The sequence below is a fragment of the Pholcus phalangioides genome, unplaced genomic scaffold (genome assembly GCF_987345545.1).
Source record: "Pholcus phalangioides strain wild (caught in Gottingen) unplaced genomic scaffold, Ppha-v1.0 ptg000010l_1, whole genome shotgun sequence".
NCBI lineage: Eukaryota > Metazoa > Arthropoda > Arachnida > Araneae > Pholcidae > Pholcus > Pholcus phalangioides.
Window position 1 is genome coordinate 3722569 of NW_028301603.1, and position 288358 is coordinate 4010926.

The 288358-nt window shown below is 38.3% G+C and overlaps 3 protein-coding genes across 3 annotated transcripts; 1 reads left to right on the forward strand and 2 right to left on the reverse strand.

Moving 5' to 3' along the window:
* The first annotated feature begins 25658 nt into the window (after positions 1–25658).
* LOC149080763 (uncharacterized) lies at positions 25659–242213 on the forward strand. Its single transcript, XM_089237455.1, has 14 exons — positions 25659–26448; positions 151794–151935; positions 201753–201820; positions 208703–208792; positions 210010–210180; positions 224098–224207; positions 225039–225153; positions 230507–230774; positions 230982–231049; positions 233712–233792; positions 234906–235106; positions 236511–236596; positions 237933–238044; positions 239766–242213. The coding sequence occupies exons 1-14, from the start codon at positions 26232–26234 to the stop codon at positions 239864–239866; spliced, it is 1830 nt and encodes a 609-aa protein (XP_089093581.1). The 5' UTR covers positions 25659–26231; the 3' UTR covers positions 239867–242213.
* An 8940-nt stretch (positions 242214–251153) lies between these two features.
* On the reverse strand, positions 251154–262060 carry LOC149080764 (transmembrane protein 205-like). Its single transcript, XM_089237456.1, has 4 exons — positions 261909–262060; positions 257759–257952; positions 256098–256258; positions 251154–251855 (listed from the first exon to the last, which is right to left on the reverse strand). Exons 1-4 carry the CDS (start codon positions 262058–262060, stop codon positions 251562–251564), a joined length of 801 nt encoding a protein of 266 aa, XP_089093582.1. The 3' UTR covers positions 251154–251561.
* Positions 262061–272341: 10281 nt separating this feature from the next.
* On the reverse strand, positions 272342–284038 carry LOC149080765 (uncharacterized). The gene is made up of 2 exons (XM_089237288.1): positions 283493–284038; positions 272342–272615 (listed from the first exon to the last, which is right to left on the reverse strand). The coding sequence occupies exons 1-2, from the start codon at positions 284017–284019 to the stop codon at positions 272549–272551; spliced, it is 594 nt and encodes a 197-aa protein (XP_089093414.1). The 5' UTR covers positions 284020–284038; the 3' UTR covers positions 272342–272548.
* Between the last annotated feature and the right edge of the window lie 4320 nt (positions 284039–288358).

The window sequence follows — 288358 nt, forward strand, 5'->3', positions numbered from 1 at the left end:
GCAAGAAATTTTATTTCTAGGGAACAAAATATTTAAATATAATCGTCTTCGGACTCCTGGGCTGAAGTTCAGGGCCCATATGGTCCCAGGCTGATGTTGATGAGAACCAATTCAAACATTACTTTGGTGCTGCTGGACCAAAGTATAGTAATAAAATGAGCAAGGTCGTAACTAGAAGTTTTTGAGGGGGGGGGGGACAAATATAATTTTGTCTCCTATTCCACGGTAAAATTCGATAATTTTATAACAGTATTTTCTGTTCACGCTAAAATTTACCGCAACCCCTACACTTTGCTACCCGCAGTTCCCACCTATAGTTCCAGCGCTAATATAAGGTCTCTGTTCGAAGAGACTTTTTGCATCAGCGGATCACCGGCACATCATCGAAGTGTCCTTTAACGCTATCAACACCTCCTGGTCGGTGAACACTATGGTGTGCAGAAACGAGGTTGGAAATGCACAGTACTAGAGAGCTGATCAGGGCCGGATTTAGGTTTGATGGGGGGCCTAGGCTATTGAAGGTAACCGGTGCCGGATATATGTGCAACTCCAGCTGTCTTTTGTTAATGACTAATTGTTGCAGTTTTTTTGTTGTTGAATATTTATGGTATATGGTAATTTATGGAATCAATACTCATACACACGTATCTAAAGCAATTTGAACATTTGCAATATGAGGCAGCAAAATTCTAAAGAAATAACAGTTTGAGATTTTTGAGACCCACTTGCAGACGTCGGGGGCCTCAGGCTGCACTCAATAGTGGAGTGAAGAGGCACGAGTTATAAGAATTGCTACTATGAAGGAAAAAATGGATAGGGTGGAGGACACACCCCATCCATTTTTTGGGGTGGGGAGAAAATGACCGGAGGAGTTCTGAAATGTAAGGGTGTGATGATGATAATGATGATCCTTCCGCAGAAGGAGAAAAGAAAAGAAAATTGAGAAACACGAACCAATCAGCACATAGCGAAAATCAGTAGATTGAAGGGAAAACAAACAGGTTTGTTCCCGTCGCGCGCCTCGTTGAGAGAGAGTGTGGTCAGTTTCTCTCCTTCGCCTCTCGAGTACGCGAGGTGTAGAACAAAATAGCTTTCGTCGCTATAGTCTTTATTATAAACTCCCGTGCCTCTTGGTCTATGTGCGCTGCCTTAGGCTGCAGCCCGTCTAGTCTATAGGTAAGGGGCCGTTCAAGTATTACGTAAGCAAATTTTTAGCCATTTTTGACCCTCCCCCTTGTCAGCAAAATTTCGTCATCAGCTCTGCCCCTCTGAATCCCAACATATATATGTTCATAAAGGGTGGTTGAAGACGTAAGCGTTATCCAACCCCCCCCCCCCGTCATCAAAAGTCAACAAATCGGAAACACTCCCCCCTCGATGATTACGTAATACTTGAACGGCCCCTAAATCCAGCGCTGGTTTTGATTAGGATACGTGTGTTCAGAGTTTCGAGAGTGGGAAACTATTTTAACACACACCAACTCTGGAAATATGGCAATTTCCATCCAGTGGAGTTGGGTGGGAAATGAAAGCGCCATCTATATCAGTGGTCGCCCCAAGATCAGTAGGTAAAGAAAGGTATCTAAGGTTTCCACGCTCGGATTCGAACCCGTGGACCTCGGCGGTAACCTTCATAGTGGAAGACGAGTATCTTACCACTACGCGCCATGCGGATAGACCGGAAAGCTGGACAAAAATCAAGCATATCTGTTAAACTGATGAGTGAGCACCACCTAACGTAACAGATAGAAGATACATGCTCTAAAAGAAGTGCTGATGTGAATCGGACAATAAAACTAAAAATTTTCTACAACGCGCTTACCGGTAGCGGAAGGGGGCTTATACCGGTAGCTAGTGAATCGGAGTCGGGTCCAGTTTCCTCTGAAGCAGTAAAATGGGTCCAAAATTTCATTATGATGATAAAATGATATGATAAATGACTATGATTATGATGACTATGATTATGATGACTATGATTATGATGACTATGATTATGATGACTATGATGAATGACTGTGAAAAATTCAGTGAAAATTGTAATCCTTAAGATCCATAGGCGGAGATAGACTTGGAAGTCTGGAGGGCCACGGTCATTATTGCTGGGGGGGGGGGGCACGATGATGATGTCACTGCATATATGAATTAGATCAGTCGACTCCACCTTTGACACTGGGGGAGGGCAATGCCCCCAACGCCCCCTACCGCGCCTTCCGCCCATGTTAAGATCCCGATCTTCAATTTCTCGCCCGATGACGAACAAAACTGGCAGAAAATCGAAGATCCAACTTGGACGCCATCGTAATTCTCAATATGGATGGAAAATTAATACTCATCGTAGAATTAGTCGGACTGGCTTCAACCATTTTGTACGAAATCATCGATGTATTGAATACTAATGCTCGCTTAATTTCTAAACCATCCCAAGCCAAGAAGTGTCCGGTCCGATTGCGTCCAATCAGCGTGATTGTCAAAATCCGGAATGTACAGAACAGATATGCATCATCATCATCATCATCGTCTGAATTGACTGCTGTCTTGATATCGGATTGCGCGACGACGGGCGATCCGATTCCTGATTGGATGCTGTTTCGCTCGCTAATCGATGGGGACTTGATCCGAGAAATACCACGTACTCAGAACACACACATAGTACTACTACTATACAGTCAGTCCTCTTAGTTAAAGCCGAAAATGCCTCATCATGACAGGAGATTAATTAATCACCGCGCTAGTCTGAATCACGTGAGCCCGGGGAATTCGCTATTCGGGTCACGTGCCACTAGAGATTGGAAAATGGGGGGGGAGGGAGGACGTGGGATCGAGAAGGGATCATCGGGAGGATGAAACGCAAGACACGGATGGAATATAATCTGCACACACACACATATCTACAGTCACTTCCCGACTTACGGACTTTAGAAGTTACGAACCATAATATTTGGTGCGCTCGGCGAATACTTCAGATAGACCTTGGTGACATTCAGCAAAAATGTCTTAATCATACTCTTACTACTCTCAGAATTAAGCCACGCGCACACCCGCCAGGCTACGCGATTCTAAGCTGTGCATAATCGGATTTGGAGGGTTGGCTACGCAAAATCGACCAGTAAAATTGCCGCTATGTGCTAGCTGCTCCTCAAAACCGGTTTTTCCACTGGTCGAAGCTGCGCAGCGCTGCCAATGTTTTATGTGCTTTTAAAGGAATGTATGAAATTTACGTATGGGCAATACATTCACCGTATGACCCTTATTGTGGATTTTCAAAGGAAGTTACGGGCAGAAACCAACTGAAAGAAGTCCATTTAGTTTAGTAACCAGTGCCTTGTGTTTTATATGGGTGCTACAGAACTGAAACAGGCCAAAAAAGGGAGGAACTCATGGGTGGAAAAGATATGTAGGCTACAATTTGATTACTTCCTTTTCTGGAGCTTCCCCCCCCCCCACTTATCAAATTAATTTCTTACCATGGATTTTCGGCCATGGCCCATTTACAACATCACAGAGTCCCAATGGAAGCCACACGTCCATGTCTAGAACCGTTTGTTTCCATAGCCGGGATTACACTATCAAAGTTTCATAAATTTCATTTATAAAACTTGAAAAATGCCACCAATAAGCTGATCGATTGCATTCGCTAGAATCTTAATGGTTGAATTTTCAACTTTTATAAAAGAACTTTTATCAATCTTTTATAGCGTAATCCCGGCTTTTAGTACATAAATAAATTCGACACAGTATATGTCGCTTGGAAACAAATAAACCTGCAATCAAGCTAGGAAGAGCAGGGTAAGAGCGTGTTTTTCTTGAAAACTTTCCCCCCCCCCAGTGTCACCGAGATCAGCGTTTCTCGACTTATGGTCCGTGGACCAGAACTGGTCCGCAGGCAGACTTGGTTAAAAAAAAATATTATTCATCCGTTGCGATTGATAATCTAGAACTTGGAAGTTCAGGCAAAACGTCATACACAAAAAAAATGACTTTTTTTTTTTTTGCCTATTTTCAAACGTGTTTTATGCAAATTTTTTTATTTTTGCATTTTTCCTGCCCCCTAAATTTCTAGTCCGATATTGTTTCATGTTTACTCGTGAAATTTGTAGAGGCCATATCAGGTATCAATTAGATATCCAAGGATGAGATCGATCTCCTCTATCCATACGAAGGTTAACAGCTGGTTGATGCGAAGAGACGAATTTAGGAAAGAGAGAAAATTCAACTATACACTGCCCTCTTACGTCTCACTTGCCGGGTGAGCGACTGTCCCGTTCATTGCGCACGAGCTCCTCAGATCACGAGAAGAGTTACGGGAACGCCCCTCTCTGGACCGGGTCCATTTCGGCGCGGGGAAAGGATAAAAATTATCCCGCGTTGCCACACAAGTAAAGGCCGTGTTAAAAGATGCACTCGAAAATTGTTGTTATAAATTTTGGAAGTAAATTAATTTTTTTTAATTTTAAAAAATAATTTGAATTTTTATTAAATTTAATATTTTGAACTCAAATATTTAAATACAGCAAAAAATGTAAAGGGAGTAGTGATAATATAGCAATAAAGGGAGTAAAATTAAATTACTAAAATAATAAAATAAATTAATTGTTAAATTACTTTAAATTAATAATTTAATACAAAAGGAGAGAGTATTATTAATATAATAATAATAATTTATTACTACTGTAAATTATATGTGGCATTTTCTTCGGTTTAATTTCTATACCGCAGCAAGAGAATGCCACCTGCTAGCAATTAGCCATTCTTCTTCTGTTTACCTTCTCTCATCGCCATATATAATGGCGATATAATTTTTTCCTTTTTTATACTTTCTCCACAGAAGCTACTCATATGGGCTTTTCAAAAGGTGACAAATGCAGTAGTGACAATGAAGATTGAACATGCATGCTTGTCAAGTTTGCAGTTACGCCTGTAGCCACCTTAATGGCATGCCCCCAAGGGCAGGGCTGACAGGGATCCAGCCCTGGATGATTCTAATCATTTTTTACAACTATAAATTCACTTAGAGTGACTCGTCGAAGATTCCAGCCCGAGAGCCCTACTGTAAGATGTGGGAGGGGGGGGGGGTCATGCTTATTGGCATCGGAAGCATGGTCCTCTCGTGCTGCAGCAGGGATCCTGGCTGGGATCTCTCACCGGCCGTCCATGCTGAATTTACAGTGTTGAAGAAATATAAAATTATAAGAATTCTCCTGGGTTGGATTTTGTCAGAACCATTCTTCTGGGGGCCATGGTCGAAAATGTTTTATATGTGTAGTGTTCGGCTTCAGCATGGAACTGATTATTGAAAAAAAGGATGGAGTTTCCGATCCCTTCTGCGGAATAAAAAAAAAAAAATTTTTTTGTATTAAAATAATGCGCTGTAAGTGCTCGAGCAGCCGGGCCTTCCCGGGCTAAGTGATTTTTCTGATGCCCTACTACGTAAATTCTGGAAAATTCCAACCAGATTTTATCTTTGTGAATCTAATGCGACAATGCCTTAAGACTGCACTGTCGAACAGCCGGTGTTTACTTAACAAAAACACTGCGATCACGACGTTATCGAGAGCACTGCCTTGGCGCTTTTAGTGAAATTTCTAGTTAGGCCAAAATAGAGCTAAACCTAAAAGGAAATAATAGAATCGTCCGACCTGACGTAGGCGATGTTCTTTTCTCGTGATCGGTGGACTATACTAAGGGTCCATTTGGTACTTGGCCTCCTAGACATATCACGATTTAAGTATATACTACTACTACACCAGACATGCACCTCATCCATATTCCTCTGCCGAACCTCCAATGAATTTGTACATGTTGGAATGTGCGTGTACGTGTAGTGAAACCTGACGTGAAATTTGTTTCTGTGTAATGCTTGTTATGTCTATATAGAAACCAGTTTTTTCTAACTATGAGCGAAGTGTAATAATGGAATAATAATTATAGGCCTGTTGCTCTCTGTGGCGAGACTTTTCAATGGGGGGATCGGCTCGCATTTGCGCCTCGAAGTTGGAAACCAACTTCAGCCGACCACCACTGCGACGACGGTGGGGGTTCGAACCCGGATCCTCGCGATGCGATTCCGTCACTATGACCACTCGACCATTTAAGTATACACTAGAGCCAACGAGAATAATTTATAATCTCATTTATTTACGTAGATACTTAAATCGGAGCGTTCGACATGCTCTCTCGTCCAGCAGTCAACAACCTAGCTTTTCCCTGGCTCCATGGCTTTTTCACCCGACCCGATTATTATAAATATATATCACTTCATTTCACTTCTTTCACACAACGCCCCCCAGGGTTATGTTATCCCCTTCTTCTGTTTCTTGACCGATTCGTATTGCCTTGCCATGGTCGTCGCTTTCTCCAGCGGCAGACCTTGCTCCAGCTGAAGCTTTTCGGATAATCTTCGGTCGCTGACACCCACGACGATGCATTCTGTCACGAATTATCTCTTCACTGAGAGCTTGATACTCGCATGACTCCGCTAACACACGTACAGCAGAAATGAACTCCTTCTTTGTTGTTCAAAAGTGGACAGAACCCCAAAAATCCCAGAACTCTGGTAGCTCCAAAAATTTATTCTCACACACAAGTCCTTCAGACAACACTGTCAAGAACACTTCCTGGGCATTGGTATTCCCGAAACTTTCTTAAGACTTACATGCGGATTTTATGAGGGTCTTTCTAAAACGATCTGGAAGTTGGAAACGGTTCAATCCAATCCTCCGGAGTGTTGGAAACAGTTGTTGAACCTGGTCCGCGCTCGTATATGACATTTTTCTTGGGTACGAAATGTCCGTCGAATGCAGCTGTAATCGTACTTCTCCTGGTCCGCTATTGACAGGTAAATCGAGGTGAAAATGTCCCCCGCTTGATCACCTGACAGGTAGAGAAGCGTGTTTTGACCTGGTCTTTCTCGCCCTTCTTCGCTAGCCCCGACGCGTCACGAAATCTTTCGAAGCGTTCCTTCCATTTCGGCCACTCGGATGGCGTTGCAAATGTTTCAGGACTCGGCACTTGAAATGTCGACGACAATTTGAAAAAAATAAATAAAGTAAAAAAAGCGGACTTGTATTGCCCTGTAGAAAAAATTTTGATGTCTTTAAGGGAGCGTCTGAAATTGAAAAAAATTAACACAGCGAGTCTGGACCGCTCGAAATATCCACAACGACATCTGTTGATGTTGAGTGAAGTCTATCGTCTGTTCAGAAATTTGAGATGAAATCAAATGTTGAGAATATGAATGTGATTTTCACAATAGATGATATAAGAATTTTTTTTTTCCTTCTGACTTCTAGTTAATATAATGACTGGTTTAGTTTCTATAAAGAAATTTGTTTTGTTATTTTAATGGCATTTATTTTTTTTCCCCTATTTGGGAAATTTTTCTTTTAGTTTTTAAGGTATTTTTTCGAATTTATAGGGCATTTTTTCGAGTTTTTGGAACATTTTATACGGTCATTTTCAGGATTTTTTTGATTAATAATATCCGGGCCTTCCTTATATATAACTTTTGCTATAATTATTATAATATAATTCATATTATGAAAACGCTGTGTGTGTATTCACGACTTTGGTAAATATTAAAAATTCAAATGAGTATCTTTGAAATAAAACGGCACAAATGTATAAAAAAAATCGGAATAACCGAAATTACAGTGTCCCGTATTACGGGACATACCTGTAAGTAGAGACATACAAATGGCCCGTCAAATTGTTTTATACATTTTACTGGTCTTTGTTTTCAGAAAGGTTGGAAAACACTGAGTAAGATCAATCTTGGATACTCCAAGAGCGCCAAAATATTTTAATTCTCAACTCGAAAAGTCCGTAAGGCCGGAATTCCACCATAAAAGTTTAATAAAAGTTATTTTACAAAACTTGATAGAAAAAACAACCACACTCATGTAACAAAAATACACACTCATATACGAATTCGTTCGAATGTAAATGATATGCTTGTTGGGTGCACATTTTTCAAGTTTTACAAAAGAGCTTTCATAACTTTTTATAGTGTAATGCCGGCTTAAATCGATCAAGGAGCGACTGTAATTAGATGACCCTGTCTTTTATATGAGAGCGCAACCTGGTGGATAATTTTCTATTCATAAAAGTGCATTTTTTTACACTCTCATTATTGTTTCCAGCGACTGAACGGATGACTGTCGGAAAACTTCATTTAGTTACCAAATAGAAATAAAAAATGCACTTAACTGCGTAAATCGCATATTTATTCAAAATGTGAGTTGATGATTTTTAAGGAAATACTATATACCGAGATAAATGCAAAATTTTTTTACATTGATCGTATGTTTATGGGCTTATGTCAAAATTGAGTGAAGAGAGTTGGTTACAATTTGTTCGCGGTAATTTAGTAATGGCCAATGTCTAAATTTGACAAAAATGCGAGGTATACGCCAAGCAAGAATGTGTTTTGAGCTCTCTCTAGTCAATTAATTGTCGTCAAAAATGCCAATTATATAGCTAATATCGATGAAAAATTGTTAAGCCTGTATGGTGAAACCTTATATAACTTGTATTGATCTATTTCACAAAAGTGGATATAAATTGGTGATGTGTTACTATATTTTTGATTCAAACAGTACATGTTCTACACAGCAATTTAATAAATCAGAGTGGATCTTTTAATTAGTTACAAAATGGACAATAAAGAGTAAAATGTACGGTTTGTCGTGATTTTAATGTTATCTATAAACTGATAAAATCTTAGCAAAGTTTAGTAGTTGTTTACTTGAATTTTATTTCCGATGCCCTTAATATTGGTGCCCTTTTATAAATCTCTGAACACGTAAAATTTCAGCAACTCTCGAAAAATGGCACCGACAAGGAATCAACTCTTTCTAGGTAAAAAAAAAGTATTGCACTTATATAGCTACATATTTTGTAACGAAATGACACTGAGAGGCCCGCTATTACACTATGAAAGTTTATATAAAAATAATTTTATAAAACTTAACGGTGGGCTAAAAGACTGACCAAGATATATGTATATAGAGAGAGAGATCAAAAGGGTAACCTAGAGGGTGTGTAAATTGGGAGTGAAAAAAAGGGCGTGAAAAGAGTGTGTGCAATGATTGGGTGAAAGAGAGTGTGTGCAAGCACGGGATGGACCAAAATAGTGATCAAGAGAGTGTGTGTGTGTAACATGGGAGTGTCCGAAAGAGTAAGCAAGCATGGGAGTGAGAAATCATTTGAGTTGTACCACGGTCATTTTCTGCACACGAGGGCTAATTAAACCGGGACCTGCAATTTATTGCCGATTCCGAACGGTAGCCTGTTTTTGTAGCCTACTCATCGGGAGGTTGGTGCGCTAACCTCTCGATGTGGGATTTCCGGCGGCAGCAATAATTTTTTGTGGTCATGTCACCGTTTCTGTTGCACCCCTATGTCAGGAAAATTTCTGACAAGGACGAACCGGGTATCGAACCCGCATTCTTCGGTACATCAGGCAAGTATCTTATCGAGCTGGGCTAGTGCGCTCAGGGAGTGAGAAAGGGAGTATATGCAAGCATGGGTGTGACCGAAAGTGTGACCAAGTGAGTACAAGCATGGGTCTGACCAACAGAGTGTGTAAGGATGGGATTGACCAAGACAGTATGCAAGCATGGGAGTGAGAAAAAGAGTGTGCAAGCATGGGAGTGAAAAATAGAGTACGTAAGTATCGGTGTGACCGAAAGTGTGACCAAGAGAGTGTGTAAGCATGGTTGTGACCATGAGTGTGTATAAGCATGGTTGTGACCACGAGAGTGTGTAAGGATAAGACTGACCAAGACAGTATGCAAGCATGGGAGTGAGAAAAATAGTATACAAGCATGGGAGTGAGAAAAATGGTATGCAAGCATGGGAGTGAGAAAAAGAGTGTGCAAGCATGGGAGTGAGAAAAAGAATATGTAAGCATCGGTGTGACTGAAAGTGTGACCAAAAGAGTGTGTAAGTAAGGGTGTAACCAAGAGAGTGCGTAAGTAAGGGTGTAACCAAGAGAGTGTGTAAGTAAGGGTGTAACCAAGAGAGTGTGTAAGGATGGGACTGACAAAGACAGTATGCAAGCATGGGAGTGAGAAAAAGAGTGTGCAAAAATGGGAGTGAGGAAGACAGTGTGCAAGTATGGGAGTGACCAGAAGAGTAACTCAGAGACAGTGGTGTATTTATGAATGTGTGTGTGTGGGGGAAGAGGAGCTAAGTCCTTCCCTTTAAATTTGAGAAAAGAGAGTGGGTCAAGGAAACTGGACTTCAATGGGTAAAGGCCGGCGAAATTCGCATAGCCCTACGGCGGCAAAACCATAAATAAATCCACCTGTGGTTCTTCTGCATCACTGTATATATCCAGATCATTTGTCAAGAAATAAACGTCGTTCGTAGCCTGAATCATAGACACTCATTGAAAAAAAAAGGCCGAACGATTCAGATTCTTGTTAATCGCAGTTCTAATAAGTGATTCCCCTCGAGGATTAACATTCAGTAAACGCGTACACAGAAGAGACATTCAGTAATATTTTTTCTTTCTATCGCGATAATAAATAATTGTGTTTTCTATTTCGAACGATTTCCAAGTCGCAAAAAAGAAATCCATCGAGAAATTCCACGTCTTTCTCTTCAAGAAAAGTCTCCCAGAAAACATCGCCATTATTTTCTCTCATCCCCCACATAAAAAATTATTATCATTTTTCCCTCTCATTCTTACCGAGAGAAGCGCTTGCATATATTTAATTCTGGTTACAATTCATTAAATTCCTCTCTCAAGTACAGAAAGAATATTTTATTTACGCACATTTATTATTGTTGTAGTTTTTTTTTCTCCTACGCCATTAAAATTTTTTCTCAAAGACGCTCCAATAAATCTCCAAGTTATAGTAAATATTTCTCTGAAAATATTCTAAATTTACGGAGAAGCAGAAAGAAATGATAGAAGAGAAGAAAGAAAAATATATATTTTTTTGGAAAATATAAAATAATAATAATTGTTATTATTATGGTTTCAATAAACTATTACAAACGAAACTAATTGTTGAGAATTCGGATAAATTGGAAGATTAATAGCTTACTATTAACAGTGGGTGGATCAAATGAAAACGGAGCAGTTGTTCTAGTTTTGCTTATATTTTCCGAGGAATGTGGTGAAACTGTGTAGGAGTAGAGCGGGGAAAGTGAGGAAGGGAAACTCCCCTACTATTACTAAACCACACATGTACCTCGTCCTCATTCCTCTGCGGAATTTCTAACGAATTGGTGCACGTTGGAATGTGCTTGTTGTGAACCTGAAGTGAAGTTTGTTTCTGTGTAATTGCTTGTTAGGTGTAGCGCTGCCATCTGCCTGTGAGTGAAGTGTAAGGAATGAATAATTGTACCGTTGTAAGGCCCGTTGGTGTCTGTGGCGAAACTTTCTAACGATGGAATCAACTCGCATTCGTGCCTTGAAGTTGGGAGGAAAGAAAACCCAACTTCAGCAAACTATCACTGTGCCACTGTGGTGGTCGAGTGATCATAGTTACGGACTCGCGTCGCGAGGTCCCGGGTTCGAACCCCACAGTGGTGGTCGGCTGAAGTTGGTTTGCTGTGGTTCCCATCTTCAAGGCCGATCTCCCCTTTAAAAGTCTCGCCGCAGCATAGATCTTACATTTCGCTTCATTACATTTGTACAAATGTAATTCAATCATTTGGAAATTTTCTAGCTGCCTCCTGGTCGGCAGAGGTTTGATCGCCAGTGATTTTTATATTGAGTGATCCGAATCGTTTCTTAAACCTATGAACAGGGCCGTCTTAAGAGCATCATAGCCCCCCCCCCCGGGCCAAGCGATTTTTATGAGGCTTTACCAGACAAATAGGTAGGCCCATGCGTTAAGACGGCACTGCCTATGAAACAACCTTTTCTTGCATAAAATTCTGACGAAATAGACGTTTCACCAGCCTTTTTCTTATGGAAGAGTAAAATTTTTCGCCTTTGCTGTTTATAATATTATAATCAATTGGAATACCTTTTTGTATCAGTCTTGTACCCACAAAAAACAGCATTTTCTGTATGAGAAACGCTTGGATCAAAGTTTTGACTAACACGGGTACAGCTACAGCCACGGCTGTGAACGAATTTCAGAGATTCCTTTTTCTTGATATATCTCACCGTAGATGCGTTGATTCCGTAAGCGGACCACAGCAGGTATTGACTTACTTTCGCCAAGCATAGTTTTCGTCAATATATACAAGCACAACTCAAATTTTGTAAACAAAACACGAATATTTGTTTACACCAAAAACAAAACTGCGAATACGGGGGGGCCGACTGTATATAAAAAAGTTTTGAAAAAAAAAACCAAAAAACATTAAAATTAACAGATGACCATATTTCATCGAAAAAATTAAAGGAAACTGAGATCTTAAATACGGTAAAATACGGGACGTCCGTCGGCCCGGACACATTACTCTGGGAAATTTCCAATGAATTGGTACACACGGGAATGTCTACTTTCGCTCAGGAGTAGATCGAGGAAGGGGGGGGGGATAGGAACGATCGCCTCTCCCAAGAGTCGAATAATAAGGGGGGAACTTACCTGTCCCGTAAAATACGGGATGATTCAAAGAGTTTACACTATTTTCGCCCCCTCCTACACATCCTCCTCGATCCCCGTCTGGTTTATTAAGTGATTTCGTAACACAACTTTTTTGCGAATGCACCTAATATCGTTAGGTGATTTAAAAGACATATTCACGTCGAAAAAAAATTACCCATACATTTTTATACTATAAAATTCATACAAACCAATCTCTGTGATTGAATATTTTTGCCCCCCCCCCTCCTTCTAGGATTATTCGTCGCCTCGGCCTGAGCTCGCTATAGCGTAGTGTCTGATATCTGTGAAGCCTTCCGCCTGCCACGGCCACGTGTGGTTATCATTCATCCCAACCACGTGTTCAATTTCAGGAAAGATATCCCGTTCCCTACTCCCCGACCTGAAACTGTAAGTATGCGTACACCCGTGTCGGTTTGGGAGGTTCTTTTTTTTTTTTTTTTTTTTTTGCGATGGTGGCGTGTGGTCTGGATTTGGATAGAAGGTGGGTTTGACGGTTCGTAGATTTGCAGGCTCTGATTAATTAATATTCAGTGCAGACGGCGGTAGGAAAAAAAATGGGGGGGGGGGGAGAACAAGGATATTGCATTGACGCGTATACTGAGTGAGAATACGCAACCAGCCTTGGAAACATACGCGTGTCCCGGACACGTGTTTGTGAAAGTGCATAATCTTGCTTTCGTGATTACTACGTATACGGTGGCCACGTGCATTTGCATAATGATCTGTAGGAAAAACAGAAAGCCATATTTCCAGGCGTTTCCGGAAATTAAAGTGTAGGTCATACAATATGTATGCCAGTGTAACGTATACAGGGTGATTCACAACTCGTTGGCAAAACTTTAAGAATTGAAAGCAACAATTTTCGTCGTACAATGCATGGTCGTAACGCATGCGGTGAACCGCTAGACGGCGCTGTCATCGAACACATAAATCGCTGCTTTCGGGTCACTCATCGTCATTTTTATCCTGGATTGCAAGAATCCATGGAAAAAGGCGACATGCACTTCATGTATGTTTCTACAGATGGGAATGCTCTTGAAGCAAAAAGACTGTACCGGTGGTGTTTTCCTTCAATACGCGTGCCAGAACGAAATACCTTCAAGCGATTGCACCAAGGTCTGTGCTTCTTGTCCTTCTCCTGGCACGTCCTGTATTCCTCATTTCACTGACGAAGGAGCCCATTCCACACAGACAGCGGTGCGATCCCTCGAACGTTTTTAATCTGGCATGCGTCTTATCGGAAAGCACTCCCGGTACAGTCTTTGGACTTCCATAGCATACCCGTTTACATGGAATACAAGTCCACCCAGGCCGCCTCAAGTGCATCATGTGCCCCGGGCCAATTGGTTTTCCTGAGGACATTATAGAAAATTTCAACGAGATCTCATTATTGTGAGGCCCCTCTTCTCTCGAGTCCCCAGGGCCTTTAATAACATGAATATTTTCTTAAATTAAACAGAGACTCAAACGCAAGTTCAATCATTCATACAAAACATACCTAAATCCTCTCAGGACATGCAAGAACCAACGAATATCTTTCAAGGTTCAAGCATGCCTCTTCTCCTCTGTGTACCTGTGACCATAGGCGGTGACCATGAGGCCATCTGAGCTCCCCCAATAAATTTTATAAAAGGGTTGAGCCCCCCCCCCTAAATAATTTCTGAAAAACAATGCAATGCTCCTTCCTCCTCTTGCGTTCGCGCTTGAGTCCCGTATATACGGGACGAGCAGCAATATTCAGCACCTCCAATGTTTTCTTCACGTCAGTGCCTCTGCCTGTGACTTTACACAAACACAAACTGTGCGGGTTTTCTTCAATGAGGCTTTTTTGGATCACGTGATATCTCCCTCTCTTTTTCTTGAGGGACATACAAATCGTGTCCAAGTTAACGAATATGGCGACCTGCGCGATTCATGAAATAAACAAATCTAGATTTACACAGAAACGTAGAAATGAATATATATTTTTCTTTTTTTAAGGGGCGCTAGGTATTTCGATCTTCCCCGAACTTCAAGTTATCCATGTGTCTGTTCCAGCTTCCAAAAATCCTTAGTTAAAGCTGTGGAATTTTTTCGATGCACTTTTCACGGGCTCATAACAAATTTTAAAATATCCTAACCCACATGAATTTATGCAAATAAATATCAAAAGAGACAATATGGAGACATTAATTTTCATACTTGAGAAGATATAAATGAAATCAATGATATTGCTCGAATATCCAACTCAAAAGTATACGTTTGGCTCTAATTACTTCGTATTTAATCTCCTGGGCTTCGTATATCTATCTCTAAGCGAACTGAATATTTCAAAAATCGAGAATTCAATACAATTTTTAAAATTATTGATGGGGCGGAAAATAGCACTAATTTCCGCATTTCTACAGTAAAATCGACAATTTTAGCACTGATTTCTATGAGGATCACCCTTTTCCTGATTCTCAAAGCGATGCTGATGATGATTATGACGTCTATTCAAAAAGCCTCATTACTGAGAGTATATTGAAAATGTGGCAAACCATTATAAAGGCATAAACTATCATACATATACTAATAGGATTAAAGAAGTGACAAACCGTTGTAAAGGCATATACACGTCTGAAACGCATTGCTAGGGAACCACGGTAACCAAAGTAAACGTTCGGAAAGTGATTGTTGAGGCCCAAAAACCATTGTTGCAGGACAGTTTTTTGCCCGTTTGGGGCATTTCGCCAGCTCTGAAGAAATTTTAAAGTAGCCTATCGTTCAAGTCGGGTCCCATTTGGTATATATGCAAAATTTGGCGACCATCGATCTAAAATTGTAGATTTGTATAGAGAACACACACACACACACACACACACACACACACACACACACACACACACACACACACACAGACAGAAAATCAATTTTATATATATAGATTTTTTAATTTTCTTTTCTTCTGTTCTCTTAATTTTTTACCTCCTTAAATGCTGTTTTCTTTTGTTTTTATTTATGTCTATTAATTTGTTTTTTCATTCTTCGTTTCTTTTTATTTAATTGGTTTTTTCTTAGATGTTTTTTCCTTCATCTCTTTATTCTTTTTCTGTATCTTCTTCTCAGCTTTCTTTTCCTTAGTTTTGTGTCTTCTTAAATTTTGTTTTATTTTATTTTAGAATTTTTCGTACTGGCGCTTCAACTGAAAAGTTCGCGCTTACATTTTTCTTTTTGTAAATATTGTATATATTTTCATCAATGTCTATTGTTATCATTATTATTATTTGTGCGTGTTCACATATTATATTCATTATATATATGTATACCCGTATTATATACACTCTATTTGTCGGAGAAAAATATTGTATTTCAGTCCGCACGATACATGTAATACGACTTCTTGTCATGGAGCATGTAGAAATAAATTATTTTGTCAAAAAAAACACACACACACACATACACAATAATTTCATTAGTAGTAGCTTATATACTACCGACGATGCTTAAATTGTTGTTAATTCCGATGATATTCAGTGCCAGGAGACATATTGTCACAGCGTGTATCTCTATAGAAGTCTAAAAGACATTGGACTGTCTATCATTGGACTTGTTCTAGACCAATTTCAGTTTCATTACCATAAGGTGAAATTTACAAATACAAATAGAAAAATAATGAATATAAAATATTAAGTATATAAAAGAACATAAAATTATGGTTGTCTTCGGCCTATATAAAACTACCCAAAAAATAATAAGCCAGAAACGAAATAACTAAACAACAAAAATATCTACAAGATTCATCGAAAGACTGGTTATTTGTGGAGACCACTGTCTCTGAGTTACTATTCTGGTCACTCCCATACTTGCACACTGTCTTCCTCACTCCCATGCTTGCACACTATCTTCCTCACTCCCATTTTTGCACACTCTTTTTCTCACTCCCATGCTTGCATACTGTCTTTGTCAGTCCCATCCTTACACACTCTTTTGGTCACACTTTCAGTCACACCGATGCTTACATATTCTTTTTCTAACTCCCATGCTTGCACACTCTTTTTCTCACTCCCATGCTTGCATACTATTTTTCTCACTCCCATGCTTGCATACTGTCTTGGTCAGTCTCATCCTTACACACTCTCGTGGTCACAACCATGCTTATACACACTCTTGGTCACAACCATGCTTACACACTCTCTTGGTCACACTTTCGGTCACACCGATACTTACGTACTCTATTTTTCACTCCCATGCTTGCACACTCCTTTTCTCACTCCCATGCTTACATAGTGTCTTGGTTAGTCCCATCCTTACACACTCTCTTGGTTACACACATATTTACACACTCTTTTGGTCACACTAATTAATTCATCACTGCCCCCCCCCCCGGGGACTCGAACCCGGTCTCTCGCTTGCCGGACGAGTGCTCTACCATCTAAGCTATGGAAGCAGATAGAATATCTCAACCTTGGAGCGTATATACAAATAAATACAAATACAAATACAACGCCACAACAGGCAAATTGCCCAACGAGGTGGCTGACTTAAGAACATCATGGATCCCCGAGCCATTTTTTGGAGGCCCTACCTACTACTACTACACCACACATGCACAGCGCCCACAGCCCCCCCCCCGCGGAACCCCCCCCCCCCCAACGAATCGGTACATGCGGGAATGTGCGTGTACGTGTAGGGAAACCTGACGTGAAGGTTTGTTGTTTCTCTGTAATGCTTGTTATGTGTAGTGCTGCCATCTGCCACCGTTTTTCTAACTATGAGTGAAGTGTTATGATTGAATGATTTATTGTTGTAGGACTGTTGCTCTCTGTGGCGAGACTTTTTAACGGGGAGATCGGCTCGCATTTGCGCCTTGAAGTTGGGAACCACAGAAAACCAACTTCAGCCGACCACAACAATATATATGTTGAAAGGCACCGTACATGGATGGCGTCAACAATCAACTAACAGCTCGTGAATGACTGAAACTGTAGATGGTCTGCCCGGTGTTTCCGAGTCGAAGCATTTGAAAGACGGCGTAACAATATTTCATGATCCATCATATCGATCCCCTTGAAAATCGTATGTACTTCAATCATATCTCCACGACACCTACGTTGTTCCAAAGAAGAACATATTCATTAATCTCATCATCAATGCGAATCAAGTCTCTCTTCTTAACTTGCGTACCCGCAAGTGCTCTATTATGATAAATCAAAGCCTTCAAATCGAATTTTATTTCTGATCATTACTGAAATAATTAACATATAATATAATATAACATACTTCATTACTCAAGTATGTTATTGCATCTCCTTCTTGGATCCAAAAGACAGTAAATGCCCGAAAAGAAACCTGAAATATTGAAAACATTCCAAAAACCTTGAATATAATTATGCTAAATTTTCTTCAATATCCACCCTTATAACGCATTTATCGCGTGAGAGTACGTGGCCTCCGTCAAAGACACGAATTGATGGGCAGTGTTTTCCAATTCCAATAACAAGTCCTACAGCGAAACAGTCCGTCACATATAGTAGCCCCCCGCCAGCAACCAACTCGTCGCACGATATTCTTTGCCGGAATATCGGCAATGACCCTTTCGGCCCCCACGAAACTCCTCGAACTCGACATTCTAGTGAATTATGGTAGCCCGGATTTATATATATATATATATATTTAAAATCAGTATCAACGGCAGCCACGAGGAGCGTGACACGGTGGACGGGCATACATATTCATTGATTAGATCCATTGGATGAGACCGCTCGAGGGGCGGCCAAACGAATAAGACAGAGATGGAGAAAAGCAATATGGATTTACACATGAGCTTAATCTTTGGCCCCCATGCGGTTTCCTCAATCAAGTTATTCTGACTGTGAGCACGAAGCGGGGCGTCCATTACTTCTCTTCTTCTTACTTTGCTGGGTTTTTATATAGGAAACGGTTAGCAGATGGGAAGCTCCTCGATTTACGGGTCAATTCGTGTTCAACGTTTTTAATCAAGAAAATATTCTCACAGCACAGTGAGAGGTAAAAACAGTCATCGATGAGGTGGTTTCACACCTGTCGAGTCGATTATCTACTACCCACGCGTAATGTGTGTGAGTGAGTGAGCGGTAGTTTTTCTCAAAAAAGCCATTCTGTTCTTAATTGATTTTTCTCATCTAAGTTATGTTTCTATTTTCCCCTCTACCCCTAAAAGACGCTTTCGGTTCATATCGATCTCAAAAGAAGGTGAACAATTCGAATCTACGATATCCTATATTGTGAGAAAATAATGATTCTTTTATATACAGTAGATTCCCGTTTTTACGAATATCGTTACAGCGAAAATCTTGTTTTAACGAAAATTTTTCTGATCCCCCCCCCCCTCCAGATAAGTTTACATAATGACAATGTTAAAAATACGGAATTCCTTTATATTGAAATTTCGTTATTGCGAACTAGAGACTGGAGAAACCGCGAGACACCCAGGCTCTGTCGCAAGAATCAACGTAAGCATTTCGATTGCGAACTGATTTCTCCGGTCTCTTGGAGTTCGTTATAAAGGGATTCGACTGTATTACAGAGATACGGTGGAACCTCCCCCCTAACGGACATTCCCCGTTAACGGAAAATTCCGTTAACAGACACTTTTCTGGTCCAGAGGAATAGGGCTTTAATGTATTTGACTAACCGTTAGCGGACACTAAATCAGGCAAACTCTAATTTATTAATTTTTGTTCATAAATCGAGAATTTATCATTTTCAACGGTGATTATGTATAATCCGTCAGTTAATTACTTCATTAGCTGAACGTAACTATGGTCCAGGATGCTGATTCCGAATGTCTATGTTGGTTTTCTTCGCACATGCGAGAATAACACCAACATTAAAAGTGAGATAATGGGTTTTTATGTGTGTGTGTGTGTGTTTATTTCTGACACAATTGGTGATTATGCATAACCAGTGTCTTTTACAAACATGTGCATTTTAACATAAAAATTAATAGGAACCAATCGCGAGACCGAAGCCGAACGTCGTATAAATGTGCAAGTTCTATAAATTAGAGTCCATTGTACATCATACCTTCCCACTAGCGGACAAAATTTTTTTGGTCCTATTTGTGTCCGTTATCACTGTATATCTTGATATAACGATATTCTACGGACAAACAGAAAATATCGTCGTAGAAGGGTTATCGTTATATCGACAGGTAGCATTATCAATAGGCGTCACCAAATTTATGCTGTTGTTGGCATCTTTTCTTAATTGGTGTTAAAATGCAATAAAATGCATTTACAGTAAAGCCTCTCTTCTGCGGACACCAGTGGGACAAAAATAAAAAAAACTTGTCCGTAAAAGAGGGGTGACCGTTAATCAGGGGTTTGAAGAGCATACTTTTATTATACAGGGGGAGATAATTATTTGGTCGTAAAAGAGGGGTGACCGCATTTGATGGGCGTCCGTTAAGAGGAACTCGCAGAAAAAATTCTAATGGATACTCAACTAACTCATACTCAACTAACTTCTAATGATTTCATCGTTCTAATGAGGAATAAAATCCAGTTACTGCAATCATTGTTTCATCCACTAAAATAGTTTCCCATACAACAACACTATTGTGTGCTACACAGAAAATAGCTTAGCGGCGGCTTCATAAACACTTCCAGAGCGTAGATGCTGCAAAATACCGAGGTTATTAAATATTCTCGAAATAACAAACACTGGTGAGGAATTTAAAAATACATTAAAGGTGATTTTTTGAGTGAAAAATGAAAAATATCTTTGTAGCGGTTTCGAAATGTGCTAAAAATTTTTGTTATAGGGGGAATTACTGCAGTAAAGAATATCGTTTCATCGGGAGGAGTTCAACATTAGACTTCTGGCCATTCTAAACAAGATTCGAAAAAAATATCGTTGTAGAAGGATTTATCGTCATATCGAGTATCGTTGTAGCGAGGTGTTATAAGGAGTAACTTACCCCGGCCAGGCGAATATGATTCGCCATATCGGGGTTCCCCAGAGGGATAATTTATTTTCTCAATGGGAAAAAAAAATACATACATACATATACATCCTACCCCAGAAAGCACCATCAACATCTCGCGAGAAGCAATTTGGTGTCCCCGGGCTTAAAAAAGGTATTTTACATAAAAGAAAGAAAAAATTAGCATATTATGACATTGACATGTAGTCAACATAAAAATTATATATACTTCCTACCCCAGAGAGCATCATTAACATCTCGCGAACAGCAATCTGGTGCCCCTGTGGCTTACAATAAGTATTTTACATAAAAGAAAAAGATAAGCATATTATTACATTGTGGCATATTGTCAGCACATTATTACATTGTGGCATATTGTCAGCACATTATTACATTGTGGCATATTGTCAGCACATTATTACATTCGAATTTTTTCAGCATATTATTACAGTGGCACATTGTCAGCATATTATTACAGCGGCACATCGTCAGCATATTATTACAGTGGCACATTGTCAGCATATTATTACAGTGGCACATTGTCAGCATATTATTACATTCAATTTTGTCAGCATATTATTACAGTGGCACATTGTCAGCATATTATTACATTCAATTTTGTCAGCATATTATTGCATTCAATTTTGTCAGCATATTATTGCATTCAATTTTGTCAGCATATTATTACAGTGGCATATTGTCAGCATATTATTACATTTAAATGTTGTCAGCATATTATTACATTCGAATGTTGTCAGCATATTATTACATTCGAATGTTGTCAGCATATTATTACATTCGAATCTTGTCAGCATATTATTACATTCGAATGTTGTCAGCATATTATTACGGTGGCATATTGTGGGCATATTATTACATTCGAATGTTGTCAGCATATTATTACATTGGCATATTGTCGGCATATTATTACATTGGCATATTGTCGGCATATTATTACATTGGCATATTGTCGGCATATTATTCCATTGGCATACTGTCAGCATATTATTACAAATGAACTATGTATGCAGTTATGAATTATGTATACAGTGTTCTACACATTTTTCCATTATTTGCTTTATGAGAAATCCAGTCTTTTTGTTTTTAGTAGTGCCTGAATGGCGATGCTTTCATTTTTAAAACCGATATCTTCTCTGTTTTTCTTCCAAGCTTCGCATTTATATATCAGATGTTTAACATCACTGATCGCTTTCCTCGCAAAAGATGCATTTGGGAGATCTTTTTATGAAATATTTCTTGATATACGTAAAGGAACCATGCTGCAGGCCCGTCATTTAGGGGGGGGGCAGGAGGAGGTCGTTGCCCCCCTGGCTTTTGAAAAGACACTAAAAATGGTATATATATATACATACATACATACATTGAGTACATGTGTTTTGCCCCCCCTGGAAAAAGTTGAAATGACGGCCCTGCCATGCTGTGTCAGAACTTGATAAATGTGGAAATCACCCTGCACCGTGTTCAGTGACACTTTTGGAAATATTCTATAGGTGAATCTTTCATTTGGTGAACAGTCCCAATGTTGCTTCCAGCTTTCCATTATGGATGTGTTTACCATGTTTTTCAATTTTATCGATGAGATTTTAACTATTGCATCTATTTCAGTCTTCTCTGCTGCCTCCTTAGCTTTTTGATGTGCATACTCATGTCTTACGTTCCGATTATGAGCCTTGACCCAATGGAAGACTATTTTGTTCTTTTCAGCTAAAATTTTCATGTTATGTATATTTTCACCTTTGTTATTAATTTTTCTCAGTCTTTGTCTGTAGTACTGATTGACTGTCACTATAGACGTGGGAACCTTCTAATTTATTGTTGTGAATGTGGTCCATAGGGTCTTTTATTGCTGCCATTTCGGCTTTATACGCTGTACTGCCATCATTCAGTCGAATCATGCCTTCATAGACTATATTATTGTTATAAATGAACTACTGCATAACCGACTGAATCCGCTATTTTTGAGCCATCAGTGTACATTGAATGGATGGCTTAATCTGTTTCATTTTTGCTGAATTCTATTCTTAGTCTCTGCCAAGGAGGTATAAGGCAATTTTTGTTATCTATGTCTGTATGTGCGATGCATCTTACTAATATTGATTGTGTTTTCTTCAGATGAGTTACGTTGTATTCTTTTATCAGATTTTGTAACTTGATGTCTATGGGTGGTATTCCCGCCAAAACCTGCATAGTATCGTTAGACACAGTCTTGTAGTATTTAGTTATAATTTTTAGCATTTTCCTCTGTATTGTTATTCCTCTGTTATCAAGGTTTCCTTTTGACATCTTTGGTCGTCGTACCAAATTTCATACCCATAGATGATGGCTATCTCTATACATTCATTGTAAACCTTATTTAAAATCTCTGCTGTGTTATTCCCCAACTGCCTCTAGTTTTCTGAGAAATTTTATGGACCTTCTCAGTGCATTTCCTTTATAGTGAAAATGATCCGTCTAGGTAAAGTTTCTATTTTTTTGAATGCCTAGGTCTATTTCATTGTGGTCACATACTTTAGGGCCAGGCCTCCCATTATGATGGAGGGTATGCTTTTTACTTCCCGTCTTTCCTCACAGATAGTAAATATACTTTTGGATATGTTAAATTTCAGATCGAAATGATCTGCCCAGGCTCTCAACTTTTTCTAAGATGTTTCTCGCCTTTGCAGTGCACTGGTTTGCAGCATCCAGCAAAGAAATTACGAAATCGTCTGCTTACGCTTGGAATTTTATCGTTTTATCTGTAAGTACTTTCAGTATCTTGTTGGCAGTAAGATTCCACAGCAATCGGGCCCAATACAGAGCCATGTGGAACTCCAACGTTATATTTTTTATAACTTTTTTGTATTTCACTTCAGTATTTTCTATCCTCTAGATAGCTGAATAAAATCTTTTTGAGGTATTCCGGTATTTCAAGTCCTTGAATCACTTTCTTAATTTTCTGAGTGTTGATGAAGTTGAAGGCGTTCAGTGATATTATATAAGCTAATCTGTCTTTTTGGAAATTTTCTTAACAGTATATTTTATCCGTTACTGGGCATCTATAGCACTAATGTTCTTACGGAAGGCAAACTGTTTATCAGACATGTCTTCATTTTCCCTCCAGGTAAAACTGAGGTAATTTTACTGAGTATAAGCCTTTCAAAAGTTTTTCCCCAATCAGGTAATAAGCACAGTGGTCTGTAGTTTTTCACATTGTTTAATTCAGTGGATATTTTGGTAACGTAAACGATCTTACCCTCTTTCCAATTGTTTGGGAATATGCCGTCTTTAAGACAATTATTGAATATATCTTTCATGAGTTGTGGTTTGACCTTGCATAATACATAGTTGGATTATGGATTTTGTGAAGCCATCTGGTCCTGGTCAGTGTCTTTCTTCTGCTCCTCCAGAATAGCAAGTATTTCATTTGATTGAACCTTTCTTCGAAGTTCTCATTTTCTTTTCTTTTTCTCATTTTTCTTGCTGCTTGTATGGGAAATAGTAGTTGTTTAATACTTCTTGTATTCATATAGAAATGTCCTCTCCACTTGTTAATACAAAGATTCATTGAAAGACTGGTTATTTGTGGAGATGAAGATTACAAGGAAGAAAATTCAACGCAATGCAATTCTTCCCCGTGGAGGCAGTGATGAATTTTCTTCCTTGTAATCTTCATCTCCACAAATAACCAGTCTTTCAATGAATCTTGGACTTCTTGTATTGCCACCACGTCTGTTATTAAAGTGCCATTCTCTAGCTCCATTTGGCTTTTGATGTCTTTGGATTTTTCATCATTGATGAAGAATCTGTATCTTTTCCCATAGAAATTTGTGCTATTTTTTGATTTCAGATATTCTCGAAATGTTTCTATCTTCTGTTTTTTTTAATGAATCTTTTATATTTGTTGCATTCTTTCTTGTATGCTACTTGTTTTCTAAGTCTTTCTTTCTGAAGTGAACGAGGTGTCATTATATACATACTCTTCCCTCCGATGATTCTCGAATTTTTTATTTAAAAAAATAAAAATACTGTACATTTATATGTGTGTGCTATATTGATCAATTTCTATTACGTAGTCTGAAATGAAATGCCTTTTTGAAGGTCAATAACTAAAATTTGTCTGTTCCATCACGATGCTCACACGACTACACAGAAGTAGTAACGCATTTGCCTGGATTGAAAGGGGACCGGGATTCGGTTTCTAGTAGAAAAAACTCGAAGATGCTTTTCTCCGAGTTCAACTCAGCATAATATTCAGAAAAACGTGTTTTTTCTTGATATATTGGATGAGAAAAAAATCAACTCATTCAATCAAGTTATTGTTTTTTTTTCATTTTTTTGAAATGAATATATGCACGAGGGGTTGAACAGAAAATACGTAGTACTAGTGCGTATCCATATGCAAAAGGCCGTAGTCAGAAATTTCTTCGGGTGGGGGAGAATGATGATAGAATAGATTTAATAAAATATATCATTCCACATACACCCGAGGCCCCCTTTCCAATGCTTATCCGTGAGCTCCGCCGGCTTCCTTGAGGTTTTTAACAAAACCTAATTCCGAAAAACCTTTGTCAGGGTCACCGTGGCGCCCATGAAAAAGATTCGAGGCGCACAGTTTGAGAACCCCCGACACATACACTGTCTGTGACCCTCACACTTTTCTCTAATAGACCTTTATCCACGAATCCCCCGATATCTGTCATGAACGCGACATTTCACGGAAGATCAGCACCTCAAGTTTTTCTTACGGATGACACTCATTATTTTGAATTACTAGTTTTTATTCATTATTATATACTATTAACATAATTTAATTCATTTAAAATTCTGTGACGACATTTCTTTTAGGTACTAAAAATGCAATTTTTTTAAACTTATTTCTAATTTTTTCTTTTATATGAAACAAATATTATATAAAATTAAAAACAAAAACCGCAGAGGCTATGAACAGTGATCATTTAAATATAAAGCCAAGAGATGGCGCTGAGCAAGATTTTCCAGATTCCTATTACCGCACCTACGTCACAGGTCACGTGACATCACGTTTTCCCTTTTCTCCCCTACACTTCTTCCCTTTTCCCCCTCCTCTACAGCGACGCAGCACACCTTCATCATTGTCTTCCCACCTTCCCCTCTTTCTTCTCGCCTCCCTACCTCTCAGTCAGTGACTGTTTCAGACCTCCGCCACCGCCGCACCGCCATTTGCAGTCAAGTTGTGGAGCAGAGAAGTAGAGAATCCTTCTCTCTTTCATTGAAAAAATCGTTCTAATATTTTCTTGGTGTTGTTGTGTGTTATAGTGCCAGCCAGTGTGTGTGTGTATATAGTGGCTACAGTGATGTGATTCTTCTATTAAGTAAATGGTGTTCTTTGGATGTTGACCTCCTAAAGAAAGATTCTTAGTAATTTTCAATCAACCTCATTTGTATAATATCTGAAGGAAACAAAAAGAAAAAAAGGATCCCATTGAAATAATTACAGTAATGTAGTAGCAGTGCCCTGTGTGAGAGATGATGATGGTGGTAGGAACCGTCGGTATTCCAACCAGGTGATTGATCATTCTCCGAAAAAGTCGGATTCCTCAATAACAGCAGTATCTGATGTTTAATTTGCGTGCCATGTTCGGATTTCACAATTATTATAATTATTACAGTGAAAGGTGTTGACATAAATATAATGTGTGTGGTTTTTTTCCACTGTGGAAATATTATCGATGGATTAATTGAAGATTGAAATGATTCGAAAAGAAGTTGCCGTCATGTCTCCGGACGTTGGATTTATCAATAACATTTCTAGTTGGATTACGAACAACGATGGTCTATTGCCGTGCTTTTCCAGTATTTGCTCGTGTTATAATAGGTCCGGTTACGCGAAACGTGGATTTTCGTGCGCGAAGTTGGTGTTTTACGTGATCCTCGTGTTGTGTTTCAGGCCTGGGATCGTATTATGTGGTAAGTAGGGATTTTTTTTATGTGCATTTACCATTACCATGTGTAAGTTATCAATCATATGAAATCATAGGCGTGAACTTGTATCCGGCCCATGGGCCCGAGTCCCCCCTCACAACTTTCCACTATCTCCATAGTAACCTATGGAAATATTAGGTCTGAGGGTGCCCCCCCCCCCTCAAGATAATTCTGAGCCCTCCCAGCATTTCCAATGACTTTACGCCTATGAAACTAGAACCTGGAACCTTTTGCATGAAGAATTCAGAGGTTTACGTATGTTTTCCGTAAAATGGGATGAAATAAAGTAACGGTGTGCTTCGTTTGGGCTTCTCTATTTACTGCCTGAAACCAATTTCACGACAGGGATAACAAATGGGCCTACCCGCGAGCCCAAGTTTCATAGGGGCATCACGATAATACTACCTGGTGCTATGATTTTTGAAACTATGTTCATTTGTAGGATCTTCTACTTTTTCAGTATGGCAGAAGGGCCTCAGGGAATCGCTTTCCGTGGGGGGCCCTGTTTTTAGACCAGTGTTATTGACTTTTCCTCTAGCCAGAGATTTGAAGGTGGCTTCCTACATTGGTTTTGGAGTGAATTTATTACGTAAATAATTAAATAATTAAGACATGCAGTAAAACCTTGTGACGTTTCCAACATCACATTCCTGCACCTGGCTAAATTGTCCGTAATCATGAGAAGGTAAAATTCAGGATTAAGATAACATAATAATATAACGTGCATTTCTATTAGGTTAACTGTCTCGTGGGTGGTCGATTTGTATAGGTTGTATTCCATAGAAGCTGGTCTTAAGAAGTGGTATAGAATATGGACGTCTGCTGAGGTCTAAACGACTTCAAGGCCTCAGGAGCCAACTGTTTTTGGATTTTTCGGGGCATCTCTGAGCTTGAAAACGAAACAACGCGGGATGTAGCAGTCAGTGTCGAAGAAGGCACACAGCTAACAGAAAATAATGAAAGATGGCAAAACAGAAATATAAACATATACTGAGCAAAAACCAATGAAAATTCAGAAATGGATGAAAGGAATAATTTCATATTAATTAAAATCCATAATTAATAAAGAAAAATTTTACATTTCCGGGTCATCAATAATTTAAGCCCCCTGTTTAACCCCGGGGCGCTCGTTCATTTACCTAACCTTTAATACACCACTGTAAGTTACATGGCAGAGATTCCCGGGCCTCTAGACTCGAACCCTGTCAGTCTTTTACTTGTCAGGGGGGGGGGGGGGCCATCTTATAGATGCTGTGGAAGGTCACAAATATACGCGCCCCCGCGTATTCATCGAATGACGTGTTGATATAGGCCTAGCTCAAATAACCAAGTCACAACTTATTTTGTGTTGTATCCAACCTCGTGGACACACACGTACTGTATGTATATTGCCCAATTCCGCCATCCGCGACTCGTAACTCGGACCCTTCCCCCCCCCCCCCCTCTCTCCACGTTCAGAATGAATCCCGACGTGGGCTGAATAAGAATCAGCCGCACCTTGCTGAACATGATTTAATGGTGCGAATTCTTTAATGGCCTCACCGGGTCGCCGCTCCTCCTGAAGGGATTGGATTCTTTTTATTTTTAAAGGCTGTGATGATGGGAAAGTTGAGCACCTGTGTGAACTTTGAAATCAACGTTATCAATATTCACGAGATAGTACTATTCTATCTAGTCTAGAATCTCTTGGACAAGTCCGCGAATAATATAGGTCGTGTTTTTATTTATTTTCATTTCGTAGTCCACGCGTGAATACTGATAAGGTTGAAAAACTTTCACCAGGAAAAATCGTTTAAGGCATAATATCTGTGGTGTTTGGTCAGGAAATGATAACTCCAAAATCATATTTTTGAGATATAAGCATTTTCATTGTCATTTAAAAATCTATAATAAAGCATACACACAAATACAAATGAAAATATCATACATCATCATGTTGTTTAGCCGTACGCAAGTATTCGTGCATTTATCTCACATATAATTAGTTATAATTAGCAAGACTTACTACTAGATGAAAAAGCAATTTTTTGGAGATTTCATGTTCAGAGTAAACACCACAGAATTTCGCTCTGAGCCATTGCCAAGAGTTAGTGGATGATGCACTGGGAAAAGAGAAAGTTAAAATCTGAATTTTTGAAATTTTACTGTAATTGAATTAACGTGTTAAATTTTTCTTAGTTATTTATTTTATTCGATACTTTATTTACTGTGCAGCGAAGGTGTTTTTTTTTTCTTTATCGTTCAATTGATTTTTACAGTGATATTGTATATGAATTATGCTAGTTTTATAATATATGAGTTTTTGAAAAGAATGGGGGATTTTTGAAGTTCCGTTCTTGAATTTTTAGATACACTATATGCGGGTGGTCAAGGAACAACAAAAAAATATAAATTTGAATTGAAATTTTTTTTTTTCGAGTGAGTGTATCGAGTTGAGGTGAGCGGTGTTGTTTTAAGAGTTGGGGAAAAAAACAGATTTTCTCCAAAATCAAAGATTAAATATAAGAAAAAAAAATCAGAATACAAGTAAAACCTGTGTATATAACGATATTTTCTTTGGTCCCGGCGCAATTCTTATTCAATAAGAAATAGTGCAAATGTTCAAACTGTCTACAGCAATACCTGTCTATAACAATATTTTTTTCTTGGTTCCCCCACAGTGTTGTTATGGAGAGGTTTTCTTTTCACTGTGGTTTTGAACTCTTTTCTACCATATAGCAGGCCACTTTGTTTCAATTTTTAGTTTGTGCTGAAGCTGGATGAATTTTATGAAAAGTGTGTGAAAAGGGAATGTTACTTCGACTGACTCTTAGCACTTTTCTTAAGACATGTATTTGTATTAAATATTTTTCTCCCTCCACAGTACATTTCATTTTGTTTCAAAGTTTCATTATTTCGTGTCAGTACATTCTGCATATTTATGCTATTCATTGTGGTTTAAAGTAGGGCTGGGAATCGATTAAAATTTTTAACTGGTTAATCAAAAAGTTTTAATCCAATGGTCGAATTTTAATCGAATAGTTTTTAACGCACGCTAACTATTCATGACAAACGTAGTATTAGTTACTAATATTAAAATTGATGCTTTACTTTCTTTCAAACCGAGCACAACTCCGGTCTACCGCCATGGGCAATTTACTACCGGTTGAGTTGTGCCGGAAGTGTGAGTGCGTATACCTTAGAATATGAGTGTATATGGTGTTGTGCGTGAATTAGTGCTGCCATCTGTATTTCAAATTGTGAGGGAAGTGTAAATGTTGAACATCTTTAGCGTTGTCCCTGTGGCGAGACTTTTTTTGACGGGGAGATCGGCTCGCATTCGCGCCTTGAAGTTGTGAACCACAGAAAACCAACTTCAGCCGACCACCACTATGGCGACGGTGGGGTTCGAACCGGGATCCTCGCGATGCGAGTCCGTCATTATGACCACTCGACCATCACAGCGGCTATTAATTGATACTATAAAAATACTGTATACGCCACATTAATTTTTCAAGCACCAATTTTCTAGATGTGAACAAATCTAGGAATAAATTAAAAAATTCTGGCCGCCCGCATGAAGCAATTTGATAGGCTGAACATATTTTGTCATACCCTGGAATTTATTAGTTCGGATCTTACCCTTTTTTTTTTTTTAGGAAATCAATTATTTTAGGTTTGTCTGATTTCGAAACTACTTTCTATCTTCATACTGTTGCTTGTTTCCTTTAGAAGCTGTCATGGCATTGTTGCAATTATCAATCATGCTAAAGAGATAATGCCTTTTGTGTGAACAATCGTAATACTACTGCTGGGCATATAACATACACATGACTGGGCATTAAACATACCTTTTCTTTCAAAAGCTCTCTTCTCTGGCCAGATATGCGGGCATTTGTACGGGGGGGGGGGGGGGGGGGAGGGGAATAAGATCCGTAATTTCTACAGTGGCGACTTAAATGTTTCAGTATTTTATAAAAATAATAAAAAATACACACAAGCTTCAAAAGCAGTCAAAATCGAGAATGGAAATGAAGAAAACAAGCCGAAAGAAAAATGGAAGAACCTTCGGTGACTTTGTGTCACTTATAGGTCGTTAAACTAAACGAAAAAATGCTCAAAAGTGCATTTACGTATAGTTCAAGAAATAATAAAAGATAAAAAATAATATCTGTTCAAGGTTTGAGCTCAATATCGAATGATAAAAGTTTTGTTTGAGTGGAAAATGTGTTTTCAGCACCACCTTTCCAGATATTATTGTATCGTAACCCAGGGCTTGACAAATCGGGAAAACAATTAGGCGATAACAAAATTTTATATGCTCCAAGCAGTTTCTTTCTCAACAAAATCGGCCCAAAAGCGCATATTTTTTTACTTGCCCAGGACTTAGGGGTTCTTTTACGTGCTAGCGGACACGCTGGCACGATATCCGATACTTCTGTGCTGTTCTTCGACGTGTGAACTAAATCAAGTTCTTAACAGAAAGTGTTATTACTGGCATCATTATTAAACTATAGTATTTCCCCCCTTAATAGTGTTCCTTTTTGCACTAGTTGGAGTGGCCCACTACTGGTACATAGATTAAGTGTACATTTTTCATTTATTTTTACAAAATTTTTTGAACTGAGTCTTAGAGATTAGAGATTATTATTTATAGATTGTATTACAAAATAATTATCAAATGTGGATATTACTTTCAGTTACCATAAGTTTTAAATATAATGAATTAAATGTTCTTAAGTAGCTCATTACCGGTGCATTCACCTTAGGATCTGTTTTTTTGGCTTGTTGGGATAGGTTTGGCTCTGAGGTGTTCTCATCAGTTATCGTTTGCATTGAAAAATGTGGCCTAAAACCGTTCTTCTTTCCTTAACACTGCCCAAAATAGTTTTTTTTTCTTCCAGAAAGTCCGTCGCTCCCACCTCTAAATAACCAACGAGACAGATTAATGTATTCGCTTCTAAAGTGAAAAATATTGAGATGCGCTTAAAATATTTTCCAGACTCTCTTAACACACGTGACGAACAGTTTATTCTTTTTCGGCGCCTTAATGTCCTACGCTGTTAAATGCACGTCTAAAACCTCTGTTTAAAAAAGGTTCGTTTTTGAAGCGATGTGAATCATTTTATCGAAATTTTACTCCTTGGGAATAGCACATTATATAACATGCTATATGGTGGAGGAATATCAGGGTTCCCGTCAAGGAAATGAAAAATGGTTAGGGAAAATGTGATGAATTTGGCAAAAGCTAGGGGAGAGGGAGGGGGGAGAACAATAATTAGCCTCAGATCAGTGCTTGGTCGAAATTGATATCGACTATGACCTTTTAATCAGGGAAATGATCAAGCAGGTTCTGCCGGGAACCCTGAATATCGTCCGCTGTATAAATCGATTATTCTTTGAAGCATATTCAAAACAGTGGTTCTTAAGCAGATGTGCGAGAAAACAAATTTAGAGAGGACAACTTGGAAAATATTTTCCCAATACAAGTTTTTCCTTTTACTCCACTTGTCCTGTAGTGATATTTCGGCCAACAAGAATTAGTTTTGTTTCGGTTTTGCAACCAAAAATGTTTTTGTTAGGGATCGGACGAATAGTGGTTTGGCCGAATATTCAACGGCCGCATATTAATTTTTCTTAAAATTCATCGCAGTTATAAATAAAATTTGTGGTTTTTAATTGAAAATAAAACAATTGGTGATTTAATTATTGATATCGAATTTTAATTATGCAATTTATTATTTAAAGAAATGCTAACAAAAACTGGTAATTGAAAGATTTTTATTGACATGATGCTGAGACAATCTAATTTAATGATGATATATTGTGTTTTTTTAAATATTACTTCCAGAACCAATTTTCCTTTTTTTCAACACTTGTTACAATTTTTTATATCTAATTCAGCGAATGTCACAACCATTGTTTACTCCTAACTAGTAATGCAACATTAATATTTATGGCTTATTTTTCCTCTTTAGATGTTCTTTCCCCCTTATGCTTACTTCCTCATTGCAGTAGGACTCTTTTTCTTAAGTTTCATGTTTTCCCTAGAAATCTATCCTAGAACTTCGCCCTGCATAACCTCTTTCATAGAAAGGGATATAGTAAATAATATCAGTAAATTTTTAATTTATAGGAAAAATTCCAATTAATATCAGTATTAAATTAATTAAGAAGCCACCAACGAACAAGGCAAATACACGAAAAATACAAAATTTTAACATAGTACATTAATTAATACAGTATTAATAATATATAATAGTTATTTTTTAAAATTAGTTTGTGTGCTTAGATTTACACAGATATTCGCGGCCGAACTGAATAATTCGGCAAAAGGTCGAATATTCGTCCCATCTATTTTTTTGACTGATAAGGATTCAAACACTGACAATCGATTTTTCAGCTGAATTTTTCGTGTCAATCGTAATTACTGTGACTCGAGCTCGATAAATTTATACGTATGTGTGCCTTTGAGTGACTTTCCTTCACGTGCCTTCAGTTCTCTTCCAGAATGCTTTTGAGCCATTCTAAAATTAGGGATCGAGCCAAGAAAATAATATACTAAAACAATCATATATATAGGCGTACGCAGAATTTTCTCGGGAGGTTTCAATTTTTTCCCCCTCAGGGGCGGGGGGGGGGTTAGGTTTCTCCCTGCTGAATAATATTATAATCTCTGCTTTGGGGGCCTTGCGTACCCCAATGAAAACAATAAAAATACTCAAATTTTTTTCAATGCAAGACTGAAATCAAACTGAACGGTCTGGACATTGTAGGAGCTTACCTTTCCGAGTATAAGATACAGAGAAATGAGCTGACCACATCACATAGGGGCCAAACTCATAAACCCGACTGGGTTGTGCATATTGAGCGCAATTAAAACAACTTCAGTTTCTCATTCGCCCGTAAACTTTCTCTTATCCATTTGTGAAGCTGTCAAACCAGACCTACATAGAAAAAAAGTTGATATGCCGTAACAGCTGAAACGGTGCTGACGATCATGATGAGAGAGTTGCGCTCTTTTCGTGCGGTAAGTCCTGAGGAATTTTAATGACAATAAACTTCTTCTGAAAGGATGTCTCTCAACTGGCCTTCACATTGAACATTATCTGACCAATCTGATTTATGTCGGATTTGAGTCAATGAAAGTCATTTGAAACACATGGGTGCTTTTTTTTCCCTGATGCTGTCTCTGTGTGTTAGCTCGTGACTCGGCAAAGCTTGAAGACCACTGATCTACAGCTTCGCTTTACCATTGCACACATAGTTAATAAGTGTCGGAATTGAGCCGACTTATATCACGAAAAGATTCATTATTGATTTCTAGATCAGAAAATCGCCAAGAAATGGTATTTTACAAACACAGTTTGAGTCTACATAGTGCATAGATGCTATCTGTCTGTGGCTTATTTCATTCTATGGACTAGAAAATAGCTCACCACACTAATCTCAGGAGAAACGTCTGTCTAATAACATTGGTACAGTACATTATATGGTTTGAGTTTTCTCTGTAGTTTCGTGAGGGGACGTCTTTTAACCAAATACCCACGAGTGACAGCCTGTATCTCCAAATGTCTCAGTCCTCTTCCCTTGTTGTCCCTCTGACTCTTAAGTGAACTCAAGTGACAAGTTGACATCTTGTATCATTGTGCAGGGGAGTTGGGGGGGGGGAGGAATGTGAGGTGATATAACTTCTTTTTTGGTGTGTCTTACTGTTTCCAGTTGAGAAGATCATATAATGTCTGTAGCAAGGGAAAGTGTCACAAGTCATCTCTCTCTTGCTTTCAAGTGGGTCCTTGCTGGTGATATCTTCTTCATAACTAAAAGAGGAGCGATGACAAAAAAAGTAGCGAAATTCAGTTTCCTGGCGAGGTCCTTGTCGGGGTTTCGTCGATAACAAAAACCCGGGTACAGTTCAATAAGTTAGGTTCGGTCTTGTCAAAGGAGTAGGAAATTATATATTATTAATTGCGAGCCCATTCCACAACAAAATGCAGCAGAAATATTCGTTTCGAGGAAAATGTTTCATTTCATAGTAGAAAATACACTGTTTTCTGAATAGCATTGTGCGCCAACGTGTAAATGGATGCTTTGCACTCTCTTTACTGTACAAAATGCCTTCTTTCAAACCGAACACGGCCACGGCTCTATCAACAGTACCATACTACTAATACAGGCCTGCACAAATCACCAAAAAAAAATCTAAAGGCTAGAAAAAATTTTTAGGAGCCAATTTTTCCCCCCGAAGAAAATCAGGTTTAAAATAATATTTCTTTCAACTTTTCCAAGACATAAGTGCCCCCCCCCCCTTCCATGTTCATAGATACGCTTCTATAAATTCCAAAAATTTTGTATTGTCTTGAGTTCTTGACTCCAATTTAGTAACCACATATAAAAAATTTTATGTGCCAATCCCACTTTTTTAGTCTACTTGGCGCCTGGGATTTGTGCAGTCCTTTACTAATATACATACAGTGATCTCTCACTTGCACACCCTCTGCACGCCCGGTCAAAGATATAGCATATAGTTTTAAGCTATTCACTCATGCGTCTTTTTTCCTTGTTCCCTTGCACCAACGCATCAGCCACGGATCAATGTACTTCCTAAAATCATTGTATGCGATGCCATTATTAGCGAATATAATCGTATTTTTCGGAAAGTTGGAGTAGACGATGTCATTATCATGGGACCCCCGGTGGGCCCATTCGTCAAAAGGCTCACGCTCTCCGGCCCTGGTGCCGGGAATAAATATCATTATTTCTTTGCATTATATTTATTACAGAGTAGAATATCTTGGCCTAGGAATCCATCAAATACCCACAGCCAACAGGGCTGGTTGCAGGATGTTGGGGCCATGGTGAATAAGGTCATAATAGATCCCTGTGGTGGTCGAGTGGAACCCCATCGGTGCTGCAGTAGTGGTCGAGTGGAATCCCATCGGCGCTGCAGTAGTGGTCGAGTGGAACCCCATCGGCGCTGCAGTAGTGGTCGGCCAAAGTTGATTTCCTACTTCGAGTAGCGAATGCGAGTCGATATCCACGTTGAAAAGTCTCACCAGCAACAGGCACACAACGGTACGAATATTCAACCTTTACACTCCACTCATTTCATTTCTGAAATATAGATGGCAGTACTGAGAAAAATCAGACGCATCACTAGATGCACACTTCCGGTATGTTAGATACTCACACTTCCGGAAACAACTCACTCGGTAGGAAATTGCCCATGGCAATAGACCGGATTTGTTCTCAGTTTGGAAGAAAAGGGGGGGGGAATACTAATAGTGAGTTAATGTGGTCATATGAGCAAGAAATTTATCATTTCGTAGCTGAAATGTTTCTTCACCATATTCTTAGCTGAGGATTGGAGAAGCCTATGTATTGTCTTCACGGCTATGTATATTGTAGCGCCACCTATTGACTGGATTGGCAGTTTTGTTTATAAGTGATTCAATAGACATGCTCATATTAATGCAAAATGATCTATTACTCTATATTTTTAGGGTAATTTTTTTTTAGGGTAACAGATTTCTTTTTCAAATCTAATTTATTAGAAGTTTTGGTATACAAAATTTATCAATTAGCATGAAAGTAAATTTATTAGAATCTTTCCAATCAATATAGTTTACACTCACCAACAGTAACACTATTTTCCATATTGCTGTGCTTTGTATGTACACCAGAAGACGAAAATCTGTGCTGTTTAGGATCTTTCTTGTTTAGGGTAAGAAGTATATGGATGCGTAAGAAAAAAGTGTAATGCATAATTGATTATTCAAATTGGATAATATTGTGAATAACAACTGCTGTGATGGTCGCATGACCTGGTCTCTTGGGAAAAAAAATCACGTTTAACTGGAAAAATTGACGGTATCCCGAGTGAATGAAAGAACCGTCGTTTCACTGGAGCTAATTGCATGATGTAGTTTGCCGTCCCGGAATGGGATTGCACCGTTCTTCCCTTATTTGTAGCTAATTTTACTTTCCATCCGGAAGCTGTTATGGGAAACAAGAGCATTCATCCAGCAAAGCCTCTGCACTGTTTTGCCATAAACGCCATTAAGCAAGCCACCTAGCAAGTTTGCCACATCTTGTAACACAGCATCCTATTTCGTTTCTTCTTATTTTGGCTAAGAATCTTCCTGATTGGCTCACAAATACCTCGTAGTGATTGGATGTGGGGCATAGAAATCGCCAATTTTGAGTCCGATCATTTCTTTTCCTCCCAACGATGATACCTGGCACGAGCAGGGAATTTTTTCCCCCTGAATATTCTGGGGAAAAATTGAGACTACTTGCTGACGTCACATGCAGTCAGCAAGTGAGGCCTTCTATCTCTAGGAGGTGCTGATTCATCCCTCACATATATAGATGAAATTCTTCCTTAGCGTTTCATAATGTTTTTGCTATTTGGAATTCTTGATCGTTAGCGGCCATTCAAGTATTATGTAAGCAGATTTTCAGCCATTTTTGACCCCCTTCCCCCCGTGTCAGCAAAATTTCGTCAGCAGCTTAGCATATTTCACATCTTCAAAAAGGGGTGGTTGATGACGTAAGGTAAGCAACCTTCAACCCCCCCCCTCCTTGTCATCAAAAGTCAGCAAATCCGAAACCCCCCCTCGATGCTGACATAATACTTGAATGACCCCTTACGAGATAGTTCGACGGAACTGAAACTATCATGAATATCTCAACATGGATATTTTCAATGTTCACCATTGAAAAAAAAAATTTTCACCGCTTCCAACATTGCAGGACCTTTAGAAAAGCTCCTTTCAGTCTATCTGTTAAAAAGTTTTCCAAAACATACTAGAGACCATGCTGTGGAGAATCCCTGGCTATGCTCGGCGAACCCCGAGTCACGATAGCTATTTCTATCAGAACGATGAGCCTCGTCGAACAGATGGTGTTGATTTTGTAAGAAACCATGGTCCTTGAAATCAACATCTCCCTACTTCTACTTGTAGGAGAACCTAAATAATCATTTTTATTCAAGGAAGCCAGTTATATTGAAGGCAGGGCTTGACAAATCCAAGGCGCCAAGTCACCATGGCAACCAAAAAAAGAATTGGAATTGGTTTTTATAAAATATTTTATTTGTGCTTGAATTTTGAAACCTGAGGGCAACACAAATTATTCGTAATTTATGTCAATGTTTCTATTAACAGGAAAAATGTCACCAAAACCTTGGCGAAAAAAAAAAAAGATTGTGGGAAAGTTTTTTATCCTCGTGGGAAAGAACGCTTGGCTCCTATAAAAAAAATCTAGCTGAAGAGTAAATTTTTCCCGATTTGTGTCGATTGAATGTGCCGGCGTGGAAATAATCCTATGGTCTTTTGCAACTATTACCAATGGACATCCAGTCGACGCTCGTTATAACGACTGCTCCATTAAAACGACTGAATAGGATAAGTCCCAAATGCTTTCGCACAAGAAATATCCTATATGTATACCTTTCGATATAACGTCCGTTTTCCATGGAACGACGACACTCGTTATAACGAGCGTCAACTGTATTACGGATCGTAATTGATATAGTGAACACCTACGCCATAAGTGCCACTGCGATCCAACTCTGTTTGGGGGGTTGATATAGAGCTGAAAAGATCCCTATTCTCCTTCATCTTGGAGTAACAAAATAAATATTAAATTGGTATAAAATGTGGCATAAAATGATAATATTAAAGATAAAAGAAAATAACATTTTGTTGCGGAAAATTGTCTTATCCACCAGCTTGTCAAACATTTAATGTCTTCGTTCGTGAAACTGTCTTAAATATTATCTTGAAAGATGAACACACTATTGAATATTTGAATATTTACAAAAAATATATGCATATATACACCAGCGCACACACATTTTTTCAAAATTCAGACACACATTTTGTGTGGAGTATGTTTTTAGGCGTTAGATGTTTCTCAGAAACTCGCGAGCATCATAATTGGAGATCTCAGATGTTGGTGATACGACCTTTATTGTTTTTCGAAGCAGTTTCGAGATAGTTCCTTGATATGAGAATACATATACGACACATTCAAATACAAGACGACACTTTCAAAAAAAGTTTTGGTGCTTCAGAGTGAAACGCTTACAGACGCGATTCTGGAATCATGCAATTTGTACGTGTTGCTCTTAGATGCGAAAACCTAAGCTGGGGCACCATATGTTAACACTGGGCGAATAATCTGTTCGTACAACAAAACTTTTGTTGCGGAAGACATCTTTTGACATTTGTGATCAGCTTCTGGAGGTTACGCTTTCAAGGCCTTCCTGTCGGATGAAATTAATATAACATCGTAAGCGTACGAACCCAGGATGCCCTTTGGTACCATAGGATAATCATCCATGAAAATATTGTGTATTGTCTGCCCCAAGCTGGATCCTTGGTTAACTCCTGCGGTTATACGTCTTTTTTTTCTTCTGATAATGAGTCGTTTATCTTGACCTAAAAGGTTCGAAAAGATAGTTAGGGTGAGCTTTTATATGAGCTCAAAAATTTTACCATGATTGTGGGGTTGTCCCTATTTATGGATTTGAAAAACAGCCCTTCATGCCAAATATTTTCAAAAACTCGACTGTAATCTAAAAGGGCTGTAACAAAAAAAAAAGCTGCAACGGAGTAATCTCTATAATTTTTAGCTGCTTGAAGGCATTCGATCACCCTAACGAGCTAATGAACTGTTCCGTGCTCTGTCTTGAAACCGAACTGTTCCATTCGGCCTAACTTGAATTCGTCAGTGAATTCGATCAGTCTTGCAGCAAACACTCTCTCGAATGAGTTGGACAGATGAGAAAGAAGAGCAATAGGCCTATAGGATGATGTGAATGCTGGAGGTTGACCAGGTTTTGGAATTAATTTTATTATAGCATTTTTCCAATATATGCGGGAAAATGAGCCAGAATTTACATGGGATTGAAAATGTTTGTCAGAGATATGATGATATTCGGAGTAAGCACTTTTATGGCTTTAGATGCGAGGCCATTATCGTTTTTTTTTTTTATCTAAATTAAAAAAATACGCATATACAGTCGAATCCCGTTTTAACGAATACCGATATAGCGAAAATCTCGTTTTAACGAGCGCTTTTCTGATTCCCAGATAAGTTTATATAGGAACAATTCAAAAACCCTGGAATTCCTTTATAACGAAATTTCGTTGTAACGAAGTGATTTCTCCGGTCTCTTGGAGTTCGTTATAATGGGATTCGACTGTATTTGTCCTTTTTTTTTTTTCGATGCACCGAGTGTCCCGTAAATTCGTAAATACAGTGCTTTAAAAATTCATTAAAAAAAATGAAGGAATTGGTACATTTTTGAATTTAGTTTGTTAAAAAGTTATCTTCACAAAAAGGAAGATTTCTTTTTTCGGACCGAAAATTTTTTCTAAACCTTTTTCGATAGAGGGCACTGCATACAAGCAAATCACTGGAAATCACAGGTGTATGATCAACCGCTCATTTCTGAATTTTTCTGTTACGTTTACATAAGGTTTTCATTGTGATGTTGCCCTATTGGAGAGGTTGTTTCAGCTCAGCCACGAATCTCTGGCTGAAGCTTCACGAACGTTTCGGACACGGAAGTGATTGCAGAGCTTCCATGCTGGGCCGCTCAATCGAAAACAGTGTGAGCTATTTTTTTTTTTCGTCTTGAGAATGCGTTTTTCGCAAATCGCATTCCAATGATCCATACATGCTTCAGTCATCGACCGCGGGCCAAATGTGGCCCTGGGAATCATCCGATGTGGCCCACGACTTCAAACATAAATGTTGTAAGAAATTTAACTAAGCTACAAATCACTCAAGCGACCCGCGGCACATTTTCAGAGATCACTCAAGTGACCTACAGCACATTCAGAGATCACTGAAGGGACGCGGGGCTCTGTTCCAGATCCCTTAAATGACGGGCGACACAGTTTCTGATCACTTATGTGGTCCGCTGCCATTCTTACTTTAGTCAAGAAGAATCAATTAAATCACATTTTTAGATCACTTAAGCCACCTGGGGCGTATTTATAGATTACTTACGGGATCTGGAACAGCACCCCAGGTCACTTAAAAAGATCCACCGCACATTCTCACTTCACTCAAGTGGCCGAGGCACATTTCCATATCACTTCAGTGAACCACGTCACATTTACAAATCACTTAACTCTTAAGCGGTATAGCCGTAATTCCTAAGCCCTCTATTAATTGTGTTATCTTTTTTAATTAAATAGGTCTTTCTATTTTCAGCAAAGTAGGGGGGGGGGGTATAGAGAAAAGTGTTCCATTTTGAGAAATCAACTTTACAAAATATCCGGGCTCGTCAACGCTGAAATAAGAGGCCTTCATAAGGAGGCGAGATATCTCGTCAATGCCGTTTAAAAGGTTGAGTGGCCCGCGGCACACTTCAGACGAATGAAGTGGCCTCCCCCACACTCTCCAAAAGGTTTGGTCACCCCTACCAATTCCTTCAATTTTTATGAATTTTTGAACTACGAATTTATAGGAAACCGTGTATATTGGAAACTTTGGCTTCAAAATGTTTACTCTATTTCTCTGAAGCTTAATAACTGCGAGTGTTTCCCTAAACAACTGTTATTCTTACAATGCAGCCCAAAACCCCCTCCCTCCAGAATTCGAGCAATGCAGACCTCCTACACTGACTAAGAAATTCGAAAATGAGACGCCTTTCATTTCAGACTAATAATTTCAATGTTAAAGCTAATATGCATTTTTTTTTTTGGAGCTTCTCTGGCATACACACACCTACATTACCATACCTCCGGATATAACGCTCAACTGATCTAGGTCACATAGGGGGGCTCCCCCCCCTCCACCTTTGATTATCTCCTTTCTTTTTGATCGTCGTCGTCCTTGTTCTGCCGAAATCGTTGGCCGTTTTGCAGTTGAGGCTCTTCTCCTGACAACTCCCGAACCGATCAATTGTTCGGCAAGAAGGGATTTCGCGGTTGGCCGGCTTCCAGGTCGCTTTTTCCCCCCAGTTCTTCCATTCCACGCAGCTCCCATTATATATATATATATATTTTTTTTACTTCCCAAAATACTTTTTGGATCGCGAGAAAAATTTCTCCTTGTTTTTCCTCCATTACCTTTCCGAGAGAGAAATCCAAAAGTTTTTCTTGCCCCACCCCCCATTTCAGTGAAGAAAAAAAGTCGAATTTTCCCGAAAATGCATCTATTCCTAAATCCAGATCGAATTTTTACGGTAAGAGTCTCGATAACACATGAGGCGAATGGAGCCGAGGTTCTTTCACGACAACGAAGATCCGCCCCAGGATAGGCCTACCTGAGACAACTCGGATTGTTCGAGAAGAGACATTTATTCATTAGCCATTTCACTTAAAAACAGTATGATATTGGGACGCCAGTAGGGTATCATTGGAGGAGTTATCCAGTACAGTCTTAACGCATGGGCCCACCCGGGCCTCGGGCGGGAGAGGGGTCTCACAAAAATGAGATCCGGTTGAAATTTTCTAGAATTTGTAAGGTTGGGCCTCAGAAAAATCACTTGGTCTGTGGGCCCTTGATGCTCTTAAGACGCCCCTGCCTGAAGTGTATTGCTTGAAATTATTTCATTACACGATAGTGTGCCGTGGGTTCGGATATCAAACCTGCAGGAGAAGTGCCACGCAAGTGACACTTTCTTAGCGGCCAACCATTTTGGTTTTTTCGAACAAAAGGTCCGAAATAGCGGCGTAGACACAGATTTAGAGGTAATTTTAGACTCGGAACTAGAAGAAACTTTCCCATGGGCACACAAAAATTCAAGCATCTGCCACTTTCATTTCACGAATAACAGATGGCAGCACTTATCGAAAACGAAACGAAACACACTTAATCCCTGCCACTTTGAATACCCTAAATCAGGGCTTGACAAATAAAAATAAATAAATATATATATACATGATTTAGGGCCATCCGGGACTTTATACCCTTCACATTAGGGGCCATTCAAGTATTACGTCAGCATCGGGAGGGGGTGTTTGGATTCGCTAACTTTTGATGGCAAGTGGGGGAGGGGGGGTTTGAAGGTTGCTTACGTCATCAACCACCCTTTTTGAAGATATGAAATATTCTAAGCTGCTGACGAAATTTTGCTGACAAAGGGGGGGGGGGCAGGGGATCAGTGTTTTGCTGACAAGTGGGGGGGGAGGGGGGGTCAAAAATGGCTAAAAATCTGCTTACGTAATACTTGAATGGCCCCTTATGCTAAAACATTGTTATATAGAAGTTTTTAACAGCTGGCTGATAAACGAAAGACGAACCCACGTCGTCTCAGTTGAAACTGAATTACCAAGTCTGTCAGCGGATTACCTATGGCAGGGTTCCTGAACCTTTTCCATCCGAGGCACCCCGCTTTCCCTAATCCAGGCATCTTCAACCCGTTACTCGAGAGCACCGCGGTGCTCTCTAAAACACCTAGAGAGCTCAATGTTCGTTTCCGATTTCGTGCTCGCGAGCACTTGATCATTGTCCAATTATACACCTTGTACAAATTGCATTCAAGGATTGCATTCAGATTACTCTGATTTCGTGCATTCTTATGTCAAACTTGCCGTAAGTCGTGCTTTTCTCTTGATGGTAGGTACAAGCAGTGCTCGTGGCTAGAAAAAGTTTGAAGGCATCTGCCCTCTAATATCCAAGCTTATCAGCAGCTTAACCCTTTCAGCAGCAATCTCGAGATATCCCGTCAGATTTGATCTGCTTTATTTCGGCCATCCCCGAAATATCTCGGGTTCGTGTCGCGCTTTCATTTGCAATGCGGATCAGCAAAAATTCTAAAAACCGCTTAAATGGTCATCCACGAATCTCTTCAAAATAACCTTTGTTAAAGGATCGCAGTTCCACGGCGGTTCAGGCAAATGTCTGCGGTGAACAGTTTGAGAATCCCCCCTCCCCGACCTATGCCGTCATCGCAGACCGTAGGTTGAGAAACGTTGGTTCAGAACCTCGCCCTTTCGAGACTCAAAGTTGCGATCGATTCCCGCCCCCAAACATTTATTCACGGATGGTCAAGTAAGTCACTAACTACAAGGAACTCGTGGGGGTGGGCGTCGTGGGAAGCGTGTCATCCGGTGCGGTTATGGACTCTACACGACATCACTTAAAATGCTATTCTCCGGTTGTTAACTTATCTGTCGGATAGCACTCATGTGAGATTCCCCCCCCCCTCCTCCCTCTTGATGGCGGAATGTGTACCGATGGAGAGAAGAGTCTTGTCGAGTCTCTGACACCCATCGAGGCGTGTGATTTTTCGCGGAAAATTTTATAAAAGAGAGTTCAGTGAAAATGCAGATGTTGCCGGTCCAGTTGCGACGTGGGGTTCGACGCACTGTTACTACTGTACACTACTTCACCGCACGCTTGGATGTATGGACGTGTATGCACGAGTATAATCTACCCCAGTAATAGAGTGTGTGTGTGGGACGAGGCGGGTGGAGTTTTGGGTGTATTTTCAACTTCCGAATCCTCGCAAGCGGAACAAATAATATTGCACGCCAGGTTGGACATGCAGGACCATACGTTGGGGACCAGGAAACTCTCATTAATTCTCTCTCTCGTACTTGTAATGGTCGTCCTCTCTTCGTATGATGTAATGTAGTTGTTGTTGGTTTTGTATAAAGCAAGCACACTGCGACCCCATCCCTCAAGAAATTGTCAACCGTGATTTCACGGTCGAAGATTTGCATATTATCTGTGGCAACAGGACGGGAGATTTTGTCGGCGGTGGATTCTATTTTTATGGGGAAAAAAGTCACGGGAATGGATTTGGGACTGAATTTTTTTTGTTCGTTTGATGTGTCTAGAAATTTGAATGATGAATTTTCCTATTTTTTTTATCATCTTCATAGATCCGTAGAAGATGGTATAGAACAGTGCTCTTTAACCGCGGGCCCACAACCAGTTCATGTATTACATAATTTTAGATTTACTCAGGCCCGTAGCTGAGCCCTCCACATTTTTTGTTTTCCTTATTTGCTATAATAACCTTTTCAAGTTCTCCTCGAGGCGGCACGCTACGGCCCTGGATTTGCAGTGGATCCCGCTTATAACGTTTTTGGAAAACATGGAAAAACGGTGTAAGCGAGAAAACGCTATAAACGGGAAATCTTAATAAGAATTAGAGACAAAGATGAGTCGTACACTAAGTGGGGAAACGAAAAAAGCGGGATCGGCTGCAGCCTATTTTACTACTAAATCCCACAGGCACCTCGTCCATATTCCTCTGTGCAACCTCTAACGAATTGATACATGTTGGAATGTGGCAGTAGTGAAACCTGACGTGAAGTTTGTTTCTGTGTAATGCCTGTTATGTACAGTGCTGCCATCTGCCACCAGTATTCCTAACTATGAGTGTAATGATTGAATAATTAATCTTTGTAGGCCTGTTGCTCTCTGTGGCGAGGCTTTTTAATGGGGGGATCGGCTCGCGTTTGCGCCTCGAAGTTGGGAACCACCGGAAGCCAACTTCAGTCGACCACCACTGTGGTGACGTCCATCCCTTTGGGAAAGAGCGCAAACCGTCCCAAGATGGTCTCTCTGCGCGGTCATGTCTGTCTGCAGCCTATTTTAATATCATAGCGTGTCTGTATTGGTTCTTATGTGCTAGGCCGTCTGAAAATCTGTGAATGATTCCTCCCATTGATTGATTCCTCGCCGGGTCCGCAAATTATTTATACAATCGAATCCCGTTATAACGAACTCCAAGAGACCGCAGAAATCACTTCGTTATAACGAAAGAATTTCAGGTTATTTAAAATTGTTCCTATGTAAACTTATCCGGGGGATTAGGAAAGTGTTCGTTAAAACGAGAATTTCACTATAACGGAATTCGTTAAAACGGGATTCGACTGGTATATTTATATTGTTTATTATTATTTATTATCAAAGTTGGCGTCGCGACGAGCTATAGAGACATTGATTTGTGCGTCTATTTATGCTCTTCATTAGTGAAAATATCTACCGAACTATATTGAGGGGGATCCGTAGATTAACCTCGAACTATGCAATCTCAATCGGCTTGATCAAATAAATCTAGGTAAATTATGAACTTTTAATAAAAAAAATTTCAATCGAATTTTAACGGGATTGATCGAGTCGATATTAACTCAACTAAAATATTTATCTGCGATTATATAGCAATTTATCGATTAACCGACTCGATTAATCAATTAATCGGACCAGTCCTACTAAAAAGCATGGAAACTGAAGCTTTTTTTGTTTGGATTGGGAATATGAAATCCATTAAAGACGTTTGCGGAACATAAATCGAATCTGTCACTGCGAAACCCGAGTTATTCGTTTCTACATTATTATTTCTATTTATGTAGAAGGGTAAATTTTTTAAAAGGTTTCGTTCGTTGCAAAACCTGCTTGAGATTTTTTTTTTTGCCCTCGAATATTTATACAATATAGAAACGTAGTTGTGTGTGCGTTGTGTATGTACGTATATATATATATTTTATTTTGAAGATGCATCCAGTCGTAAATATAGCGATGGCCGGTCTACAAGAGGCTTTTTCCCTAGATGGTGTTTTGAATATTGAATCAGGAATTTTCCAGAGTGATTTCTTTTTCGCTCTTCTTGCTTGACGTCATAGTTTACGTCACCGGCCAATGGAATGGAATTTCATGGTGACTTTCCATAAAAAATATTGTTTGAGCCTATGAAATATTTTTTTTTGTCGACGAAAAGCTCTTTGAAATTTTGATGCGACTGCAAATCTATGGGAAAAAAAAATGAGAATACGTAGGTCCCATATATATGGCTTTTTTGGTTTTCCGTGTAGATTATACTGTATGTCCGAAAGAAATTTGTTCTACTGTTGATTGTGAAATTATTGTAAAATATGCAAAATAATTGGACGAGGGTTAGTTGCACTGGCATAGGTGCGAATGCTGCCGATTTACCCGGAAGCCCCTTCTGATTTTCCAGCCTTATTAAAATCTTCCGGTCGGAAATCTAATTCTTCTTCCGATTTTTCGTATCTTCGCAGAGAAATCTCTCAAAGTCCTCAAATTGAGCTTTGTTTGTGAATGGAAAATCCCTAAAGAAAATATTCTTCCAGTCCTTGCAATTTCAGGCTGACTACGTTTTCTCAGGAAAAATATGGGAGCTCATGATTTCGAGTAAGAAAAATCGGTTAATAATCAATATGCGATTTGTATAAGGTGCATGTTTGGGACATTGATCAAGTGCTTGCGACTACGAAATCGGAAATTATTGCTAAAACTATTGCTATCCACGAAGTTATTGCTAAAAAAAATGAGGACAGCGAAAAATGCATCCCGGAAAAACGGGACTTATATGTGGTCACCGGTGCAATTTTAAAAAAGTCCCCGGTTTTTTCCTTTTTATTTGTTTGACATGTTTTTGATGCGGAATGTGTCATCACGGGTAACCTACAGATTTTTCAGGACTGAATGTCAAGCACCTATGCACTGGACTCCTTTCTTATCTGATGGGTTAGTTTCACGGGAGGGGGATAAGATTCACTGAACCAAATTTTATCCATTCTTATCTATAGTAGTTGGTGTTGGAAGCAGCATGTTCTAATCATTGCTTTCTCCCGTAGTCGTTTTTCTCAAGTGTCCTGTGTGTGCTAGGCTTTACCTTCGTTTGAAAAATGAAATTTATGTAAAGTGAAAAAGGACATAAAAATCAGTAGTGTACGAAAATTGCAAATTTTATAAAGAGTATGAAACCCAAGATAGCTGCAGGCGGAGGTGAGTTAAACGCACTTGAATGCAAAGATATACTTGGAGGAAAATTCGACGGTAATTTCGAAATCTGATTTACACCATAATCACGAGCCTAAGAAGAATTTGAATAAGCAAAACATTTTTCTAGCAGCTTATACATATGTATATATATGTGGGAAAAAATATAAGCCGATTCTCTCTCTCTCAAGCTTAAGTGCACTTCATTCCAATATGTACGCATTTATAGAAGTGGGGCCGTTCAAGTATTACGTAAGCAAATTTTTAGCCATTTTTGACCCCTTTCCCCCCTGTCAGCGAAAGTAAGCAAAAACTCTCACCCCCTCCCCTCCTTGTCAGCAAAATTTCGTCATCAGCTCTGCCCCTCCGAATCCTAATACATATTGGTGGGATCAGAAACGTTCGCGGGAGGGGGGGGGGGGGTTCTTGCGCCTCCCTTCCAGAAAAGAAAAGAATATTTTTTACTGTAAAAAAATTAAAATTTCGAAAGAAAATACATTTTTATGTAATTATAGTTGATTTCTGTTATAATTTCAATGCTATTTGAAAGGTAAGAACACAAAATTTCTTTTTAAGAAATTCATTGTGACCCACCCTTTAAGCCATGTATGTTAAACCCTTGACCCGCGGACCGAATGTGGCCCTGAAGGCTATGTGATGTGGCCTGCCCCCTCAAACACAATTTTGTAAAAATGAACTAAGCGGCACATTTACAAATCGCTTAAATGACCCGTGGCACAATTCCAGAGCATATTTTCAGATCAGTGAAATAGGCTTCAAAGATCACTTTCACATGCAAGGATCACTTAAGTAACCCGCGACACAGTTCCAGAAAACTTAAACGATCCGTGGCACATTTAGAGATCCCTTGAGTGAAATGTGGCACAATTTTAGAGCACTTAAGCGGCCCCCCCGGTGCGGTTCGACATCACTCAAGTTACCCACGGAACATTCCCAGATTACTTAAGTGATCCCCGGTATAATTATGAATCACTTGAATAATGCGTTGCACAGTTCCAGAGCACTTAAGCGGCCCGGAAACATTCCCTGAGCACTTGAAGGATCCGTGAAACATTTAGAGATCGCTGAAGTGGCTCTGTAGGGGATTTTTTATCATTGGGGAGAATGTTAGTTCAGGTGCCCACAGACTAGCGAAAGATTTTTCTCGTATTTGGCGCACCGAGTAAGATGTCATCAAGAATATTTCATATTTTCCTAAAGAGGGGTTGATGACGTAAGCATCATCCAAACCCCCCCCCCCTGTCATCAAAAGTCAGCAAATCCAAACCCGTCCCTCCCCCCACCAATGCTGACGTAATACTTGAATGGCCCCAGTTATCAAACAATTCTACGTGGATTTTTACGCAATAAAAAGCAGTGGTCATATCGTGAAGATGATAAACAAGGAACTGACCAAGACTCAGAATTCCAAAATTGATGAAAATTAAGAATTCTAAAACTAATGAGAATTCTCAGAATCCACGATTCATGAAAATTCAGAATTTATGAGAAAAATTCCAGAATTCCATAGAGTTGTGAAGACACCTTGTTTACAAAAAAAATGTATTTGATATACCTAATATATATATGTATTTTTCATTTCAAAATAACCGAAAATGCGGTGCCCCCAAAGACACGGAGCCCGGCACGACCGAACCTGCCGCACACCCCTAGGGGGCAGCTCGGACCTTGCATGATTATAGATATTTCTGAGTAAGATAATATTTTGGAGCACTGACCACACGTGATGAGGTTATACAGCGTCAATACTTCAATACAGTCATTCAGTAATATGTATCGATCAAAGAGAGGTACAATACGATATGCTTCTTCGATCTTACAAACCCTTGGATGGACGGCACGTTCCTATTGCTGCACCTGAGCAAATCACGTAGAATTCTATGGATAAAGAACATCGGGAGAATTGCAAGACACGTAAGAATAGATGCATCCATTAGAAACCGAGAAAGAAAGCGAAGGTATGCGCTTTACGCAGCTGGTGCCCGCCAAGAAGCTGTCCAAATAGGATTTTTTTTTTCCTACTTTTATTTATTTATTTTTTGTATCCCATTCGTCCTCCTGGAATATTGATTCCTTCTCCCCGAACTCACTTTTTTTCCGGATACTCCCTAGGCAAGATTAACGAGCTGACTCTTGGCTGTTTGATTCTCTCGCCAGAATCCGTCGCCAATTTCTTCGATTTACTCCTCACACACGAGGACCCACAAATATAATATTTTCCTATAAATAAATATATTATCCCCTGATTGGGGGAAAATTATACAAATCAGGTGCCGGAAGAGCTTACAATCATACTTGGCTATTACGACACCTTGGCTATAACGTCTGTAATCGACCGTTTGGGATGATTCCCATGGAGATCAAAATCTTAATTATAACCTTTTTATAACGTCAATCAAAACGACGACAGTGAAATCCCACTACAGCGATACTCGATGGAAGATAAAAATTCCCCTCTAGAACGATATTTTTTCAAGGCTTGTTTGGAAATTCCTGTGGTTTAAGGTTAAACTTACCATCTCCCGATATAACCATAACCCTTCTACAGCGATATTTTTCTTGCTCCTCAGAGTCGTTATATCGAGGTATCATTGTATATTATGGAAAAAAATATTCCTTATATGATGTTTATTTCACATATTTCCAGTGAAAATACATTTTAATTTACTGCATATTTGTTGTATCGCTGGATCTTACGCCAGGAGGTTATTCCACAAGCTTTACAAGCAATAAAGTACAGTACCTGGCAGTTTCGCCTGCAATTCGCAACCTTTTTTTTGGCGAGCCCGTACTTATGATCCTAATTTCCCTTATTTTTATCGATCAAATATGGTCACCTCTAATGGTAATGGGATAAACAATTTTTCATGCAGAGTAAAAGGTTGCATCTAATTGTGCTTTTCGTCAAAAAAATATAGACACCTCGAAAAAGAATTTGTGGGGATTTTCTATGCCGTTATAACCGAGTTTGAGTGTATATAGCAGCTCCCATACCAGCAAAGTCTTCTGCCTGCGAAGAAGCGTCAATGTCAGTTCGTACAATGTATTGATTAGTATATAGAGCTAATCATTTTTATGGTTTTCTATGACGATGGTTTGTGTTCATAGCCGAGATACATCTGAAATTGCGATGTATTTATGTAAGTTATATGAAAGCCACGGACGCGCGGAAACGATAACTTTGGCGCACCAACCGCCGATTGAAATTGTTTGCTTTTGATTCCGAGTCTGTTTTATTTGCAAAAAAAAAAAAAAAATGTGGCGGTATCTGGCTGTATGTGCGTTGAGTCACATAGAAATCATTTCATGTGGGAATATATAGATAAACAGAGAGAGAGAAAGAGATGATAATAATAATAATAAATAATAGCGTTGAAAACGTTTCCAGAACATTTTCTTGTGTGTGTGTGTGTGTAGGCAGTTTTGAATTTTTTTTCTTTCTTTCCAAAATTGTATATTTTCCAGGCGTGTCTGAAACGATAAACTGTCAGTAAGCTTATAGTGTGGTTTTTTTTTTACGTCCACATGTGCGCGTCTGGGTTAATATGTCTCTCGAGAATCGTTCAGGCTGCTTCTGGCGCCTGCGATTGGCAACCAAGAAGATTTACGTTATCGCCACAAGCCACTGGTATATCGTTTAATATGGTTTTCTTAAAAAAAATAATAAAATAAATATGGCCCGAATAGACCATATACGAACGAGCCAGTGGAGTATTCCCTCATGTTTGACTTTTATAGTGACGTAGTAATTGATTAGAAGGGGGAAAACAGTTTTGAACTGTATAAATAAATGCTGTTGCTCATTTTGGATGGTGAAGACAAACTTTTTTGAAATTCCCAACTACACACGGAGTCCGTTTGGGAACAAAATATCTCAATTCGGAACCAATTATGTTATCTAATGCGGATTTTGATAATTTTTACGAAAAGGGCCGTTCAAGTATTACGTAAGCAAATTTTTGGCCATTTTTGACCCCCCCCCCCTCCCTTGTCAGCAAAATTTCGTCATCAGCTCTGCCCCTCTGAATCCAACTCATATTTTCATAAAGCCGGGTTTTCCTAGGACCAGGCTTTCTGCTGCGCGTCCAGCGTGAAAACTGATTGGTCAAAAAAAAAAAAAAACCTGAATTTCAGGTTTTTAACCAATGAGCGTTTTCACGCTGCACACAGCGTTTTACTCCTAGGAAAACCCGGCTTAAAAGGTGGTTGACGACGTCAGCATTATCCAACCCTCCCCCCTCCTCCCTTGTCATCAAAAGTCAGCAAATCGGAACCCCCCCCCCCCCCCCCCCATCGATGATGACGTAATACTTGAACGGTCCCAAACGAGGATTCGATGATTTATACTATGTGAATAATTCCATAATTTATCTGAGATGATACATAATTGCAAAATTTTTCAAACAGACAATTTCAGACTTTCCGGATAGTGAAATAATTTTATAATTTTCCAGGTAACTCAGTTTTTGACAATTTTTCAGATAACGCAACAATTTCTGGTAACGCAATGGTTTTCATTTTTCGGATAGAGCAGTACTTCAATGATTCTTCTGATAACACGATAATTTCAAGACGTTTTGGATAACATTATTATTATATCCAGTTTTTTTTTTTTAAATATGCAATTTCACAACTTTTTTGGATTGCGCAATATTTCTATAATTTTTCATAAAACAGTCGAACCCCGTTATAACGAACGCCAAGAGACCGGAGGAATCACTTCGTTAAAACGAAATTTCGTTATGAAGGAATTCCACGGGTTACCTTAGCATTGTTCCTATGTAAACGTATTTGGGCGATTAAAAAAGTGTTCGTTAAAACGAGATTTTCGCTATAACGGTATTCGTTAAAACGGGATTCGACTGTATTTCATGACTTTTTGAATAACACAATCATTTCGTAATTTTCCTCATCACATTATAATTATATAATTTTTTGAACAGAGAATTTTCCGGGGACAGCGCAGATATATTTATTGTTCTCTCAGATTCCGCTGTAATTTCATGATTTTTTCGGATAACGTAATAATTTCTCGTTCTTTTGTTTTATGAAAACGCAATTTTCACATCTGGAATGTGGCGGATTATTGGAATATGACCTTCCGAAACTATTGCTTTGACTATTTCCACCGTGCGATGACATTAATCTTTTCCGAGCGATAATACTGTCGGCGCTCGTTATAACGACAACACAACACATCCCACGTTATAACTACCATTCCATTACAACGACTCATAGGATAAGTCTAAAATCTTTTCATATAACAATTATCCTATATGTTTTCCTTTGTACTATATAACGACCGTTTCCGACGGAACAATAGGTGTCGTTATGACGAGGATTGACCGCATTTTCGAATTGCAAAATCAGAGTTCAATAATAAATTTCCGGAAATATTTCGAGAGAAACATAACGACTTCCACAATTAGTAACTCATTTCCTGAATAATATTTTTCATAGCTTCCGGAGTATAACAAGAATTATTGTTATTGTATTGTCAAGGGCGTAGCGAGGGGGGGGGGACTTGGGGGTCTGGTCCCCCCCGAAATGTGAGAAAATGACCGAAAAAAGGGAAAAAGATGGCCAAATCCATTGTTCTGTCACTTTCGTCCCCCCCCCCCCCGAACGAAATTTCTGGCTACGCCCTTGTGTATTGTAATTACTGAACATGATTGAATAACCTTTTACCAGTCGAATTTAGATTTGAATAGGTTTTTATATATTTTTTTTCGATTTATTTCCCCTTTCTGATCCTTTAGTTTAGAAAAACGAACTGCTATTACTACTACTACTTAACTGTACATGAACATCGTACGCATTCCTCTGCGGAATTTTTAGCGAATCGGCACATGCCGGAATGTGTGTTCTGAGTGTATGTGTGGGCCCCCTAACGTATTTATGTTGTTGTTGTGCTTGTTTAGAGTTCATGCTGCCATCTGTCTTCCATTTTCCAAAGTAAAGATGGAAATGCTCGAATTTTCATGTTATGCCAGTACCGTGGTGTAGGGCTGCCTGCTCTGTGCGTGGAGAGACTTTTTCAAATGGGATTGAAAATTGCATTCGCACCTCGAAGTTGGAAGATCTCATAAAGCCAACTACCACAACACAGGGTTTGTTTGCCGACACCACAACCTGTTTGCCGTGAACAGGGTTCGACCTACCACAGTGATGAAAACTCGTGATAAATTTCCCTTATTCGTGGGAAAAACTAGCTACAAATACGAACTGAAGTATTCATGAAAAAACAAATTCCCGTGCTTCTTTAAATTTAAAAATAAAAGATTTAAAGAAAAAAAAAATTTGACATCATAAGTTCCGAAATGAATGAAATTTCTGTTTTGTAAGTTTGGAATTTCACACCTTAAGAGGAAAAAAAATAAACTGCTTTCACTGAAATTAATAAAACTGATGTCCCCAAGTTGGGAACATTGGCCGTTAAAAGTTTAGGACACGCGTCCCCCTCGCCTTACGCGATTAATTGGTTTCTCAAAATACTAATTATTGCGTAAGATGAAATCGCATGAAGTGAGTTGAATTTTACATGGGCGAACATAGGAATGGGGGGGGGGGGGTGTGTTCCACAGAAAGAAGAACATAAACTTAACTCCCGCAAAGTCAAATACATTTTTGTGAACGAATTGATTATTTAAACGTACATTTTTATAACGAATTCATGTCATACAATTCAATACAATACAATGCATTCAATTGAAGTTTTTACTTCTGATTCATTCTTAATTGATGGGCTGGTTCTGTTGAGAGTGGGTTTTCATTTCCTGAATAGCTTGGGATGGCAGCCGATAACTTTTCGATGAAATAGTCGAGATTCTCAGATGAAAAAGCAGCAATCTTCGTCCGTACAAAATGTGTTGTACGAAGCCACAGATTCCCGAATATTCTTCGGAAATATTTCAATCATTCCGATCATTCTCTTGAAATTATGATTGCGTTGTCGATGTGTTAACAACAGATATTCATTGGCGAGCCTCTGGCAACACCTTCTATAGCAGAAAGCCTCCGCGCGAAGCTCGTGACGTCACTGAGAAAAGTCGTCCATTTCACTTATATTCATTGAATATACTGCAAAAAAAAAAAATAAAAATAAAGATTCGCATACGTTGAACTGCTTTATCTAATAGCTACGGGAGAAATAGACGACTTCAGTGACGTCAAAGCTTCGCGCGTAGCCTTTGTGGTCATTCAAGTATTACGTCAGCATCGAGTGTTGGGGGGGGGGGGTTTCGGATTTGCTGACTTTTGATGACAGGGGGGAGGGGGGTTTGAAGGCTGCAAATATTTTAAGCTGCTGACGGGGGGGGGAGTGGGGTCAGTGTTTTGCTGACAAGAGGGGGGGGGGAGGTCAAAAATGGCTGAAAATCTCCTTAAATAATACTTGAATGGCCCCTTTCCTGCTATAGAAGGTGTTGGCTGTGGTGAGTTGAATTCAAGCGTTTTATCCAAGTCTCCTGTAATGCACATCAAACGCAACAGATTTTGCCATTACAACATAATTCAATCATGCCGAATCTTTGATTGTTACATCAATTTTCATGATTGAAATAAAACTCCAGGCAAATTTTCATAAACTGTGATTTCTCATAATGGTTTTTCATAATCGCGTTAAGTGAGATGGCATAAAGCGAGGCAGTATCTGTATTCTAGGGACACAAGTTCCATATAGGTTACGAAATATAATGGAACTTTTTTTTATATTAATAGATAAAACGAGTTTTACAATTTTCAAGATTATTACATTCTCAGATTTTTTTGGAACGAAACTTTACAATTCAATGAGGACTTGACGTGTTTCATAATTTCCTTTTAAAAGAATATGCTTTCATAAAACTTCAGTTCAGACATAGAGGAAGCTCTTCATAGAAATTTCATAATCCTCGCAATACAGCTATTGTATTTGTAATTTAATCTTTTTTCTTAAATTAATAATTTGAGTTTCATAATTTCCGAAATACAACGGGTAAAACAAAAAAAGAAGACATTTTCGATTTTACGCAATACGTTTCTCGTACTTTTAAAATTATATAATCTTAAATAAGTATAACAATTTTTTTCAGTGTAGTGTTTTTCCGCTTGAAAATAATTAGGCCTTAAACACAAGGGGGGAAAAAAACATATTTGCTACCAAATGGAAGGCGTCATCAGGTAATAACTTGGTTCATTAGATGTATTTCAACCCTCAAACCGAGGTGTACCGCAAACACATATGAATTGAATCGTCCTACGCAGGTTGTTATTAATATTCGGGACATGATTGGCGAGGGGGCAGAATGAAAACAAATAATACTTCGAGGTTATATGTATATATATTTTTTCATTTTGTCGGTCTCTTTTTCACATTAGGGCCTTGCTTGTACGTGCATTATGACAATTGAACAACACCCTCCTCGTCTAAATCCTTCTTTGTATTTCCTTGCCAGTGGTGTGTGTGTGTGTGTGTGTCCCCCAGAAACCAAAAAAAATGGGGAGTTGATGGAACACTGACGAATGAAAGATTTTCCGAATTGAAAATTTGTGTGAATGCAGTGGTGTCACGCAAAAACGTCATTACGCGTCTTGAATTCCGTTTCCCCCCCCCCCCCTTCTTCTTGTTTCTGTAATATTATAAATCACGCAGTGGTGGTGATGTTTTATGGTGGATTTTGTTGTTTGCTCGCTATATATACACATATGTTTATGGACAACAATGGACAATGATATGGTACCAAACATAATGCGATACTATTCGTACTGGGTAAAAGCTATGTGTGGTTAGAGAAACGTTTTCATTTTTTAAAATAGTATCAGCATGATCAATGTAGAATTTTATCGAATACGGGTTCTCAAGCTTTTTTGAATCGCAAGAACTGCCCTTGACCAATCATAGTAGAGCACCAATTGGTCACAACTATCACATATACTCTAACTTTAATTATAATTGAAGTTAGTGCATTAAGTTAGAGAGAGAGATGGAGATGATAATTATCATAAGGTTTTTCTCGGTGAAAAATGATCTGTATATAAAAGCGACGACTCCCTTGTTTTTGAACGAAATTTTGAACAAAAATCTCATACGCCGAACCTGTTTGTTGCATGGGCAAACACGGCACGTACCCAGGGCCCACAAATTTTCTGGGAGCTTAAATTGGCTGCCTTTTGAATTTTTTTTGTACACACATATATATATATATATATACTAGCTATAATACCCGGCGCTGCCCTGGTTTTCTTCAATTACTGACAAAGATTAAAGAAGTGACAAACCATTGTAAATTCATATGCATGTCTGAAACGCTTTGCTAGGGAACCAAGGTAACCAAAGTAAACATTCCGAGAGTGATTGTTGAGGCCCTGAAACCATTGTTGCCCGACAGTTTTTTTTGCCCTGCTCTGACAAACTTTTGAAGTAGCCCATCGTTCAATCCAATATCGTTTTTTGGCGGCGATCGATCTAAAATTGTAGATTTGTGTAGGGAACACACCTTGGGCGGAGATACGGGGCGGGGGGCATCCCCTCCCCCCCAGCGTCAAAGTCGAGTGGGCAGATCTAATGTATATGTGTGTATATGAATTGACATCATCATCATCGTGCCCCCCCCCCCCAGATTTCCAAGTCTATCTCCGCCTAATCCCTCAAATAAGCCTACATGGGAACAATGCAAAAACCTGGAATTCCTTTATAACGAAATTTCGTTATAACGAAGTGATTTCTCTGGAGTTCGTTATAACGGGATTTGACTGTACACATATCACTATGAGGAAAATCATTTTCAAGGGTGTTTTTTCCTTCCCGCGAACTCTATGTGGGGGAAGGGGGAATTATGTATGCTTTCTTTTCCGGGGTACTAATCCATGCTACTAGATGGGCATATTGGAGGCAGTGGAGAAGGAAAAGCGGCCACCAAGTGCTCTATAGTTGCATTTAAAGATTCACTTAAATGATCTAAAAATGTGCTGCAGTCCACTTGATCGAAGTTGTAATGTGCCGTGGTCCACGTAAGTGATATGGAACAGCACCCAAGTCACTTGAATGATTTGTAAATGTGTTGTGGTTGATTGAAGTGATCTGAGAATGTGCCGCTTAGTTAATTCTTACAGAATTAGGTTTAAGATCTCGGATCACATTAGATGACCCCAAACGTCACATTTGGCCCACGTGTCAGGAGTTAAGTATGTATGGTGTAGCTTTAGTTGATCTTGGGGGCGGGAACAAAGAACTACTTGGGGTTGCTAAAACACACCATCTTGGCTCATATCAGTTTTTCTCGCCAAGTCGTTTCTGTGGTGTTCTACCTTCACTGCAAGCCTAAATTTTAGGATGACAAATTAGCACGGTAGATGGGTTAATCAATTATTATATTATCAATATAATAACATATTAGTATATTAGAATATAATCAGTTACATAATTATCATAATCAACTTCAGAATAGATATTATCAGTTTACACATGTTATATAGATCGCAATTTTTTTTTTTTTTCGAAATAAAAAACTCCCCCCAATAACGGCCACCTCCGAATAGCGGCCACATTTTCACGGTCCCGTTAGTGGCCGTTGTTGGGTGGCTTTACTGTACCATTGATGCACGATTTGCTCGCAGACATGGGTGTAGAGTTAGTGAAAATATTGGGAGTGCTCAGAAATATTTCGGGGGGGGGGGGGGGAGTACTCCGGCAAACTGTTTCAATACATATAATGAAAATTATATGGGAAATATTTATTGGGGGACGGCTCGGGCTTACGGGATCCCAATTAAAGTTTACCACCATTGTACACACGGATAAGCCAAACATAAATAGCGACTTCAAGTAAGGTCAGGGCTGAACTTTTCTCGTTGTCACGTAGGGCACATCACAAGGGTCCCGCGTGATTTGAGGTTCTAAATTTTCGATCGACCTAAAATTTTCGATTAACCAGTGAAAAATCGTAATCGATTCTGAGCTCTAGTTTGCAAATAAATTTTTTAGAAAAAACCCCCATCTCAAAAAGCACTAATTAAACTTTTTCCGATTCGTAAGCGGCGTCTATTAACCAACGATCCCATCAAATGTTATACTTAAAGGATCGTGTTGTTAATTAATCAATTTTCCGAGGGGGGGGGGCGCTTCAAACGAGCTTTATCTCGACAAGCGTATCGGATTCTACAAAAGTTTTCTTTTCAGTCATCAAGTTCATGACTTGCATCTACAAAAAAGAAAAATGGAGGACTACTCCTAGTAAAAGCGAGAGCACTTGTATTGTCTGGGTATTTTCTTATATTTTTATCATCCTCTTATCTCTCTCTTTTCATTATTATTATTTTTATTACAGTATGTTTCTCCTTTTTTTTTTTTTGTTATCAATGGCAATATAAATAACCTCACCCCCCTCCCCACAAAGAAGACTTTCTTATCTTCGAAGAAGGAAGAGAAGAGCCTGTTATCACTCATACAACCCCTAGTTTTTCTTTTGCCCTCCATCTTTGTGGCTGCCAGGTAAGAGATAGTGATGACAGGGATAGGTGCGTGGTAAGATGGAACCAGAGGAAAAAGGGGGAAAATACCTATTTTTTTCCCCTATGCTTTTGTTCCCTACCCTTTTCCTGTTCGTAAAAAGGGAAAAATGCCAGAGTTTTTTCCCCCTTCTCGCATTTTTGGAGGGTCCAGAGGGGGGAAAAGAAAGAGAGGAAAAAAAAATAAATGAGAGCTTATCCTGGCTTTTTGCTTGGTCATGAATAACGAGCTGATCCATATTTTTCCCTTCAACCTATCCAGTGGTGTTTTTTTCTTCTTCATTATTTTGTGGAGCACTGACTCCACTGTGTTCCACATTTCTTGCTGTATTTTTATTTTCTGCTGTGGTCATGGGCCCCCCCCCCTACGTCTTGACGTTGGCCGGGACTTTTGCCGGGCCCGGTATATTGATTTTCCGGTTAGTATATAGTGTGAAAATGTATCGATCACACTGGGTCCATAAGATAGAGGAGCACTACCAGACTTTTTCTTCTAGAACTATGCCCGTGACTATCGTACCACGGTCATTTTTCTCCACGGAGCGACTTATGGAGATTAGGCTAACGGAACGGGTTTTTTTTTTCCGAAGATGATCCGAGAACCCCGCAGGGTTGACGAAAAAGTGCCAAGGAATATGTTCCACAGCAAAGTTGAAATTACGGGGAAAAAATGTATTTTTATACCTCTTGTGACCATCTTTTTCGAGTCATGTCATGTCGCTCATGTCCCGCCCCCCATCTAAATTATTATCTCTTCTCCATGGCTCCCACATCCTAGAGCGGGCCCTCAGGCTTTCAGACCAGACATGACCCGGGCGGTGTCCCTTCCGGAATGTAAGCCTTGTACCCGTGTGGGTTGGGTCGTGCTGGGGAAATTCCAGCCCGGGCCACCGGTCAGACTTTTCACGGGGCCCCTTCTGTGGTTAATTTATAGCGTGAAAAAGCAATAAATGATGAGAACTGTCCCGGGCCCCAAGGCTAGAGAACAGGGCCATGCTCTTCTCATGCTTCCCCCCGTTATCTAGGGTCCCTTCCTCTCATCCAGTATCGCGATCCGTACCGCATATTAAGTTGACATTTTGACTAAATGAAAAATGAAAAAAAAATTATACACACACACACACACACACACACACACATAAAAGGTCTTCCGGACCCTTGGGCTTAACTTCAGTGAGCTTCCCTGTTACAGAGTTTATACAGGGTGATTATAAAAAAACTATCCCGACATATGGGCCCCTAACTATCATACCATTCACAGAAACTGAATGAAATTTTGGCATAAGGTATTTTGAGGTATGCGCTCAAGAATGATATGGAAAACAACAGTGTCACTCTAACAGTTACGGTTACAGTGAGAAAATTTCGAAAATATCAAATGGCAACACCAAGTTTTTTGTATTGGAATGTGATCTCCATTGTGAAAACCCCTAAATAGCGTTCGAACGGCAACTGTAGCATGAAAATCACCGGCGGTAGATAGGCTAAAAGTGAGGACAACCAATAAGGACAGAGAAGCAGCATAAAATGAAGCATTTTATTGTGTTTCACAAATTTTCCACATGACCTTGTGGAGGACCAATAAGGCTGGGATCTCAGCCGAAGAAACGGTGTGACGAATGAAACGAACATTAATGCTCTGGTGCACGGCAAAGCCCTTTTTCCTCGCCTAGCTCCGGGGATTTTCGTGCTACAGGTGCCATTCCAACGCTATTTAGTGTTTTTCAGTATGGAGATCGCATTCCAATACAAAAAACTTGGTGTTGCCATTTGGTATTTTCGAAATTTTCTCACTGTAACCGTAACTGTTAAGAGTGACTGTTGTTTTCCATATCATTCTTGAGCGCATACCTCAAAATACCTTATGCCAAAATTTCATTCGGTTTCTGTGAATGGTATGATAGTTAGGGGCCCATATGTCGGGATAGTTTTTTTATAATCACCCCGTATATCGGGCCATCGTAACATGTTCCCCCCTCCCCTTCGCGCGCAAAGTGATGTTGTACGGTCCCGTATTTAGCTGGAAAGTGTAACAGCGCACAAGCTCGCACTACTGAACGAGATCTCGTCACGCATACTTCGCGCTCTACGTCGCGGTTAATGGTCGACGATGTTATTATAGACTCGGCAGCTCTGCTTGATTCTGAAAGTACAGTAGTCACTTTTTTTACCAATCATATTTCACTTGGAAGCTTCATCTTTTAATACCGTCGGCCCGCTTGATCGGATAAACGGATATCCGGCTACAAAACGAATATAAAACCCACCAGCACAATAATTTCTCTTACAGAGACAATCCAAAGTCACCCGGTTTGTATGATAATTTCAACGATTCCCCCCGTTTAATCGAATATTACGGTCAGTGGTGGTTTCACAGGGTAATTAATCCCCCCTCCCCCAGACGAAGAAAACCCCACACTGAAAGAAAAATCCGTATAACACACACATACACCTCTTTGGGATTATAAACTCCTGTCTAAAAAAAAGGAAAAAAAATACTCTATTTTTCCCAGTCTCTGGAACCGCTGTTGATTACGCTACACACGTTATAACTGTTAATACACATCAACCACTATATACTCATTTCATTTTTGATGTCTGATGTATTCGAGAAGCTTTAATAATATTGATTCTCTTCCTCAGCTTTCAATATGCTGACTATATTAACGTTGTAAAATGACAATTGAATTGTTCCCCGCTTTTAATCGGACATTTCGTGCTTAAATCATTGATATCCGATTAAGCGGGGCCGATTGCACTTGGATTTCTCTTTCACATCTCTCTGTGGTCCCTTTTTACCACTCATGGCTCCCATTAAATTTCATTTTTCCACCCATGATCTCCCTAGAATACCCTGGGACCAGAGCCGCAACCTCTTGGAGCACCAATATGACTTCTACTCCGGAATGTGCTCAAACTCGCGGAATCAGCTTAACTCTTATCATTGAATGCAATTGGAAAAGTGTATTTAGTTAGTGTTGTGTGTGTGTGTGTGATGAAGAGCTCACGAGCACAAAATTTTACAGAGGCGTTGAGCATTCTTGAGGGCTTCGGTTCCAAAAGAGCTTTTATAGGAGTTCCACGCTATCAAAAGCTGATAAAAATTTCTTACGGAAAAGTTTTCATATTTGCACAGTCTCTTATAACCGTCAACAATTTCTCGCGATTTAAAACGTTAAAAATCGATAGTTTTAGGATAGACCTATGACAATACGTTTTTTAGATATAGAAAACACTAGACCAGGCATCTTCAACTCGTTGCTCGCGAGCACCACGGTGCTTTCTGAAGCACCCAGACTGCTCGATGCCCGTGTCCGATTTCGTAGTCGCAAGCATACACCTTATACAAATCGTATATTGAAAGATTGAAGCCATCCTGATTTTTCATGCATGGGGATCTCAAACTTGCCGCAAGGGTGCTCTTCTTTTGATGATGGGGGGTGCAGGCGGTGCTCGCGACTAGGAAAAGGTTGAAGACCTATGCACTAGAACGCAGTGCTCTCAATTTTCAGATTACCTGCCACGCCAAGGAACGAAGTCTGAAATCAGCAAATAATGAGACGATTCCAACCATTTCTGCTACGGATTCGGATTACCACACTCCCCTCGCATTCAATTCATTCATTCTTGGAGAGTTTTTGGTTCTCCTTGAGTTCTGATGGGGGGGGGGGGGGGGCTATGCTCACTATACAGGAAAGAAAGCTGTTTCAAGAGATCAAGAGAGGCCTCTAATTTTCCCTAGGTGGCAATCTTCAAGGAGAAAATCCCGCTTGGAATCTCGGATTTCGCATGCTTTAGTCAATAAAGAGATGTTTTCTTTCAAAATAAAAAAGTATGTGGAGGACTCTATAATGGCGTTTTTTTTACCCTCTCCCATCACCAAAGCCCTCCTGTATTTTTTCCCCCCTACTATGCGTTCCTCTTGTGAGGTTCGGGTTCACCACAACAACTTCTTGAGGTCATGGTCTGAACCCCCATGTGTTCTTTTGAATCTCTTTCCTTACCTGTCAGCTCGGCTCCCTGTCTTCCAACTTTATATCTCGCCATTTTGTTCGTTGGTTTCCCCTCATTTGTTGAGGAAATCGTCTGTTCAATTCTTGTTTTCATGTCGAAAATATTGAATCACAGTCGGCCCCGCTGTATCGGATAATGGAAACCCCGCTTGTACGGATAAAATCCACCGGCACCAAAACCTCTCCCGTAGAGACAATGATATAGTTCCCCGCTTAATGATAATTTCGACGACTTTTTCCCACTTAATCGAATATTACGCTTCACACGCCAACTGTTAATGCACATAATGTTTTTATTTAATGAAACATTTTCGGAATTATAAGAAAATATGCCACCATTTGAAAGTAGGTACTGACCTCCAAGTATTAAAGTTGTCTTCAATACGTAAATTCAAATGTTTTATTTTTGTTCCTCGTTGAACCAATAGAAGGCGCTAACTCTCCTTATGAAAAGTAAAAATCTTCCGTTTTGAAATCATCGTAGATTTTCTGTGTGTGTATATGTATGTTCTCTATAAAAATCTACAATTTGAGATCTATCGTCACCAATTTTGCATATATACGAAACGGGACCCGACTTGAACGATAGGCTACTTTAAAAGTTTGTCCGACCTGGGCAACTGCCCGAAATGGGCGAAAACCCGTCGGGCAACAATGGTTTTTTGGGCCTCAACAATCACTTTCGGAACGTTTACTTTGGTCACCGTGGTTCCCTAGCAATGCGTTCCAGACATGCATATGCCTTTATAATGATTTGCCATTTCTTTAATGCTGCCAGTATTATGCATGATAGTTCATGCCTTTGTAATGGTTTGTGACTTTTTCAATCCTCTCAGTAATTGAAGAAAAGCCGGGCAGCGCCGGGTATTATAGCTAGTTAAATATAATTTCCATTTTTTATGTCTGATTTATTCGAGAGGCATTATTATTATTATTATTGATCGTTCATATCAGTTTCCAATACACAGACTATACTAACGGTGCTAAACAGCAATTGAATTAGTTTCGTATTCTGCTATAGTGTGTGTGTGCGAGGTTTGAATGCAATATGAAAGTGCTAATGCTGCTAGCTCGTAGACTTGCGTACCTTACTTATCAAACGACCCACGCATTATCATGCAAATCTCCTCGAAGAGATATTGCATGCGCATTATAAAGCAGTACCGACACTCGATGACCAACTGGTTATCAAAACTTGTTTGAGATAACCTTTGTTATTTAGGGGTTTTTTGTTGTTTTTTTTACTACCATACCCTTGAAGAGATAGAAAACAGAAGCCGCGTAATAATGCGATTTTACCCCGAATGTGGCAATTCACTATTGGGAAATACCGCGATTCCATCGCATTCAAATCGATCGAGAATCTCGCGGATTTATCGTGTCCAATCGACGACATCCGGCAACGGACTCCTCGATCAACCCACGTCCGAATTTAAAAAAGAAAAGCCAGTGATGTACGTAATTGCGTCTTGGGCCAGTAGCGCAGGTGAGCAAACACACACAAAAGAGCTCGTGTGCATTTTATGAACCTGACCTACTCTGCAACAACAATCTGTGTTTATCTACCTTGTTTTCTTTTTTTTTTTCCATGCATTCATTTCTATCTTCTCTCTTCTTAAAAGAAAAAACCTTCACAATCTTCACCTTCTTTTTCCTTCATTAAGAAAATATAGAAAAAAAGAAAGAGCTATGGGGTCGCAAAAACTAGATAGACGGGTCTTTTTAGCGTTCCTCGCATCCTGGCAGCAGTTAGCTCCTGGCTGGTGCTGGGCTTCTTTTCTTGTTGATTTGACTGTTCTTGTGATTATTATGGTAGGGGAAAGGTAAGAGAAGGCACTTCGCCCAGCTTCTTTGGGTCGGGGCAGTAGGGAATTGCGCACAAACTACTAGTTAATAGCTCGAAATGAAATCATTATTTTCAATTAGCTTGAGTGCTTCTGCTGCTCTTTCCTCTTCTTTTTGTTTGGCTGCTGATGTTTCGCCGAGGAGAAATCTGTATCACTTATTGTCGTTATTATACGGAGGCTGATTTTGTGCCATTGTGTTTATATTTATCTTTTTGTTTTCCTGGAAGCATATTCCGTATCTAAAGGCCGGGTCCCTGGAAGCGTTTGTAGAGGTTAAAAATACTGTATTGAACATTGATGTGCTCAGAATTTGATTACGGATTATTCCGGTCGAGTTCTGAATTTTTACGCAGAATCCTTTTTTGCTTTAAATTCAGTAGAAGTAAATTTGAATTCTTTTCGCTCATGTTTCATTTCTATTTGTTCTTGGATCGGTTTTCTTGCTTTTATACGGACCCCGATCGAGTTACACGGTTTATATTTAGCCTTCGAAGAAACTATTCAGCTTTCTTAAGATCATCGATATCCAGTTCGCCTACGACGTTTGAAGAAGTTATACAAAGCTTTCATTGCCTACGAAAAAAAGTGATTTACTTTATGTTCCGCTCCCTTGCAAAATTTATTCAGCTTTCATAAAGGAATCATTCAGCTTTTTTTTTTTACCGTCCTTAAAAAGGTTAGTCAGCTTTTGTACAGTTATTGAATGAGTCATTCAGCTTTTGTACGGTCTTTAAAAAATTATTCAGCTTTTGCACTCTATGCTCATACGAGGGCCGAATGGAAACTGAATAACTTTCGCGAGCGATATATTGAATGAATAACTTCTTTGAGTAGCAGAAAAAGCTAAGAAACGTCATCGAGCAGCGGGAAACGCCTAATAACCTTTTAAAAGGCCAGTATCCGGTAATAGCTGAATGACCTTTTTATAAGAACCGTACAAAAGCAAAACAACATTTTTAAGAAACCATACAGTTTTTACGTGGCATTCAAGAAAATCATTAGCTTTTGCACGGTCCGTGAAAATTATTCAGCTTTTGCACGGCTCTTTATTCACCTTTTTTTACCATTTTTTTGTGAAAATGTTTTTCAGCTTTTGTAAGGTCCTTAAAAAAGGTCATTCAGCTATTACTGCATTCTGTCCTTTATAAAGGTTATTCAGCGTTTTCCGGTGCTCGATGGCGTTACTCAGCTTTTTTCTGGCACTCGAAAAAGTTATTCATTCAATATTTATCGCTCGCGAAAAAGTTATTCAGTTTTCATTCGGCTCTCGTACGAGTTTTCCTCTTCTTCCATTTTTAACAGTTTTTAATGGTTCTTAATGATTCCTTTTCAAGTCAAGACCTGAGGTGTATATACATATATGTGTATACCTTACTCAATTAATTTAAGAAGAAATTGAAAGCATTTTGACGTACATGAAAAACAAAGCAGTCAATTAAAAAAAAATAGTTTTGGCTCACAAGTTTGAAGAGATTATATAGCTTTCATAACATCTTCGAAAAAGTTCATCTTCTTTTACGCAGCTATGGCAAATTTATTCAAGTTGAGAGATATTGTGGAACCACCCTCCTTCCAGAAACGTTCTTGCGGTATCCTAGGGCTCCGTAGGATACCAGTTGGAAACCTATGGTACGGTGCTCAAAGAACATATCCAGTTTTAGTTCCTTTATGGTTTTCTTTTCGTTTCTGTTTTTAAAATATATTTTTTTATGCATCTTTTTTCAGCCACCTTTTTGGGAATTTTGCCTATTGCAGCCTTCCAATAAGCGATTCAGTTTTTCTACGATTTTAACAGAAAAGTTATTCGACTTCCCTATGACCCACCTAAGTCATCCCGTGTTTAGATATGGCCTACACGGCAAGAAGTTCATCCAGTGCTGTAGGCCAGCGGTTCTCAACCCCTTTTTGTTTGACTCGGGGAGGCCTTTTCAGTATATAATTAGTAGGCCTCTTTTTTTAATTTATCTATCAAATTTAAAAAGACTCGTACCTTTTAACATGGTGAAAAACTATGCTCTCTAATAGAAATATCATTAAAAATACTATTCAACCATCGATTTATTCCAAATTTTTTTACGCATGTTGCTGATTGGATGTGCTATCCTACGCAGGTATAAAGATTTACATATCTTAGGTACTTAATTTTTTGTAAATTTTCAAAAAAATGCATTATAAACAGCTTGCGCATATGACATCAGTGTAACTGTATAAAAATTTATTAAAAATGAAGGAAACTGTTCAATTCATGAAATGAAGCAAAAGATTTAGATTTCATTGACTCGATCTTATTTAAAATTAAATTTTAATTTCCAAAAAATTTTAAAATTAAAATTTAATTTTAAATAAGACTAAATTAATGAAATCTCAACCTTTTGCTTTATTTAATGAATTGAACAGTTTCCTTCATTTTTAGCCAATTTTTATTCAGTTACCTTGATGCCATGGTATTTTATCATGCGCACAAGCTGTTTTTAATGCATTTTTTTTTAAATTTTCAAAAAATTAAGTATCTAAGGTATGTAAATCTTTATACCTGCGTAGGATAGCACATCTAATCAACAACATGCGTAAAAAAATTGGAATAAATCGATGGTTGAATAGTATTTTTAATGATATTTCTCTATTAGAGTATAGTTTTTCACCACGACCTCGAGTCGCCGCGGAGCACCTGCTGAGAACCGCTGCTGTAGGCTATAACTACGGTAGAAGCTGGAAAAAATCGGGACTAACTGAATTCTCGTTCACAGCTACCTTAAGAATTTCCATTATCTCACGGGGGCGTATGTCCGAACTCAAGGCTATTCACCGTCACATTAAATACAGGATTCCCAGCGTCCTATAAAGTTAGGGAAATGAAAAATACTTGGAAAAACTCAGGTAAAAGTTCTGTGAAAGGGGGGGGGGGGGAGCGAACTGACACTTGGAAAAAAAAAATTCGAAATTCGGAAAAGGTTAAGATTTTGAATTATATATTTTTTTGCTACCGGTGTATTGGTCAAGGAAATGATCAAGCAGATTTATGTAGCTGGGAACCCTGAAATAGCCAACCACCTGGTTGTGAATCTCAGCCCTGTTAATACATTGGATATGTAATCATATCCCTAAAATACATAGATTTCTAGCTAGAAAACGGTAACTTATGTGAAATAATATATCCTTTTTTACGATGTTTCTCACATTCTTGAGTTGTAGTGCATAAGTCAGGACTGTTGGTGGAAACTCCTACTGGTTTTCTGATAATTTTAAGCGTGATTAAGAAAAAAAAAAACTATCATCACACAGATGGTCTGATTCACCAGCATTTCTAGAACAGAGCTCAGCCATTTTCGACACTACCAAGTATGTCTTACATGGAAAAAATGATAGAGATCATGAAAACAGAATTCTTTTTGAAAAGACCCCACAATCAGCAACACCATGCATACTGTTTTTTTTTTTTTGGGTTTCCTTATTCAGCTGATCACAAAAGAGGAGGTGGATATAAATTTCATATTTCTTCGGCCAAGATGGCATCTCCAGAGAGTTGTACATTGTAATACACCATCTGCCGCTGTAAATAGTTGGACGGGGGGATGCCCATGAGCATTCCGAACTTGAGGTAATTGAATACAACATGCTCAAAAGAGAATGCAGAAAAGTAGCCTTTTTTCTCTCTCCCTCTCTCATTTTATTACTTTCTACCCAACGGACAGTCTTTGTGTATTGGCTTTCTTCTGTAGGAAGTTTGGAGCAGGGGAGAATTTCATTTCTTCTCTGGGAGGTCATTTTTCTTTGATGGAGGACATGCTACCATTATACTAGGAGGGATAGATGTGTACTTGGAAAAGGAGGGGCTGCGGTATATTACGTACCCTCTGAGCTACAATTCCCCCCAACTAGTTCCTCCAACTACTGCAGGTGTTGGTGGAAATTTGTGAGGATATGCCCGGGGAAGGGGGCAGTTTTCAGCTCTTCTGAGGAGAGACACAATGTGTGTGTGTTGCTACTTGAATTATGTTCAATGTTCAAGTCTGGTGTTTTGTACACTGCATGTTCTCATACCCTCATTACAAAGAAGTATCTCAAGAGGAGTGAAAAAATTATGCTTGTGTGATTTTTTGCGTCCCCGATCTGAAATAATTTTTCCTACACTGTACAACTGGTATCCCATAGTAAGCTTTCTACGGTATCTTCTTTCCTGTTCGGCACCTGATTCACCCGAGAAAAGTCTAGTCCTCACTCTATTTCGAGGGCGGGTAGAAAGTAGATGAAGAAAGCCCGTTGTGTCGACAGACCCTCCGGTCTCAAGTTCAAGGTTCTTCTTTGATGACAATCTATTTTAATGTCATGGGCCCCCCCCCCTCTCTCTTTCTGGAGAACGCAACAGTCAACCGGTAGTTCGATGGGGACCCTCGACTCCGCCTATTTTGCTCCCAACTTTCATCTGTCTCTCTGTCTAAACACGTGAGTCTTCCGATCTCAATTACACGTATTGGGACATAGGATCCTACGGTTGAGTGTGTCCCCGTGGCTATTTAGGGACCGTTTTTACCCATTTATTATCATTTTACTTCCCTTCCTGGATAATTAGAGGTTTCCCAGTTTGAGTACACCCTTGGCGTCAAGCACCTGACTATCTCACGTTCACCTCCTTCTATTGCAGCTTCCTGAAAGCGGGGAAGCACTTCCGACGATGCTGTGATCTGCCCTCTTCTTTCGGACTATATTTCTTGTCGACGGGCCTCTATAGACCAGTGCTTTTCAAACTTTTTCAGCCATGACCCCTCCCCCTGGACCATATTTTCTTCTCGGGGCTCCTTTGTCTTATTCGAGTCCCTTTCCTACCCCTTAAATTGAATAAAAACCTATAACGAACAAACATTTTATAAATAAGAACGGTCGCTGGAACCCTGGGCCAATTATGGACTCAGAAAATGGGTGATCATCCCATCCAAGAGGGGAATTATATGGGAAAAGTAGGTCTGCGTAAAACCCTATTCAGCGAGCTTTCTTCTTGTGGGCCATCTTAACATTGTGTGTCCCTGGGAAAATTGATGTTCTTTGGCTTCATACTTAGCTGGAACCATACTCCACAGATTAGAAATTTACATAGATACATTTGAAAATCGTACTACCAGATCTCATCGTGTAGAGCTGTTATGGATTCAACCCAATTTACCTACCTAAGTCGAGAAAAATGAGCTAAGCTCGCACCATCCCCAAATAGGCCACAATAAGTGGTTCTCAAAATAAGCCACAGCGGCTTCAAGGAATATCGCCAAACTTTGTTGTGAAGGAACAGATAATATTGACTGATGTGAGTGGATATTAAGTAGGAATTGGACTTCGCCGGACTATTCCCACAACGATTACTGCGTGAAAATAGTATGCAGATCAGGGGTTCTTAACCCTTTTCAACCCCGACGCAGATCAACAAAAAAGAATCAGCATCGCGACCCATGGGACTATTTATTTTTCTAAATTAGCGGAACCAGTGACGCAATATGTGCATTTTACAGTATAACAGGTATGTAAGAGAATTTGTACGACTCATATATGAAGCTCCTACGAATCAAATTTGGGTCGTGACCGATAGCTCAAGATTCCTTGGCTGTGAGTGTATTTGTACAACTCATCTCGTGAAAACCTCTACAAATCAAGTTTGGGTCTTGACCAATGACTCAAGAATCGTTGGTTGTAAGCATAGGCGTACGCAGCATTTTCTCAAAGGGGGGGGGGGGTGTTCAATTTTTTTCCTTCTCAGGGGGGGGGGGGTTACGTAATAATAATATCAGACAACACTCGATACGCACTCAGATTGTTAGGTACACACATTACACTTCCGGCACAACTCACTAGGTTGTAAATTGTCCATAGATGGCGATAGACCTGAGTTGGTTTCGGTTTGCAAGAACGAAAGCTAAAAAATAATGGCTGTAAGTGAATTTGTGTGTACGACCGATCTCTCGGAAGCCTCTGCGACCCAAGTTGGGTCGCGACCCCTAGGTTAAGAATCCCTGATGTAGAAGAGCCGCAAACAGATAACCAAGTGCTTAAGGAAGCCGCGAAAAAAAAAAACGGTAGCCATGGCAAAGGATCCATGAGAAAATGATTGATGGAGTGCCGCGAGTGTCAATAATTTTAGAATCGCTGCTGTACTGATGGTTGCAAATTGATATTTACGAAAAGTATTTATTGACAGTGGATCCCACTCGCAACGTTTTTTTTAAAAAAAAAAACCGTCATGAGAAAACGTTGTATGCGGGAAAACGCTTTTAAAGGGAAATCTCGATGAGTATTAGTATGAGTTGGGACCACGAAAAAATAAGTCATACTAAACCGGAAAACGTTCTAAAGTGAGGACGTTATAAGCAGGATTCACTGTAAATTACTTTTCGAAATTGTTTGCTCAAGTGTAGTAATGTTGCCGCTATTGAATAATCTGGTTTAGAAGAAGTACTTCAGCGTATTATCATGCACATCAACCCCTCTTGCAGAATTCAGGGTGTATGCAGTGCCTTATCCGTATCTCAGCAAGTGCAATATAGAATACGTTAACCACAAGAGGATTTAAACTAAGTAGGGAGAAAAAATCGATCCTGCTAATGGTTTCTTGGATGATCGATCGATCGAGAGTGCACAGGGTACTGACATTTTACCAGTAAAGTATTGTGGGATTAAGAGCACCACCTGTGTGCGTGTAGATACTATAGTCAGTGTTGAAGTGCTGTATTGTTCGCTCCTATAAAAAATTTATTTTCCTATATCCATACACAATTCAAGAGGTTCCATGCTGTACGTTTTCTCCTGAACCGAATTCAATCGTCATTTACCCTGTACGTTAGGGGTGGGTAAACTTCTTTCCGTTCGAGAGTCAACATGCCCCAATGTGGACTGCAATTATTACTTTTTCCTTACAAGTGCCGCGCTTAGTCGTTAAATTTTTATCCGTGCTTTGTATTCCTCAAGTTTTTCATCAACTTATACAAATGGCTCCCACAAGGGTAGGGCTGACAGGACCCCAGATGATTATTGTTTTTTTTTTCGATTTTTCACACTGTAAATTCACTTGGGGGGGGGGGGAAGGCACGAAAGATCCCAGCCTAGGGGGCCCGTTCCCAACTTCAAGGCGCGAATGCGAGCCGATCTTCCCTTAAAAATGTCTCGCCACAAAGAGTAACAGGCCTACGACAGTATAATTATTGACATTGCGTTTCACTCATAGTTAGAAAAATTAATGGCAGGGGGCAGCACTATAGATAACAATCATTACACAGAAATAAAATTCACGTTCCGCAGAGGAATATGGACGAGGTGCATGTAGTAGTAGCAGTCTAGAGGCCCAGCTACAGGATATGGGCCATGCTGACACATATATATTGCTTACCTGGTTGCGTTCCCAGCTACATGTAGTACATCAAAAATCACAGTTTCCTCTGTAAATTATTGTATCCAATACATTCATAATTTCACAGACAAAACATTCGGAACAACACACTTTTTATAGACAAAATATTTTTCGCAACTGTTACTTTTTCTTACCCAAGATCTGGCGCCCCTCCTATAGCGGTACGAGGAATTGATTCACGAATCGGTAGACTTTGAAAGGACTTTAATAACTGTAATAAAAAGCGTGCCAAAATCCAGTCCCGGAGATCGTATTGACCATCCGCTCCGAGGGTGTCCGAAATGGGTAATCACGTGATGGTACCAAGATAAGGTGGACAACCTGCAAATCTGAAAGGAGGCGCTCGTACCATTAGGGGCCGTTCAAGTATTACGTAAGCAAATTTTTATCCAGTTTTGACCCCCCTTGTCAGCAAAATTTCGTCATCAGCTCTGCCCCTCTGAATCCTAACTTATATTTTCATAAAGAGCATTATCCAAATCACAATATCAACTCCCCTCTGTCAAATATCTCACATTTTTGCTCTTTTGAATGATTAGGGTCTGCTAAAATTTTAAGCGCATTCCACCAGCACCTCCTAGAGATAGAAAGCCTGTACACTGTTTGCCGTAAACGTCATTCAGACTACCTAGCAAGTTTGCCACATCTTGTAACGCAGCATCCTATTTCGTTTCTTCTTATTTTGGCGTAGAATCTTCCTGATTGGCTCACAAATACCGCGTAGTGATTGGATGTGGGGCATAGAAATCGCCAATTCTGAGTCCGATCATTTCTTTTCCTCACATCGATGATACCTGGCACGAGCAGGGAATTTTTTTTTCCCTGAATATTTTGAGGTAAAATGGACTACTAATTGACGTCACAAGCAGAGTGCTGAAGCCTTCTATCTCTAGGAGGTGATGATTCCACACTGATACGGTACTACAAGCGGTTAATTGGTTAAAACCCCGAATTTCAGGTTCTTTTTTAATCAATCCCCGTCGAGCTGCATCGCTTTCAGTATCGCGCCAGTGTGCAGCACCCCGTCTCAATTGTGATTTAGCATCGACATCGAAAAAGTTTTCGTCTCAGTGAGCAGAACATCAAATATGCACTCAGATACAAATACAGAGGCCACGCCGGAAACTTGTCCAACGAGGTAGCGGAAAAGAAAATGCCCGGGACAAACTTCGAAAGCAATTTGTGCGTTCGGAAAGGCAGTAGAGCGAGAACATAGCAAATTATTTCAGTCACTTTGAAATAATGAATGTGAGGACAGTAGTGTGTGTAGTTTTTTTTGTTGATCAGGAAGTCTGCTTATATTGGAACCAATGGTTTTCAAATAAAAAGATCGCAATAATACAATTTTTTTACCTTATCGAGGGGCCGCAAGTCAGCTGTTGGCCACCCGTGCAGTGTATTATTTGCATCCTTGAAGTTACCAAAGTTTACTACGAAGTAGTATTTGGTAAACAAATTCCTCGAGGTATTTTTCCCTGCTGTCTAATGATACTGTGTATAGAAGAACGCTATCGTGACCAGGTTGAGAAACATGGATAATGCGCTAATTTTCGTTATTTTGGTCCGCGCAAGGGCAAAAAAGCAGCATGTAAAATGGTGGTTGTGTAAGGCATGGATAGCCGAGATAAATGGATGGAGGCACTCTGGTAAATGATTGAGTGAATGGTTAAGCAATGCAAAGAATCTGTTGATAAATGCCTGGTGAGAGGGGAAATGATGACTATAAGGAAATCAAAGGAGTCATTGGTAAATGATGCTAAGTAAGGCAAATGATTATAAGAGATAAATTAAGAGAGTCTCTGGAAAAAATGGTGCCTACGTAAGCTGCTGGTAAATGACCGGTAGGGTAAGGGAGTCCCGAAGTGGGAGCCCTGTCAGCCCCTACCGTTGAGGTAACACGCCCAACCCACATAAAATCTTAAAATTTATTGTTTTTTTTATAATTTGCATGCCATAAAACAATTGAGAAAAAATGAAGTCATAAATTTTTCTATTTCACAGCGCTAAACGGTAGTAAACGAACATAATCTCGCGGACAACCTCCAAGTACTCACGGGCACCCCCAGGGATCCGCGAACAATAGGTTGAAAGAAACTAGTACTAGTGCTTCCATGGAATATGTATATATCACCAATACATACATTGATCCCACATTACCTTGGCAAATACGTGGTTCCCTAATTAACGCCTAAGCATTAAGCAGGGATTGACAAATTTGAAAGAAAAAAAAATTAATTGCCAGAAAAACATTTCGTAGATGCCAAGCTTTTTTCGACCCCCGTCCAGGACCGTAAGGTCCCTTTCCATGCTAGCAGACACGCTGTGACGCGGTTTCCGATTTCTTTGTGCTGCCATCAGACTTCAGTTATTATGCATGAAAAAAAAAATCGAAAAATCGTTAATATCAATGTTTTCGTCGCCATTGCGACTGTTAGAAAATTTCTGATGAAACATTAAAATAGATTCCAGCGATAGAGAAGCGGGAGGAAAAGTGTTTTTTTTCCCCCATAGCTGTACCGCAACAAAATGCCATAATAGAATGGCATTTTGTTGGCTTCGGGTGATTCTCGCGGACATACCCTGTACTTACACACATACTGTATATACATGTTCTCCTGTTACCAGATAAGTGATAGCAGCAAGGGACGAATTCAATGAAATCTGGGTGGGGGGGAAAAACATATTCGTCACGGCGGATATTCATTTCCCCCCTTTTTTTTTATATGTGCTTGTCCGGGACGTCGGGCTTATCCATAGACTTAAGATATAAATAGACCGCGCACGCTATTCATAAAACTTGTCGAACGTGAAGAAAAGATGAGCAGTATTGTCGGGGAAAGAACAGGTTCTGCGCTATTACATTTGGCGCGTTTTAGCAGAAGCTAGGATGTTGCTGTAACGAAATTTGACTCAATTCGATCAAGTTGATGAAAACTTTCCTTCATTTTTTCAATGAATTTCACTCATTTTTATGTGAAATATTTAGGGAGTATCAGATTTGAAAAAATAAATTCTATAAAATAAACAAATATTGGAAAACGGAACAACGTATATGTTGCAAAGCCTAATTCATTTATATTTTTAAATATTCTCTTCATTCACTTTGTCGCTTTTAATTTCGAAAATTTATTTATACTAGGGGTTATTAAAACAAAAATATATCTTTCCAGAACATTACAATTACTCTATATACTCATAATTAATGTGTAATTAATTATAATGCATCATATTATGTTATGTAATGTAACACATTCACACTCATACCATATTCAGTCATGAAATAATATTCAAACAATAAGAAAAAGTTTCATTTCTAACATTCCTGAAAAACCTTTTATAACCTCATCACAGAAAACTGTAAACACTTACATAATATTTCAGGATTAAAATAGATTTTACTCAAGAAAATTACAGAATCTCATCATCAATTTCTCTAAATTATAAGAATTAAAATTCCATGTAGAGTATATATGTAATAATTTAAAGTGTGTATATATATATAATATTTTAGGATATAATATTTCATATATATAATATAATATTTACACATGTCACACATATATATATATATATATATATATGTGACATATGTAATCTCTTCGCTCCAAAAGTATGCATATGTTAATCTTAATTTAAGGTATTAAATCGTTTTTAGAATGATTCTTTTTCAAGATAACATCTGAGGTACACAATATATGACTTCAGGTCTTAGTACAGATATTGACTCAAAAAATCAATTGAATAATTAATTTTCTTGTTTGAAGCGGCAATTTCACATACAACAAACATAAATTAATGAATAAAAAAATTTCTTTTCTGTAATAGTTTTATCTCAGGTGTGAAGAGGGGTAAAAATACTAATATTTTTAGAGGTTGTTATGCACTTTAATGCAAAACTGCAATTGTCTAGAGGGGGGGGGGGAGAGTTTTCCTCACATTCTATTTAAATAGAATATTTTTCATAAATTTCTCCTCCTGAAAAGCATATTTTCTTCCAAGTTGAGCAAAAGTCGAATGAACTCACTAGCTCGCCAAATCTTGCGGAGACGTATATTTCAGTTAAAACTTCATAAAACTCACAATTTCAATCATTTATTGCCAAAAATTCTATTAAAACATTTAATAATGATTCATGACATTTGAATTTTACCAAAACTTGGAACTTTAATTGAATTAAATCCAAAATGGAGTCGTTAAAAACTGAGATTACGTCAGAAATCCATTGCATCGTCAATTTAATATTCCAATTTTTAATTTATAAGAAGGGGAATAAGCAAAAAAGTAGTCCCTTGTGAAAGGATACTAGTCCCCCTTTCCTAAACCGCTCAGAACATCCGAAAGCTGCGCAAGTGTTGGCCATTCTAATCAAAAATAAGACAGCGCGTGTAGATCGTCATACGAGTAGCCATAAGGAAAGCATTACCAACGAGATTCCCTGACCAGCCTTTCGACCGGAGTCACGTGACTCCGGATCTTTGCTTCACATTGTAACCCCTCGCGCGCACTCTATAGTATTATTACTCTGTGGGCTTATCTATAATAAACGTTCGATTTCGCGGGAGGGGCTGGACGTTGAAGGAAGGGGAGGGGGGGGGGAGAAATACAACACAACGCAAATAGATATAAACGTTCTTTTGAAGAGGAGAGGCGAAAATGAAAGCGGTAGCAAAAATGGATAATTTCGTAAATGCCCGGGAACGTATTCCCTGTCACGTATTTGCCGAGTTATTTGTGCGGAAACGACCCGACACAACAAGAGCCCGCTTCTAATGCTGGTACAGCAACTTTTGTCGCAGAGAGAGATTGCGCCCGACGCATCTAATTCAGCGATTTATTTCGGATGATATCTCCATCGTTAGCCGTTTCCCCCCTTTTCCCTTTTTTTTTAGTTATTTTCGTTGATGAGTCGCAAATGGTTTTAGTGTCGACCGATTCCGGGCAGAAAGCGAGGAAAATTCTCTTTTGTGCGCCCGGTTTTGCATCTCGTGGAAGAGGAATGCGCTGCCCGCGTGTGTTTCAAACGAGATTGCTTTTTGAGAGCTTTCTCATCGATTCAAACTCTGGTTGTGATGTTTTATGATGAATTGTATAATCTTTTTGTCGTTCCCCTGGATCCGGGGATAATATTTCCGGCGTATTTTACAGTATTTGATTTTTTTTCCCGCTGGTGAAAGTATTATTGCTTGTGTTAGAACTATTTTTGCGTTTAACACAGCGCAAAAATTTTGGTATGATATTTATGTATGTTTGTAATTGCTTGTTGGGTTGCATTAACAGCTATTCTGTGGGAGCTGATTGTTCGAAACAAGTTCAAATTTTCTAAGTCTGTCCGCAGGTAGCAGCAGGCAGACCAGCAACATTTAAAATTCACGCTTAACCCCTTTGAACTGCAATTTGTTTTCAGGCAGCACTCATCAGACATGCAATTTCATGGCGAGCTGGATTCGTCATTTCAGTTCAAGGTGTTAATATGAACAGAGACAAATAAACTACAGAGTTGTTTGTTTCCGAATTCGGGAGACAGGTGGCAGTTCTCCTTGAACCCATAACAAGCATTCCTCAGAAATTAGGGCTGGAAGTCGATTAAAATTTTTAACTGGTTAATATCAAAAAACTTGTCGATTAATCGAATATTTTTAAACGCTCACCATTCATAACAAACGTGGTATTGGTAATTATAAGAGTGAATTGCAAACAGAGAAATTTTACCAGGGAGCCGTTGATCTTAGGCCGGTATTACACTATAAAAGTTTGGTAAAAGTCCTTTTGTAAAACTTGAAAAATACAGCCAATAAGGTCACCGGTTGCATTTTCTAGAATGCATTTTCTAGAATGCAACCAATAACTTTATTGGTTCGATTTTTCAAGTTTTGTAAAAGTGCTTTTATAAAACTTGAAAAATACAATCAATAAGCTGATCGATTACATTCGAGCAAATGCAACCGACCTGTTTATTGGTTGTATTTTTCAAGTTATATAAAAAAGCACTTTTACAAAACTTGTATAGTGCATTCCCGACCTTAGAAGTATACTTCCAATTAGAAAAAAATTCCAAATAACGTGTAGTACTAGCACCCACTGTAGATGTATTGGTAGTACTCGGATATGCCATTCATATTTCAAGGGATTATATAGTTATTAAAATGAAAAAAATTAACTTCTAATACAGGCCCCGTGGGCCCTAAAACTCAATTAGCAAGTTGTTGCCCTATCTCTCCTGATGCCAACAAATTTTTTTTCATGTTTATAAGTTCAATATTCGCTGAGATATTCGAAAACTGGAAAAAAGTGAGGGGAAAACCACTCCAAATGCGGAGAAAACCCGTTTTACCCGCCTTTAACGCTGTTTTTGTTTCAGGCATAGGAATTATTTTGTTGGCATCAAGAGAACAGGACAAAACCTTTCTAATTGGATTTAGGGGCAGACGGGGCTGTATAAAAAGTTAATTTTTATACTTTAAAAACTACACACAACCCCTTGCACAACATGAATGACGTATCTAGGTACCACACGTTACTTGGAAAGTTTTTCTAATTGGAAGTATACCTCTAGGACGAACGGTTCGCCAGTAAAAAAGGCTATACCTCCTGTTTGCTTTGCACCCTGTATAACAATAATCGATGCTTATATTTTATTAATTTCACCAACTTATTCGCTGGATTTAATAGGAATCCATTATGAAATTATGGCCACCCGTATTTATCCAGGTCATTGTCTAGTCCTGGAATTTCTACACTTGGATGTTTTTTCGCTTTTTTCTATCCAGAAAATCAGTCATTTTATGTCAGTAACTGATTTCGAAACTACTTTCAATCTTCATACGCTTTTTTTTCTCCTGTTTCTCTTATCAGACCTGCCAAATTCCCGGATTTAGCCCGGCAATTCCGGATTTCGCAACATTTACAAGGCTTCCGGATTACGATTTCATATCGCCGGATTTCAATTATTGCCATCAACATGAATAAGAACTTCAAAAAAATGAAGAAACGAAACATTGATTTTGCTGTTTTTCGCGGCAACTGTTTCTTCTCTTTAGAAATCGATCCCCGCCTCCATTGGCAAGATCTTGTGACTCTTTCTGAACTGTAGGGGCGTGGTACCCATGCCAGTGGTTAAAGCAGTCCAAACTTATGATCGTAAACAAACTAACATGGCATGAAAGTGGCTTTTGTCGTGTTTGATCATAAGACGGCAGGTAGATAATTCAGTAGGCATGTTGACCATATTTCACATTAAAAATTATGGGAAGTTGGAATCTGTGTAATGGAAAATATGGGGCGCCAGTTGTGGACAAAATACCTAATGTATTGCTAAAAACTGCCGATGAAAGGAGGAAAATTGAGTGGCTCTCTATATGAATTTCGGTTAATTAGAATTATTTCACGGGAGAAAAAAAAAAAAAAACTTCTAACTCAACGAAAATGACCGGTAAATGTCAGAAATTAAAGGAAGCATCGTTAAAAAAAGAAAAGAAATTTCATTACAATAGCTGGACAGCAAATGATGACTAAAAATATCGGAATGTCCCGCAAAATATGGGTAATATGGTCACTCAACTTGTTGTTGGTTCTTATGATGGCCATAAAAAACATTGACATGCTAAGTAAAGATTTTTTTGAAGGATTTTCGTAAGGAAGTTGCAGGATTTTTACCTTCTGAAGGTTTTTGTCTGCTTATTAACTAAAGTTTATAGGAAAGTCAAAGAGAGACAAAAGTAGAGCCAAAGTAGCTAAGTGTGTGTTTACAGAACGAAATAAGCATAGGAAATGCGAAAAAATTAATATTAAACAATTTCTCCTGGCATTTTATTTTTCAGTCGCGTTTCGCAATTGGTGATTCCATTTATTTTGGTGTACCAAGACGCATAATTTAGCCAATTTGACTGTCAGAAAGAACTACATGGGGAACATCCGACAAATCAATCAAGGCTCACTGCGTAAAAACACACCGAAAAAAAATTCTATAATGCAAATTCGAAATTTTATGTGAATATATGATTTTTTTTTGTGTGTGGTACTCTCCTTCCCTGTCAGACTAGATACGACCCGGGCTCTGTCCCTTCTGGAATGTAAGCCTTTTACCCGTGTGTGTGGGTTGGACTCTCCTTCCCTAGGTTTATTTTCAATGACGGAACCAAACGATTTTTTGGACAATGTTGACCCAATAGCTTCTACAGAAATAAAAAGCCATTTCCGTCAAACTTTGTTGCATATGAGCCTGTAAAATTTCCGTAAGTAGGCTCAAGATATCATTCTTTTTTTTAATCCGGCCAACCTACGGCCGTATTACTGAATTCTGGATGAGGTATGAAGCCAACGCGTATCGTTTGATTTTTTTAAAATTTATATTGCTTTTTACTTTAAATATCAACCAACTTTTATAAAATATTTTAAAGCAAAAACTATAAAATTGATTTTGTATTGTCTCTACCTTTTCCCCCTTCATGTCTTTTATAAGAAATAAAGACTAAAATACACCAAATGACGCTTATGACTAGAGCCCGGAAGTTTTAGGCACTAAAAATGTTCGAAATAGGCACTAAAAAAGGGCATTTATAGTTTTTGAAAGGAAGAAAAAAACACTAAAAACAAAAGTATTAAGGATCCAAAAACTAGCTGAAAAATTGGTTGCACTTAATCCGTTTATTGTTTTAATTATATTTTATAATAACTGCATTATTATCGAAGTTGAATTGATTCGAAGCCCGAAATAAAATGTTAGTAGACCCTCAAAATTAGGCCAGTTCCAGGGCCCACCACTGTCAGACGCAGAGCCTGGAGAAAATTGACTGTGGGGCCCTTGAGTTGCTAATGTTTCTCGTTTAGTGTATTATTTGAAATAATTATTATCGTTTCTATAGTTGAAGCATGGCTATATCTTGTTCTATTTTTGTGAAATATTACCACGTGTACGGGACTCTTTCAAGCGCGTTGCCCTGTGTGGCCGCATTTGCCACACACCCCCCCTGACGGCAACTCTGGTCAGTTTAATCGAATACTAAATGCTCATGTTTAATAAATATTCATGATTGTTCACAGTGCATTTATGGTGCAAAAGATAAAATCAAAGCAATATGAGTCCCAGAGACCTGTCTGCTCCTAGCTTGCCTTGTCTGAGCCATGACGTCAATTCACGACTTCTTGGGGCAATTATCGGTCCGCTATACACATACAACGCGGTCTGATGCCTGAGCGATACATTATTTGACGCCCGTGGACAAACCAAAAATTGCTTATTTTCCTCTGCTTTTGTAACACGGGCTGCGTTTCTCTGACACAAAATAATTCATGTCTAACACCATCCGGTAAAACAAAGTTAATGCATGGCAACATCAGATCACTAATTCGAGATCTAATGGGGGGGGGGGGACTTTCTGATGATAATTAATACTGAGAAGTGAAAAATTTGAAAAAAAAGGCAATTCTTTTGAAGTTCTGAATGCTCAAAATATCCAAGTTTCATAGATTATGGCCTCTAAAAACCACAGATAAACTTAAAACTATGTTAAAAAAGCCATTTTTATGGCACGAAAATTTCAAAAAAGAGGCATTTTCATCAGAAAGTTTGAAGTAAGCATTTATGATATTTTGTCTGAACTTCCGGGCTCTACTTATAGCTGAGTTTCGTTGATCATCAAATCATTTTTTATGATCATGGCACCTATATCCTTAAGTGGGCTCCACCCCCCCCCCCCCCCAATAAGCGCGCCCATCGTATTGATTTATTCTAGTAAATATTGTGTGGAAATTAGAAACGTAGAAGAAAATACTGAACTTTTTCGGCATTAACCGGTGATTTGGCCCTGCTAGTAAAATTCATGCAACACACCGGGGGGGGGGGGGCTACACAGGATCGACTTTTGGAGTGGGTGGAGACACAAAAAAATGTTCTCTCGCTACCACCCCCTTAAAAATCATTTGAATTAGAAGGAATCGGTTAAAATAGCACATGAAATGTATTTTCTCTCGATATTTATATTTCCCCCCCCCCCTCCGAAATATCACTATTTTTTTGTTTTTGGTCATCTTGGAGCCGCGTACGCCTCTGGGCACAACGGATTCGAACGGGAAAACAAAGAATTGCTTCTAAAGGAATTTTAAGTTATTTATATGAATATAGGATTTTAAATTAACAGATATTGATTAAGAGAGATACCATTCGAAGGTTTTTCTTTTTATCATGGGGGGGGGGGACACGGGTCTCGTTACATACGCCTCTGTGTCACACGCTTTTTATTTAGTGTTTTGGGGAACCAGCAAATATATCGCAGGCAGGCTTTTGTTCTGTTGGTGCGATGGCGCAAGTTAGTTCATTCAACTAATCGAGGAATAAATTACGTGTCAGCGCAGTGTAAAGTCCAATTGCTTTGCGCTCTCTTTGCCTATTGCACTACGTTACGAGTCACGTGCTGTGCCTGGCTGTTTACACACACACACGCATTAAGTAATATCGTCGAGAACGTGGTGTCACATATATTTCGCTCTTCTCTCTTCCAACACACGCACATTCACGAACCATCAACTTCCGTCCTGATAAAATACCTTTTGCCATTATTCATCCATTTGCCTGTGTGTTTCTGCCTTTATAAGGGCATATGCATCTAGAAAGACAAAGCCTTACTCGAAAGCCAAAAATGACGCTACCGGTGGATAGGTTGCGAATGAGAGATTCAGCCTCACTGGACTACAAAATATTTTGGGTCGTGAAATTGGATTAAAATACAGTGAAACCCCCTCTTTTGTGGGCACCGGCGGGATGGGAAATTTTTTTCCGTAAAGAGTAGGGGAGGGGAGAAGATGATCGTTGATCAGAAATTTGAAATTCATTTTATTATACTGTACAAGGTAAATTATTATTTGGTCGGGGGGTATGACGGCATGTGTGGGGTGACCATTAAAAAGGGTTTTACTCTACGCACACTGATTACGCCATTTTGAGTTTAAATTTTGACAAATAACTGCGTTTACTCATGCTATCAATTTATAGATACGTTATGAAAAATGTGAGTCTCGCGTCTTAATAAAATTTTTTATACAGATGAGAAAGGCCTATAGGCCAGGTTTTTCAGAAGCCACACAACTGTGTGAATTCCAAGTGGACTCTTCTTTCTTCGTTGATTTTCTCATACATTCATGATGCAAAAAATAAATAAATTCAAAATATAAGAGGTTGACCGATCCCGGGACGGCCGGCTAACCTTCCATGCATTCAAGCACTGTAAAGCAGTGTCCCCCCCCCCCAAACGTTTTCTACTGGCGGACCGGTGAAATTGAGTGAAAAGTTAACCTTTTTTTCACCGGTGAAAAATCCGATCAATTCGTGAAACAGCGCAAATGGGAGAAAGAATTTGCGAACTGGAGCGAAAAAGCTATTCTCTTCCTAAGTGAGAAACAGCGTTCGCCAATACTCATCTAGATGCGTATTTCACCACCCTTAAATTCATTTTCACCCCCGAAATTTTCTTGGTGGTGAAAATACTCCGCAAAATTTTCTATGGGGTGAAATTATTCCTCAAAGGTGTTTATTTAGGTTCATTTTTTTTTTTTGAAAATTATGAATACTACTTTGAAAGTGAATACTACTACTACTACTACTACTACTTAACCGAACATGTACCTCGTACACATTCCTCTTTGGAATTTCTAACGAATCGGCACATGCTGGAATGTGTGTTCTGAGTGTAAACTTGGCCCCAACGTATTTATGTTGTCGAGTTGCGCTTGTTTCGTGTTCATGCTGCCATCTGGCTTCCATTTTCTGAAATAAGGATGGAATTGCTTGAATTTTCATGTTTTGTGAGTATCGTGTTGTAGGCCTGCCTGCTCTTTGCCAAGAGACTTTTTCAAATGGGAGATCGGCTCACACACATTCGTGCCTTGAAGTTTAAAGTGAATACTAGTAGTTCAGAGATTAGCCGTGTAGAAACTTCAACTTGATTATGCAGGCTTATTTGTAACTTGGTTCTGATCTAGTATAATGCTCGTTACCTACCTTTATTTTTTGTTTTTGATTCTACAATGGTAGCAGATACAAGGCCGTAACAGGGTGCAGGGTGGAAGGGGGGGGGGACTTAGGGGTGGTCTCCAAAATGAGAAAATGACCGAAAAAAGAAAAAAAAACGATGGCTAAATCTATTATTCTATCATTTTGCCCCCCCCCCACCCCGAAACAAAAGTGGTTCCCCAGAATGAAATTTCTGGCTCGTGTTGTCTTATTAGTGACAGGGACATTTGTGACCGAAGAGAAAAACGTAGTTTTTACGACCGAACCTCCCCTTCCCCCAAAGGGCAGGTAACGGACGGTGATGGGGATATAGGTCCTCTCATTTCCTTCCCTTCTCAGGCATTTTTGTGTTGACCTTTGACCCTCTGTGAAATGCCCTTTCGTACCCGATCTATACATAAAAAATGAAGTAAATAGTGAAGTATTCCGTTACTATCTATGACATTTATGAAGTTGCAGTAAAACATTGCAGCTATTCAGTTTCAAAAGACAAATCGGATTTCACGAGAAGCCATATACCGCTAGTCCGTTAAATCGAGTGTGCTATCATTTCCCTGAGATAATAGTTTGACACGTTGAATGCTGTAAATCGCCTCTTGCTACGTCTTCCTTCATTTTACCCTCCTTTTGATTGCTCACTGCCCGGTGGCTTCCGTTACAAATACTACGGTTTTTGTTTCAGTCGCAAATATCCCGGTCCCAAACGACGGTTTCGCCAGAATGAAGGCCTTAATTCTGGCTACGGGCCTGCTCTGAACTGTTATGCAATCTCCCTTCACTTCTCTGTAAACAATCGTGTATGACGAAAATCGCCGCTTTTTTTTTTACTCAGTTAATGGTTGCTCTCGGGAAAAATTTACAAATGTCACGTTGATTTTTTTTTTTTTTTTTGGTGATCTATTGGTAAACAATTTCGTAACCGCTGTGACAAAGGGAAAAAAATCTCTCAAAACAAAGTACTTCAAGTTCTTTCCTCAAAAAATGTGTCGCGTCGACAAAGTCATCCACGTGTACTGAAGGTTCTATAGTTGAATCCTCTCGGGCAAGTACATCGACAAGAAAAAGCCATCTTGTAAGGAAGACAATCTCAATTCTCCAATCAATATGCCTTCAAATACAGTTGTACCTTTGAAAGCAGTGATTAATGTGTACTTTCTAGTGATGGCTACGAACAGAAGAGAGAAAAGAAAAATGGTGATGTAGAGACACAATGGTATAGAGCAGCGGTTCTCAACCTTTTTTGACTCACTTTTCAGTGAATAATTTCTCTGGCGGAGCCCTGTTTAACACGAGGAGCCCTTTTTTAGTGTATCATATATATGGCGGTACCCTTTAGGCCTCTTTTTTTTTTGTTTGTTTATCAAATTTATTGATTTGTTTTATTATTCTCGAGTGGCCGTGGAACCCCTGGGAAGTGCACACGGAGCCCCAAGGGCTCCACGGAGCGCCGGTTGAGAACCGCTGGTATAGAGAATTTCCTTGGATCGAACTTGATGAAAACAGAAGTCGCGCATTCTGCAAAGTTTGTAGGAAAAGCAAGTTAATTGTTGAAACATAGGTACCTACCATAGGTTCAAGAAATTCTCGACATTCTTCGTTTTTTCGGCATCAATCGTCATCGGATCATAGAGCAGCTCTTGTTGCTCCCCCACCGAGCAGTTGAGCTTGAATCCTGAAAAAAAAGCCGCAGAATATCCCGAGTGAGTGAAATAGATTTAACTATTTTCAATGTCTTGGGGTGTTTCATATGGTTTCCGTGGTATTTCGATTCCAATTTAAAATTATTTTTCACCGTTAAAAAAATACCCCTCATTTTCGAAAAATATTCCTCAAAATTTTGGAGAGGAGTTAAATTACACTTCATAAAAAATAATTTCGGATAATACTGGTGAGAAGCAGTGATGATCTGGGACCTCATGCTGAATGAATGAACGCCAGGGTCTCTGCCACCGGACTTATCCCGTTGCCGAGATCTCTTCCAGCCCAGCTTCGTGGCAGAGTTTGGAAGAAAGTGAGTGCAACTAACAGTCTGAGTGTGTAGCTAGTGTTGTGTCTGATATTTCAGTGCTGCCATCTATACCTCAAATTGTGAGTGAAGTGTAATGATTGAATATTTGTAACGTTGTAGACCTGTTGCTTGGGACATCATGCTGTGACATGTCAAATGAAAACAAAATGATCCGTTGTGATTCCTCGAGTGAAATTAGTTGTCGGTTTGAAAACCGGTGAGTAGCATTAAAATAAAAAATACAGTAAAACTCGGTTATATAACCAAACCTTTGTTAGGGGTCATTTAATTATTACGTCAGCATTTCGGATTTGCTGACTTTTGATGGGAAGGGGGGGTTTGAAGGTTGCTTACGTCATCAACCAACCTTTTTGAAGATATGAAATATTCTAAGCTGCTGACGAAATTTTGCTGACAAGGGGGGAAGGGAGGTCAGTGTTTTGCTGACTTTTGCTGACAAGGGGGGGCGGGGGGTCATAAATGGCTAAAAATCTGCTTACGTAATACTTGAATGGCTCCTTATAACGTCAATAATTGGCTTTCTGGGCTAATCCCCTCAGTGAATAATGTTAATGAACCTTGTCTATAACGTCGATGAGAATGCAATGGACTCGGATATAAAGACACATTTTGCGTCGTCTCATGGCGTTGGTACCTAACGATGGGGGTAAAAAGGATTTTTGTAAGAAATTTGTAGCAACATGGCCCGTATACGGGAATGATAGATTAGAATTTCACCCGTTTAATGACATTGTCATGAAAAATGTGAGTCTTATTATTACTCTTTATAAACAAACGCAAATGCGGACGGGGGCCCCGATTTTCTAATGAATTTGTAGGAGAAAGGAAAGTAAATTTTATAAGGTTGATTTGGAGAACAGGGCTGTTATTCAAACTTCCGGGGGGGGGGGGGCAAAGAACATGTACTCAATGTATGTATATACCATTTTTAGTGTATTTTCAAAACAGAACTTTTCAAAAAGTGGTTAGTGCATCCCTTGGATGATTCTCGGGATTTCTCCAACAATAAAGCAGAATTAATACCACCCCCGGGGTTAGAATGACACCTCGGAAATTTTTATAACGAGCTGGGGGAGGGCTGTGGTTTTAAAAACCGCAGTTTTTACGGTGATTTTGAATGCCGTTGTAACCGAGTTTGATTGTGAAATCGACGTATTTGGTTCTTATTTTTGACACGATTCTCGAAATTATGGTTGTATGGAAGTGTGATTGCCAATGTATCGATGAACAAATGTTCTCCCGAAGGTAGTCGATTCAGCGATACTGGAGAAAAAGAAACGAAGTTTCGGAATGAGAGAGATAGAAAAATATATTTTCACCACGTGAAAAATCGATCATTCGTAGTTTAGCGCCATCTCTTGGCTGGTATTGGATATACATAATTTCATCTTTGTTAACATAGAATGATGCGCGCATGGTATTTTTTTTTTTTGTAACGAAAAACAAATAAAAATTAACTTAATAATTACTCTGAGTCATCTTTAAAAGTGTTTTTGTATTTATTAAAATAAAACGAAAAAAAAAAACAGCAACAATCTCTATTGAAGTCTCCGATCTTGTAAGTAAAAAGGGTACCTACCTATTTGTGGTATTTCAGCCGAACAATAGGGTATCCATATCATCAGGCTATAGCCCAGGGCGCAAATGTGAGGAATGAGTAGGCAAGAAAATAAGGGGGCCATGACAGGTGGTTTGGAGGGCTGCAGAGAGCTGAGAAGAAAAATTAAGGTGTGAAGAGAGAGAGAAATAAAGCTTTTATATATTAGTGACTATATATATATATATATATACACTTACAGAATCCAACCACCCATAAAACCAGGACCATCTTAGGTCATGGACCCTCCCGGGTCTCACCGCCTACATTTTACAGCAGGTTCCCTGGGATGGGGTTTTTCGCAGCCCCCCCCCCCTGCTAGATTTTTCACGGGACCCCCCCCCCTCCCTATATTAAATTTATAGAGTAAAAAGCAAAAAAATGATGAAAACCATATATCAGGCCCCGGGCTGCAGCTCTTCCGTTCCACTCTAGTGATAGGTCATGCCCGGGGTCTCATGTCCATAAGTGACCCCACCCCTCATGATATTTTATATAGTATAATAAATTTTGAAAATAAGCAGGAAAAATGAATTCTGTTTATTTCGGGCTAAGTATGTGGGACTACCATAGCATCACTTTCATTAGGGCGCCCATGATGTTGAGACGGTCCTGAACAGAATTCGGATTAGCGGGAAGCTCAATAAATTCTAGGCCAGTGGTCTGGGGGGGGGGGGTCTTATTTGCGAAATTTTTGTTCAGTATAAATTCACTGAAAAAATCAATTCAATACGTATAAAGGACTTTGCTCCTAGATGAAGGTCAAAGACTCTGGGTAAGGCAGGGAAGTCACGAGAAAAAAAATATGCTTCAAAGGGGGGGGGGGCACAGGCAAAAAGAGGTTAAGAAACGTTGACCTAGAGCAGCGGTTCTCAACCTTTTTTTGACTCACGGAGCCCTTTTCAGTACATAATTTTTATATCGGAGCCCTGTTTGACTCGAGGAGCACTTTTTGTATGTAATTTTTATGGCGGCACCCCGTGTGTAGGCCCATTTTTATCTATCAAATTTACTTATTTGCCGTATATACTCGTGTATAAGCCGAGTTTTTTTTGTGGAAAAATTCGTTCCCCAAGTGGGGTGTGGGCTTATACTCGGGTCAGTTTTTGATGAGAAAATATCGACAGAAACCGCTGACCTAGAGCAAAAAAGAGTGACTTATAGCTTGTGCAAGCATGTGAATGAGAGTGAGTCACTAAAAGAGTGACTTTAGAGACGCAGGTGCACTTTAGGAGGAGGGGGGGAGGGTGAGCACGCAGGGCCAAGTGGGTTACAGATCAGAGTGGCGAATGCGAGGAAAGCGTAGTCAAGAAATTTGGACTAGAATGGGCAAAGGGCGGCAAAATTCACGTAGCCCCCCAAGCGGCAAAACCATAAATGTTCCTCTGATTATCCTTCCTGCAACCTTGAGTATTCAAATTATCTGAAGGCACCAAATTGCCCTGACACATCAAATTAGCACTGCTGCTATGTTCAATGTACAACCAAGACCTCGGTATGACCTCTGTCGCTTTCAAATGTTACCCAACTTACAACATGGTTTTGAACTTCCCAGCCATTTCAATGATCAGTTTATACCAGGGGGGTGGCCAACAGCTGATCCGCGAGGAGATTTCGTGCGGCCTCCGACCAGGTAAAAATACTATGTAATAAATCGACTTTCTGATCAATATTTAAGCTACTTGACTGAATACTGTATCCTTCAACAGCGGACTTCCTGATTAACAGACTATTTGCATTTATTACTACTAGTGACGCAAATAGTTATTTTCTAGGGAAATATATAGAGTATATACACTGTATATATAATTTGCTGTTCTCTTCATACTGCATTGGGAACACAAAACAGATAAACTTATGCTTTTTGAAATGAATACGTATCCGTTTTATGGAGAAATGAACCAAGGGTAAAATTTTTAACGAGTTTGCAGCCAGTGTTACATCACATTACCTCGGCGAAGACAAATCTGCGAGTTTGTCTGGGTCATTTTACTATTCTACCTAGTGCGGCTTATACGCCGGAGCATTGCTCTTGGGGGGGTGCGGCCTGCGACGCTGAAGCTGACCATTACGTTAGCCCTCCATGGTTTATACCAAAGATGAACAGACTTTTGGGTCCGAGAACCCGGATACTTACTTCTACATATGGTATGACATAGCGGATACCGGCCCTTTGAACGGGGAAGGGGGACATATTTTCCACCTCGACGGTTCTACCTATGTCGATAGCACAGATTTTTTGGGGAACGAGGGAATGGTCACTCCCGCCCCCTCTGTAAGCTGCCTCTGGACTTGTATCAGAGAAGTTATTTTTCGAAATTTTATTGTTTAACAATGCCTGTTTTGTCGTATCTGAATAAGAGAATATTTTCAAGCGAGGAAAACTTGTGTGAATATTTATTCTGAAATAAAAAATTAAAGCTATTTTTATGACTTAGACATGATTCTCATAATGTAATTTATATGATAATTAAATTAAATTATATATACAACTATACGGGCGTGTAAATATTTAATTTCACATTATTTTGATTATATATGTTTTACGATGAATTATCAAAATTTCTGCTCACAAAATAAAGGAAACCTGGGACATAATTTGAAAATATTCTTTCTCCATTGGTCGACATGCGTGAGTTGCTATCTTGCTAAAGGCATGAAAGCTTAGCTATTGTCAATTGTTGCTTTTATTAATCCTCGTGTGCCGAACCCCTTACAGCGGTATTGGCGAGATATCTTGTCTGACTTCATCCGCTAGCCCCAGCTAATGCGTTGAAGTTGTTTTGCAGTCGAACGTATTTTCAACCTTCCCCCTACAACCTGTCGATCAACCTGCCAGTGGACGAAATCGGCTTTTTCTCCTTCCAAGTTTGACAACAGAAGTGACAGAGAGGATGTTTATCTTTCTCCTTCGAGGTAGTATACGATTATGAGTATAGCGTAAAAAACTCTTTTTCCCCCTCTACCTTATTTTTTTTTTTATTACTGTTACTTTGTGTTAGGTGCGGAAAGCGAATTCAAGGGGGGGGGGGGGTTTAGTGATTTCCACTGTGGCAGTTTTAATGAGGATCAAGAAAATTTTAAAAACCGCTTGCGTGTCACATCTACACCCACTCACCGTGTCGTGTCACACCAGCACCTCCTACAGATAGAAAGTCTCCGCACGTTTCTTGAGATGTCAGTAAGTAGTCCATTTTCCCTCTCAAAACATTCAGGGGAAAAAAAAATTCCCTGCTCGGGCTAGTATCATCGGTGTGCGGAAAAGAAATGATCGGGCTCGGAATTGGCGATGATTTCTATTCCCCAATCACTATACGGTATTTGTGAGCCAATCATGAACATTCTACGCCAAATTAAGAAGAAACGAAAACGATGCTGCGTTTCAAAATGTGGCAAACTTGTTAAATAGTCTGAATGACGTTTATGGCAACCCGTGCTGAGGCCTTCCTTCTCTAGGAGGTGCTGGTCAGACACAGCAAACATAAAACACAATAATGTCTTTCTGCACCTGCGCGGCCTCGATACGATAGATACGAATACGTTCTCATTGGTTTTATGTTAAAGAATGTTTTCCGTGTCTGACACGACATGACACGGTGAGTATCTGTAGATGTGAATCCACCATAAAGGGTTAAAGTGGCAGTGTTAACAAAACAGCGTGTCACGGCTGGAGTCCAAGAGTCAGCGACGTCATCCGCCGACGATTCGGTTCCAAGGCCTCTTGGTCTATGTAATATAAAAATTTTTTGTTTTTTTGTTATCCCGTCAATGTAATAAATGATTTATGGATCCGGCCGTCTCGTTACTTCCTCGTGTCAAGGGCCCGTTTCCCATAAGATTTATATGTTTTGATTCCGTTTCAATATGAATCGTGAATCAGATTGGTGATGCATGGCTCGCAATAAACAGCTCACTTTTCAGCTTCGGCCCCCCCCCCTCCCCTCCCGTATTATAATACTACAAAAGTCTCGGCTCTCTCGACCTTCTTCTTACGTATTATTGTATGTATATTATATTTTATATAGAATATTTTTTCTTTTCATTTTTCTTTGTTCAGGAAACATATTTTGTTTCTCGGGCGTTCTTTTATTCGGATGACGGATCATTTCAAATATAGCGAGTGACGTTAAAAGCGAGGCCGCCGCGCGCGCGCGCTGTTCTTAAAAAGAAAATCAAGATTGATCGAGCGGGGCCCTTCTTTGGAAAATATGAATTGATCGTTTCCGCCATATTTACCCCGTTCGTCTATCGCCCTCCATGTGTTTCCCGGGCCGTCTCTTCTCGGACATGGGAATTGCGAATACATTGCACTAATCTTTGGCTTTCGGGTTTTATTGTTGGCGTGGCCTTCGTGTGTCATCATGCCGAGGAACTGGAACTGGCTCCTTATTTGGCTGATTCAATTAATATATATATTTTTTTCTAAAGTAAACTTCTTGAATGGCTCTGATGTTTTCTTGTTGTCGTGTCATTCGGAAGTTATTTCGGATTGATTTTTATATCCGAGCTAGAGACGGATTTTCTTGTCGATCAGAGTTACGTAGTAACTTTTTTTAAGGGGGTTTCACTACTCTTTCGACTTTGAGAAAGTAGAATTTTCAAAAATGACCTCAGAAAATATTTCATTCGATTGCAAATAAAATACTAAAAATTTCGTGTCAATCGGTTAATTTGTTCTTTCATAATCAATGAAAGAAATACTTAACCATAGTGTAAAGTATACTAGGAAAAAACATTTTGAACGCGATTTTCTCAGATGGCAGTTTTTTGAGCTCATCCGTAAGATTTAAAGAAAACTACTGCCCCAAAAATTCTGAATTTTTGCAGAAAAGTTTAGTCGATATGTGTTTGTAGAGTAGAAGGGGTGGGAACTCTGCCCCAATTGTGCCGCACTGCGCCAAAATTAACATCTTGCGCCATCCTGTTCCAATAGTGCAATTTTGTATTTTTCTGCGCCGAATTTTGCTTCAGTATACCCGGAATTTCGGAAAGGACGCTAAAAATTTTCTGGTTCTGCTTGCCGGCCGCGAAACGATTCTTTCCGAGAAGAGCGTATTTTATTCCACTGCACTGCCTTATTTAAACTATCGGCCCCTGCATCGGGCTTTCCATCGCGAAACCCCGATATTATCCGTGATCGTGCAACTGAAGATGGTTTGCAATGGTCTTTCAGCTTTAAAGCGCAAATGCGAGTCAGTTTCCGTTTTCAAAAAAAAAGTCGCCACTGGCAGCAGTAGTAGAAATTACTGTAGTCGATCGCCATTGCCTCAAATCCCGATGTTTCGTGAAACAAAAACTGCATTCCGGGAGTTAAAAAGCGCATGTCCGCCGATTGCTAATTTAGAAACTTTGCCGAATAATAAGCGTTAAATTGCTAATGTTGCCGAATAACGAGTATTAAATCGCCAATCTCGCCAAGCAACGAGTGTCAGATCGCCAATCGCGCCAAATAATGAGTGCTGAATCGCCAAACATCGTGTTGATTCTTCCGAAATTTTCTCCCATTTTGCAACAATTTCTTTCCGAGTATAAAAAAATTGAAAACTTATATAGAAAATTTTTAGCCCATTTGAAGGGCGGCTGTTCCAGACAGCAAATAGTGCCCTAAGTAAGCAAAAATCATCAAACCTTCAAACAAGGTGTTAAAAGCCTGAAACAACAAAAAACAAGCTGATGAAAAGATGTTTGATAACAAAAGACAGTGCGGTTGTTTTATTTTTAAAAGAGGTGAGGGTTAACGAAAATATTGTTAATTTCGCTGCTCTAATTTATAAATATCTGCTCCGAATCCTATATTTTGCTGCTCCAAATCTGCTCCGAATCCTACATTTTGCTGCTCCAAAGCTACTCCGAAATGGACTTTGTCACTTCCCACCTCTGAATAGACCTCGATATCTCACCATTCGTTAGAATTTTATGAATTTTTAAAGTTTGAAAAAAAAAATCTTAAAAAATTCAACATTTAAAAAAAAATACTTCCCTTTGCTAAATCAATTGCTAAATCCGAGGTCTATTCTACTAACACATATTGACTAAACTTTTCTTCAAAAATTCAGTATTTTTGAAGTAAAATTAGTTTTGAGCTCAAAAACTGCAATCTGAGAAAATCGTGTTTACACTATAATTCACACACAGTATTTCTTTAATTAATTATGAAAGTACAAATTAACCGATTGACACGAAATTTTTAGTATTTTATTTGCAATTGAATGAAATATATTTTGAAGTCATTTTTGAAAATTCGACTTTTTCAAAATCGAAAGAGTAGCGAGACCCCCTTAAAGCACCGTTTGAATTGAAATGATTGTTATTATCACATGAATTAAAATAAAAAGATGAAGAGAGAAATGCCAAAATTTCATTATACTGTATAATCAGCGTTGCGCAACATCTGGCCCGCGCGTGAGAAATTTGTTCCGGCAGAGAAAGGAACAACACGATAAATACCAAAACTGACCATATTTCTTTCATAAAATACGGCGTATCGCCAAGAAATTTGTCAAGGCCAGTAAGTTGCCATTTACAGCCAGAAAACATTGTGAGAAAGCACATAAAGTTGCCAGTTTCTGCTAAAAAATGATCAAAGTCAAGGGAAAACGCCAGTTACAGTCCAAAAAGATTTCCAGCGGCAAGTAAAAATGCCATTTTCAGCCGAAAATATTGTCAAAGGCAAGTAAATCTGCCAACTATAGCTAAAATTGTTGGAAAATTGCCAGTTATGGGAAATAGAGGGCTACTGGAAGTTGCAAATTAAATTTCTCATTCTTCGTCTTCGTCCGGGAACTTGGTCCGCCACGGTCGCAGGCTCAAAGCCAGGGAAGTAAGTAGATACGTGATTTTCCCTAAACGAGCTTGAGGTGACCACCGATAGATGGCTCCTGCATTTCCAATCCAACTCATTAATGGTAGTAAATAGCAATAAAGCGATATCGACAGTCGACAGAGTTGGTGTTTGGTGAAGTAGTAGTGGTGGGATAAGTCCCACTGTTCCAAATAAAGACTATCCTATTGTTTTCCTTTCGTTATAAAGATCACCCGACATAGCGTCTGTTTTTGACTAAACTATGAGTGTCGTTGTAGCGAGTGTCGACTGTATAATGCAAAAACACTGTTATAGGGCTTTGAAGGTTAACAGTGACGGACGGGGGGGGGTGTAGCAAAACCAATTCTGCCCCTCCTGAAAATCCTTATTCTGAATTTAGGCATGATACAAACGCGTTCAACACAAGCATTACGTTTGTCGAAATCATGGTATCCCTTTAGTAACACAAGCAGGAGGGGTGGGGGGGGGGGGTCACCGTCCGAGAGTAAAGTGTAGTAGCCAATGCCGTCTTAACGCATGGGCTTCAAGTGCAAATAAGGGCTTATGATAACAAGATGTAGTTAAATTTTTTCGAGATTAAGTATCTAAACTGATTGGCAGATATTTCTAGGCTTCCAATGCTCTTAAGACGACCCTGGTAGTAGCTACCGAGAAAGCGTCAGTGTTTCCTCACTGTAACTCGGAAGAAAATGCCTAGAATAATTTTCGGTGATGAATGAACCAAAACATATGACCAATAGGTTGAAAACGCTTGAAATACGACCAATAGCTTAGACATGCCTAAAATATGACATGACTTGTCGCAAAAAAAATATGACGTATGATAGAAATCCGAGTCCTAGTCATAATAATAGGACCATTGAGTTGTCTTGATGTGATGATCTCTTTGACACTGCTGGTGGTCGTTGGCGGCGGGGAACGTTTCTTCATGGGTAGCAGCGAATCATGTCGGCCACCTGTCGCAAGAGACCACACACGGTGACTGAACAAGAAGGCAAGTCGAGTTTGGTGGTGGGCTGGAAGCAAAATATCGAATCGCTATGTTAATTTTACATGTATTGGCATATTATTGCTTGCGGGAGAAGGTGGGGATTCCCCTTTTTTGTAGTGGTCTGTGAATATGCTGCAAATTTATTAAGATATATTCGAGGTGTGTGAGTATTGATTAATAAAAAAAAATTAATTGATAAATACAGGGCTGCAACTGGGGGGTGCTGGTTGGTGCCCCGGGCGTCGGACTAGGGGAGGGCGCAAATTTCACTTCTTTAACCTCTCCTTCAACATTATGAGGGGCGTCAAAATGCGTGCTTTCCCCGGCTGACCAAGCATCTAGTTGCGGCCCTGAATAAATAAGTTGATTAATCGAATTTTAATCGAATATTTTTCGTAACTATATAATGCTAATTGATATTATAAAAATATATTTTGTTCATTTTTCATGCAAGTATTCACTAGCTACACAGGGTGATTCAGAAAAGCTGGGAAATATTTTTAGAGGGGATAGTACACACCAATACGAACAATTGTCATCAGAGAATGCATGGGTCTAACATATGAAACGCAAACGCGCTAGCGCGTTTCGAAACGGCCGCTCCGCAAACGTTAAAACGGCATTCCTGTTGAAATTTATCGGGAGAAAAAGAACACCTTGCATGTGACGTGGAAAAGAAGGAGAAACCGTATGCAAATCTGCGTCACAGTGAATAAAAGAAATGGACGCCAGCCCCGTGAAGTTATTCCAGCGTGCAACCGTTCTAAAAGTTGTAACGTACGGGATAATGGCGCATTTTAGTAATACTGGAAAAAGCAGACATGCATTACATTCACGGAGCTGCAAACGGAAGTATTCATCATTCACCCATTATTTGCGTGCATGATGTGCTCTTTTTTTCCCTATACTTTTCAACATGAATGCCGTTTAAACGTTTGCGGAGCGGCCGTCGGCCGTTTCGAAACGCGCAAGAGCGTTTGCGTTTCATGATAGACCAGTGTTCCCCAAAGTGGGCAATATCACCTCCCTGGTGGGCGATTGAATGGTCTGGGGGACGATAGGAGTTACGGACTTTTAACGTAAGATCTTATGGGTTCACTTGAGTTGGGGGACGACGATTGAAATAAATTTCTGACGAAGGGGGCGATGGAACAAAAAGTTCGGGAAACTGTTAGACCAGCGGTTTTCAACCTTCTTTGACTCGCGGAGTCCTTTTAAGTAAAAAAACTCTATAGCGGAGCCCCGTAGGCCAATTTTTTTAATTATTCATCAAAGTTACTGATTCATTTTTACTATTTAAAAATATTTATAATTTTTTAAATTTTTACTGTTTTTATTTTTATTTTCCTTGAGTGGCCGTGGAGATCCTGGAGAGTCCACAAGGAGCCCCAAGGGCTCCGCGGAGCACCGGTTGAGAACCGCCGTGTTAGACCATTCTTTGATGACTATTGTTTGTATTGGTGTGTACTATCACCTCTTTTAAAGTTTTTCCCATCTTTTCTGAATCATTACCCTGTATAAAAATCTTGTGCGATTTTGTCACGAATTATGAGACTGATCGAAAATGGGATTAGAAAATAATGCTGTCTGCGCTGGAAGCAAAGCAAGTCTGCGATCAGCGATTTATCGAATAACCGATCCGATTAATAGATTAATCGGATCGTTCCTTAGTTAAAATTGAATTATATGACCATGTGCACACGTGTAAATACACGAGAGAAGATTCACATGATAATAATAATCTCGAATTGTTATCTTAGCTCGTTAAGAACGTGGTTACCATCGAGAGAGAGAAGTAATTCGCTAGCGTTTGGCTTCTCTCGATTAAGTCGAGAAAGTTTTGTTACGTTTTATTGCCCGAGCGTGGATGGAAGCCGTTGTTCGTTCCAAAAACACCATCATTTCGTTGCACCTCGGCTGAGAAAAAAAAAAAAAACCCCAACAACAACAAAACACAGCGCAGGAGATGATCGTCTTTGTAATTGGCGTTCATTAAACGAGGCTTTTTCGCGAGCAGAAAAGGTTCTTATCCCGTTGTTTGTGTGAGTGAGTCGAAGGAATGCGGGACGAGAGGGAAGTGCCGGAGCCCATTTCTTCCACTTTCAGCCAATTTTTCATAATTATTTCTCGTCAGGCAAACTTTCTTCGAGAAGATTCTCGGATGAAGGAGGGAAGCACTATTTTCCCCACGGTGTTTTCTCTCTCTATCCGTTTAACACGTACCATTTCCCCCCGATGATTTTTGTATCTTTAGTCTTGAGTTATTTTGCCCTCTCTCTTGCCTCCCATCCAGCAATCATTGAGGATTATTGTTTAAGGGCGTCAACTTCAGAAAGCCAGTCGCTTCTAATAAGCTGCTCTTCCGAAAAGCCTTCCGAGCGTTTCTAATTCAATAAGTTAATCCTTTTTTGGCCCTTATTGCCATCCGCTCCTTGCCGAGAGAACTTATGCCTATCTCTCTCTCTCTCTCTTCCCGTCCTTCAACTGCCATTACTCCCTATGGGAAAATGTATAGTGTGTGTGTGGTGGTGATCGGGAGAAAGGTTCTTGGAAATCCTTGCTTTTTGGCAGCTTGAACTACTTCGAAACTTTTTAATCAGTTCTTGACTCTGTTTTTCCACCCTATTGGCGTCAGAGAATGGATTTTATTTATAGTACTTGTTCTAGAGGTACGGAACTTGCTCTTATGTTAACCACGATCTGCATTAAGCAAGAGAGTGTGTGGAAGCCCAGATAATGATTGCACTAGAAACTAGCTAAACAATATTCGATAAAATGACAAATCCCTTTACACAACATTGGTTTTTAACCAGGGTCTTTGGTGAAACTTCAAGGGGTCCGTGAGCGTATGTGAGGAAATAATTAATTAATATATTTTTTTTTAATATTATGTGTTTAGTATTATTCTATAAATGGATTCTTGGTCTTCATCTTTGTGGCAAGCGGGGGGGACGCCCGACCTTCATCTCATTGCGGCAAATTATCTGTGAAAAAAAATAAAGACCCCCCTCACTCCTCCGGCTCTGCAATGATGATACAGTTGTACCGCTTGATCGGATAACGGATAAATGAATAAGCCAAATCCCGCTTAAACGGTTAAAATTTTCTAGAACCAAAATTTCTCCCATAAAGACAATGTCCAAAGTGATACCTTAAAAGAAGAATTTCAATAAATTTTCTCCTTTTAGTTGAATATTACGATTCACACGAAAACCGAAAATGCATATCATCCACTATTTATAATACATATTTTGTTAGGTGAAACATTCAAAAGTGATAGGAAATGTTTTTTCATTTAGGAGTAATAAAAAAACCTTGATTAAGGGCCTCGACGTATCTTTTTAGTACATTTAAAATACATTTAATCATTTTATATTATTTTCGTTACCTGTTTAGTCAATAGAGGGAGGGTCAACTTTTTCCAATAAAAGTAAAAATCTCAATAAATCTGCACAAAATTCATTGAAAAGTCTTGAAATTAGAACAAATGATCGCCAAAAGAAATTGTTTGAGTTTATGCAACAAATTGAAAAAGTTTCGGATGCAATAAAGGAAAAATAAAAACTGAAATATCGTCAAGGTGTAGTATGAAATTTCTCAAAGTTCAGGTGTCAACCGTGGAGAAAAATTTGAATGTGAAATTGAAGATTGGCGAAAGAGAGAGAGAGAACGGAAGCTTCAATGAGGAAACAGAAGAGAAATTCTAATTTCGACGCTTTCGACCAAGCTGCGTCGCAATGGTTTCATGCTGAAAGAGAGCCAAAAATGCATCAACCAGTGGCGCCATGATTCGACAAAAAAAAGAAAGTGGAATTTGCCAAAGATTTCGGAAACTTCAAAATATTCTGTTTCAAAACAATGGTTATATACTGATGACAGCAAAAGGAACAATTTGATGTTTAACACATTGCCAACTATACTAACAGTTAAACGGGGATTGCAAAAATAGTTCCCCGTATAATCGAATACTACTCTTAATCGGATATAATATGCTGGAACCGTTGATTAGCGGGCCGACTGTATTTCGAATCCGGTTTGGGGAATTACCTTCAAGCTAATATTAAACTCCTCTGAATACAACGATATACCTTAGTACGATTTATCCCTCTACAAGAGTGGCTCTTAAACAGGGGTCCATGGAGCCCATGAGGGAACCAATCGAAGAAAACCATCCGGGGAATCTATCTTTGGAGCGGTTTGAGAGTGTTCGTGATCTCAACGAGAAAAAAAAAATGGTTCAGGCGAATTTATAAAATATCTATTGATGAAAAAATAGAACTGTGTCGCGTATCAAAGACAGAATCACGGAAATATAAGTGGAAAAAAACTCGGTTCTAACGATGCCTTGGTTATAACGTCATTGAACATTGAGGGACCGGGCACACACCCCGCTTCCCATCTCAAGGAGATATCGAAGCGTTCCCGAAAGATGGGTGAATCCGGAATTTTATTAAATATGTATATATATCTATATAAATTTGTATAACAGAATACAGGGCTCCCACTCGTCCTACTTTTCCTACTTTTTGGTAAAATGTCCTACTTTTGTCCTACTTTCTCGGTTTTGTCCTACTTTTCCTACTTTTTACCACAAATCCTATCGAAAAAATTTGTGTAATTTATTTTAATTGAGCAGGAAACTATTTATATATTGCCAAATATTAAAAATGTTGGAGAATGCAATTAATGATTCTGCCAAAGCAGAAATTGTATCATTTTTAAGGTAATTTGGAGGAGGGGGGGGTGTATGTGGACCATTCGATTAATTAATTTTTCATTTGCTTAGTTTGAGGGTTCAACAAGTACAGTAGTCATTAAAAACTTCTGTCTGGATGGAAAAATGATTTTGTATTTATTACTTCATGGTCTTGGACAGTAACTTTCATCATTCAAAATTATGGTGCAAATAGGTGAAACAACAGTTTGCATTTGAAAGCAGTTGCATACATAGGCCTATTCTAGGTTTGGTGATTCTGATGCTACCCAATAGCATTCAGTTGTCTTCTGTATTTTTAAGGCATGAAGAGGCATAAACAATATTTACAATGCTCAGCAAAGAGCTAGAAATGGAAGTGCAATTTGCATTAGTCAAAAATGATTACACTGGCATTGAACAGTAAAATGTGAACAAAACAGCAAAATTTAAAAATGATGAACAACGCAGTAAAACTATCTGGTTCACCTAGCCTTATTTACGTCGGATCTTGTAATTTACACATTTTGCATTGTGCTTTTGAAAGTGGTCTCGAAGGTGCGTCATTCTTAAAAAACTTACGTCTTAAAATTTGCTGTGCCTTGTCGAAGAGAGTTGACAAGCTCGGCACTTTGGAAGACTCCAAAAAAAAAAATGTCATATATATGAGGAGAGACAGCAAAGAATTATCTGTGGTTGATAGTGCACTGTTTTGCCCAAAAATTGGTTTTGTAACCAAGCCATTTGTCATTTTGTTTTGGCTTGACTGAAATAGTGCTAGGGGAAAAAAAAAGTTAATTCAAAATTAAATTTTTTTTTTAATTATTTAATTTTTTTCCCATTATGCTATGATTATGTTGTCTAAGGGGGTTACCCTCCCCCATCCTACTTTTTAGTCCTGCGTTTTCCTACTTTTCCTCATTTTTTGAGTGGGAGCCCTGCAGAATAACAAGTCCAATTACAGGAGTATAAATCAACGGAATAATTATGATAAATCATGATCTAAGAATCGAAATCTAAATTGATATTATAGCGTCCTTGGCACGTTTGGACTCGATAATCAAAGTTCCGTTGGTGGTGGTCCGTCCGCGTTCGTTGGATGTCACAAGTTATAGTCGTGTAGGCCGTACAACGACGAATCGATGTCACGTTTTCGTCACACGGAGTCCTGGTCCAAGTGTCCAAGTCAGCCAATGTTCGGACACCCAGGTGTTTTAGCTCATTCTATGCACACATCCTGTTCCATAAGTATCCTACATATTCACAATTAAGAGATTTTCATCATTCCATCGGCTGGATTATGGGTGGCATTGATTCACCACGTTTACATGTTAAGTGTTTATAGTTTCTCCAATAGAGTTCGCTGTTCAACGTCGTATCAGTTTCGTGAATTTCCAGTGCCCCTACGTGGCCGCAAGTTGTAGACTCTCCGTGGTGTCAGCTTTACTGGTCTGGAAGGCTGAAATTCATCCTGCTTCTTCCGTAGTCCACGCTTCTTGTCGTGCTGCAAATATAGGTTACGGTCTAAAAATTGAATCAAATTTTGAATGCGCGAGAAGTTCATCGGATTTTTTAGCATTCTTCTTTTGAATGTCGTGGTTATAACGTCAATGAATTGACTGTCCGAACAGGTTTTCGGAGATTCGTTAACATTTCCGGATAGTAATGTTAGTGAGTCTTGCTTATAACGTCGATGAAACGCAACGACGTCGGATGTAACGACAATTTTAGTGCCATTTTCTTTTCTGTTCTTATGTTTTATTCCCCAGAATAAAGGTCCTAGAGTAAGAGCTTATCACTAAGGTAATATATGTCTCATGGGATAAACATATATATATATATATTTGACGCTCCAACAAGCTCATTCATATGAACCGTTATACGAGAAATTCCCGTATTTTCCCACAATTGTCACTTCCCGATTTTTTTCTACCATAATGTACAAATTTTTAAACGAAGTTTACTTCAATTCCTAGTCATTACCGTAATCGCGGAGGAAAGTGATTTTCTTAATTTATAAATTGTGCCACAATGTTGTATTTGTTTTGAATATGGCTATGAATATTCATCCCACGTATTTGTCATGTTCAATTTTTTTTTTTTTTTTTTTTTTTTTTGCAGTGAAATGTATTTTAGCAGACTTGTTTTGTAGCATTTTATTTCCGCGCCAAGGGAATTTTTGGCGATTTTGCCGACAATTGCAAGCATGGTTTGGTGAGAATCGGCGATGTGTCACGTATTAATTATCCTAATTTCCCCATTTTTTCCTTCCAAAGATTATCAAAATGGTCACCATGATCATAATTAAATAAAAACTTCATGCACACAGTATTTGATTTCATCTGATTGTATTTTTCCGTCGAAAAACGTCTTAAAACGGCTTGGTGGTCGGCTGAAGTTAGTTTTCTGTATTTCCGAACTTCGAGGTTCGAATGCGAGCCGCTCTCCCCCGCTATAAAAAGTCTCCCCACAGAGAGGCAGCAACATGTCAAATAACGGTACAATTATTCTATCACTTTACTCATAGTTTGAGAAATTGATCGCAGATGGAGGCCTCTGTTTCATTTAAAAGTTTCGATGTTGTTATAACCGAGTTCGACTGTATTTCGCATATACTGCTGGGAACGCGATTTGGGCCGATTTTGTGAGAATCGACCAGCCACGGATCTATCATCATTGATTTCTGAAAGAGAATCACATATTTTTATCAATTACAAATCATATACATCGAGTGTAATTAACACTAATAAAAGGCTAGATTGTATATATATCTCCTCTCCAGCCTCCCGCTCTCTCTCTCTCTCTCTCAGTTAATGGAGGACCTTTTACAGATAAAAGAATGGCTGACAGATAGTGGAATGACTCTTGTTGTGTTCCTTCTTCTACTAAAGCAGCTGTTTGACCTGATTCATCATCTGAATTGTCTGAATTGCTCTTCTTTTTCGTCTTTCAGCGCTGATATCGCACGAGAGACAGAGAAAAGGAAAGCTTGTTGGGCACGTGCCGCTTGCGTTTGCAATTTTTTTTTTTTTTTTTTGCATTTTCTACGTGTTTTTTTTTTCTTTTTTGCATGTGTTGGCGCAGTTTTGTTTCTTGCGGAGAAATTTGTTCTTTGATTTTGCTTTGTGATTGCAGAATATAGTGAGTTTCTCTGTCTCTTCCTATCACTTTTGCTTGTGTGTGTGTGTGTGTGTTTTTACCCATTGGTATCTACGAGCGCAATATTTCGTGAATTATTTCACTCTTTTTTTTTTTTTTTTTTGGCTGGTCCGTAAATGATTTTTTCGATATTTATTTATTTCTTGACGGTAAACAAGTTAATTGTTTTATTCATTTTCGGCCCGGTCCGCAAAATTAATGCTGCCATTTTCGGCGGTCCGTGAAATTCTTCCATCCAGTGGCGTACGTAGGAGGGGCTGGGGGTTGGGGTTCTAACCCCTCCCCCCCAAGCCGAGATTAGAGTGTTATTTTGCAGGAAAAAAAACGTAACCCCCCTCCCCCCGAGAAGAAAAAGAAATTGAACCTCCTCCCCTTGAGAAAATTCTCCGTACGCCTATGCTTTCACCGGCCCGCAGTTGTGCCGCTGTGGTGGTCGTGTTGTCATAGTGACGGATTCGTATTGCGAGAACCCGGGTTCGAAATTCGCCGTCGCCACTGGTGGTGGGTTTTAGTTTGTTTTCTGTGTTTCCGAACTTGAATGCGCGCCGATTTTCCCCCTTTAAAAAAAGTCTCGCCACAGAGATTAACAAGCCAACATAACGTTACAGTTAGGGGCCGTTCAGGTATATAATGCTTACGTCATCAACCACCCTTTATAAAAATATAAGTTAGGGTTCAGCAGAGGGGCAGAGCTGATCTGATGACGAAATTTTGCTGACAAGGGGGGGGGGGGGCTCAAAAATGGCTGAAAATGTGCGTATTACGTACGCAAATTTTTAGCCGTCTGTGACGTCGCAGATATTTAGATTTCAGCACATTCTGCTTTGGGGTAATTGGGTATCATATACTATTTCCCATAATACATTTGTGACGTAAAAATCAGCTTGTTTCACCGATGAGGGGTCATTCAAGTGCTACGTTGTGCAAAACATATTTTTGTTCAAAGCAGTGTTTCGCGTCGTGGCGAGTTAAAGGAATTGATTTGTGTGCTGTTTATGCTTTGAAGTGGTTCTTTTATAAGTGCGTGCAAATATCTACTAAGGGGTCATTCAAGTATTACGTCAGCATCGAGGGGGGGGGTTCGGATTTGCAGACTATTTATGACAAGGGGGGGGGGAAGGGGGGTTTGAAGGTTGCTTACGTCATCAACCACCCCTTTTTGAAGATATGAAATATTCTAAGCCGCTGACGAAATTTTGCTGACGGAGAAGGGGGGGGGGGGTCAGTGTTTAGCTGACTTTTGCTGACAAGGGGGGAGGGGGGGGTCAAATATGGCTGAAAATCTGCTTACGTAATACTTCAATGGCCCCTGACGTGAAATTCGAAATTCGGACTTCAAAAGAAAGATGATTCTCACCCAAAATGCTTCCATCTAACTAATTAGTAGATAATTAAAAATTTAATAGATTAATAAAAAAAGTTAATGTGAACATACTATTAATAGATAAAAGATGCGTCAAGTTAGTCCAATGAAAAAGAAACAAACATAGATGGCGTTTTAATTACTAAACAGTCTGTTGAGTGTTATATTTACTCAATGGGAATAATAATGGAGTTAACAGTCTATTTCCATTTTCCTTCGAATCTAAATTGAATTTAAATCCGTCAGATGAAAATGTGAGAGACAATAGAGAGAGAGAGAGAGAGAGTTTAGAAAGCTTTTAATTAAAGACACACTGATTGAATGTGGAGATTCTACAAACAAATAATTAATTAAAGCTATGATTGAATTTCAACGGGAAAATTAAAGAAAAAAAGGTGATTTGTCCCGTAAGTGATGATCGTTATTGGGTTAATTGAAGCGTTACAGAAATGCAATTTGCTTTCGGAACTGATAACTGAGAACAATAATGCGACGGTATTGTTTGTATCGAGAATAACTGCCTGCAAAAAAATTGAACTTTTATTTGTTTTGTATGAGAGAGTTTATATATTTACCCGTTCTGCCGCCAAAATAAGGCGATTTTGCTGAATTTCCCCTTCTTGAAGGGGTGAATTGCGTCAAAACTGCTCCGTTTGGAGAATCTTGAAAATATACTGTCTTGCGCATGTGTAATTAGGTAGCTTGAGCTTACAGTAGTAGTAGTGCTATTTACTGGTGGATGGAAAACGTAATTTTCTTTTGAGAATCGTTTTCTGAAGTATAGGGTGGAACGAAATTGACGGACTCATTAAAAAAAAATTATTGGAAACAATAGAAATGCACCGCTTGTGCTGCAAAAGCGAGTAAATTTCCACTCTGACGGAATTTCGGAATTAGTTACTAAGTTCGGCAACAAACGGCGCACCGCAGGTCAAATACAAAATGACCATATTTCCAAACTATCCAGCATCTACATTTCTACTGCAGCAACGTGGTATATATATATATATATGTTCCAGTGATGGGAAAACGTTTTTAGGAGCTGACCAAAAAAAGAAGGAAAAAATTTGGGCCATAACCGGAAGAGAGCGGGGGGGGGGGACTGCCCCTGGTGGCAAAAATCCCAGTTACGGCCCTGGGTGGGGGGGATTTTAATACCGTATTTTAGCTTTTCGGACATCAGCGTTCTCTTTTAAACTTCAGAACTATCTTCGGAATTCTGTCTTAATTCAATTCAAGCAATGTCGGCCTTTATCCGGGTTTCTGCGAATTTTGTTTTGAGACTGCACTATATTTTAGCTGCAGATGGTGGATGAATTTTTTGCAAAATTGCAGAGCCGCCGTTGAACAAATTTTCTACTACTTTTGAAATTCTGTGACTACTACTACAACTTAACTGCACATGCACCTAAGTATTGTTCACATTGCCCAGGGGAATTTCTAACGATTTGGTTGCATGCAGAAACGTGTTGTGTGCGATGGCCCGAACGTATTTATGTTGCCAGAGTCCATTTCATGTAATACTGGTGCTTCCAATTATTCTTCCATATTTCAAGTGAAATGGCAGGAAGGTCTGTATGCTCTCTGCGGAGAGACTTTTCAAATTGCCGATAGGCTCTCATTCGCTCCTCAAAGTCGGAAAACCGCAGAAAACAAACTTCTGCTGACCACCATTGTTCCTTCAACGGAAACAATAAGTGTTTTTTCCCGAAACACCGAGAGAATAATCTCATTTCTATTCCTTATACTGCAGGTATGTTCGAAAACCAATTTCGAAGAGAAAGGAAACACACCATTTCTCTCCTGTTATCATCCACTGACTGTTGGTCTGTAGATGACATAGGCGTACGCAGAATTTTCTCGGGGGGGGGGGGTTCAGATTTTTTTCCCTTCTGAGGGGAGGGGTTTACGTTTTTTTCCTGCAAAATAACACTACAATCTTGGCTTAAAGGGGTTAGAACCTCCCCAAACCACCCCCCCCCGCCCTTTGCGTACGCCAATGGCAAATGATAACAGGTTGCGAGATTCATTGTATTCATTACCAGTTGCGAGAGAGATGGAAAACATGCTTGAGTGTAAAAAAAAAAATTCCAAAATTGCACACTGTCTGGGCTCATCATTGCCAAAATAAGAAGGTTTTAAGGAGGCGACATGTTCGTGATTGACGAAATAAAAGCCATCAAGTTAGACGAGATATCTCGCCAATGCCTCTGTAAGGGTTAACGGTACGCTAATTATGCCTCCTACGCGCATCTGGAAGCATGCAAGGTATTCACTTATTTCTGAATTTTTGAGTAAGGGTGGGTTTTCGAAGCTTGAAACGTTAGGAATCACTACCTACACCCCCATTCCAGCGAGCCGCTGAATTGCATGCAGTACGTAACTATCTTACGTTTACCAAGAAGAGAAATCGATTGAAAATCACTTCTTATATAAAATAGGGGAATTTCATTTTTCGTTATATATTCCTTTCAATACTTATTCATATCATACATGTTCCCCCCCCCCCCATCCCCTTCAGCACTCCAATGGAGGATGAAAAATAAAGTAGAGAACTTGTCTGTGAAATTTATGCATATTGGAAGTTTTTTGCAAGCAGATTCCGAAACACGATTTTTTTTTTGGCATAATTCATGCTATATTCTTTCCGTACGCGTCCATATCAGAATTGCATTCCTACGTCAGAGGGAAAACATCTTTCCATATATGTATAACAATACAGACGTAATATTGAAAGAAAGATGTATACTTTTTTTTTTTGATATGAGGAATATTGATAGTAGAATAAAAATATGAGTTGTTTTTTTTTCCTTATGCTAAGGCCGGTTTATAAGAAATATTCCAAAAGTACATGGAGAAGAAGAAGAACTCTTCCCGCAGTTATAAATGATATTTCCCGTGTGGCAACAACAAGAAAATGTCCGAAATTCCTCTGTACTAAGGTGGTGGGGTGCGATTTATGTTAGTATATGGAGGAAAAGGTGCAGGTAAGACGTTCATGAATAAAACAATAGGTGCCGGCTCCTAAAGGAATGACATGGTATATATATATATTATTTGTACTTTTTTTTAGGAGAAAGAGGGAAAACTAGGAATTTCTGTTTGTGTGTGTGTGTAACGAATGGGTCGCTATACACAAATGGATTTTCGGATTTTTTGTTTCTGTTTTTAACTTGGGTTTGCGCGGTTTGTTTTCAATCTTTCTCTCGTACCAGGTACGTATGAGAGACGTTAATATATCTCATGCGAGAAGCGTAATCCGTGTGTAATAAGAACGCATCGCCGGGGAAAACAAAAGTTTTATTTCATTTTGAGTACTAAAACGCGTCGATTCGTACACGGATTTGATAGTATGCTTGTTCGTTCGTTGCATATTAATTTTCCTAGAAATATATTCCAAAATATTTTAGGAAATATGTCCTGTTCTTGTTATTTTTGGTATGGGAATTTGGAATTCAAGGGTTGTTGTTATTCTGGTCCCATCTAGCATTGCATTTGGGGGACATAAAAGTTTTTCCTGCAATAATATTGTTGGCGCCATTATTGAAAGTCCAGGGTTGTGGATCAGTGTTTCTCAACCGCCGGGCCGCGGCCCAGTACCGGGCCTTAACAATATCCACACCGGGCCGTGAGGGATTCGCAGTTTCATTTTTTCCCATTAATTTCTCGTTAATTGTGTGTATGACCGGGCCTTTCACTTACACAAAAGAGATTTACCGGGCCGCGGGCATCCAAAGGTCGAGAACCGCTGTTGTAGATAGATTAGAAAAAGTTTATTCCATGTGAAGAACACATATCTTACGACCACGTTCTCTTCGTCCATATTATAATAATTCTGACATCCTGATATATATTATGATAAACAAACTTTACCTTCGATTTCCAGCATGAATGATTTTCTTTCCCCCTCCTAAATAGTCCACAACTGTGGTCTACCACCATTGAACCGCCACATATTTCACACCTGAATATGGGATCTATGTCAGATTTACATTGGTGAATTCTAACAGTGTTCTTGTGTACCAAGCGTTGTGAGCGTCTTGTGTTCAGTAGTAGGTGCTATCTATCCTCTGAATCCGGCATCTTCCACCCGTTGCTCGCGAGCACTACGGTCGGTGCCGCCTGAAGCACCCAGAGTGTTCGATGCTCGTGTCCGATTTTGTGCTCGCGGGCACTTGATCGACTTTCCAATTGAACACTCTTTACAGATTGTATTTAATCATTGAAATGATTCCGATTTCATGCATTTGCATGCGAAACTTGCCGTAATGGGCGCTCTTCTTTTGTGGCTGGCAGTGCCCGCGACTAGAAAAAGGTTGAAGACTTGTGTTTTAAATCGCTAATGTATGGATTTTTAATTTAATGTATGTGTGTGTGGGGGGGGGGGGGGGAAGGAAGCATTTAATGCTGCCCCCCCCCAAAATCCGATTTTCGGATTCAAATATCTCAGCGAATATTGTACTTGGAAACGTGGAATTATTAATTTAATTACAATGATCACAATACTTAAGATTTTTACTTTTCATTATGAAAGTCAGCGCCTTCTATTGGCTCAACAGAGAATAAAAATAAAATCATTAAATGTACGTATTGAAGACAACTTGAATATTTGGAGGCCAGTATCCACTCGCACAAATGCATTTATTCTAACTTAGTAACACACTTTCCGTGAACTCCAAATGTTTAATTCAATAAAAACATTATGTGCATAGTGATTGATGTATGCCAACAGTTAACGTGTGAAGCGCAATATTCAATTGAGCGGGGAAAAATTTAAATTATCATGAAACGGGAAACTTTAACGTTGTCTTTCTCCATAGGAGGAGTTTATCCGCTTATCGTCCGTTTAAGCGGGGCGACTGTATCATGTTGAATTTTAGTGTCCGTTCTCCACGGAGAGACTTTTTCTAAATGGGAAACCAGCTCGCATACTCTGCTCGAAGTTGGAAAACCGCAGAACACCAACTTCAGCCGACACCGTCTATGACTGCATAATGTTCATAAGTTCCTGTTCCAACTCAACACACAAACCATTTCCTCTTGAAGGCAAAGTTTTATAGCTTCGTATATGGACATTTATCCTTATAAGTAATTTATTTTTGAAATATATTGTTATGTGAAAACTTTTTAGGCTTAGAGTTTTCGTTTTTTGGACGTGATGAATAATTCTTCCCACTCTAAAAGCCATTAAGCCATTCAATATTTACTGAGAATTTCCCCCCTAGTATATGATCCAAGAAGACGTTGAGAGGAAACTTCAAAAAAAAAAAAGAAAAAGAAAGGTCCATTTGCGTGCCAGCGACATGTTTCTATCTGGATTTTTCCTGAATTGTGAAAAGGGAAGGGGAAAAAGCGTTGAGTACGCCTTGTGTACATATACCTATGTGTGCGTGAGAAGGGAAATGGTCGATTTTCGGTTCCTTGAAGGGATATAGTACCTACATTCTGGGGAAACAGGTTTAGTTGGAAATCCTTACACGTGATTCCAATAATCGATATTCAATTAACCTTTTGTGGGGGATTTTTTTTTTTTTTTTTTCGTTTTCTCGTGTCATTTTTACTTCTCGTCTTTTCTCGGGAATAACGAGACTCGGATGTTTTCATCGACGAACAAAACGGGGGATAGGCAGATAGGAATTCACACTTTAAAAATTATGTGTGAAAGTTGCTTGCATGAGTTTGTAGTTGTGTTTTCTTTTGCTGTGTTATGAATAATTCTATGAGCAAAGCATCAAAGCAGTACCTCCTAGGGATTGAAGGCCTCCGCAGTTTGCTTGTGACGTCAGTAAGTAGTCAATTTCCCCTTAGAATATTCAGGGGAAAAAAAAATTCCCTGCTTGTGCCAGTATCATCGTTGTGAGGAAAAGAAATGATCGGGTTCAGAATTGGCGATTTCTATGCCCCCACATCCAATCACTATGCGGTATTTGTGAACCAATCGGGAAGATTCTACGCCAAAATAAGAAGAAACGAAATACGATGCTGTGTTTGAAAATGGGCCAAACTTGCTAGGTAGTCGGAATGACGTTTATGGCAAACAATGCAGATGCCTTCTATCTTTAGGAGCTGCTGATTAAAGCCGCTATACACTATTCTGACGTGGCGTGGAACCCCGTCACGTCAGAGTAGTGTGTAGCGGCCTTTGGTTACCCGCGAAATTGCAGTTATCTAGTTATTTTCAAACCTATCAGCAGGGCCGTAACTAATATTTTTATATTATTTTTGCACCCACACACACACCAATTCAAAATTTGATAATTTTATAACGATGTGTCCACCTAAAATTTTCCGCCCAACTCAGTTGCACCCCTCACCCCACTCCTCCCTCTAGTTCCGGCCTTGCTTATCAGCACGGCTACTACTATTTAACCTATAAGTGACGGCCCAAACTTGGATCGCAGGGACTACCGAGATGGGTCGTACAAATCTATTTACGCTAGGGATTCTTGAGCTATGAGTCACGACCCAAACTTGATTGGTACCGGCTTCCTAGATATGAGTCGTACAAATACGAACTTTCAGTCCTGTTATCAGTGCACTTATTGCGTCATTGATTTCAAGAATTTCGAAAAACAAACACGTCCATGGGTTGCGAAGTTGATCTTGTTGTTGGTTTTTGGTTCGTGGCATGAAAAAGTTAAGAACCCCTCGACTTCATCGTATAGCAGCATCTCGCAAACATTCCTCTGGAAAATTTCTAACGAATTGCTACATGACGGAATGTGTGTTCTGAGTGTATGTATGACCGTAAAGCAGTGGTTCTCAAACTTTAATCACTAGCAGTTCTCTTGCACCTATTCGTGGTTCACCTGCGGCTCCCCAGAATAGTTTAATAGATATTGTGCATTCATAAAAGAGCCACTTCGAAGTATAAATAGGCACACGCACACATCAATATTTACAGTTCTTCGCGACGTCCCTGACAGAAACACTTTCACAAACACTGCCCTAACGTATACAGTATACGTTTGTTTGGTGTTATACTGGGTTCTTCTGCCATCTCTCTTCTATATTCTGAAGTGTAAATGCTTTAAATTTTATGAAACAACATTATGATACCATGCTTCAGCTAGTTCAATTTAAAAAATCCTGCTTTTGGTATAGCTCCACGGAAAAAAAAAAAAAGTCGAAGTTCGTATTGTCTAAAAGGTGGTGGCCAACTTGTCAGTGTCACATTCACGTCTGATGAATTAGTCCAGTGGTTCTCAACCGGTGCTCCTTGGGGCTCCTTGGGCACTCTCCAGGGGCTCCGCGGCCGCTAGAGGAAAATAAAAAGAAACAGTAAAATTTTAAAAAAATTATTAACAATATTTTTAAATAGTAAAAACAAATCAGTAACTTTGATGAATAATTAAAAAATTGGCCTATGGGGCTCCGTCATAGAATTTTTTACTTAAAAGGGCTCCGCGAGTCAAAAAAAGGTTGAGAACCGCTGAATTAGTCTATCGAACATTGAGGTGGATTTTTTCATTCAGATATCGGCGAACTTCTGCATACCGGTGATACGAAGCACCGCGGTGCTCCCCCCTCGCTTCATTTTCTTCAAAAATAAAATGAAGCGAGCACCGTGTCTTGGTTGAAGACACAGGGATGGACATAGCCTGTAGACCGGGGGTACTGTCAGGAGTGGGGGCCTGCGAACCTGACTGGGTGCCGGATCTTCCCCGCCTGAAGCGTAGTTAGGTTCTTCAGCCATGTCCCACGTCTCAGGACACATCGCTTATATCTCCCCTTTGGAGACGGAGCGGGGACTCATGGTCGATTTTGATGATGATGTGGATGAGAATACGCTCCAGCGCAATGATTTCTTAGTGCTTAGTGAGATTATGCAGGAATACTGAGTGTTATTTCGGGAGCGATGAAGATGTAATTATGTAATTATTTTTAAATATGGTGCTGTGAGAGTGTACAGGGGTGCCGAATGACAATCAGGGATGAAATCACATCTAATGTAGTATAGTTCCTGAAGATCAGGAAGTGATGTCTCGAGACGCTCAAAATTGCTATCTCATTGTTAAGGGTACCGCAAAGTTAAAAGTCTGCGGATTGTTGCTAGCCGCTCACAGTGTCTCTAGCAAAATAGCCCAACTGCCTCATTACAAAGGAAGCTAAAGCCTGGTAATTGAGGTTTCGCATTTGGAACACTAAAAAATTTCATTGGAAACGCGTTTGAGTAGGGTATATATAGTAGGGACCATATGTCCCGTATTTCCCGGGACAGCCCCGGTATTTTCTGTTTTTTTAGCCGTCCCGACTTTTTGGCAAAAGTGTCCCGGTTTTTCCCGTATTTCACACGAAGTCTACTTGAATTTTTATTCTTTATTGAAGTCAAAGATTGACATTATTTTTCAACTCATAAATTATTTTATGATAATTACAACTATATATGAGAATATTAATCTCCCACATTTGCCTTGGTAAACGTTTTTTTTTTTTTTTTCGTGGAATACATTTTAATCCACTGCAATTTGCAGTTTTGCATCATTTCCCGCCATTGTGATTTTTCCGTAATTTCAACAATATTTGGCAACTTTGTTTGGTTTTGGCGTCGTTTTTGGCAATAGTTGGAGATGTCCCGTATTTTCCCGTATTTGGAATCTCGATGTCCCGTATTTCTCTCGAGGAAATATATTTAGCCTACGTTTGAGGTATATTTTTCACAAACTCGTGTTAGCAGTTTCATGTTTACGTAATATTTATTGCCATATAAAATTTTCTGAAAGTGTGTTTTGTGCGCCTCCCTTCTATCCTCTACATAACTGTACCTTTAATAAATCTTCTCCCTCGGTCTCTCTTATCGATTTTTCCCATTTCAATGCATTGTTAATCCAATTCATCCATCCATTCTCATTTAAGAAAAAAAAAATATCCCTCTCTCAGCCAAGAAAAATGTACATTTGCTTTCATGAATTAACTTGAAAATTATAAACACGAGGAATTTTTATTGTTCCCGATGTCGATTCCATATCTCATTCGTTCAAAATTGCTAGTTATCTCGCTTTTCACGGGCAAGTGAACGAGACGGATACACCAATGATTCATATAATGTGTGATGACGTGATATAAGGTTATCAAGCGAACCCGATCGCGTTCCCGCGCCATGAATGATTCACAAGTTTTTTGAAGAACAAAAAAAAAAGCAAGAAAAATTAGAGCGTCGAAGGAAAAAGACAACGTCCAAATCGGGTTTTTGATGCGTGTACTATGTTATTATGCCTTAAGATTACTCGTGGCTAACAGATTAGCCACGAGAAAGTTAATCAACTCTCCGGAAGGCGAAGAGAAACAAGGAAAAAAAAAAAAAGAGTGAAATACATAAACAAATGATGCCTTAAAAGACACCATCACGGGCGGCAGATCATTGCCCAAATGATAAATGGACTTCCAAAATGGATTCCCCCCCCCCCCCCGACCCTCCCTTTACACGTAGGGAAGTGAGAAAATTTGCGCCTCGACCCTGATTATAATAACCTGGTGCCAATTTTCCGAAACTAATTTCACTTTTTTTTTCTGGAGAAACAGCACTCGCAGGATTTTTTTTTTTTTTTTGGTTGGAATGTTCTCCCGAGGAACGGGAACATGCACGTGAGAAGCTAATTAGAAGTCGTGTGGGTGGGTGTTTTTTTTTTTTTGGTTTCGTTTTTGCACGCGACTGTCCGTTTTCTACTCGCATTTTTTTCACTCTTGACTATTATTATTGGTTGCATATACCGCCCTGGAGCTTGTTCCTAATGGTCAAGATGAATGAAAACCCTTTTTTTTTTTTCTCCTTCTCGAACTTTCAGTCCTGCCCCCACACAATGTTCTCTTTATTCCGGTTGGTCACGCGAAGTTTTATGTTTTTTTTTCGCGGCGTTGTGTCTCTACGCAACTGAACTCTACTTCTTTTTTTTGTGTATTATGTTACATTCTGTCCGGTTTGTATTATTGTTATTAATATTCATGATGTCTTTGTGTGTTCCTTAATATTCCATACTGGACACTAACCTGACCGATACGTGTTTATTTTTTTGCTAAGAGAGAGGAAACTGACGAATTGAGTAGGCCTACGCATCTGCATGAGCGAGTTACACGAAAAAACGCAAATCAGTTTTTCGCACCTTGCTGCATAAATTAGCATGGTTTTGCATTTTTCTTTGACGGCATTTTTTTTTTTGCACGCTAGGATACATCTGTAAGCCAATAATACATTATGATTGCACACGCATGTTATTCCATTAATTACACCCGTGAGTGCGCCTGGAGACGAAACAACGATACCGTGCTCTAGTGGTTCTCAAACTTTTGCCATTCGCTGCTACCCAGAATAGTTTAGTACCGTGTTTCTCAACCTGGGGCCATATGGCCCCTCTTGCGGTCCTGGGATATTCTAAAGGCGACACGAGGGAAAATCAGATGAAAGGAGACAGTAGGATAATGGTGAAGGGGGGGGGGCACAGAGAGATGTGAAGAAATCAAGTTTTCAAGTGAAGTATGTTGGGAAAAAAGTGTGACTAAACTTTCAGAATTCAGCAGAGCTGTCTATGAAGCAGGAGCCGTCTAAACCTATTTGGGCATAGCTTGGGGTGCTCATGAGGGCCCTTCATGATACTATGGTTTTTGAGTGTAAATATGTAAGCTGTTTCGATTACGTAAAGCGGGGCCCCAAAATATCATTTTGTCCGGGGACCTATGATAGTAAGACGGCCACGCATACAACCCCAAAAAAAGGAAGTTCACTAAATTCCAGCCCACGGTAAGGACGTGAAGTTTTGTTTCTGTGCAACAAGCATTACACAGAAACAAAACTTCACGTCAGGTTCGCAACACATAGGTACACGAACATTCCAACATGTACCAATTCGTTAGAAGTTTCGCAGAGAAATATGGACGAGGTACAAGTGTGGTTAAGTAGCGGCGATTTATTGTATAGGTTCATTGGATCGTCCAGCATTTTGCACTGGCCTATTATTCCCATATAATTTGTCTCTTAAGATAGATGGCAATCACCCCTTTTCCCCCTCCAACTGAACGATCTTGTTTATAGAATTTTTGTTCATTACAAATTTAGTTTGGACTAGATTAAATTCAGTAGGGGGGGGGGGGTTGGCGGAGTAAATGCCGTGTAAAAAGAAAGAGAGAAAATCTTGAGTCGCATGCACAAATCTCACGACAAGATTTCTCTATTATCGAAGAAATATCCCAAGAAAATATTGATCCTTGGTACCATTAAAGAATGAAGAAGAATTCGGTTGCTCAGAGAACTACTGGATTTACCTTCGTCGCACAGAGCAAGACATCTGTGACTCGGAGCCATGGCTCCCACATGCTTGTCCAGGGCCTCTAGGTTGGGATCTTTTGCGGAAGCCCCCGGCCAGACTTTTCACGGGCCCTTTCTGTAGTTAATTTATAGCGTAAAAAAGCAAAAAGTGATAAGAATTATCCTAGGCTTCGGGGCTAGAGCCCTATCGTCCCTGCCCTTGTGGGGGCCATGCTCGGAGCCCTGAGCCTGTTGATGCCCACCCGTCGAGACACCCCTGCGTGAATCTAGATACCGCAGTAAGACTTTTTGGCCCTCGATCTTCACGGGAATTTCTTTTGGCCCGCAATGTCTGAAAGTTCGAGAAGACCGCTGTCACAGACTAAAATCGCTGTTGCCAAGCGATCACTAGAAGTTATCTCTGCCCTATGCTACCGTTTAATGTCCACCCTTTTGTTAAAAACATTGTGACCTCTGTCCGCTTCAGGACTTGAGAGTTTTTTATGTACCGGAATCGGGAGTGGTAGTCGTAGTAGCGGTAGTGTCTACGCTACTGGCTATATATATAGCTGGGGAAAAAAAAGTAAGATTCCCCCTCCCCCCTTTTTTTTATAATACTCCCAACGTTTTCCTTGTAGATTCAGGCTCCTGTGGCCGTTGATCTGAATTTACCGGAGTTTTTACGAGTTGCGCGCCGGACTTTTACGATCCAGTCACGGATTTATGAGGTTTTTTTTCTTTTTTGCTCCCTTATTATTATTTTTTTTTTCAAGTGGTACGAGTACTCCTGTGAGGAAAGAGGGTACCCCTTTGCCGCCATGTTGAAAAAAAAAAGAAGAGTGTTTTTATTCGTGTTCTCGTACATTGGGTTCGATCATGCCGCCCTATGTTCCTGCAAAACATGGAAAACCATAACCAACTCACCCCAGCCTTTTACGTATTATATAGCCGGTTATAGTTTTGCTGCCGGAATATATAAAGTCTTTCTTGTCTTCTTCTCCATTTTTGCAGCGAAGATCTTTCTTTTATGATGTTTTCTTTTGATGGATGGCTTTTGTAATCTCCCGGTATTCTTCAAAGTCCATCGAAAAAGTTTTAGTTTCTTAGATTCAAAGAAAAGAATTAACTCGAGGGAGTCTCTTGGAATACATTTTGAAGATTGATTTCAAATTGAATTTTGGACTTCTTTTTTGCGTTCATCCGCTGCCGTTCCGCTTATTCAGAATTGCCAATCAAATAATGGACACAGTGGTGATCATCTAGTTTTCCCCGATTATTGTTGTATTGAATGCCTGTGGAGCTCGGTGCCGGCCTACGGTCGAATGGTTATTTAACTCTAACGGACCGAAAAATTACTAATATAAATACAGTAATACCCTTATCATTTAAAATAGAAAATTAGAATCTTTTCTTTCTAAAGGTAAGCATATCTCAACGAGAAAAATACGGGAAATTGTGATCCTTAATACGGGACATAATAGTATCCAAAACTTCAAAAGTATCTAAGACTTCAAAATCACCAGTTCTTGCTCGTAAATTATCAATTATACAAATAATTAGAAATACAAGGCCACGAGAGGCAAAATGCCCAACGAGGTGGCTGCGAAAAAGATGCCCATAACAAGTATGGATGTTATATGTTACTAAAATACATATCAACCCAATTAAAAATGCAATTATAAAAATTATAATTGCAATTAGCAATTAAGTTGAATGAGCAATTAAGTTGAATTAGCAATATTAATTATAATTGCATTTTAGCATGAATGATCAATTAGAGGGTAATGAAGAACTTATTGGAAATCGCAATGTAGTTAGTTCATGGATAAAGAAACGTAGAACGTAACAAATATGTTTAGCTAAATATTTATTCGCAATTATCATAACAAGTGATGAAAATTATCTTCATTCATAATTTCAGTAAAGATAGGCTTCGTTGAAAAAAATAAATAAAAGCAAAACAAAAAAAAAAAATGTGTATAAAAAAGTGAGAATGGCCAAAAACAGGAATATCACTAAAAGTACGGGACATTCCCGTGTAATATGGTCACGCTACTCACGCTGTAGTATGAAACCACGGGGTGTTTTATCTTGATTAATCCATAGAATGGGAGGAGAAAGAAGAGATCGGATCAAACGGGACTATATTTTGACCTAAGGATGAATCGGGAAAGGACGAATCGGGACATCACGGGCCGAATGGATTCGCGGTCAATTGTGTTTCATGCGTTTGCGGGTTCGGAATAGGAGTTTAACAATATTCTGGGGGGTATGTAAAAAGCTTTAGAGTATAACACCGATGAAAATGAATCAAGTGTTTTGATATTGACTGTCGTATGGACGGCAGAGATTTGTGTTGTTTTGTTTGTCAAGTGAGTCTCAGCTTATGTATAATACGAACTTGTACCAAATTAGGTGGAAATATAAATTCAAAGCTTATTCGCATCGAGATACGATGATATATATGTTGTGTGTCTCATAAATTCGTAGTTTGTTTTCAAATTCATGCAAATTGAAGAAATTTGTATGTTTGGATTTGGTTTGGGAAAAAGCTATTGTCACTAAAAGGGGATTCTTTTTTTGTGAAGGAAAAAAATTAGTTCAAATTTTTGTTGATAGAGTACGCTGCAAGAAAGTAAATAACAGGGAATACGCAAATCAGAGTCCTATAAAATGCGAAGTGTGCGATTAACAGTTCATTTCTGAATTTTCCCTGTTACTGGCGCTTACATGAGGTTTTTATTGTGATGTTGGCATTGGTAGATAAAGAACTATTAGTAAAGTTGTTTTACCCGAGCCCCAAATCGCCAATTGAAGCTTTACGAACGTTGTTTCGGACACAGAAGAGATAGAATCAAGGTTCGGATCCCATCGCTCTTGTCGGACTTTCGAGCAGCGTTCTCTATCGATAAAAATCTGAAAAAAATTTCTTGCGCCAAAAAAAAAAAAAAAAAATGTCTTCTTTTCATGAGGATGACTTTTTTGCACAAACGCATTCAAATATACAGTCGAATCCCGTTTTAACGAATACCGTTATAGCGAAAATTTCGTTTTAACGAACACTTTTCTAATCCCTCAAATAAATTTACATAGGAACAATGCAAAGAACCTGAAATTCCTTTATAACGAAATTTCTTTATAACGAAGTGATTTCTCCGGTCTCTTGGACTTCGTTATAACAGGATTCGACTGTACCAATTTCTTCAACTTTTATGAATTATTTAACTGTTCACAGATATTTGTGGGACACTCTATCTTTATATTTTCTTGATGTGCTACATTGAAAATACAATATAGTTGCACTCGGAAAATTTTTTCCGCCTCACCGATCTGCACAAAGATTTGAAGGTGCCTATGTATTCCCATATAAAGGAACTATCTCGAAACTACTTCGAAAATCAAGGAAGGTCGTGTCACCAACATTTGAGAGAGATCTCCAATTATGATGCTCGCGAGTTTCTGAGACACATCTAACGCCTAAAAACATACTCCACACAAAATATGTGTCCGGATTTTGAAAAATGTGTGTGCGCTTGTGTATATATATGCGTATATATATTTTTTGTAAATATTCAAACATTCAATAGTTGTTCATCTTTTAAGGCAATGTTTGAGACAGTCTCATGAACGAAGACATCAAATGTGTGACAAACTGGTGGATAAGACAGTTTTTCGCAACACAAAATGTTATTTCCCCCCCCCCCCTTCAAATATTATCATTTTATGCCATATTTTATGCCAGCATTCCACTGGAATTTTTTTACTTTTAAACCGTACTCCACCCAGGCTCTGTCGACATTTGTCAATTTCAGCCCTTGTCCCGGTTAAGAGGCTGGGTGGTGTCGGGGAACTTAATTTTCCATGTACATAGAATCATACATACATTTAAAAAAAGAAAGAAAAAAAAAAGAACAGACAAAACAACAGATAAATAAAAGGAGAGGGGGGGGGGAGAAGACAACTGTACAGTGAACGTTCGCCAGAGGCTCTCCCGCTACCGGGACTCGAACCCGAGTCTCTCGAATGTCGGCATTTCGAAGGGTTTGAATGTCAATTGCAAGTAAAGTTGCGTTACAGCCAAGAAAAATCGTGAATTATATAGCATAAAAGTTTTCAAACACCATTTACAGCCGAAAAGAAAAAAAAATTGCCAAAGGCAAGTAAATTTGCCAACTGCAGCTTAAAATTTCCAATCGCGTAAAATGATGGGAACTGCAACATAAAATGTGTAATTCACCAAAAAAAAAAACTTGTTGAAAATAGGGGAAAAAAAACGGAACATTTTTCATAAAAAAATTTCAGAGGGCCAAAATAACGGGAATATCCAACACCTTCTACAGCAGAAAGCCTCCGCGCGGAGCTAGCTCTGACGTCACTGAAGTCGTCCACTTGTATTGACTGAAGTCGTCCGACACACATGCGAAATCTTTACCTTTTTTATTTTTGCCGCATATCCAATGACTATAGGTGAAATGGACGACTTCAGTGACGTCACGAGCTTCGCGCGGAGACTTTCTGCTACTGGAATATCCCACAAAATGCGGGTCATATATTGTCTCTGTTTAAATTGAAGTTTCTGGCCCAGGACCGAAAAGTTTGTGCGCTCCTGTCTCAGAAAATGGTCAATAAGTAGTTTTGCCCCGGAAGATATAAACAAGCAAAATGAAGGAAAAAATAGCAATCCACACACACACACACACAATGATATCCGACGTTCATGGTGGTTCTCTATTCGGTAACAATGGATATTTCTGTGAGTTTGATCATGAATTACATTGCGGAGTTTTATAACTCTCGAATCGATTTCATCTTAGTAATATATATATATATCTCAATGGAGTAGGGAGAAAAAAAAGAGAATAGTTGGAAGAGTTCCCAATGAAAATGAGACTTGGTTTAAACGGAAATCCGTGTCCGTGTCCCCCCCATCAACTAAGCGAAGAGATTCCCTAGATGTCCAGCAACATGAGAAAATGCCCGTCCTCACCCGGAATGCTTTCAAGTAATTTGGTTGCTTGAGTGGGAACCTCTCTTATGGGAATCACGATCGAGCGGATGCTCGCTCCGGTTAGTTTCAAAACCCCTTGACCCGGAATGAATAAAACGGGAAAAAAAAATCGCCCATCGCGCATTAGATATATATATACCATTCCTCCTTTTTTTTTTTCGCCATCTCGTGATACTTTATAGTTCCCCCCCCCCCATCGCTATTTTCTAAGGAATCTTTGATTATACGGTATCCGTGGAATGCTCCGAGGACATCTCGAGAGGAAAATAATGGGATGGATTTCACGTGACTGGCATTGGGAACATGACGGATACTGCCATGAATGAATTTTCGTTGGTGTCTTCTTCTTCCGAACTGGAATCAAAGAATATTTTCCGGTGATATGGGTTTTCATGTCTGTTGTCAGTCTCAAGTAGATTTCCACGGGGGAGCGTGCCCATTGCATGTGAGGAAAAGGTACAATGGGAGGGATTCAGAATAATCCCTCTAATCAATATGAAAATGATAACCATTCAGAAGACAAAGCAGGTCTTACACTATAAAAGTTTTACATAGGTTCTTCTGTAAAACTTCGAGAATACAGACACAAAAGCCAAAACATGCAAATTGTCCAACGAGGTGGCTGAAGAAAGATGCCCATAAAAAAAAAATGTCGATGTCAAATATACCACTGAAATTGCTAAACTGCATTAAATAATGTCAAATGATAACTAAATGCAGCCTACTGGTTACATTCGCTCGAATATAACCGATACGTTTATTGGGAAAATATTTCAAGTTTTATAAAATAACTTTTATCAAATTTTTATAGCGTAATATCAGCCTAAGGCCGGTATTATACTATAAAATTTTGATAAAATCCATTTTATAAAAAATACACTTGAATAATCCAACCAATAAAGCTCATAGATAATGCTATTGGTTGAATTTTTCACTCCATTGGTTGACCTCCCTTCACACTTACTAACTCCTGATTTACTTGTGATCAATCTCGCACTTGCTTTACTTACCCACTTGCATACACTCACTCACTATTTCGATTCGTTGATGAACTGGTTTTCGGTAAATCCTTCTTCCGCTGAATTGCGTGGCAACGAATTTTTTGCTTGTCCATGAATTTTTTCCGCTCAACACAAGCGTATGAATAGGATTTCATGTTCAATATCCTTTGGAATCCGATGCATTTACAATTGTAATCGCACATTTCTAAAATCACTTCGGACACATGGAGTAGCTGTTCCCATGTTTAGAAAAGTTCGAGCGCTACTTTTATTGTTTTTTATAATTTCATATTGGCCATTACTCATTCATTAAGTCATTGAAAAATAGATCTCTCGAGGCCGGTATCACAAAATACAACCAATAAGCTTATCGGTCGCACTCGCTCGAATGCGACTGTCCAACGAAAATATTGTATACATAGTGGTTGATGTGCATTGACAGTTATCGTTTGAATCGTAATATTCGCTTAAGCGGCGAAAAATAGATTAACTAATTCGATTAAGAGGGGAAACTTTAACATTGTCTCTATGGGACAAATTTTGTTTTTAGACGATTTTACCCTTCATCCGAATTAAACAGCGCTGATTGTATTAAAATTACAAAATACATAATTGATAACTATGAGCAAGTTTTATTTGAATTGCGTCAGGAATGTAAATAACTGATATACGGTAATCGGAAAGTCTTGAATAAAATTTTGAAAACCCACGAGTTATTAAATAATTTTATCCTGTTTTTATTTGTTCGACGTCATAGGCGAGGTTCATCAAAAACTTTCACTTTGGGAATCAGTCCGTGCCCACCAATTATCGACGTTATAGCGAAGGTGTCGTTATATACAACCGAGTTTTACATTAACCACAATATGCGATTCTCACATTAATGTGAGACAATCGATAAATAACAAACACTACATACCCCCGTTTCAGGAGTAATTCACTCGAAAAAAACACGTTATTTTATGGAAATAGGAAAATTGTTTCTTTTACACTCAATTCTATTTTTATTCCCCGTGAACGTTTTGAATTGATCGAATCCTCAAAAGAATGTTTATTTTATCTATTTATCCTCGAGATTATCATTGTTTTTGTGTTTTATCTGTAAAACAATTCTACCTGCCGAGTGATTGATTGTTTTTCAGTTTTTCTTTCTGCAAAATATCTTTCACAAGCGTGTGTTGTTTCGGTTTTAGCAAATGGTATTCGCTCACGAACATGTGAAGAGTCACGCACGTCGATCGGAACGCAAAAAGATTAAAAAAACAACAACTAAGTTTACGATGGGAATTGTGTAGAATAAATATCTATACACTTGTTCGGCTGAAATTTATAACGGTGATTGATTTTCTACACTTTTCTCCCGAATAAGGGATTGTAATGAATAATTTTAGATTCGCGTTTCGCACAGTTTATTCAATATAAACACTTTCAGACGGAGAAGATTGATTAGCGGTACAGATCTTCAGAGTGTGTGTGTGTGAAGGCATTACTTGTGATTATGTGAAATAATGATTACGGGATTCACTCTCGTGATGATACATGTTGTTTAACGTCCATCATTAATTCCCCGATGTATATTATAATTAATATTTATTAATAATTGGCTCGTAATCATTTTGTTATTAAGGATAGAAATGAAAGTTTGATTTCAAGAGTTGTATCACTCTATGGTTCCCCGTGTATATTTGAATGTAAAGTTGGCCCCGCTTAATCGGATATGAACGAATTCATCCGATTAAGTGGAGGGACTTCAATTGCCATTTTACAACTTTAGTATAGTTTGTACATTCAAAACTGACGAAGGATCAACATTAATAAAAAGCTTCTCGAATACATTAGACATCACAAATGAAATGAAAATTATATTTAATTACAATGATCACAATATTTTAGGGGTTTTTATTTTTCATCAGGAAAGTTAGCGCTCTCTATTGGCTCAACAGAAACCAAAAATAATGCACTCAAATACAGTTGAATCCCGTTTTAACGAATACCGTTATTGCGAAAATCTCGTTTTAACGAACGCTTTTCTAATCATCCAGATAAATATACATAGGAACAATACAGAAACATAGAATTCCTTTATAGCCAAATTTCGTTATAACGAAGTGATTTCTCCGGTCTTTTGGAGTTCGTTATAACGGGATTCGACTGTATATTTTTTTTGTAAAAATCTTATTTGGGATTGAGATGGAAAATATGTGTTACACTGTTTCATTCAATAAAAACATTATGTGTGTATAGCGGTTGATGTGTATTAACGTGTGAAGCTTAATGTTATATTGAAAAGTCGTTGAAATTATCATATACGAAGTCGGGATATATAGCATTGTCTATACGGGGAGAAATTTTGGTGCCTTAAAGTGTGAACATAGTGCGTTCGTATTTCCGATTCTGGAAACCCGACGTTGTCTCCGACTGCTTAAAAACCCGAATTTCAACTTTTTTTCTTCAACTGAAATTCGGGTTTTTAACCAATCGGAGACGACGGCGGATTTCCAGAATCGGAAATACGGACGCACCATGTTCACACCCTTAGGAGTTTATCCGTTTAAGCGCGGTATCCGTTTATCCGTCATCCAATTAAGCGGGGCTGTAGGCCTACATGGTAAAAAAAATACCCATTATACCATTTTCTCTTCTCATTCTTTTTTGGTATTTTAGAAAACACATCTTTTAGTGTTACTTCAGTGCAACATACTGTACGTGTAAAGTAAGTACAGCATAATACACTCTTTTTTATCTATAGAGTTGATTCCTTGTCGGTGTCATTGTTTGAAAGCTGATGAAATTTTACGTGTGTGGAGAGGAGGTGAACCATAGAGAGAGGGGTTAATGAGTGAAAGGGACATAGCTGCCCTTACTGGTGTGCGACAGATCCCCGGCCGCACCGAGCCCCAATATTGATTAAACGTTGGTTCTTTTCCCCTTTTTGGAATGATTGCCAAAAATGACTGCCCTTCAATAATGAAAATACTTATGACAAGCTAATTGATAGCTTAAGTTATTCGTTCATTGTTCTAGACACCAAATAGTTTTGGAAGCCCTTTGAGGGCCCTATTTCCATATGTTTGTGGGGGGGGGGATTACCATATAAAAAACTTACAGGGTGATCCAAAAATCAGTTAACATTTGTAAGCTCATGATTGAAGGAATACCATACTTGAAGGGAAAATTGACGCACGTGTTGGAAACGACATAGAGCGTTGTTGAAAACTTAAAAAAAAAAAAATTACAATAATGATTAACAGATGACAACGGACAGGTTACTAATGTATCTTTAATTAATATATTTATTAATTTTTGATAACAGATGCATTTTAATGCTGATTCTTGCTTTTGCCGTCAAATGAATCGCCACCGGCTGCCCATTTTCGTAACTTATTTCAATAACAGGAGCACTATTTTTAATATCTGGAGCACTGCACATCAACATTACTTTTCATTGTGAAATCTTTAGTTCCACTTGTAGTTATCGATATATAAAATTTTTATATATTTACTTCCACAAGTATTCGGGTCATGACAATTTTTCTGTTGTCTTAGAACTTTTTTTTACACGCTCAGGTGAACCTAAAGGTGTCACCAAAAGTAATTTAACTTCTCTAGCCATGGCATTTTGCACTACTGCTCGTTAAATTGGCAGAATGATGATGGAGAAAGTCTTGGCGAGTTATTACTGCTCGTTGGAACCTCCGTATCACCAATCAGGGTCTTCAGTTTTTTTCACACCACCTTATTACTCATCGACGTTTACCCACGTTCAACGTTTTTTTATACACGTTTTTTTTTTTGGAAAACGTTGTAAGATTGCGGGATCCGCTGTATATACGTGACGAACTGCGGGCAATTCGGGATAAGGGGTCATTCAAGTATTACGTAAGCAGATTTTCAGCCATTTTTGACACCCCCTCCCCCCTTGTCAACAAAAGTCAGCAAAACACTGAAACCCCCCCCCCTCCCACCGTCAGGAAAAATTCGTCAGCAGCTTAGAATATTTCATATCATCAAAAAGGGGTGGTTGATGACGTAAGTAACCTTCAAACCCCACTCCCCTCCCTTGTCATCAAATCCGAAACCCCCTCCCCCCCCCTCGATGCTGACGTAATAATTGAATGACCCCTAAGATCTTTCGCGTCTCGATTCCCACGATATCGTTCATGAAAATGGATTTAATTGATTCAATTTTTGTGAGATTTGATATTATTACAGGACCTACGATGAGCTTTTTTGTTTCGCAAAAGAAAAGGAGGCCACTGGAACGGAAACAATGTCATATTTCTGCGTGGGACGTGCGATTGAAGTTGTTTACATATATCGGAGGAGGGACGTGAAAAAAAAAGGAAAGGAATCAACACTGATTATCAGTAATTAACACGACATCGGAAAGGGTCATTTCAATCTGCAGCTCGCAGCGAGGAGTTGCAACATGATAATGATTTTAATCATGTTTTTAACGTTATCTCCCTTTATCACTCTTTCCTTTAGCACATTTTTTTTTCTCCTCGGAGTTATCACTTGGCGAGCTTCCACGTAATGCTTTGTATCATAAAAGGATAAAGGGGGAAAAAACTGTAATTAAAAAAGAAGGGGGAAATCTCTCTCCCCTTAACGTTGCTCGTTAAATTCCCCCAAATAAGGGGTAATTAAACCTTAATGATTGTCCGTCGGACAAAAGAAGGGAATTGGATGGTTTAATAATAGCTATTATCCGTCATTATTATCCTTATATATATTTTTTCCTTCCCCTCTCCTCTAGTTTCTCTCGCCAAAGGACCATTAATATTTTAAGAGGGCTCTGTTGGAATCGCCCTTGTAATTTTTAGCACATCCGGGAATGATGCAAATCGATTGATTGATTGGTCGACGTTGTCTGTAGATCGTGTTATCGATTACTGGAAGAAAGGGCAGCGGCGTATTTACGGGTGGAGGTGGGAGGGGGGTGGTGGGTGTGCTTAGTGGGTTATCGCCCAGGGCGGTAAATTTTAGGAATGAGTGGTCGAGTAAACCAGTAGAATGTACAAATAGCCAGCAGCAAAATTTGTATAGCGCACAAGACGGTAAAACTATTAATGCGCCCCTGCCGGAAGAGCAGGGACTAGGTCAGTGAATAACAAAACTGTGATCTGGGGGGCGGGGGCGACCAGGATAGTAAAAGCATGAAAGTGACCCAGAGAGTTTGCAAGCATATGAGTATCTAAGAGAGTGACCTAGACAACAAGGAACCAGGTTAGTGAGCAACGAAAAGAAATCTAGGGAGCAGAGGACGTTCGCGAGGCCAGTGAGTGGCCAAAAAGAATGGCCTAGACCTAGAGAGTGTGGAAGCATGTGATCTCGACCTAGAGCTGATCTTCAACGTTTTGAAGCCTGGTTATTATTATTATTATTTTTTTTTTTGAGTGGAATGCCCGGTCATACACATGACTGACAGGAAACAAATGAGAAAAATGAAACGGCAAATCGCTCACTGCCCGATTACTCTTGTCAGAGCCCGATAACTGGTCGCGACCCGTCGGTTGAACAACACTGACCTAAAGTCTGCAAGTATGTGAATGATCAAATCAGTAACCTCGAGGGCAGAGGTCTTCAACTTTTTATAGTCATGGCCACCGCCTGCACCCATCATCCTCAAAAGAAGAGCACCCTTCATCAAAAGAAGAGGCGTACGCAGCAGGCTCGTGCCCCGCTTCCCAAAGCCAACCATAAAATCAGTTAAAAAAAAATTTAGTATTCGATGAAAAAATTGAAATACCGAAAGAAGATACCTTTCATATGCTATATTTACCAATTTCTGTTAATTCAAATGCTTTCTGAAGGGTGGTAACTCAAAATTTCTCGGGAAGAAAATTTTTGGTTCTCTACTCAAAAGCCGATCCTGCGTACTCCCACTCCCCTTACGGCATCACTGTTTGTAAATCACAATCACGACAGTTGTTGGAAAGGGCACTGCCTGCTAGGGTTGGGGGATTGTGAGGGGGGGGGGGGCTCTTAGTCTGAGCGTTGAGCCCCCCTCCCCTCCGCTGTGTTACGCGTCTATCTGGGCGAGCAACGGGTTGAAGATGCCTGCTAGACAGTATTCAAACATGTGAATGACCAGAAGAGTGACCTAGAGAGTGTGCGTGAGCATGGGAGTGACCAAGAAAGTATGCAAGGATATGAATGACCAAAAGTGACTCAGAGACAGCGTTTTTATAGGGCGGCCAGTTTGAAGAATATGAGTGGTGAAGAAAATTAGACTAGAATGGGAGTAGAGTGGCAAAATTTTTATAACCCTGGTGCAGGGCCGTCTTAAAAGCATCATAGGGGAGGGGGGACCCGGGCCAAATGATTTTCTGAGGCCCTACCTCGCAAATTCTCGAAAATTTCAAACAGTTCTCATTTTTGTGAGGGCCCCCCCCCCTTCCCCCACCTCTGCTCTCTCTAAGCTCCCGGGTAGACCCGTGCGTTAAGACTTCACTTCACTGCACGGGCGGGAAAATCATGAATCCGCCTACGTGGAGGTAGTTTTATCAGAGGTTAGCCTTTTTTTTTTCATCAGAGTAAACCTGTGTGGATGCTATGCATTGATACGCCACTTTTTTTTGAGAATCTGAAATGATCATGCACAATATTTCCAAGAAACTTTTGTCCTCATCTGCGTCAGAACCAATCTATTCTTTAAGCCTAATATCGAAATTCCTGGTACGCCACAGGTTCAGTTACTTTCTCGTGTTCCTGAAATGGATCATTTATTCGATAATTATACTTAAGTATACGCCTCAACTTAGAAAATTCCCTATAATTAAATAGTACATCGCCATATGACGTCAATACAGTTCCGAATCATCTGATGTGGGGGGGGGGGATATTCTTGGTATCCCGATATGATTTACGTCACTGATTACGCCATTTACGGTGTTGTATCAATAATGAACAGATTTATTCAATAACGCTTCATGATTCAGTTACAGTTGTATAGAAGTATAGCGTATTCGATGGCTGTATATAGTTTTCATGATTATCAAGTTCATAATTTAGAGCAGCGTTTCCTTGCCCTCGAAGCATGATTGCGAGCAGGTCTTTCATTTTTTGCATGATGCAAGCAGGTCATGAAAATTTTTCTCCGCATAGAGCAGGCAGATCTTCTACATGGTACTTACATAATAATAAAATTCAGGAATTTGCCCCTTTCACTTCAAAATATGAAAGATTTCAGCACCGGTACAACACGTAATAATCATTACTCTAACAATATAAATATGATAGGGAAACACCTATATATACGCGCACACATATGCAACACGTTTATGCATGTAACCAATTCGTTAAAAATACCTCAGACGAATGTTTGCGAGGTGCATGTACGGTTGAGTATTGAAGGAACAATCCTATACCTTTTGTCCAGAATACTTCTAACCAGAACTATTGGATCCCTTTCCTCACATTGGCGTGATCGAGAAACAATAATATAGGGTATGGCATATCATTCTCTACCCCCCCCCCACCCCCTGGTTGGAAATTGTGACGGGGCTTCAGGCCGGATGCATGGAGTGAAATCATACTATATCCCACTATGCGTAAATTACAGTGTAAATTAGTGTACAGGTATTCGTGACTGATTCTATCGTAAGGGTCTGGGCACGAAGATGTGAAACATTGGTGCTCAAATTTCTGTTACTCGTAGCTTCCTTGCCCAACTCAGGGTTCAGCTGCGGCTACCCAGAATAGTTTAGTAGATATTCTCACATTTGTAAAAAAAGAGCCACTTTGAACCATAAATAGGCACACAAATCAATATCTCCAGCTCGCCACGACGTCCCTGACAATGGTTGCCGACGCCCCTAGGAGCCGCGACGCACACTTTGAGAACCACTGATGTAAAAGGCGGCGAGAGAGAGAGAGAGATGGGGGAGTAAAGTTTTAACGATAGTTTGTAAATTTTTTTTTGAAAAGCTTGAGAATATCTTTATCTACATCAGCGGTTCCCTATTGTGGGTACCTGGACCCCAAGAGGTCCACTACAGGGTACGTACGGGGATTGAAATCAACTTGATTTTTAAATCAGAATTTGAATTTAATTTTTTCCTTTGTATTAACCTCAGTGATATTGAAGTGAAAGTAACCTCGCATGGCAGGCATCTTCAACCCGTTGTTCACGAGAACGACGGTGCTCCCCTGAAGAACCCAGAATGCTCGATGCTCGTATTCGGCAGGGTTGGGAACTCTGCGCCAATTGCGCTAAAATTAACATCTTGCGCCATCCTGCTCCAATAGTGTATTTTCGTATTTTTCTGCGCCAAATAGCGAAGTTTGCTTCAGTATACCCGGAATTTCGGAAAGCACGCCAAAAAAATTTTGTTCCTGCTTTCCGCGAAACGATTCTTTCTGAGAAGAGCTTGTTTTATTCCACTGTACTTAAACTATCGCCTTATTTAAACTATCGGCCCCGCATCGGGCTTTCTATCGCGAAACCCCAATAATATCCGTGATCGTGCAACTGAAGATGGTTTGCAATGGTCTTTCAGCTTTAAAGCGCAAATGTGAGCCAGTTTTCGTTTTCAAAAAGAAAAAAAGTCGCCACTGGAAGCAGTAGAAATTACTACAGTCGATCGTTATTGCGTCAAATCCCGATGTTTCGCGAAAATTTTTTTCATTCCTGGAGCATATCCGCCGAATTGCGAATGCTAATTTAGAAACTTTGCCGAATAACGAGCGTTAAATCGCCAATATCGCTAAATAACGAGTGTTACATCGCCAATATCGCCAAATAATGAGTGCTGAATCGCCAAACATCGTGTTGATTTTTCCGAAATTCTCTTCCATTTTGCAACAATTTCTATCCGAGTATAAAAATATTGAAAACTTATCAACAAATTTTAGCCCATTTCAAGTGCTGCTGTTCCAGACAGCAAATAGTGTAACAAAAATCATCTTAAATAGACTGGTGTGAAAAATGTTATGACAGCCACTCTTTCAAATAAGGTGTCAAAAGCCTGAAACACCAAAAACAAAAAACAAGCTGATGAAAGATATTTTATTTTGAAAAGGAGTGAGGGTTAAGGAAAATATTCTTGTAAGATAATATTTCGCTGCTCCAATTTATAAATATCTGCTCTGAATCCTATATTTTGCTGCTACAAAACTGCTCCAAATCCTGAATTTGCTACTCCAAATCCTGAATTTGCTACTCCAAATCCTGAATTTGCTGCTCCAAAACTGCTCCGAAGTGGACCTTGTCACTTTCCACCCCTATATTCGATTTCGTGCTCGCGAACACTTGATCAACGTTCCAATTAAAACCCATCTTGTGCAACTTGCATTCAAGGATTGAAATCATCCGGATTTCATGCATTCGTAAGTTATTTACCCTCTGGTTAAACTTGCCGTAAGGGTGCTCTTCTTTTGATGAACGCAGTGCTCGATACTGGAAAAAAGTTGAAGACCTCTGTCGTATGGTATGCATGTTATTGACATGCTGTGAAGTTGTCGATTAAAAGAAATATAGAAGGTATGGTAAATATATATAGAGACTTGAACGTATAATGCCTAGGGAGAGTGCAGAAAGATAGCTGTTCCATTTCTAGATATTGTGCGTGGAAAAAATTGCGGGAAAGCATGAGCCAAACGTAGATATAACTGCACTAATTGCACTAAGTTATTTGCAATGCATTTACAAAATGTGTGTGTGTGTGTGTGTGGGGAAACTAAGATTCTCTTTATAAAGTCTTAAATTCTATGCTATAATGGCCGATTTAATATAATAATACAATGTTGTGACCAACATCAATACCGTTGGAAAGACTATGCTGAATGGCCCTCTGGTTGCATATCGAGTGAATGGCGCCGGTGGATGGCATCTTTGGTCATTTCCCACCCAACTCCACTGGTTGGAAATTGCCGTATGGCGATATATGACCAGAGTTGGTGTGCGGTAAAGTAGCCATTCATTTTAAAGGGGGGAGGTGGCTCATGAATAAAAGCACTCTACAAGAAAAATGTTAATCCATGAAGGAAATAGATATTTTCTGGATGCTGAGCTGAACTCGTAACGAAAAATCCTCCTGATATCTTAGACGGCTTTTTTTTTCCCTCCCTAACGTCCCAACTGGGGCCATAACCTGAAGTTAAGGGAGACTAATAATGCTAGCGCCTCGCGCCACAGTGCGTGAAATAAAATAAGGAAGGCGGGGGGGGGGGGTCATTCCCTTCCAGTGGTGTACATCAGGGGCGTAGCCAGAAATTTCGTTCGAGGGGGGGGGAACCTCTCTCATTTCGGGGGAAGGAACCAAAGTGGTAGAATAATAGATTTGACCATCTTTTTCCGCCTTTTCATTTTCTCACCGGTCATTTTCTCACATTTCCGGGGAGGGGGGGGGGAAACCAGACCCCCAAATCCCCCCCCCTCGCTACGCCCTTGGTGTAGATCATAGTTTCCCAACCTTTTTTGCCCCATCGCCCCCTTCCTGAGAATTTTTTTTCTCCCATCGCCCCCCCAACGCAATCTAACGCATAGGATATTATATTATAGCCGTAGCTTCTACCGCCCCCTTGGAACATTCCATCGCCCCCCCCCAGGGGGCGTTAACACCCACGTTGGGAATCACTGGTGTAGATGGTAGCACGCTTGCCCGGTATACGAGAGGGGCCCGGGTTCTCTGTGGTCCCGGCGGAGACAAGGTGTCTTTTCTTTCCCAGTTCGCCTCAGCATAATAGCCAGAAAATATCTGTTTACCTTGATATCTCGGGCTGAGGGAAAGAAAAGTCGTTAATCCATGAAGTTAATTCAGTCTTAATGACCTTCCATCAACACAGATTTTAGGTGTTCATGTTGTTCGCTCTTAGTTCGTTTATTAGTTTATTCATGAATGATTAATTAATTCATCATTATTCTTCACTAATGAGTTAAATTTGAGAGATTGAGTAAAAAAAAATGTGAATTCGCAATGATTAAAACGATTTATTTTAATTAATGAGCAGTCAGTTAGTTTTAATTTGAAAAAAAATCAGAATTTTTAGATTTTGAAGAAAATAAATTATGATGGCTTTTTCATACCCTGGCCTACATACAAATTGTAGAATTAAAAAAAGATAATATAATATAAATAAATTACTTATAAAACGAAAAGTTTTGATTAACCTTTTGACTTTAAACTTTGATTAACAAAAGCGCCGCTGCAAAGTTGGTAGACTGCAGCAATGATATTGTTACGATTTAACAAAAATTGTGCTGGTGGCGACATCTCTCATCTGGAGTATGAAACGTTGTTATAGTTCCTTTGCAGTCCTCTAGATGGCACTGCAATCGCATCACATTCACTGGTATGTGATGATACGTCCTCCATTGTTGAGGAACATTCTCGATAATAGACGGCTGTAGTTTCCGCTGCTATAAATGTGGGGGGGGGGGGGAGGGGTTATCCGTCCATGACAGACACCACGATATCTGGGGGGGGGGTCCACGACTAAAAATTGGAGGTCCATGTCAGACATCAAGATTTCTTGGGGGTCCACGACTAAAAGCATTAGGGAGAGAACCGCGCCAGCTGAATTTCATCATTGGTGGCATCATGCTGATGGGGGTGGATTGTGGGTTCTTCCTCACTCTCTCTCTCACACACACACACACACACACACACACACACACACACACACACACACACACACACACACACGGCCTTATAAATTAAACTTACGCTCGTTTATGTAAATTAGGTTTAAGAGAAATTTCGGGCCCCATCAGATGCGTCTGAAAAAGAAAGTGACGCATTACGGGAAAATTGTCGTTTTGTAGAACCTTGGGGTCATTCAAGTATTACGTCAGCATCGAGGAGGGGGGTTTCGTATTTGCTAACTTTTGATGACAGGAGGAGGGGATTGAAGGTTTCTTACGTCATCAACCACCCCTCTTTGAAGATATGAAATATTCTTCTGCTGACGGGGGGGGGGGGGGTGTCAGTGTTTTGTTGACAACGGGAGGAGGGGGGGGGGGTCGAAACTGGCTTAAAACCTGCTTACGTAATGCTTGAATGGCCCCTTTTCGAGAACGAGTATTATGTTCCGAGATTATGCCATCAAATGTTAAGTGTTGGAAATTTTTTCAGATGTTACGATTCACACACCGAACGACCGCCTCGTGTTTCAAGGTCGTCCCGTGTAACTTTATACCGTACCGAGAGCTGTTCGCTGTATCGAATTTTCTGTCCCGGGAGAATTAATTGCATTGTCTTTGGGTTTACAGTGGGGGGGCGAATGCCTCTTATGTATACCTTTACTATACGGCCTGTAGAAATACTGTATTGATGGCAGGAGGAGGAGAAGGAGGAAAATCGATCCAATATATGCCCTTACTACTCCACTTCTACTGTCTTACGGAAGAGCTTTTATTAACGAGCCCCAAGCTGCCTCCTCCTCCTCCTCCGACACAACATCTGTGCCATTTGAGCACGGAAAAGTACTTCTAGGCTTTTCTATCTCTCCAAACACGATGAAGGTGTGTAACTTACCTAATGGCAGTTTAATCGGTTCACGTAATTAAGGATATTTCTTGCGCGTTGTTTGTATATAGGCTTCGTCTCCCAACCTCCACGAACAGGGGAAAGAGAATATTAGTTGGCTGTTTGGTGAAAAGAGAGATTCTACATGCCATGAATTGCTGATGTTATTCGAGTTATGAGTCACTGTTGTAATTCAAATATACTGTTTAATGATGTATGAAGATATTGTATTCCATTTTTGTGCCATTTGTCTTTTTTGTATGTACTCTGACTATTAGACAGACCATGTAAATCAGGGCTGGCCAAATCCCAGGTGCCAGGTTGAGAAAAGAAAACGGTACGGGCCCCTAAAATTTTCTTTTTGTGGTTACTAAATTGCAGGCTGAGGAGCAGCACAAAATGTTTGTAATTATATTAGGAATTATAATTGGTATTGCAGCATGCACACCTGCTATGAGGGGTCACTTTGCCCTAAAAAAGACAAAATAAGCATTATTTTGGACCTTTTCCTTCGGGTAAAAAAAAATTTTGGTGCCTAAAAAGAATGTTCTGGCACCTAGATTTTTTTTTTTTTTTTTTTTTGCGATTTTTTCAGCCCTGATGTTAATGAATGCGTGCCTCATTTGTCGTTGCAGTATTACTGATTTTTAGCGATTCGTTGGAAATTCCGCATATGAGTGACCAAGTGAGCGACTAAGTGAGTTGGACATTCAGCCCCGGATATTTCACATCCGACATTTCTTCACTTGTGTGAATATCATGTGAGTGCTAAAAATTTTTTAAAAATGCATATAATGTTTTGAATAGCCGTCACTTGGTCATTCACTCAACCGTAGTTGCTCACACACTCAAATGGTCACTCACTCTGTTCATCGTATAGTTACTCTCTTGGTCACACATTCGGTCAACCACATGGTCACTCACGAGATGTTTCGTGAGCATCTCTCTCTCTCTCTCTGTCTCTCTCAGGTGTTGGTGACATGACCTTTCTTGTTTAATGTAGTTTCTAGCTAGTTTATTTATGTGAGAAAACATAGACTACACTATGAAAATTATTGAAAACTGATACATACACATGCATGTCACAAACATCAACACGCATAAATCTTAGACACATGCACGAATGAGAGCCGATCTCCTCGTTAAAAAGTGCCTACAGCGTTACAATTATTCATTCATTACACTTCACTCACTATGAGTTGGGAAAAAACGCATAGTTTAAAAAATTGATTGCAGATGGCAGCACTACACATAACAAGCATTACACAGAAGCAAACTTCACGGAAGGTTCGCTATACATACACAGACATTCCAACATGTACCAATTCGTTAGAAGTTCCGCAGATGAATGTGTACGAGGTGCATCTCTGGTTTAGTAGTAGGATACGTGATGAATATTCATGTAGATATAATAGTAGGTTATAAAATCAACCAACCGGTGACAATACCCTAGTATTATTTTTCGACTGCTTGAATCGAATGAGTTGCTAAGTCGAGATATTATGCTGTAGTATATCACACATTTTTAAAATTCCCATCACTTTAGCCCCGCCTTTTAATGACGTGATTGTGATCTTAGCCAATGAGAGCGAAACCCCATATTAAAACCCAGTGTATAAATATCCAAACGCAACCGAGGCTGGTAGTAATATAACGGCTTACCGGTGTATGTATGTATTAACTCTTCAGGCAGCAATGACGAGACATCTCGCCTCTTATTTTAGCATTGACAAGCCCAGATGCTTTTGTAAAAATCATTTCTCAATGGAAAATTTTTCCCTATAAAGGGCCGTTGAAGTATTACGTAAGCAAATTTTTAGCCATTTTTGACCCCCCCCCCCACCACCTTGTCAGCAAAATTTCGTCATCTGCCCCTCTGAATCCAACTCATATTTTCATAAAGGGTGGTTGATGACGTAAGCATTATCCAAACCCCCCTTCCCCTCCCCCCTTGTCATCAAAATTCAGCAAATCGGACCCCCCCCCCCATCGATGATGACGTAATACTTGAACGGCCCTAACCCTTTAGTTTGCACCTGCTGAAAATCGGAAGAAAACCTACTCAATTAAGAAAGATATGGCGTTTTTTGAAAAGGGTTTAGTGATTTGTATTATTGCCGCTGAAAAAGGGTTAATGTTTTAATGCACTCTATGAATATAGAGTATCAGTCATTAATCATTTCACGCAGAAGCGTACACAGAATTTTCTCGGGGGGGGGGGCTGGGGTGGTTTCAATTTTTTTTTCGGGGGGGGGGTTACGTTTTTTTCTGCAAAATAACACTATAATCTCTGCTTGGGGGATGGGGGGGCGGGGGTTAGAAGCCCAGAACCCCCACTTTGCGTACGCCAATGATTACACGAGGAAAATAAAGCATTTTATGTTACATTCCTATGTACTCGGAGGCAAAATCACCGTCTGTGGATAAGAAATCAGTTCTGTATAAGCTTTATTTATAAGCGTTGAAATACGAGTCTTATTCATCTACTCTGACATCCCATCGAATGCAGTAAGTGCGTAAAGCCATAATCCTCTCCGATCTTTTTCCCTTTAAAGAAACTTTTCTTCTCCGTAACTTTACGAAGTTACTGAAGGAGACTATAAACCAATTTAGGTCTTGCCTTTCAAACTTCCATCTTCCAAATACCGTTGGGAATTTTTTTCCCTCCTCCTCCCTTTTCTAAGAAAATTTTCAAAATTCTTTTTTTTTCCCCTCGGTAAGCTAAGAATGTCCCATTTTTTTTATGTCTGTGTGTCATATTCCCTTTTTCATCCAAAAGAAAAAGACATTAAATGGAATTCTGATGTTCATTTTACCGCCTCTCGAGAGCGATTCCCAAACGATGGGCCGTGGCACTCTAGGCTGCTGCGAGACGTTTTGGGTACAGGATTATACTCTGACAGTAGTTTGAAGACTGATTCAGCCAACAACCAGTCGGTGGGCTGGCGCACTTTAGAGTATCGAATCTGAATGTGCCTTGAGATTCGGATAGAATCCCTGAACGTGGAAATTTTGGGAATCTTTTATCCTGAAGAAATGCTTTGTGTGTATTCCTGCACCATATTTTTCGGCTTATCCGTTGCAGAACTTAGAGAAAATACTTTTAAAGGGTGATAGTGATGAAGTATTGGGTACAGTGGAACTTCGGTTAACGAGAAATTCGAATAACGAACAAAAATTTGAGACGAATTTTGTCGTGGTCAACGAGCAATGATTCGCATTACGAGCAAAAAAATGTGTGCTTTGTTTATTTATTTTGACGTTATCACAACTGAACTGATGGGTTCTGTTTTGCTTTCGCCCACGCACGTGTTATGTAATTTTGGGTGATATCCTCCCCTACAGTCTCCATGGCTAATAGTCGTGCCTCGCTCGGGAAATTAACACGCGTGCGAGTGTGAATATTTACGATACGAAACTAGGTGTAGCGGCATTGCAGCCATTCGTATGTGCGCTTGAAGTTTTCATTAAATTCTTTCTAAATTCTTAGGGAAAACTGTGGGCTGATTGCGTTATTGAAAGTGACTTTGAGGGGCTTGCTCATGAACAGGAGCCACTACTTGAAGAAGAGATTGTGTCCTTTGGGAAGACCATGGACTGGAGGTGCATGAGGATGGCATTCAAGAACTAGTAGTGAAAAATGTCTAGGAGTTGTGAAAGTAGATGAAGGATGGATCTCTTTTGCACGCACCAGCAAGTGTTTATGGACGATATCTCTTCTAAGGAAGAGAGAAGTATGGAGAAGTCCCTCTTATAAAATGAGATTAGAGAGATGTGGGAATATGTGCAGAACTCTGTAGAAAAGAACCACCCAAATAAAGCTGTAGCAGTGTGCGAGCAATGAATCTCTCCAACTAATTACACTGCAATTCCTTATTTCCCAGAAAACCTAACAAGGAGGAAAAGCAAGTGCCATTGGATGAGGTTCAAAGTCATGCAAAAGAATGAGTTTGCAAACAACAGTGAGTCTGTAAATCGTCCTAAATGATAGTCCTCTTCTCTCTCCCCCGTCGTTTAGAGCAAGTTAATTTGCAAACATTATCGTATTGTATGTTTAATTATGGCTATTATTTTTATATTATAGTTATTTTATTGTTCTATGTATTATTATTGTATGTAATTATTGATTGAATGCCGTTTTTATTAATCATTTTTATATGAATGAATGATTGTGGAACGAATTATCTGAGTTACCATTATTTCCTATGGGGGAAAGTTTGGTTCGAATAACGAACTATTCGGATAACGAGCACGACGGCGGAACGAATTAAGCTCGTTAATTCGTTTCCACTGTACTAGGCTTTCGACATTACTGCGTGACACTCAGATATAAACTGATTTGACTGCATTTCAACTATTCAGAATTGGCTCTGAGCAGTTAGCAAGTATATACTAACAAATTCATCCGTAATATACAAGAAAACTGTTAAGAATAACTGAATGAAGAAGAAGAAGAAGAAGAAAAAATATATATATAATATATATATTTGCAATCCTCGCAATGAATTTCTTTAATCTTCTCCCTCCAACTGGCAGTGCTTAGGGACCATTCAAGTATTACGTAGCAGATTTTTAGCCATTTTTGACCCCCCCCCCCCTTGTCAGCAAAATTTTGTCAGCGCAGCTTAGAATATATTTCATATCTTCAAAAAGGGTGGTTGATGACGTAAGCCACTTTTTTTTTTGAAAAGGAATTTTTTTTACGAGAAAGTCCAGCACACCCCTCGGAGTATCCACCAACACCAAACGTGGCCCCCACTCAGTCCCTTGCGAGATATAAGCGGTTCCCCTTTCGGCTGGGCCATGCTGGAAAAAAAATATCCTACCGGTCCAGGCCCGGCCACAGGATCCACATCCACCGGAGCCGCACGCCATCCCAAAACAGCAACAGCCACACTCCCTACACACTGCCTATAAACTAACGTCACCATCCGCCGCTCCCCACGCAAAGGAGAAACATAACCGAACCAAATGCTTATCCAGCAGCACATGTGCCATCCGCCTTCATCACTACACCTTGTCCCTAACCCTTCGTATGTAGCATTCGGTGTCGTCTTTCGTAGCATTCTGGATGCGCATCACTAATAACCTGAAAATAAAGTAAACAAAACAGAAAAAGATGGGAAGCGGGCACAACAAAATGTGGGATTCGACAAACTGGTCTCGCAGGACCATTGTTATCAAACTTCACTGTTCAAATGTTGTCGGTGGGACAGAGAACATTGTTTCTAGTATTTCCGAGAGGGACAGATACAATCTCAAAGTCAAGAAATGTTTTGGAAATGATCTGGTTCACCTGAAAATTAGCACAAGTAACAAAAATACTGAAATATAGCGATTCATATGTGGTTACATTGAATATAGTATTACTGAAGAGAAACCATACTGAAATGTTACATTGAATAAAATATGATTGAAAAGATAGCTGTATAAAAAAATCTATATGGGTAGATATTGATACAATGGCCTCGGAGTATCCGAAACCTCGAAGTTTCGGGACTAGAATTATCGATAGACTACTGTGTGAAAGGGGGACTATTCCTTCCCCCTCCCCCTATCTTTCCATCGAGAAAAGCATCTCTGGGATTTCAGGAAAGCACATTTTCCGTGTATAATTTCTCAATTATTCACATGTGCGTACCAATGTCTATGATTATCTAAATTTAGCGAACTTCCTACACAATGTAAAGTCATTTTCTGAGTATGTCTTACACTACTACCTTTGTGATGGAAGTTTTTACTGAAATGGGGGAAGAATCCCTCAAGTTCCCGTTATCATGTCATTGTGTCGGAATATTATTCTGGAATTTCTTTCACAAACACACACACATCTTTTGAAAATACGATATATATATACACACACACACACACACACACATCCATCGTCGGCACCATACTCTGTTCCGTATAATTTATGTGTTAGGTGTCACTTTATAGTGGAGCCGAGCGGAAATAAGAAAACTCTCTCGAAAACTGGCGTTGGTATCTCTGAACTTTATCATTAAGCTTTATGCAAATGAGAGCAGCTCACGCCAACACAAAAGGATCGTGATGGAAAGTAAGAAGGATTTTTCCTCCGTTTTCAAGGGAAAATTTTCCCCTCATTTTCAGAGGAAAGGGGAAACTCTCTCTCTCCTTTCATTTTCCGTATTTTATACTCCTTTAAGTATTAAAAATGAAAAAAGAGAAAAAAAAATTCAAAACATCTTGAAAAGTTCCCTTTTCGGCTTACGTGTTTTCCCATTAAAAAGAAGTAAAATTTTCCCCAACCATGATAATAGCTCAAGATATATATATATATATATTTTTTTTTTCCCTCTCCCCCGGTTTAAATATTATATTATAAAGTGACACGCGATTCATATGCATTTATAATAACGAGAAAGCAAGAAAGAATTCTGATTTGTGTTTGTTTTTTTCCCTGCGAAATTCCCTGATACTATTCCTCTGCAAGTGCTGGTTTTTGTATTCATTTAGCTGGAAGATTTATGTGATATTTCTCTGCGCGATTCAATTTGGTTATTGGATTTGTGTAAAATTTTTCAAGAATGTGTTTTCAATGGCGTTTATTTTGTTTCTTTCACTGCTGAAAGAAACGAAATTATATTAAGAATATAAGAAGCTTTATATATTATTTATTAATAAAGCTTCTGGAATAAATCAGACATCAAAATGAAATGAAAACTATATTTTTTTCGGATCACACTGTAAAAGTTTTATAAAAGTCATTTTATTAAACATGAAAAATTTGACCAATAAGATTATCGGTTGCATTTGCTCGAATGTAACCTATGAGATTTATATTGGTTGGATTTTTCGAGTTTTATGAAAGGGATTTTATCAAACTTTTATAGTGTAATCCCGGCCTTTCCCGCAAAGCAGAATATGCCAGAAACCAGCGCAACAATCTGGGTGGAAATTTTGAGATAAGTAACGCTGTCATGGGAATTTTTATAGCAGAATGGTTTCTAGTCAGCCGAGGGCTCGTTGCAGAACAGTGCAAAACATTCCGCTTTGGCGATTATATCGAATTACAACTACCAAAACACACATAAGATTTTTACTTCTTATTATTACTTTGATTACATATAATTAGCGCTCTCTATGGGGCTCAACATCGAACAAAAATAAAATAATTTAATGTACGTACTGGAGAAAACTTGGATGCTTCGAGGCCAGTCTCCCCACACTCTCTCTATCTCTCTCTCTCTGTTTGTTTAAGCCTTGACCTCGACATATATTTGCCATTAATCCTAAACATTTTATAAAAAAAATTAATTAATTAATTAATTATAATGAAATATATATAAAAAAATATTACACACATATTGGTCGTTGTGTGAATCGTAATATTCGATTAAGCGGGAAAAAAATTGCTGGACTTATTCGATTAAGCAGTGAAGCGTTTAACATTGTGTGTATAACGGGGGTCATTCAAGTATTACGTCAGCATCGATGAAGGGGGTGGTGGTGGTGTTTCCGTTTTGCTGACTTTTGATCACAAGGGGGGAGTTTGGTCCCTTTACGAAATGTTCTTAATAACGTCTTACTCCGTGCGCCAAAAAGACGAGGAAAAAACCTTTCGATAGTTTATGGGCACCTGGAGTAACATTCTACCTATTGATAAGTCCCCTATAGAGCCACTTTAATGATCTCTAAATGTTTCGTGGATCCAAGTGATCTGGAGCTTTGCCCGGGCCGCTTAAGTGCTCTGAAAATGTGTCCGGGCAGCTTAAGTGTTCTGGAACTGTGTCACGGGTCACTTAAGTGATGCATGAATGTGCCACGGGCCTACTTCATTGATCTGAAAATGTGCCACGGGCCGCTTAAATGCTCTGGAATTGCGCCACGAGTCGCTTAAGCGATCTGTAAATGTGTCACTCAGTTAATTTTCAGAAAATTAGGTTTTGGGGACAGGCCACATCAGATAACCCCCAAGGCCACATTTGGTCCGCGGGCCAAGGGTTTGCCATATATGGCTTATAGGGTGGGTTGAATTTTTTAAAAAGAAATTTTGAGTTCTTCAAATAGCATTGACATTAACAGAAATTGATAATAATAGCATATATAAAGGCATTTTTTTTCCGAAATTTTAATTAAAAAAAAAATATTTGTTGCATTAGAAAAATAAATTTTTGATCGTCGGGGGGGAGGAGGCGAGCCCCCAATTCATACCCCCCCCCCCTGACGTCTTTGATCCCACCAATATGCGTTAGGAGGCAGAGGGCAGAGATGGTGACGAAAGTTTGCTGACAAGGGGAGGAAGGGGGTCAAAAATGGCTAAAAGTTTGCTGACGTAATACTTGAACGGCCCCTAGGGGGGTCATTCAAGTATCACGCCAGCATCGAGGGGGGGGGGGGTTCGGATTTGCTGACTTTTGATGACAGGGGGAAGGGGAGGGGTTTGAAGGTTGCTTACGTCATCAGCCACCCTTTTTGAAGATATGAAATATTATAAGCTGCTGACGAAATTTTTTTGACAAGGAGAGGAGGGGGGGGGGTCAGTGTTTTGCTGACTTTTGATGACAAAGGGAGGAGGGGGGGGGGTCAAAAATGGCTAAAAAATCTGCTTTCGTAATACTTGTATGACCCCCTAAGATAAATTTTGGTTCCGCACATCTTTCTTGTCTTTCTTTACTTGAAAAACAATCACTGCCTATAAAATTTATGGTAAAATTTTGTGAGTACATATTCTAGTTGGAGACATAAACAAATACTATACTATACTATACTATACTATACTATACATTAAGTCATTATTAACTGAGAGAGTCCAATAAGATTAAAAGTTCTATATGAACAAGAGTCCAATATGAAGATTAGAAAGCCCCAAGTAGCTAATTTTGAAAATAACTATTGTGTGCTTTTGACAAGAAGGCGAAAATGCTAACAAGAAATTCTTTAACACGACAATTTTTTTCCCCCCGCGATATTCGGCTATCGTTATAACGCACTCCTACAGTATTATCATGATTTTTATAACATGTAAGAACTTCAGTGTATGCGAGGTAGAAAATAACGTTGTGTCTGGGGGTATATTGGAGGCCTTCAAACGTGCAGGAAACAAAGAGGCATTGGCATAGAGGGAAAATAGTCAAATTATCAAATTGGGCAAAAATATTACACACGTATGATTTTCAAACTGATAATTTTGACGTATAAGGTCATACAATTGCGAGGAAAAGATGTTATCGAAACGTAAGCGATTTCTCCTCTCTCTGTAGTTGTATCCGCTGGCAACGTCTCATTGATCTTAGGTCCGTTCGGTTTAATTCTTGTTTTGTGCCACTGCCGCCATCTAGTGCTCGATAGATGCTATACTAACAAGGTGAGTGATATGTATTACACGAATACAATGAAATGTCGATGTAACGGATAATCTCCGGTCATGAAAAATCATCGTTGTTGAGGGATTATCATCGGTATCGAGAGATAACGTTATAACATTAGCGACTTCCAAACAAGACAAAAAAAAAAAAAATCGTTGTAGAGGAATTTATCGTTATATCAAGGAGGAGTATCCAGTGAGGTTTCGTGTAGTGACTTCTCGTTACAGTGATACCCAATAATATAGTATACCAATGCCCTCTACAAGATATTTTTCAAATCGTATATCTGGATATACCTCTATAGCAGGCATCTTCAACCCGTTGCTCGCGAGCACCGCGGTGCTCCCCGAAGTACCCAGAGTGCTCGACGCTCGTGTCCGATTTTGTGCTCGCGAGTACTTGATCGACGTCCCAAATAAACCCACCTTGTACAAATTGCATTGAAGGATTGAAATCATCCTGATTTCATGCACGGGTATGACTAACTTGCTGGAAGGGTGCTCTTCTTTCGATGGTGGGTATAGGCAGTGCTCGTGACTAGAAAAAGGTTGAAGACCTCTGCTCTATAGTATAGTTAAACTCCTTTCGATACCACGATATCCACTTCCACTGCTATGTTAAACCTATTTATCTATTCTATAATATAAAATCACAAACAAACTCTAAAAGGGCCTGTTGCTAAGCAACCGAGTGACGGAAGTGGGTGAAATTTTTGAGTGACGGAAATCTGTTACGGAAGTGGGTTCGATTCATATATCGATATTCACATTCATATATCGATATTCACATTCATATATCGATATTCACATTCATATATCGATATTCACATTCATATATCGATATTCACATTCATATATCGATATTCACATTCATATATCGTACATTCATATTCATATATCGATATTGGGTCGATATTCACATATCGGGACCATGTTATGTGCATGTACCAAGAGGCTCCTACATCCTACAGCAGAGCCCTTAGGCTGGAATTTAGATTTCGAGCCCCCAAACCAGCTTTTCAGGAGCCCCTCTGTGATTAATTTATAGTGTGAAAAATCAAAAAGTGATAAGAATCGTTGTGGCCCCTGACAGCCCTGCCCTTGTGGCGGGGGGGGGGTCCATGCCGAGAGGTATGTATATGTATAATATACACACAACAGCAGTGCTCCCAACACAGGGTCGGGGTACCCGGGGAAGATTTCACGTATAAGTAAAAAGTTTTCATTTCCAGGGGCCCTTGATGGATCTCATTGTTTTCTTGCTGCTTTAACGTTGAAAAATTTCGATAGCGGAAGCAAAAGATATATCCAGTCTGGGGCACCACCAAAACTATGCGAATTGGTGTCCCGGGTAATTGGTTGGGGGGTCCTGGATTTTATTCGTTGGTAAAACGAATACAAATGAAAATTTTTCATGGTACTCGCTCCGTGGGATGACCGACAAGCTTCCAAGTCGGGGGCCCCATGTTTACAGGTTTCATTTTGGGGGCCCTGGATTTTATTCGTTGGTAAAACGAATACAAATGAAAATTTTTCATGGCACTCGCTCCGGGGGATGACCGACAAGCTTCCAAGTCGGGGGCCCCATGTTTACAGGTTTGATTTTGGGGGCCCTGGATGAATCTCATTCTTTTCTGTTGTAGAATTTGCCACAGCCGAAACCCGAGATATAGCCAGTCTGGGGCCCCACTAAAAATCTGCGTATTGTGTCCCCGCTACTGGATGTGGGGCCCTGGATTTTATTCGTTGTAAAATTGATAAAAATGAAAAATTCTCACAAGGGGGTGTCCGACAAGCTTGCAGGTCAGGGCTTCATGGAAATGTTGGCAGGTTGTAATTCGGTGCCCCTGAATGTATCTCATTGATTTTTGTGGTTTAACATTGTAAAATTTGCAACTCATCGGTAGCCCAAGATATATCCAGTGTGGGGCCCCACTGAAATTCAGCGAATTGAATCTGGGGACCCCCATGGGGAAGTTTTCTGGGGATACTTGATGAATCTCATTTGTTTTTTGTTGCTTTATTATTATTTTCATTAAAATTCGCTTCTTCAGTAGGCTGGTGCTTTCACACGTCCCTTTCCCCTTTTCCATAGCACGCTGATGAAGTGGGACGAAATAAACAAGATATGTCCGGGAGAGAAGTGGGGGGGGGGGGGGTTGGCCGCCAAAGGCGGCAGGGGGGCAGAGCCCCCCTAGTAACGATATATATTTTTTATGGATAACTGCATTTTTATACAGTAGTGTAATACTGGTCTTGTATTACGCTATTAAATTCATATACACTATTAAGTTGATATAAACATATCTACTGACACGGAAGGGGTTCCCATATCCTGAAAGATGAGAGAAACATGTTTCGACCTGTTTTTCTAAAAAAATTTTTTTTGGCAACTAGTTTTTTTACGATCCGTTAGGCCCCTTTCACACGGAGCGGATGCGGACGCGGGTCCGCATACCCTTTCAAACGAGCGCTGAAGATGCGGACGAATCGCCCGCATCTTTAGTTCGAAATTCGTGCATATAAACTGTTTTTTCGCAATTTTTGTAATTATTTTTCTCCTTCACCCCTGATTCAGTGGCCATAGGCAGCCTAGAGGCATTCTTTGGTGGTTTAATCTAGAGCCACATAGAATATGGGAATAAAGATGTCTTCATTCCGATCCTCACAAGTAGTCGATGGGAGAAAATGTCTTCAAATATTTTCAAAAAATTTTGAAAAAAAATCTGTCTTTTCGGAAAAATATGAAAGAAAATTCCAAAAACACATCCAATGTTCGAAAAATCCAATCCAAAAACATCCAAAACATTCGATGTTCCAAACAAAAAAAAAAAATTCAGCAAATATCAAAGAATTTGCAAGTATAAAAAAAGGGAGGGGTTGGGACTTTCAAAATGTCTGTGCTTAGAAATATTCACATCACAACTCTGTCTTAGGCCGGGATTACACTATAAAAGTTTTGTAAAAGCTCTTTGATAAAACGTGAAAAATTCAACCATTAAGATCACCGGTTGCATTTGCTGGAATGCAACCGATGCGCCTATTGGTTGAATTTTTCAACTTTTATAAAAGATCTTTTACAAAACTTTAAAATATAATCCCGGCCTCAAGTACGGATTACACTATAAAAATTTTATAATAATTCTTTTAAAAAAGCAACTAATAAATTTATCGGTTGCACTTGCAATTTATTAGTTGCTTTTTTCAAGTTTTATAAAATAACGTTCATAAACCTTTTAGAGTGAAATCCCATCCTTAGATTAGTCTCACTTCTGAAATATAAAATTTCATTTTTTTAAGTTTACAGACTAAATATTGAGTAAAATATACTTGTAGGTATCGAGGGAACCACCAAAAATATTCAAGCGCTAGGGTCTTCAAACGTCTTAATCCGGCCCTGAGTGAACACTGTACGCGTGGACAACGTTGTTTATGAAAAGTATTTTTTTTAAGTTTAAAAAAATTAACAGATTAAAAATTTAAAAACATAACAAATATTTAAAATAATATTTCAAATATTTTTATATTCTTTAAATAATTTTAAAAATTTAAAAAGAAAAAAATTTAAAATTTTTAAATTTAATTTAAAAGTTATTAAAGTATGTAGTCAATTAAATATTCGTAATGAACAGAACGGCTTATAGTTTTGGTCCCGTCAGTGGCCGTTGTTGGCAGGTTTTATTATATAAAATTGTGAAATATGGACAAAAGGCAGTTAAAGTTGCTATATCTCAATCTCAGAAGGAAACGAAGGGATACGCGTATGTAGGTACATTATATTAATGAGCAGGGACCATCATATGGTGTTTTTAAGGGTATTTATGGCAAATAATTAAAAAAATTCCGTGAAAAATCACCTTCAAAAAGTAGCCAAAGATGCGGACGAATTCGCTCCGCATCCGCATCGTGTGAATAGCTCCGAATAAACCTATTGTCAAAACTTCTATGTGCGGATGCGGAGCCCGCACTTAGGTTTTGACACATGCGGACGACTTCCGGACCCGCATGAACATTTCCTAGGTGCGGAGATTTTTCGGCTCGTCTGAAAGGCGCAGTATATTCCAATTGTTAAAACTTCTTCCGGACCCGCATCCGCTCCGTGTGAAAGGGCCCGAGCCGTTCAAGTATTACGTGAGCAAATTTTTAGCCATTTTTGACCCCCCCCCCCCCCAATCAACAAAATTTAGTCATCAGCTCTGCCCCTCTGAATCCTAACTCATATTTTCATAAAGGGTGGTTGATGACGTAAGTATTATCCAACCCCCCCCCCTTGTCATCAAAAGTCAGCAAATCAGAATCCCTCCCCCCATTAATGATGACGTAATACTTCAACGGCCCCTTATAAGCCCCCATTTAAAAATTTATTAAATAATGCTATGAACCCTCTATGGTCCCGTGTATATTTGAATACATGTAACAAATACACATGATCAAAATACCTATTTTATACCAATTTATTTCCTAAATTTTTAGGGGGTGTTTTTGATAGTGTATCTTTTAGTGTCACTTGAGTAGAAAATAGGTATACAGGGTCGTAACTAAGGCAGGTGCAACAGGTGCACCCGCACAGGGCCCACTTGGAAGAAGGGCCCAGACTGGGCCAGAATGAACGTAAATTCAATTTCTTGCACAGGAATGGCTAGATATGGCCCTGCGGCTGTACGCAAAATACTTTTTTTTAAATCCAGAACAGTGGTTCCCAATCCTTTTTTTTTAGGCCATGCCTAACCACCAAAGCATCTCTGAAATCCTAGTGTCCCCCGTACGTCTCCCGTTAAGAGTAACCTCACCCCCACCCCAATGAAACTTCATAGTTCCATAGTAAAGTTTTTTTCCCAAACCATTGTTTTTTGCTTTGCTTCCTTGCATTTCAAAACCAGGGTCTTTTAAACCCCAACCCCCATATTACGTACGTACGCTTACTTAGTCGAAAGCAGTGGTTATCTTAATCAGGGGTGCTCAGAGAGGCTTCAGAAGGTCCGTGAGCTTGAATTAGAAAACAATCAGCTCATTGTGTTTACATTGCTACACACAGAATATGATTTAAGGAGTCCTGGCCTTTTATTATCCTTCGTTTGATTGGTACAGGGGATCCGCGGACTTTATCTTAGGCCGGGATTACACTGTAAGGTTTTGATAAAAGTTCGTTTATGAAACTTGAAAAATTCAACCAACGGCGGATCAGTTAAGTTCGCTCGAATGTAACGGATGTGCTTATTGGTTAGATTTTTCTAGTTTCGTAAAAGAAATCATCGCGAGGATCCGGATTCGAACCCCACCGTCGCCATAGTGGTGGTCGGCTGAAGTTGGTTTCCTGTGGTTCCCAACTTCGAGGCGCAAATGCGAGCTGATCTCTCCATTAAAAAGTCTCGTCACAGAGAGCAACAGGCTTACAACGATTAATGATTCAATCATTACACTTCACACATAGTTAGAAAAACTGGTGGCAGATGGCAGCACTACACATAACAAGCATTACACAGAAACAAACTTCACGTCAAGTTTCACTACACGTACGCACACATTCCCGCATGTACCAATTCGTTAGAGATTCCGCAGAGGAATGTGGACGAGGTACATGTGTGGTGTAGGAGTAGTGTTAGCACCGCTAGGTCACGGTAATTTTTTTGAGAGAGGGAAAAACCTTAAAAAAGCAGCCGATAGGTGGCGCTAACGTACATAATTAAAGAGAAGATACGCAAATAACGAACAGACTGCCTCCAAATCGTTTATTACAGCAGTATGTGTTCGACATGACCAAACCACCACAGGGAATAACACATTGCAGGCGGGTCACAAATCCTGCAACGGCAGAGTGCAGCAGGTCCACATACACGGTTTACAACAGTGAACTGGTTGCGGATTAGGTGGGCGCAAGTTCTTATAACCGTCTCGTTTGCATATTTCCACCAAAGTGGCCCGTACCAGTGCCACCTATCGGCTGTTTTTTTCTTTTTTTTCCTGCGTTAAAAAAAAAAAAATTCCCTGACCTAGCGATGCTAACCCTGCAAACCGTTTTTTATTTGCTTTATTTTTCCGGTTTTTTATGAAGTTTCTACGGACTTTTTCCCCCGCCCTGTATAAACGGCTAACTAGCGATAGAAATTTATTTAAGAGCTGTAAAAATTAAAATTCCAGAATTTTCTGTGCCATCACTTAATTAAAAGAACAACTAAATGAATCTATAAATTTTCGTAAATTGTAGTAAACATCTACACTCTCCCGATAATTCAAATTATTCAGGAGCGATAAGATCCTCTCCGGATTAAAAGAGCGAAAGATCTTGGGATTACCGCGTTTGAGAAATATTCGAAGGGGAAATATATTTTCTCAGAACATCGAAAATATCTCTTTGCTAGAAATTTAAAGCTCTCTGATGTGGAAGAAGGGGGGAAAAAAATGGAAGGATGGGGGGGGAAATCAGATTTCCAGCTTTCCAGCGACTTTTAAAAGTCTAGGGATTTCCCCATATAACAACTGTTTCAGATTAGTGTTCGCGAGGCTTTAATAAGTCAGAGACAAACCCTTTCGTGTTGGAATATTCCTATTGTTGTTATTGTTATTATATTCGGAGCAGAAGCGACGGGAGATCTCTTGTTTTCCCCGACATTTATACCGGGTATATATTTTCTTGTTGTTTTTTGCTGCAGAAAACAATTCTTTTCTCGAGAAGCCACTTTTCCTCCTTCCGGGGAGGAGAGAAAATCCCGCTTTCCTCCCGGAAAAATTGTTCGTCGCGAGAGAGAAGACTCGGGAGGATTATGAATATTGCATGAAGAAAAGTCTGGCTGCCAACTTTTCTTGGTTTTAATGAGAAATATTTGAGTTGCTTCCGAAACTGTAACGCGTTGTTCTTTGAGAAATAAAAATATGGGGTTGGGGGAAAATATAAGATATATATATATATATATATATATATAAAAGAGACCAAGGAAAAAGACTTAGTCTTTTGTTTGAAAAAATCTTAGAACTAGACATGATTTGCGATATGAGAATAGTGGTAAGTGTGTGTGTGAGAATTTTGTTATTTTGGTTTTCTTTTTCGGTTCCCATTCTTTCTCTAAAGTGCCCGGATAATCTACTTCCCGTATAACATCAATCCTCCCTTGACGTAAATAATACATTAACTTTGTCGGGAAAGGGAAAAAAATAAATATTATTTTAGCTTTCTCTATAGATTTGATACGATGTTTTTTCTTGTCGGTATTGCATTACATTGTATTGAGCGTTTGATTCATTTGTTCCTGATCTCGAACGAGTGTCATCGTTTAGAGATGGTGAATTTATATATTTATGCGAGGAGGTATAAATCTCGGTTTATCCGTTCTTAAATAGGATGGTATTCAAGGGGAAATAATGACGAAAGGTATATCCGATAAATCCCAGTTGAATATACAGTCAGCACCGCTTGAACGGATATTTTATCTATTCGGTGTCGAGACACTGGCCACTTCCGAAAGTGACTGACCATAGAAACGCTTGAATTCGGACACGTTCCAGTCCATGGGTGGAAGGGAACCTATCACGTCGCGGTATCGACGATATTCACTGATGACATTGCAAATGTCATTTACCGTGTAAATTTACGATACCGTATGTACATATTTCACAGCTCTAGAACCCGGGAACTTATACGTATATATATTTTAAACAGTGATTTGACATATTAAATAGTGAGGATGTTTCATCATCATCACATCATCCTTTGGCGTCCCAGAAGGGAAGGGCCTAAGCGAATTATGTCCATTGCTCTAACACCAAGTGGTTTAACATGAACTGTGGGTCATGTGAAAATGAAGAAAAGCATTATTCTGTGGAAATTGTCAGGGTTTGGTGGCCGCTCTAAGGACAAAAGTTATAGTATCTGTTACCATTGTATTGAATCCCGGCATGTGAGGCTGCTCCTGTCTGCGATACCCTTTTTTTAAAAGGAGCAGAGGAGGAAGGATATGGCCAAGAACTCAACATGAAGTTATTAAATATTAACGCATAGAGTTCAAATTAGAACAGAATTTAAGCTCACCATGAATTCAGGTGTTTAGTGTAATTGAGAAAATTTACCAGCAGTGAGGATGTTTAAAATCTCAATAAAACGCTCCCTTATATATAGATAAATTGATAAATGCTGTTCCTCTAATCAAGAAATTAATTTTTGTTCTTGCAGATTCATGCCTCTTTCCCACCAGATGGACCGGTTCCTGGTTCCAGAAAGGTACGCAAGATCCCATCAGGATATACAACGGTACCATCTCAAATAAGGGCACTTGCCGGGAAGTCGACGGGGATAAGTTCCTCATCGAGAACACGTAAGTCATAACTTCATTATCACTGTACATCTTTCATAACTTCATTATCACTGTACATCTTTCATAACTTCATTATCACTGTACATCTTTCATAACTTCATTATCACTGTACATCTTTCATAACTTCATTATCACTGTACATCTTTCATAACTTCATTATCACTGTACATCTTTCATAACTTCATTATCACTGTACATCTTATCTCCCCGAAACATGAATTGAGCTAATCGAGGTTTCTAGGTAGATATTATTGTAGATATATTATACTTGCTGGATATTATTATTGACTAGCGCAAATACGAGACGCTTGGCTGTGTTTCCTCCTTATACTTGGAGCATTAAAGAAGTAACAGACTTATACAAGGATGACGTCACTCTCCGCTAGCATACGAAGGTTTTTTTAACAACTGGCTGTTGCGAAGATATATTTTGGAAAGAGAGAAAATTCAACTGTGCCCCTGCGGGGAATTGAACCGACGTCCTTTCACTTTCCGGGTAAACGCCCTAGTGCTGACGCTGCCAGGAGATGGCGACTTATACAAGGATGACCTCACTCTCCGCTACCATCCGGCCGTCCATGTACGGTCCCTTTCAGTGTACACGAGCTCCAAGGAAAGATTGGGAGATTCGGTGCCTCTGTAGTCTAGTGGTCTAGGGCTCTAGGGCGTTCACCCGGGAAGTGGAAGGACGTGGGTTCGGTTCCCCGCAGGGGCAGTTGAATTTTCTCTCTTTCCATAATATACATGTTAATAAATGAAATATAGTCAGCAATGAAGTTTGATAAAAATTCACGGTTAAAAAGAAGTTAATTCAAATTTAACCATGTTGAGAGACAGGCAAATCCGACGAGGCATTTTGCCTGTTTCAGCATTTAATTTGATACCAATGCTTGAAAATCGCAACATGTTCCATCTACTTTGGTAGTTCATTTTCAACTCATTACTCTGAACCAGTGGTTCTCAACCTTTATTGACTCGCGGAGCCCTTACAAGTAAAAAATCTATGGCGGAGCCCCGTAAGACATAATTTTTTAATTATTCATCAAAGTTAGGATTTATTTTTACTATTAAATATATTTATAATTGTTTTCTTTTTAAATTTTACTGTTTTTTTATTTTCCTCGAACTTCCACGGAGCCCCCGGAGAGCGCACAAGGAGTCCCAAGGGCTCCGCGGAGCACCGGTTGAGAACCGCTGCTCTAAACAATTTTTTGTTTTTGTGAATTGCATTTTCATTTCTTTCTTTCTTTTTTGTGTTTCTCGCTCCTTTTTGTTTTCGTCAATCGGGGGACAACCATTTCTAATTTTTGTCTGTTTTGCTAGAGCACGATTGCCCGCAGCACATTCTCAGATCATTTAAGTGACCCGCGGCATAATTTCAGATCACCGCGGCACAGTTCCAGAGTACTGAAAAATGGCGAGCGGCGTATTTAAAGATCACTTGAGTGACCTGCGACGCATTTATAGATAACTGAAAATCGCACTGAAGTGGTCCGCGTCGCACTTCCAAATCAACCAAGTGTACCGTGGCACAGTTCCAGAGCACTTAAGTGACCCACGGCGCAATAACAGATCATTGATGTGACGCGCGGTAAATTTTCGAACCATTCAAGTGACCCGCGCCACAGTTCCAGCGACCCAAGACTCATTTACTATTCAAGTTACCCACGGCACAGCTCTATATCTCTCAGCGGCCCGCGGCGCACTTTTAGATCACTCAAGTAATCTGCGGCGTTGTTGCAAATCACTTTATTAACTGGGCCGCACTCCCGTAAAGGCTGAACACCCTTGTTATAAATCATTTCAAACACAAGCTATTTAGCATGTCTTTGGCAAATCACAGCTGAAATAATGCTCGGCATTATTTCTCGTGAGGCATGAGTCAGTGCAATATTTCGCACCAAAGAAGGTCTAATTTCCTGGTTTGCCTTTTACCCACACGGTAATATTTGCATATTCGGCGTAAGTAACTCTCACTCCTATAGCTTTTAACTCGGTGTGTGCTCAAAGTCATTAAGAGTTAAAAAGGAAATGGTTGCTGCGGTCGCGCGGACTGAATTCCTTCCATCACTAACAACTTCTTGCTTCTAATTTAATTGACGTCAAGAAGATCCGCTAATTTAATTGAAAAAAGCAGACTCGTGAATATCATATCGTTAGTACAGGGCGGTCGCAAAATAACTTTGCCGATATACGAGCCCCTAGCGGCAGCAAAAATCAACTACTGCTATTGGGGTTTCGAGATGTAGGCCTTTCAGAGTATGCGCTCGAGAATTTGAGATGGGGAACAAAATCCTATCTCTCGCGGTTAGGGGCAGTTCAAGTATTACGTAAGCCAATTTTTAGCCATTTTTGACCCCCCCCCCCCGACCCGTTGTCAGCAAAATTTCGTCATCAGCTCTGCCCCTCTGAAACCTAACGCATATTGGTGGGATCAGAGACGTACATGGGGGGGGGGGGGCATGCGGGGCTCTCTCGTGCCCCCTTCCCACGATCAAAAATTTATTTTTTTAATGTATAAAAAATAATTTTTTTCAAATTGAAATTTCGGAAGAAAATACCTTTACATGTTATTATAATCAATTTCTGTTAATTTCAATGTTATTTGAAGGCTATGTTAACGCAAAATTTATCTTTAATAAATTCATTGCGACCCACCCTCTTAGCCCTATAATGATGAATCGCATAAACGCCCGTGGCCCGCGGACCAAATATGACCCTGGGGGTTATTTGATGCGGCCTGCCCTCTTCAAACCTAATTTTGTAAACATGGACTAAGCGGCACATTTACAGATCGCTTAAGTGTCCCGTGGTACAATTCCAGAACATTTAAGCGGCCCGTGGCATATTTTCAGATCACTTAAATGACCCGAGACCTAGTTCCAGAACACTTAAGCTATCCATGACACATTTAGAGACCCCTTGAGTGACATGTGACGTAGTTTTAGAGCACTTAACTGGCCCCCCAGTGCGGTTCTACATCACTCAAATTACCCGCGGCACATTCTCAGATTATTTAAGTAATGCGTGGCACAGTTCCAGAGCACTTAAGCGGCCCGAACACATTTCCAGAGCACTTAAGCGGCCCGGACTTATTTCCAGATCAGTTGGATCCGCGAAACATTGAGATCACTAAAGTGGCTCTGTAGAGCACTTATCAATGGGGGGATGTTACTTCAATTGCGTACAAACTATCGAAAGGTTTTTCTCGTTTTTGGCGCACCGAGTAAGATGCCATTAAAAATATTTCATATTTTCATAAAAGATGGTTGATGACGTAAGCATTATCCAAACCCTCCCTCCCCCCTTGTCATCAAAAGTCAGCAAATCGGAAACCCCCTTCCTCCCCATCGATGATGACGTAATACTTGAACGGCCCCTTACGGTTACAAACTTTTGTAAAATTCAAACGGCGACACTCACTTTTATGCATGGCAGTGATCGGCGCAGTAGAAAACCATGAATGGAGCTGGAATGGTATCTGTTGCACCCGTAAACGCCGGCGCATTCTGCAACTGTGTACTCTGCTACACCTATGTCTCTAATTTCATTAGCATCAGTTGGTTTTTGTGGCCGCGGTACGGGCTCGTATATCGGCAGAATTATTTTACAAGTTAAAGTTATTTTCTGTAAAATCACGATGGTCTTCGTAGTGCGTGAATTTAGCGCCATCTTATGTTTTACACGACATGCTTCTTCTATATGCTGACAACGACCGCAATAGCATTATGAAGAATTCGAAAGTGTCAACAAGGAATAAAATATGCGCATTTGCTTCAAACACCATTTTGAGCTGATGATGTTTTTGCTATTCACTTGATATTAACAGCAATTTTTTGTAGATAAAATTTTGTTGCATAATTTAAGAACGCGTTTAAATCGTGCGCTATGTCTCATGTCGAATGATGAAATCTCCGCAAGGTGTGGAAATTCAGAATCGTTCAATTTATCAAATAAGTTCTTTGCCAGTTTCTTTGCATATGACGTTACATCAGCCACTCCGGAATCACGTCTGATATTAACGTTTCTAACGTACCAAGGTAGTCCGGTGTATCTCCTCAGAGTCTTGTTCTGAAATCTCTCCAGAGCTATGATATTCATTTTCTTCGAGAACAACCAGACAGGCGCAGCATACAGAAGAATCGGTCTAATTGCCATCTTATACAGAATAATTTTATTTCGAATTGAAAGACTTGAGTGCCTGTGGCTTAGTCTGTTGAGCATGACCGAGGCCACGGTCGCCCTACGGATGGCATCAACACACTAAAAAAAAAAAATTTTCTACACATGCCTCGACCTGTGTTGCCAGATCTATGAACATTTGAAAACTACGAAATTATAGCTCGGCTCTTGAGAGCCGAGCTTAAAAAAAAACAACAAAAAAAACACACCCTTGGGTCTCAGGTGAACCTACGTCTTCACCCAACTTATTAGAATCTAACTATCATTGCAAAGCGCACTACTACACAGGAATTGGCAGAGTCATGATGAAGGGAGTTTGATGGATTATAACTATCCATTGGAACCCCGTTTCACCAATTACGGTTTTCGGTATAAAGAACGCTTAGTTTGTACGAATAGGTTTTCACATTAACACCTCACATTTGTGATGTGCATTTCGATAACGAAATTGCGGTGACGTTGGGCAGGCAGGGGTGCACAGACCCCGACCCGCGAAAGGTTCCCGGTAAAAAAAGTATCAGTGTTAAAAAGAACTGACCGTATATCCAGGGCTGGACAAATATCCAAAAAATTTGCATGCCCGGGGTCGGGCATGTGACTTTGAATATTAAACAATATACATGCCCGAACCAATATTTTACATACCTAAAAATGCTCCTAAATATTATCGGATTTACTTGTTTCATTGTAGAAATCATTTCTCATAGTTAAAAAGAACGCACAAAGTAGCTTTATGTAATAGTCATGTAATATAAGTCGCATAATCTTAAAAAAAAATCATTAATAAGCACATAAAATTGTTAATATAAATTACCATGTATGAATCTGCCTTATCACTGCTGTGACCGTTGATGTGATGAAAGCCAGCACAGAGTTTCCCAACCTTATTTGTCTTACTGCCTCTTTTGCCAGAAATTGTTTTTAGATTTAAGGTCGAATATATCAATTTTTTGGACTATCGATGCTGATCGTCATGAAAATCAGTGTTGCCATCAAATGAGAATCTACGATCAGCCGATTATAATTTTGAGCGCTGTCTGTGTCTGAAAAGAAGTCGGTGAGTTACTGTTCATTTTGCTCATGGAATCGTAGCCGATTTACGTTCCTTAGGACCGGACTTGAGCAGGCGCGAAAGACGAGAGCAGCATCAATCCGCAAAATATTAAAGGCCGTAAAATAAAATAGATTAAAATGCATGGAGACTATATAATTAATCCATCGCAACTGTCTAACGAACTCTTAGCTGGAAATTAAATAACAAGAGCTAGTAACTCCTAAATAACGATTATTTAGAAAGTACCATCAGCAAACCTTTTATTATTTTATTTATATACAATAACCCCAGAAGGCATGAAATGTACTCACACTGGAATAATAATAATGAATAAATAATAAAGATAATTAGAAATAATAGTCAGAAAGGATAGCACTTCTCATACAGAGACAAGGTCGAAATCCTCAATAGCGGAAGCGAATCTTGCGTAGGAGACGCATACAATTTCTGATGGCAGACTGTTCCATATTCTCGCCACTCGGTATCTGTATCCGTGGGAAAAAGAAATCTCTTCTCGCCATTGGTATGCTTATTTGGAAGCGATGCCTAAGTAGGCTAACGCGCCTGTCTCGAAGAAAGGTTCTCTCGACGGTAGATAATCAATTTGGTGGACTAGTTTATAGTACATCTTCAGATCTGCATCGATTCTACGCCATTTCAGCGAGTGCAAACCCAGATATTGAAGTCTCTGGCAATAATACCAACCGCTCATGCTTGCTATTCGTTTAAAAAACGACCTCTGTGGCTTTCCCAGGAGCTTTATGTCCTTGATTTTGTAAGGGCTCCATACCTGCGAACAGAACTCCAGAGTCGGGCGAACGTACACGCAGAAAGCATATCAACGTATCACACTTGCGGTATGCAGTATATAAAAGATTCTGTTAGCTTTGCAGACTATGCCATGAAAATGATCATTGAAATCCAGAATGCGGCTCATTGCAATACCTAAATCCACGCATGTGTCCAATTGCTGTAACGTTTCGTTACCTAGTTTATAATATTCAGGATCGGTGCGTCTACCTAAATGCATTGATCCGCTCTTTGATGATAAAATAGGGAGTTTATACTGATAACTGTACTAGAAAAGTTGTTGGCATGCAATGCTTAGGCCCCTAGTGTTTTCTACTGGAGAGAATAACTTTTCACGTCATCAGCGAATTGCAATAGAGAGATGGGTGACACAGCCTGAGTAATATCGTAAGTGTACAGAATAAATAAAATCGGGCCTAGCACCGACCCCTGGACGACTCCACTGTGCACCTAACATTCTCTGGACGTGACGATGGCTACGCGAACCTGATGAACTCTGTCTGATAGCAGAGTGTATCTTATACATCACGTCCAGGAAGTCCTTATTCAAACCTTTTTTTTTTCAACTGGTTATTGAAACATACCTTCAGTATTGAAAAGGATTCAAATAATGCATAACGTGCTCATTTTACATGTGCCCTATATTCCCTCCGCGCCCCTTAATAAGCTTTCTAAACACGCTCTATTTATATGCCATACAAACCCATATATTCGACTTATTACACACCCGTACAATTGTTGTAGTGAGTCCTAGAATGGCTGATCTTGCATCGCCGCCAATAATCAAAACTCGAAAAGTATTTTACTTTTTTTTGGTTTTATTTTTACGTTAAAATTCTTAAAAGATTTAAGAATTAATTATTTGTTAAAATTCCTAAAATATTTTTACACGCCCCGGGCATGTTGGGCGATAAATTTCCCCCAGCCCTGCCGTGTATCCTTCATAAAAATACGGCAAATTCATATCCATACATAATAGGACATCGCCAAAAACTTGTCGAATGTAAGTAGAGATACCGACTATCGAGAAAACTGCTGAAAAATCAATAGTAGGTAATAGAGGACTACTGCAAGTCGCAATTGATTAACCACTTCAAGTCATTGGCGGAGATACGGGGGGGGGGGGGGGCGTGGGGAGCGGCATCATAGGTGGAGTCGACTGATCTAATGTATATGTGAACTGATATCATCATCATCGTGCCCCCCCCCCCAGACTTCCAAGTCTATCTCCGCCCATGCTTCAAATACAAGCGTTTGGCAAAAAACTTGGATTATCTCTATTTAATGAATCGGCGATAAATATGGTAACCTTGTCCTAACCGAACTACACGTTAGAAAGACGAAGAGGAAAAGAAAAAATATAGTAGATAAGATCATTTTTTGAAGAGTCCTTAATCCACGTGTTCTCTTTATGCTCTTACATGTATATTGTAGGAAGATACTTTACGCGTGTGAAAAAAAAAATATCTTCCGTAGGTAATAAGGTTGCAATAAATCTTCGGGATGTTGAAGAGAGAGGAGAGAAAAACACAGAGAATTTTTTTGAGCTCATTCCACTGGAGTTTGGACGTTATATTACGCCTGCCATCGTAAAGAGATTAAAATGTAATTCCTCAGAGAAAAAACAACTAAAAGCATATGCTTGATTGATAAATACAGGATAGAGTGACCATGTCACCCGTATTTTTCTTAATTTTGCTCGTCCCGACTTTTCTTTGTGAAATCATCCGGGTTTTTTTTTTTTTTTCAATAAAGCCGGCTCGAATTTTTATTCTCTACTGAAATCAAAAATTAAAATATTTTCCTAATGTTATAAATATTATTATGATAGATATGGATGTGAATACAAATATTCATCTCACATAACATTTGTCTTGTTTTGAAAGGTCTTGTTTTACTGCATTCATTTTAATCCCCCTGCGATGTGCAATAGCGCTCCATTTCCCGTCATTAGCGATTTTTAAAGTGGGATCAGAAATGACTGGCAACGTTGCTCACCTTTGGCATCATTTGTAGAGGGAATTGGCGATTTTCGATTTTTCCTCTCGTATTTTCCAGGGAAAATATTATACAACAGCAATATCAGCTTCACGACTCCATGTACTGTTTATTTTTCGAGATGATTAAAACCAGTGACGCAATAAGTGCGTTTATTATAGGACTGTAAGTATATTTGTACGACCCCTCTCTTGCTCCCCAAATCTAGGTTAAGTACCCCCTGCCCTGTATGTACCAGTTTCTAGCTCGCGAGTAGTAATTAGAAACACCACACAAACCTATTGTGCACTCCTACTATACAGGGTATCCGGACTGAGGTGCGGATAGAACCAACCACTCGTGGTTTGTTAGGAAACTGCTGTGCTGACGATAGGGGGATTGCTCCAATTTTTCTACAATTTTTCAAATGTGTCCAGGCAAAAGGCTGCAATTTGGATTTTTGCTGCCCCCTATAACTTTAAAATTCATTAATTTTATAACAGTGTTCTTTGTTCCCACCGTAAGCTGCCACCTCCCTAAATTTCGCCACCTGGGGCAGTTGCTTCCTCTGTCCCCCCCCCCCTTTCTGTCCAAGACTTCTTGTCCACACTGTACAGTTATTCTATTCGAATCGGCACCCTGGCACAAATTCCATCGGAACACACCCTCCCTTATCACGACCACCTAGATGTGTAATTTAGGAGGTCGTGGCCTTACACGTGAAAATTCCTGTTGGCGCATGGTTTTTCCCATCAAGAATCCTTCGTCACATTGATTCTTTGTGTGTGTGTGTGTGTGTGTGTGTGTGTGTGTGTGTGTGTGTGTGTGTGTGTGTGTGTGTGTGTGTGTGTGTGTGTGTGTGTGTGTGTGTGACCTAATTAAACTCCAACTCGCACACATCTCGAATAGTTCCTACTTTCTCTAGAAAAGAAAATAACGCCAGAATATCCTGGTCATGGTAGTTGCGATGGTCATAGTGTTAGAGAATGGCGTAATAGTTTGGAATGAATTCAGAGTGGAATCGCAATTGTACACACACACACACACACACATAGGAGTTGTCTCTCAGACTCTCGAATGCCAGTAATTAGTTGTTAGGTCAAAAGGAAATGGTGCATTACGTGTTAGAGGCCGAATTCCTTCGCATCACAACTAGCTCCGGTTTAATTAACCCAAAGACGATCCGCTAATTAAAACGGGACTCGAGACGTCTTTCTTGTTTCGTTATCTTCCTAGTTGTGGAATTCAGCAGCCAGTTGTTATGTTTGATGTTGCGTCATGAAGCGGGCCATCCGTTATATGACTATGAAATGCATTTAAAAAAAAATGTTTTCTCGAACATATTACAGTTGAACCCAGATTTAACGAATCATTTAAAACCGACATGTTTATTCGTTAAATCGATATTTAAAATATGTGTTTAAAATACGAAATCGAAGAAAAACGTTATATCTGGGTTCCGATAAACATAAATATACTCACAGGGGCTGTTAGACAAATTCGTTAAATCATTATTACAATTAATTATTGTCCACTAAGCAGCGCCAGAACTAGAGGGAGGGGTGCAGGGAGAAGGGAAACTGCCGCGGTTAAGCGCTCACTCACATATGCCGAATTGTTTTCTGGTGAATTTTCCGTTAATAGATTCAGTGTAAAAACTGGTGTTTGTGCGAGCATGTTTGTACCGTGTGGAGGCGAAAGGAAAGTTGTGCATACTTGCGCAAAAGGGTTGAACATGCATGCTTGTCAAACTTGCAGTTACGTGTATAGGCAATAACCAGTCGGTAAGTCTGTTGATGGAGAGCCTGGATTCACAAAGGCATCGATAAATGCTTTATCGACGATAAATGCATGTAAAGTCCAGTCCTCACAATAGAAACTACTGTGTGCCCTAATTTTGATGAGATGGCAATTCGATGACTTTGAATGGAATATATCCAAAGCCTTCTATAAGTACTCCTTCAAGAACTAGTATCTAGGCTTTGATATATGTATCCCATTCTTCTCTGGGTACACAGATTATGGAACAAGCCTCGATGATGACCAATTGCCAGTTGCAACTGAAGTATGTATTTTTGTTGAATAGCGTAAATGGATACTGGAAACCACCAATTGGATACTTTCTGATTGCTGGCCTAAACTCTGTCGAAAGCGCATCGTTAATCAAAAATGCTCTTCAAATATCACACGAAACTGGGGTAGACATTATTCCAGCAACCTTTGATGGGACCCAGACAAATTTCTTGATGACTAGGAAGGTTGGCTGCAATTTGGATCGTACTGCGTTGAATAAATCTTTTCAGCATCCTAACAGTAAAGAGCCAATTTGCATTTTCCTAGACCCAAGCCATACGATTAACTAGTCAGAAATTGCCTTGCATCTAAAGGGTCCCTGTATATTGAGGATAAGGGGGGGGGGGAAGAGAGAGATGAAAATGGTCTTTCATCGTGAATTGACATCAAATTAGAAAAAAAAAAAGAATGCCTCCATTTAGCAAATAAGATCCCAAATAGGCACGTGCAGTGGCAGCGAGAGTTCATGAAAGTGAAATTAGCAACACGGGTTTTTAGTGCAAGTGTTGCGAATGCCTTACTGTATTTGAGGAATACGCTTAAGCACGAAGACTTTGAAGGTTGCGAGGCTACTGCCGAATTTTTGTTTCGGTGTAAGACTCTTTCCGATATTTTTAATTCCCGTAATTTACTTTCCAGGGATGGAAATCGCCACTTCAAAAGTCCAACCGATCTTCTAGCTTTTGAGTGAAACTGAAACATACCTAACAAGTCTGAAGCTGTCAAACGATAGTTACTGTATGTACTAAAAAGTAACAGAAAATCGGGCTTTTAAGATTCCTTATTTGTGTTTCGAGTTTGAGAAATATATAGGCCTATAAGACACAGGTTGAGACAGGTCAAAACTTGAAGTTCAAAATGACTTACAAGCTTTCACAGGATCACCTTGGAACTCTGTTCAGTGTAATTCGTTGTAAGGGTAGACAACAATAATCCCACAGCAAAGCAGTTTGAATAAGCTTATGTTAGGGAGTTGATGCACAACGAGCTCACTTCCAAACTTCAGTAATCGCTCACTCTTAGATTAAACTTATACCCTTCCTGTAGCATCAGCAAACAACCCATTTAACAACAGGATAAACCCAGTCTTGATTCCCTTTCACGATAATGACGAATTCACAGATTATGATGAAACAGTTTGTTCTGAAACAGGCAGTTTGTCTTCTTTTGCAAGTGGCATAGTAAGTTACATAGCTGTTCATCATTAAGAAACTAAAGATGTCAGTAAAATGTGCTGTGTGCATTTCTCTTTGACATCTAAAACAAAGTTTTCTGAACTAATTGAACAGAGAAATGCCGGGGTTCTTGTTTACCCAGTTTGAAAACAAATTCTAGCCAGGGGAAAGAAAGTTCAGATATTTTGAACATAATAGCTACCTCACTAAAAAAATGTTATGCAGCACCTCATTACACAGACATTTTTGGATGTTGACTCAAACCTTTTCGCTGGTCTAAATGAACATATGTTCACTTAAGAAGTGTTGAATGACCACAAGGTGTTGTTAATAAAAAACCAATTTTGTACGAATTCTTCAGAATACGTTTAAAACATGTCGCAAAGTTAATCCACTTCCGAGCTACAGAAATTCAAAACTAGAAGTAAAAGTGCGAAATTAACCTTGTTTAAAGGCATTAATTTTTATGGTTATGTATTATGTATATTGATTTTTTGACATGTGATGTGTGTTTACACCATATACACCAATTACTATTATCTAAGTCACTTCTTTGATTTTCTAACGCGAGCATTTCAGTGGAATAAGTTTTTGTATAATTTATGTGTGCACTGTGAAGTTTTGTGTTCTTTCAAACCAGTTTATTTCATTGCTTTAAATTATTTTAAAATAGTATGAAATGTGCTCAAAGAAACGGCCATCTTGCATAAAAGAAAAAAAAATTACCCCAAAAATTTGCTTATTCAAATAAAAGAGAATCAAACTCTGCGTAGAATATATTTTTAATTTATTGAGGGTGTTATTCCTGTTTTGGAATCATGAGACTAAGAATCGAATCTAAAAAATAGATTGCGCCAAGAGTATTTTTCATATAAAAAGTTCTGTTTAGGTAAGGATACGGTAAAAATGTGTATATATTTGCATATATTTCCAATCACGTATTATGAACCACGAAAAAATGGGAAAAATAACAAGGAAAATTTATCACAGAAATAGAATTACACTGCACTAATTTTGATTAGGAATTTCATCAATGAAAGTGAGGCACCGTATACTTATTGCTCTTGTATAATATAATGCGCTTAATTTACGCTTTCGTATAAAGTCACGAATAACGCTCATCATTTTCTTCACTCTTCACACATTACAAGGAATGTGTCGCTAAGTAAGAAGATAGCGCCTCAAGTTATGGATACCATGTCTTGTTATTGAACTAGTCGCGTTGAGTCGTGCGTGCTTCAGAAAAAGAGTGGACTCCGGACAATAGGATGCGCGGTCTAGTTAATCTTATATCTATGGCAGGCACCTTTATGGAGTATGAACCGGGACTTCATTCGGTCGGATAGTTATTGTTAATGAAGATCTTCAAACAAACCACCTTCAATCAGAACCGCCCTTAGAGTGTGCTGCCGTACAGCCCCCCCCCCTCCTCAATGTAATTCATACAATAAATAGAAATTAACGAAAATTTAAGATTGAGAAATGTTTGAAATCAACCCAAGAAGCGGGTAATTCCAGAACTAAGAAAATTCCGGAAATAACGGCAATTAATGAAAGAAATAATTCTAGAACTAATTAATATTTTGCATCAACGAAGTAATTTCATAAGTAATTAAAATTCAGGATAAATGGAAGAAATAATCCTAGAACACGTAAGAACATTCGCAGAATTGATGAATATCCAAATCTAATGAAAGAAATAATATCAGAACTATGAAAATCTAGAATAAATGGAAGTAATAATTCCAAAACTAAGAAAATTCACAGAAATGAATAAATAACTCCAGATTTAATTAAAATCTAAAAAGAATGTGAAAGTAATAATTCAAAATTGGTGAAAGAAATGATTCCAGAATTTGAGAAAGAAATAATCTCAAATTAGTTGGAAGCCTTCAATAATTCGATAGCCTCGTCTGAATCGGGTCCCTGGGTCCAGCCAACACCCCCCCCCCCAATAAAGAAGGGGGTGTTGGTCCAGCCGTTTTTTTTCCCGTTTAGACGCCACTGCCCAAGAAGTGACCGTACCGTTATTCTCCCTCCCCAAGTCCCCGTTTCTTGTTGAGGACAGTCCTACCTTTAATTGTATCTCCAGAGGTTTTTTAGACTTCCCTATCAGCCAGTAATTTTCTGATTGTTGTAACACTTTGTTGTCTTCACTGTAGTCCCGCGACAACACGATAGTCGGATGCATCGGATCCTGAGAAATGTAATGGACTGGTTTCGTCGAACAAATTCCGACTTTTTTAAAGTTATTTTGGTTGAATTAGAACATAGTTTTATATTTTTTCTTAATTACACAGTGCTGATTCGAAAAATGCGATCCGTTTTTTTCTATCACATGAGGTTTTTTACGAAACGATTTCATATTTTGGGCCAAAATAACTCAAATCCTAATATTTTGGAATTTTTAATTTCATATTTTATCATCTCATAAATACATCACACATATATCCTAGCTATGTCATTTAGATGATTAAGTCCTAAAATCACCCCAGAATCAATGAAATATATTTGGCAATGATGTACTATATTCATCCGTAACTCACAGTTTCAACGTGATTCGCACGTTGCTTATGGTATTGCTATTGGCATTTAATTTTCACTTTTTCTCAAAAAAATTAGAGCCAATATGACCAAACCAATGCCAAATTCGTAATGAGCAGTTTTAAAATCACTGAAATATCTCCGTCAATGATTTATGTATTTGTTTATAACGCACATTTTCAATGTGATGCGTATGCTGCTTATATGGCATTACCATTGAAAAATTTGAGTTTCACCTTTATCTCATATTAAAGTAGATCCCCTCTGACAAAACCAATGACAGATTCGGAATTAGCGTCCCAAAATCATTCTAAAATCACTGGAATATCTTTGGAAACAATTTATGTTTGTTTATAATGCACATTTTCAATTGTACGTTATCTATGCATTACTACATTGAATTGTAATTTCCACTCGATCACAAAAACTAGACGTGATGGAAATGCTGAATTATTTTTCCAGTAATAAGTATCGAAAAACTATACAAAACGCTAATTTTAAGAAAGCTTTTTCATCGCAGACCTCTGTTATTATATGTGGGAACACAGGTGTGAATATTTTGCCAATCTTTCCCCGTTTACTTTTATCACTCGTGTTAAGTTTTATTTTTGCCTTTCTCGGAGGTGATCAGAACTTTTCCAGCGATCGCTCGCATCTTATTTTGAACCGTCGATAGGAAATATAATAGCGATTGCATATTCACAAACGTGAATATTTCATGCAACAAGAGCTCCTACAGGCATATTTCGAATTGCTCGATGGGAAAAATAAAGCCTTTAATGTTTTATGTGTATTGCTCGAGTACTCATACGCGATCCGGGCAGATGGAATTCTCAGTAACTTCTGCCAGTACCGATTTTTTCCTCTCTCCCTCCACGAGAAGAAACGTCATTGGAAATCTCAGTGGATGAATATTTCATCCACGTTTCAATCCCGGTTATTCTTCCACCATTTTCTGAAATAGAAGGTGGGAGAAGAAGAAATTTTTTTTCCTCACGTGAAAATTCAGGGAATCGTATCTCTATAGACATACACACATACGTACAGAAACATTTCCTTCATGCCAACGTTATGACGCGGTTGCTTGGATTCGCCAACATCCAAACATTCCTGCTAAATTGAATGAAAATTTCTGCGAAAATAGACAAAAGGAGATCTCCCTGCCAAGAATATTGTCGGTATTACTTTTATGCCTACGTGTATGTATACGTGATGCAGGTAAGGGGTCATTCAAGTATTACGTCAGCATCGGGGGAGGGGCTACGGATTTGCTGACTTTTTATGACAAGGGGGAGGGGGGGTTTGAAGGTTGTTTAGGTCATCAACCATCTTTTTTGAAGATATGAAATATTCTAAGCTGCTGAAAAAAAATTTCTGGGGGGGGGGCAAAAATAGGTAAAAATCTGCTTACGTAATACTTGAATGACCCCTAAATGAATAAAAAGCGTATTCTCTCTGAAGGCACGTTGGAAAATCATATACGTATATAATTCAGTCTAATCCGGTTATACAAATACAAATACAACGCCACAACAGGCAAATTGCCCAACGAGGTGGCTGACTTAAGAACATCATGGATCCCGAGCCCTTTTTTACCCTACCTACTACTGCTACACCACACATGCACCCCGCCCACAACCCCCCGCGGAACCCCCCAACGAATCGGTACATGCGGGAAATGTGTGTGTACGTGTAGTGAAACCTGACGTGAAGTTTGTTCCTGTGTAATGCTTGTTATGTGTCGTGCTGCCATCTGCCACCAGTTTTTTTCTAACTATGAGTGAAGTGTTATGATTGAATGATTTATCGTTGTAGGACTGTTGCTCTCTGTGGCGAAACTTTTTAACGGGGAGATCGGCTCGCATTTGCGCCTTGAAGTTGGAAACCACAGAAAACCAACTTCAGCCGACCACCACTGTGGGGTTCGAACCCGGATCCTCGCATCGCGAGTCCGTCACTATAACCACTCGACCACCACAGTGGCTAAATGCATGCCCCCACCACCACCACGTTTCTGATCCAACCAATGTGCGACACCTCGGCTATAATGTCAATATTTGGCGGCCCAGTTTTTTTTTTTTTCAATTACGCACAACTCCGGTCCATCGCCATCATGGGCAATTTGTTACCGATCGAGTTGTGCCGGAAGTGTGTGCATGTGTACTAAACAGTTTGAGCGCGTGTCTGGTGTTGTGCGTGAATTTTTAGTACTGCCCCGATTCCTAACAACCCAGAAAAAGCGTTTTCGTACTCCAAGGTTTCCATTGTTCATTCAAAATACTGGGAGATGGAATTTATTTTTTTAATCAATACCTCATGGATTTGCAGATTAAATAATGGCCTCTATAGTGTGCAAGTTATGCGCTACGTAACTCGCATGCCTTTTCTATTGTATCTACAGAAAAACAGCACTTTCTACGTAACAGACACGTGGATTTAGTGCTACAACAACGGCTAATCGAAGTTTATGTTCTTTATTTCTTGATATATTCGGCTGTAGGATTCATTGGTGCCGTTATAACGGGAAACCGCAGCAACGAAGCTAACTTTTGTCAAGCATTTCGAATTTTCCTTGCAAGTTTTTCACTGTTAGAAACATTTAAACAACAGTCTTATATAAATATTTTCAGAAGCACCAGAAAAAAGTTAAGAGGGATTTTTTGAACGTTTATTTAACACGTACAGCTTATACAGGGTGATTATAAAAAAACTATCCCGACATATGGGCCCCTAACTCTCATACCATTCACAGAAACTGAATGAAATTTTGGCATAAGGTATTTTGATGTATGCGCGGGTATGTATTTTGATGATGATGATATGGAAAACAACAGTGTCACTCTAACAGTTACTGTTACAGTGAGAAAATTTCGAAAATATCAAATGGCAACATCAAGTTTTTTGTATTGGAATGTGATCTCCATTGTGAAAACCCCTAAATAGCGTTCGAACGGCAACTGTAGCATGAAAATCACCGGCGGTAGATAGGCTAAAAGTGAGGACAACCAATAAGGACAGAGAAGCAGCATAAAATAAAGCATTTTATTGTGTTTCCACATGACCTCGTGGAGGACTAATCAGGCTGGGATCGAAGAAACGGTGTGACGAATGAAACGAACATTAATGCTCTGGTGCACGGCAAAGTCCTTTTCCTTGCCTAGCTCCGGGGATTTTCGTGCTACAGGTGCCATTCCAACGCTATTTAGTGTTTTTCAGTATGGAGATCGCATTCCAATACAAAAAACTTGGTGTTGCCATTTGATATTTTCGAAATTTTCTCACTGTAACCGTAACTGTTAGAGTGACACTGTTGTTTTCCATATCATTCTTGAGCGCATACCTCAAAATACCTTATGCCAAAATTTCATTCAGTTTCTGTGAATGGTATGATAGTTAGGGGCCCATATGTCGGGATAGTTTTTTTATAATCACCCCGTATTTTGTTTCCGGTACGAGAATTATTACCTCAACAGTGTTTTCCGAAAAAAAGACCGCGAATATGAAATTTACGAATACCGAGGGCCGAATGGGTATTGAAGTAGATTTTGAGTGAAATATGAGAGAATAATATCGTTATAGCAATTTCGGAATATCATCAAAAATGGAACGTTTTGGTTAACCCATGTTTCGGTTTGTCGGTATTCGGATAATCGATGCTCTACTGTATGTGCATCTGTGGTCCCCTATAGATTATTATTATTATTTTGCATTCTCCTTGAACACAGATTCGATGCAGGAAACAATGTTTTGTTGTTACAAACAAATGAAATAATACTGTTCATACGCTGTAGTACATCTCCGAGTTTTAAAATTTTTTCCTTGCAGGTGTTTGATTTCAAACATACCGTGTACACGTACCAATCAACATATTTATAACGGCAAACAAAATACATGTGTAACGGAAAAATAAATTTCTCACTTCACAACCAGCTTCGTACAGAATATCTTAAGGTTTCGGCTGTCTTTTAAACAACAGCATTCGTTTTGTATGGCTTCTATTTTTCTTCCACACTAAAAATTTGGAAATCAATCCACCTAAAGACATTTCTATTTTCATTCACTTATTATTATATTGTTCTTCACCAGGAATTTACCCTGAAAATCACATCTCAGTGATAGTTCGAACCGTCAACGTATTGAATGTATTGCTTGTCAAACGATAGACCACTTTTTGGGGTCAATATCTGGGTTCGTATTCGGTCCATCTTTCTTTTAGTCCAGCGGTTCTCAACCTTTTTTGACTCGCGCGCGGAGCCTTTTTAAGTAAAAAAATTCTATGGTGGAGCCCCTAGGCCAATTTTTTGATTATTCATTGAAGTTACTGATTCATTTTCACTATTTAAAAATATTTATAGTTATTTTTTTTTAAATTTTACTATTTTTTATATTTTCCTTGAGCGGCCGCGGAGCCCCTGGAGCGGCACAAGGAGCCCCAAGGGTTCCGCGGAGCATAGGTTGAGAACCACTGCTTTAGTCAATGCGCGTAAAAACTAGTAACTGGCCACCATGATTCACCTTTTAAGCGGCATTGACGAGATATCTCGCCTTCTTGAAGTCACCCTTCTATTTCAGATATTCTTCTGTTTCTATATACAGAAATATTTACGCGTGTAGTAATAAAATCCACAAAAACAGTCCCTCGTACATTCTAATACATCCCCCCCCCCCACTTTCATGTTCAGTGGATTTTCTTCCGTGTACTGATAGCTCAATGGAAGTGAACTCCGTATAAATTTCTGTCACAAGACCTCCTGCCGAGATGCTTTTTTTGAAAAATATTTGAATATAATTCTCTATGTATATTTTTGTTTCTTTTCATATGTACGAATGCTTATGTTACCGGGGAAAATATTATATTCGCGTCTTGTAATCTGTCAAAATTGTTTCTTCCCCCCCCCCCTTTAAAAAGGAGGCCTACTTACTTACAGGGGAAAGTAATTTACATAGGACGGATGGAACGTGTTCAGTGTGCTTGCAGTGTTCGCAGTCAAATGCTTAATATGCATTTGAAGGGCGTTCTTTTAAGATACCACGTGGTCTCTGTAGAGTCATGTGAATGCTGTACAGTTTTCGAATATTAATAATAACTTATGGGGTAAATATTCGGCTAGTATTCGGCTCTTTTGCCGAATATTCGGTGCGAAGTACAGATGGTTGGAAAGATAATTTTTAAGATATAGTTTTTAAAGATAATTGGAAAGAAATTTCCAATTATCTTCAATTGGTATCCAGTCATCTGCTCTTCCACTTGGTGCCCGAGTGGTATGGTGGTAAGATGCTCGTCTACCGCCGTGAAGGTTGTTGTCAGGGTCCCGGTTTCGAACCCAAGGGAGGATATAGATAAGATATTTTCCCTAAAGAACTCGAGGCGACCACCGATAGACAGCGCCTTCACTTCCAACCCATCTCACTAATGGCAGTAAATAGCGATATGGCCAGAGTTGGTGCTTGGTGAAGTAGTAGTCATCTGCTCTTCGTATAATTAGCGGAGAGGTTCATTGTTTCGTTCAAAATGCTTAGATTTTTTTTGTTTTCTTTACTTTTTTCATGAAAACACGTTCGAAAAAGTTTCCCCCCCCCCACCAGACGAACCGTGACCCCCGCTCTGTCCCACTAGGGGATACAAGCTGGTCCGTCTCAGAAGACGTGGGCCACGGTGGAAAAATCCAATGACATCCAAGACCAGCAAACCACCCACACTAAGCCACAATCCCCGATCACCACAGAGTTGAATCACATTAGTTACGAAAAACCAATAGACTAAAATGTAATAAAATTAGCAGGTATTGAAACAGGTTTACGGAAATTTCGTCTTCGACTTTTCGTCTCTGGTACGTTTCATCCTTTAATGCACTTTGCCCCAGAAATTTCTCTTGCCCTGACCGTATCAGCCCCCGAGTGAGTGACCGTAATAGGGACAAAGTGAGTGGGTGAGTGACCGTATGAGTGACCAGGTGTGCAACCATATAAGTGATCAAGTGACGGTATGTGACCGTATAAGAGGCCAAGCGAGTGTGGTCACTCATACGGCCACTGACTTGATCACTTATGCATGGGACGTGTCCAGACTTTTTTTTGTAGGGCCCCCGTTTTTGTGAAAATTTTCCTTATTTGTATGAAAATGTGAGGGGGGGGGGGTTCATTAATTTCGTGAAAAATAAGTAGTTTTTAAGAAGCAAAACCATCTAGTTGATTAATCACAAAAGAAATGAATGCCAAATTTATGATTTCATTGCTTTGTATTTTGTGAATAGTTCGTTTTTCAGTTCCGGAATTTTTATGAAGGGTCCAGATAACGGATCCGAATTTTGGCTGGACAGACACCGATATACGGTCACCAACTTGGTCACTAATACAGTCACTCACTCAGTCATACGTTCACTCAACCACTCACTTAGTCACTCATATGGTCATTCATTCAACCATACACGGTCAAGGTTTGGCTGCTTTGACCGTATAAACGACCGAGTGAGTGGCCAAATGAGTGACCGACTGTGTGAGTGACAAAGTGATTGGGCGAGTGAGACGGTATGAGTAAGTGAGAGTGACTATAAGTGAGTGAATGACCATATGAGTGAGTTTATGGTTGAATGAATGACCATATGAGTGAGTTTATGGTTGAATGAATGACCATATGAGTGTGTATGGTTGAATGAATGACCATATGAGTGTGTATGGTTGAATGAATGACCATATGAGTGAGTGTATGGTTGAATGAATGACCATATGAGTGTGTATGGTTAAATGAATGACCATATGAGTGACCAAGTGAGTGGTTGAATGAACGTATGAGTGACCAAGTGAGTGGTTGAGTGAACGCATGAGTGAGTGAGTGACTGACTGTATTATAGTGACCATGTTGGTGACCGTATATGTGGGGTCTATCCAGTCAAAATTCTGATCCGTTTTTTCCGGACCCATCACAAAATTCCAATCCGTTTTCCGGACCCATCACAATAATTCCGGACCCGAAAAGAACGAACCCTTCACAAAATACAAATCAACGCCTGTCGAGACGAAACGTGCCAAGGGCGAAATTTCCGGACCCCATTAATGCAAAACGAAAGAATACCTGACTGCGCGGTTCTTCTAAATGCTGATGTTCGACTTCATCCGCAGGAAACAAACCTGCATCATCAGGAGAACAAAAGAACGATTAGAAAAGAATATACTCCTAGACGATATATTCTGTTCTTTCTTTCTTTCTGTCTAGAATGCACAAACAAAAGAATAGAAAGAAATCCTCACGAATATATCGGAGAGACTAAAACTGTCTTATTTATTCTTCTCCATTCTCTTCCCCATGATCTGTAATTTTCTCGCCGTTGTTTTTTAAGGTCCTCGGAGGGAACGGTCTTAATTCCAGGATTACTTCCTAGGTCTTGTTGTTCTTATACGTACTCCATTGATCTATTCTGTTCCGTGTTCTTTGGAGGAACCTTTGAATACTGTGGTTTTTTTAATCTGAAGGAAACTACCTCTCTTGTGAACACATCTTGGATATATATATATATATTTTTTTTTTCAGCATGTTTTCTCTTTTACTAACTCATTTACATAATTTACCGTTTTGGGGGGGGGATGGGGGGCCTTGTCGAGGAACCTCTCGGTCTGCTTTTTTTTCTATGTCTCAGTAGTTTTTGTTGACTTGAAGTTTTTATTTACCGTGGGGACTCTCTCTCTCTCTCTCTCTCTAGAATCCGCCTGTATGAAGGGTGGCCACATCCCAGTTGTTTCTCGTTCGGGAAATTTTTCTTCCAATTCCTTCACCTTTATTAAAAAGTCAAATCTCCGAAGAACTCGTTTTCCGGGACATGGGGGGGGGGGGGTTTGCCCTCTGAGAGAAACATTGAGGGGGTATCTGTTAAAACCACTCTGAAAGGCTACTTCCCTATAGGGCCAATTTATCATTGTTTGGTCATCAGCGTTACCAGCTCAGCTCCATCGACGATCCATCTTTACAAAAGCTCTATTTCGTGAAGAATTTCCCTCGTAGAAGGAGTTTGACTTTGTTTATATGTAAATTACTTTCACCAATTCCTTGATTTATTAGAGAACTACCCAGCGGCTTCGCTTACGTGGATTTGGCAATTTCAAAATTACTGGGCGATGATTCTCCAATATAACATTTGAACACCTCATGAACCCCCCCCCCCCTTCTCGGCGATGAACTTCCAGAAATCCCGTCCTTGTTGGTATATACATTAAAAAATGTAATACTGACGAAATTTCATATTTATGGCTTCATCGATTTTGGCTCAGTGATGATTGCTTCATGTAAACTTTGAAGCCCCCCCCCCCCTCCAGGGGGTTGAATTTTGAAAAATCCCTTCTTAGTGAGTTTCTGCATTACAAAACAAAAATGCTGACCAAATTTCATATTTATAGCTTCGGTGGCGCGATTTCCTCCGTATGACCCCCCCCCTTATTGAACCCTTTTATGAACTCTCCCCCCCCCCTCCAGGGGTCGACTTTCGAAAAATCCCTTCTTGGTTAGTTTCTACGTCATGAAATAAAACTGCTGATAAATTTCACGAATAAAGCTTCAGCGGCTTTGGCTTGAAGTGATTTCTCTATGTTATATTTGAACCCCCTTATGAACCCTTTAGGGGCCGAATTTCAAAAAACCCTTCCTTAGTCTACGTCATGAAGTAAAATTACGGACCAAATTTCATAATTGCTACCTTTGAACCCTCAACAACTCTTAACCCTCGTTTACGCCCCATTTAAATGTGCAATAAAACATCCCGGGAAGTTCCCTACAGGGGTTTCACTACAACCCGTTTACATGCCATTTAGTTTATGCCGGTATTCCCCCCACCCCCGCTTCTTTTCATAAGCCGTCACTGGTCACGTGGGTTGAACGGGTGGTTGGCTCAAGATGGCCGACGAAGGAGCTAACAGCAATTTTCGCGGCACAAAGGATTATGGGAGAGAGGAGGTCGAAGTCACACACCATTATTCCACAACAAAGATGGGACTCTTTTGACGGATCTTCGTCCCTTCTTTTTTTTCCCCATGAGGAAAAAAAAGTTGCCTTGCAGGTAATAATCACCAAAGCTACCCCAATCTTGCACATGTGAACGGGGCTTTACATGGGAAATAAAATATTTGGGAAGTTACCGGTAACAGGGATTTTCGCAACAACTTGTTTACGTAGCGTTTAGTTTGTGCCGGTATTTCCCCCCCCCCACCACCTTCTTTCCGGAAGTTGTACTTTTTGGTAAAGTGTCCTACTTTCTCGGTTTTGTCCCACTTTTTTTTACCAAATCCTATCAACGAAATTCGTGTAATTGATTTTAATTCAAGAGGGAATCATCGGATATATTGCCAAATAATACAAATGTAGTAGATTGCAATTAATGATTCTGCCAAAGTAGAAATTGTATGGTTTTTAAGGTTATTTGGGGGAGAGGGGTATATGTGGACCATTGCCTAGTTTGAGGGTTCAACATGTAGAATAGTCACTAAAAACTTCTGTCTGGATGGGGAAAAATTTTTGTGTATTTACTACTTCATAGTATTGGACAGTAACTAGCATTCATCACTCAAAATTATGGTGCACATTTTGTAATTTATACATTTCGCATGTGCTTTTGAAAATGGTCTCGGAAAAGCTCATTCTTAAAAAGTTACATTTCTTCATACCTTGCTATGTATTGTCGAAGAGAGTTGGCAGGCTGAAAACATACAGGGTGGTTTCAAAAAGAATCATCCGATTTAAAAAAAATCGTAACTATTCAGCTTTAAATCCTTTTTGATCGAATAATGTATGGGTAGAAAGAGGGAAATCTCGAGTTTCACGCAGTTGCCGACAGGTAGCGCTAACGCTCTTCCTTCCGGCGCTACTTCAGTGTTTGTCAAGATGGCGACGGCACAACAGAAATCATTATATGTTCTAAGCTTCGAGAAATGTTAGTCCGTAACAACTGTTCATCGTGCTTTTCGTCGACAATACCCTGGTGTTGAACTTCCTACCGCTCAGAGCATTAGGCGATGGTATAAACAATTTCGAGGCACGGGTTTGCTGTGTAAAGGGAAATTCCCTGGCTCTCCCCACACGTCAGACGAAAATGCGGAGCGCATCCGCACGTGTAGTCCACAGAAATCCACTCCCAGTGGATGCAAACATGCTCGTAAAAGTTTTGGACGAAACCATACGAATTTCAAATCGGGTGATACTTTTTTGAAACACCCTGTATATTGAGAGGAGAAGCAGCAAAGAATTATCTGTGGTCGCTTGTTTCGGCCGAAAATTGTTTTCGCAATCGAGTCATTTCTGCCATTTTGCTTTAGCTCGAGTCATGAGGAACTTTTTTATATTATGATATGATTATTTTGTCTCTGTAAGGGGGGGGGGGGTACCTCCCGTCCTACTTTTTAGTCCTACTTTCCTAATTTTTTGAGTGAGAGCCCTGTTATACCGCATCATGACTGCGGTTTGATGGGTTGCCATAGTTAACGTGGGCATAATTATCACGAAAAAATACGCCAACTCATGGATGACCTCGAATCCTGTCTTTTGTTATCGGGCTTTGGCCAGGGATCTCTGGTCACTTCGGAAACTATCTGGCCAGAGCCCGAACAATATTCAACGAAATTGGCGTGTTCACGAACTGGCTTTGGCAGCTGCATATATATTATATGCTTTGTCAATGTTCTTGACAAGAAAAATATAAATCGATGAGAGATATACTATATAATGCTTTGAACAACAAAATGTGGGAAATGAGTAAAATTTCATCCATAATCCGGAATGACCTAAGTCTAGATATCAGTCGTTGTACTGTATTCAATTTATTGGAATTCATTGCGAATATTCAATTAGGCATATCGAAGCTTCGTAGATGAAGACCAGTCTATAAGTGGCGTATTGCGTTGTAGCGAGTGTCACGTGATCACAACCGTCTTAACGGGACCCAGTGCTTCGAGTCAAACTGCCGAATCTATCTTATTGAAAAATTTTATTTATTCTGAGATTGTTTTCTCATCAAATATGAATCTTCATTAATAATTCTTCTTTCAAATAATTATGAAATTATTTTTTACAACAATTATGAAAGTATTTATTTTTCATCAATCGTGAGATTATTTCTTTCACTAATTACTGTATTTCTTTCAGTAATTCTAGAATTATTTCGCAAGTTAATTTTGCATTCGTGATACTTCTCCACATTTACAGTCTTTGATCGCGGTACTGCTCGAGACGCGTTTCGCATTTGTATGGTGGCTGTATACATTAGTTAGCAGAATGCCACGGCAGGAACATCGCAATTAAGTACACTTTACGTTTGCAAGTGCAATTTTCATTTAGGTGTATTTATACAGGGCGCCCCATAAATTCGTAACTAGTTTGAAAAATCATAAGAATTGAAGCAATTGGCACATTTGAATGCAGTTTGCAAAAAAGTTATTCTCACGGAGAGGATTCTTTTTTTAGTACAGAAAAAATAGTTCGCATTTCTGTCGACAGAGAGCGCTGCACGGTAGCAAGTCACAGAATTCTTGAATTGAACGTCCTTTCAATCTCTTCAGCATCCGAAACGTTCGTCAAGCTTCAGCCGTAATTTGTGGCTGAGGTGAAACAACTTCACCAATCGTCTTTTATCCACCGATATCACCATTACAATGGAAAGTAAGCTCCAGTAACTGGAAAATTCGGAAATAATCTGTTAATCATACACCCCCTCATTTTATAGGGGCTCAGATTTGCATATTTCGTGTGATTAACTTTCGTGCATCGCTCTCTATCGGCAAAAATTTGAACTAAAGTTTTTCTGTCCGAAAAAATCCCTTCAATTTTTCTGAATTTCTGAATTTATGGAACTTTCTGCGCATTTAACCATCATATGATCAATAGCCCTTCATACAATCAAACCCTTTGCGATTCAGTCGTGAACGATAACAATTAAAACCCTTGTCACGAGCAAATTATAACTCGACACCCCCCACATTACTTCTAGAATATCAATTTACGCTATATCGTAGACAGAACCGATGGTTTTAAAGTTGGAACTTTTCAAAACATTAAAGGATACGCAGTCGAAGCGTCAGCTGGCGCCGCCGCCTAATTTCTTAGGCAATATTACCATTTTCCAGGGAAGTTCAGAACGTTCAGTGGGGAAATACCCAAAAAAGAGTTATCGCTTCAATTACGCCACTGGATAGAGCATAGACACTGCAGAAAAGGGGGGGGGGAAGCTAACGATTATAATTTAGTTTGCGTTAAAATCAAAGCGATTAATCGCGGGAAAAAGAGCTCCCACGTAATAGTTTTCGAGTGGAAAGGTAATGCATAAGGAGGGCATCCCCCCCCCCACACACGCGCCCATATACTGTGTGTGTGTGTGTGTGTGTGTGTGTGCGTCCTGTGTGTTCCAGATGTGCGGTCATTATTTCCTCGAAGAATTAAATTGTCCCTGTTAAAAATGCCCTCTTTCAGCGGAAATTAAATTTAATGACTGTGAAAGATGAGGAGAGAGAGAACATGGCGAATTCGTTCTGTGTTGTACCCGATCCTGAGGCCGATGGCGGCTCCAAATTGTGGTTCAGGTATCTTTAGTGTTTTAATTATCGTGTAGTATTTAACCGGGTATAATATCGAACAGAAATGCGAATTTATGAAGTTTTTCCTGGAAATTTCGGCACCGTGACACACACACACACGCGCGCCCGTACTACTAATTATCATTCACTCGTGTCTCCTTTGCCGTAGTAATAATTTATCCGAGGTTCTGTTTCCTCAAACGGGTATTTTAAGGATATGCTTGATTGGTCATATTCGCAAGAAAATGCAAAAAAAAAAAAAAAAAAAAATAAATAAAACATTTTGTATTCACATCCATAATAATATTTTACAAATTAAAAAAAAATTGCATTTAAAAAAAATCAATTACAAATTTTGAGTGCATTGGCAAGAAAGCATTCAAATTAGGGCTGGAGATCAATTAAAATTTTCAACCGTTTAATCAAATATTTGAATCGATTAATTGAATTGTAATCGAATATTTTCAAATGCTATTCATGCATGTATAGCAACTGTAGTGCCGGTAACTATACAATATCAGTTGGTGCTATAAAATTATATTCTGCTGAGTGTGTGTTTACACATCCATCCACTGAACAGATGTAAACAAATACAGAAGTAGATTAAGATGTAAAGGCTGCGTCCGCTTGAAACTAATTTAATAATGTCGTCTCTCTCTTGGAATGTTTTCTTATTTACTCTATAGAAGTTTTTCTAAAATTTTTTTGTGTGTAAAATGCGTTTCAATAGGAGATACACATTCGCGTTTCTGGGAAAACTTGGATAGCAAAAGAAGTGTGGTCCCAGCTGATAAACCCAAAAGTAAAATTTGCACATTCATGTTTCTGAGACGATATTCTGAACATGCTTGTTATCCTGGAATTTCTTGGAATATGGGGCCGTTCAAGTATTATGCCAGCAAATTTTTTGCCATTTTTGGCCCCCCTCCGTCAGCACCGCCCCCTACCTCCTAATGCATATTAGTGGAATCAGAAACGTACGTGGGAGGGGGGGGGCATGGGGGCTCACATGCGCCTTCCCCCAGATGAAAAAATTTTTTAATGGAAATTTTTTTTTTGAAAAAATCAAAATTTCTAAAGAAAATACCTTTATACGTTATTTTATACTCAATTTCTGTTAATTTCAATGCTATTTGAAGGGAAAGAACCCAAATTTTCTCTTAAAGAAATTCATTGCGACCCACCCTTTAAGCCATATATGGTAAACCCTTGACCCGCAGCCCAAATGTGGCTTGCCCCCCTCCCCCAAACCTAATTTTGTAAAAATGAACTAAGCGGCGCATTTACAAATCGCTTAAATGACCCGTGGCATAATTCCTGAGCATTTAAGTGTCCCGCAGCATATTTTCAGATCCTTTGAGTGGCATGTGGCATAATTTTAGAGCACTTAATCGCCCCCCCCCCCGCCAGTGCGGTTCTACGTCACTCAAGTTACCCACGGAATATTCCCATATTACTTAAGTGATCCGTGGCATAATTACGGATCACTTGAGTGATACGTGGCGCTGTTTCAGAGCACTTAAAAGATCCGTGAAACATTTAGAGATTACTGAAGTGGCTCTGTACGGGACGTAGCAATAGGGCGAATGTTTGTTCAGGTGCCCTATAGCTATCGAAAGGGGTTTTTTTTTTTATGCTTTTCGCACACCGAATAAGATGCATTAAGAATATTTTATACCTTCATAAAGGGTGGTTGATGACGTAAGCATTAGCCAAGCGCCCCCCCCTCCTTGTCATCAGCAGGGGGGGGGGGGCTGACCCAAAGTCAGCAAATCGGAAACCCCCCTCCTCCCCTCCAGCGATGCTGACGTAATACTTGAATGACCCCTAACTTGGATCTTGTCTTTTTTCTTTTTCATCGGTAATTATAGAAATGATCAATAGTTTTCGTTGAATCGACTTGTTTCCTGATGTCGGAAAAAATTTGATTCAAATATTTTTAACGTCACATATCACCTTATCTGAAATGCTATTTATAAGAACATAATTTAAGGCATTTTTCAAGTTTTTATAATTCAACTTTCAATAAAAATTTAAATCGAATTTCGATCGGATTTTTAACTCAGCTAAAATCTCTAACTGCGATTAATCGGACCAGCTCTAATTCAAATTAATAACTTTCGATTCATTCCCAAAAATGAACTAAACGTGTGGCATATAATACAAATACAAATACAACGCCACAACAGACAAAATGCCCAACGAGGTGGCTGATAAAAAGATGCCCATAAAAATATGGATGTCATAAAAACAGCAACCCAATTAAAAATCGAATTATTTTTTCATACTTTAACAACGAGGCCAAGTATTAATGTTGGTAATTCCCGAATTCAGGTGCTGAGTAAAATTACTACCTTGGGGGGCCGTTCAAGTACAGTCAAACCTCGTTAGTGCGTCACCCGGTTAACACGTCACTCCGCTTATCGGGTCACTTTTTGGAATTCCCAATTGTCCTCGGACAGGAATTGGCACAGATATGACTTACTCCGTTCAACGAGTCACTCCGCTTACTAAGTCATATTTTTTGCTCTCCCAAGAGTGACGCATTAACGAGGTTTGACTGTATTACGTAAGCAAATTTTTAGCCATTTTTGACCCCTCCCCTTATCAGCAAAATTTCGTCATCAGCTCTGGCCCTCTGAATCCTAACTCATATTTTCATAAAAGGTGGTTGATGACGTAGGCATTATCCAACCCCCCCCCCCTTCCCCTTGTCATCAAAAGTCAGCAAATCGGAACCCCCCCCCATTGATGATGACGTAATACTTCAACGGACACCCCCCCCCCCCATTTCTGTTTCAAAAAGTAGAAATTATTAAAATTTCACGGAAATTTTTTCGCGTTTACTCTCATCACAAATGGCAAATTTCACATTTATCGCACCTATTTCGTAGAAATTTCAAATTACGTATTCCTATATAGTCATCTTTCTTTCGAACCGAGCACAACTCAGGTCTATCGCCATCTATGGGCAGAGATCGACTCTCATTCGCGCCTCGAGGTTGAGAACCACAGGAAACCCACTTCAACCGACCATCACTGCGGCGACGTCCCTAGTCTTCTATCATTTCCGAAGGCATAAAGAATCCACGAAATCTACATCTTCATCTACAGGATCTAATTCTTCGGATGAGCACAGTTAAAACGGCAGAGAAACGTATCGGTATTTAGTCGACGCCCGTTATAACGACCCCAAGTGACAGCGACCATTCTATTACAATGACCAGTATAGGATGAGTCACATATGTTTTCATATATCGAGCGTCGACTGTAGGCAGAATGTACTGACACAATGAAATGTGTATTGGGACCAGAAATGAATACAGTCAAACCTCGTTAGTGCGTCACCTGGTTAACACGTCACTCCGCTTATCGGGTCACTTTTTGGAAGTCCCAATTGTCCTCAGGCGGGAATTGGCACGGCTATGACTTACTCCGTTTAACGAGTCACTCCGCTTACTAAGTCATATTTTTGCTCTCCCAAGAGTGACTCATTAACGAGGTTTGACTGTACATACTTTTATTACATAAGGGGAAATTATTTTTCTGCTGTAATAGAGGGGTGACCGCATCTGAGGGGAGGTGTCCGTTAAGATTGTTTTACGCTGCCTCTTCAAAAAAGGGGATCACATTTTGCAGAAGGTTTGCCATTCCCACTGTGCCAGTTATAATGAGTCCGGCTCGACGGACCAAATCAAGGTCCATGGGTTCGAATACGGGCATAGAACATTCGAAGCAAGTTCTTAACCTACCGAGCCTAGGGCGAGTACCACCGATGGATGGAGCCTGCATTTCCCACCCAACTCCACTGGTTGGAAATTGCCGTATGGCGATACATGACCGGAGTTGGTGTGCGGTGTAGTAGTTATAATGCGTTGAATTCCAGTGGAATTTTAAAAGCCGCTTAAAGGGTGTATCGATTGATATGCAGTAAGAAACGTTGTTGTCGATCGAACTGAAAGATGGAAAATAACGTATTTTGATATCCCTTGCGTATGTATCTTGTGTTCCCACGCTTTCCTGGCCTTAAATCCCCCAAGAAGATTTCTATATAATAATTCCTGTACGTACTAAAGCTACACACGGCAACACAAAGGAAGTCTCTGCGCGTAGCCATTTCTAAAAACTTCAAATATTATTTACTTTCGTCCAATATTTACTTTTTTTCAAAAGGCAGTTGATCTTTACTCGTATCGAGGGGATAAACGATAACGAGAGGAGTCCAGAAAAATTTAGACAACGACTACGTACAGAAAATATTCGGTATAAAAGGGATGAAAATTTCCAGGAAAAAGGGAATTTTTAAGCAAAAGAGAAAAAAAGGGAAAAAATCGGGGACATTTTCTTTTTTTTTTCCCCTCCCCCCTTTCATTAAATATTGAAGTTCCGCCTAGTCTTTTTCTTATTATATTATTCCCGAGTATTTTTCTCTCGGAATTTTAAAGTGGAAACGTTTTGTTCTGGCTTTTCCTTCGAAGTTAATTTACGGGAGGGGGAAAAAAAAACGGGGAAAATTTACGAAGGGGATTTTTTTTTTTCTTTTCTGTTTTACCAAAGTTTTGGAAATTTAACACACAAAGTCACAACTTAATTAAGCTACGTAATCCCATATATATTGACAATTTCTTTCTTCTCTTTCTTTCTCTGTGTACTTTTTGTTTGATTTTCCAATTCCTAAAAAAACTTTTTTCGTCGGGAAAATTTATAAAACAAACGGTTATAGGGAAAAATAGAGAAGGGGGTAAAAAAATTCATTTTTTTCTCTGTCTTGTATAACTTGGCTCTGTCTCTTTAATGTATATTTTTTCCCTTTCTCCGGGAAAAAATACGCTCGAGTTTTAAGGGAGAATACATTAAAAATCGGATGGGAGGATAAAAGACTAAAATTCAAGACAATAAATACCTCGCTACAACGACACTGGATACGCGTCCTTCTACTGCGACATTTTTTTTTAAAATCTGGTTTGGAATTGCCGGTAGTCCGATGTTAAACTCCTCTCGCTACAACGATATCTTTTGTTGCGATAAATCCCTCTATAACGCTGTTTTTTAAAACCGCTGCAACGGTATTTTTTTTTTTTTAACAATTTGCTCAAAATCATTTTGAATTTGAATTTCAGTTTCGCCACGCCTTTTCGTTTTTCTGAATGCGTCTCATTACGTCGGTAAATTTGCTCTACAGTAGAGGTCTTCAACCTTTTTTCTAGTCGCGAGCACTGCCTGTACTCATCATCAAAAAGAAGAGCGCCCCCCTCACGGCGAGTTTGACATACGAATGCATGAAAAATCACGATGATTTCAATCCTTGATTGCAGCTGGTACAAGGTGTTTAATTGGAACGTTGATCAAGTGCTCGCGAGCACGAAATTGGACACGATCATCGAGCACTCTGGGGGGATTCAGGGAGCACCGTTGTGCTCGCGAGCAACGGGTTGAAGATTGCTGCTCTACAGGATCACCGAAATCACTGAGGTCGGGATTACACTATAGAAGTTCGATAGAACATCGTTTACAAAACTTGGAAAAACCAACCAATAAGCTTGTTGATTACATTCGCTGGAATGTAACAGATCCGCTTATTAGTTGCAATTTTTTATCAAAGAACTTTTATTAAACTTGCATCGTGTAATGCCGGCCTAAGGAAGTAATTGTGTGTTGCTACTTTCTGCATATATATGACAGAAAAATGTAACGCAGTAAATAACGTTATTGGGGGGGGGGGGCGGGACACGCTGAACTTTATTAATCAACTAATCAATTACAATTTTTTGCTGCGAATAAATGCATAAAAGTGCATTTCCTAGTGGTGCTAACAATGGCGATTCAGAAAATATGACAACAACAGCATAAATTTGACGCCATGATCATGTTGATCATTTTTGCCGAACCACGGTCATTTTCTGCACACGAGGGCTAATTAGACCGGGACCTACAATTTATTGCCGCGATTCCGAACGGCAGCCTTTTTTATACTCACCGTGAGGTTGGTGCGCTAACCAAGCAATCTTTTTCTGTGGTCATGTCACCGTTTCTGATGTACTCCTGCGTCAGGAAAGTTTCTGACAAGAACGAACCGGGTATCGAACTCGCGACACCTCTACTCATCCTTTGGTACTTTAGGTGAGTATCTTATTGACCTGGGCTACCGCGTTCGTAATGGTGCCAGCCATGTAATTATAATGTTGCCTCTCTGTATAATTACGATAATCGCTCTGCAACGATATTTTTACTTGGTCCGTAAAGTATCATTATATCGGGGTTTCACTTTATTACTACTATTCAACTGTACAATGAATGAACCTACTACATATTGCTTTGCGGAATTTTCTAACGAATCGGTATACTCGTTATAATGGACTTCAGTATTGTTCGACAATACTTTCTGTCGTGATTCGTTCCATGAGCTTTCCATTTCTCTGCGCAGAGACTTTTAGAAATGGTAGAAAGGTTCGCATTTCCGCTCCTCGAAAAGTTAGGAAACCTGAGAAACAAAACTTCTTCTGTCGACAGCCACCAACTAGGTTCGAACCTGGATCTCTTCACGATGACTGTCCTGCACAGAGACGGAAAGGCCTACTACAGTTGTTTGATGGGGTTCCCGATTGTTGGAAATCTCATCATAAGAACACTTCCGATTCTCATGTACAACTCGAAAAACATCCACAGTTAAAACATCACGGAACAGACACACACTACGTTATTGTATTTTTACCAATACATTTTAGGGGGGGGGGTGGGAAAGCGTCCACTTAACTTAATGGATCGGGATTTTTTTGCTTGTTGTCACGTGGGTGTTGCCATTCCATTTTTATATATTATTACTATTCTTTTTCTTCAGAATAAAGGCAAAAAAAAAAAATCCTGACGCGCCTCTTTGCGTGCGACGGTCGATTTGGAATTTCTTTTATTTATTTCGCCATCTGTCAAGTACAGAAGACATGCATTTACATACGAAATGCGGTTCTTTTTTGGTGTCCGGGAACAGAGAATATAAGAAAGGGGAGGAAAAAAAAACCATTCGCGCGGGCTCGAGTAGAGACGGGTAGGTGTGACGGAAATCACGTGATCGGATCGTAGTCTTGACATTTCCGTCGCCGCCTCCAGAATATACCCCCGGACGTGGAGCGACCGGGAAAAAAGAACGGGTTGGTGGGACGCTGGAAATGACATGCAAATAGCTCCCTAGTTCCTCATCTGGGGAATCGCGTTTTTTTTTTTTGTTCCTTCTGGAAATAAATCGAATCTAGCCGTTTTCCGAAGTTTCTTATTCTTCTCGTTTCGTGTTGGAATCACTACGGGGCATGTACTTGGTGACATTCCGCCTTTGTCTCGCGTTTTTTTTCGAGCTGATCCCCCCCCCCCCCATTCAATGTCCGGGCTGACCAGCTGTTTGGCATGCCGTTCTTGAACGTGTATTCAAACTCGAGTTTATCAAGGCTGTCCAATGTCCTCGACAGTACGTCGACTTTTTCTTTGTTCGGACAGTGATGGAAAAGCAATTTAAATGTCTAATACTTTTTGTTTTTCGCTGATGTTCGACACGTGTTTATTATCGCAACGCTATAAACGATTTATCGTTATAGATAGAATATATTGATATACTATGAAATTGTGTATTGGAACAAGAGATTAACAGGAATTCTAATAACTTTTTTTTCTAATGTGAGAGAAAATGTCATTATTGTTGTCCGATCAATAGATAAAGCCGAGTCCACATCCTCAGAACTCCGCGACGTAAAAACCAGTTTTGGCTACGGCCACGGAAAATCAACCATTAAAGTCACCCTCGATGCTCTAGTCACACCTCAAAACCGGTTTTTGCGCTGCTGAGTTCTATATTGACCTGGCTTAAAGCCGGGTTTTCCTAGGAGTAGAATTTCTGTGTCTTGTGCAGCGTGGAAACGCTAATTGGTTAAAAACTTGTAATTCAAGTTTTTTTGACCAATCAGACTTTTCCCGCTGCACGCACTGTAGAAACCTGCTTCTAGGAAAACCCGGTTTAACGGAGGGGAAAGTGAAATTGCGTTCATGCTTCGATACCGATTAGGCTCCTTTTACACGGAGCGGACGCGGGTCCGGAAGAAGTGTTAACAATTGGTATATACTGAGCATTTCAGACGAGTCTAAGTTTCCCCGCATCTTCGAAGTGTTCATGCGGGTCCGGACGTCCGCATGAGTCAAAACCTAAGTGCGGGCTCCGCACCCACACATATAAGTTTTGACAATTAGGCTATTCGGAGCTATTCCTACAAGTATTGCCCCGATACCTACAACTATATTTTACACGTCCATAAACTAAAAAAAAATTGAAATTTCAGAAGTGACTAATCTAAGGATGGGATTTCACTCTAAAAGATTTATGAAAGTTATTTTATAAAACTTGAAAAAAGCAACCAATAAATTTATCGGTTGCATTTGCTCGAATGCAGCCGATCAGCCTATTGGTTGCATTTGTAAAAGAATTATTATAACATTTTTATAGTGTATAATCCCGGTTTAAGTTTTCTCTCGCTCTCATAATCATCGTTTGGTCTTGCCATCTCCATTGCATAATGAACTGCAGTCGAATGTTGAGTCGGCCTCGCGTAATCGGACAACGGATAAACCGCTTTTAATCGATAAAATCCTCCGGCACCAACATTTCTCCTATAGAGACAATATTAAAGTTCTCCGCTTAATGGAATAATTTCAACGGCCTGTCTCGCTTACTCGAATATCACGCTTCACACGTTAACTGCTAATTACACATCAACCACTATGTATATAATATTTTTACTGGACCAAAGCATTTTGAGTTAATGGCAAATATGTTACCAAGTTAAGACTTGGAAGAAAAACCTAGGCTCTCTACAATTGTTGTGAGGATTGGAAAAGTGTCAAACCATTATGAAGGAGAAATCATTGTTGCCCGACAGTTTTTTCGCCCATTTCGGGCACATTTGCTCAGGTCTGAAAAACTTTTAAAGTAGCTTATCGTTCAGGTCGGGGCCCGTTTGGTATATATGCGAAATTTGACGACGATCGATCTAAAATTGTATATTTGTATAGAGAAGATACACACAGAAAGAAAATAAATTATATTTAAATAAATAATTTTTTTCTGTCTGTGTGTGTATTTCTCTACACAAATCTGCAATTTTGGATCTATCGTCGCCAAATTTTGCATCTATACCAAACGGGATCCGACTGGAACGATAGGCTTCTCTAAAAAATCGTCAGAGCTAGGCAAATGCCGCAAATCGACAAAAAACTGTCGGGCAACAATGGTTTCTGAACCTCAACAATCACTTTCCAAACGTTTACTTCGGTTACCGTGGTTCCCTAGCAATGCGTTTCAGACATTCATATGCCTTTACAATGGTTTTTCACTTCTTTAATGCTGCCCGTATTATGTTTAATAGTTTATGCCTTTGTAATGGTTTGTCACTTTTTCAATCCTCCTAGTAATTGAAGAAAACCCGGGAATTGCAGCTAGTGCTTTATAATAAAATCATTCATTTTTTTCAGTCACAATTATCATAACATAATTTTAAAGCAATGGAAATCATCGTCATCCACGCGATTCCACGTTAAAAATTCATTGTCCTCTGTAGGATGTTGACTTTTTTTTGGACACTGATGGAAAAGCAATTTAAATGTCTAGTTCTTTTCTGTTTTTCGTTGATGTTTGACATGTGTTGATTCGACGGGGGGTTCCATGTTTCTAGTTTCTTTTCTTTTTTCTGTTTGTACATGATGGGAACAGGCCGCGAAATTAAAACACGTTGGAAACGTGAGAAGAAAACGAATGTGTTGTTCCGCATCGGAACAAACATTGCCTTCTCTTTCTTTTTTCCTTTGCGGGTCCTTTACTTCAGTAGGGTCTGTAGATTCCTTATTGGCCGTGAGAGGTTGTAGGAAAACGGGGATTGCACCAAGAACAATACAGTTCTTTCCTCCCTTTTTTTTTTTGATCCAGGAAATGTTCCAGGACAAACTAAAAAAAGGGAATGAAACAAGAGTAAAAAAAAAAACAGGATACAATAAAGACGATCACTTCCACGATTTTTTTTTTCCTTGCTCCCGGACGTGGGAGCAATAGTTGAAGTGTATCTTAAAAAATATTATTCCCGTTGTTTCTTCCGCTTCCTTACTTCCTTCCTTCCATTCCCGGTTGTGTGTGTGTATGTGTGTTGTACGTATATATATATAGATTTTAAGTCCCGGATCTTATTTCCCACGCGGCGGGAAAACCACTTGAAAATATTCCACGTTGTTTACTGTTACTCAGATATATATATATATATTTTTTTTTCTGTTCTTTCTTGGATGTTTCCCGGATATAAGAACAAAATTCGTGCCTTTTGTGAAGTTTTTGATATGGATGAAGTAAAGGGAAAAAAATTTATACACACACACACACACATATATATTGCCTATATAGGAATTTTCTACTTACGTTTTTATTTTCTTCATGTTCTTCGGTATCATGCCAGTGTTGGCTCAAATATGCTTGTACACATGTAGCACACACGCATATATATAAGGGGGGAAAAATCTCTGCCTGGATTATATTTTCGGGGTAGTGTTTTGAGTTTTGTTCGCGTTATGCTCTTCCCCCTCCCCTCCATGTTTATCTCTGGGATGTATTGACCCCCCTTCACTTAGAGGCTTTTGGCTACAGATTCGGACGGGGTTTTTTTTTTTCGAATTATTGGCGATAATTTTTGAAAATCTCACTTCCCTGTTCGCATGTTGGAAATGGAAGGAGATAAAATAGAACACAGTATATCAGGGCTGTACCTGAACAAATGGCTAAAAAAATCAAGTCGTCAAAATCTTTTTACCCACCAAAAAATAAGGTCCAAAATAATGCTTCTTTTAACTTTTTCAAGCCATAGAGTGATCCTCTTTTATGTTGGTGAAAATCTATATATGTACAGTGGGTATGGCATTTCACTGGCGAATCGTTGAACGTAGAGGCAGTGCCGTAACTAGCCATTCCTGTGCCCTGTTCAAGAATTTGCATTCATGCCCCCCTTTGGCCCATTCTCAGGCCCAGAATGGCCTCTGCTCCCACCTCTTCCAAGTGGGCCCTGTGCGGGTGCACCTGCCTAGTTACGGCACTGCCTACAGGTGTATTTTCAATTAGAAAAAGTTTCCAAATAACGTGTAGTGCTCAGATATATCATGTATGTTGTGAGGGGTTGTGTAGTTATTAAAATAAAAAAAATAACTTTTTATACGGACACCCTGTGCTCAAAATCTCAATTATAGAGCTTTTGCCCTGTCTCTTATGACGAAAAAAAAAAGTTCTACGTTTCTAAGTGGATATTCGAAATCGAAAAAAATGGAGGGAAGTTGAAAAAAAAAACAAAAAAACTTCAAACGTGGGTAAGGGGGCCGTTCAAGTATTACGTCATCATCGATGGGGGGGGGGTTTCCGATTTGCTGACTTTTGATGACAAGGCGGGGGGTTTGGATAATGCTTACGTAATCAACCACCCCTTATGAAAATATGAGTTAGGATTCAGAGGGGCAGAGCTGATGACGAAATTTTGCTGACAAGGGGGGGGGGAGGGGGTCAAAAATGGCTAAAAATTTGCTTACGTAATACTTGAACGGCCCCTAAACAGTTTTACCCGCATTTAACGCTGTTTTTTCCCCCAATTTTCCTCCGCTTTTCGAATATCTCAGTGTATATTGCACTTATTAGAAACGTAGAATTTTTTTAGTTGGCATCAGGAGAGATGGGGCAACAACTTTCTAACTGGGTTCTAGGGCACACGGGGACTATATTATAAAGAAGTTAATCTTTATATTTTAATATAAGGGGGGTCACGAAGTCCCAGGAAAGTCAGAAAAAATTATTTTGGACTCGAAGGGAGAAAAACTCTACCTGGTTCCTAAAAAATTTCACGATCTCCCTCTATTTTGTTTCTTTTGATTTGTCAAGCCCTTTTGACCCCCCAGTAAAATATTATTAGAATTTGTGAATAAATTCAGCGATTTATATAATCTATTCCTAATCACAAGAAGTGGGGGGGGGGGGAAAGAAATAATATTTCTCCCGCATTTTAAGTGTCCCCGAGACATACATCACACAGCATGGATTTTCCTCTAATGTCTTCACCTCTTTCGGTTCGCGCCATGATTGGCGATGTTCTGAGTGAAAGAAAAGTGACGACATGGAAACAAAGCTTAATGAGGGGTAAAGCAATGAAAAAAAAAAAGAAAAAATTCAACTTGGCAACTTTCAGTTTACCTGGAATAATAATAATGGAGAGAGAGAGAGACAGAGAAGGGGGGCGATGCAGAGGGGCTGTCTGTCCTTTCTGCTGCTCCATCGAAGACCATCACAGACTCTCACCTCCGATGCTGCCGGCGATAAATGGGAACGGGGTCCACACACATATATAAACGGGAAAAACTAAAGAGGAAAAAAAGTGCCGAGAGAGGAAAAAGGGAGTTTCAGGGGGGAGGGGGAGCGTGGTCGCGGGATAAATCGATGCTAATGATACTCTGCAGCCATTTGCCAAACCTTTCTCTTTTTTGGTTGCCATCGTTTTCGTCGATTCTTTATTTTTTTTTTTTTTGTACCCCTACGTTACTGATTCCAGGCCACCTGATCTTTCTGAGCCGTCTCACACGCCCTTTGATCATTTTGCCAAGGGGGCGAGATACATTTTCATTTTTGTTTTCCCCCTTATTGTCGTCTACGATACAGGAATTACGGCACCGAAATCTTAATCTTTTCAAGAATTCGTGTGTAGAGCGTTTTGAGGTATTGAATAATTTTAGCGAGGGGAATGTATGCTTGAAAATATGATATATATGTTGCTGCCAAAGAGCCCGAAGTGAGGCCAGTTCGCGAATTGAAGTTGGCTAAAGTCCGATTCTCAGGAATAATTCGGGCTTTAGCCCGATAATTCGCGAAGTGAAAAATTATTACTGCATCGTGACAGCGATACAATGGGTTTCCATAGCTAACGCGGACGTAATTATCACGAAAAAATAAGCCATTTCTTAGCGATGTCCCGAATCATGTCTTTTGTTATCGGACTTTGAACAGGGATCTCCGGCCGCTTCGCGAACTGGCTGACCAAAGCTCGAAATTCGGACATGAAGAGTGGCGGGGGGGGGGGGGTAGCTACTATTGCATGGGCCGGGTCAATCTTCAACAAAATTGGCGAATTCGGGAACTGGACGGTTTCGGACTTTGGCAGTATCATATGTATAATATATTATACAGTAAAACCTGTCTTTAACGGAACCTGTATTAAGCGGAAATCTGTCTTCAACGGAAAGAAATCGTGGTCCCGTGATTTCAATGCCAAAAATACATACTTAAAATACATGGATTGAACGGAACCTGTCTAACGCGGAAACGGAGAGGAAAATTGTAGGCGGAAAATCATTAGCGGAAAATTTCACACAAACACCGAGTGTTTGACACGACCAAAGGATCATACCAAATTTTATAAAGTGCTCAACCGAAATTATTAACGCAATGTATGTTTGCAAATGTGAGTTCGTTCCTATACTTGATAGTGTGGTTTTGATAAGAAATATTAAAATGAAGCAGTTGCTTTCTGAAATTGAAATGTCGGAAAAGCATGCTCTTCTCTCCTACGGGAGAAATCAGTGTAAGGGTTGAATTTCCAAATGATACGAAATTGTGCGCAAGCTGTGTAAATTCCGTGATCGCAAGGCTGAGCAGGGCCGGAATTAATTAGAGGCAAATGGCAACTGCCCTGGCGGGAAAAATTTAGGTGTTGACAAAAACACCGATATAAAAGCATTGAATTTTACTGTGTTAGGGGCAGCAAAAAATCATGTTGCTCTCTCTTCCCTCACAAAATTCTCAGTTACGGCCCTGATGCTGAGAATTACATAAACATAGACAATAATGTACAAACACAAAACACAACTTGACACAACAGATATTGACACCCTGATTGAAAATTTTTGAGGAAGTTAAAAAGAACGTTAATGCCGTTATTTTAGAATAAAAAGCACGTGTAAGTCGAAATTTTATATAGATGGTGTCAAAATCTAAATACAATATTTATACAAATACAACACCACAACAGGCAAAATGCCCAACGAGGTGGCTGAGAAAAAGATGCCCGTAACAAATATGGATGTGTATATAACATATACTATAACTATAACAAATATACTAGGTAAGTAATTATAGACTAATTATTTATCTATTTATTTTATCTATATTTAAATTATTTACTTTATCTTTTTTTCGATTAATTTATTTTTATTTAATTTCAATCCCACACGAGATCGTTACGTAATTTTACACATTATATCAAATGAACCTTTATTAAGTGGAAACCTGTGTTCAACGGGAAAAAGTCTCGGTCCCTTGTGATTCCGTTGAAGACAGGTTTTACTGTATATAATATATACAGGGTGGTCATAAAGTGACTTTGCCAACATAAGAGCCAGTAGCGGCCGCAAAAATCAACGAATGCAAACTAAATTCGAGACATAGGTGTTTCGAAGTATGCGCTCCAGAATGAAGAGCAAAAACAAATCCCTAGCTCACGCGGTCACTGTCAAAGCAACAAAATTTCGAAAAGTTCAAATGGCAACACTAACTTTTATGCATCGCGCAGTGAAGAACAATGAATGGCGTTAGAATGGCGGTAGGCAAAGCACCATAAAGGCCAGCGCAGGACGCAGACAAACAAAGAACACTTCATCAAGGGATTGGTGCCCTTTGGAAGGGGACTTCCGGCGGTAGAAATGTGATCTACATTGGTTGTTTCCAAATGTTCCTTTTTTCAACGTCTAGCCCCGGCGTTTATGGTGCTACAGGCTCCGTTCCAACACCGTTTGTGACTTTTTACTTCCCTGATCACTTTGCAAGGCATGGAAATGAGCGTTGCAATTTGAATATCGAAATTTGATATCGTAACCGCTTGAGCTAGGTTTATGTTTCTCTACTCATTCTCGAGGTCATATTCTGAAACATCTATACCTCGAATTTCATTCGTGTCCGTTGATTTTTGGCTGTCGCTAGGAGCTTGTATATCGGCAAAGTTATTTTAGGACCACCCCGTATTTCTGTGACATGTTTTGACATGGTTTGTGTGACTCAAATATCTGTTCAGCTCCTAAATATCGACGCAACCATTCAAGGCAAGAAAATATATGGAATTCTGATAATATTTTCAGGAATAAGCAGCATACGTGCGAGAGGAAACTGGTTCTTCCAATTTTTATGCTCTTGTGCGTGCCAAGAATGTAAATTTAAAATTTATGAAACGGTTCTATCAACGAAAATCATTAACAGGGAGCCTCTGAAAAGCGATTAAGTTCATTGGTTGATTTATCCGTGGAAAGTCTTTTCGATCCTCTCCTATTCGAAACACTTTGCGATTTGCTGATTGGTTGCGGGACAACACACATCGGGCTCGGCGACAATAAATTTCAGTCCTTTCCCGAGATTTGGCTCCTTCCCGACCACCGCCATCTTCCCGGATAAAACCGCACAAGCACATACACACACTATATTTTCCTGGAGGAATTTATTCTCGGAATTTATCGGCTTCCTAATTCCGGGACGAGGATCTGCCCCGGAATTTCGTCGGAGATTTGGGAGAAAGGAATAGTGGTGTCCGAAATGTTTAGTCGACTAATCCGATAACGTCGTTGCTCGCGCGATCTTTACGGCACCCTGGTGGCTTTTACTTGTAGTCCGGGTGGGATCAGCGAGATGTTATTGTGTAGTGTATGGTGTGTGGAGAGAGAGAGGGTTACCATTGGTCCCCCGAGGATATTGTATGTGTATGTGTCCGCATCACCCCCCCAACTCCTATCGAATGTGCTTGGAAACTAACCCTTTTGCCGGCTTTAATTAAGAGAAGTGGTATGTGATGGCGTGTGTTGTGCTATGCGTTTATATCCCGTTTATTACGTTTCCTCGTACGGACGTGACGGTGCGTTCGAATTTCTGGGGCCGACGCTGAAGGCGAAGTACACACAATGGTTCTCGCTTTATCATCTCGCATTTGATTTTTAGAATTTCAGCTATTCTAGGCAAATGGCTTTCTGAAGCGAACCTCTATTGTGGATAATGTTGTATTCATCTAGAAATAGTAGAATTGTGAGTATTTGTTGGGCTCTTTTTCCCCTGGGGGGAATTTCTTTATACGTATTCGTTGTATGAAACGAATCCGACAAAACGGAAAATATCGAGAAAATGAAATTGTGGAACTTATTTTCAAAAGGGAACATTTTTCCACAATTACTAAATTTACAGTAGATGTAAAGAAAAGATGTTCCTCGGGAATGGACTGCTTTGCAAAAGTCGTATTTAACCCAACAGAGAGGTAGCAGCATATGGGAGTGGTCGAAGAATATTTAAATACAGTAAAACTTCGATTAACCGTCCAGTCTGGACCAGGGCTGTGACGGATAACAGGAATCAGCTTAACACATATGTACAGTAACATGATTTCACTGCGGACTCGGGACGAAAATGAAAATAAAATCCTTTAAAAGTTAATAATACATGAATATTGTATTTACTTTTAGAAAACGATCAGTATAAACTCCTGTATAAAAGTAGTACTGTACTGAAAAATTTATTATAAATACTATTAACCTACGTTAGAATACTGTGAAATAATCTGGCAACTCCATCTGTATCTTTGAGGCTCGAACTTTCTGCGCGGCGATGTTCTGTATCTTACGTAGAAGTAGGATCTCTGTGTGTGTGTCTGTCTGTGTGTGTTGCATTTGCCTGCTCTTTCAAACCAGTCGATGCACTTAGGTAACATTGTCTAACAACTCTGTCACGACTAAGACCAGTATGTAACGACGCAATAACGACTGGTTAGTGAACAGGTTTGTGGCGCGCGCCAGATCGAACTCCCCTGCTATCGACGATTAGTCACTTCCGCCATCATACAGATATTTGATCATTGATGTCGCACCACGGTCATTTTCTGCACACCAGGGCTAATTAGACCGGGACCTACAATTTATTGCCGATTCCGAATGGCAGGCTTGTTTTTTATACTCATCGAGAGGGTGGTGCGCTAACCCATCGATGGGGGACTCCCTGCGGTAGCAATTTTTGGCTGTGGTCAAGTCGCCGTTTTTGCTGTACCCCTGTGTCGGGAAAGTTTTCTGGCTAGGACGAATCGGGTATCGAACTCGCGACACCTCTTAACATTCTTTGGTACTTTAGGCTAGTATCTTATCGAATTGAGCTGCCGCGTGCCCCTGCATCATACAGTCAGTCATTTCCGCCATCATACAGACAGTCACTTCCAGTTTTATTCAGTAGGGTGTAAAAGTAATCCATGGACAATTTTGAAGATGTCTGTCTGTTTGTTGGTACCCTTTCTTTAGACGATGCGGATAACAGAAGCTGAGGGTTAATCGAAGTCTTACTGTGCTATGTTCCTTGATCAACTTTTAAGGGAGTCGTACAGGGTGTCCCTGAACTCATGGGCCAAGGGAAGGTAAAATATACATAAAGAAGCAATTTTTGTATAGCAATGCGGGGGGGGGGGGAATGGAAAGTGTTGGCGGAAAAACAACTTTTTATTTACATAATTGTGTGAAAGTCTTGCTAAGAATGATGTGGTACAATTAAATGCTGAAACGCCTGACCATTAAGGCCTGCCAAGACTGTATCGATGTTGGTGGTAATGGCGGCACATTTGAGCACTTACTGTAATTCTAAATGTAAATAAAAACTTTTTTTGTTTTTCCGCCAACACTATTATTATTGCTTCTTTATGTGTATTTTACCTTCCCTTAAAGTTTGTTGGCCCATGAGTTCAGGGACACCCTGTATACATTAAAATTTTGGAAATGTTCCGTTTTGAAGAAAAAACAATTAGTTGGAGTATTATCTTTGGATTAAAGTTAGCAAGTCCTATTTCCCTATTTACATGAAAAGTTAAAATATTATTCATCATTATTTGCATCTGTTCACATTATCCTATTCATGTAGCATTAATCATATCACTATTAACATTTGCTTCTTCAGTGTCTTACTCATCGCGTGGCAACTTTATCATCATTTATTCATATTGCATCACATTCTATTAGTTGGCGTCAATTATCGTCAATATATATTATCCATTAGCGCCACATCCTGAGGATGTGGCGCTACTACTTAATCGCACATGCACCTCGTACACATTCCTCTACGGAATTTCTAATGAACCAATACATTCCGGAATGTGCGTGTACTGTACGTGTTGTGAACCTAACGTGAAGATTGTCTTTGTGTAATGCTTGTTAGGCGTAGTGCTGCCATCAGCTTTTCTAACTATGAGTGAAGTGTAATTATTGAATAACTATACAGTTGAAGGCCTGTTACTGTCTCTGTAGTGAGACTTTTTAAAGGAGGTGGCTGGTCACTCCCGGGGTAGAAACGTGCTTCAAGCCCCACATTATTTTCCTAAAATTTTCGCCATCTTAGAGATGACTCTCAAATTGTCATAATCCCTATTCTGTTATGCCAACCATGACTTCACAGCACTACTGCATTTAATTGGCAGAGCGGTTATGGATGGGGGTTGAAGGGTATGAGCTGTTAAAGTCTCATCTGTGGCACCCTGATGCTCGAGTGAAGGTTCAATGACTCCAGAGCTCTCTGAAGAGGGGAACTCAGTTCTCGCTAACCCTGTACGTCACATACACGTGCCACGGCGAAGAACGGTATTTGTTGTTGATATTCGTTTTGAATATTAATTTTTTAAGGGGTCATTCAATTATTACGTCAGCATCGAGGTGGGGGGGGGGGGGTTCGGCTTTGCTGACTTTTGATGACAAGGGGGGGGGTTTGAAGGTTGCTTACGTCATCAACCACCCCTTTTTGAAGATATGAAATATTCTAAGGTGCTGACGTGGGGAGGGGGGTCAGTGTTGTGCTGCCTTTTGCAGACGGGGGGGGGGGGTAAAAAATGTCTGAAAATCTGCTTACGTAATACTTGAATGGCCCCTAATTGACAAAAAGGAATTTCTTTCAAGTATAAAATCAGATACTACTTCCCAGAGGTAAAAATGAATGGAGCTCAAAAAGTGTGACGAATGTATTTTTCTTTCGAAGAAATGCCAAACGTGTGTTTTGCTATTTATAATATACCTCTCGCTAAGATGGCAACATCACTTTTTGGTCTCTCGGCGAGGGATTTCGCGAAAAAATAACATTACTGTCGAACTCTGATTCAACGAACTCCTCGATATAACGAATTTTTCTGAAATTTTGGCGAAAATATAGGTCAAACCCTTCGTTATTTAACGAATAAAAGACCTCAATACAACGAATGTTTTTGAACTGTCCAATTTTTATTTTTATTTTGTTATTTCTCGTCACCCAAAATCACAATGCCAAGCTTTAACATCCCAGGAATTGGCCTTCACCCCTTCCGTGGGCCGGGAGTACACTAGTTTGACAAAATTTCTTTTGCAAAACACGTAAAAAACGACCAATAAGGTTACATTCGCTCGAATGTAACCGGCGCGCTTATTGGTTGCATTGTTCAAGTTTAAAAAAAACAAAAAAACTGTTGTCACACCGTATTCACCCCCCGACCAAGTTTAACTGCAATCGCAGGTGAATACGGCCATTAGAGACAAACAAAAAAAGGGGGCGGGAAACACAGGAATCTGTTACATTTTGAATAAATAGACGATAAAGCTATTTTTTGAGTGCGTGTGTGTGTGTGTGGGTGGGGGGAAGGTTTCAGCAATATCGATGTAACACCAATGCTATAAAACATAGCGCTGTCAGCATGTTTAGATTTTCAGTGAAGAAATGAAGTTACTTGAAGCTAGTGCTCTGTTTTGACAACTAAAGAATGGCGGGTTTATCTGAAAAGAAACGTTTTTCCATTTGCGAAAAAATTACGATTTCTACAGAATTCTTGATATAGAACAGATTTCTATCAAGCAATTTCTTCATGCACATTCTGACTTTATTCTTAAGTTTATGTAGTTTTTTTTTTTTTTGTTTCGTTTTTTCAATTGTGAGAAATAGCAACCGCTTAAATGTAAGAGAAATTTGTCGTTCCAATTGTGTTTTCAGTCAGTTTTCGATTTCATGTTCCTGATCAATTTGACCGCGATTTCACAATTTCCTCGATTCACCAAACAAAATTGTTGATTTTTTCCGATCCGTTAAATCGGGGGCTTCGACTGTAGGATGAATGTGGAGGATTGGTGACCACCAAATCAATGCGACACGGCAGTTTAAGGTGCCCCGGTAGACCTTCAACACGACACTGACATGACATGAAAATTCAAGAATTGCATTTCCATCTTTACTTCAGTAAATGGAAGACAGATGGCTGCATGAACACGAAACAACCGCAACTCGACAACATAAATACGTTAGGGCCACGCGCACACTCAGAACACACATTCTCCGGCATGTGCCGATTTGTTAGAAATTCCGTAGAGAAATGTGTAGGAGGTGCATGTGCCGGTCAATTTGTCGCAATCAACTTGTCGCGCTCAACTCGTCGCGCATCAATTTGTCGCAGTGCCAATTCGTCGCGGTACAAATTCGTCGCAGAGCCAATTCGTCGCGATACAAATTCGTCGCGGTACAAATTCGTCGCGATACAAATTCGTCGCGGTACAAATTCGTCGCAGAGCCAATTCGTCGCGGTACAAATTCGTCGCAGAGCCAATTCGTCGCGGTACAAATTCGTCGCAGAGCCAATTCGTCGCGGTACAAATTCGTCGCAGTGACAATTTGTCGTGTAACCAATTCGTCGGGACGTCAATTTATCGCAGAGTCAACTCGTCACGCGATCTGTATGTAGGTTTTTTTGTCTCATACGTGAAAAAATAAACATGAAGAAAAGTTTTTTTCCATCAAGAAATGCACACAGTTTACTAAATTTTTTTTTTTGTCATTTCGAAAAAAATCATCGAAATTACATCGAAATTAAAATTACAATTGATATTAATGTTTTATTATTTAATTATTGTAAATGTTAAAAAAATCATTTTTTCTATGATAAAATTTTAAAATTCTGTAAAAAAATGTCGGTGTTTATGATATTCCCCAAATTACAGTACAGCGGAGGCTGTCTTTAAGTGTAAACTTGTATCTGTCCCATGTGGAATCGAGACTCCCACCAACATTAACCACTACAGTATCTCCACAAGAACCTGAAATAATTAATAATTTAATTTAATTAATATTTCATTTTCACCGGATAAGCCACACTTGTCGCTTTCTCTCGAGATTTGCATTACTCGTAGCGAGGGGAGTTGGGGCGCACACCGAGATGATAAATTGCGATCACATACATTTTCAAAATTTAATTTGCACCGGATAAGTTGCTCAAGTTAAAAACTCAAAAAATCCAACCAATAAAGTTCATAGGTTACATTCGAGCAAATGCAACCGATAATCTTATTGGTTGAATTTTTCAAGTTTTATAAAAGGACTTTTAGAACACTTTCATAGTGTAATGCTAGCCTTAGATATATTGTCGGTAAAAAATTCCTCAAAGATGTATTCCCTACATGGCAGATACATATTCAATAGTGAATTAGGGCCATTCAAGTATTACGTGAGCAGATTTTCAGCCATTTTTGACCCCCTCCCCCTTGTCAGCAAAAATCAGCAAAACACTGACCCCCATCCCCTCCCCCGTCAGCAAAATTTCACCAGAAGCTTAGAATATTTCATATCTTCAAAAAGGAGTGGTTGATGACGTAAGCGACCTTCAACCCCCCCCCCGCCATCAAAAGTCAACAAATCCGAAACTCCCTCCCCGATCCTGACGTAATACTTGAATGACCCCTTAGGCAAATTGTGCTTTGGGATGGGCATTGATCCTAATTTATCATCTTGGTGTGTTCCCGCAACACCCCTCGCTGCGAGAAATGGAGATCCCGCCAGAAAGCGGGAGTGCGGCTTATACGGTGAAAATTTAATTTTGAAAATTTATTTTATCGTAATTTATCATCTTGGTGTGTTCGCCCAACGCCACTCGCTGTGAGAAATGGAGATCCCGCCAGAAAGCGGGAGTGCGGCTTATACGGTGAAAATTTAATTTTGAAAATTTATTTTATCGTAATTTATCATCTTGGTGTGTTCGCCCAACGCCACTCGCTGTGAGAAATGGAGATCCCGCCAGAAAGCGGGAGTGCGGCTTATACGGTGAAAATTTAATTTTGAAAATTTATTTTATCGTAATTTATCATCTTGGTGTGTTCGCCCAACGCCACTCGCTGCGAGAAATGGAGATCCCGCCAGAAAGCGGGAGTGCGGCTTATACGGTGAAAATTTAATTTTGAAAATTTATTTTATCGTAATTTATCATCTTGGTGTGTTCGCCCAACGCCACTCGCTGTGAGAAATGGAGATCCCGCCAGAAAGCGGGAGTGCGGCTTATACGGTGAAAATTTAATTTTGAAAATTTATTTTATCGTAATTTATCATCTTGGTGTGTTCGCCCAACGCCACTCGCTGCGAGAAATGGAGATCCCGCCAGAAAGCGGGAGTGCGGCTTATACGGTGAAAATTTAATTTTGAAAATTTATTTTATCGTAATTTATCATCTTGGTGTGTTCGCCCAACGCCCCTCGCTGCGAGAAATGGAGATCCCGCCAGAAAGCGGGAGTGCGGCTTATACGGTGAAAATTTAATTTTGAAAATTTATTTGATCGGCGTACTGACTCTGCGACAAATTTGTACCGCGACGAACTGATTCTGCGACAAATTCGTACCGCGACGAACTGATTCTGCGACAAATTTGTACCGCGACGAACTGATTCTGCGACAAATTCGTACCGCGACGAACTGATTCTGCGACAAATTTGTACCGCGACGAACTGACTCTGCGACAAATTTGTACCGCGACGAAATGAGTCTGCGACAAATTTTCACCGCGACGAACTGACTCTGCGACAAATTTGTACCGCGACGAACTGACTCTGCGACAAATTTGTACCGCGACGAGTTTGTAGCACGACGAATTGACGCTGCGACAAATTGATTGCGACGAATTGTCGTGCGACAAGTTGATCGCGACGAATTGACCTAGACCCGTTAAGTAGTAGTAGATTAAGGCGCCATTTAAGTGCTCGGCAGCAAGGCGACCTCCAATGCCTCCCCGTGGGAGACACACCTGACAGTTTTAACACTAGTTATCATAATCGATTAATACAAGGCCACAACAGGCAAAATGCCCAACGAGGTGGCTGAGAAAAAGATGCCCATGGGCAGTAATATATGACATCCATACTTGTTATGATAACAAGTTATGGATGTCATATATTACTAAAATACAGCATCCCAATTAAAAATGCAATCACAAAAATTGCAAACAATATATATATTGTTATTACAGATGATATTTAATTTATTGTGTGCTTTTGTAAGTGCTGGAAATGTTTATCGGAAATGTTCCGATGCCAATAAATTGTATATAAAAATGTTTTCATCCTAAAATTTTCGTTTCTTCTTCCAGGATGGAAAAGTGTTATCGGTGCGTTGTTTTACATGAAAAGCACATAAATGTTCTACAATATAAAGAAAGTAAGCATACCTTTATTTTTTTGTTTGTTTGCATACCTTTAATACGACCGTTTCATTGCTATGTTGTATATACAGGACGATTCCATAATTCCCCTTGCCGTATTTACTGTCGAACCGTTGATCCTAGTGGCATATTTCCAATGAGAAAAAGTATCCAAATAACGTGTAGAACTCAGATGTTGCAAAGGAACCCAATTAGAAAAATGTTGCTCTGTCTATCCTGATCCCCAAAAATAATAATTATAATAAATTCCACGTTTCCAAGTGCAATATTCACTGAAATATTTGGATTCAAAAATCGGTTGAAGAGAACAGCATTATCTAATAGACAACGCTTTCCCCCTCCTGTTTATGCTGTTTCCTTTTCTTTCTTTACGTCAGTATCGGGGGGGGGGGGGGGTTTCGGATTTGCTGATTTTTGATGACAAGGGGGGAGGGGTTTGAAGGTTGCTTATACGTCATCAACCACCCCTTTTTAAAGATATGAAATATTCTAAGATGCTGACGGTGGGAGGGGGTCAGTGTTTTGCTGACAACGGGGGGGGGGGGTCAAAAATGGCTGAAAATCTGCTTACGTAATACTTGAATGGCCCTTTATCGAATTCAAACATCTCAGCGAATATTGCATTATAGACAGGGCAACAATTTTCTAAGTGGGTTTTTGAGGACGTTATCATCACGTGCCGGCACATATATGTTACTGTTGACATTTTCATGACATATTGTATATCCTGGTGAGATATTTAAAATTGAATGCTAGAAAAACATTGTTTTTAAAACTTATTTGATATTATTTCTCAACCAATGGTGAAATAACAAGCGTTTATTTTCTGTACTAAAATAGAACAATATAAAAAAAATTATTGCATTTTTTCTCTTATTCTTCCAATTACTTACGTTTTCTCGTGGTTTTTTTTCGTTTGTTCCACGATCCTTGTACGGTACAGACTAAAAATAAAATCGTATCATCAGTCATTGATGAGATGTTTTCTCCCAAAATCGCCAAGAAACGACAAGTTCTTCAAGCATAAATATTTCCCCATAGACTGAAACATCTCCAAACAGGTGTTGTGCCGTATGTAAATAAATCCATCATACACGTGGGAACTGGGGTTAGTGATGATTACGCGGCTTTGATGATGAAATATTAATCACGAGAAGAGCGCCGGGCCATTCATTTCCAATGACGCTGCTCCTGGATTCAAGAAACATTTTGTTTGCTCTTGTTTACGTCTCGTGGAAGGAAGAGGAACATCTCGTCGCTCGTTTTATTTGTCGTAATTCTTTTTTGAGAAAAAATAATAATAATTTTAACGGAATTTCGAAACCACTTCAAGCGGAAGGAGTTTTGTTGTGTGTGTGTTTATCATTGGCGAAGTTTCGTTCACATAAATTATTGAGAGTTCTTCATCTTCCTCAATATTTATTATTATTATTTTGTTATCCTTCTTTTAACCCCGGAAAAAAAAGGAATGGGGCAAAGAGAGAGCGAAAAAAATTCCTGTTTCTCATGGACGAAGCCCTGGAGAGCGTTAACACAACTATTTGTCTTATTCCATGCCTAGAACGTGGTGTCTGGACGTCAGTTAGAAGAAGCAGCAGCAGCAAACGGCAAAAAAGAAAAGTGTTGCGTTTTTTTTTCTCCCATCTAGATCCCGTTTTATGGGTCATTCATCTTTCTGACAGGTTTCAAGGAATATATATATATTTCTGGAACATTATTATTATTGTTATTATTCCCCCCTTCATAAACGAAAAAATGGATGGAAATCCGCCGACGAAAAATGTATTTTAAAATTATTTTCCGAGAAGATTCTCTGATGCCGATTCCGGTGAATATAGGAATGCGGATGATATGCTTTATACTATTTTTCACCCCAATTTAAAACATGATAGAATCCTGAACCTGAAACATATGTATTTTTGGAAAATTTGGGATCTTTTCTCTTTGGACTGACAAGTGCACTGTATTTGAAGTAAATGCGACGGATCTTGGTTAATTCGAAACTCGAAGGGACAGCAAAAATGTTCGAATTATCCAAAATTTGAGAATCATAGAAATTCACATCTTTATAAAAAAAATAACGACTTTCACAAAAATGTTCAATCTTTTTATAATTATATGAAAATGCATTGAATGCTATCACCTTGTATGCCAATTTCCTCGTTGTTGTAATTAGTGTTTGTATAAAACGTAAACGATAACGAAAACGGTATTCGCGGATTTTATATTCGCGGCTTGCGTATATTCGCGGTCTCTTTCCCAGTCTCCTTTGAACTAAAGTTGCTGTGCTAATTTTTGGTATCGGGGCGAAATATTAATTATGAACAATAGTGTCAAAGTTGTACTAAGAACACGCTTTTCTTGGATTGGTTCAAACGTGGTTTCGTTCTTGGAAGTCAGAAAGTGCCTTGGCATTAAAGACATGCTATCTAAAATTATTTTGGATACTGGATAATGTCCTTGAGCACCTTGACGTTCATGTCCTCTAGAATTGACTTCCAGTCTAACATCTATCATTACGCTGCTTGGTCGCGGATGTTATGCGAACATTTACGGCTCGCTGTAGACATTACTCAATGATGATTGTGCAGACGACGATCGAAGAAGGAGCAAATGCAGAAAAAGTCAAGAATGAATTTCTCTGATAGTACTGCGGGAGCTATAAATATAGGAGCATTCATCTCATTTTAAAAGAGCTTTTGGCCACAATGTGTGCCCATCTATTTCTACGGAGCCAACCATAAAGATTATGAAAGGCATTGTCACGTTAGCGAAGCAGATGGATAGAGAAGGGTTCAATGATGTGAACATAGAAGAAATTGAAGAATCAAAAAAGTAACAGCAATTTAGGAATCGACAGAGTAGGGATCAATCGAACTGACTGATCCTGAAGTCGAAGCGATACTCTACGAAAATGATCAAAATTAAGAAATGGAAGACATGTTCATTATGAACAACAAAGCGCCCCCAGATACTATGGGACGTTTTTCACGTGTAGAAAAATTGGTAGAGGAAGCCTTGTTACCATAAATTAACTAAAATGAAGAAACGGCTAACAGACATTATAATACTCTTGTGCTAATTGCGCTAATTTGTGAAAAATGTTGCTAAACTACATTAATGCTCCAAAGTAAATGAACAATGATCTTAGAAAGTGAAAATCTCCAAAACATATTCACCAGACAAGTGTGAATGGGATTACAGTACTCCAGTTTTTAACAATTCCGTTTGCAGAGAAGTTGATTACAACACACACACACACGCACGCACACTCTTCTCTCACTCTTTCTTTCTTTCGTATTTCCTGATTTCAGCATATGCATTTGCAGGTGCTCAGTGGGTTTTAAATGTGCCGTGGGTCACTAAAGTTATCTAGAAATGTGCCGCTGAATACTTAAGTGAACTGGAACAACGTGCGATACTAATAGTGGGCATTTAAAGGTCACTTAAGTAATCAGTAGTTGTGCCGCGGGTCACTTATCTATTCTGGGAATGTACTGCAGGTCACTTGAGTAATGCAAAACTGCACCACGGGTCCACCCAGAGCACATTGTTCTGCAACGAGCCCTCGGCTGACTGGAAATGCTCTGATGTAAACATTCCACAATAGAGCATTTTCTAGCCGTCTTAAAATTCTTCCAGATTGTTGCGCAGTAGTTCTGATTTAGTGACGGATTCGCATTGCGAGGAACGGGGTTCAAATCCCACCGTCGCCAAAATGGTGGTCGGCTGAAGTTGGTTTCCTGTGGTTCCCAACTTCGAGGCGCAAATGCTAGCCGATCTCCCCGTTAAAGAGCCTCGCCGCAGAGAGCAAAAGCCCTACAACGGTTCAATTATTAGACCATTACACTTCACTTATAGAAAAACTGTTATGTGTTTAGTGCTGCTCCATCTGCCATCAAACATTAAACTGAAAAAAAACAACTTTACGTTAGTTTCCCAACACGGTACACACACACACTCCGGCATGTACCAATTCGTTAGAAATTCCGTAGAGGAATCTGTATCACTAACTAAAGTAGTAGTATCACTAACTGTCTGTTCTTCGACGTACGTCGCAGATTTCGGCACATTCTGCTTTGGGGACCACGGGTCACTCTGGTGAGCAGCAAACGCGTGCCCCAGGTATTTCGAGTGATCTGCTAATTTGCTGCGGTCACTTGAGTGATGTGGAGGTCTGCCGCGAACCACTTAACTTGAGTGAGAATGTGCCGTTGCCCATTTCAAGTGAAGTGATCACACCCCTACCCGAGTGATGTGGAACTGCACCGCGGATCACTTAAGTGGTCTGGTAATGGGCTACATATTCAGGTTTGAGATCGCGGGCCACATCAGATGACTCCGAAGGTCATGAGTTGAGCATGTATGCTGTACAGGCAGAGATATTCATCGTTGTGGCGTGTATCTTTGCAGCGAGGTTCCCCCGACGCTATGGTGGCCGAGTGGTCATATCGACAGACTCGCATCGCAGGGACCCGAAACCGACCATGCCCCCCGCTTTGTCCCCATAGGGGATATAAGTTGGTCACCCAGAGGGTTTGGGCCATGGTGGAAGAGCGATGTAATGTCCGGAGCACTAAGTACCAAAAGACCACCAGCGGGTAAGAAGACAAAAAGTTGAAGTTACATGGGCAGGTGCATACGCACGTCGCCAGCAGGCCACGAAGGGGGCCCAGAAATAACTATAGACACACATATATAAGATATATAAACATATATATACAAACAAACACTCATATACATAATATATGCAAGACCGGCGACATTGTCCATTGACAGCAACGGGAATCAAGGAACTTCATTGTCTATCAGAAGCCGCGCACAAAGACACCGTGAGACAATCCCAAAATATCGCATCTCATGCCAGAGGATCATAGTTTGAGCCTGATGAAGGCTTGTTATCAGCTTGTGAGGGAACTGAAACATTCGTACTTTGGCGCTGCTTCGTGACTGTGATTTTGTCTTCGTTTGAAATGACGTATCTAATAAGGCGCTTAATTCTTTCGATTCTGGAGTGTTTTCTCAGTAACTGTTTCTTCCAAGTGGTGTAATTCTGTGACGTAGTAGAGCCAAAACGAAAATCCTTGGTATAATCGCATGCCGTAGCATAGTGAAAAAGACGGTTCCCTCTCCTCTACATTTACACATGCTAGAAAACCTACTCTTAGGCCGCGATTGCACCATAAACATTTGATAAAATATATTTTATAAAATTTGAAAAATTCCACCAATAAGATCGCCGGTTGCATTTGCTCGAATGTAACCGATGCGCTTATTGGTTGCATTTTTCGAGTTTGATGAAATCTCTTTTATAAAACTTGAAAAATCTAACCAATAAGGTTATTGGTTACATTCTAGAAAATGCAACCGGTGACCTTATTGGCTGCATTTTTCGAGTTTGATAAAAGAACTTTTATCAAAATTTTACAGTGTAATGCCAGCCTTATAAAACGATGAAGATAGGAGGGGAAGGGGCCATGCTCTGAAAAAAAAATTAAATAAAATAGCCTCTCCAGACCAGCCATAAGTAGAGCATTTTCCTTGTGGGAAGAACTTCATAGATCTTGTTACCTGTTTCGAGAGTAGCTGATTGGATCTTGTGTTCAGCTCTGTGATATGGAGTCTTTCCGGTTCAATTTGTCGTTAAAATGGATACCCAGGGTTTTAATTTTGTACATTCTCTTGGCGAAGTTGTTTGACAAACGAATTTGTGGCGGAAGTTTCCCTGGATCCGGGTTCGAGCCTCACCGTCGCCACAGTGGTGGTCGGCTGAAGTTGGTTTTCTGCAGTTCCCAACTTCTAGGCGCAAATGCGAGCCGATCTCCCCTTTGAAAAGTCTCGCCACAGAGAGCATCAGTCCTGCAAACAGTACAAGTATTCAGACACTAGGTACACAACACTAGATACGCAATCAGACTGTTAGGTACACCCACTTACACTTCCGGCACAACTCACTAGGTAGTAAATCGCCCATAGATGGCGATAGACCTGAGTTGTGCTCGGTTTGAAAGAAAGAAAAGCGAGGTCCCCCCCGTACGTCTTCACTGGTCGTATAACAGTTCTTAAGAATGCTTGTTTTATTCACCCCCAAATCGATTGTGGTCGTATCTCATGGACGAACTTTAGCGTTAGCTTTCATTGTAGGACGGGAACGGTATATATACGCTTGAAAACTGACTTAAATTCAATAATTTTAGCAACCATCGAGTATATAATTTATTCTCGAACCCATTTCTATATGCACATCCTGGTGGTATAATGTTTTTTTTTTTCTTTTGGTTCCGGCTATAACGCGATTTATTTTTATGGCTTTATCAATATTTTGGAAAAATCCTATTAAGAATCTTGTTTCGTTTTTCCTGTTCCCTTTTCTCCCTTATTATAATTTACTAAAGTGAAATATGAATAATTGTGGTCATTAAGGGTTTTGGAGAATAAAAAAAAACAAAACTGATAATTTATTACCGAAGTAATTACCTTTCCATACTAATAAGTATGGGCATTTTTCCCCATTTTTTGTCTTTCTACGGGGGGGAATCCTATTTGGGTTTTTGCCAAAGTTTTGTGATTTCTATAGTTCATTTTCGGAATATAATGAATTATATGCGATTAGAGAGAGAGATAATATAGCGAAGTATGCTTCCCCCACCCCCTCTCAATTCTCATACCTATAGTGCTTTGAATACGCGAGTTTTGTTCAATGGAGGCATTCCCTTCCCCCAAATTATCATAGAACTTTATATAACTGAAATTTTGTTCTTTTGTCTGCCGTGTAACATTTTTTTATTGTCTGATTTATTTCTGTAATCAGAATAAATCATAATTATTCGTCTTTATGATAATCATTGCTGATTGTTGCTGTATTTCTGTGTCGTTAGCATACTGTTCGAACAGGGAAGATCACAAGTCTCTGGAGATCCTCTGCTCTGAAATCAACGGGGACGCCCTGCTGTACTCCATGTTTAGGTGTAAGTATGATGCGTAAGCAACTTTGTATTTTTAGACATTGCAACTAGGACAATAATGACGGTTACAACAACTAATGAAAATTGAAGAACATTATAATGAGAATTATAGTCATTAATCATATCCCTGATTCTGACAAGTCTGACTGTAACGTGAGAAAGGTTTCTTCTTTTTCAAGTAACACGAGATTTTTTAACGATTTTAAAACTTTATAATGCGGTATTATTGGTTTTCAGTGTTAAGGTATCCGACTACGTTTAAAACGTCATTTTGGAAGAAAACATGGATTTTAATTTTTTTATTTTTTATAAAAGCCCTATTTGTTGTGATTCCAAAACGGGCCTTGTTTATACGATGCTCAAAATCAAAGTTACGTTCACTTTAGTGTTGCGTTTTTACATACAAGTAATACGCGAATAAAGACTTTAAACGTGTTTTACGAAGAATGCTATTTTTGACATTTTACTTGACTTTGTGACATGATTTGTAAAAATTGATGCATTGCATTCTTACGAAATTTTAATGTGATATTTTGCTATACAGTATATTGTTGAGATTATGAACCAAAATCTAAGGTCTATCACATATATTTTGGGAATTACAGTGTTTTATAGACAAAATGTAGGATGAAATTTCAAAAAATTCACACGTACTTAAACATATTTTGGTATAACTTATGAACATATCATGCAATCCTTTAAATTTCGGTTCATAACCTGCAACATTACTAGCGAAATGCACTGTGAAAATCACAAAGCATTTCATTGATAAAATTTTTTGCAATCGTGTTTCCAATATCACATGAATTTTGCCTGAAATTTCACATAAAAACGACTTTTTCATAAAACAAATATAATAGATAGACCAAAATTTGTCGCTGTTTTCACCATTTCGAGACACTTTGTATCAAAAAATGTAATTAAAGTTCACTCCAGAACCATTTTAAAGAAAAGTGACAAGAAAGGTGGTCGGATACCTTAATATGATAACATTCTGATAATACTTCTTCGTTATCGTTCACTGTCAGAACGCTATCGTATATTTTCAGAATTCTGAACCGCGATTGCTGGTCTCTCACAAATAAGAATGCAAAACAAATCGCCCAAGCGAAAACTTCACTTCATTACCTTATGCGCTTACTAATGCAATTTCTCATGTAATATTTATTTATCGAACATAAAATACACATGGTTCATGTCGCTGTTTTATTTGATTACAGTACACACGCCGGCAGTGCCGTGTCCATTCAAAGGCTCCTTCACGTTCAGTTATAGCGGCGGTAGCGGAGTATGCGCCGATCCAGTGTCCAGCGTCGATTCCTGTACCGAGGACTCCCATCTTTTGCTAAGGTTCCAGGCTTGCACGAGTGTTTTAGGCTCAGAGAGTCGTGGTAAGTTGCTGGGATCGAGTAGGGGGCCAACACCCACCTGTGGATAAGATACCTTATCTATACATGGGGTGTTGGTAGGGGAGACTGTTATCACCTTGGAACATTATTTTTCAGACTTTTCTACCGTAAAATTTCACTAAATTCGTTATTAGCATGTGGATGAAACATCCGGCGATATTTAAATTACCTTCCTTTTCTACTGTAACCGCGAGGTATGAATTTAAGATGGGACTATAAAACTTTTTTCCCAAGGTGCAACATTGGGTTTTGTACCTTGAAACAGAGTGAAATTACAAAGACGAAAAAACGAAAATATTACTGGAAAATGATATGAGAGTATTTTTAGTATGAATAACTTATTTGAATGAAAATATCAAAATCATGACAGAAATATATTACTTCACCAGGAAATAACCAAAGATAGGTGGAAGAGAAAACATTTGCAGTCACTCACTTGATCATTGATATGGTCATTTTTTCGACCATACAGTCGCTCACTTTCTCATATGATCACTCATACTTCCTTATAATTATGATCTGTTACTTTCATATTTTATGTGGTCATTCACTCACACAGTCACTCGCCTACTCACCTGGCTACTCATACAGTCACTCACGTACTCACCTGACTACTCTACTCATACAGTGACTCACACATTCACTTGGTCACTCACTCACTTATAGTCACTCACACTCATTTACTTCCACTGTCACTCACCTACTCACTTGGCTACTCTTACGGCCACTTACTTGGTCACTCATATCGTCATTTACTGACCTATACAGTCACACACACACGGTCACTCACACAGTCACTCACTTACTTGGTCACTCATACGGTAGCTCACTAAGCCATGCAGTCACTCACACTCATTTACTTCCACGGTCACTCGCCTACTCACTTGGCGACTCATACGGCCACTTACTTGGTCACTCATATGGTCATTCACTGACCTATGCAGTCACACACTCTCGGTCACTCAACACAGTCAGTGACTTACTAGGGCACTCATACGGCAGGGGCAGACAAAATGTCGGTGGCGAAATATCCGCGGGGCTGAATATGCCGCGGGGCGAATTGTCGGAGGCGTAATTTCCGGATCCCATAATGCAATACCATTGAAATTATTTCAAGTGTTTCAAGGTTTACTATATGGTTAAGGGGGGTACCTGCAGTTCCTCGTACCTGTGGAATTAAAAAAAAAAAATTATTTGATTGAATTTAAATCAATAGCAATCGATATCACAGGTTTGGCGAGAACTAGGAAAAAGAACTCGCCAAAAAAATAAAATGTGAGAGTTAATTCACTTCCTCTTCTGTTCTTTCGGAATCGTGAGGAGATGGATGAATTTCGTTCGTTTTCGACGACCGTGATATTAATCGAACCGAAAGTATCCGCCTACATTTTAAGCTGCGCGTTTCAAAACAATTCACCAAGCGCCATCAATTTTCACTCTCTCTCTCTCTCTCTCTCTCTCTCTTACTCTCCAGGCCGCCATTTTCTATTCTCTCTCTCTCTCTGTATGTTCCTAATAAATAAAGACGAATGATTTCGGTCTTGAAAGAGAATTTCGGACCGTCATTAATTTTTCTTGGCGAGAGTAAAAGCCGTGAGAGAAGAAATTTAAAAAAAGAAGAAAAAAATTGCATAGAAATTTCATTTCTGGTTGTTTTAACGATTTCAGATTCTTCTGTGGAATTCGCTCATTTTTCTTTATACTGTTAGTAGTGGGGGAGGGAGAGAAGTACTGTTATTTTGTTTTGTCCTCCCCCAGTAATGATATCTAGGGACACGTCATTTATCGAGAGCCATTTATGGATTTCTTTTGGTTGCCATTTATTTTTTTTTTAATATAAAATTGGAATTAATATTCGGCTGTTTTTGTTTTTTTTTAAATGGAGTTAATTTATCTATCGGATGGATTCATAATTTACTGTCATTAATAGTTGTTTTTTAATTAAATTATTTCCGATCTGAATTAATCTCGTGGACATTCGTTCCCGTTGTTGTGAGCTGTACGTGGGGGGAAATTTATTGCCATGCACAAGCTGCTGCTGCTGGTGGTTGTTATTGTTGTTGTTTTTTATATTTTTACTGTCTTATTATTGTTTTTTTTTCCGCCACTGATTCATTGCAGCTTCGTTTTAATTGAATTTTCAACGATGTAGAGAGATTTGTCCTAAGAGGGAATGAGAGAAATTGGCCCGTCTCTATATATACCGGGAGAAGAGACTTGGCCACGTCTCTTGGAGAAGGTCGAATTAGAGAGGAAAATTGTAGAGAGAGGGTGCTCCAGAATTTAGATGAGTGCGCGTCACTTCATTGGTTTGAAAATTTTTCGTGGGCCACTCAATCAAGTGATCTGGAACAGCGACCCAGATCTGTAAATGTACCGGGGGCGTCAATTAACCGATCTGTAGATGTGTCGAGGGTCATTCTAGTGATCTGGGAATGTGATGTGAGCCGCTAAAATGATCCAGAATTTTGCCGAGTGTTTTGAGTGATGTGAAACTGCACCGTAGATCTCCTGCGCGAGCCACAAATGCACCGACGGGCACAGAAGTGCTCTGGAATTGTGCGGCACGTTACTCGAGTGATATCTAAATGAGCTGCGAGTCACTCAAATGGCATTAAATTGCACCGCAGATCAATTGAGCGATCTATAACTACACCGCGTTCCTCTTAAGTTCTCTAGAACTGTGCCGCACGTTAGTCGATTGATATGTAAATGTGCCCGCTTATCACTTGATTGATCTGGGAATGCGCCACTCAAACGATGTGGAATCGCACAGCGAGCCCCTTGAGTGATCCGTTTATGTGTGCCGCCAAGTTCATTTTTACAAAACTAGTTTTGAAGTTTCGGGCCACATCAGAGGACTCCAAGGGCCATATTTGTCCCACGGGCCATGGGTTCAGTATGTGTGTTGTAGAGAAAGATGTAATTATTTTGTTGAAGCTCCAGAACATCTCTCTTTGCCTGAGGGTCCATGGTGTTGAGACGACACTGCTTACAACTCCCCACGATTGAAAACTGACGAAGGATCAATATTAATAAAGCTTCTGGAATAAATCAGACATCAAAATGAGACGATTGGATACTTAGAGGCCAGTGCCCACTCACAAGTCCAGGTACTTTCCAAGTCTTAGCAACACATTTGCCATATAAATTCCAAATGCGTTATCCAAGAAAACTATTGTACACACAGTGGTTAATATGTATTAGAGGTCATTCAAGTATTACGTAAGCAGATTTTCAGCCATTTTTGACCCCTCTCCCCCTTGTCAGCAAAAGTCAGCAAAACACTGACACCCCCTTCCCCCCTGTCAGCAAAATTTCGTCAGCAGCTTAGAATATTTCATATCTTCAAAAAGGGGTGGTTGGTGACGTAAGCAACCTTCAAACCCCACCCCCCCCCTCCCCCCGATGCTGACGTAATACTTGAATGACCCCTTAACAGTTACCGTGTGAATCCTAGTAAGTATTCGATTAAGCAGATAAAATTGCTGAACTTATTCCAGAGGATTTTTCCGCTTTAGCGAGGGTATCCGTATATCCGTTACTCAATTAAGCTGGGAAAAATCCCGAATTTGTTCGAAAAAAGCACGAAAACTTAAACATTGTCTTTCACGGAAGAAAATTTGATTCCAGAGGATTTGATCCGTTTAAGCGGGATATCCGTTTATCCGATTAATCAGGACGGACTATAATATGGGGTCACACATTTGTAAGGACCACTATTTTTGATCGCGCATCAAAAAATAATGAAGCAGACATTTTTGCTGCAGCATTTGTCCATATTTAATGTCATATCAGTAATGAACCGCACTCATTGTACACCAATAATTAAGTAACGTAACCGCCCGCACGTATAGTTAATAGCCCATAAAAAAGACTAGTATTCTGATAGTAATGGCTATATAGCAATAACAGATAACCACTGAATGGAAGTAAAGGAGAACAGAAAAATGCTCTCTATATATGTATCATATTTTTATCCATTTATATATAAAAAGTTCCGGAGAGATACACGTATTTTTATTTATATATATGTGATACTCGAGTATAAATGTATCGGTGGGGCATTTATATGATTTTGTTTTGGTTGTTCCATATTGTTTTATTGCCTAGAGACATTTGGTTCCCATTTTTTTCCCCTCCAGTTCCCATTATATAACTTCTCCGGCGTTCCTTCTTCGGTGCTCAGCGCCATCTGGCCGATGCAATAAAGGTGTTTTTATGTCCAGGACGTTTTCTATGCTTGGTTTTTTTTTTGGAATTGTTCTAAACAGCATTTGTCGTAGTCTCGTTCCGGCCAAATAGGAGTTTTTACTCTTTTATTTTTACGACATTTTCTTTTTATGTTGTATGATTTCTCTTAAAGTATTCATGGTTTACGACGATGTCGTTTTGATGAACGTCGTCGTCCTCTTTTTTTTTGAATCGCCTTTTAGCAATTGCCGTACGGAAAAAGCCATAAGATACCAAAGTAAACTGCCCTGGGAATTTTTTGTTTTTAACAGAAGAGTTTCCATGTTTTTATTTACTGGAAATGCTGTTTTATATTCAAGATTTGATCTTATGTATATATATTTTTTTTTCATGTTACATTACCTGATATCTCTCGAACAATACACGGCACTTCTGTAGACTTTTTTTTTTTTACATTATCGTTGCTAAAACACACGATCTAAAAACTTCCTAACGTTGTGTTTTATCTCCCGTTTATTGAATAATAAATGAGGATGTGAGAGGAGATTATGGGAAAATATGTATGGATTTAAAGGTTATATACTCAATTTTCGTGACTGTTCAACATTCAACGACGCCTTTGAAAGCAACGCTTGTGTGTGTGCCTGTCTCTCTCTCTCTCTCGTCGAGAATGTTTCAGGGTTTCGAAGTTTATTCTTAACCATAACCGTGGTTATTTTTGTTTCCTAGAAGATGGTAGTTTAAAAGAAAGAAGGTGAAAAATCTTTTGTGATCCAAAAAGACGTGCTCGTGCTCTCTCTCTCTCATCCCTCCAGCTGAGCTCATTGACGTCATTTGCGACGTCACCAGAGAGAGAGAGAACATACTTGGGCTGATTTTCGGGCCCTCGTTCCGGCATCTGGAGATTCTGGCGAGATACCCACCGCCGTGTAACTGTTGTTGTCTTCCGTGTTGTGTGTTTTGCGAAGTGTTTGCATATTTCCTTCCCCCCCCCCCCCCGGCCTATTTGTGGCTGTTCTGATCAGATCATCGGATTAAAACGTCTTTAAATTGTATATCAGATTTTAAACGTCTCTAGGAACCATTTTAAAACGGGAATGAGCTTAGAGACGTATTTGGAGGGCGGTACTTAGTGGCCCGAGGTGTAATCTTTTTGGGGGGGAGGGTCATTTCGAGGGGAAAAATTTTGAAGAATTGGAGAAATGTACGTCCGCCTATGGCTAGAGACCGGAGGGGACTAAGTCAGTAAGTGACCAAACGAGTGACATAGAGAGTTTTCAAGAAAAATTTCAACCAAACAAAAATAATGTGGAAGCCCGCGAGTGACCAAAAATAATGCGCAAGCACGGGAATGACACCGTAGGTCACTCACATTCTGAAAGTGAGGCAGTGAGTGACCAAAACATTGACTTTGCAAGCATGTGGGAGACAAAAAGTACAAGGGACCAGGTGAGTGAGTGACCTAGAGAGCCAATGACCAGGTCAGTGAGCGACCAAAAGAACGATATTAGAGAGTGTGCGAGCATGGGAGTGACTGAAATAGTGATCCAGAAAGAAGAGGGTCAGGTCAGCGAGCGGTCTACGTGCGTGAGACCAAAAGAATAACTACTTGGAGACAGAGGAATATTGTCGGGGGGGGGGGGGGGTGGCAAATTTGAGGAATGAGTGGTCAACAAAACTGGACTAGAATGGGAGATTGGGTGGCAAAGTATGTGTAGTCCACACGCGACAAAACCGTAAATCCTCCTTTGGGTGAGCTTTAAAAAAAAAGGAGGTCCAAAGTGTCTCCGCTTAATGTTTTTTTACCAACTTATTTTATAATATTGGGATGAATCGAGAAGTACTTTGGTGTCTATCCATATTCTATCTATACTTTGGTGAAGACAGCCATATTTTCCTATAGGCTATTTATTGATTTCTATAGTGTACTTATCATATTTGGCGTAATTTTTAGTTTTTCCTTAAATATACGTTCGTTCTGGACTGCTACGTTTCACAAAAATTGGACATCCACTTCTTTTTATTGGCTTTTTTTTTTCTCAGTCTCCTTGTGGAGCAATCCGCTTATTGTGTTCATTGAATCTGTATTTTCCTGAACCGGCCGCCGAGCATGGGTTGGAAATCACTGCTCTGAGGAATTTGTAGTGAATTTGTATATGCTGGAATGTTCCGTGTATGTGTTTTGTGTACCTCACGTTAAGTTGATGAATGCATGTCATGTTCGAGAAGTGCTGCCATCTGTCCTTCAAATTCAAAAACGACAAACATTGCTGCTCCGAAGTCTTTTTTTTGGAGATGAGATCTTGTGGTATTCATGGCTTTAAACCTGACCCAAGTTGAGACTTGGAAAAAAAAAACCCCTGATTATTGTGTATGGGTAGTGGCCTCGACGTATCCAAGTTGTCTTAACGTATACGTACGTTTAATTATTTTGCTTTTGTTCTCTGTTGTGCCCTTGGAGGGCGCCAACTTTCGTAATGGAGAGTAACAATTTTAAGTACTGTATTGTGATCGTTTTAATTATATATAATTTTCTTTTCATTTTGATGTCTGATTTATTACAGAAACTTCGTTAATATTGATCCGTCGTCACTTTTCAATATACGGTACAAACTATAGTAACGGTGTTAAACAGCAGTTGAATTGTTCCCACGTAATCGAGTAGCCCGGTTAATCGGATATTGTGTACTGGACTTGTTCATGTCCATTTAAGCGGGGGTCGACTGTGTTTTATATCAAAAAACAAACCGGAATTCTGGTTAATTTTCTACTCCAACTACTGTATTCTGTAGCCAGAAACGTTGCTACGCATTTATAATATGAAAAATGGCATTCTCAATTTCAATATAAGAATTTTCTGTTAAAATTTTAAATATTTTTAAAACCCATAAGAGTTCGTAGTTTCGCGTCATTCATTTATAGACTTCTAGGTTGAAAACAAAATCTAAAACTTGGCAGAATTGATGCGTCTCGAATCTCCTTCAGGAACCTCCGGTGATAGGATAAACATCCCGAAAAAGAGCCAATTAAACGAAAACCTTGATTTAAATGACTCCCGCCATAATTTGTCCTAAAGTTGTTGTTTCTTGGGAAATAAATGGCGGAGAATCGGGAGCCGCAGCTGTTGTTCGGAATACTAAATGTATGTGATGTTTGGCTTCCTCTCTTCTCTGGTTTGAAATACGTATGTGTGTGTGTGTGTGTGTTTTTCCTGTGAGAAGAAAGTCAAACAAACGGGAGAAAAATAAATAAATAAAACGTCTCTGTGGCCATAAAAACGTTCAAGTAGGAGATTTACGACTTTCTTCAAGTATGTACGTTCGAGATGTTCTAAAACGATCATTTTGTTTTGGGGTTGAGAATAAGAAGCGCTAAGTAAAATATCGGCGAGAGTCTTTTTCCCAAGGTTTTATTTCTTCGTACTGTTTGTTCCCAACAGCTGCTTACTTACTCTAGAAAAAAGTTTTTGTAAGGTTCTTTAAGAGAAAAAGATATCTCTCTCAAAAAAATGCCTCTTATTTTTCCTTTTCCTGGCGGATACAAATCATATAAAATGGTTTCGAAAGTTATTTAATAACTCATGAATTTTCAAAATTTTATTTCAAGACTTTCCCGAATACCGTATCAGTAATTTCCAGTTGTGATGACATTCAAATAAAACTTCCCCTCATATTTTCCGTTCCAATTCGAACCTTTATTATATATAACTAAATTTCTAACTTCACGCACAAAATATATTTCTTTCCTGTATCATTTATCAATTACGTGATTATCTATATTACAATTTGTAAGATTCTCTATTTTATTTTCTAAGTTTCTGCCGCGTGTCATGTACAAAACTATTCGCTGGAAATCTTCTTAAATATTCTCAACGCATTTCACATCGATGTAGGCGTTTAATATACATTACGAAAAGCATCCAAATACGCATTCTTGAGGGGGGGGGGGAATTCAAACTTATCATTTAGTTCGAGGCTATCTTGAGATTCCGATAAATATAGTTTTGAAAACAAATAAAATCGGAGCTTATCACGATAATTGCAGTATATACATGTCGGAAGGGGAAATTATAAGTTAAGATACGTGAATTATTTTTTTCTGAATATTTTACCAACCACACACACCACCAAGTTTTATTAGCTGGTTCTTTTTTTTTTCTTCCTTAAACACGGAATTTCCGTCCAGATAATTTCTCGAGAGATTTGAACTGTATCAATGCATTAAAACTCTTCTTCTTAGGAGTAATGTTAGTAATTGAGACGTCTCTCTCTCTCTCTTACAAGTCAGTTCTAATAAACTCTACTCCCAATAAGAAAATTTGAGATTGGGAAAAAAAGCAAAGACAAACAAAATTAAAAAGAAATAATCCGGCTTTTAAACTGATTAAAAGATATCTTTTAAAATTAAACTTTAATCAAATTATTCGTTTCGTGGTTTCCGATGTAAGATTCCGTTTTCCCTCGGAATTTTAATTATTTATCTCGTCGAGTTTTTTTATTTTCTTTTATATCTCATATATATATATACTCACTTTCAGTAATTACCAGAATCCAGCGCCGCTGTGTTTAATACATTCATGAGGAGAACTAATAATTTAAGTCATCTTAATCAATCATAATGTTGATTGCTTTTGGGAATATAGTCTTCGAAGGAATTTCCTTTAAGTTTTCTCTCGGACCGGATTTTGGTTGTTTTTTTTTTTCCCGATGAAAATTAACGATTCCGGAAGGAATGCTCCGTGGACTCCTGTGCATTTCCGTTATGTACTGGTTTGTAAAGCGTGTAATGGTAATAAGAATTCTCTCGGATTGGAAATAAGTCTGATGGAAACAGAAATGTTCGATGTTTTCTTTTTTCTGAATCGGTTTTCAAGTCAGAAAAAAAAAAAAAGAGTGAATTTGGTAGTAGATTTTTCTAAGTAATTGGTAATGATCCGATCTATGTTCTACTTTATTTAATGGATAATAAGTACTGTATTTAAGTCATCGGAAAGTTTATAGATGTATAAATGTTACTTTAGATTTCATCTTCAGATCTGTCTGAATTTTTTGGTCGTAGTACCGTGTCATAGGCGTACGCAGAGTGGGGCATAGGGACCCGTTTCCCCACAAGAGATAGAAAATTAAAAGTGTACTTTTAAGTACTTTTATAAAAGGATCAAAATACCTAAAGAAAATATCTGTATGGGCTATTTAAATCAATTGCTTTTAATTTGAAATGCTCTTTTGGAGGCTTGTATAACCCAAAGTTTCTCTAAATGAGGTTGTTTGTGGCCCTTTCCTCTGTACGTGCCTGTGCTCACCTGGTGTATCAAATGTTCGTAGGGAGAGAGATTGCGCGGTTTTAGATCTTTAAAAAATAATGAAAAAGGAACGAATAATGAAAAAAAATAATAATTATGGTTTGCATATGAATGAGATCAGAAAAGGAAGATTGGATTTTTCTTTTCAATGAAAAAAAAAATAGTTCGGAAAGTCAACGTTAGAAGGCGCTGACATGCAGTATAATATTTGGAGCGTATCATGCAAATCACACTGGCAGCGTTGAATGAAGAATGCATGTTCTTCCATCCAATTTACTGACTGCCTGATTTGCATAACGCTGCATGACATACTGCATCTCCGTACCGTAACATACTTTGCACCAGTTTTAGGGGGGGGGGAACCCCATGCTAGCCATAGCAAATATGTAAAATGATTTTTGAAAATTATGTTGATATACAGTGAAACCTCGCTACAATCATACTCAATATAACGTTAAATCTCTCTACAACGATATTTTTAAAAATCCTGTTTGGAATTGCCTGTAGTCTAACGTTAAACTCCTCTCGATATACAACGATAACCTTTACTACGATAAATCCATCTACAACGATATCGTTTGGCAATTTTTTAAAAACCGCTACAACGACATTTTTTTTACATCGGTATTTCGCAACAAAAGATCACCAAAAGTGCTAAGGAAGCAATTGGTATTGCTACTTTCGGTGTATGGCACACTCCTGTATCCCTCTTTTGGACAGAGTGGGAGTCATGTTCTGGTTTGGTGGTGTATGGCACAAAAGTGCAACGCGGTAAACAAATTTACGGGGGCCAGTGCATCTAACTGAATTTTATTTATCAACTAATCAATTACAATTTTTTGCGGGGAATTAATGCATAAAAGTGCATTTTCTAGTGATACTACGCCGTTAAGGCGCTAATGCGAGCCGATCTCCCCGTTAAAAAGTCTCGCCACAGAGAGCAACAGACCTACAAACAGCACAAATGTAATTCAATCTTAACACATCACTCACTTCCCTTCTGAAATATAGATGGCAGCACTGAAAAATCAAACACAACACTACATAAGCACTCAGACTGTTAACTCAATAGGTAGTAAATCGCCCATAAATGGTGATAGACCTGAGTTGTGCTCGGTTTGAAAGGAAAGTAAAGGATACTACGCCGATTTTTAAAAAAATGATGACAACAACAACATAAATTTGATGAAATATGATGATTATGATGATAATGATCATATATGATTATGATGATAATGTTGCCTCTCGATGTAACGATAATCCCTCTATAACGATATCTTTGCTTGGTCCGCAGAGTATCGTTATGTCGAGGTTTCACTGTGTTCTAAGATGATGTGAGAACAGATCTGTTGCCATAAAAAATAAATAAATAACTTTCTCTTCCGGCCACACGTGTCAGACGTTGAAACTGAACCTTGGAATGAAATTATCCTAACTCCTGCATAATTTTCATTTTGTGTCCCTGGATCATTCCGTGGGGGATTATGTTTATGATGAGAATAAAAAAGATGGAAGAATATGAATTTTTCATTTTAGATCCGTAAATAAAACTATTACTAACTACCTCGGAGAAATGGAATTAAAATATTTTTTTCCCCATGCGGTGAATTTGATCGAAAATTAATTTTTTTTTGCATGAAAAGACATTTTTTTTCCGCCCCACGTCGCGCATTCGGAATTTCTTAAATTATAGTCTCGCTTCGAATGATTCTGTGCATTTTAATGATGCTCTTTGCGCATGCTCGGTTTTTTTTTTTGTGTGTTGAATGTTGAAATTATCTCATAAAGAAAAATTTATATTTTAATATGCGAGAGTAGCTCTTTTTATTTAAGAGAAGAAAAAAACATTATTCGATTTTTAATGCGCTGCTGCCATTCTATTTTTTCGCGTTTCCTTCGCTTTAATATCAAATTTTGTATTCAAATATATTTCTTTGCTTTTTCATTATGCAAAAGCGGAAATGATATGCGTGATAATAAAGAGAAATAATTAAGGGGACATTAATTAGTTTATCTAAGGTAAATAAAGATTTTTTTTTTTTGAATAATATGTTACTATAACAGGATTTTTTCCCCCATTAATCTCATTATTTTTCACGAAGACATGATACTTAGAAATTCATATTAAACCGTGAAAAATGTGTCCCGTTAAAACTAAATAAAATTATGATTCTTTTCGTTTTTTTTTTCATTTTTCTTCATGATGATGTTTAACATGAATTATAGATTAATTTTCTTTCCCGACAAAATTTCAGCGAGTTAATAAAATAAATGCTTGTTTTTCATGAAATATGTTTTTCGTAAATGATCATCTACACTGATTCGGGAGTTTGTTTAATTGTGGACGTTGATGTTACAATCATTCGACGATATTATGATTTTGTCCCGTTTAACTTAATTACGACGGAATAGATGAGGAGCTTATTTTTCCTTCGAAATGTGAAGGGGGAGTGGAGAATTACTCTTCAAAACTATTTTTTCGGATAACACTTGATAGGAAGTATAGTCGACCCCGCTTTATTGGATAACGGATAAAACCCCTGGTACCGAAAATCCTTCTGTAGCGACAATGTTAAAGGAATAAGTTCAACAACTTTTCTATGTTTAATCGAATATTACTATTGATACGACACTGTTAATGCACATCTCAATCACTATATATAAAGTATATTATATTTTTGTTGGATAGACATTTGGAATTAATGATAAAATAAGTTAACAAGTTAAAACTTAGACTTGAGAGTGAGGTCAGGCCTCAAAGTATCAAAGTTGTCTTCAGTGCGGACAAATTTATTTTATTTTTAAAATTTTAATGTGTTTTATGATTGTTTTAATTCAACATAGTTTCCATTTCATTCTGATGCCCGCTTTATTCCAGAAGTTTTATTAATATTGATCCTTCATCAGTTTTCATACTAACGGTGTTAAACGGTAATTGAATTAATTCCCGCATAACTAAATATCCCGCTTAATCGGATATTATGTGCTGGAACCGTTTGCTTACCGCAAAATCACTGAACGAATTTCAGATTTTCTGCTCGGCATATTTTGTTGTTTTTTTTTTTTAGTCGTGGCAGGTATTTTAATTGATATTCCGACCATGAATTCAGTCCAATCGATCCATGACCCGCTTCCGATTTGATGAAACTTGGTCGGTAGTAAATATCTTTTGTAAGCTGTGTCTGTAATGCCAACTTTTTTAAAGTTGTAATTCTAGAAGCTATAAGTCGTTTCTTGTAATTGAGAAGAATTGTTATAGCACAGGCATAACAATAATGCACATTATTTTAATATGATTTTTATTTATTTCTTGTGAACGGAGTAATAAACATGCCACACACACGCGCGCGCGTGCCTGCATTGGAACTTGGCAACCATCGGAATCGCTGCATAAATGACGGGCGGAGAAGCCAAGAAATTTCTGGCAATAGTTCGAATCACGTTCCTCTTTTGAAAAATTTCAGTGGAAATTTCTTTTTCTTTAATCTTTATCGCGTCTTTCTTTTTAAAACGAAGGCTTCCATTCACGTTGTTTGAGTCATGGTACCTTGACCCTTTTCGGGAATCGCATTTTTTTTTTTTTTAACATGATAATAATGGATTAAGTGTCTCATAATAGATTCGAGTTGAATCATTCAAAACTGACGTATTAGGAAAATTACGAGCTTCATTCATATAACATAATTAAATTGAACACGTTCTTATGAAATTTCATAAACTCTAGTGTTTTCTTTGAACTATGAGGAATGATTCTGCTTTTAAAATAAACACACATCGGCTTAATGAAGCTCGGCACTTGGATTTGCTCCAATTATATATATTTTTTTCCCACCCTTACGAGAGGCTCTTCTTCGTGTAATCCTTGTGTATTTTTCTAGGGGGATTTAAGGAGGGGAATAAAGTAAGCAGATGCTTTTCTTAACTGGGAAAGAATATATTCGAGTAAAACAAACAAAGACCGGGGAATCAAAATTACAGAGTGTGTACTTGAAAGTGAAAGCAGTAAAAAGAAAGTCATCTTTCTTGAAACGCATCTGACTTCATCATGGGATCTGTCAGATGTGCCGGATGGCAAAACAAACACATAACGCTATATTATAGACATTACGTTTCTTGATTTCTCTTGAGTATCTTCTTTATGGATACACTAGCTGACTCGCTCGCGTGGATATCGTAACCTAAAAATCCCCCCCCCCTTATTACCCCCTTTTAGGTGTTCAATTTTGAAAAATCCCCTCTTAGTGGGTCTTTACGTTATATAAAATAAAACTACTGACCAACTACTATTTATAGCTTCAGCGGTTTGGGCTCGGTGATGATGAATCAGTCAGGACATGTTATTTTATATGTGCAGATATGGTGAGACTTTACGTATAAATATATATATTTGATTTTCCTATTAGTGGAAGAACTGGTATGTCTGGCTGCTTGGAAAGAAGGCTCTACAAGATATTTGGTCGGAAAGTTGGAGCACCGGGTCGCTAAAGCTGACGAGGATAAATTCAGATGTTTTGTAAGTTCACGGCATTTTTATTATAGCTGCATTGAACTCTACGGTCATTTTTGTATAGTGAAGCCCAGGGCCGCAGGTAAGAGGGGCGTGGGGGGGGACGGGTTTGGTGCCCCGGTCACTGGACCAGGTTAAGAGGTACGGACATGGTGCACGCTGGTTTCCGATTCTGCTAGTCAGTACCGTTTATGATTGGTTAAAAAATCCCGAATTTCGGATTTTTTAACCAATTTACAACGGTGCTGAATCGGAAACCAGCTTGCACTACGTTCGTACCCTAAGGCAGGCATCTTCAATCCGTTGCTTGCGAGCACCACGGTGTACCCTGAAGCTCCCAGATCGCTCGATGCTCGTGTCCGATTTCATGCTCGCGAGCACTTGATTAACGTTGGCAACCAAACACCTTGTGCAAACTGCATTCAAGGATTGAAATCATCCTGATTTCCTGCATTTGTATGTCAAACATCGAGTGCTCTTCTGTTGATGAGGGGTACAGCTAGTGCCCGTGACTCGAAAAAGGCTGAAGACCACTGCCCTAAGGCCACTGAGTTTACCTTTTCCCGTTAAAAAATTACGGGATTGAGGTTCCAAAATTAATAATGGCCCCCGGCAACCAAGTAAATTCTGGTTTCTAATTGCAGCCACAGGGAAATGCGGGGCCCACATTTTTTTATTATCATGAGCGGGGGGGGGGCAGGGACAGATAAAACACCCCCCCCCCCCCAATCCGAAGAGCTTGCATCTGCTTATGGTTGCCGCCCTGGTGAAACCTCACAAAGATATATTTATAAGTGCAAAAATTTCGCAAGTATCTTATTTAAAAATTATTCTTAGGTATATGAGCAGATGGAAGACGGATCTGGTTTCAAAGTAGCGCAGTCCGGAGATGCTACATGCGACGGACTGCTGTCGGCTACAGAAGGTTCAAGAACAATGCTATTGAAAAAAGGTATACAATTTGGTTGTTTTTTTATTTATTTTATTGAGTGAAAGTACACATATATCTTGATCATTGTCTTTACGTTAAGAATGCATTAATTTCTAGACACATAATTGATAAAATTCTGACATTTTTCTTTTTGCTTACTTTATGCAGTGGTGGAAGAAATGATAGGGCGAGGTGTGGGAAAGGGAAATTAAAAAAATAGTAAAAGTCATAATTTTTCTAAAATTTTTTCATTGATGAAAAATACAAAGAGAAATTCATTTAAAAATTTTCAATTTTTTTCAGTAATTTTTTTCTCTTACCATTGTGATGCAAACGGGAAAACTATAAGGCCACTCCCATTTTCTCGCATCACTTACCTAATTTGCATATTCTTTTGGCTGGTCATCATTTTCGGTAGCCTCTTAAATAATTTGACTAGATTGTTTTCTGTGAAGCTCGATTCATAAATTAATATGCCTGAGGCTGTGGGATTGCACTATAAAAGCTTGATAAAATATCTTTTACAAAACGTGAAAAAAAAACCAACAACCAATTTAAGCCTATTTGTTACATTCACTTGAATGTAACGGATTGGCAAAGGAAAGTAGCAATAATTCAAGATGGGAACAAAAACATTTTCTTCAGAAAAAATTGTGAAAGTTTTAAAACTCTTTTGGACCAGTAGAAATGTACAATAATCACCCGAGTGATGCAGTATGAAGATGCTCATCTTCCAGCATGAAGGTTACCGTAAAGGTCCACGGGTTCGAATCCCCGATGAATAAGATCTCAAACAAGTTCTTTACACACCAAACCTGGGAGTGACCACTGTTAGATTGTGCCTTTATTTCCTAATTGACTCCACTTTCTTTTTTTCAAATTTTCTGTCGGCTATAGCCAATTTTAGCCATTGCCTCTGTGAAGGGAACAGGACTGTGTTGGAGAAAACTTTATTATATACCAGTGTTTCCCAACCTTTCTGAAAACAAGGACCAGTTAAATGTCTGAAGCAATTTGATGGACCAGCTGTGTCCTGTATTTTGGGACATACCTATAATTTTCTTTGTTCCAATTTTTTTATACATTTGTCCTGTTTCTCAAAGATATGCAATACAATACAAAACAAATACAAATACCACGCCACAACAGGCAAATTGCCCAACGAGGTGGCTGACTTAAGAACATCATGGATTCCCCGAGCCATTTTTTGGAGGCCCTACCTACTACTGCTGCTACACCCACCCCTCTCCCCCCCCGCCGAACCCCCAACGAATCGGTACATGCGGGAATGTGCGTGTACGTGTAGTGAAACCTGACCTGAAGTTTTGTTGTTTCTCTGTAATGCTTGTTATGTGTAGTGCTGCCATCTGCCACTAGTTTTTCTAACTATGAGTGAAATGTTATGATTGAATGATTTATTGTTGTAGGACTGTTGCTCTCTGTGGCGAGACTTTTTAACGGGGAGATCGGCTCGCATTTGCGCCTTGAAGTTGGGAACCACAGAAAACCAACTTCAGCCGACCACCACTGTGGGGTTCGAACCCGGATTCTCGCATTGCGAGTCCGTCACTATAACCACTCGACCACCACAGCGGCACTTATACTTATACTTATTTGAATTATAACAATTACTAAAGTCTCATAATGTGCAGCCTCCTCATAATATAAATCATATTATGGTAATTATGGCAAAAATTATAAATATTCATCTCACATATTTGTCAGGTTTACAGTTTTTCCCTCAATTTCTAAGAAGTTTTAATTACGATGGGTGATTGTGCAATGTTTTTTTTTTTTGTGACAATTGGCAATGTCCTGTATTTTACAGATTATTATCTAGTGCTGCCCCCCCCCCCTCAATGAGAAGTATGGCTATCAGATCATTTGAATATTTTTTTGTGAAATATGCCTACTGTATATTTTTGTTGACTGCGATTTGTAGCAGCTCCTGTACCCTTCAGTCATTTTGGAAATAATTGGAAAATTGCATTTAAAGCAATATATCATATTTTTTGGCAAACTTTAGTGATATCCCTGTATTGCATATCACAATTTTCCTTTGCACTTCTCCTCGATGATATATGTTGGACCTTGACATGAATTTACAATTTTATTTGAATCCATATGAATATTACTGAACATTACAACTGTTCAGTAATTTTATCAAGTCTGTGCAGGGTACGCTGATTTAAATCACAATTCAAATCACTTGATTTATTTTTTTTAAATCATTGATTTAAATCACAGAATTTAAATTTCCTTTTTTCTTTACATGAATTCAGTGATATTAAAGTAAATGCAACCTGGTATGGTTTGCATGTTACTGATATGTGATAAAGTTTGTGATTAAAAAAGTATAGGAGGTCTTTTTTTTGGTGTAAATATAGACTTGAACTTAATCCCCACACACAGTCAGGGCCGTCTTAAGAGTCTCATGGGCTCCCGGGCCAATTGATTTTTCTGAGGCCCTACCAAACAACTTCTCGAAAATTTCAACCAGATCTCATTTTTGTGAGGCCCGGGTGGGCCCATGCCTTAGACGGCACTGCACACGATGCAGAGAGAAAGCTGCTCTATTTCTAGATTTTGTGAACGGAAAACATTGCAGAAAAAAAAAGGGAGCTGAAATTACCTAAACTGCATTATTTTCAATACATTGCAATGTGGCACTAAGGTTCCCATGATTGAAAAACAAAGGAATAATTTTTTTGTATAAAGCCTTGCTCTAATTGCTCATTCAAAATAATAATAGATGTTGTACCAACATAGATATCATTGGGCTTTAGACTTTACTTTTCGTATTAAAATTTTGAGTTTTCTCGCTTTTTTTAACCAAAACTCATTAAATCTATGGAAGAATAAAAATGGGTAAACTATATTGAGCAAGACTGATTATTCACTCAAGAGCCCCCACCTCCCTGTCCTCAAACTCCTCAGCATGTGAAAGAACCAATCGTTTGATTCTTAAGGATCTTTGGGCACTTATTGTGATAGTGGTTTGACTGTTATGGTTTATGGGTCCCTTCTTACCACGTTTGGATTTGCTTAGATAAATTTCACCAAGTTAATTATCTTCATTATTAGAATTCACCTTTCTGGTATCTGTCACCTCCAATTGCCAATATTTCTAATTGCTCTAGTATATGTTGTTATTATGGCGCAGTTGCTGGACATTTGATGGAGTAACCCAATTCCACTGATTGAAAATTGTCGTATAACAAGGGTTTGTGTGTAGTAGAGTAGTAGAAGAAATGTCCACAATAGAAGATTAGGCTGCTGCATAGCATGTGTTTGAAAAAAAAAGGCTTCTCTGATCAACCTTATTCACCAGCACACAGTGATGAGATTGGTGTTCGTTAAAAAAAAAAAATCTTAATATCTCAATAGAGATAAATGTTTGAAATTTTATATGAGTTAAAATATGAAAATATAAAATTTTTTTTTACTTTACGTTTCACTAAAATTAGGAGAGTATTTTGAATAAGTAACTTACTTACCGTTTTCTATCAGAGAGCCTTTTGCTCTTTTTGTCCCATCTTTATGAACTAAGCTTTGCGGAAAATAACCCTGCCAAATTATTTGAGAGGCTACCAGAAATGACGCCTAGCCAATAGCTATAAGGATATGCAAATTAGGTAAGTGACGCAAGAAAGTGGGAGTTGCCTTATAGTTTCTTCTGTTTGCATGAAAATGGTAAAAGAAAAAAAAACACTAAAAAAATATTTCAAATTCTCAAGATATTATTTCTGCTTGTTTTTGCCATCACTGATAAAAATTTCAAAAAATTCCAACTGTTACTTTTTTAATCACATTTTTCAACCAGGCCCTCGTTTCTTCCCTCACTGTACCAGAATTCCTGAACTAATGGTCTCTACGGACTAAACCTAATCCACAAAGATGGGACAGATGGTTTGCAGGCAGGATAAAAAATTAAATTGTAATACAATGATAGTTTAGGTAGGCTGATGTAAGTGGAACCGCTTTTTACATTGGTTCAAGTTGAACCTAGCGCCTACTGTTGGAGAAGTCAACAGAACCTGAAAGTACGGCAGCAGTTTTTTTTTTCAATCATTCCCTTTTTATTGATTCTGCTTTAACCTCATTTTTTTGTGTCCCCTCTTTTCGCGATTTATTTTATTTCTTAGTGGTGCTGCTGATCTGAGGTGGATTTTGCTTCAAAATCATCCATAAAATGATGATTCATAAATGAAAGAAGCTCAAACAAAGGGGAAAAGATGTGTTTAAACCATTTAAAACCAAAGCATTTAATTATTCTGGAATTACAAAGAAAAATAACAACCTTTAGTTTGCAGAAAACTCACAATGTAATAACACTTCCCCCCCCCCCCCCAATATATGTGGTGAATGAGAAAGGAAATGTAAATTTTCTTAGACTGTCAAACTTTAGTGGTGAAGGAAAGGACAGAACTTCATTTCTAATTATAGTTTTGTCTTGAATGTTGTGCCATCGAAAAGTATGTGTAGTACCGATTCTTTTTCCAAACTGTGCTTCCACAACTTCAGTTAGTTGCCCAAAGAATGTATTACACACTTTTTTTTTGGGAATTTGATGAGAACTCAGCCACCAACCTTTGATTCTGAAATGTTTTTGAAGTTTCATTCTTCCTCTATTTTGAGACACCCATCTTCCAAGTCTAATTGAAGCAGCTAGCGCTGGCTCAGGAGCTTTATCTATTTCTTCACAGTTGAAAAAGCCAACACACACAGTTAGTTAAATGCATTGTGTTCCCTTTTGTCTCAACATTGGGAAAACATTGAGAAAATATAACTCTCTTAATTCCTTCTTTACCTAAACAAATATCATAATTATATTAAAATGACAGCTAAAATAAAAAAGAAAGGAAGAAATTGACGTAAAAAAAACAATATTAGGCCAACCTGAACTTTCAGAAATTGTTGAAACATTGGTCGATGGTCGAAACATAAAGGTCATAACAGGTAGCGACATGACCACAAACCCAACCCGAACTTCATATGAATGTTCTTTGTAATCTTGCATGAGCAGCTGTCACACCAATTACATTTTTACTGAAAAAAAGAGTACATACAAATTAAAAATTCTACAACAGACTCTCTTCAAAAACTAACTGAATTTTATAAATCGTGTGTAGTTCAACTCGACCCCGATTTGCACTTACCTTAGTTTACCTTATTCAATTGCGTGCCAAAAACAGTAGTAATTATCCACTTAATGTCCACTCTTCTATAAATTATTTCAGACTTACTGAGATCGCTGGGTTCAGAAAGGTCGAGAAACGTTAGTTTATACCATAAATTTACACTATTTTTATAATGAAGTATATATTGTTTTTTGGATAAAACTGAAAATACTTTTATCTTGTGTGATTTTCAGCAAACCATCCTCGTGCAAACTGTCACTATCCGGAGTGGTTCGTGCTGTACAGGCACTGGCGTGTTCTAGATGGCAGGCTCGCTTATGATATCAGTCACAAGAACAGCTCTTTCAGAGTTTCAAACGCCACAACTGGTGACATAGTGAAGAGAGTGGTCTGTACCCAGGAGTGGCCAGTCAACCCGCAGCACTCCACTGTCCAAACTACCACTCCATCTTCAAGTCCTAACGCTTTCTCTCAATATGTTGTACATGTAACATATGGCTGGTGAGTATTGATCTCTATCGATAAGATCGTTAAAGTATCACTAGAACTTAGCATTTTGTAATCATAAAGTAAAGAGCATATTTACTTCTTTCAATATTCTTTTGACTTGATGATTGACCCGTTTCTGATATTCTGTTGACCTGAACCTTCCTTATAAACTGAATATTTAGTGGTTTTCTTGACCATTTTGTTTTTTCCCCCTTGCAGTAACAGTGGTTATGCCTGCCTCAGGCTACACAAACGAGCTCCACATGTAGTAGAAGTACAGATATCAAGTAAGTGCACTTGTGGATATTATTCAGAAAAAGTATAAATGTTAATTTGTAATTATTTTTCTCTCAAATGTTCAACTGCAAATTTTAATAATGGCTTCGGTTAGTATTTTCAATCCCCTTAAAAGCCATTCAATCAAGTTTCATGTTTTCTATGAAGTTCAAAATTTCAAAATAAAAATTATCAAATATATAAGTACAATGAATATATGTCGTACAGTAAACGTGATAAATCTGGATATTATGCGTAATCACCAAGCATTTTCATAAGTTTGATAAATTTCCTTCAAATGATCATTTCCACTGACAATTATACATACCACCTAAGCACCATTGGTGAATTTAAAAGTACTTTAAAAAAAATTATAAATGCTGAAAAATTATCACTTTTACAGGCAATTATGCATAATGCCCAATCGTTGTGCCATTGGTAAACATGGTAAATCATACTACATGATAATGCATACACGTATTGCATTATTATATCAGTGTATGACAGCAAAATTTGTTATTGCATCGGAGGTCCAACTATATTTATGACACATACTAGAGTCATTTGCAATTTTTTTCATGTTTATCAAATTGTCCAATTACATTAGGGCATTATTCATAATCACAGATAAAGGTGATAAATTTCACATATTTATCAAATTTACTAGCGACACTTGATTATTATACATATTTGTTGGGAAAAGTGACGGTAAGTAAAAATATACCAAGACGATTGATAAATATGTATGACAATTTGCCGCTGTGGTGGTCGAGTGGTTATAGTGACGGACTCGCAATGCGAGAATCCGGGTTCGAACCCCACAGTGGTGGTCGGCTAAAGTTGGTTTTCTGTGGTTCCCAACTTCAAGGCGCAAATGCGAGCCGATCTCCCCGTTAAAAAGTCTCGCCACAGAGAGCAACAGTCCTACAACAATAAATCATTCAATCATAACATTTCACTCATAGTTAGAAAAACTAGTGGCAGATGGCAGCACTACACATAACAAGCATTACAGAGAAACAACAAAACTTCAGGTCAGGTTTCACTACACGTACACGCACATTCCCGCATGTACCGATTCGTTGGGGGGTTCCGGGGGGGTGTGTGGGGGGCGCATGTGTGGCGTAGTAGTAGTAGGTAGGGCCTCCATAAAATGGCTCGGGGATCCATGATGTTCTTAAGTCAGCCACCTCGTTGGGCAATTTGCCTGTTGTGGCGTTGTATTTGTATAATTAATAACCACTGGTTTATCGCATATATAATTGTTTTGACAAATTAACACCAGTATATTGTGCATTAATAGGGGGAGGGGGGGGGGCAAGGGGCATAAGGCCCCTGATTCTGATATCTGCATTTGTATGTGAAGGCAGAGTATGTAATATCACATATCACAAAGCTTTAGGATGGAAAAATTACCATGGTGTTGTACACTTTAATTTCTTCTGTCTCTACTCCTAATATACTCTCTTGTTAAGAGATTGAAAATCAAATGTTCTCTGTAAGCTTTGCCTTCCTGCATACATTTCTTAGAAAATTTTCAGTACCTCTGCTGGTGATGATAAAATGTCATTTTCTAATTTCAGTTTCATTCATTAGATCTTAATTTCATACACAATACATATCTCCCAAGAGACAAGCAGGCGCCAATACTGGGGGTTAAATTATAAGAACTTAAATAGGTTATATGTACATTTGAGGAAAGAAACTATAAAAAATCAAAACAAAATAATCACAATATAAATTCAAGTTGAATTAGTAGAACAAAATAAATGAATAATAAGATAAAAACTTCATAAAGTTAACCATAAAAAATACATATATGTCTATTATGTTGAAAAAAAAAGTACACGCATGGTTGCTGGCTATCAAAGTGCTACTTAAATTAGATATTAAAATGCAGGTTAGTGGGTAATGCGGTCAAGATAATTTTTTAAGTCAATTTCAATATCTTCATTGTGAAAGTGTATTCCTCGAGTTTTCTTTTGAGATGGAATAGATTTATGATGATTTGCATTCCGTGTAGTAATAAATTGAAAAAAAGGGTGTGTTAGGAAAATAAAATGTCTGTGTATAATATCTTTATGCACATCGGTAAATGATGCTGTTTTTTGTACGAAGTGATACCAGTTTTGAATAAATGTAATTGTGTGAACTCTGTTAAAAAGTCAACATTTCAGAAGAAAATTTAAGATGGGGTGTTATAGTTATTATATATTAATTGAATTACTTTTTTTTGTGAGTTAGTTATAGAGCATATATTGTTATTGTAATCACCACCCTAAATACAAAAGCTGTATAAAATATGTGATTGAAACCATGGGGGAAAAAGTACAAATTTTTAATGAATACTCTGTTTTAACACGATTTTTATGATGATAAAACTGGAAAATCATGTACCTCAATTTATTATGTAAGTGTTATAAGTATGAATTACATTTTAAATTATTATCAATGTACAAACCAAGATATTTGATGCTTTTTACGTTCGGGAGACAACTATATGAACATTGGATAAGAACTCTTAATATAGAAATTAAAAATTTTCAACATTCTTGCAATTTTGTTTTCAAACACTGCAATGAAAATTGCATTTTATTTTCATTGAATCAAAAACAGTCATGATAATTGCAATGATTCAATTACATTTATTTCTTATATAATTTTGCCTTTCAGACAATCTTCTCACGCAAGCGTCAGAAGCATGCCTTACTCATAACTACAACTTCAATCCTACGGAAATAGTAACTCTGACAAGTAAGAAACTTTCATTACAAGTTTGATTTTATTTCTCTTCTTTACTCTCTTCTGCTCACTAATTAGTTTCAGTATTTCAGTGTGAGAGACAGCAATTTCAATTCTAACAAAACTCTATCTGAAAAAAGTATTTTGTTTTGCTGCTTTGTAATTGAGAAGTGTGATACACATATTAATGGCTACAATAGGTAAATGCACAACAAGGTTTACGACAAACATGTTTCAGAATGCTTTACTTTAATTTTGTGAATTCCAGTACTTGATTCCTTTACATCTATTAATTTACATTGATTAAACAAAAACAGCAATAAAAAATTCGAAAAATGATCAACGTTATTGAATTGCAATGTATATTTGATAAAGAGATGATGAAATGATTTAAAAGTATGTCAGAAATGCATGTCTGTTCAGTATGATTTGAGCCACGATGAAGTGTTAGCAGGGGGACCACTGTAATTATTATTAATCATTTGTAAATGTTATCAAATTAATTAAAATGCAATTCGCTCTCAATATATCATGTTTGATTCGATCTCAACCATCAACGCGTTCCTGAAATATTGAAAAAATGAGTGTAATAAAATGAGTTCTTTCTGAACAGTTTTTCCCCTTCAATATATATGTTTGTAAGTTGAAAAAATTTATATGTAAGTTCGGGAGCGACTGCATAAAAATTTTCTCGGAGGGGCTGCGAAAATTTTTTTGCACACTGGGCCGCGAAATTCTTAAGCCCAGCCCTGCTCCCTATAGAGAATACAGAGCGTCATCCTACACAGTGAAGTGGAGTTTTGTCTTCCCCATGCACACAGAACAGATAGACAAATATGTGTAGCCACAGTTGTGTAGATGTTTTGCTAGGTTAAGTGTGACCAGTGATGTTTAGTATAGCTTTTAAAATCTGTTTCTTATTCAGTGAAATAAGTTTATTGGTAATATTTGATGGGGTTCCCAAATCAGTTTGGTTTCATACGGGGCAATATGATGCACATATGATATATATTTATGAAAGTGACTGGATTATAAATCTTTCTTCTCCATTCACGTACAAAATGCTTTCCGTGATTTAATTTTAATTCCCTTCCAATATTAATTACCAACTATTTGATTTTACAGCTCTATCATCTGGTTCCCTGGAGTGTCCTCTCGCAGGTATATACACGATGGAAGGCAACCACGTTCATCTATCGAGGCTGATATCTCTGGACATGGAGGAGATTCCATTGTGCTCCGGTACCACAACATTGACCTCCGGTTGTTCGGCAGTTGATAAAATGGAACTTCTCCATGACTGCAACTCAGAAACCAAAGTCAAATGTATGACAATATACCATTATACAAATATACCAGTTCTTGTTAATTTCTGTCACAACTTAAAATCCTGACCTTATTTTTACATTTGTGTATGCTGCATGAAATTTAAAAACTTGACTTATTATTTCAATTTATTGTTGGGAAAGAAAAACATTCCGTAGATTAAATGTTGTAACTGTCCAGGGCATGAACTCGATAGCTATACAATACGAGACATAATTATAAGACACTCTCATATTTTAGTGAGAGCACAAGGAGCAAAGTAAGAAGTATAAAGAGTTCCAAGCTATTTTATGATGGTGCAAACAACTTTATACCAAATGTACCAACAAATTTAAAGAAATATGTTCACGTTATGAACATCAAACATTATATACCCAATTTTTTTCTCTTTTTTTAACGTTTTTTATAAATCAAAGACTGAATATGATAGAAAACAATGAAAACAAGTTTAATTAAAATTATTTTATTTTTTAGCTCTACTTTAACAATTCTAAGTCCCACCCCCATGAAGAACAGTCATTTTTTGTTCGTATTGCAATTGGATGAAATATTTTTTATAAACATTTTTGAAAAATCGACTTCAGAGTTCATAACACAATTTATTTCTCTTGTCGCTTCCTGGCCTAATGAGGCTATCTAACGACTTAACAGTTTCCTTCATGGGTCCTGTATAAAGGAGTGATAAGTTTGTGTGCATTTGTATGTATGGTGTAAATGTGTGTGAGTATATAATAAAAAATAAAGTGTGTGCTTGGTGGCTGTCGATATCTAAAATATAGTACAGTTGAACTTTCATCCTAAACCGTATAATCATTACCTTGAGTGATGTAAATCAATTCATGGCATTGGTCATGAAGTATTCAGACTGCTTTTTGAAGTTCACATAGACTCGTTTATCCCAGCTCAATTTGCAAACGATATCGTAGGATTCTTCTATGACACTTGAGAATGTGAGTCCAGTGCATGATACGTTTTGTGAAAGTCAAATGGTCCTGTTTGTGTTTAAAGTTAATGATGGTGGCATTAAAAAATTACTTCCATAAAGTAACACAGTGCTACATTACTGTAAAACAGTTGGAAATGAAAATGTCTCATGTTTCTGACATTTCAATTTTTTACTGGAATTCACAAAAATATAAAAACAAAAACTGTTTCTTGGATGTCCTGGTAGTTTCAATCATAATTGAACATAATTGCAGACAACATGACCGATACCACTTACCTTAGTTTGATTATTGTAGAAATATTCTTTCCTCTTTCTTTTTTTCATGGATATTTTTAGCATCTTATAACTATTCCTTGCATTGCAACGTGATACCTGTTTTTGACAAAAGCTTACGCAATACTCCATTTACATTTTGATATGAATTCATTGTGCAATGACACGATATTTCTTCTCATTAGCTTTCCAGTGTAGAGGCAGTTGGGAAGAGAATGGTACAAATTATGTGACAGCTACAGCAGTTGGCACAAGGCGGCATCTGTGTCTAGTAAGGACATTGGCTATATTTCATGATTATCATAGAAGAGTATTCTATATTTTTAAATTATCTTATTGGTTAATCTAGTCATGTTCTAAATGGCAATTGTTATGAGCTATTTTTCTTCTTTTTTGCAACAATATATTTTTTTTTTTGCCATTTGTGTGAATACTGTAAACTGGGCTACTTTGCATTTTTTTTTTTTTTTAGAGTTAATTAGGAAAAACTTATGCTATTATGTATAGCAAATGTGTAAAATTATTCTTGAAATGATGCTGATATATTCTAAGATGATGTGAGAACAGGTCTGTTGCCACAAACAAAGCCATCACAATTTTTTTTTTCAATTTTTTAAAATTGGTGCAAAGTGACCAGCTCCCACAAGACAATGTTTTGTAACTGGGATGTGGCCACTCTACTAATTTTAACATGCATATGCCCCGTTTTTACAGCATTGCCTCCATTTCTGTAAAATATTGTTTGTTGTCCTCTTATTTTTGTAAAAATTTTCAGTTCGCCACAGTTTCGAGTTCTAAATTGTTTTCATTTTTGAGTAATAAATTTGATTATCACAATGCAGATTATGTATGACATATTTCGGTAAAAGTTCATCTTATCTGCACCATGTTGGGCACAGACACCGGAACTTGAGAACTCAGGGTGATTGCCCAATAAGCTTTTTAAGAGGGCTTAGTGGCCTCCCCTCCCAAAAAAAAGTTCATGAATATATAATGCAATTGTATTATACAATGAATATCCCCCACATGGAGTATCGTAAATCTCGTCCAGAAACTATGGCCAAAGGTGAAAAACAGAAACGCATTGAATAGAATACAGTAATCACATAATCATTATTTTAAGGCAGCCTACTGTACAAAATATAGGTTTAGTAGCCAACTAGACAGGAAAGGGGTAAGAAAATGATTGTTTAAAGGTTGGAGAGAATTTTTTTGTTTGTGAAAAATGGAATAGAATTTCATTAATTTTTTAAAAGTGTTCGCGTGCCACTCCTGGTATCGTGGCGTGGCAATTGTGTCACACCTACTGCAAGTTGGCCATGCCCAGGTGGGCCAATGCATTAAGACGGCACTGTATTTGCTACGTTAACTTCATATTTAAATGCTTTATCCTGAAGCAGCTTCACTCATATTTTCATCATTTCAATTGACGGAAATCCTTCTGAAATAAGTAGTAAAACTTTTTTGAGTACCCACTGTTAAGAGATAACTTGTCTGCATTTGTGATCTGAAAAAAGCAACATTTGACCCTAAGTTCTTTTCAAATATTGGATATTGATTAAATGAAATGAATTTTGTATACTTAAAAAAAAACTTTTTTTCCCTAGGCATATACTGAAAGTGATAAAGTGATTCATTTCTCTGGAAGCATGGAGGCCTGTTTAAGGAGCGTTCATCCAGGGAGGGAAGGCCTCATTGCTTTAAATGGAACCAGTAAAGGTATGGCACCTGCATGCCAATGATAGTGTCATCATGATGGTGGCAATCAAATTGATTTTAAAAATACTTGTTTGCATACATGCATACTTGAGATGATATAAATTCTTGATGCAGATGAAATCCTCTGACACCGCATCATATATGAAATTTGATATTTACTATTGATTTTGAATTTTAAATAAGAAGAATCAAAATGTATTTAACACCACATTCTTACATTCAGGCATATACAGTCGAACTTGGTTAATTTGAAGCTGATGTAGACAGCAGCACAGTTTGAATTATTCAAAATTCAAATTATCCAAATAATCTCTCTGTATCTGTGAAATGACTACCCATTGGAACTTAACCATCAATATGCACGTATGATTAATAATTGATATTAGCCACTACATCATCATTCATATTTTTGAATCGGCATCACTGTAGAATTTCTTGGCCATGCTCAAAGTCTGATTTACGAAAGCAGTTTTTGATCATCAGTTACAAAACTTGTTCCCAAATTTAACAAATCATTTGTATGGCACAATTAGAGAAATATATATTTTTTTTAAGAATTTGTTTGAGGAAATTTGTTTCCAGAGGTTGATTAACACAGTTCATATCAAGTGGTACACAATTTCGATGCATTCTGGCTGAACATCCAGCAGAATATAAGGGTCATTGTAACAATGCAGTATGATTGTTTCTCGATTCAGTTCTTTGCCAAGTCTACCTGGACGGGGGTCCCAGCATGATTCTTGTCATTTTTTTGTTTTTCACACTATAAATTCACTATGAAGGAGCCCATCAATGGTTTCAGCCAAGCAGGCCCTTCTGCAGGTTGTGAGGACCACTATTACCAGCTAGTTGTTTTTCATTCACCCACAGCAACTTTTCCACATCCTCCAGCACATATGGCCATTGCTTTGCTACTCTTGTAACTCCTTTTACTGTGTGTGTGTGTGTATATTCTTCCCCCTTATTTCTTCTTTAGTATTGTGCAAATTTTTGATATAAACTTCTTATATAATCTAATAATGTCTGCTCTTCCCATACCCTTGTTCGTGCTTCTTGATTTTCGTAAGTTCCAAAGTAAAATCTTCTTACTTTACTTTTCTCTCAACTTCCTTTGTCATGGAGACCATTGTTATGTATGCAGCACAAGCATTGCCATCTTCACACATGGGCCCACAAGGGCACAGCCTTGGTGGGGGGAGGGGGAGGACTCGAGAAGAAGGGCTTCACAAAAATGAGATACAGTTGAAATTTCCGAGGAGTATGCATGCAAATTTGCCTTGTTGGGCCTCAGAAAAATCCCTTGGCGTGGGGTCCATGGTGCCCTTAAAACAGCCCTGAGCACAGGTGCTAAAACAACAGTCACACTACACTTGGACGTAAAATTTAAAAAAAAAATGCTTCAAGCACACATACGTGTGGTAACAATGCTACATCTAGTTTCATATCACAAACAGTCATGCTCGCATGTGCGTTCATTTTACAAGTGAGGCATGCTGACCAGAGACTATGGGGAGATATTACTCGCAATTATACATTATATGTGTGGGTGGAAGTGAAAGCCATTTGCTCAGTTGTGATCATATACAAATACAAATACAATACAAATGCAATTTTTTTTGCTCGTTAACCAAAGTTTTACTGTATATAATTTTTATATTATGTAATGACTGATGTAATATCATACAAAATTTAAATGGGATTTTTACTTTCTCAAATTGCAGGTCTCTGTTGGTCTGCGAATGGAGCTATGCCTGTAGCATGTTCTGTATATTACACGCAAATTGTTATCTTTGTCCTAGCCATCGTCTTCTGTTATCGGTGACTTACTACGAGTGAGAACATTTCTTTTCTGTGAGAATCACCATATTAAAAGATATATTGAAATTGTGGGCCGAGACTGTGTATAAGAGAAAGAGTTTTTTGGTCCTCCCTGTGAGCGGATAATTTTTCTCCACGGAAAAGACACTTTTGTTATTTTTAATGGCAACGCAGTTTTGCCTATTTGCTCAGACTATGCCTTTTGAACTTTATGTAAAGTGAATCATTTTTATTGTATAGAGATTTGAGACAATTTGTCCTGCTTGTGTGCGGGGAGAAAAATGTTAACGAGCAGCAGGCTGTTGACTGCGAGCATGTGCTGTCAGAAAATGCATGAACGTTATTCACGCTCCTCTGTATTGATACATTATTATATTTAATTTGCCACTTCCTTTCTTATATGTGTATCGTATCGAGTTAAATTACTTTTGATAGTGAATACATGATCAATTTTGGTGATTACGAATATAAATGAGTTATATAACTATTCTAGACTATGATGTAATGAAGTGACAAATTCTGAAATGCGGATAATTGCATGATTAGGAATGTATGGGTATAATACCAAAATTTATTGCTTTTGATTGATTCTCGTGAAATGCATACAAAATTAAAGTCATAATATCTGATTTCTTTGTTGGAAAATATGAGGCCCTACCAAAGTCATGCCGAACATTCGATTAATCAATTCCAAATAATGAGTAAAATGCTTCCAACAAACCTGTTGGTGGCTCCATCTTGATTCCTGTCCTGAATTTCTGACGCATTCTGTGATTTTTTATCGAATTCACATGAATTCCTATTAGTATTTTCCAAGTATAATGTTTCCACTGAAAAAGCACATTCCAAGGCTGTAATGTTTGAATATGATGAGCCTTGCGTTATGTGTTATCATACCGTTTTTACATTCCATATTGAAAATTTCAGTATTTGTGTCCTCTGCATGTGAGAACGTCAGAATATATTAAGCAAAAACTATTCCGTTACTAAAAATATATTCTCTTTAAAAAGCTGTCATGCATTTAATAAATTTGAAGAATTCTGAATAAATACTGATAAATTGGTGCTAATGATCGACTATTACCAACGTCAATGAATATTGAAAATACTGCAAGTGCTGAATCTGTTTGTTGTCCGATTACAACAGTTATCTCTACTGCAACAGTGCTCAGCAATATTATAATTTTTACTTTCCTCCAGTATTGCATAGCGACTAGTTATCGTGGCCTAACTGAAGATGTTCTGTTAGTCGTTTGTTTTATTTCAGCTCCACGTGGGATGTGTTAAAACGCATTAACATGTTGTTTATGGATTTAGTTTCCTATCAAATTCCACCTCCTTTTTCGAGGTTTATATGCTTTAAGATTGATCTTAAAAATAAGGTCCAATGTACATTACATATATTGAAATATAAATATTATTGTGTTTTTTCCCCTTACGTTGAATGTTTTGTGTAAAAAAAATTGAATAAATTTTAGGTCGGGGGGAAAGCTTCGGGAGAAAATTTTCTTTCGTTCCCTTTAAGTATATATGTACATATACATATTATATAAATGATATAAATATAAGAATGTTGTGTCTTTTTCATAAACTCTCTTGATTCCACACATGTCCCCTTTGTCTATTTTCGGAATATTGTTTGATACTGGTCCCGACAATATCGTGATCACAACTCCCAAGAGTGTTGAAACAGCTGCTATTTTGTGTTTAGAATATTCACACATGTGTTTTACTTTCTCTTCAATTCCATCATGTGTGTTATCAAGGGAGTTGTTCCCTTCTTCTCGAGAGTTAAAACATTTCAATGTATAAAAAAAAAAAAAAAAGATGTGCTGTCTCGTTCCAAAAATTTACTTTCTTTTTTTTTTCCTTCGACTTACCTTGATTTGTCCTGTATCAATTGGTGCCTTGGTGAACCGAGAGCCTGTGTCATATGATGGGAAGCTAATGAATCGATAATGGATTGCCAATTCGATATATATACATATGCAGGCTGTGTAAGTTCAGAAAAAAAAAAAATCTTCTCTTTGTCTATCTGAAAACAAAAATGTAAAATTATCTCTTTGAATATCTCTCTCTCTCTCTGTTACCTTCTTATTTTTTCGTTATTTGGACGCATAATGTGATAGATAACAGTTCCATTTGGGCTTGTATGAGATGTATATGATATGGTATGATGTGCATGGCTCATGATGTGTGATCAAGTATCTTCTACTTTTGTTTCCTTTTGTTTTGGAAATGAATGGTCATGAATGATTGTAATTGTGTCATCAATAAGCGAAAAGATTGACTTTTTCTTTTTCTGATTGGGTTATAAAATAAATGGAAGCAAATGCTTTATGATGCTTCGATATGATGTGTCGTTATTATTTATGTATCGATAAAAATTATTCAACCTGTAGCAAAAATTTCTAGTATCGCATGGTTGATATGGCAATTGACACACAATGACATGAAAACTTTTTGAATCTGAAGTTCTGCTAATAGAATGTATAATAAATTTATATATGCTACTGCCAAAGACCGAAATTGGCCAGTTCGTGAATTGAACAATTTCATTCTAAATTGGCCTGGCCAATGTCTAGGCTTTGGCCAGGCCCATAACTTGGCATTTAAATTAATTTTACAAAATTCCTAAATTATTAATAATTAGCGTGTGGTCCACCTGCCGTATTGTGGCTCGAACCGTATTGAACAGGCATGAATTTTGTCATACTTTTAAAGCACTTCATCATCTCATTATCAAATATACGTTGCAATTCGATAACTTTGATCATTTTTCAAATTTTTTATTGCTGTTTTTGTTTAATTAATGTAAATTAATAGAAGTAAAGGAATCAAGTACTGGAATTCCATGACCCTCACAAGGGTGTGGCTGACAGGCAGGATCGTCTTAGGAGCATCATGGGCCCCCGAGCGAAGGGATTTTTTTCGAGGCCCTATCTGAAAAATTCAACTACATCTCGTTTTTCTGAGGCACCTCTTCTCTTGAGGCCCTTCGGGCACTGCCCGGAGTGCGGGAAGCATGCGTTAAGACGGCACTGCCTAAGGTTTGCACCAGGCATCCTCTTTTTTCCGTTTTGAATCTGGTGACCCTATCTGAAGACCACATAATCCGTATTTTCACCTATTTGTTCGATCATTCATATTGTCCGAATGTTTTTGTGGAAAGAAATGATAATTTTTTTCTACATATAATCGATTGTTGCAAATGTACGAATCTCTCTCTCTCTCTCTCCCCCTCCCTCCCTCTCTCTCTCTCTCACACACATCGCACGAGTTGCCTGAAATTTCGAGATTAGATGGCAGCACCAAAAGTATATAAATCAAGCCTCCATCGAGCTTATATTACTGGAGAGGGTATGACATCAGCAGTCTCCGCCTTGGCAGTGCTGAGAACATGAAAAAATAATTTCAGCATCGATGAGATAATTCCAAAATTAATGAAAGAGATAATTTCAGCATTAATGAAAGAGATAATTTCAGCATTGATAAAAGTGATAATTCCAAAATTGAATTATCACTTGAAGAATTAATGAATAATAAAATTTATGAAAGATAATTCCAGAATGAAGGAAAGAGATGATTCCAAAATTAATGAAAAAGAGATAATTCCAAAATTAATGAAAAAGAGATAATTCCAAATTTAATGAAAGAGACAATTCCAGAATTGAGATATAATTTCAGAATCAATAAAAGAAATAATTTCAGCATTAATGAAAGAAAAAAATTCAGAATTGATGAACGCAATTATTCCAGAAGTAATAAAAGAAATAATAATTAATAAAGGAAACAATTCCAGAATTAATGGAGGAAAATCAAGAATTGATGAAATAAATTATTCCGCATTAATGAAAGAAATTATTCCAGTATTAATGAAATAAATAACTTAATCTTTTTTCACCTTTAGATGAGTTCTTTATCCTTCTTTTTAAATCTTTAAAACCCAATATTTAGAGACCGAACTGTATTGCATTTCTATGTGCAAATCGCCAGGCGGGAACAAAGCTGCATTAAGAGTTGCATTAAAGCTGCATTAAGAGCTTTCAAGCGGCTTTGGGCGGGAACTTTGTTTTCGTTGAGTCACGCCTCACATTTGATGTCGCTGCAGTCGCGGCGGCTGGAAGCTCCATCCAGTAATATTAGCTCGATGCAAGCCTGAGAATCTCTGTCGTCTGCTCCTCACCAGGTTACTTGTTTTGGACGTCTCCTTGTTTCCGGAAAAAATTACTGAACTGGGAGTTCAAACTTCCAGTTCTGTTTGTGAGCTTAGCTTGTAGGGAACCGACTTCTCGTCTGTCGTCTGCTCATTAACAGGTAATTCGTTTTGGATGTCCCCTTATGCCCAGATAAAATAACCGAACTTTTAGTTTGAATTTCCAGTTCAGTTTATGAGCTTTGTTTATAAGGAACTGAGCGGAATAAAGAACATAGTTTTTTATTTTAAACTTCATCATCACCACATGAGTCACTTTTAAATTTGACATTAGATGGCAGCACATTACTATAAAGTGTTAGTGGAAAAATTCACTTTTTACGATCTTACCAGTCTTCTGCTTGTGTGGAGGTCCTTTGTTATTACTGAACTGGAAGTTTGATCTTTCAGGTCAGTCTATAAGGAACAAAGCTGAATTAAGAATTTAGTTTTTTATACATGAGCTTCGTCATCACCACATAAGGCACTTCCGATTTTCAAAGTACCAACAATATTTTTAAAAATTAATGTCTTTAAGTATTCTAGAGCAGCGGTTCTCAACCGGTGCTCCGTGTGCACTTCCCAGGGGCTCAGCGGCCACTCGGAACAATAAAATAAATTCGATAAACAAACAAAAAAGAGGCCTAAAGGGTACCGCCATATCAACGATATACTAAAAAGGGCACTTCGAGTTAAACAGGGCTCCGCCAGAGAAATTATTCACTGAAGCGGGCTCCGAGATTCAGAAAAGGTTGAGAACCGCTGCATTACTCCATTGATTCCCAACGTGGGCGTTAAAGACAAAGGTGTGAGATGCATATTTTTGTTTGTAGTCGCAATTACCTAGGGTGACCATATTTCCTCTAGAGAAATACGGGCCATCGCCAATTATCTAAAAAATGACGCCAAAACCGAACAAAGTCGCCAAATATTGTTGAAATAATGGAAAAATCACAATGCAGCATTACTGCTAATTGCAGTGGATTAAAATGAATTCCACGAAAAAAAACGTTCACTAAGACAAATGTGGGAGATTAATATTCTCATTTATAGGTGTGATTATCATAATATAATTTATAAGTTGATAAATAATTTCAATCTTTGACTTCAATAAAGAATAAAAATTCAAGTAAGCAAAATACGGGAAAAACCGGGATTTTTTTGCCAAAAAAATCGGGACAGCCAAAAAAAACAGAAAATACCGGGACTGTCCCGGAAATACGAGACGTATGGTCACCCTACAATTATCGTAATGTAATTTCTGAGGTAATTTTAATCATTGATTTGTGAATAAAATTGATTTTTTATTCACAAATCAATGATGGCTTCGTTGAAAATACGCGAAAAACCGGGACATTTCTACAAAAAAGTCGGGACAGCCAAAAAAAGCAGAAGAAAATCGGGACTGTCCCATGAAATAAAGGACATATGGTCATCCTATGAATACCCCGCTGTTTGAATCAATCACTTTTCGAGTGTAAAGAGTGTCGCCATCTATTCCCACCAGTGAGAACTGAACTCACATATGACTGAATGGACACTTACAGTGTTATCCGACAAGACAATACAATTTTAAAGGGTGATTTCACCCCTTTCCAAACGTTAAAGGGATATTTTTCTATAAAAAAGGAGGTATTATTTTTCTCAGTAAGAAATAATTATTGAAAAAAGTTGCCTAAAATTTTGAAGATGAAGTTGTAAAGAATAAAATTGAATTTGGATCAGCAAATCACATACAGTGGAATCCCGTTTTAACGAACACTTTTCTGATCCCTACAAAAAACTTGGAATTTCGTTATAATGAAGTGATTTCTCCGGGCTCTTGGATTTCGTTATAACGGGATTCGACTGTATTTATAGTAATAGATGCGCATGGCCCCGACATCCAGGCTCCCAGGCCAGGATTTTATGCGGGCCCCCGATCAGATTTACACGGGCCCCCTTTATGATGAATTTACAGCGTGAAAAAACAAAAAAGTAAAAATCGTCCCGGGCCCCAGGGCTGGAGCCTTGTCAGCCCACCCCTTGTGAGGGCCATGTAGATGCGTATTGGCGAACACCAAACACTTTAATAAATTAATGAAAAGCTTTTAAAACCATTTATTACTTATTTCTCTATTATATAAAATTTAAATAATACAAATTAATGAAAAACTTAAATTAATAAATTTCTAAGATTATACTCGTTTGAGTAACAAAATACTTGGTTTTATATGTGTTTGTGCATGAATGGGAAGGGTTACCAACCGTCTTACTTTAGGAGTTTAGGAGGACACGTCCTCTTTTTTTTTTGTCATTTCAAGCGTCCTCCTACGGTTTGGAAAATTCGCAGTTTTGTCCTCCTTTTCAAAGGTTTCCAGAATTATTTTGGTTTTTTTTTCCCCCCACTTTGAAACGCATATTTCTTCATTGATATTGAGTGTTTTAGTGTATTTCTTTTCTCCCACACGCATTCACCAATAGGCAGTGCCGTCGTAACGCATGGGCCCACCCGGGCAAGGCCACGACCACCTAGATAACTGGTTATATAGGAGGTCGTGGCAAGGCCTGGAGGCCTCAAGAGAAGAGGGGCTCCCAGAAAAACGAAAATTAGTTGAATTTTTCGAGAATTGGCCAGGTAAGGCCTCAGAAAAATCACTTGGCCCGGGATCCCATGATACTCTTAAGACGGCTCTGCCAATAGCCAGCAAAATTCCCAGATTTTTGTCTGCTTTTGATTTTTTTTAGCAGTGCAGTGGGAAGAATTATTGTTGTGGAAACAGTTTTATTTGGTCGGAACAGTGGCGCTATCTATTGTGAAAATGGGTATAAATGACGTCACTAAGGGTGTGCGGTCAGGTGTCCTATACTGTTTTCGAATCTGGTAATCCTATCAATGGGACAAATAGAGCAAATAGCGGGCTCCGTTTATCGGGTCACTCCGCTTACGGGAGGGAGTGACGTTTTTGCTTCTCCAAGAATCACCCATTAACGAGGTTTGACTGTAATTCTATCCAAACAGGAAACGGACGAGTTGTGTAAAATGTCATAGGTATGTCCTGGACTGGCGGAGAGTGTCCCGTTGGCAGCACACAAACTCAAGTGATAAACTTATTTGTGTGATGTTATGATGCTATTTTATTGATTGTTTATATACATTGATTATTTATACAGTTTATATTGCTGGAGAGTTCAGGAGAGGCAGAGCAACCGCTTTTCAATTAGGTATTTTCTGAACGGGGTGACCTAATAAAACGTTATGTTTTAAATTTTAATAACCATAAAACCCATCGCAACATGAACGACGTATCTGAGATCTTCTATGTTCTCTGGATACTTTTTCTAATTGGAAATACGCGTCTATGATCAAGGGATCGCCAGTACTTTGCAGCAACGATACAATTATTCCATCATTACACTTCACTCATAGTTAGAAAAACTGGTGACAGATGGCAGCACTACACACAACAAGCATTACACAGAAACAAACTTCACGTCAGGTTTCACTACACGTACACGCACATTCCAGCATGTACGGATTCGTTAGAGGTTCCTCAGAGGAATATGGACGAGGTACATGTGTGGTTTAGTAGTAGTAGTAGTATTTTGCAGCCAAGGGACGTAAGTAATCATCCTGCATACCATGATTTTGTACAACAAAATAAGTTTCTAACATTGCAATCATTTGATTAGTTTTCCATAAAATTGTACTAAGGATGTACCGAAAAACTTTTTATGAAAATTCCAATAAGTCTATAAGTCAATTAAAAAAAATATTAAGTTTGTAGTTGAGTTAACTTGACCCGATTTTACACGGGTCTGTTATGAAAAAGCTTAAAATAATTAGTGTTTTTTAGTTTTTTGAATACTTATTACTGCTGAAAATTTTGAAAAATTCCATCACGTCTAGTTTTTGAGAAAAAGTTGAAAATTCAATCTCAATAGGCAGCATATACGAATCCTATCGATACTGTGTACAATGTAGTAAATAATTGCCAAAGATATTTCAGCGATTTTAGAATGATTTTGGAGTGCTAATTCCGAATCTGCATTAGTTTTGTCATATTGCCTCTACTTTCTGAGATGGCAGAAAATCAAATTTCAATGGTAATACATAAGCAGTATATAAATGACATTGAAACTGTGCGTAATGAATAAATAAAGTAAATCATTGCCAAAAAGACAAGTTTATTGATTCTAGGACCTATCATTATAATGACAGAGCTAGGATATAAGGTGTGTCGTGTGTCCCAAAATGATAGAGCCATCTGTATTTTTTGTGTGTGGTTTTTCCCTAAATAAGTTTATCTTGATGAGATCTGCTTATAATACCGAAAATTAAATTTGTATTTTATTTCTAGTATTAAATCATTTCAGAATTTTCTTTTTTTTGAAATTTCAAAGGATAAAAAAATTCCCGAAAGTGTCCCTAAAATGATAGACCCACCCAGGGCCGTAACTAGGCTGGGTCAATCGGGGCACTGTCCCAGGGCGCCGAGCCGAATAGGGGCCCTCACAAAAAAATGTACACTTATTTTGCATAATTTTTCCGTTTTAAGGGGGGTCCCAAGAAAATATCTGCCTGCCCCGGGGCTCCTAGAAGGTACGCTACGTCCCTGGAACCACCTAGGCATTTGAGCAGTGAGTCTTCTCCGCAAGACTGGAGGGGAAGGGGGAAAAAAATCAATTGTATTGTATCGGCAACTGCTTAGTTTTCTGTCTCGAATTTTATTTTGCGTTTTTTATTTTTCATAATGGGTAGAGGAAAAACCTTTAAAAAGCTCGAAAACGAAACAAAATTGATGCATTTCATTGGTATAAGCTGTCGTTTCGAGTGATTTCAAAGTCAATTTGCTGATCCCGACCAGTATTTTCTAATTATTTAAAATTAAAGAAACTGTGTAGCACCAGAAAGACTGAAGATCGTCTTCCTGTGTTGACTGAAAATGCCATTCTACGCAAAGTAAATAACTCTTCCATAAGTTTAAGGAAGTAATAATCTTTTCCTGACGTGAATGTATCTGAGTCTGCAGTTCACCGTGTTCTTCAGCGTTATAAATGCATCTGCCATCGCAAAATGCTTACTTGTCCGAAACTTGGCGAGCATCATAAATGCTGGGCGAAATAACATATGTCATGGACTTCCAAGTAGCATTAATGTCATTTGGAGTGATGAAAAAAAGTTTAGTTCGTACGGTCCAGATGGCTGGAAATATTATTGGTATGATATCAGAAAAGTTACCTTAAGCGTCTACAAGGAGGCGGAGGTGTCTGGGGTGCGTTCAGTGCTAGTGGAAAAGTGCAGTTAGTGGTTATATCTGAACGTCTTTCTTTCAAACCGAGCGCAACTCAGGTCTATCACCATGGGCAATTTACTACCTAGTGAGTTGTGTTGGAAGTGTAAGTGTGTGTACCTAACAGTCTAAGTGAGTGCGCATCTAGTGTTGTGTCTGATTTTTCAGTGAAGAAGAATTTTTCATAGAATTCTATCTATATTTCAGAAGCGAACCGTTATCTGAACGTCTGAATGCTCAGACATATCGGGAACTGTTGAAATAGTATCTACTTCCATTTTTTGAAACTTAGAATGGCTCCACAGCTCAATTTCAAAAAGTCAATGCAACCCCTCACAATGCAAATCGACCTGGGAATGGTTCATTGCGAATGGCATTCCAGCGATGGACTGGCCCACATGTTCTCCAGACCTCAATCAGCACCTCCTAGAGATGGAAAGCCTCTGCACTGTTTGTTTGGCATAAACGTCATTCAGACTGCCTAGCAAGTTTGCCGCATTTTGAAACGCAGCATCCCGTTTCGCTTCTTTTTATTTTGGCATAGAATCTTCCCGATTGGCTCACAAACACCGCATAGTGATTGGATGTGAGGGCATAGAAATCGCCAATTCTGAGCCCGATCATTTCTTTTCCTCACAACGATGATACTGTCACGAGCAGGGAATTTTTCCCCCATGAATATTCTGAGTGAAAATGGACTACTTACTGACGTCACAAGCAGACTGCGGGGGGCCTTCTATCTCTAGGAGGTGCTGCCTCAATCCGATGGAAAACATGTGGGGCTACAGTGGCACGTAAAGTGTATGAGCATGGCAAGCAATACAACAGTGTTTTAGAACTTGAACGGGTGATCTTCAAATTGCGGCAAGATATTCATCTGCAGCATTACCAAAAACGTGTTGAATCGATGCCTACCTAGATGAGTGTTTGACATTATTTTGGGGCAGGTTTTTACTCCACTATTCGGTCTAATTTTTTCCGTCATATAAATGTAGATACTGTATATGTAAAATTAATATTATACTTATAAATCATGTTATTTATAGAATATTGTATGTTGCTTTTCACCATTTGGGGGATACACACGTTAAATGTAAAGTATGTATTTATATGAGGTGATAAAAATAAAAATTCCAGAGTGTTTGGATTTGAGTTATTTCTCCCAAGATATGAAATCCTTTTGCTAAAAAACCTCACGTGATAGAAAAAAATGGATTAAATTTTTGGAACTGGCACCGAAAATAACATAAAAAAAATCAGTTATCAAAACTAAAAAAAGCTTTCAAAAAATATTTTTTGTAGACCTGTGATATTAAAAAATTTCAAGTTGAATATCCATTGCGACATCACTATCAGATATTCCACTTGATTGAAACGAAATAGTGGTAATTTATTTGATATTCAATTAAGTTATTTAGAGTTGAAATTTAGAACAATAAATGAAATTTTCTTACCGCTATAAAAATGTCGGAAACGATTCATCCTATTTAAATTTTTGGAATGTCACCAACGTACAGCGCCCGCCCCCAACCCATTATTTATTTAAATATCTTTTGTAACTCAGACTCTGACCTCTTATACCAATACATAAATATTATTAAAAAATTAACTAAGGAATTTATAAATAATTAATATTAAATATCAACGTATTGGTCAAATTTTAATGAAAGTAAAAAGCTTTAAATCTTAAAGTTTAAGAAACCTCCATTGATTCTAACTAATTTACGTAACTGAACACGTGCCCCAATGATTTTGATAAATTTATCTTTTTATTTTAGCTATTATAAACAGTCACAACAAATGAAAAAGACAGAGACATAAGGTATGTAAAAAAGTTATAATTTATCATTCTGCCGTTTCTCTCTCAGCCACAGCTGTACCACCAATGAACAACAAATAATCACGTGACCAAAATGAAAACACACAATTTAATTTAGAAAGATGAAATAAAACGAAATAAATAAAACATGTAAATCGATACGAATCGTAAAACGAAACTAAAACTCGTGGTCCTGTACTGCTTTACCTTTACTTTATTTTAATGACCACGAAATTTCTGACATTTTGTAAATTTGTTTCCCTCCATCTTTGGAAGCGAGATCCGAAAAAAAAAAGAGAAGTAAATATTGTTTCTAGAACATTCTACTTTTAATACTGATTTTTAAATGTCTCCGTTGTTGCTTTTTTGTTCATGTTCTCGGAAATTTTCTATTCTGTGGTGTGTCTTTATGTCACGTAAGAGCCATCCTTAACTGTGTTGACACAAAGTACAGGTGCAGGGCGCTGCACGCCATGGATATGACGTTGGCAGTTGCGCAAACACCATGGTACACTCGGAACCTCTTGTTGACGGCTCTGTAATGTGGACATCTTGCTAGAGGGCCGGGATTATGGTAGCCGACTTCCATGCCGACACCGGCTCTTTCTTCCAATCTCATCCTTTCGTCGAGAGCTTTCAGGAGACCCGGTACAATGTACAACCTGGTGCCGATCTCCACGAGGAAACAAGTCAACAACGTCCATGTCTGAAAATAGAATATCAAACCCTTATATAGTCTATATGTAATTCAATTGTGAAAAAAATTTAACTTTAAGCATACCTCATTGCGAAAGTGTCACGAACTAAAAGCTTTGACTGCTTATTTTTTCACTGTATAACAGAAATTCATAGCTTTTTTTCAGTCCACGGGCCCGATCTGCGATGATACAGTCAACGCTCGTTATAAAGACCCCATGTTATAGCGACCATTCCATTACAACGACCGATAGAATAGGTTCCAAATGATCGCACAGAACGATTACCATATATGTTCTACTTTCGATGTAACGATCCTCCCAATAAAACATCCATTTGCGACGGGACGAACGGGGTCGTTATATCGAGCGTCGACTGTATTGCTGCGCTTGTGGGCCAAATATTTTTACTTTCAAAGAGTGCCCATATGACAAGTATTTTATGGGATATTCCCCTAATATTTTGGCTGTTCCAGCTTTTTTTTTTATAAAATGTCCCGTTTTTCCCCTTATTTTATATAAAGCTTAATTGAATTTTTGAAATTAAGAATTAAGATTATTTTAATGACTCATAAACTATCTTTTGATGATTATGATTCTCATATATAATTGATAAAAAGTATATAAATATATTTGTCTCACATATTTAGTCAACCATATACGTGTTTTTGGTGAAATTGACTCTCAGTACCTATCATTTTCTGGCAATTGGCGATTTTATAGCAATTTTAGCGATAATTGCCTTTGACAATTTTTTTTTTGGCTTTAAATGTAAGCTTTCCTAACATTTGACAGTATTTTTCTGCTGTAATTGGCAACTTTTCCGTTGACAACACTATCCCGTATTTTTAAACGATGAATTTATACCTTGGTCGGCCAAGATATTTATCATGTTGCTTGCATTGGATACTTTTGAACCGGAACGCCTGCAGGCCGGATGGAACCCCTTGGCGGGCAGTATTTGACCTGCGGGTTGGACGTTGAGCATTCCTAATGTGAAATATTTTTATACTATGTAATAAAATAATTTTTGAAATTTAAAAATAATATATGAAATTTGTTTTTTACATTTAAAGTCAATTAAAAGTCTATCAATTTTTTTTATCAAAACTACAGTGACTTGATATACAAATTTAATTATTTTAAGTATATCATCACGTTGATCCGATCAATTATCAATGATCAATGACATGAACCGCAATATTTGAAAAATATATATAGTTTTATTATGTACGAAAATTTTCTCAATTATTTCGGAGAACCAATTTCGCCTCATTGGAGAACCAATTAAGAAGCCACTGATGTGAAACTTTAGAGGAATGTGGGGTATTTCAGAGGTAAGAGTTAAGAAATGAGAAAGTACACTGCTGGCCACCGTAAATGCAACACCCTGAAGGAAGCATGCAAATAATATGAAATTTACAACATGCATTAGCGGAGGTGAGATATGCAAATTATTAGAATTTCAGCGCAGACGCACATCACGCGCGCCTGTGGCGCCACTTCAAAGCGCTATTTAAGGCTTGGAGATTTCGACGATTTGAAGTACGGCAATTGTGTTTTTCTTGTGGTTTTTTCAAAAAAACGATCAATTATGCCTCGTAGAAAACAGCGATCATCTTTTGATCAAGCATCCGCGTTCGACAGAGGAAGGATAGTGGCCTACCGAGATTGTGGATTATCTTTCAGGGAAATCGGTAGTCGTGTTGGACGAAACCAAACAACTGTAATGCGGATATGTGATCGTTGGATGCAGGAGGGACCGACGTGTTCGATCGCATCCACCTCAGTGCACCACTTCACGTGATGACAGGCGTATGGCAGTGACGGATCGCTCAGCCACATCACGAATCATAGCACAGCACATTCAGTCTGTACCGCATCATCCAGTGTCTGCGCGTACCATTCGACGCCGTTTACAGCAGAGTGGTCTGTCCGCAAGACGTCCTTTGCTTCGTCTACCCTTGACGCAGAACCACAGACGTCTCCGCCGCCAATGGTGCGATGAAAGAAGGATGTGGACGGCACAATGGAATGAAATTGTCTTTACTGACGAGTCACGCTTCTGTCTGCAACACCACGATGGTCAGATTCGAGTCTGGAGACACCGTGGAGAGAGGATGCTGAACAGCTGCGTTATGCACCGCCACACTGGTCCTGCACCGGGTATTATGGTATGGGGCGGTATTGGATATCACTCTCGCACTCCTCTAGTACGCATTGCCGGTACTTTAAAAAGCCAGCGCTACATCTCCGAGGTGTTGGAGCCAGTTGTCCTTCCTTACCTTCAGGGCTTGCCCACAGCCATATTTCAACAGGATAATGCGCGACCACACGTGGCACGCATTGTCCAAAGGTTCTTCGTCAATCGCCAGATTGAATTGCTTCCCTGGCCAGCTCGCTCTCCGGATCTTTCGCCGATAGAAAACATGTGGTCCATGGCTGCTCAACGATTGACCCAGATTACATCCCCAGCTGCCACACCAGATCAACTTTGGCAACGCGTGGAAGCTGCTTGGTCTGCTGTACATCAAGAACACATCCAAAGTCTCTTTGAATCAATGCCGAGGCGTGTGGCAGCGGTGATCTCCAACAATGGCGGCTACTCTGGCTATTGATTTTGGCAGGAACCACACTTCACAGAAGTCTATAAATTTAATCATTTGATGCTTGGTCAACATGTTATCTACAAAATAAATATTGTTGCGATATCTCTTGTCTTTCTTGGTGTTGCAATTTGGGTGGCCAGCAGTGTACTTATTACAAGTCAGTGATTTCAACCAGCATGGCCGCCCTGGGGCAACTGGGCCCTTTCACTAAGCTCCGGCTTCTTAAGTTTAGAATTATTTTTGTCATTGATTTTAATTTTCTTCAATTCCAAATTTTCATTAATTCTAGATTTTTTTGTCACTGGTTTCCTATCATTCTTTCATTAATTGTGAAAATTTTAATTTATTCTAAAATTATTTCTCTCGTTAATTCTGAATTTTAATTTGTTCTAAAATTATTTCTTTCGTTATTCTTGAATTTTTGTTAATTCTGGAATGATTTTTCTCATCAATTTTCGACTCAATTTTCTATATAGACTCTGAATTTTCGTTAGTTCTCAAATTATTTCTTCCATTAATTTCAAATTTTCATAAGTTTTGAGTTTTCTTTTGTTTTTCGAGTTCCTTCATTGGTTTACGAATTTTCACATTACTTTTGAGGGTGATTTGAATCTGTGTGATTCCATATTTTCATGTAGACAAACATTCTTCAGCATTTCTACACATTAAGTATAATAAAAATAATAAATTTGTTCATTGTAATACAGGGTGTTTCAAAAAGAATCATCCGATTTAAAAAAAAATCATAACTATTCAGCTTTCAATCCGTTTTGATCGAATAATGTATAGGTAGGAAGAGGGAAATCTCGAGTTTCTTGCAGTTGCCGACAGGTATGGCTTTTCCCATAGTTAGAAACCAATTCGGATGACTTCATTTTCCAGCAGGACGGAGCACCATCACACTGGAGCTTGGACGTTGGAGAATTTTTGAACAATCGCCTTCCTAAACGATGGATCGGCCGTACGACCTTCAATTAAACATCAATGGCCTCCATGATAGCCGGACCTCACAGTGTCCGATTTCCTCTTGTGGGTATTAATAAAAGAATACGTTTATGTCCCCTTCCAGCTACATTAGCCGAACTAAAGATACGCATAACAGCAGCAGTGGAGACAAACATGCTCGTAAAAGTTTACGACGAGTTTGACTACCGTACAGACATATGCCGTGTGCATTCCAAGGTGGAGATATTCAACACCTTGAATTTGGTTTTTAAAAACTTTGATTAGCCATGTAATATAAAATAAATATTCTTCGTAATAGACGCATTTCAAATAGATTGATTCTTTTTGAAACACCCTGTATATTTTGTTTTCTTTTTTTACACGAACGACCTACCTCCAAATGTATAAAGTAGGGCTCAAGGGGTCACGAGACTCGGCACAAGTACGTGAGACGTTTTAAACTTATTCTCGCATTTCTAAAAGTGGAAAATTCTGCGAATCTCTAGTAGCTTTAGATATAGCCACGTATAGCCGTCGTACGAAAACTACGATACATTTTTCAGTATAGATAATTTTGTTTCTTTTTATTTAAAAAATTTCCGGACACATCCCTCATTCGAGAACACTTCAATATCTCTCTGAGGGATGTGAAGTTGGGTGTATCTGGTTTTTCAATGTTCGGTATAGATAGGCAGTTACCTGTACTTTATGATCTCCTCGAGTCCAACTCGGATGATGCAACAAGAACAATACTAAAGTCACAGCCGAGAGAATTGCATTGACGAAGAAGTATTTCGGGAATAGGCATCTCTGTACCTGTCCAAAAGTATGCCTTGGTAGGGTGAAGAATAGTACAAGACCTGTTGAAAGAAAATACAACGTCAATACTGTGTACCTCTAAACCAGTGGTTTTAACAGGGAGTTCCCTGTTGTGAAAATATATATATGTGTATACTTATTGACTCATTACTCAGGAAATGTGAAATGATGAGATGAAATGTGAATGAGATGAGAATGTTTTGTATATTTTTTTTTCTGTAGCTTTTCTAAGAATGTGTCATAGGAAATTTGCGTTGAAAATGTTTCTTTTCGGTTAGAGATTGTAATCGCTTTCTATTTCGATTCCGAAAAAACACCATCGCATCAAAGCCCAAAGTATTTTGCGGTTTGTTTGCATTTGTATCTTTCGTTATTAGCACGTTGCGCTTAGATTCGATACTGTCGTAAGCATGACTTTCGAAAAACTGTGAAAAAACTAATCAAGTGCCAAACGAACAGATGAAGGGTGATTCAGAAAAACAACGCTAAACTTGAAGGGTAGTTCACAGGTATACGATAACAATCCAAAATTACATAGGTGTGCAAATGCCACCCGGAACCGCTAAAGGAATTGTTGAGTCACACCTTTTAAACCAACACCGAACTCACGTAAGCGCGTGCACCCGGCAGCAAGCATGCAGTCGCGATTCTGATGAATAATAACGTTAGGAGCCACACGTGCGCTCAGAACACACATTACTGAATCGTTAGAAATTCCGCAGAGGAATGTGTGCACGAGGTGCATATAGAGTTAAGAAGTAATAGCAAGCATGAAGAGACCATGCGGAATTTCTAACGAATCGGTGCATATCAGAATGTGTGATCTGAGTGTATACGTGCTCCCTAACGTATGTATTTCGTCAGAATTGTGACTTCATGCTTGCTGAGTTCAGAATTGCTTAAAAAGTGTGTGACGCAACTCCCTGTGCCGGCTCCGGATGGTGTTTGCGCATGTACGGTATGTTCTCCTGTGTGATATCGGATTTTTAGCTTATGTTTGGCAATGTTTGTCAGAATCACCCTGTATATATAATGTTGATCGGGCTGGTATCCAGAAAAGTAAAGAACAATACAATACTCTCAAATTCGAAAAAATGTTAGAATAATAATAATTTATTTTTTTAGTTTCGTTTTCGAATTAATTTAAAAAAAATAAAAAATCCAAAACTATTACCATAGATAAAAAAATAATTCATAATATTAATAGATGGTATGATTAATGTAATTAACGGTAAAATTAATTAACGTAATTAAATAAATTACAATGAATTAATTTTTCTAACGGATAGAAAACGCATTAACCTAAGGCAGTGGCTCTCGAAGCGTTGTGGCTCCCGGGGGCGTCTCCAGCCATTGTAAGGGGCGTCGAGCTGAGCTGTCGATAAATCCACAAAACCACTGCCCTAGGCGTTGCGGGAAGGTAAATCGTATTGCACTGGGGATGCGTGAGTGGAAGAGGGTTAAGAGCCACTGATGTAAATGTGTCAATATTTAAATATCACCTTCAATAGTTACGAAGTACAGCGCACATAATTACGTACCTGAAGCGAAGGTCATCCAGAACTGCGTACCGAAATGCGTAGCGAAGCTCGCGACGTACAAAACGCTGCTCAACGTCGAAGGCTCTAGAGCTTCGAGACCAATGTCTTTTGTCGTTGGAAACAATAGGAAGCCCAAGTACAATGAGAGCACCAACGTCAACGCGTGAGCTGGTTGCGAAAACTGCAACATCCATCTGAAACAAAACAAAAAAATAATTAATTCGTATTAAAACAATAATTACATATTTCCCCGTAAATAATTAAAAAAAAAGGTCTAATTTTATAGCGGGATTTTTAATGAGAGCAGGGCCATTCTTTTTTTAATAACGGTGGAATTTCTTCATTTCTTTTTATAGATTCTTTTTCCTTTGTATATGTAATAATAAAAACGGGGTCTACGTGACCAAGTGCACGTCGAGCCCTTGATGTCTACGTGATGGTTACTTAGCGTTGTTATGATCAAGCATCAACGTTCAATCCTATTCTATTTGTTATAGTGTATATTGGATAGGATCAAATCGGATCAGAGTAGTACTTGCATCCAGAAAATTGATTGTTTAATAATTGATAAATCAATAAAATCCCCCCCCCCCATAGTTTTATATACAACCAATTAATATACGTATATTTTAGGACTTTGAAAATTTCTAAAATTATCAAAACTGTGAAGAAATTATAATTTTTTAATAATTATATTTTTTTAATAATTATATTTTTTTAATAATTATATTTTTTTAATAATTATATTTTTTTAATAATTATATTTTTTTAATAATTATATTTTTTTATTAAAATTTCATTAATGTTACAAATTTAAAAATTAAAATAAAAACGTTAATTTTGTTTAAATCTTGTTTTTAATTGTTTTTCTAGGGTCTTTTGATTAATTTATTATTTTGCTATTATTTTCAGTTTTTTTAGTTCAAAAATAACACAATTTCTCGACTAATTTATTATTTTTCTATTATTTTTATTTATTTATGTATTTTTGATAATTTTTTCTTTCAATCAAATTTTTTGGTTCATATTTCAAGAAGAAATTAGTTAATCGTTGTTTTTGTTACAACTTTTTTAGCCACTTTATTGTGAATGAAATTACTAATTCATGACATTACTTTATAAATTTGTGCTAACTACAATACTTTCTTCATTAGAACAAATTTTATTACAGCAAAATTAATTTGTTTATATATCCAATGAATGGATGAATATTTTATCTTTTTGGAAGATTCCTAAAAACATCAAAAATTGTGGAGAAATTATCATTTAATTTTGTTTTCAGTTCTTGTGTTCATATATTTATTTTTTTTATAATTTTGTTAACCTTAATCTTCAAAAAATATATATTGAATTTTTAGTTATATTTCTGGAATTTCTTTATTAATTTATTATTTATTATTTTCTATTAATTTATTATATTTCTTTAATTAAAAAATAAAGACAAATTTCTACTCGATTTTTTTTTATTTATTTACTTTCATTTTCAAGGATTTTTTCTTTTATTTTAATCAAATTCTTTTGGTTCTTACTTAAAGAAAACAATCAAATTGTTCATTTTTTAACCATTTTATTATGAATAAATTTACGACGCTATGACATTGTTTTATAAATTGTGATTAACTGCTTTGTTTATTTATCATGATAGGAATCTTAGGAATTTGTCTACAAGTATTTTAAACTAATAAATTGCAAACTATCTTTATTTAATTTATTTGTTTGATCAACAATATTTTTGATTAATTAATTATCCAATAATTTATATTATATAAATTTCAATAATACTGATTCAGCAGCTTATACAACATAAAATTTATAATCGGTATGCATATTTATATCAGTAGTTATAGAATTTAAATTTATTACAAATAGTTTAATTGAATCCATTTCGCATATATTTACTGTATATTTTAAAATAATCAAAATTGATTAGAAATGCAATTTATCTATGCAAATTTTTCACTGTATGATACCATTTGGTAATTATCACAGAATATGGGACAATAATTAATATCATAGACTGGTGAATATTTAAATTTTAATTTAGGAAATTACTAAAATAAACTATTTTTTTGTTTCTACTCCCATAAATTTTAGCTTTAAAAAAGTAGATATATATAATTTTCTTTTTAATTTGATAGGAAATGATTTTTTTAAATTTAAAATATAAAATTACTTTTATTTGTGATTTCATTTGATGGAAAACACAATCGTGAAATTATGACATAAAACTAACTTTGTATAAAGTCTTTATATTCAAAATATTATTTTTAAAATGGCATTTTTGAAGTTTTTGAGCAAAAAACTATTATATAAAGTATATAATTTACTGTACAAAACAAATTTCATCTTAATTTATGCAAAGAATTATATTTTAAATATTATTAGAACTTTTATCGTAAAGGAGAATTGAAAAATTCAAAAATAATGTAATAAAAAAATAAATGTAATAAAATAGATATTTCAAATGAAGGCCTCGTGACTATGGACTACATAAGTGTAAAGATATCATACAGTCAAATCCCGTTATAACGAACTCTAAGAGACCGGAGAAATCGCTTCGTTTTAACGAAATTTCGTTATAAAGGAATTCTAGGTTTTTGCATTGTTCCTATGTAAACTTATATGGGGGGTGGGGGATTAGAAAAGTGTTCGTTAAAACGAGATTTTTCCCTATAACGGTATTCGTCACAACGGGATTCGACTGTATTTCATTGATTTTAATCATTCAATGCATGCATTGGCATCTTAACGTGTGGGCCAACTGTACTCACGCGTAGGGTCAGGAATTAAACGGGAGCTCCCAAATTATTGAAACCTTTCACTGATTCTGAAATTATTTCTTTCGAAACTCTCTAAACTTATTTCTTTAATTAATTTGAACTTTCATTCATTCTGGAATTATTTATTTCATCAATTTTGAGTTGTTTTCATAATTTATAGAATTAATTTTTCATTAATTCTTTAGGTATATTTTCCTATTATTCTTGTAATTAAATTCTTTCATTATTTCTAGAACTACATTTTTTCATTATTTCATAATTAAATTCTTCCATTATTTCCAGAATTAAATTATTTCATTATCTCCAGAATTAAATGCTCTCAATATTTCTAGAATTATTATTTTTTTATTAGTTCCAGAATCAAATTCTTTTTTGTCATTTTTAGAATTAAATTCTCACATTGTCTATAAAAGCAAATTCTTTCATTATTTCTAGGTAACTGAATTTTTTCATTATTTATAGAATCAAATTCTTTCATCATTTCCAGAAAAAAAATAAATTCTTCCACTATTTCCAGAATTAAATCCTTTCTTCATTTTTAGAATTAAATTATTTCATTATTTCTAGAATTAAATTATTTCATTATTTCTAGAATTAAATTATTTCATTATTTCTAGAATTAAATTATTTCATTATTTCTAGAATTAAATTATTTCATTATTTCTAGAATTAAATTCTTCCATTATTTCCAGAAAATCAAATTCACCCTTTATTTTCAGAATTAAATTCTTCCACCATTTCCCGAATTGAATTCTTTCATTATTGCTAGAATTACAGTTTTGTAGAGGTAAATTCTTCTATTATTCCTAGAGAAATTCTCGCATCATTTCTGGAATAAATTTGCTTTCATTATTTTTTGCCACATCATTTCCAGAATCAAATTTTTCCCATATTTAATGAATTAAACTCTTCCCATATTTATAGAATCAAATTTTTTACATATTTATAGACAAATTCCTTTGATATTTCTAGAATTAAATTCCTTTAATATTTATAGAATTAAATTCTATCCATATTTCTAGAATTTCGTTTCCCCATTATTTCCAGAGTTAAATTTTAACATTATTTGAGAATTAAGTTCTAACAGGTTTCGTATAATAAAATTCTTTTATTATTTCTAGAATGTTTTCATCAATCCTGGAATTATCTCTTGATGCTGACAGCCCTCAAAATACATAAAGGGTTCAAGGTTCTCAAAAACGCTTCGGCCCCAGTGTCCGCGAGGTCCTTAAGATTGCCCTGATTGTACCGATAAATTTGATTTGTTATGCGCATATTTTAATGGGAGTAAACTTTTGCGAAAAATTTGTAGTTCGAATTCGGAGTATAAAATATTTGTATAAAATTTAAACATTTTCAAATTGACTCACCGCATCCATCCGGCGACGGCTTTTCTGTAATTGGAGTAATTTTTGACCTGTCCGTTGATTGGAGGAACTCCTTTGGCTGTCCACGAGGCCATTGTCCAAGATATGATGCCCAACAACAAGTCAATATTTGAAGAAAAATGCGATTTGGTCATTGCTGACACTTTTTTTTTATTTCAGATGCGATCGCGATTTTCTGTATCACTGGTTAAGGATCCTCACCATGCAGCGTTGTTTTTATATATAAGTCTTCTTCAATTGACGGCGCTGCCACAATATTCGCCGTTTACGTCGCCAACTACCACTCACGATTGTCGCCAATTAATATGACTTATTTTCTTATTTACAGTTGAAAATGTAATTCAATATTTAACATTAATAAATAGAAATCTTCCAAAATGAATATTGAGATGTTTGATATTGCGAAAATTTATTGCGTATTTTAAAAAAAAAAAAATTAATTAACGAAATTAAATTATCATTATTATTAATTTTTTAAATTAGATTTCGTTTCTTGTTAATTTTTCAAATTATATTTTATTTTTCATTCATTTTTTTTAAACTAAATTTTATTTACATATTTTTTAAATAAAATTTCGTTTTCTTCGAACTTTTTAAATTACATATTATAAAATTTTCAAACTAAATTTCATTATTTATTTATTTTTTTACATTAAATTTCATTTCCCTATAAATTCTTCATTCTTCATTTCTCATTCATTTTTTTTTAAATTTTCAGTATTTAAAAAAAAAAATTACCCAATTTATTTTGTATTTACCATTTTTTTATTTCCTTTCCTTTTCTTTTTCCGTATTTTACATTTTTAAACAAAAGGTTTTTCTGAATTAATTTTTTCAATTGCTTATTTTTATTTTTGTTTATCATTACCCAGATAATAACTATATTAGCCAAGAAAAATAAAAATTGCTACAAAAATTATTTCCCTTCAGTTTTGTTTATTTGTTTAGTTTTCACCAAACACTCCTTCATTGTTTCTGAGTTGCTTTCTTTTACGAAATTTTTTGTTTAAATTTCTGTATTTTTTTACCACCTTATTTTTCTATTATTTATTTTTTTAATTAATTAATAATAATTATTATTATTTTATTAATTATTATTATATTTTATTTATTCATTTTTTTACCATTCTTCTTTTTTGTTTATCTCTGAGTTTTTCTTTTATAAATTTACCCTAACATGTTTTTTGCCACCTGTACAAAATTTTTGTTTATTATTCTATTTTTGATAAAATTAGTCTAAAAATTTCATTGTAATATTGTTGAATATTATTTATTAAAATTTTATATTAGAAGATTAGGCAATATTCATTATCATTTAAAGAATTATAAGAATATATTTACAGTTGATGGGTTTTTATTTTCATTCTAAATTATGTTTATAATTTATTTCATTTTACGCAATTTTTTGTGTTTATTTTATTCAGTTTTTATAATTTTTTGTATAGAAATATTTCCATTTTTATACTTTTTCCCATTTTCAGCAAAATGTTTTACGATTTTTTTGTTTCAAAATATTTTTTTCGAGTTTCGGAAGCCCACCCTCTTACAGAGAAGAACTAGGGTATGGCAGGAGGGCTGGTGTCCCGGGCGCTGGATCATTAAGGGCACTAAGTTTACTGTTTTTTTCGTGAAAATTTACGTAGAGTAGGGAGCCAAACTGGACACTGGCAGGGCAACAGAGTATATTTTCATTTCTTGTTGAGGTCCTGTCCTCATATCAAACTAGGACCCTGCCCGTACTTAAATATTTCGACGTAACGTACCCTTTCCAGATTAAACCTGTATGTGATCTCTTGTGTATTTGAATATACACGGCAAAAAACTCATCATACCAACTTCTTTTGTCAGTCGTTTTGGTATTTCGCAAAGCACATCTTTTAGAGTCATTTCAGTACAAAATACGGCTACATAAGTACAATAATTTTTTTATTTAGAAGGATTTGATTCCCTGCAGATGTTATCTTTTCGCATATGGTGAAATTTTAGGTGCTCACAGATTGATAAAATCTCAACAAAGTGATGGAAATGGAAATAAAATTCAAGACAAAATCTATTCAACTTTCCTAAGATAACATTTGTTTTATAGTTAACACTAGCTATAATACCCCAGCGCTGCCCGGGATTTCTTCAATTACTGAGAGGATTGAAAAAATGATATACCATTATAAAGGCATATTAACTAATATACATAACTAATATACGTAATACTGGCAGTATCAAAGAAGTGATAAACCATTGTGGAGGTATATGCATATCTGAAAGCATTGATAGGGAACCACGGTAACCAAAGTAAACATTCTGAAACTGATTGTTGGGGCTCAGAAACCATTGTTGCCCACTTTTACAGTTTTTCTCCCATTTAGGGCATTTGCCCAGGTCTGACACTTTAAAGTAGCCTATCGTTCAAGTCGGGTTTCATTTGGTATATATGCAAAATTTGGCGACAATAGATCTAAAATTGTAGATTTGTGTAGAGAACACACACACAAGACAGAAAATCAATTATATATATATATATATATATAGCCATGAGCTTTTTGGCGTGACCCGCCGACATGTTGAGAAAATAGCTATTTGACAAAAAAGATTAAATTAAAAAAAAATCATTCAAGAGAGCACTGGCCACTGAAATCTGTACAGCTCTATTTAGAACTATGACTAGAACTATGAGTTACTTTCCAGATTCATTGTACTGCTGTGGATAGATTAATAGAAGGCCGTCGTAACAAGTTCAGGATACACGGAGCTAAAGACACTTTTGAGGCCTATTATTTCATATAGTATTTCGATTGGCGAAATTCAGCATGAAAAGGCATAGGCCTACATAATTATAAAATTTACAAAAATTCTGAAGAAAACCGTAATGAAAGAACTAATTTTGTAATTATTGAAAGAAATATTTCCATAATTATTGAAACAAATATTTTCATAATTGATGGAAATTTCTAATTATAATAAAAAATAGTTATATAGAGAATTAGTGAAATAAATAATTTTAGAAATATTCAGAGGAACTCAGAATTTTTAAAAGTACTAATTCATAAGAATTTGCGAAATAAATAATTTCATAATTAATATAAATTTATAACATAATAAAAAATTAATTTGAGAATTATGAGGACGAATTTCAGAATCGATAAAATGAATAATTAATTAAAAAATTCCGGATCGGTGAAAAAGTTTATTTCAAAATTTTTATTTCTTTAATAAAAGTATTCAGTAATTTGTGGCACACTGTTTTGTTAACGGGGAATACTACGGTATGACTTGGTGGCCCGCAGGCTTCATGGGAAATTTTAATTTGGCTCCGCAATACATGAAAAGATTGAAGACACCTGCCATAGAGGGTTAAGATACCAACGGTAGTAAATTCCCTTTTCAGTGAATTAGATTTGATTGTAAATAATTAAAACAATTCACATTGTCTTAATAACATATATTTTTAATTGCTTATTTATTTTTTAATGACGTGCAGTAACGTCACAGGGAAATTTATACTGAATTTATAAAAAGTTATTGTATTGAAGGAGTAAATTCAGGGGAAGAACTCGCAGCCCAGCGCTACGGAGCCAAGTAAATTGCTATCTTTTGAGTGTTCCCGGTACCCATGGACGGAGATACGATGCATGGGCGCGGGGGGGGGGGGTGTGATTGCCCCCGGTCTTAAAGGTGGAGTTGACTGATCTAATGTATATATGTATACATGAACTGACATAATAATAATCATCATCATCATCGCACTCCCCCCCCCCAGCAGTAATGACTGTGCTGCCCCCCCCCCTTCCGACTTCCAAATCTATCTCCGCCTATGCTTACATCATCTATATTAATATACTGTAATCATAAATTGTTGAATACATAATTATAGAAAATGATTTTGTTATAAATATATACAGTCGAATCCCTTTTTTAGCGAAAATCTCGTTTTAACACTTTTCTAATCTCCCAAATAAGTTTACATAGGAACAATGCTAGGTAACCTAGAATTCCTTTATAACGGAATTGAGTTTTAACCAAGTGATTCCTCCGGTCTCTTGGCGTTCGTTATAACGGGATTCGATTGTATTAATGATTTTTCGACGTAATTATATTTGATCCGTAAAAAAGTTATTGTATGATTTTTTTGCAAAAATTTATGTCAAGCTATAAAACAAGGTGCCCAACCTTTATTGGATTGCGGGACCACATTATTGATTTGAAAACGTGTCACGGGCCACTTAAGTGATCCTTGAATATAACGCAGACCACTTAAGTGATGTGTAACTGCACCGCTGGTCACGTATGTGATTTGGAAATGTGCTGTGGCTCACACTTAAGTCACCTACTGCTAAACCAGACACGCACCTCGCCCAATATTCCTCTGCGGAAGTTCTGACGAATTGGTACATGTTGGAATGTGCGTGTCCATGTTGTGAATCTAATGTGAAGCTTGTTTCTGTGTAATGCTTGTTATAGTGCTGCCATCTACCTCATATTTTTCGAACTATGAGTGAAGTGTAATGATTGAAGATTTAACTGTTATAGAGCCTGTTGCTCTCTGTGGCGAGACTTTTTAACGGGGAGATCGGCTCCTCGAAGTTGGGAACCACTCAAGTCACCTGCAAATGTGACGAGTTTCGTGTAGCAGTCCACGTCACATGATTCAGAGGGCCACATTTGACCCGCGGGCCATGGGGTGAGCATGTAAGCGTTGAGACAGTGGTTTCCAACCTGTGGTCCGTGAATTTCCCCTGGGATCCGTGAGTACTTTTCAATAATTTTCATTTGCTCCCACTTCATGCGCGCCACATATTGTACTGTAAAATTGTAATTTATTAATTTTTTGGCACAAAATACAAACTATTAAAAACAACACAATTTGGCTTTTATTGGGGGGTGGGGAGGGTTCTGCGGTGCATTGACTTTTTCTATAGGGGGACGGGGACTGTCCGCGATATCAAAAAGGTTGGAAAGAACTGCTCTAAGATGATGCAATATTTTAAAAAGCCAAACAGGTGATAATCAGCCAAATTTTGTCGCCAACATATGACGTCACCGGTGATGAGCGCGTTCTGTGACGTCACCACTTGAGAAGAGAGCGGATCTCTCCTCTGATGAGAAATGATGATCGGGTTTCCCACAATATTAAAAAAAAAAAAAATGCCGGAAATATAATAACTGTAATAAAAACTCTAGATAATAATCATTTCACACGCTACCATTATTTTTATTATTATTATTACTTTCATGCACACTTTTTACTTCGAGGATCTTCCATGTTATGAACATGATGTACGAGAAACAATACACACTGTAGTTAATTCTTTTTTTCCCCCACTTTATATAACGGTATCACATTACAAAATAACGTTCTGTGTACGTTCTATGACGCCATACTGTCAAGGTTAATTTCGAAGAAAGTAGAAAAATGATGATTCTCCAAGTAATGTCATTATTCTATCACCGATAGCTACGCCTTTAGGAAAAAACAAATAATGCGCAGACAAAGAATCTAATTAATTATCACGTTAATAATTATTTACTTCCTACTTGGTCACAGCGATAATTCGAATTACTACTGTATTGCCCAATGCGCTATAATTACTATATTACTATAATCGTATTATTTATTATCATTTTATTATTTTTATTTACAGTAAAACCTCCTCTAACGCCCACCTCCGAACAACGGTAACATCCGAATAACGGCCACATTTTGTTGGAACCGAACGCGTCTCATAGACTTAATATTACAAGAAACCTCTGAACAACGTTATCCGGATAACAGCATGCCCCCCCCCCCCCACAAGGGGTGGGCTGACAAGGCTCCAGCCCTCGGGCCCGGGAGGATTTTAATAATTTTTTCGTTTTTTTACGCTATAAATTCGTCATAAAGGAGACCCGTGAAAGTCTGGTTCGGGGGGCCCGTAAAAGATCCCAACCTGGGGGGCCCTGCTTCAGGATGTGGGGGGGCCATGGATAACAGACACTTTGGACATGGAGTCGGGAAAAAAGTGCGCATATATCGCTATGAGAAAAATTCTTTTCAAGCTGATTTTCAACGGATTTTTCCGCTCCCCAAACTTTATGTGGGGGGGGGGGGGATTATGCATGCTTTCTTTTCTGAGTATTGTCAGCAATGACTAGAATAATGACTCAGCTAATGACTAGAGCAGAGGTCTTCAACCTTTTTCCAGTCGCGAGCACTGCCTGTACGCGTCATAAATAGGAGAGCACCCTTACAGCAAGTTTAACATACGAATGCATGAAGTGACGGTTATTTCAATTCTTAAATACAATTCCTCTAAGGTGTTTGATTGGAACATTGGTCCAAGGGATGGCTCCATCCAAAAGAAATGCTGCTCGTAAATAGTAGTAGAAATGTCCAGGGTATTAATTTTTTGAGAGGGAAACATGAATTTCTGTCAGCGCCTATGTCTTCAGCTATCGGATTGGATTCGGGAATGCCCTGGAAAGGTCTAGTTCTTAGTTTCCCAAACTTTTTGTTCTACCTCCCACCTTCAACATTTTTTTGTTCTTATCACCCCCCAACTCAAGCCAACCCGTAGAATCCTATACTAAACCCATAGCTTCTACCGCCCCTTGGATCATTATGTCGTCCGCAGGGGGTGATATTTGGGAAACACTGGTCTAGTTGAAGCTCCAGTGTGACCAAAGAACCATTTGGGGTTGCTGGTACACCGTCTTGGTCCAAATCAGTTTTTCCCGCTTGTTGTGTTCTACCTGAGCACTGCAAGCCTGAATTGTAGAATATCATAATGGTGCTGTAGATAGATTAATCAGTTTCTATAATATTATCAAAATAAAATCATATATTTTAATATAATCAATTATATAACTATCGTAATCAGTTACAGAATGGATTGTCATTTCACATGCTATGTACGTTGGATCGCGAATTTTAGTTGCTTTTTTCCAAGAATAAAACTACCTGTCCCAATAGCGGCCACATTGTTACGGTGGCCGTTGTTGGGAGATTTTATTATTATAAATATATATAATTATTTAAAAAATTATTACCGCCATATTATTAATGATTGTAGTTTTCATAATTTTCCTTATTGTGTTATTTATAATTACTACTACAAATCCGAGTAAGGAATATCTCCACTGTCGCTTTAAAAAGCGTAAAATTCTTATTATTATCATTTTTATAATTTTCTAATGAATTTGAATTAAATTTAAATGAGTTTTACTGAAAAAAGTTCTAATAAATTTTTTTTTTATTTCGCATCAATCACTAATGAAAAAAATTGCCATTTAAATACACCAAATAAATGCATTTTAAATATCTTAATGAATATATTTTTATTATATATTATTTCTACTCAATCACAACGAAAATTCTAATTACGCTTCAAAAATTAATATAAATACACTTTTTTAAATATTACTGTAACAAAATTAAAAATTAATGAATGTAATTTAAAAATTTTTCTTATTATTTGTCATTATTATTACAAATCGAATGAAAAATTTCATCTTTATCGCAGAGGCTAAAATATCTATTTATTATTATTATTCCTTATAATAATTTTCTAATAAATTCAAATGAATATATGCATATAAAAAAACCTCTCTAATAAATCTAATTTTTATTATTTTTTAATCAATTGCTCATGGAAAAATTTTATATAAACACGGTAATAAATATATTTTAAATATCCTTATATCATAAATTTATTAGATATTATTACTACCTATCGACACCGAGAATACTAATCAAGTTTCAATTACCATAAATAATTATATAAAAAAATATTACTGTAATAAAATCAAAAATTAACATCGTAGTTTTCAAAATTTTACCGTCGTATTACGTATTTGTAACTACTATTCCATATCATAATGAGAAATTCTACTTTTATTGCCTTGAAAAAAGCTAAAGAAATATTTATTTATTGCTATTATTTCTTATAATAATTTTTAAAACCCAAATTAAATAAAATTTAAATGTTTTCTTCTTAAAAACATTTTAGGAACCCTAATTTTTATAATTTTTTTATGACTCTTCTTGATAAAAAAGTCTATCATTTACGTATAGTACGGCCGGTATTACACTATAAAAGTTTGATAAAATTCCTCTTATAAAACTTGAAAAATCAAACCAATAAAGCTCATGGATTACATTCGAGCAAATGCAACCAATGAGCTTATTGGTTGAATTTTTCATGTTTTATAAATGAACTTTTATAAAACTTTTACAGTGTAATATCAGCCTTAGACATATATTTTGAATATTTCGATATAAATACATTCTTCAGATATTATTACCACAGAATACTATTATATTAGAATACCGAGAGTTCTAATTACGTTCAATCATAATTATGAATAATATATCAGCGTAACAAAATTAATGATTGTAATGATTGCACATTTCAAATTTCTCTTATTGTATTATTTATAATTATGAGTTAGTATTCCAAATCCGATTGAGAAATTTCACCTCTATCGGATAAAAAAAAAGGCTAAAATACCTACTCAATATTATTATCTCATATCATAATATTCCACTGAATTTAAATTAAATTAAACTTAAATGAATTTTTTTTATAAAAAAAATTTCTAAAAAAAATCCAATTTTTATTTTTTTTTCATGAATTCTTAATGAAATAAATTTAGATAAATACACTAACAAATATATTTCGAATATATATAAATATATTTATTAGATATACCATTACTCTCCACTTATACCGAGAACTCTAATTACGTTTCAATCATTAGTATAAATAATCAAATATAGAAAAAAAAATACATAACGAAATTAAAAATTAATTGAAATTTTCAAAATTTTCTTATTGAGTTACTCATAATTGTTATTCCAAATCAAAATTTTACCTATGTCCCATAAAAAAGGCTAAAATATCTATCTATTATAATAACAATAATAATATTGTTTTTTATAATCATTTTCTGATTTTGAATGAATTTTTAAGAAAAAATTAATTCTTATTAATCTAATTGTTATTTATTATGAATTCTTAATGAAAGATTTTAAGTAAATTCTTAATGAAAGATTTTAAGTAAATTCTTAATGAAAGATTTTAAGTAAATTCTTAATGAAAGATTTTAAGTAAATTCTTAATGAAAGATTTTAAGTAAATTCTTAATGAAAGATTTTAAGTAAATTCTTAATGAAAGATTTTAAGTAAATTCTTAATGAAAGATTTTAAGTAAATTCTTAATGAAAGATTTTAAGTAAATTCTTAATGAAAGATTTTAAGTAAATTCTTAATGAAAGATTTTAAGTAAATTCTTAATGAAAGATTTTAAGTAAATTCTTAATGAAAGATTTTAAGTAAATTCTTAATGAAAGATTTTAAGTAAATTCTTAATGAAAGATTTTAAGTAAATTCTAATTATATTTTAAATGTCTTTATAAGTATATGTTAGATATTATTATAGATATTAATACTACCAAATGATACCGAGAATTTCAATTAAGTTTCGATCATTACTATAAATAATTACATAAAAAGTCTAAAATACTAAATAGTCTAAAAGTCTAAAAAGTCTAATTAGTCATTTTAATTTTCAAAATCCTCTTATTGTATTATCTGTAATCATTATTATTCCAAATCAGAATGGGAAATTTCTTCTTTACCTAAAATGGTAAAATATTTATTTATATCATTATTATTTCTGATAATAATTTTCAAATAAAGTTAAATGATTTTTTTCTGAAACAAGTTTCTGAGACACGTAATTTTTATTATTCCTTATGAATTCCTAATGAAAGTCATTAAAATAAATACACTAATTAATACATTTGAAATATTTTATAATAAATATATTTATTAGATGCTATTATCAGCCAACACACACACCAATAATTCTGATTATGTTCCAATCATAATTATAAATATATGATTATTTATTTTGCATTCCTATATGATTATTCGTTTGTATTATTATGTATTTATTATTATTTATATGATTATAGTGTCATTATTATTATTATATTAGTAGTTCAAAGATCCTTCGAAAATATTATTTTCATTTGCATTGAAAAGATAATGGATGACTATTTAACAATTATTAATTGTTATTATGGGAAAACAGATAAAATAATTTATTAGTTTTATTAATTAGTTTAAGACTTTGGCAGTGCCATCTATTGATGAGAAATATCACTTTCAAATTTGATAGGTAAGAATTCTCCACCAAATAATTTCATTCGCTAAAAAGTTGATAGAAAAATTTTAAAATTTTCAAAAAAATATTTTTCATTATAAAATTTACTAGTTTCGTTAATCTAAATTGTTCGTTATTCACATATTACGAAACATTGAGTCGAATATAATTTTTGATAAACAATTCACTTAGTGAGTTAATTCTTTCCGAAAGTTTAGTTATGGATTTCGATTGAAAGAAATCCGATTTTAAATAATCACGCATAGAAACACTCATTCAACGATAATATTAACACATCGATTTTTAATGCACACAATGCATACACTTTTTTTTTTAATTATTTGGTGCTTGTGCTAATTATCGGTGGTTACTGGCAGTCTTTATTTGACTCGTCACGTCCGGATATCGATTAGCTTCTGTGTCAAAGGCCCAGCCCTTGAAAAATAATGGTCTCTCCATATTGCTACATCATAACGCAGGCCTCACCTCCTCTTTTTACGGCCCAACCTTAGCATTTGGCCGAGGGCTCTGGGATTGAATATGCTGCCACTGGAAAGAGAAAATAAAGTTCGTGTTTATCAATCAGGAATGCAATCGAATCCACGATTATTTCAGAAAAAATGTTCAAAACTACATCATGAGATGGCTAGGTCCTTTACGGATTGGACAGAATTAGAACTTTGGACGTAACACCTAAATAAGGTAAGTAGAACGTATCGATAATGGACACTCGCGGGACCAAAAATTTTATCCACTAACGGGGAGTGAAATACATTAAAGCTCTATTCCATGGGGTGACCAGCGATCAGAAAAGTGTCTGTTAATGGGGAGTGTCCGTTAGGAGAGGTTCCACTGTAGTATAATAATAGGAAATATACAGCCCTGATTGTCCATGTTGGAAATAGTTCATTTCAAATATTTGTCACGTAAAGCCTATCGTTATTTTTCCCAATCGGCTATTCTGGACCTTCAATTGACAGTGGATGTCTGGTCAGTGCACTATCGACTGTTTCGAAAAAACAGGTTTGAACACCAACATAAATGATGTCTTTTGCTGACCTTTAGTTTTGAATTGTCCGTTTCGAATGGCACAAAATTAATATTTAAACCAATCCCCGCATTTTACATATTAGTGCAATCTAGTGTTGTCTTTACGGGTGGGGCCAACTTTTCCATCTGAAGCCCTTGCAAGATGGCACCATGTCTAATCAGGAGGCCTAAAATTATTGAAGACTTTCATTCGCAATGTTTTCTGTGTTTCCTGGCATTAATATTTAATTAAATTTTATTTTGATACTTGACAAATCAATGCTCTACCGCTAATAAATTAGGAAGGGGGCTCAAGCTTTATGGTCCGGGGATGGTTTACTGTGATGTTGAAATTTATATCCCTTCCCCCTCCGGAACTTGTTCAGGCGGCCCTGATGGTGCCGCCCTTCTCTCAGAAGAAATAGTTTCTTGGTGTTTGAGACACTTCCTTAGCGAATCAATTATATATGTTACTGCGAAAGTCTGAAATTGGCCAATTTCGTTGTAAATTGACCCGGCCAATGTCTGAATTTCGGGATTTTGCCACCCAGTTCTCAATCGGCTAATGATCCGTGGCTAAAGTCCGATGACAAAACACATGATTCGAGGTCATTGCCGAGTTGGCATATTTTTTTCGTGATAATTAAGTCCAAGTTAGCTATGGCAACCCATAATATCGCACAGTCACGATGCAGTAATCAATTTTTTTTCAAAACTTTACAGAAAAAAACTATATATACTTTTATTATTATTATTTTAGTATTATTATTATTTTTATAGTGTTTTTCTCTCAACTTTCTCGTTTTTTCCCCTCTCATCACGTGGAGCTAATCCAGTACAGCCACTATATATAGACATGTATCACCTGTTGACGAGGAAAAAATGGATTTGGTGCCTATACCAGACCATCTTACAATAGCACATCTAGCTTTGGCCATGGATCTCCGGCCACTTCACGAATTAGCTATTCAGAGCCCGAATAATTTCTGAAAACCGGACTTTGGGTAAAACGCTCAGCCACATCGAGAATTCGCCACACTTCGGGCTTCAGCAGTAACATGTCCAATATCAAGGATTTTCCATGCACTCCACGAGAGGTGTTATCACCCTCTTTGGGACACACTCCCCCCTAAACGACGACCGAAGAAAAGTGGAAGTTGAACCACAAATGCCAGAAAGCATTTCGGGCATGTCTTGGAACAGCCCCCGAGATATTTCAAGATGAAAGCTGTGATTCTCAATTGGTGCTTCAAGGTGCCACTCATACACCAAAAACATAATTTCAGACGTATCATTTCTTTATGGTGCTCCATTGAAAATCCAACAAGGGTTGAAGTTGAAGTACTGAAATAATTTCTGAAAGGTGCAACGAACGTGAGAAAGTCAGTGGTGTCCTCAGGGCTGAGCCAACGGGACACGGGCTGTTATGCCAGATATGACCCAGGCTCTGTCCCATATGGGATATAAGCACATTACCCCTAGGGGCTGGCTCACACTGGAGAGAAAGGACACGGACTGGATCAAATGGTAAAATTATTCACGATTTTTATTGATACACCTGCAAAGTACTTTTTGTACATAAATGAAACTCCATGGAGGGACCACATGATATCACTCAGGTTCCGTATACCCGGACTCATAAAAACCGACCCTATGAATATCATAACAAAGGAAGTCAGATTTACCTATGCTTTAATTTCGTTCAATACCCATGACACACCACGCCAAATTTGGCTCCCGTGACGTATCCGCTAAAAAACCGACCGATCAAAGGTGACAGGAACCGATTGGAAGCTGTGATTGGAAGCGCCGATTGGCGACGTCTGCAACAAGACATTCCAGAACCAAACATTATTGTCCGAGATCGATTTCTACGCATTATTAATCGATTACAGTTGGTCAGTGTAAATTAAATGACACGAATCTCTGTAGAATAAAAATCATTGATAATTATAAGCCGAAATATTTAAAAATTTGAAACAAAGATATCATTCCCCATCCGACTGGGGTGGGCGACAGGTGCGATTGCACCGGGCCCTACGATTTTGGGGGAGGACTTATAATAACTGAAGTGAAAAAATATACACGTATCAAAACGAAAGATTTTGTAGTGAACAAAATGTCTGAGATTCAATTGCTTTGATTCTGGAATTTCCGTCGTCTCTGGAAAATTATTTCTTTGATTAATTATGAATTTCCGTCAATTCTGGAATTATGTCTCGTTAATTCTTTAATTTTCATTATTTCTGGGGTTTCTTCTTTCATTAATTCTGGAGTTTCTTCTTTCATTAATTCTGCATTTTGTAATTTTATTAATTCTGGATTATCATCAATTCTGCAATTATTTCCTTCATTAATTCTAAATTTTCATCAATTCTGGAAATATTTCTTTCATGTATTCTTAATTTCCTTCAATTCCTGGATATATTCTTCCATTATTTCTAAATTTCTATCGCGATTCAGCAATTATTTCTTTCATTAATTCTTCATTTCTATCAATTATGAAATTATTTATTTCATTAATTATGAATTTCCGTCAATTCGGGCCCCCAAACAATACTTTTCACGGGCCATTCTATAATGAATTTATAGCATGAAAAAAAAGACAGTAATTTGCCCGGACCCCCAGGGCTGGAACTCTATCAGCCCCACCCTTGTCGGGGGGGGGGGCTTGATACTAATATTGCGTCTATATATATTTGAGAGGATTCTATATAGGGAGTCCTGTAAGTCCTGATTCGTCCTTCATTTCATCGAGTATTCGTCACACAGATATAGTTCCTATTTAAAAATTGCTCAAAATGTGTTCAAGAATCACTTTGAACCAGTTTTGAGAGTGAAAATATAGTGTGTCATAAAATAAAATAAAAATCTAAATTTTTATACGCCTCCCCTTTTCTAACTTCCAATTAGAAAGCTACTGCCCAGCCTCTCCTGAGGCAAGAATTCCATGTTTCAGAAGTGCAATATTAGCTTGGATGTTTTTGAATTCAAAAATTGGAGAAAAGTTATGGACAAAAAAGCATATATAAAAATGAGGGAAAGGCGCATTATCCGTTAGTTCATGTTGTTCTTCCCCAGCTTTTCTCCGATTTTTGAACTCGGATATCTGAGAGAATTTTGCAACAAGAAAACATGAAATTTCATTTGTTGCCCCTCAGGAGGAACCGGGCAACAACTCTCTAATTGGAAATGGTGGGTCTGAGGACTGTATAAAACTGTAATTTTTTTTATTTTATGGCACATATATTGTGACAAATACGGAAAACTGGCTGAGTGAGGATCTGTCGTATTAACAAGGGAGAGTGACGTCTTTCGTCATACACTAAATTGTCACTCTCAAAACAGGTAAACAGTGATTCCCGAACGCATTTGAGAATTTTTTTAAATTAGAGTCATACCCCTACGACTAATGATCAATGAGATAAAGCCTATATAACAGTGATCCCCAACATGGGCGTTAACGCCCCCTGGGGGGGGGCGATGGAATGTTCTAAGGGGGCGGTAGAAGCTACGGGTATAGCATAGGATTCCATGGGTTAGATTGCTTTAGGGGGCGCTGAGAGAAAAAAATTTCTGAAGAAGGGGGGCGATATGGGACAAAAAAGGTTTGGAAACTATGCTAAGAATTAGAACTTACAGGACATCCTGTATATTTATGGGGTTTTCTTTTGCATATTTATTATTGTGTGTGTTTCAATGTTATTTGTATTGTTCTACTTTATTTGCATAAAATATGTAATTATAAAAAAAAAAAGCTGCAGCCAATCCAGCCTTTTTATGGTGCGATTCGTATTCAGCAATCTGAATTAAATAGAAAGTGACTGTTTTTATTCAGGACGTAGAGAAATTGCCAAAATTTGACGTCTTAGTGTTATAACGTGGTCACGTGTCCGTGTCACAGGCATCAAATCGCAGGTCTTCCGCGACTTTCGTATCTTGAACCACGGACTCGTTCGCACAATCTCATTATTAGATCTATTGCGTCACGAGAGAGAGAGCTCATTCTCGCTGTCGACAACAACCGTATCGAAATTTATCGTTGCTGGCGTACGTGACTGGACGGGTGTGGCCCTCTATCGGCGACCGTATTAAGTAATTAGACACCTTATTACCCACTGATTAACAAGAAACGCGTTAATTTATCGCGTTGACGTCGGTTCTTTCTCAAGACCTTTTCATCAGCTCTTTGCTTTTGATATATTTCCCCCCGCCCCTTCCTCTCTGGTTTGATGATGACTCTAATGATGGTTCGAAAGGAGCACCATTTTGTTGTTGTTTTTTTCAGCCGTGAGAAATAAAAAAAATGAACCCTTTATATTTACGGCCACGAGGTCCTTATGGTATCGGTTACAAACGAGTCCCGTACGAAACGGAATAGTCCGAATTGCTTGGAAATAAATTAAGGGGTGGGGGAGAGAAAGAGAAGCCTGGGACCTTCCCCCCCCCCTCCCAATTTAACAATGACGGTATAGTCCTTGTGGTACCAAGAGATAGCGCTGGATGTCACAGGGGACGAACAACTACGTGCTGCGAGTGGTGTCTTCAAGTTGTGTGTAGGAGATACTCACCCTCTAATGAGTGCACTTGAAACTCTATGGGAACTACATCAAACAAGTGGCACTTGATTGCCTTGAGTTGATTTAAAACCCATCTTTGGATTCAGCATTTGTCACACAAATCAGAACGTAAGACGATTTTGAATCCCTTTGTTGCCCTAATTGCGTTTTTAAAACCTTATCACTGTATCAATTTACCCTCTAATAACCTTCTAACAATCTTAAGTGATCCTCCTGATAGTAGTCTTGTCCGTTGCTGTTATGGTTAATTGCAGGAACAATTGGGTCTCTGTAGGGAAAATGTTTTACGCGCTGCCATCTATGTGTGAGCAATTTTGATGTAATATGGTGTGAGGTTGATAGTTGGTGTATATCGCTCTGGCTGTGGCAATTTCTGTCAAAAAGAGGAAAAATGGCGTGATAGTTTGCAGCCTCCAGCACCTTCAACGTGATACTAACATAACATAATGATTCAGACACTTGCCATTTTCACTTCATAATATGAAAGAATATAAAACGAAATGAACATAAAATTAACTTATGCGCGCCCAAAACATCCAATTCTTCAGATCAGCGGTTCCCAAATGAAGGTGCCTCCCCTCCCAGGAATCCACGGCCTATTTACTGAGGGTTCACGGTCCGATTGTGGAGTTATTTAAAAAAAATGCCAAGTTAAAAAAGATTTGTAATAATGAAAAGTGAAGTAGTAAATGCAGCCAGAATTTACGACTTGATAAATTTTCTTAATTATATTAAGCACCTGAACTCGTGGTGAGTATCAATTCTCTGCTCTGATCAATAACTTCATGTTGAGTTTCCGGTCATATCCCTAGGAGATCTCCTCTGCTTCTTTTTTCCCCTTAAAAGGTGTATCACAGATAGGAGCAGCCTCCTCATTTATTTTGATATGTCCTACACATCGTTTGAAGGTATCTTATAATGTCCCACTTACAGGTTCTAATGTTCACAAAATGGTAACAGTTACCATGCTTTCGTTCCCAAACGCTGTTGCATAACTTCTGGGAAATCTCCACGGAGTGATGCTTCTTCACATCTAAATGATCCATAATTTGTGTTATACCAATTGGTGTAAGAGCAATGGGCAAAATTGCCTAAGGTTTGAGACACCAAAAAAAAACAAAAAAAGCAGCTGTGAAGTGTCCGGATTATAGATTCATTCGGATTTGGGAGATCCTCCTGCCCTCATGCCAAAAGATATTTCACATAGAATATCTCACAAATGCATCTTTTGTGAGGAAAGCGATCAGTGATGTTAAACATCTAATACATAAATGCGAAGCTTGGAAGAAAAACAGGGAAGATATCAGTTTTAAGAATGAAAGCATCACCATTCAAGCACTAATAAAATACAAAAAGACTGGATCTCTCATAAAGCAAATAATGGAAAAACGTGTAGATCACCATATACATAATGAATCCCTGTATTGTGAATTATATTCTCCGGTCCATCGTAAATTACTCATGCTGCACCTCGTAAAAATTTTAACTCTACCTAAGCAAGGCATTTTCAGTAAAAATCGTATGAAAACGGCGAATCATTTGATTGTTTTTAAAACAGGCGTTTCACAATACGTGGGTCACGATCACGGCCGACGCGAGATCGAAATCACGTAGATACCGTCTCTCTCTCAGACGTTTTATAAATAAAAAAAACCACAAACACACGCACGCGCTAAACAATATCAGTTGTATCATGTGAAACGCAGATGATGAAAAACACAAAATGGCCGCCGCGATTGAATGTTATGGCGATACGGTCTTTATACCCTCGCGCCGCGGATGTTTACACTAGAAAATTCTACAAACATCGCTCCGTGAGCGAATCCTACGTTCACCAAAAATAGAATCTCGATAATCAATCGCGTGGTCGTTGATTGAAGAGAAGAAACACATAAATAACGGTTTCGAGATTTTTCTACAAAAGAAATCACACCATCACACACAATATCCCAATCCTCGATTAGATTATGAACGTTATTAGAGCACCATCTAGCAGTAAAACTTCTTGAAGTGCTTAGTTGTTTGAACTAACGGTTCCCAAATAGTGCTCCGCGAAGAGATCGGAAAATGAATAAATCGTTTTTCCCAAGCGTTAGATGTTCCCAATTCACATTTATACTAGGTTAAACCAGGGTGTTCTCTTTTTTCTAATCAACGAAAGCAAATGTTTATCATATAGTAAAATTTATTGGAGCAAACATCGGAGGGGTTGTGTTTTTGAACAAAACTCTGCGGTCATCCGACCAGTGGGGGAAAAAATTTCCGGTGTTATTTTTTCCCGGTTTGAGCCAACACTGTCTAAAGCAGAAAGCCTCCGCCGCGCGAAGTTCGTGACGTCACTAAGTCGGCCATTTCACCTGTAGCCATTGGATATACTGCATATAAAGGTAGAGATTTCACATACGTCGGCCTGCTATATCCAATGGCTGCAGGTGAAATGGACCGCTTAAGTGACATCAAAGCTTCGCGCGGAGGCTTTCTGCTATATGTGAGGAGATATTGGTTGAGCCCATGCGTTAAGATGGTTCTGCAAAACAGAAATTAAATCAGAAAAAAAGCAGAATCTTTTTCTCTGGGTTTCCGATGAACCCTGGGTAGCACTAGCCCTACCCTTGGTTTTCAGGTCATCCCAGAACCTCTGCCACCTTGTCCACGTCCTTGCGCAAAACATTTGTGGAAACACTCGAATATGAAACAACACTGTAGGAAAAAGAACAGGTAGAATTATCTGTCATTCTATCTGTTGATAGAATAACTACGATCACGTAAAAATTGAAGCAAAAAACGTTATCAGTTCGGAGACGGGCAAAATTCAGTAAATGAAAAAATTATTAAAGAAAATATCTTTCGTTTTCCAAAAACGGGACATCTTTGCTGAAATCGGGACGTATGGTCATGCCATACATCGAAACTAAATCTTATTTGCACACACAGGTCGAGTGTAACTTCTAGCGTTACCGTTAAAGCTTCGCGATGAACTTTTCGCCTAAGAAGTACTCCGTGACTTTTTAAAAGTTTGGAAACCACTGAACTAACTGACATTTTTAATTTTTAGTACATAACTGTGTGTGAGATCCCTTTTCTTTTTCCCCCCAGTGGTAAAAGGAATGATGAATAATCAACAGGGTCTCCCATATATTCGTAAATAATTTAAGAATTCATTAAAATAGTCCAAACTGGACTATTAAATGCTTCTCTTCTCACGAAAGAGGTTTTTTTTTTTTAATACAAAAAAATATACGTTTTCGACAGTAGAGGGCACTGTACGAAAGAAAATTACTGGAAGTATGCAAATCAGAGTCTTACAAAATCCAGGGTGTAAGATTTTAGCAGCTCATTTTCCGAATTTTCCCTGTAACTGGCACTTACAAAAGATTTTCATTGTGATGTTGACATTTGTGGATGAAGCACTAGTGGTGAACTAGTTTTACTTCAGTCACGAATGAAGCTTTAAGCCGGGCTTTCCTAGGAGTAGAATTTCTGCGCCGTGCGCAGCGTGAAAATGCTGATTGATTGAAAGCCTGAAATTCAAGTTTTTTTAACCAATCAGCGTTTTCACGCCGCACGCGCTGTAGTAATCGGCTCCTAGGAAAACCTAGCTTTACGAATGTTTCAGACGCACAGAAGAAAGTTTCATGTCGAATCACTCATCGTTTGCATTTGTGCATTGTCCTCTTTTGCAAAACTATATATCAATCATTTTTGTTTATGTACCAAAACAAAAAACCTCTTTGGTGAAAATACATTTTTTTAAACCGCATTCAGTTATATCTGCTCAAACAATTTTCATAAAATTCTAAATTATTTGTATAAGTTAAACGAAATTATATATGTAAATGTATGAATTGTATGGTATATAAGGTATATATTTATTTATTTTTGATTTTTTTTCTTTTAATAATTTTTTTCCTCCGCAGAGAAGTGTTAATTTATGCAGTCTGATATTTTAGTCTGCAACTTCGTCATTACAAGATATGCGAAAGACTGGATGTTGTGAAGATATTTATTATTAGAGATGTTAATTTTTTTTTTAAGGAAGGAAAAAACTCATCTCTGCCTCTACCGGGAGTCGAACCCGGGTCCCACGATTACCGGACGAGTGCTCTGACCGCTAAGCTACAGAGGAGATTTTCCTTCGCTAGAGCGTATATATGCCGAACGGAACCGTGCAATGGACGGTGAAACCGATCAGCTAATAGCTCATGGACGACGAGCCACCAGATGGCTATATATATGACATGAATGTCGCTCTCCACTTGTTAATACAAGATATACGGAAGACTTCGTCATTGTCGCCTTTTCCTCCACGGTGAGTTGGAACTTACGATTCAGAGCTGAATTAATGAAAAAAGAACCTCAATTGCCAAGCACCGAATGTGCAATGTTGGGTCCGATTCCACGGAAGTACGATCTTAGTCAAGCCTTTCTCGGAATAAATATTTTGACTTTCGTATTCTTGACGAAATCCTGCCATTGGGCTTATTTAGCCCGCATTGACCACTGATCGTATTCTGTAACCCATATTTAGAACTCGGATGTACATGCTCCGTCGACAGATAATTCGGGCAATACTGAAACTTTGAACGGACGTACTTCCGCCAGAAAGATTATTGTCGCCCCTTATCAATATATGTGACAGCTTCACCTTTCATCATTGTAACTTTATTTGCAGCACTAAGAAAAGGCTCACAGAAGATATATTTCTGATGATTAACCAGCTTGAAAACTGGAGATATACTACGTAAGGGGAGAACCATTCAATGAAAAGTGCACTGAAAAAAAACCTAATGTGTTCGGTTTTTCGTTCGTGTAACGTTTGGACATGCATGACAACCTGCAGATTAGGAAAACTGTGCATCGTGAAACGTACCGTGAAGTCAGAAATCTACACGGACATTATAAAAAAGTCTGTGACCTCTACACTCCATAAATGGCTTTTGGATTTAACGAACTTTGCATTACCGTTCGGCGAAGCTTCTTGCAATCGCAGCAAAAACACCGTACTTTGAGCACAGTAAAGCAATACTGAAACTTCCTTTTGAGGATCTCAGTCTCCCACCATGGAAATTACCAGCTTTTCGAGATCATAAGAAAGATGGAGGCCAAAAAAAGTCTGACAATCAACATGTTATGTATACAAAATAGGTCATCAACTGATTCAGCGAGAGACCTTCGGTGATTCAACATAGGCCTAAAGAAATAGAATGAATGACTTCCAAAAGTCCAGGCGAGAACGGGTCCTCAGCAGCTCCAGAACCAAAAAACGTCTCATAAAGCCTTACAATCCACAGCTACACCATCCCCGGCGGCGGTGACCCATAAGACGGACACGGCGATACCGAAGCCATATTTGTCTATCTATCTATCTGTAAGCATCTGGTACAGCGACGACGCGCGACCAACACTGGGGTACATCATAGACGGTACGCAAGCTGTTGTCGGCAGTACGAACGACACTGACGTCAAAGTGCTAGTCGGAGGGTCCATCACCATTTATGGTGACCTATCGGACCATAAGTGTTATACGGAGGAAGTGGTAGGACCATTCCCGATGTGGCATCCCTGGTGGCTGTAGATGAGGCTGGAATCCTGGCGGTAACTGGCCCGACACTAGACCCATCATAGAATTTATAGAAAAGAAAGATGGCGGCGCACATCCGACTATTATTTTTGTTGAGAGACCAAATAGAATGTCTTATGGGCCCAAAATGTCTGACAATCAACATGTTGTATATATATAGAAAGCCCATAAACCGATTCAGCAATGGACCTTCGTTGATTTAACATAAGCCTAAAGAAATAGAATGAATGACTTACGAAGGTCCAGGCGAGAACGGATCCCCAGCAGCTCCAGGACCAGAAAACGTCTGATAAGGCGGCTGCATCATCCCCGGAGGCGGTAACCCATAAGACGGGTACGGCGACGCCGGAGCCGCCATCATCTGAGACATCGGTGCAGTAAGCATCGGATACAGCGACGACGCGCTGAATGGCATCGCTCCACCAGCACCTCCGGGCTGCGATTGCGACGCACCACCAGCACCAGGGTACATCATGGACGGCGGACCTGCAGGTGGCGGCGGCACGAATGACACCGACGTCGAGGTACTAGTCGGGGAACCGTACGGACCGGCGGGTGAACCGTACGGACCAGCCGGAGGGCCGTAAGGACCTATCGGACCGTACATGTTATACGGAGGAGGTGGCGGCGGCACCATCCCCGGCGGCGGCATCCCTGGCGGCTGCAGATGCGGCGGGAATCCCGGCGGTAACTGGCCACACACTAGTCCCACCATAGCCAGGAACAAACCACTCACTGCCGTTAGAGAAACCATCGCTGTCATCACTCAGAAAAGATTTGAAACTCTCGCTTCAGACGCTTTTTATTTATATACGTTTGGGGGGAATTATGGGAAAAGAAAGGTGGCGGCGCACATCCGATTATTATGATCACCGAAAAATATACTTTTTCAAGGGATTTTCACTTACCACTCGAATCAGGGTCAGTAGAACGCAACAAAAGCCACCAAGTGAACTTGAAAAACGGTGAATTTATGCCCAATTGGGAAATTAGGCTATTTTCGGTTATTTATTAGTTCCATTTTCTTTTTTAAACTTCGTGTCCGTTTTTTCATTGCAAAAAAATGCCACAGTTCGGCATTTTTTTCTTTTTGTTTCTCTTAACGTAAGATTTCGGAGGTTTTTTGATAACCAGAGCGTAACGAGAGAGTTTTGAATGATTGAACATCGATGCCTTCTTCTTATATATACATTCCCTTGATCTTGTTCTCACGAATATCCGTCGGATGATGATGATTCAATATGGCGGCGGCGGTGCATGTAAAAACAAAAAAGAAGATGGAGTCGGTGGGTCGATAACCCGTGCGAAATTTAAAATCAATGAGAGTTTGTTCATAAGTCTTTGGGTGTGAATGATTTGATGACACGGAATCGCGTATTCTTAAAATAAAACCCATGTCGGAGTGCGGGGCGGGTACGCAAACATGTCGTAACATGGGGAAGAGGATGGCGCAGGGGTGATTCAACGAATAATTTTATATTTTTTCGTCTTTGACCGAGATTACACTATAAAAGTTTCATAAAATGAAACGTCTTTTACAAAAAAAAAAACAAAAAACAAGCAATAAGCGTATTGGTTACATTCGCTCGAATGTTACGCCAGTTTTGTAAAAGCTCTACCAGAACCAGAACCAGCTCTAAAAAGCTCTGTAAAAGCTCTTTGATAAAAAGCACCGTAAAACTTTGATTGAAGTTGTTTTACAGAACATGAAAATTGCAACCAATAAGCGTAGCGGCTGCATTCGTGCAAATTTAACCAACAGGCTTATTGGTTGTTTTCTTCACATTTTGTAAAAGATCTTTTATCAGACTTTTATTGTGTAATCCCTTACTAAGGCCGGTATTACACTAAAAAGTTTGGTGAAATCCTTCTTATAAAACTTAAAAAAAACCAATCAATAAAGCTCAAAGGTTACATTCCAGCAAATGCAACCGATAAGCTTATTGGTTGAATTTTTAATGTTTTACAAAAGGACTTTTATAAGACTTTTATAGTGTAATATCGACCTAAGATCCGCATTACACTAAAAGATCGTTTATAAAATTTGAAAAGTGCAATAAATAATCGGATCAGTTAAGTTCACTGGAATGAAACAGTTATGCTGAATGGTTACATTTTTCAAGTTTTATAAAAGAATTTTTATTAAACTTTTACAGTGTAACCCCAGCCTTATGCAGGCATTACACTATAAAAGTTTCATAAAGGTTCCTTCATAAAACTCGAAAAACACAACCAATAAGGTGATCGATTGCATTTGCTAGAATGTTACCAATGCTCTTATTGGTTGCATTTTTCAATTTTTATAAAAGTACTTTTCTCAAACTTTTATAGTGTAATGCCGGTTTTAAGAAGGGATTACACTATGAAAGTTTGGCAAAAGATCTTTTACAAAACGTGAAGAAAACAACCAATATTGGTTACATTTGCTCGAATGTAACAGATACGCTTATTGGTTGCAAATTTTCAAGTTTTGTAAAATAACTTTAATCAAAGTTTTACAGTGCAATCACGGCCATAGTTTGACGTTTCTCAATTTTTTGTTTTTTTAGGGATGGGCTCGTAACCAAAAAGCGTCCAAGCACCCTGAATTATAGGAAAGTTACTGCATGGGCTGCGGTATGCGCCAAAGGCATCATCGGCCCCCTTCTTCGTGCGAGAAACGATTACTACTGAACGTTACGTTGCAATTTTTGAACAATTTGTCAGCACATATGGCGCATACCGCAGCCCATGCAGTAACTTTAGGCGAATGCACTGGTTTCTCTTCACACAAATGAGGATTTTCGGAACCAGAAAATCTCCAGTTTTTTTTTTTTTTAAATTTTAAAAAATTAAAAAAAAACTAAATTTTCGAAATTTCTGTACAACATTCTTAAAGTTTAGCTAATAAACGTATCGTTTACCGCATAATTCTATTGATCTTTGTTGTAGAGATATTTATTTTGGAAAAAGGGCTTATTCGCTGAACACCCTATATGCCCCAATATACGTAATGAGACAAATTATTGTTTTCCCCTCCCACGACTTTTTACTCAATAGACTTTTTCCCGTGGTTATAACTGGAGTCCGGATTATATGCACTAAAAAGTGGCAAAATATGCTCTAAAAATATGCAAATATGCACTTGAAAATGCAAAAATATGACTTGAAAATGCAGAAATATGACTTGAAAATGCAGAAATATGACTTGAAAATGAAAAAATGTGACTTGAAAATGCAAAAATATGACTTGAAAATGCAAAAACATGCACTTAAAAATGCAAAAATGTGCACTTAAATGCCAAAATATGCAGTGAAAATCCAAAATATGCATTAAACACCCCAGAATATACACTAGAAATCTTAAAAAGTCAAAAATTCCGAAATATATTAAAAAAAATGAGAAAATATGCATTAAAAAATATCACCTTGCAAAAAAAAATGCAGATGTGTTTTTAAAAGCCATCTTTTCTATTTCGTAGTGCATATGTATTCCATTTACAAAAAAATATCCCCTCACATATATACACCGCGTATGCAAATAACTTCTACATATTTTTTATAATTCAGGCATTTTTTAATTTTCAGTTTGTTGCAGCTGCTCGCGATAACGAAAATACAAGTAACAAAAGAATTTCGACACTATAATTTCACAGACAGACAGACAGAATTTAATTTTTCTCGTCGCTGCCCAGCCCAAAGGGGCTGCCTGGCGACTTACAGACTGCTCTTGCTAGCTATGAAGAGGGTTATAGACAAGTTTGTGCGTGTTTGTGTAGATGTGAAGTGCTTGTAAGTTAATAGAGAGAAAAAAAAAACAAAAAAAAAAAAAAACACATACAGTCCGATAAATGCTACCATCAGAATAGTAAAATACACAAAGATCAGACAAACTTCTCCAAAATGGCACTCTATGCAATAGAGCAGTTGATGAGTAAAATCAATAGTAGTAAAAAAAAAAAAAAATATATATATATATATATATATATATAAATACATACACATATACACACATACATATTATGCGATAAATGTATATTATAATGGACACAAAAATGAAATTACTTAGGTACAATTCACCAAAACGCTACATAATGCACTAATGAGAAAATAATAATAAAAAATAAATCTAACATACAAAAGAAGTCATAGAAAAACAAGTGAGTTAGCCGAAATTATACAAATTGGTGCAGTGCAAGATCAGTCATGTACATCAAACCACAATGCCACTCTATGCAATAGAGTTGATCGATTATTTCGATAGCAAATTAAAAGTACAAAAATATTATGATAGACAAAGATTATACAGCTCAGTAGTTCAGAACCTAACGCACCGACCATGGCACATGCAGCACGTTTTGAGGCCTAAGAAATTTTAGTCTTTCACGTGGGTTGTAATCGACCAACTCTCTCAGATGCTCGTATTCTGAGTTCTTCATCCTTTCAAAGTGATCCTCTGAGATTTGTTGGATGTAGCTGAGGATGGTTGGAATCTTCAGGTCTTTTCTAATGTCAGCCCCTCTGATGTACTTTGGTGCACGCACAAGAGTTCTCAGTATTTTATTCTGTTGACTTTGCAGACGCTGCATGTTGGTTTTTGAAACATGAGCCCAAACTGGGGCGGCGTAGGTCATGATAGGTCTAATGATTGATTTAAACAATATGACTTTGTTTTTAAGAGTTAGTCTTGCACTTGGAAATGTAATGCGTGACATCATTCCCATGGTTTGGGTAGCCTTAGTTCTTACGTGATTTATTTGCGGAACGAAGGATAATGATTGGTTTAGAATACATCCCAAATATTTCACTTCCTTCACAGGTCTTATGGCTTCTCTGCCCAGGTAGATTGGTGCTCTAGTGAATTTGGTTCTTCTTGTTAACCAGATGAACTGACACTTGGCATGATTAAGCTCGACAGCATTATCCTCACACCAGTCTTCAACCTCCTCTAGAGTCTCCTGAAGATTTTCTCTGCATTTATCAGATTTTCTGTTGTTGGTGATAATAATTGCATCATCCGCAAAGAGTCCCAGTATGCCCATTTGGGGGGCAGGGAAGTCATTGATGTAGATGGAGAAGAGCTGAGGCCCAAGAACTGATCCTTGGGGAACCGAGGCTCTTAT

Coding starts and splice junctions, on each gene's coding strand:
- LOC149080763 (XM_089237455.1), top strand. CDS start 26,232: ATGATTCGAAAAGAAGTTGCCGTCATGTCTCCGGACGTTGGATTTATC. Junction 224,208..225,038: donor AGGATAAATTCAGATGTTTT/GTAAGTTCACGG, acceptor AATTATTCTTAG/GTATATGAGCAGATGGAAGA. Junction 233,793..234,905: donor GGAAATAGTAACTCTGACAA/GTAAGAAACTTT, acceptor TTGATTTTACAG/CTCTATCATCTGGTTCCCTG.
- LOC149080765 (XM_089237288.1), bottom strand. CDS start 284,019: ATGACAGCGATGGTTTCTCTAACGGCAGTGAGTGGTTTGTTCCTGGCT. Junction 272,616..283,492: donor CCGTTCTCGCCTGGACCTTC/GTAAGTCATTCA, acceptor TTCTCTTTCCAG/TGGCAGCATATTCAATCCCA.
- LOC149080764 (XM_089237456.1), bottom strand. CDS start 262,060: ATGACCAAATCGCATTTTTCTTCAAATATTGACTTGTTGTTGGGCATC. Junction 257,953..261,908: donor GCCGTCGCCGGATGGATGCG/GTGAGTCAATTT, acceptor GTTTTGTTTCAG/ATGGATGTTGCAGTTTTCGC. Junction 251,856..256,097: donor GAGGAGATCATAAAGTACAG/GTAACTGCCTAT, acceptor TTCTATTTTCAG/ACATGGACGTTGTTGACTTG.